At 40.3% G+C, this 281,887-nt stretch overlaps 1 protein-coding gene across 8 annotated transcripts; it reads right to left on the minus strand.

The window, feature by feature from the left end:
• Nucleotides 1–58,533: 58,533 nt before the first annotated feature.
• LOC117406910 (mitogen-activated protein kinase kinase kinase kinase 4) lies at nt 58,534–194,122 on the minus strand. Of its 8 annotated transcripts, none has more exons than XM_059028786.1 (33): nt 193,638–194,122; nt 193,159–193,224; nt 129,032–129,088; nt 118,582–118,707; nt 117,084–117,194; nt 110,323–110,413; nt 109,423–109,553; nt 108,760–108,814; nt 108,535–108,613; nt 107,061–107,236; nt 106,809–106,881; nt 104,964–105,174; nt 98,738–98,899; nt 97,771–97,857; nt 96,159–96,365; nt 94,350–94,511; nt 93,713–93,955; nt 92,991–93,097; nt 90,486–90,625; nt 89,520–89,617; nt 86,762–86,937; nt 86,197–86,314; nt 78,577–78,759; nt 77,943–77,987; nt 74,056–74,173; nt 72,325–72,486; nt 71,669–71,812; nt 70,019–70,153; nt 67,974–68,074; nt 67,429–67,578; nt 67,155–67,314; nt 64,261–64,400; nt 58,534–61,473 (listed from the first exon to the last, which is right to left on the minus strand). In XM_059028786.1, the coding sequence occupies exons 1-33, from the start codon at nt 193,692–193,694 to the stop codon at nt 61,390–61,392; spliced, it is 4,155 nt and encodes a 1,384-aa protein (XP_058884769.1). In that variant the 5' UTR covers nt 193,695–194,122; the 3' UTR covers nt 58,534–61,389. The 8 variants fall into 8 exon arrangements, with proteins under 8 accessions (XP_058884769.1, XP_058884768.1, XP_058884772.1 ...); XM_059028785.1 differs by having other exon boundaries at nt 72,325–72,489; XM_059028789.1 differs by lacking the exon at nt 96,159–96,365.
• Nucleotides 194,123–281,887: the final 87,765 nt, after the last annotated feature.

Consider the following 281,887-nt stretch of genomic DNA (forward strand, 5'->3'; position numbering starts at 1 on the left):
ATTGTGCCAGCTCTACACTGCCACACATGTGGAATCCTTCTTACAGCAATGGGTGTCATCTGTTGTTTTTTTTTTTAATTTATATAACTTTTTTGAAACCAACAGTCCAGGACAATTTCATTAATATCAAACTTTATTGATCCCATCAAAACCAAAAGGTGAGCTAAGGTACAGTTACAAAACATGTTACAAAGGAAACCAACAGGTTATTTTTGCATTCACTAAAAAGTGCTGACCTTTAAGTGTGTTGTTTTGAACTTTGAGATGAAATAGGTTATAACACTGTTGTAACAAGTATGCACATACAATACTGTATACTCAAACAGCTTCTTACTTTTAATGAAGTAACTTGTATCATTTTTCTTGGAAATATTCACTTAGTTTTAATATCTAATAAATAATGTGTAATTTATCTTGTATATGAAAGCACCTGAAAAACTAAGTGCCTACTACCAGCGATTAAGAGATTTTCTGTCTTTCCCATTAGGACTGAAATTGATCATCGTCTTGACAAAAGATGCAGTTTTATGCAGTATATTGAAGAAAACCATGTTCTAGACAAATTAATCAGTTATGGGAGGGTCAGTCGGACCATTTGCACAAAAGTATGGGCTACATATCATAGGGGTAAATGATGGTGTAAGTGTATACATATTAAAACCATAAGACTGTTTAAAACCAGAATGTTGTTTCAATGGAAAACAGTGTTTAAATGGTGTCACCACACAATGACAAATTAACAAAAAATTCCTACACACAGTGGACTGAAAGCCTTGAATTTAAAGCATAATATAACACAAAAATTTATAGTGAAAAGATGGGAAACAATGTCATTACTATGAATGTTCTTGGTAGTACAGTGATACGCTACATACATTCATTAAACACATAGCTTAAAAACAGGACTAAATGTATCGGTGTCTCCTCTTCTTCAAGGCTTTTGTTAATTGGCTTTTAGATTATTAGATTTAAATGAATGCAAAAAAGAGAAATGAATTGGAATCGCTTTCACCTCGATTCCAGTGGCAAAAAGCAATCAGCACAGCTCAGTGAATTGGCTTTCTTTCATTGAGCTTCAGATTGTTTAATTGAGTAGTAATTTAATAAAAAAATTAACTTTATGTTGTTGTCTCTTTAAAATAGAAAACAAAGTATACAATGTTCACGTAGCTGGTAAAATATACACCTACCTATGATTTAGTCAAGACATCATCTTTTTTACAGCGTGGTTTGAACAAATTGCACATAAATATGCAAACAACTGTGAGAAAGCTGAGTGTCCCTGTGGCGGAGTGTCCCGCCCCTATTTATTATTATTTGTATTTTTGTTTGCGGCGCGGGTAAAAGCGCCGCGTCTTTTATTATTATTTAAAAACCCCGTGAGGATGCATGGCTGATCAGCTACTGATTACTTAAATAGCTGACAGTCATGCATCCTTACCAAACGCGTGCAGACTCTGGCCGGGGGATAATAAGATAATTACCAACTAGTTAATCCCTCGGCCAGAGTATATAAACCTGCAGCTCTCTGCACTTGATGTTGGGGTGTTGGAGTAGAGAGTACGGGGAGCGGAGAGAAGGAATAATATTTAAAAAACAATTGCTAATACGTGCTGGATAATCCAGCACGGCACTTACTTGTTTGTTTATTTATTCGTTTGGCCCTCGTGCCCTTTTGTTTGTATTTTGTTTCAATATTTTGTTTGTTTGTTATTAAATACGCTGAGTGCTTTTGCACTCAGTTTCACCCGCCCATCCACTGTTTGGAGTCAGTTACTTCCTGGTCCGTGACGTCATCCACCACACCACTGCGAGCCAGACTGTCACATATGGTGTCCTGCGTGGGACAAAACAAACGCCTCCAATAGCCGGACCAGGAAAGAAAAGCTCGTTTTTTTTGTTCGTTTTTTTTTTCTCCAAAGTGTTTTTGTGTGTTTTTGGGAAAAAAAAAAAAAAAAAAAAATATGGGAAGAAGCGGACGGAGGAAGCAGCAGCTACAGCAGCGTGGGGCCGGTCGCAGGTCCCACTGTAGCTCAACCATGCTGGACGTCTGCCCCACCTGCTTGAAAGGTGAGGAGTGGTGCTTCGCTGTTGGGGAGGTGGGTCACATAGCACCCGACCAACCCCCTCCATGGCAGGAGAAAGAGGAGCCAGAGCGTCCAGTGAGGGAGGACCTGCATCCTCCAAAGAGGACGAATGCACTCTCCTCTGAGGGAGTCTGGGACTGGCTGGTGGAGCCGGGGAGGGATTATGAGGAAGCCCTCCCTGCAGTGATCAACCTCCTGTGGGCAAGAGATGGGGAGCGCTGGGAGGCCTGGGAACAGCAACACCACCCAGCTTCCCTCCCAGACATCGCAGCCATGGTGTTCAACTACCTGGCTGCGGATATGGGAGAGACCCTGCTGCTGCCATCTCCAGCACAAAAGGGAGAGGAGCCATCGCTACCGTCTCCACCAGCAGAGGGAGAGGAGCCATCGCTGCCGTCTCCAGCGCCAGAGGGAGAGGAGCCATCGCTGCCGTCTCCAGCGCCAGAGGGAGAGGAGCCATCGCTGCCGTCTCCAGCGCCAGAGGGAGAGGAGCCATCGCTGCCGTCTCCAGCGCCAGAGGGAGAGGAGCCATCGCTGCCGTCTCCAGCATCAGAGGGAGAGGAGCCATCGCTGCCGTCTCCAGCGCCAGAGGGAGAGGAGCCATCGCTGCCGTCTCCAGCGCCAGAGGGAGAGGAGCCATCGCTGCCGTCTCCAGCGCCAGAGGGAGAGGAGCCATCGCTGCCGTCTCCAGCATCAGAGGGAGAGGAGCCATCGCTACCGTCTCCAGCATCAGAGGGAGAGGAGCCATCGCTACCGTCTCCAGCATCAGAGGGAGAGGAGCCATCACTGCCATCTCCAGCATCAGAGGGAGAGGAGCCATCGCTACCGTCTCCAGCATCAGAGGGAGAGGAGCCATCGCTACCGTCTCCACCAGCAGAGGGAGAATGCCTGCTGGTTTCGCCTCCACAGCCTGGGGAGGAGCCCGAACGTCCTACGCCCGAGTGGGAGGAGCCCGAACGTCCTACGCCCGAGTGGGAGGAGCCCGAACGTCCTACGCCCGAGTGGGAGGAGCCCGAACGTCCTACGCCCGAGTGGGAGGAGCCCGAACGTCCTACGCCCGAGTGGGAGGAGCCCGAACGTCCTACGCCCGAGTGGGAGGAGCCCGAACGTCCTACGCCCGAGTGGGAGGAGCCCGAACGTCCTACGTCCAAGAGGGGGGAGTCGGTGCGTCCACAGCCCAAGAGGGAGGAGTCGGTGCGTCCACAGCCCAAGAGGGAGGAGTCGGTGCGTCCACAGCCCAAAGAGGGGGGAGTCGGTGCGTCCATATCCCAAGAGGTGGAAGTCTGCGCTTCCACAGCCTTAGGACCCAAGCTGCAGTCCCAAGAGCCAGAAGGGGAGGAGTTACAGGCTCAACCCCCTGAATTTTTCTGGGGGGGAGAAGGGCAGGATGCTGGTGTTCCCCAGCAGCCTCTATTTATGCTGCTGAAGGGAGCACGGCACACGCCAGCCCAGCCGCCACAGCAGAGGGAGCCAGCACCACCACAGCCTCCCTCTGAGTGGCCAGCATCCGCCCCATCGCCTCTGCCTCCACCACCACCAGGAGCAGAGCAGCAGGAGCTGCTTCTGTCTCCACCATCACCAGGAGCAGAGCAGCAAGAGCTGCCTCTGCCTCCGCCACCTCCACCAGCAGAGGGTGAATGCCTGCTGGTTCCACATCCACCGTCGTGGGAGGACTGCTTGCCCCTCCCACCTCCACCAGCAGAGGGTGAATGCCTGCTGGTTCCGCCTCCACCGTCGTGGGAGGACTGCTTGCCCCTCCCACCTCCACCAGCAGAGGGTGAATGCCTGCTGGTTCTGCCTCAACCGTCGTGGGAGGACTGCTTGCCCCTCCCACCTCCACCAGCAGAGGATGAATACCTGCTGGTTCCGCCTCAGCCGCCGTGGGAGGACTGCTTGCCACTCCCAGCTCCACCAGCAGAGGGTAAATACCTGCTGGTTCCGTCTCAGCCGCTGTGGGAGGACTGCTTTCCCCTCCCACCATTGCCATTGCCTGGGGATGGCTGTTCTGCATCGCCTGGGGCTGCCTTTTGTTCTCTACAGGACACAGGGTACGAGGGAGAAGTGGAGCTCCCGCTGCCGCCTCCATGGCCAGGGGCTCCCCTCCCGAGTTCGCCTTCCGAGGGTCCGCTGCTGCTGCCGTCGCCTTCCGAGGGTCCGCCGCTGCTGCCGTCGCCTTCCGAGGGTCCGCCGCTGCTGCCGTCGCCTTCCGAGGGTCCGCCGCTGCTGCCGTCGCCTTCCGAGGGTCCGCCGCTGCTGCCGTCGCCTTCCGAGGGTCCGCTGCTGCTGCCGTCGCCTGGGGTCGCCAGGGATCCTGCTTCGCCTGGGGTCGTCGAGGGTCCGGCTTCGCCTAGGGTCGCCGGGGATCCTGCTTTGCCTGGGGTCGCCAGGGATCCTGCTTCGCCTGGGGTCGTCGAGGGTCCGGCTTCACCTGGGGTCGCCAGGGATCCTGCTTCGCCTGGGGTCGCTACACGATGGCCGGAGCTCCATGAAAGGGAGCTGCCAGAAATGAAGAAAGGGGGGGAGGTCAGGAGACCAGCTCCCCCAGCCGCACTTTCGCGGCTGGAGATCATGTGGTCGGAGCCCCACGGAGGGGAACTGCCGGCCATGAAGAAGGGGGGAGAGGTCAGGAGACCAGCTCCCCCAGCCGCACTTTCGCGGCAGGATAGAGTGTGGCGGGAGCCCCGGAAGAGGGAGCTGCCAGCCACGAAGAATGGGGGGGTGCCAGAGATTCCACCATGGCCACCCCCCAGAAGTAACTTGCTTCCCCCTCTTCCGGGACTTTAAGACTGAGGGGGGAGGTGGCCGTTGGGGCCATGTGTGCTGCGCACAAGGGGGGGGCATGTGTGGCGGAGTGTCCCGCCCCTATTTATTATTATTTGTATTTTTGTTTGCGGCGCGGGTAAAAGCGCCGCGTCTTTTATTATTATTTAAAAACCCCGTGAGGATGCATGGCTGATCAGCTACTGATTACTTAAATAGCTGACAGTCATGCATCCTTACCAAACGCGTGCAGACTCTGGCCGGGGGATAATAAGATAATTACCAACTAGTTAATCCCTCGGCCAGAGTATATAAACCTGCAGCTCTCTGCACTTGATGTTGGGGTGTTGGAGTAGAGAGTACGGGGAGCGGAGAGAAGGAATAATATTTAAAAAACAATTGCTAATACGTGCTGGATAATCCAGCACGGCACTTACTTGTTTGTTTATTTATTCGTTTGGCCCTCGTGCCCTTTTGTTTGTATTTTGTTTAAATATTTTGTTTGTTTGTTATTAAATACGCTGAGTGCTTTTGCACTCAGTTTCACCCGCCCATCCACTGTTTGGAGTCAGTTACTTCCTGGTCCGTGACGTCATCCACCACACCACTGCGAGCCAGACTGTCACAGTCCCAAAAAATCCTACTATGACACACGTGGAACTGGAATCTGTATGAACAAAAAGACAGAAAGAAAACATGAACTGACAGCCGCAAGCTGTGTTTAGAGGACATGTCACATGAGGCTACTGTCTGGTAAACTTTCAAACAACTCACTGTGGGGGACATTTTAAAGACTGAGAGCTAAAATCGAGATGGGTTAGATACAGGCTTGAACTATTCCTTTGATGAAAATTGGTAAATGTCCCCTACAGTGAGCTGCTTCAAAAGTTGTCAGGAAAACATGAAAGGAAGTTGCCTGGTGTTTCAATGGGCTTAACAGTGATAAATAATGAGCTTATTCTCCTAAACATCAACATTTGAAGTATGCATGTGTGGGTGGCTGGGTGGCCTATGGCTGAAATGAGTTTGGTCTCTCAACTTAGCCACAGTGGATTTGAACTCATAACACAAAAACACCAATTCTGGTAGTCCAGCCCTGCCTGAGAGAGGCCTAGGACTGTATGTTAGGGGGTGTTTAGGTCAGGACAGTGTACACATAGCTGTGAGAGGATGCTCTTATTGTGCCTGACTGTAGCCACACTTATTAAAGTTTAGCACAGAAAAGCATTGAAAAGTGTAATAAAGCATGGTCAAGCACAGGTAATAATTGTAAAGCCCAGAAAGGAACTGTAGATTATATTACATGTCAAACCAAGGTAAATTATGGTAAAAGCATAGAATAACCATGGGAAAGGCATGGTAAAATTGTAAAATTACCACGGGAAACTTTTATAAAGGATGTCCCATTGTTTAGTTTTATCATTGGCATTCAATTCACAGCAAAAAAAAGGTTAAGTGATTGATGAAGGAGAGTTTGCAACGCACTTAAACTCAGTGCTGAAATCCTCAACACGTACTACATTAAAAACCAGCTCCACCTCAATGTAATCTGATTCATTTTCTGTAAGCACGCTGTAAAGAGACAAAGACATGTTTCTTTATTACTGATTATTCACCCGCAGACTGGAGAAACCTGCAAAACACCTTTGAAGTAAATGAGTATACATTTACTGTTTAAAACAACACATACTGCTGGGCCCTATTCTGAAGCAAGTGCAAAATCAATGGATAATCTTTGGAAAGGAATAAAACAATTGCAATGGTATAAAAAGTAGTATTGAAACACTGTCCTATGTAGTTCCTTTCTAGTTTTATCTTGTTAAAATGATTTTTCCTCTGTAAAAAATGTGCCTTTACCTTTGAATTTAACAGCAGGGTCCATAATATAATCTGTTTACTTTCTTTCTGTTGTAACATCAGGTACTGAAATTGACTAGGCTGTACAGTATACTGTAAATCAAGATAAAATATTGGTACATTTTTTAATACAATCATGTACTGCACTTACCATTTAAGTACTACAAGCTAATAAATGCAGGATTATTTCCAGAGCCCGCTCCTTCTCTACCCTTACCCCAGTGGTGGAAGGACCTACCCACAAATATCAGGACTGCTCAGTCCCTGACCACCTTCTGGCACCTCCTCAAGACACACCTGTTCAGACAGCATCTGTAAACCTCTCGACTATACTGTACTATATGGCACCCAACTGTACCAGTTCTTGCATCAGCTTGTACTTGCACTGAACTGCTCCATACTTTGCCGTATTCTACTACTGCTCTTAATTATAACTATTTCCTGTATCTTGTATTTGATTTTACTCTTATATGTATCCATATTCATGTTTTATGTAACTGCTCTTATTTAGAATTATTCTCATCCATTCATCATGCTCATACTGGACTTTACTCATATTAGCAAATAGTTTTAATACAAGTTTACTGCTCTTAGTTGAACCCATTCTTACATGTAATTATTTACTGTATTCTCTATTTTTTGGTCTTATTTGAATTTGATCTTTTGCTACTGATTCTATTATACTTTACAACGGTTCTAATCTGTAATGTGATATTCTGTAATGGGATATTCTGAAATGTGATTCTTTACAATGTGATATTTTGTAATGTGATACTTTGTACTGTGATATTTTGTAACAATGGTAAGTCACCCTGGATAAGGGTACCTGATAAGAAATAAATAATAATAATAATATTTACTAAGAAAGAACTACACTTAAGTAAGTACATTTCTATTGTAACAGGAAACTGACACCCAAAGCACTTAGTATGTTCAAAAGTTAACCATAGGAAAAGCATAGCAAAGTGTAATAAAGCAGAGGTAAACACTGTAAAGCACAGAGAGGTATGGTAAAACATATTAAAATATATATATATATATATGGCAAACTAAGGTAAACTATAGTAAATGCATAGTATAACCATGGACAAATTGCAACATTTATTATGGTTAACTTTTATAAGGATGAATATTATTAAAATTATATCCAATACTATAAAAACAATAGCAGCCAAGACATTGAGATGGGGTATCTGTGAAGCAAACTGGTTGAGTTTTAATAACATAATTATTGCAGTGATTGTAAGCAATCTTTGTGCCTCCTGTCCTGTGAGACACTTGGTTATAAAACTAAGTCTGAGATAAGCATAGTGAATAGCACTGTATTGAAGGTAAGATTAAGTTATTTAAATACACCTGTAATACAAATTCAGTATCATCAGGCAGCTTCCAGCTATAGTAGTAGTTGCCCGCTGGAACGTCACCACATCACCTGTGAATCTATTTTTAAATCAATCCGCGCAAGTACTGGCTTTTTCATTTTAACTTGCTGTATTTTTAAGAGCAGTGCACGTATATTGGACAGTAAATACTAAATAAAGACACAATTGGTCAAAATGGATTTAATTATCCAACAAAACCAGCCAATAAATACTTTGCATCGATGAAAGCAACCAATCCTGTACCTGCAACTGCTGAGTCAGCCAATCACAGCCTGTCAGCTCGACTGGAGCTCGAGTCAGACACAGCATCTTTCAACAACAACAAACTGACACACGGACTGTACAGTAATATTGCTCTATTCAGATATCTGGCACTGTCCAGATAAACTGTTAGCAGCTCTGACAAATAAAAAAGGTATTTGTTTAATAAAGTTTCTTTTCTTTTTCCTCTAATTATGTGTGTGATCCTTTTTGAACATTTTGGGACAATTTTCCTAAAACCTTTCTCAGTGGAAGGGTACCCAACAAATTATTACAAGTTCAATGTAAATATAGAGTGTTTTTTTTTTTAAAGAAAATAATGAGAACAATAGTTTTCTAATAGCGATAGTGCCCTCTCGATGAAGGCTCTACTGTGTGTTAGTTGACCTTGACTTTCGTTAGCCTTCGGCTCAGGATGCATAACATTAGGTTACTTACCGTAACCCTGGTTCCCGAAAGAGACGATGACCACCAACATATGTATGGGATATGCCTGCCATAGGTCAGGTATTCACTTAGCATTTTATATCAGAGCTACCAATAGGCCCCTCCGTGGAGTGACGACCTCGGTCCCACCTGCCGAGGGATTAAACAGAACCTGCGGAGACCATTTTCTCTTTTGCATCGAACCCATGAGGGCGACCGATGCAACCTCGCTGGTTGGTGGTCATCTTCTCTTTCAGGGAACCAGGGTTACGGTAAGTAACCTAATGTTCCCTTTCAATTCGAAGATGAACACCAACATACTTATGGGAAAGTATACCAGAGCAGTCGCAAGGGAGAAGGAACGGCAGCAGATAAGATGCATTAGAACTGCATAACCCAAGGTTAGTGGTGCAAGCGTGCAACCTCAAGGACCCTCATGCCTAATGAAGGCAGGGAAGGATCTACCACATTATGGTGGTAGACCCTGGAGAATGTATGCGGCGTAGCCCAGCTAGCCACAGTACAAATCTCAGTCAATGAAGCTCCTCTAAAGAAGGCCCATGATGTAGCCACATCTCTGGTAGAGTGCGTGTGCCACCCTCCCATTAATATACACAGTCGAGACTGTCCACAATCCAATGGGACAGTCGCTGTTTAGAGAGGGCTTGACCTCAGGTCCTTTCACCATGACAGACAAACAGCTGGTCAGACTGATGCAGTGCTCTCGTCCTATCCACATAATCTCTCAATGACATAACAGGGCAGAGGGAATTCAATCTCCGATCTGTCTCTGCAAAAGGAGGGGGAGGGAGAAAAGCAGGGTTCGTGCGCAACGATACCCTGTTTCCATTGTCCCAAATACGCATACAGGAACTGTGCACTGACAGAGCCTGTAGCTGACTAACCCGCTTAGCGGAGGTGATGGCTAATAGAAAGTTGCTAGTATATGAGCACCCGGGACACTGAGTCAATGGGGACATGGCATGCAGATATGGCTGCTAGGAACACTTTCAACGTAAGGGGGGATCAACCCACCTCTAACAGATCTTGCAGAAACTGCAAAATAGTTGCTATAGGGCAATAAATGGGGTCATGACCTCTGGTCATTCACCAATTTTGAAAATACTTCCACTTATAGGCATACAACACTCTTATGGAGGAGGCCCTAGCATTCTGCAATGTACTGATGACTGCGTCTGACAGCCCCGTTCAGGGGCCAGACCCACAGTTGGGCTGCCCGGTTCTGGGTGTCAGAGGGTGCCTTTTGCCTGACTAAGGAGATCCATGCACAGCGGGATCTCCCAGGGCTGGCCCTGCAGCAGCTGGCAGATGTTTGAAAGCCAGAATCTCCTGGGCCATCTGGCGGCCACCAGGAGAACTGCCGCCTTGTTTCTCCTGACCTTCTTGAGGAAGGCAGGGAGCAGCGGTATCGGCAGGAAAGAGTACAAAGTGCTTTGGACCACTTGTGGCCTAGGGCATCGACACCAAGTGGACCTCCGCAGCTACTTGGGCTTCCCAGAAGCGTTCCCAAATACACTGCACCACCTAAGGGTGCAGTCGCCATTCTGACAGGTGAGAGACAGAGGAGGTCTGCTGCTCCAGTTCACCACTCCCAGGATATGGACAGCCCAGAGGGATAGTAAGAGCCTTTGTGCCCAGATCAACAGCCGAAAGGCTATTAGGTTCACGTACGCCACTACTGACATGTTGTCCGTGCAGACAAAGACGTCTGTTCTGGAGCAAAGGAAATACGGCTCAGTCGTGCTAGCAGGGGAAGTTGTGCAGGACGTTCAAGCGTGGAATTTAGCCATGCTTTATGTCTGTATGGCCACAAGGGTATTGTTTAAACACCGGAGGGTGTAGACCTGTGTATTGAAGCACTCAGGCACCAAGGGTGCAGAAGCACCGAGGACACTGAGTGAGGTAGAATACAGTACTGGTGCACCAAAGAATCGGGGCACAGAGTACAGATGTTATTGACATGCTGGGGTGCTAAAGCACAGAGGCACGGAGTGTCTAAGCACCGAGGGCGCCGAAGCACCGAGAGGTGCCTATCCTTAACCGTGTGTAGTCAACACAACCTGGGGTAGCGCATAGCATACACCGGGGTGGATACACAGGCTCGAGTGGCTGCAGTAGGCAATCAGGAGAGCAGTACAGGGGAGTGTACGGTGCAGTGTGGTGTTAATCTGGTTCTGGACCATATGCAGTCACACAACGGTGCAGCGCATAGCGTATACCGGAGTGGAGCACAGGCTGAAGGAGCTGTGGCGTGTTAGACAAGAAGAAAAAGCGTACTGCTTTTTTTCATTTATTTATTTATTTTATTTTTTTTAACTGCAAAGGCAGTAATAGGGAAAAAATACAGGCTCACACACACAGCAATTCAGCTATGGGAGAAACACAGTACCACGCCAGGTGGGTGAGCTGTAAAATTGTATTATTACCAAGCGTGCCGAGTAGGCGGGCTGATACAAGCCGGCGGATGCAACTCAACAGCGGGGGGCAGCAGAGCCGTGGCCCGGTGGAGGATCACGCGTCTCTTTTTCTTTTCCCTTTTTTTTCCTGCAATAGCAGAGGTAAAACACAAAACAGCGAGCACTGTGAGGTTAAAAAAGCAGACTACAAGCGCAAAGCGATGTATGCTGTTGAAAAGAAAAAGAGTAAACACAGCACAGTTGTGCAGTGTTTTTAGCTGAGTTCACAGAAGCAGAGTTTCTGATTCCAGGGAAGTGGCAGCTGGCTTCCAGCAACAAAATTGCAGGGGAACTCCAGAAAACTAGAGAGAGAGAGCTGATTCACACAGGTTTGATCCCAGCAACTGGACAAGGGTGTCTAGCCTGGACTACGTGCAGTCACACAACCGGGGCAGCGCGTAGCCTACAGCAGAGTGGAGCACCGACTACAGGCAGAGGGCACTGAGGCACCGCGTGCACCAAGTGTACGAGCACCGAGGGCGCTATGTGCACCGAGCACACCAAGTATCGTGTGCACTGAGGCACCGAAGTACCTTGCGCACCGAGTACCATGTGCACAGAGTACCGTGCTCACTGAGCACCGAGTGCACCGCATGCACTGAGGCGCTATGCATACCGAGGCACTGAAGTACTGTGCACACTGAGTGTGCCGAGCACTGTGAGCACCAGGCACCGTGCACACCGAGGTACCGAAGTACCAAGAGCTGAGTGTGCACCGAGGTACTGAAGCACCGGGGGGCAGCTAACGTAGCGGTGCCTACTCTAACCGTGTGTAGTCACACACCTGGTCAGCTCACAGCATACACCAGGGAGACGCACAGGCTGAAGGAAGGGGGAGAACACACTTTCTTTTTTTTTCTTTTTTTTTTTTTTAAAGTCCCGACACCCGGGGGTGGATGGGCCGAGGCAGCCGGCGAGGTCTACTCGACAGTGGTGCAGGTAGAACACAGCACCGGTGAAGGAATTACATGGCTGACTGGCTGCACGCAGCCAAATATACAGCACAAACACAGGCAAAGCGAGGTTGTGCAACAGGGTCAACACACAGGTGGACACGCAATACACGATAATATTTGTTTTTATTTTTATATCGCCAAAACTGCGCGAACGGCAGCCAGCGGAATCACTTGACGGCGAGGATACAGCAAAGCCGAGCCCCGGCGGAGGAACGGTATTCCCCCTAAGAGTGTAGGCTGAAAAGACAACACACATGCACACCTTAATCAATACTGCACAGGCAGTCGCTCACACACAACAGACAGCGTATACAGACAACCTGCAATGCAAGCGAGCAGTTCAGTAACACAGAAGCTTACCTTACCGTAGGTGAAAGGCAAAAGAAAAAATGCTCAGTGAATTCCTAGCTATGGCAGGCATATCCCATAAGTATGTTGGTGGTCGTCTTCGCATTGAAAGGGAACTCCAGTCGCAGTCAACTACCACTCAGAAGAGCCTTCATCAACGGGCACTATCACTTAAGTAGTATATACATTGAAAATGATTTGTGTGTATTATGTACATTTAATAGGATCACAGGTGGTTACAGCATATTTAAATGTGTAATAACAATCTTTACTGTTCATTTGCATAACAATGTTCTCACAAGCCTCGCTTGTCTTGCGTTATATCCATACATGTTGTGACTTATCTAGCCAAAGAGTGCTGACTTTTAATACTGTTAAAGAGCAAGCCATATATGGAACACAAATGCAAATAGAGGACATTACTTATGCTCATGTGTGCATATCACATAGTAATTAATTAAGCTATGTGTTTAAGAGGCTTCATTCTTTCAGCCTTGTATCACTTGGGGATATTAACATAGGTAATTGACCACGATATTAACATATTGGTAATTGACAACGTTCTAGGAGGAGAAAAAAAATCATAAATAGCCGATTTTACATAAGCAATGGGACAGCGCACAGAGTGTGTGTCTTTTAAACTGTTGTTTTTATTTTAAAAAAATTCCAAGCACTGAAAATGTCACCCTGTTTTGAAATTCCCACAATAAAAGACCAGAGAATCATTCATCAGTAAGACAAGAACACAACAAAGACAACTGTCTTCGATGTAAACCTTGTGAAAACATACCTATAAAAGACTTGAGACTGAGACTCTGAGACTAGAGACTTCAAATTGGCATTGTAAAGCTTGGCGTTTATTTAGCCTGCTTTGTATACTGTACTGTAAAGGAAGCTGTGGAATCTCAGATTTCTGGTGAATTCGTCAAGTTTTACTATTGTGGTTTATAATATCACCAGATACTCTTGACACAATTATAACCGTGTTATTCACTGCAGCCCCAACCATGCTAAATATACAGAACAATAGCTGAGTTGCAGTGAATTCTATTAAGTTGTTTTGTGATATCATAAACTACAGAATCCTGTTATGCTATGCAAAACCCTGAGGTTACTATTCCTATCTTACCTGCAAGTATAATCTGCACAGTTGATTCATGGCATCCATAGCCACTGCACACAACGCACTTGTATTCTGTACTGAGATCCTCTTCACAAACTTCATTAAAAGTCAGCTCTATCTCAACATAATTGCCATCAGTTTCTTTGACCAAACTTTAAAAAAAAAACACAAAAAAAACCACATTTGGTTTATAAGGTCTTTGTTACTATTGTTTGAAATAAAATAATACTTTTAAATATCAAGTTAATGTGACAATCTATTTACTTGAATTGATATTAATTATTATGGGTATGTAGGAAATGCCCCACTGAAGTCAATGAAAATGCAGAGTCCCCTACTGGACAAAGGGAATACTGCAGCCACACAGTTTGGGCTTGCTGTACATTTTTGGGGGGTCTATTTTACGGGCACTTTTAGTTTATAAAATGTTACAAACTTGCTTACTAGCATTTTTACAAATGCTGCTCATTTAGTGTTAACAGTTAATAAATAGATAACCTATTTATAAACTAAAAAAGGTCACACTTTATTTTAAGGACCGCCTATTAACTATTAACAACCAGCTAATACACATGTTAATATACATTGGGCATCATGCACTAAACGGTGGTAAATTACCTGAAATACTGCGTGGTAAGAGACACCCATACTGCGCGCAAAAAGGAAGGTGTGCCCGCTTTATTCACTAATATAATAATATGCACATTTCTGTATCCCTATAGAATTTTGTATCCCCTTAGATTTGACTCTTGTGTAGATCAAGATCGCTATACGTGAACGCTTGATGTTTCTGAACAGTATTTACATGTAATAAAATTAAAATGTGATTTAAAAGGAAAATACAGTTTTATAAGGTTACTTTTAATCAAGGGTTTCGTGTATTGAGCAACGCAGGAGGCTGAGCGTACTGCAGAAAACCAGTGGTGTTAAATGTGCTGTTTTATTTTGCTACAGAATTAGTTTGGTGTTGTTTTCAATATTAGTTGCTCGGGCACAGGAATTTCGCTTTCAGCTTTGAAAACTGCATCAGGCCTGGAATCATGCGGGGATACAGAATTCTGCGTAACCGGGAGTGTCTTGCTTTGAGACGGTCAAAACGGAGAAACAGAAAATAATTAACTGAAAACAAATATTTGTTTGTTCACCTATTTTGAAAGTACTCCGGCGCCGAAACGTTGGCTAAATATAAATGTGTTTCTTTTAAAGGGATTGCAAGTGTGCGGTTTATTTCTTTTTTCTTTTAAGAAACTTTAACCTTCTAGCTGCTTATCCGGCGATTTCGACGTGCTGCACAGGCTAGTTACAATTTGAGCAGTACTTACTGTTGTCTTTTCCATGGCAACAATGCTAATGTTTTCAGGGCCGAAATAATTCAGTGTAATTCATGTGTTAAAAGAGCACAACTGTCTCTTGGCCGTTTCGGCAGTACAACGTCATAATGGAAAAAATACAGTACATCATGGGGTTTTATACAGCACTGTTCCTACAATGCATCTTGCATTGAGAAAGCAACACGTTTGGAATCAGAATAAAGGAAATGATTATGTAATACAGTTCACGTGCAGTCAGTCATCTTTTGGTAAGTTGCATTTTTAGAATCATATCATTATGTACAGTATTACAACACCGTATGTTAAAATATTGCCCTTAGTCCACAAAACCAACGAAATACATCCTATGTAGCCTATATTTGACATTTTATGTGTAGTGTTGTGTGGAACACAGGCAATCGTTATTCCCTGAACAAATTAAATACAGTACCTGAAAGCAGATATACGCGTTTATCATGTTTCCCACAGCACTACTTGTGGTCTGCGCTATTTATATTGTGATTTAGACAGACACCGCCTGGTTTCAATAAGCGGTAAACTTAACACTCGCCGAGACACTTAGGAAAGTTAGCACCTTTAAGTCAAAAATATTTTTGTGATCTACGTTTATTGCTTAATGTTGATAAAACTAAATGTATGTTATTTAATAGGGGACGTGCAAATGTTATCAATCCTGCAGTTCTTGAGCAAGGCTGCAGAATTGGTACCTTTTGTAAGGTTGATCTTGAGCAAGTGGAAGTTTATAAATATCTGGGTATTTGGCTAGACAGTGCACTTACTTTTAAACCACATATCATTAAACTACAATCGAAAGTTCGAGCTAGACTCGACTTTCTTTACCGAAATAAATCATGCTTCACATGGCCAGCTACTTATTGGTACAGATGTCTGTACTACCCATTTTAGATTATGGAGATGTCATTTATAAAGCTGCTTCTAATGTTGTCCTTAGGAAGCTTGATGCTTTATATCATTTTGCAATAAGATTTGTCACTGGTGCTCCCTACCGCTCTCATCACTGTGATCTCTACACTTTGGTTGGCTGGTCCTCACTTCAAACACGTCGGCTATGTCATTGGTACAGACTCATCTATAAAACCCTAATCGGGAAATCACTCCTTTATTTAAGCGAATTGTTGACTATATTGGTCTCCTATTACAACCTTCGATTCAGCAATTTGATTAGTTTAATTGTCCCTCATGTTTTTACTGCTGTTGGGCATAACTCATTCCAATATGCAGCTGCTCACGGTTGGAATGAGTTACAACCAAGGCTTAAACTTCCTGGTTTTATCTCAGAGGGTGCTTTCTTTTCTAGACTTGAACCACAATGCAGAATAGCATCTGCATGCATGGTTATAGAGCTTTTAACCTCATCTCACCGACAGGGAACAGAATACATAACGGCAGTGTAATACACAACACTGCCTGTTACATTCGTTTATAAAGATTTTAATGTATAACCCTTAGCTCAAAATGAACAGCTTTTGTTCACAGTTAATAAACTAAAATAGTGGCCCTTAAAATAAAATGTGACTCTAAAAAAGTATAATAAAATAAAACCTGGTTTAATTTATTAAACATTACTACAGGAACATATTTGTTGCCTTGAAACAAATATAATCCTGTTTCAATGACGTGATAGACTTGGAGTAGGGAGCTTATGTTTGCTGTTTTTTTTCTTATACCTTTATTAACAGATAAAGGGATATGCTAGTAATATGATAATAAACTTAAAAGGCATCCCTTAAAATGAATTGTTTTGGCCTCAGTTTTTATTCTTTGGTCTTGGAACTAACCCTAACTGATGTAAAAACACTAATCATATTGGCTGAGTGAATCCATTATAATTACAATAACACATTGAATTGAGTAGTATTGTGTCAGGTGTGTAGTAAAAAAGTGAAATAAACTAAGTGAAATGATCTGAGAGTGACAGACTTTGCAATTAGAACCAGATTAAGGAACTGGTTACTGTTTCTAAATTAAATTATTAGGAAAAGCATGTGCTATTCCTAATAATAAAAAAGAACAGAACTCAGTCTCACCTAAATATGAATTAAATATGAAAGACAACTGTGCAAAGCACATTAAAGGAAACGCTAATTTGGGTATGACATCATGAGATGGTGTAAGTCCATATTGCTTCAATATTACTCCATGACAAGACAGACCGTGTCTTGGCTATAATTGGCTATAATGTTTACTTTGTCTGTTTAAGATTTTAAAGACAAGTCTATCCTAATTCTTCTTCAATATGGAAGAGAATGTAGCTTAAGACTGTAATTTGACACACAGTGGTTTTCCTAGAATCCCACAACCACTTTGGATAGACCAGTTTTGCTACGTTTTTTTTTTTTTGTCAGTGTGAAGTATGAACTATTTGCTGGTGAAAGTTCTTTAAATGTGTGTTTGTAATGCAGAATAGTCTTTTTCTCATTATGTGCCAGCTTTGCTCTGAAACGCATAAAACCTCAAATGGAAACTGCAGGGTTTCATAAGGAGGCTGTGTGGTCCAAGAGTTAAAAAAAGGACTTGTAACCAGGAGGTCCCAGGTTCAAATCCCACCTCAGCCACTGACTCATTGTGTGACCCTGAGCAAGTCACTTAACCTCCTAGTGCTCCGTCTTTTGGGTGAGATGTAAGTGTAAGTGACACTGCAGCTGATGCATAGTTCACACGCCCTAGTCTTTGTAAGTCGCCTTGGATAAAGGCGTCTGCTAAATAAACAAATAATAATAACAGAGCTATTCCTCTAGGCCAGGGTGCCCAATCCTGGTCCTGGAGGGCCGATGTCCCTCCTGGCTTTTGTTGCAACTGTGCCCTAAATTACTTAATTGGACCAATCAAGCCCTTATTAGAAGCTTAATTGGTACAATTAATCAATTTAGTGTACAGTTTAAACAAACACCAGGAGGGAATCGGCCCTCCAGGACCAGGACTGGGCACCCCTGCTCTAGGCCATTGCAAGTAAATCTTAGTGGCAGTTAACACAAAAACATACTAGTCATGTTCTTCTTTGACTCTTTCGCTGGGGAGGTCAATGTACGAGTTGTTAGCCAGCCATGTCACATAAGAATATTGTTTTGATCGCAGTCCAAGGAAAACTCTACAAGGTATGATTAGTCTGGACCCTGTAATACAAATATAAAATACATGTTTTTATTTATCACCAAAAAATCTTTTAAAGATGTTATAACCAAGGCTTTGAGAATATTTTTTACCATTGGCATTCCATCATTACCATTACATTACTGTACACTGCTCCAAAAAATGAAGGGACATTTTTTCATGCAAGGCCTGTTTAGAGTCTGTGGTGATGATCATTCACTGTGCAGTGCCTATAGTAAGTATTCACCCCCCTTGGACATTTTCACAGTTTGTTGTGTTACAACCTGAAATCTTGATGCATTTAAATGGGATTTATTTTCCTTTGATTTACACAACCTACTCAACACTTTGAAGAGGCAAGAGAATTTTTATTGTGTAACAACAGTTAATGAAAAAAAAAAAAAAACTGAAATAGTTCAATTTTTGTTTCATCGGACCACAGAATCTTTTACCACATCTTTTCAGAGTCTCCCACATGCCTTTTTGCAAATTCCAAGCAGGATTTTACATGGGCTTTTTTCAGAAATGCCTTCCTTCTTGGCACTCTTCCATACAGGCCAGATTTGTGGAGTACCTGAGCTATTGTTGACACGTGGACAGTTTCTTCCATCTCAGCCATGGAACGCTGTAGGTCTTTCAGAGTTGTCATTGGCCTCTTGCTGGCTTCTCTGACCAATGCCCTTCTTACCCGGCTGCTCAGTTTGGGAGGACAGCCTGCTCTAAGCAGATTCTGGGTGGTGCCGTATACCTTCCACTTCTTAATGATTGACTTGACTGTGCTCCAAAGGCTATTCAATGCCTTTGAAATCTTTTTATACCCCTCCCCTGATCTGTGCCTTTCCACAACTTTATCCCGCAGTTGTTTTGAAAGCTCCTTGGTCTTCATGGTAGTATCTTTGCTTTGAATGCACTACCCAACTGTGGGACCTTACAGAGACAGGTGTATTTAATCTGAAATCATGTGAACCACTTTTATTGCACACAGATGGATTCCATTTAACTTAGTGTGTGATTTCTGAAGGCAATTAGTTGTACCTGAGCTTATTTAGGAGTGTCATAGCAAAGGGGGTGAATACTTATCTGATGAAGACTTTTCAGATTTTTATTTTTAATTGATTTGTTTTGTCACCCCCCCCCCCCCCCCATTTTTCCCACATTGAAAGTGTTGAGTAGGTTGTGTAAATCAAAGGAAAAAAAATCCCATTTAAATGCATCAAGATTTCAGGTTGTAACACAACAAACTGTGAAAAAATCCAAGGGGGGTGAATACTTACTATAGGCATTGTATATGGAAGCTGAATAATAGGGCAGGTATAGGAGTTGTCAATTGGCCCCTTTACCCATCATTCACTGCAAAGCTAGACATTTGACTATTTCCATCATCTATCACCTTTACCAAACGAGCAAGATGGGCTGAATGGCCTCCTCTCATTTGTAAGCTTTCTTATGTTATTATATTCTTAACTGATACCAATGTTTTATTTAAATGAGAGGGGTGTTAGGCACTATTTCAATACAAGATTTGGGGATGTATACATATCTCTGAATATTGTGTGGAGCAATTTACTTCAACACTACATGACCAAACAACAGGTGATTATAAGAGACCTGTGCAGACTTTCTCTATACAAACTTTGCTACCCTAGTCACGCTATCTAAATAGTGTTTAATCATCATGTGTTGAAAATGGAGTTATGAATAAATAGTAATCACATAGTTTCAGGGTGTGTTGATTGCACATTATGTAGGGTGTGTGGTATGAAGACTCACCAATGACTCACCAGAGAGTGGAGCTAATACAAACCCTGTAACATTGAGGAAATCTCACAGCCCACATAAAGAAATATTACACTACTGGAAACATTACAACATTCACATTATTCTGTTGTTTTATGTTAATCTTTTTTTCCAAGCTTTGTTTTTCACTTTGACTGAGGTGAATGTTTTTTTTTTCCCTGCCACAACGTTCAGTCACTTCCTTTGTTATAGGTAATAGCGCCCCACCAGAGCCTATGCTTTCTAGTAAGAAATTATGTGGTCAAATGGAGTCTTATTAGCAGTAACACTGGTGCTACCACAGGGCAGGATATACTGGCTTTAACTCAGTCAAAGTGAAAAGATTACTTTTTAGGCCAGGTTTAATTGAGGAAAGTAAAAAATTAACACAATAAAGTGAGTTCAAAAGGGCTACCTCAATAATATATGGCACAATAAACACTTCATTGGCCAGACTCTTCTGGACACACATCCTCATTCCTATTATCAGGTGTTTTGGATACTCCAGGTCGTGTTGAATATGACTTTATCCCCTTTAAAAGGTTACAATGGTGAATTTGCACATTACAGTAGTTTTGCAGTTTGATAGGCTTTTTTCATGCTCATTTTCTGCATTTGCAATGCTTTACCATGATATACCATCCCTATTCTATACCACACTTACCTATGTTTTACTATGACAGGCTTCCATATGTGCAGGCATTTTTATTGTATTTCATACTTTCATTTACTTACCTAGAGCAGCCTTGATGGTGACGTTCAAGGGGTCGATTATCTTTGGTCTGGTGTGCGCAGCTGTAAACAGGAGAATTGGTTACTTGAAGTTTTTCCGTTCATTTCTGTGTTTGTATATAGTGTAATTGAGTTTCCATGAAGGCTGTCGTGCAAGTTGTTATTTTGTAAAAGCCATTGCTCAATATAGCTGATCATTTTAAAGAACCAGTTGGTAGCTTAAAATGTTCATGTTGGATTTGATTAATTTCAAATACAATGTCATTTTTAGAACTACTTCATGTTATGAAACTGGAAATGTGCCGAAGCATTCTGCAACTGTGATTTTTTTTTTGCTTGTTTGTTTTTCTGAGTTTATTTTACCACAGAGTTCTCCCTAATTTGAAGTACTAAAGATTGAAGGAGAAGTTTCCACTACCAGATAATTTTCCTCTGCAGCCCAGGCCATTGCAGTGCTCCCAATGTGTCCCTAGACAAGACTGTCAGCAGCATGATTGTGATTTGAACCTGCAAGCTTCTGTTCACATGATCACATGACTGCATTCCGTGCCTCTGGGGACCCTAGCCATGTTTTAGAAGGCCTTTTGCAATGCATGACAACAGTCAATGCAGCACCAGATTGAGCTTTTTCGGTAATCATTTGGATTTACTGCTTAGTTACCTGTAATCTGTTAGTTCACAGGTGTAGTATCCTTCATCTCCGGCAGTTAAATCTCAAATGAGTAGAAACCTATCACCCCTGTTATATTGGTGTTTTCCTTCAACGAACAACAAAGGGAAAAATTCCTGAAAAAAATTAAGGCTGTAAAAAACTTTTAAAGAAGCAGGGTTTTCAGCTGAGTTCAGTTTTGCACTGAAATATAATCCCTTGTTATCTGTTCATTATATTCTTCCACTGTTTAGCTTACTGTCCACTACTCTGCAGGCCTTACTTTCTCTGCACCAACTACAGGACCAGCAGAATTGAAAAGTCACTGCATCATACATTTAAAACCATATGGGGCAATCCCTTACATAATATCACGTCAAAGACTTGTATTTATTTATTTATTTATTTATTTATTTTCATTACAGTTTTTTAAGGTATGGATGAAAAAAATACCTTGTACCATTTCAACTCCACAGTTCCAGTAGTTTTCACAAACTTATCTAAATCAGGACAAATTATCTTATCAACACTGGAGTGAGCCATGTTTGGTTAAGCAATATTTCCAAGGTTGTTACTTTTGCCTTCATATACCTTTACAGAGAGGGTTGTTTCAACACAGTATGAAGCATTCCTGCAATAGAAACAGTTACGGTTAAAGATTTTACTACTGACCTGCAAACAGAGATTTCTTTAAACTACTATGAGTAGGGACCTACCTAAATCGCGATTTCGCGGAAATCGTGAAATTGAGGGGTCACCGCGAAATTCACCTCTTAGGGGCCAATGCATACAAACAAGTACGGAGAGGAAAAAAAAAGAAAACTTGTTTAAATGAACTACTGCACAACGCAAGTGACGCAAACTACGTATCTTCCTTCTGCAGATAGCCCTTTTTTAGTCCTTCGCTGTCCCGTGTGCATTGCACTTGAGCAAAAAACAAACACACAAAAAATGTGCACAAGTAACATTTACAAAATAAATTCTCCAAAGCAGTTAACGTTCTTGTTTACTATTCAAATAACAAAGTTTTCAGCCTATCAGTGCATCTTTACTGCTTTTATGTGACCTGTACTGTGCAGGAGGGGGCGGGACAAAGTTGGTGCTACATTGTTTTGATTTAGGTTGCTAAAATCTAGTTTTCAGCATTGGAGGGAAAATAGTACAAATAGAACACAAAAAAAGCAAAGTATATTTTGGCTGATGATCATTTTAAGATATTTCCCAAAGAAACTACATGCAGACTGAGGTAATTGTTTTCCATAATTGAATGTGTATTTGGAGAAAATACGATCGATCGCTATTTAGCTTCAGAATCACACATTAAACAAAAGGCTACAGAGGCTGCTGAACAGAACGTAAAATAAACAGCTTTCAGAAACCAAACTGGAAAGTCAGCCGAGACAAAAAGTATTCCTGTCTGCAAGTTAAATCAGTACTAAAACGATCCAGCACAGCCACCTTGCTTCAACCTGCTGCTTACAGTTGGAATTTTAGACCTGAATAGCCACTTTAATACATTGACTTTATTAAAGTATGCCAGATGCCCTTGTGTAACCGAGTTTTTGGGCGGTTTCTAATCGATTTCCACATCTGTATAACTTGGCAAAGCTTTGCCTTAACTTCCAACCAATTTAGTGGATGCAAAACGTGCAGTCTCGATGTATGGGCAAGTCAACTGCTGGGGGATGCTGGATACTCGCCTTTAACAAATGCCAGCACTCTGTTTTAGTAAGGAAGCGAGTACCACTATTTTTAGGCTTTATAGTGTTCTGAAATACTGTCTACTTAGGTTTATTTAATGTTTAAACATGTCTGCTAAATGTCTGCGAAACCCTAATTTTATTCTGCAACATACCCGTGAAAAATACGTAAATTTACAGCGATTTAAGTAGACCCCTAACTGTGAGATATCATGCTTTAAAATGAAGATAGTTTTGCTATAATGTGTTTCATTCATAATGCACATTTGAGACCTATGTTGTGAATGGAAATGCATGACAGGTGAGATTTATGGAGTTCTTTTGTTCGCTCCAACCACTTCAATGAAGAATAAATGTCCCTCAAGTCATTCTGCAATAATTCACCCCCCTCTGTGCTGACAGGTAATGTACACATAAACATTATCAAAACTGACCTTAAAATGCAAACATAGTCTCCAGAGTCTTTAACTAATGCAGGCAAGAACCACAGCAAGTCACCCTGAGCTTCAACTCGCCCTTCATCTGGTTTGTCCTTTTCATAAACCCAATTCAAACTGAAACCATAATCTGCTGCCAAGTTCAGATTCAGGAATTCTGAAGATGGGCATTTGAGTACTACAGCCTCTCCTTGGATGTTATATAAAGGCCCTCCACCTTGCTCCAGTTGCTGACATTGATCTAAACATTAAACAAAGACAATAGACTGGTTGTATACGCATGATGTAAGTTTTATTGCTGAAAATAAACATTTACTTGAAGTTAAGGATGGTGTTTTAATAACAGGTATATATGCACGGTTAGAACATTTCCAGTATTGCTGCCACAGGATGAGTAAAACGGATACAGTTTTTACTGATTTACTGTATAAACAAAAATAACGACTATGTATTTTGTTCATTTAGTTTTATTTGGATTTCAAATGTAACTATTTAAAATTTAAAATATGAGTGTAATTTGAAATATGGAATTAGATTTTAAATGGTTTTCTTATTTTAATATTACATAAAAAATTAACAATTTATGAAATAACTTTAAAAAATACATTTTAGATGCGGTTGCTTTTTTGCTTTCACTTTCTGTGGTTGGAACCCCTTCACTTCCCTGTGTCAGGAAATTAGGCAACAGAATTAATAGGCTACTGGGAATCACAGTTTAAACTTTCTTAAGCTAGTATAGTGTTTAGAATTTTTTTTTTATATACATACCTTCTATGGGAAGCTGAGGTAGTCTGAAGGCATGCGCAATAGTTATCCACAAAGCTATCAGGGTTATGCAAGCAGCTGATATCTTCTGTGTTGGGGGACAAGAGGAACAAGTCATGTGATCAATAACAAGTGAAAAGAAATTGATAACACTTGACAGTACACTGTCTTTACATTGTAATGACACTGCAATAGCATAGTTATTACATGTATATGGTGGTGTATTAACATTGCAACATGGTTCATTACACTACATACACAGTGATTGTGTATTTACAATGTATATATATATATAATGTGTAATTAGGAGGCTGTGTGGTCCAGTGGTTAAAGAAAAGGGCTTGTAACCAGGAGGTCCCCAGTTCAAATTCTGGCTCACTGACTCACATTGTTGTAAGTGACTCTGCAACTAATGCATAGTTCACACACCCTAATCTCTGTAGGTTGCCTTGGATAAAGGCGTCTGCTAAATAAACAAACAATACTAATTACAGTGTAATTATATTGTAGTCAGAGACACACAAAATATTACCAATTGTTTTATTAGTGTTAGAAAATGTTCCTGGAACATTCAAATGTGGCCCTGTATGTAAATAGACATGTGAAACAAAAGTAGAAATGTCACAGTGTGTTACGCTGTAGAGAGCCTCCAACAGCAGCAGACAGCAGTGTATAGATACTTGGTGTCTGTAAAGTAGTGTGTCAGGAAAGACAAGAGGAAAAACTATTTCTCAATTCTGAATTGATGAGCTCCCTGAACAATAACTTAGCAACTACGCTGATATACGAAATGAGGAGGACATTAAAGGGGTATTCTGCACCTTCTGCATTTTAATCTGAAAGGTCCTGAATATTGTTGATATGGCCGGTCAACCCTAGGATGTATTTTAATTATATATACAGTGATGGATTGTGACAGAGACAGAATGATTCTTGGTGATAAATCTCTCTCCCGACCTGTGAGGGCGCTGTGTAAAGGGAACAGAGTGCACTGGACTGGATGGCCAGACAATTAATTCCCAGGGTTATTTAGAAAGGGGGCGGAGCTACAATTCACTGAAAAATCGACCCGGAAGGAAAACGACGTGGCAGCTGCAGATTGGAGGAACGGTTGCACAAGTTAACCAAGGGGTCATGATTGACGGTACAAAAGGGGGCGTAGCAAAGTGATCTGTTCCTTGTTATGGTTAAAAACTGAACCAGAAGGAGAACCTGTGTTGTAATCATGAGTGTTTTGTTTGTCGTGTCTAACAAATACTTTTGTTATTATTAGATGGCTAACACGATCCGGAGCTGTCACTAAAGGCCAGCACTAAACCCGGACAGCAATGCACTTTGTTTCATGATAAACTGTATTTGCACCACGAGCACTAGAGCACGCACTGTGGACTGGTGATTGTGTTTGTGTGGGTGTAAAAAGAACAGGACTGTTATTATTTCGGTACCAACCCGTGGATTACAACGAAGCAATACACTCTGCTGTATTGCTTGTTATTATTACTAACGGTGTTTTGTGTCATCAGACCATTGAATTTACAAATAAAATATCATTGCACCTGGATTATCGTTGTCTGTGTGTTCATTGATCACTGCTGCATTCCTGCACCTGCACACTGTTAACCACTTTGCCACATGGATCTAGAAACTACTACTCTTATAAATGATATTATCCCTGCTGATGTTACACCTCCCCCCCCCCCCACCCCCCCACCCCAATACCTTCCCTAGTTAAGAAATACAGTGAAGTGAGGTCCTTGATGGAATATGGTTACAAATTTTACGGCAGCGTCATGTGCTGATGTTCAGATGTATAATAGACCAATCACTAATGGTATTTGTGTCTTCTCATGCAAACTCATCTGAACTTATTATAAATGATTTTTCATATACACATACAGTGCCTTGCGAAAGTATTCGGCCCCCTTGAACTTTGCAACCTTTTGCCACATTTCAGGCTTCAAACATAAAGATATGAAACTGTAATTTTTTGTGAAGAATCAACAACAAGTGGGACACAATCATGAAGTGGAACGAAATTTATTGGATATTTCAAACTTTTTTAACAAATAAAAAACTGAAAAATTGGGCGTGCAAAATTATTCAGCCCCCTTAAGTTAATACTTTGTAGCGCCACCTTTTGCTGCGATTACAGCTGTAAGTCGCTTGGGGTATGTCTCTATCAGTTTTGCACATCGAGAGACTGACATTTTTGCCCATTCCTCCTTGCAAAACAGCTCGAGCTCAGTGAGGTTGGATGGAGAGCATTTGTGAACAGCAGTTTTCAGTTCTTTCCACAGATTCTCGATTGGATTCAGGTCTGGACTTTGACTTGGCCATTCTAACACCTGGATATGTTTATTTGTGAACCATTCCATTGTAGATTTTGCTTTATGTTTTGGATCATTGTCTTGTTGGAAGACAAATCTCCGTCCCAGTCTCAGGTCTTTTGCAGACTCCATCAGGTTTTCTTCCAGAATGGTCCTGTATTTGGCTCCATCCATCTTCCCATCAATTTTAACCATCTTCCCTGTCCCTGCTGAAGAAAAGCAGGCCCAAACCATGATGCTGCCACCACCATGTTTGACAGTGGGGATGGTGTGTTCAGGGTGATGAGCTGTGTTGCTTTTACGCCAAACATAACGTTTTGCATTGTTGCCAAAAAGTTCGATTTTGGTTTCATCTGACCAGAGCACCTTCTTCCACATGTTTGGTGTGTCTCCCAGGTGGCTTGTGGCAAACTGTAAACGACACTTTTTATGGATATCTTTAAGAAATGGCTTTCTTCTTGCCACTCTTCCATAAAGGCCAGATTTGTGCAGTATACGACTGATTGTTGTCCTATGGACAGAGTCTCCCACCTCAGCTGTAGATCTCTGCAGTTCATCCAGAGTGATCATGGGCCTCTTGGCTGCATCTCTGATCAGTCTTCTCCTTGTATGAGCTGAAAGTTTAGAGGGACGGCCAGGTCTTGGTAGATTTGCAGTGGTCTGATACTCCTTCCATTTCAATATTATCGCTTGCACAGTGCTCCTTGGGATGTTTAAAGCTTGGGAAATCTTTTTGTATCTAAATCCGGCTTTAAACTTCTCCACAATAGTATCTCGGACCTGCCTGGTGTGTTCCTTGTTCTTCATGATGCTCTCTGCGCTTTAAACGGACCTCTGAGACTATCACAGTGCAGGTGCATTTATACGGAGACTTGATTACACACAGGTGGATTCTATTTATCATCATTAGTCATTTAGGTCAACATTGGATCATTCAGAGATCCTCACTGAACTTCTGGAGAGAGTTTGCTGCACTGAAAGTAAAGGGGCTGAATAATTTTGCACGCCCAATTTTTCAGTTTTTTATTTGTTAAAAAAGTTTGAAATATCCAATAAATTTCTTTCCACTTCATGATTGTGTCCCACTTGTTGTTGATTCTTCACAAAAAATTACAGTTTCATATCTTTATGTTTGAAGCCTGAAATGTGGCAAAAGGTCGCAAAGTTCAAGGGGGCCGAATACTTTCGCAAGGCACTGTATATTTCATTGGAGTTCCTAATACACATTTAGTTTGTCCGTCAGAAGTGTTGTCAGTTGTTTGTTAATTGATGATTTTGATTGGCATTGTGGAACTTACTGTACCCAAGGATCCAAATTTAAATATGGTGCTTCTATCATTACAGTGACTTTAAACTATACCAAATAACAAAACTATAAGAACTGTGACTAAATGCCCCTTAACAATTATCCGTATAGCTGTTGTTAGTGTATAACAAGTGTATTTATAGCATTACAGTTAATGCATATGAATACAGGACCCCTGTGACAGAGATCAAATGATTATTGGTGTTAGATCTCGACCTGTGAGGGCACTGTGTAAAAGGAACAGAGTACCCTTAACTAAATGGCACGATTTATTCCTTAGGGTAGGTGGAAGTCGGTCATTTAGGAAAGGGGTAGAGCTACGGTACACAAACTCAATGATCCAGACGATAAACGGCGTGGCATCTGAGGATTGGAGGAGCAGATGCGCTCGTTAACCTAGGGGTCATGAGCGAGGGTATAAATAGGGGACATAGTGTAAGTGATCTGTTCCTTTGGAAATGGTTAGAACAAACCTAGAAGGAGTATCCTGTGTTGCTAAAAACGTGAGTGCTGTGTTTTAGTTGTCTGAGTAAAAACTGTTTGTTTGTTATTTTAGACTGCTACTAAAGATCCGGAGCTGTCGCTATTCAGCCAGCATCAAACCCGGACACCAACACTTTCCCTTTGTTCACGGAGAACTGACTTGTACCACGAGGCTGTGTGGTCCAGTGGTTAAAGAAAAGGGCTTGTAACCAGGAGGTCCCAGGTTCAAATCCCACCTCAGCCACTGACTCATTGTGTGACCCTGAGCAAGTCACTTAACCTCCTTGTGCTCCGTCTTTCGGGTGAGACGTAATTGTAAGTGACTCTGCAGCTGATGCATAGTTCACACACCCTAGTCTTTGTAAGTTGCCTTGGATAAAGGCATCTGCTAAATAAACATCACTCACTGTTAACTGTGTTTGTGTTTTGTGTTTCGCATGGGTGTAATAGAACTTGAACTTTTGTTATTTGGTTTCGGGTCAAACCCGAGGATTACAAACGAAGTGATACACGCTGTTGTATCACTTCCATCATTATTTACAGGTGTTCGCCATAAGGCTCTGGATATTGTATAATAAATCAATAAACACCCTTGCACCTGAAAAATCATTGTCTGTGTGTTTTTGTATCCACTCTGCACTGCACGCACCTGTAATCAATCACCACTTTGCCACAACCCCTTAACAACAACCAGTAATCAAAATAAACAATACAGTGTGTCATGATGTCTGATGGAACTCAATGCCTACTTTAACTCCCCTTTGATTTAAACCTAGAAAACAGATCCACAGTTGCCTTTCCCTCTCACATATATTGCTGTACAGTAATGGATGTGCCTAAACTTTAATACAAAGGTGTGATGTTAGACAATCGGTGTTGGGGAAGTTACTTTTAAAAGTAATCTGTTAGAGTTAAAAGCAGTGCCGGGTTAAACTACAGCGGGCCCTGTGCACTACCATAACCAACCCCCTCCCCAGTAATAATAATAATAATGATAATAAGAATAAACAATTAAGATCTTTCTCAGCAGAAAATACTCAAGCACCAAAAATTGTGAAGAAAACTATTTGAAATTTATTTTTATGCTTTCCTTTTTTTTTTTTTTACCTATTCTTTATGTCACTTTAACGCATGCTCTTTGCACACGAAACAGGACAGCACCAGCTGAAGACGAGTACAATAACCGCTCCCCCTTAACATTCACCTTTGAAAGCATGGCCCTGTTCAGGCACTTTGCTGAGAAGCTCTGCCCCACTGTTCCTTTGCTTGAATTCTTTCTCTTTTGGCGGAACCGCTTCTATATTTCCAATGTGACAACTTTATATAAAACCAATTGATAAATGGAATTAATGTGATTTTTTTCGCACTACTTACATGTACTGTATGTGTACTGTTAAATTTGACCAGTTCTGATTGTCATATATATACCTATTTCTCACCATACATATATATATACATACATACATACATACATACATACATATAGTGGATGTTTTAGGACTTAGCGGTGGGCGTCTTTAGTTTTGTGCATGCATAGCCTTAGGGCAAAACATGTTCTAACTATAAATGTATTGAAGTATTAATGCTAACACCTGTTAAGGCACTGGACCTCCCAGGTTGCCTGTGAGCTGTTATTCGACGTAGTCTGTAACTACTCGATCCATATTTTAGCAGTTAAATAAACCGACGGGGTACTAATACTACTCTGATTCATTAAAACTTCAAATCGAATGAGTCTGTGTGAATTTCCGAAACATCTTTATGTTCTCCTGAACGTCTCCCCTGAGTTTAAGTGTGTGCTTAGAGTATATATATATATATATATACAGTTCCTTTGCAAAAGTATTCAGACCCCTGACCAATTCTCTCATATTACTGAATTACAAATGGTACATTGAAATTTCGTTCTGTTTGATATTTTATTTTAAAACACTGAAACTCAAAAGCAATTATTGTAAGGTGACATTGGTTTTATGTTGGGAAATATTTTTAAGAAAAATAAAAAACTGAAATATCTTGCTTGCATAAGTATTCAACCCCTGTGCTGTGGAAGCTCCCAGTTTACACCGATGAAAGAAATTGCCCTAACGAGGACACAATTACCTTACCATTGGCCTCCACCTGTGAACCATTAAAGTTGCTGTCACATTTTCTGGATAAAAACCCCACTGTTGAAGGATCATTGGTCAGGCTGTGAATCTGAAGGAAAATGAAGACCAAAGAGCATTCTACAGAAGTTAGAGAGAAAGTAATACAAATGCATAGATTAGGGAAAGGGTACAAAATAATATCCAAGTGTTTGGATATCCCAGTGAGCACAGTTGGATCAATAATCAGGAAGTGGAAGCTGCATCACACCACCCAGGCACTGCCAAGAAAAGGCCGTCCCTCAAAACTCAGCACTCAAATAAGAAGGAGACTTGTGAGAGAAGCCACAGAGGCCAACAATCACTTTGAAGGAGCTACCGAGTTCAGTGGCTGGGAGTGAAGTAATGGTGCACCAGTCAACCATATCAAGAGCTCTGCATAACACTGACCTGTATGGGAGGGTGGCAAGAAAGAAGCCGTTACTCAAAAAGTACCATCTGAAAGCACGTCTGGAGTTTGCCAGAAAGCATGAGAGTGACCCAGCTGCGATCTGGGAAAAGGTTTTGTGGTCAGATGAGACCAAGATAGAGCTTTTTGGCCAAAACTCAAAGCACTATGTGTGGCGCAAACCTAACACTGCCCATGCCTCAAGACACACCATCCCTACAGTGAAGTATGGTGGTGGCAGCATCATGCTGTGGGGATGCTTCTCATCAGCAGGGACTGGGCATCTTGTTAAAATTGAAGGAAGAATGGATGGAGCAAAATACAGGGAAATACTGCAAGAGAACCTTCTTCAGTCCGCTAAAAAACTGAAGCTTGGGAGGAAATTCACCTTTCAGCAGGACAATGATCCCAAACACAAGGCCAAAGCAACATTGGAGTGGATCAAGAACAAAAAGGTGAATGTCCTACAGTGGCCCAATCAAAGTCCTGATCTCAATCCCATTGAGAATCTGTGACACTATTTGAAAATTGTGGTCCACAACCGTCGTCCAACCAACCTGAAGCAAATCTGCCAAGAAGAATGGGCCAAAATCACTCTGACACTGTGTGCAAAGCTGGTACGTACTTACCCCAAAAGACTTAAAGCTGTTATTGCAGCGAAAGTTGGCTCTACCAAATATTAATGTGTGGGGGTTGAATACTTATGCAAGCAAGATATTAAAGTTTTTTTATTTTTCTTAAAAATATTTCCCAACATAAAACCAATGTCACCTTACAATAACTGATTTTGAGTTTCAGTGTTTTAAAATAAAATATCAAACAGAAAGAAATTTCAATGTACCATTTGTAATTCAGTAATACGAGAGAATTGGTCAGGGGTCTGAATACTTTTGCAAGGCACTGTGTGTGTGTGTGTATATATATATATATATATATATATATATATATATATATATATATATATATATATATATATATATATATATTGTAACACAGCAGGGAGGGGGTTAATATCCTCCCTGCAGAAAACATGTGCGTATGCACATTTTGTTTAATTGTTTTATTGTTTTATTAATTGTTTATTGTTTAATTATCACCCACACCTGGTAGCTATTGTTAAATTAAAACCAGGTGCAGGGTATTTAAGAGAGGCAGCTAAACTGCTCTTGACTGCTGAGTAGAAGGAGACAGAAGACGTGCTCTGTTTCCGAGCAGTCAGAAGGAAAGTGCGTGCAGTGTCAAAACTGCGTTTTGTTTTATGCCAGGTAAACGGCTTAGCCGTCCGGCGAGCTAGTCAGGGACCTGCATAAGTGGTTAGTTAGTGCTTATTAGAACTAGGTGTTTGTTTTGTTTTTGTTATTTGTTATTAAAAATAGCGCATTCGCGCTTTAAAAAAATCTGTTTCTGTGTCCTGGGTCGTTCGTTTGCCCCTATAATACAGACCCAGGACACAGAAGCAGATTTTTTTAAAGCGCGAATGCGCTATTTTTAATAACAAATAACAAAAACAAAACAAACACCTAGTTCTAAAAAGCACTAACTAACCACTTATGCAGGTCCCTGACTAGCTCGCCGGACGGCTAAGCCGTTTACCTGGCATAAAACAAAACGCAGTTTTGACACTGCACGCACTTTCCTTCTGACTGCTCGGAAACAGAGCACGTCTTCTGTCTCCTTCTACTCAGCTGTCAAGAGCAGCTTAGCTGCCTCTCTTAAATACCCTGCACCTGGTTTTAATTTAACAATAGCTACCAGGTGTGGGTGATAATTAAACAATAAACAATTAATAAAATAATAAAACAATTAAACAAAATGTGCATACGCACATGTTTTCTGCAGGGAGGATATTAACCCCCTCCCTGCTGTGTTACAATATATATATATATATATATATATATATATATATATATATATATATATATATATATATATATATATATATATATATATATATATATATTGTAGGCTTGCTGAATGCAGGCACCACTTTTTAATGTGGAATTAATCACAGAGGCGAACACAGGTTTGGTTGATCCGTGTGCTTTTATTTTGGGTCTTTTCCAGGTTGAAGGACATCAAACGGAAAACAAAAAAAAACATATATCTTGCACGGGAGTAGTTAAAAAAAAAAAACTATTCTCAAGACAAACAAACAAAAGGTTCCAACACGGCTCAGTCCTTCTCTACTCAGTAACGATCCCCTGTCTAGTGACTGCTCAACCTTTTTATATCACTGGGCTGGAGGAGATGCTTGTTAACTGCATCGGCTACAGGTGCTGGCCAATTGAGGTAATCACTAATCTATTCATCTTAATTAATGTTCCTAAATATGAGCACCTGTAGCCCATAGCCCACATATCTCCTCCTGATCATTGCAGGCTGGTTCCAGAGCTGCCATTGATCCCTCCTGTGCTGTTTGCTGGGTCCGGTCAGCCTCTCTCCGGCCCACCATGTGCACCCCGTGCGGGTTGGCCTGTGAGATGGCTCTCATACCTTCCCCCTTTGCTTCGGCATAATCCTAGAGCAGGAAGAAGAAGTCAATTCAGGGATTCTTGACAACACGTCAGCATTCATATGATCCTTACCTGCCCGGTGCTTAACCTCAAAACAGTAGGGCTGTAGAGCCAGAAACCATCGAGTGAGACGAGAGTTTGTATCCTTCTCCTTATACATCCAGCGCAGCGGGGCATGATCTGTATAAAGGGTGAAGCGGCGTCCCCACAAATAATATTTTAAGCTTTCTACAGCCCACTTGATTGCTAGACATTCCTTTTCTATCGTTGCGTACCGTTGTTCTCGAGGTAAAAGTTTTCGGCTTAGAAACATGATGGGATGTTCTTCCTGAGCTAATACTGCCCCTAAGCCCACCCCTGAGGCATCCGTCTGCAAGATAAAATCTTCTATAGTTCTTTAAGACTGGTCTGGACAACAAGGCATGTCTCAAGTCCTGAAACGCCGCCTCACACTCTTTGGACCACTGGATGGGCCGATTTTTATGGCCTTTGGTCAAATCTGTAAGGGGTGCAGCTCTAGTGGCGAAGTGCAAAATAAATCTCCGGTAATAACCGGCTAGCCCCAAGAAAGCCCGAACCTGCCTTTGGGTAGTGGGACGAGGATAATTCCTCAGGGCATTAACTTTAGTTTCTTGAGGTTTTACCAACCCCTGCCCCATTGTGTACCCTAAATACTGGGTTTCCGAAAAGGCTACTTGCATTTTTTTGGATTTGCTGTGAGCCCTGCCTGCCTAATAGAATTTAATACCGCCTGTAGCCTTTGTAGATGTGTCGTCCAGTCATGGCTAAAGACTACCACATCATCTAAGTAGGCTCCAGCATACTCAGCGTGAGGACGGAGGACCCGATCCATCAACCGTTGAAAAGTAGCAGGCGCTCTGTGCAAGCCAAAGGGGAGAACCACAAATTCAAAGAGACCCTGAGGAGTGGAGAAGGCAGGAGTCTGGTGATAATGGTACCTGCCAGTAACCTTTGGTTAGATCTAGAGTGGAGATATACCGGGCATTTCCCACACGCTACAGCAGTTCATCCACTCTAGGCATCGGGTATGCATCAAATTTGGAAACTGCATTTAATTTTCTGAAATCAATACAAAACTGTATTGAACCATCAGGCTTGGTAACCATTACCACCGGGCTGCACCAATCACTAAATGATTCTCTAATAACACCCAACTTTATAATTCACGGGTCCTACCTTCTCCACTATTTCCACTGGCCCCTGCCATTTTGCTACAAACTTATGGGGGTCAGATGGGACCAGCACCAATACCCGGTCCCCCTCTTTAAACTCCCGGGCCCTCGCCCCCTGATTGTACTGTCGCTCCTGTTGGGACTGCTCTTTTCTTAAATGTTCCTGCACTAGTTGGGACATTTTTCCCAACCTGTCACGGAGTTGAGTTACATACTCTGCAACACTGTCCCCTCTAGCTGGTTCTGCCTCCCATGCTTCCCGCAAGACATCTAGTAACCCTCTGGGCTGTCTGCTAAACAGTAATTCAAATGGGGAGAACCCGGTTGATGCTTGGGGAACTTCCCTGAAAGCAAACATCAGAAAAGGCAAAGCAGTATCCCAGTTACACAAATCTTCTTGTGCTACCCTTTTAAGCATACCTTTTAGGGTGTGGGATAGGTTTTGTGTCGAATGTTCTCCAATATTTTTCACTAGCTTCCATGGCCTGTTCAAATGCATACCGTAAGTTAGGATCCTCTAACTGAGCTTGCTTAAAAAACGGACGATCAAGTTCAATCGCTCGGTTCAAAAAATCTTCATTGTCTTCAGACTCTACCGCCTGTAATGGGGGAAGATTTATAGGGCTTTCCCCAATTATGCCAAGGTTTTTAGTTTTCTCCAGAAATTTCCTACCTTCCCGCTTCTTTTGAGAGCGGGTTTTCCTTTCTCCCTGGGGGGGCTTGATTACTTCCTCCCCAAATGGAAATAACCCTTCGTCCAAAATTAGAAGTGGAGGGCCATGGTCCCCCCCTTTTATATCACCATGTACACACAGTAAATTTATGTCTGCTTGCCCCTTTTTGTATTTGCTTCCTGGTACGAGATCCCGGCTAACCAGAGTCTCTGTGCTACCTGAATCTATCAGAGCGATGGTTTCCTGACCCTCAACCCTCACTGGTATGACAAAGGGATCTGCACTCACCGGGCCAGCATGACCATATGCAATGCTGTGCGCCACCCCGACTTCCATACGTTCAATCTCCTCCTGCTGACATTGCCTCGCGATGTGCCCCGGTTCTCTGCACCTGAAACAAATGATGGGGCCTGGGGATGTCCGTGGTTTGTCCTGCCAGAATTCCTCTGGTGGGCTAGTTTTTTCTGTTACCCACCGAGGAGCTAACCGTGGAACCCATAAAGGGGGTTTCCGGTTACCCTCTTTGGGGTTTACCTTTTTTTGTATGTCCTTAGGAGATGTATTTGTCCTCTTTCCTGAGCTTCCTTCCGATGGGGCTGCAGCTGCTTCAGCATCCTGGTAGGCCTCTGCCAGGCAAACAGCTTCCTCCAAGCTCTGTGGTTGATTTCTTCGGACCCAGGCTGCCACTCCGGCTGGTATTACTTGTAACAGCTGCTCGACCACCAGACAGTCTGTGATTTGCTCAACATTCCTGCTCTCTGTTTTCAGCCACCGTTTGCAGAAGTGGCGGAGGGTTTGAGCTGCCACACGGGGTTTAGTCCCCAAGGGGATGGTATATCCCCTGAAGCGCAGTCTATAGCTTTCTTCTGTGATGCCCAAGCGTTGCAGGATAGCGTTTTTTACTTTCTGGTAATCTTGCGCGTCTGCCGTGTCCAGTGCTCTGTAAGCGGCCTGAGCTTCTCCGGAGAGACATGGGGCCAGTTTCAATGCCCACAGCTCTTTTGGCCAAGCTGCTGCCTCCGCCATTCTTTCAAACGTTACAAAAAAGGCTTCAGGGTCATCTTCAGTGGTCATTTTCAGGAGCTTGGGCTGGACTGCAAACATCCTGGCCACCGTGGCCTCCGGACTCCCTGGTGCCATCATCTTAGTCACCAGTGTGCCGAAAAACTGAGCCAGTTGTTCCTGTCTCTGCACCTCTCTGGCTTCTCGTTTCCCCTCCTGCTCTTGCATCCACCGTATCAGCTTGTCCACCTCCATATCCACACAATAAGTTTAGCTGTTGCCGTCAGAGAAGCCCCACTTCTGGTACCACTTGTAGGCTTGCTGAATGCAGGCACCACTTTTTAATGTGGAATTAATGTGGAGGCGAACACAGGTTTGGTTGATCCGTGTGCTTTTATTTTGGGTCTTTTCCAGGTTGAAGGACATCAAACGGAAAACAAAAAAAACATATATCTTGCACGGCAGTAGTTAAACAAAAAAAAAAAAACTATTCTCAAGACAAACAAACAAAAGGTTCCAACACGGCTCAGTCCTTCTCTCCTCAGTAACGATCCCCTGTCTACTGACTGCTCAGCCTTTTTATATCACTGGGCTGGAGGAGATGCTTGTTAACTGCATCGGCTACAGGTGCTGGCCAATTGAGGCAATCACTAATCTATTCATCTTAATTAACGTCCCTAAATATGAGCACCTGTAGCCCATAGCCCACATATCTCCTCCTGATCATTGCAGGCTGGTTCCAGAGCTGCCAGTGATCCCTCCTGTGCTGTTTGCTGGGTCCGGTCAGCCTCTCTCCGGCCCACCATGTGCACCCCGTGCGGGTTGGCCTGTGAGATGGCTCACTATGTATGTATGTGCGTGCGTGCGTGCGTGCGTGCGTGCGTGCGTGTGTGTGTGAAACCTGACACTGTCTGGTCCAGTGGTTAAAGAAAATGGTTTGTAACCAGAAGGTCCCCGGTTCAAATCCCGACTTGCTCACTGTGTGACCTTGAACGACTTATTTAACCTCCTTGTCCTCCGTCTTTTGGGTAACACATTGTTGTAAGTGACTCTGCAGCTGAAACATAGTTCACACACCTTAGTCTCTGTAAGTCGCCTTCGATAAAGGCGTCTGCTAAATAAACAAATAATAATAATAATAATAGTCAAAAAAAGAAAATACTACAGCAATATTAATTTTGAAAGCTACAATATGTAAGGCTATAACTACAGTATAATATCTATAACTATTGAAACTTAGGGTAACTGTCCAAATGATATGTATATATTTCATATTAGAAGTAATTAATAAACAGAAAAATACAATGTTAAAAAGACTATACTAAAAAGCTCTCTCTCTATATATATCTATATCTATATACACACACAAACCCTGTGTTGAAAAAAAAACTCAACGTAACCTGATGTAACATTAACTATTTACATACATATACACAATCTATTGTCGATTTTTTTGTTTTTTCATCAGTGCTGCCCCTCAACAGAAAAAAAGCACAGAAATTAAATTATATTGAATAAAATATTTGTTTACCTTATCACACAGTAGCATGTTTAAAAGAATCAGGACAGCCTCCTCTAAAAGTTCCTTATTTGAGATCCTCACAGTGATACTGAGGCATTCTCACAGCCTCTGACATTTATATAACCCCACACAGTGAGTGGAAATTCCTGTGCATTTCTCAATCAGACTTCTGAAATACTGTTCGTCTCCCCTTTCCATTGATAGATGGATGGTTTGCTGAAATATACATCAAGTCATATTTTTTGACTGATTGATAAATATGTTGTGCTTTGGGAGACCTACGTGTAAAAAAATATGCTAATTTTGAAACACCAAATTATTACACACTTCACCTGATGTACATACAGCTAATTGCTCATGATAAATACAGTGTAATATGAAATTGTGACACAGGGCTATATCCTTTCACAATATTACACAGGTTGTCAGTTTTTTTGTAAAAACCTGCCATTTGGTGGACACATTTTGTTAATGCAAATGACCGATTAATTTGTTCTGCAAAGCTCTTACATGTGTTCTGTAATATATAAAAACTACATCTTACCTGTTGCAAGTACAAATTAAAGGCTGGCATAAATTTGCATGGCTTTGGGTATATCGACATATGCTGTGGCTAAATTTTGAGACTGAACAGAAAAAGCCATGGTTAAAACTGAAAAATAATAGTTAATTACCTATGGACAGGTGTAAGAAGCTCAGTGTGTGAAACCTCATTCATCATTTATCCATCTGGGTTTGTTGTTTGTTTTTTTTACTTGTCATTGTGCTCTCAATGTGCATGTTCTGTGCCAATACAAAAAATCAGCACTCTACTACAGCTAGCTATGGATGCTTTTAACATGCTTTACCATATCTTTCTGCTTTGCTTAACTTATACATTCACTGTGTTTTATTACACTTGTCTATGCTTTTACACAACAATGTATTTTGTAGTTGTGTTTGTGCAAATGTGCCAAGTAATGGCAGAGCTCAATTTTATTATATGCTGCAATTCTAGTATTTTTCTATGGTGTGCTGTCAATGAATCACCCTGCACAGTAAAGCCTGTCTTTATGAGCACCTGCTCTTACCAGCTTGTAAACCCTAAACAGGTAAATGAGAGGCAATGATGTTCAGTGCATTTAGTAACTGGTGAGTCTGAATCCACCCTTTTTGACAGAAATCACAAAATAATACTTTCTTAATAATAAATGTTGTTATTTCCTCTCAGTAAACTCTATACTTCATTATTGTTCTTATATGAATGTATGAAGACAATCTCAATATTTTTAGTTCCATATTTGTGTTTTACGTTGGTTATTTTGAAGCTTTAAAGATATATTACATGTTCTTAAAAGTATTTATTTTTGGTATTTAATAAGGCTGTTACCATACAATAGCATGTGCCTATGAAATATCAGCTGTGTATGTGTTTCCTGTAAAATATTATCGGAAGACCTAAAAAAGAAGTGATCTCTTTTTTAGTTTCTGTTTTTATTTCATGGGGCGTGAGCTGGGTTGAAGAGTAAGGCAGAAGAAGCAGCAAGGAGCTGTTAGTAGGACAGAAGGTGGTCACTGACTGAGGGCAACGATGCCGACACATCCCAGGGGTAGAGGACCCAGCAACCGAAATGAGATAGACAAGATGATCGCTGACTGAGGGCGACGATGCCGACACATTTCAGGGGCGAAGGACCCAGCAATCGAGGACAGGATAGAAAAGAGGTCGCTGACTGAGGGCGACGATGCCGACACATCCCAGGGGCAGAGGACCCAGCAACCGAAAACACTAATGAGGGTTATGACTCGGAGAGCCGCCCCTCGAGAGGAGATTGGAGAGGTACCCAGCATCTGAGGCTTCTGTTAGAGGCGCTCGTAAAACCCCTGATAGGCCGAGACGTCACGCTGCCTGGGACCTGAAATAAGGACAAAGCATTGAAGTTAGTATGGGACTCAGCACGAGTGGCCACGTCCTGAAAGAGAGGCAGTACAGAGCAGAGCCTCGAGAGAGGTAAGATAAGCGCAGGAGCTGCGACAGAACAGATTTTGGCCGGGGGTCCGCTCTGACTCACATGGTGAAAACCCCCCTGAAGGTAAGGGAGGCGGATGCCTAACCCTGAGGTCGGGGAAGTGAGACTCACTTGCCCCCCAAAGGATGGACCCCCGGCACCTCACGAAAATTCCCACACCGTGAAGAAAACGAGAGACAGCACATGCCAACACATAACATAAACAAAAGAGCGGAAGGACGAACGAGACAAACAGAGAGATGGTTAGATTATTAGTAGCTGTGATTATGTGTATACCTGCCGCTCAGTGGAGAGGAAAAAAAAACATGAAACTATTGGGGGAAAACCTCTGGTGGCTCCGGCGGACAGGTGGCCCCCACTCCGGGCATGCTAGCGATTTTAGAATGGGCTACAACTATATCGGAGGGAGATGAATGAACGTAAGAATCTACTGCGGAAGAGGACCAGCGGCCCATGGTCTTGATCAGGCTGTGGTTGATGCTGGCCCTTGCAGCGGAGGTAGCTGCGCCTATACGAAATGAATGGGGAGAATAAAGCTGAGGAGGGAGGCCTGCTCTGGAGAGGAGGGTGGAGAGGTGGGCTGAGAACCAGTGACGTGTAATAATAGCGTGGGAGGAATCGATGAATAGAGGGTCCGGGGGGGGGGGAGGATTCCTGATGGAGAGATATTTTGACATAGCTGAGAAAGGGCAGATAGAAGATTCAATCCTTGAGAGTTGGATGAACTGACCACGCCGGAGTTGATCTGTCTTTGAGGTACGCAGCCGAATTATGAAATAGCAGTTGGAAATGCAAGAGAGGTCACATAGACGAATACCCGCTGCAGGGAAGGTTGAAGCTGAAGGAACTGTGAATTCTGAGCTTCTGAGGAATCCGAAGAAGGCTGTGAGGCAGATGGTCTCCATTAGGAGATCTTCATAGGGGGAGAAGCAACCTTTCCGAAGAGTAGAGATGAGAGAATGGAGGATGTCTGTTGATATAGGCAGGCGGGAAGATGCAGCAGGGGGGTAGCTTCTGAGGATTCCGCGGAGAGTCAGACGAATGACTGGTATGGAGAGGATGATGGGTGAAGGCACGGACATGATGCGGTAGTGATATTGGATTCCTGAAATGTAAGATTTAATGGATGCTGGGGAAAGATGGAGAGATTCCTTAGCATGGACGATGAAGGCCAGGATCCAGTCTTGATTGAAGGGAATAGGGTGGATACGATTATGAGCACAGAATCTTAAAAATGTTGACCAGGCCGTAGAATAAGAGGCTCTTAAAGAAGGGGCAAGGGCTGTAGACATGTAGTTTTGAGCAGATTGAAGGAGGTTACAAAGGGTAGAGTTCAGTCTAGAAGCAGCTGATGAAACTGTGGGGTCTGGAGAGGGCTTGGGGAGGCAGATGGAACCAGCTGACGGAACTTGGATATCTGTAGGCGAGAGAGAGCATCAGCAGCATTATTGTGGGTACCAGGAAGATGGCGGGCTTGTATTAGGAAGTTGAGAGATACGGAAGACCATATGAGACGACGGAGCAGGCGCATAATGAGGGGGGATGAAGAACGTCCTTTGTTGATGATGTGCACTGTGGGTTTGTTATCGCTGAAGAAAAGGATTGATTTTCTTGACCATTGGTGACCCCAGAGGACAGCGCCCACTACGATTGGATACATTTCTAGGAGAGCCGTAGATTTCTCTTGAGGGGGAAGGATCTGAATTTCAGGGGGCCAAGTGCTGGAGAACCATTCGGGAGCGAGGAACCCGCCGAATCCGATGGATGAGGCGTCAGTGAAGAGGGCAAGGTCATGAGGGGCTGAAATGAAGTCGTCATAAAATAGAGAGAGGCCATTCCAGTTTGTAAGGAGATTGATCCACATCTTTATGTCTTTTCTGGCTTCGGCTGAGATTTTCACGTGAGAATTCATATTCTTGACAGTTGATGAGAGGGCTAGAAGACGTGAAATAAAAGTTCTGCCCTGAGGAATGATGCGGATGGTGAAATTAAAATGACCGAGGAGAGACAGGAGGTCCCTCTTCTTAATGAAAGAGGAGATCTGAAAACTGTTAATGAGTGAGAGTAAGCGTTGGAGTTTGGCATGAGGCAGGCTGGCTTCGAATTTCACGGTATTGAGTGTAATGCCGAGGAATTCCAGGGAGTTAACAGGGCCGATGGTTTTCTCTTGAGAAAGAGGGACACCAACTAAGGAGAAGAGGGTCTTAAGCTGATTAATTGCTTGGGCTGGAGGATCCGAAGGGGGGGAAATAAGCAGAAAGTCATCCATTAGATGGAGAAGGAAGGGGACATGATAGGAGTTGAGCAAAATCCAAGAGAGGGCTTCTGACAAGGAATCAAATATTTTTGGGCTACTGCGACAACCAAAGGTGAGCTGGGTGGAGAAATAGAACTTGTCTGCCCAACAGACTCCGAAAAGGTGACGGAGGGAAGGATGAATAGGCATGACCTTGAATGCATCAGAGATATCGGCTTTGGCAAGCCAGGCTCCGTGACCTGCAATTTTGATAAAATAAATGGCATCTGAGAGCTTAATGTAGTGAAAAGCGAACTCCTCGCTTGAAATGAGGGAGTTAATGCTGCGTGTGTAACCGCCGAGGAGCGGATAGATCAATGATAAGGCATTTCTTGCCAGAATACTTGCGGGTAGCGATGCCTATGGGATTAATGCGAAAGGTAGTGAAGGGGGTTGCTGCAAAGGGGCCGACCATGAAGCCTTTGTCGACTTCGGCTTGGAGAAGGGAACTGACGACTTGTGGCTCAGCGATGGCAGAACGGTGGTTCTGACAGATGTGAGACTCGGAAGGAACGTGAGAAATGCCAGTGAAGAAGCCATTTGTAAGTCCACTAATTAGATAGGAGACAAACGCCTTGTCTGGATGATTTTGAAGCGCATTAGCGAGAGCCGGAACGTTGATAGGAGTAAAAACCTGAAGTAACTTTGATTGTCACTTAGCTTTAAGAGGACATATGGACCGGGAGTGCAGACATGGAGGTTCTTGCAGGCGCGGTTGAAGCAGACAGAAGAATTAAAGTTATTGCATATTTGCCTGCCACCTGAAAACTTAATGGGACGGCCATAGACATCTTGAGCTTGAGATCTGGTGGGTGGAGCTGAAGCATGGATGGAAGCAGGGGCAAGATGTCTTGAACTGAGAAGAGAAGGCAAGGGATGAGGAATGGGTTGGGGAGCACTAGCTGCTACCTTAGGGCATAGGTAAGAGGAGTGCGCTGTGGAGGCACATGCGCTGCAGGCGTTGGCACGAATTCCGCTGAAGATGCGGGTGAAAAGATCTGGGTCAGAACGGGACCAATCCACAATACGGTTGTCAGCTGAGAGGGTGGCGGCAGCTTTGGCTGAGAAGGCACGGTGGTATTGATAGAACAAGGTGCCTCCATAGCGCACAGACAATTCAACGACCAGGAAGAGATACTGATTTAGCTCCTGTAATCTGTGTGGATAAACAGAACAGAGAATGTCACGATAGACGGAGAAAGCAAGGACGAATTCTCCCACGAAAAGGCTTTTTTGAAGACGTGGGTCACGGGACTTTATAGTGACTGAAACGTCTCCACAGTCAACCACTCTGTGATCTAAAAACTCAGAAGAAGCAATGAGAATAGAAACGAGATTAACATCCTTGCCTTCAATTATTAGCTTCCTAATTTTTGGAGAAATAGAATGGCTGGTAATAGCACAGGGAGAAGAGGAACTTGCTACAGTGGCTGAAGAGAGGTTGAACTCTGGAAGAGCAGCGGGGGGTACTGAAGAGGACGTACCAAAAGTATAAGCAGGAGTGCTGGAGCTGAAGGCGGGTGGAGCCGAAGGGTTCTCCAGTTTGTCAAGACGGGCGCTGAGGGCTAGCTGAGAGTCTATAATGGGCTGGAGCAGAGATTGCAGCTGATTAAACGTGACCTGAGGGGCGCTGCTGGAGGAGGGGACGGGCGAGGTGAGTGACTGTAGCGGCAGATGCTGTTGCTGCGCTGACTGAGCTGGCAGGGGGAGCTGGGCTGCGAGAGCAGGGTCTTGCGTATGCGCAGCAGGAACAGGAACTGAGAACGTAGCAGGAGAGGAGGGCCTGACGGCCGAAGCTTGCAAGCGGGGGGGAAAAATCGGCTCGGCTGACAAAGCTTCACAATAGGTAAGAAATAGGGACATGCGATCTCCGCCAACGGGAATGGGAATGGACTTTTCAAAGAGTATTTTCAGCAGCTTGGGTGTCGTCCAATCTTTATAGTGGAGCTGCGGTGGAGGCTGGCTAGCGGAACCGCGCTTTGAGCCCCGCTCTTGCCTAGCTGAAAGCCGGGTGGAAGCAAGGTTGACTGGCGGGGTTGGTGCGGTTCATGGACCGGGACGAGGAATGGGATGCCTGACAGAGACGGACCGGTGGAGGGGTCGGAGGCAGGAACTCGTCTGAGTCGGAAGGAAAGGCGTAGGCTGAATGCTTTTCCATTTGGAAGCAGGTAAGACTGCGCGTATAAATCTTGTTGAAACGATGGTCTTCGTAATAATTTTTTTTTTTTTTTTTTCGAGTAATGCGTAACACTACCGGTCAGGATTCAAAACGAAACACTGGACAGAAAAGGTGCAGGTGATCAGGGCTTAAATAGAAAATAGATGCTAATTAACAGGAAATTAGAAAATTGGGAGATTGAAAGATTGGAAGCACCCAGCTCCACGCCCCCTGAACCACGCAAGCTGACATTTCTGATCTATAATAGGACTTAAAGATAAAGTTGATGGATACTGTAGAGGGTTTGTGGTGCAATAGCACACTGTGAGATGGAAATTCTGTTTTGAGTACCCTATGTACTTCCGTCTGGATTGGACTGAACGGAAGTTGCTCCTTGATAACGAAATTGCTCAACATTTGTGGTTACTAAACATAAAGAAAAATAACAACCCTCCCCCACACACGCTGGCTGTTGTTCGCTGTTGATGTAGCTCTCCACCACTGCAGGCCTAACGCTCACTAAATGCCCTAATTCAGTGACAACCCGGCATCTCTGCTTCCTGAGTTTCTTCTATGGGAGAAACTAATGACACAAGAAGGGTCAATGGGGGGCCATCTGTCAGGAGAAGGTCAAGCTGAGCAAAAGGAAGGGGTACTGAAGTTTAATTTTAAAAGCTTAGCTACAATAAATGAGTTAATTAATTAAAATGTTAACACATTATGGACATTACCAATGAACTATTTAGGATTAGAAAATGATTGAGTGCGAACAGCCAATCGGCTTCCAGATCTAGCGGGCTTCTATTTTGCATAGATACCCATTGGAACGTTGAAGTGCTTAACTGTGAATTCAATTTTAAATCAATCCGCGCATAAATACAGGCTTTTTCCCTTAACATTCTAATCTACAACTAATCTCATAACAATGCAGGCTCTACCACGTTCTAGATGACCGCGATTGGAGTCATGCGTCCCTATATTTACTTTAAACCTCTGATATTTCACCAGGTAACCTTCCGCTGAGGAAAATAGTCCCTAACATAATTAGAATAGAAAACTACATACACGTAGAGAAAACAGTTTTATTATTATTATTATTATTATTATTTGGCTAACATATTTATTTATTGAGGTCTTACTCTTTCTTATTATAATTTATCTGGACATTGCCAGATAAATTAACTGTACAATTGTAATACCAGGTACTTTAAACTTTTCTTTGGAGTTTTACTCAGTGGTGTGGTCGAGGGTATATGCAGGTAAACAGCGTTTATCCACTTTGAATTTGGGCAATATATCGTTTACCGACTTCTCATATACGGGATTGTGACAGGGTGGCTGGGCGGTGATGTCAGGCAGAGGCAGGAACTCAAAATACTGACACCAAACTGCAGTTTTAAACAGAAAAAGACGCGGCGGCTCCGTTTTATTCAAATAATACAAAATAAAATAAAATTTTTTAACACAAAACAAAGTGCTCACAGAGCGAAAATAAATATTGAAACAAAACAAGTCTCGAACACAAAATAACACGATCAGGCTGGGCAATAGCCTTCACTGATCCTTTGAGTTATTCTTTTAAGTTTTGTTTTCTCTCGCTCCTCTCGCTCCTGACACACCCACCTTGAGTACAACGAGCTGTAGGCTTTTATGGAGGTGACCATCTCCCGATTAGCAACAAATCAATCACTCAATTAACTCGGGAGATGGCCACCTTCTGCACAAGGTTTTTAAATTATTCCTGGCAGAGGACGAGCACCAATCTCGCCTCTGCCTCTGCCAGAACACGTTTTAAAAATAAACAAAACAATAACAAACACGGCTCACGCCGTCACTTAAATACAATAACTAAATCATAATAATAAACCACAAATACAAAATAAACTGCACAGGGACGGAGGGGGAAACCCCTTTCTAAAAATAAACAAAATACAGTTACACAGCAGGGCTGTCTACCGCCCTGCTACAGGGATACAGAGTTTATTTACTTCTACTCTCCTGTGATGTGCAAATCCTGTGTTAAAGACAATATGTTTTAACGGCGAGCGTCTGTGTTGTGTTCAGAGAATGTGAGCGGAGCGAAGCAGTGACAATTCAGCTCACCGCTCATAATATCCTCTGCTCTTTCTTTGCTCCGCTCGGCTTTTTATTATTATTATTTATTTCTTAGCATACGCCCTTATCCAGGGTGACTTAGAATTGTTACAAGATATCACATTATTTTTTACATACAATTACCCATTTATACAGTTGGGTTTTTACCGGAGCAATCTAGGTAAACTCCCTTGCTGAACCCACGAACCTAGCCCAATCGGCGTGCAGTATTGCAGTTGTGTGACCCTATTGCCGGGCAGCGCCCAGGAGGTATAGTAGCGTATTTAATCTTGTACATTGTGATTTTATGATTAAATGATGAATAATTAAAAAAAATGCAACAAAGTCAATTTTCTAACGGGGTGTAGCAATGGTGAATAAGCATTCACAAATAATGCTTAGAAAACTGTCACTCGATCGTAACTGTGAAACCTCTTGCAGTGCCAACACCACTTAATGGTGTTTTACGTTTGTGTTCTCCCTCTGCATGGGATGAGAAGTTTATCGTTTTAATTTACTGAAACGCGTTGCATCTTTAGAAATAAGTGTAAAGTCATTTTACAAAAATGTGGAGATTTATACTTGGTTATGACCCTGACTAAAGATGTCATTAGCAAAGGGGGCCGGTTGTACTAACGAGGTCAAACAATAGGTCACATTTTACTAAACATTTTAAAACTAATAAACAAACATTACCATAATGAACACTAATCATAGTATGTTGCTTAAAACATAATAACACAATATTCATAATAAAGTTGAGTTGTTATCTATAAACAGTAACATGTTTAATGCTTGGGACTCGCTGTCTGTAGATTGGTTTTGTTTACATTATCGTCAGCATATTTTAAGTGATTGAAAGCTGAAATTACTTTTTTAAAAACACACTTTTCTTATACCAATACAGTATTGGTGAGCGATAATCAGTTAGTTTGAAAACCAGGCTTTAATCACTGATAATTGGTGCAAAGGCGGTGATTCCGTGAGCGCTCCAGGGCTCAAGCACCAATGGGGGAAAATAAGGTCCTGCACAGTGCAAATAAATCACCTGTTTTGTCAAATTATAGTGTGGATGCTTCACAAGCAGAACTGTTATTGCAGCGTTTAAAAATATAAAATCCATTTATACAAAGTCTCACAGCTTTCTTAAAGATCTGCGGTTCCCTTGTTTTTCTTTTGTATTTGTTTTGCTCTCATTAGTATCTATAGTAGATACATCAATCATATATATCAATCATAATTAATAAAGTGCCATGTCAATCACATTGAATATAAAAGAAAAATAAAAGCTTTTTTAAAAAAAAATGCAATTCTCAAGTCTAAAAAACTTAAAAGTGCCTAATTGTGGTTTGAAACTGTGGCAATGTGCCCCGCCCCTGTGTGTATTTTTGTGTTTTATGTTGTATGTAGTGTGTTAATGTTGATGTATATATATGGCTGCACGGGATATAAATGGGTATGTGCAGCACGAGTTATTTAAAATGTATAATTGTATTTAGGCACGGGGACTGCACTTCACTTCACATGCATTTAAAGTATTTCATATGTGAGCATGGGGTTGCACATAATTAGTTCATGTGCTGGGATTCAAGTGAATAATTAATTGGTAATTCAATCCCGGCACAACAGTATATATAGATGCACGTTTCACTCGCTCGGGGTTGTGTGTTCGGTGAGTGGAGAATGGGTGTAGAGAGGAGAAAGGAAAATAAAGTAAATAATAAGTGTTTGTACTCACCGTGTTTGTTTGTCTGTCCGTCCACTGTTTGTTTAGTGTTAATCCATTTTGTTTGTCTGTTTATTTTGGCCTCAAGTGCCGTGTCCTGTTTTCTGGAGGACCAAGGCTGGTGCCTTGCTTGTGGGGTATACAGGCACACAGTGGTTGTCTGCCCTTTCCAGGATGAGGAGGAGGAACTGGCCCAGGAGAGGAAGGTATGGAGAAGGACAAGGAACAGAACGGGGAAAGGAAAGCTGCAGCAGCAACAACAGCAACAGCAGGAGGAGGTCGGGGATAATGGCTGGGAGGTTTTTTTAAAGAACCTCACGGCAGAGTTTAGCCATATGCCCCACGCAGTATGAAGAGGAGGAACTAGCGCCCAGACGGGGGGACCGCGAGCGTCCAGCGCCCACACGGGGGGACCGCGGGAATCCAAAGCCCGAGAGGTAGCTGTTCCCATCTCCACCAGCAGAAGAAAAATGCCTGCTGTCCCCATCTCCACCAGTACAGGGAAAATGCCTGCTGTCCCCCTCTCCACCAGCAGAGGGAAAATGCCTGCTGTCCCCATCTCCACCAGCAGAGGAAAAGTGCCTGCTGGTTGCGCCTTTAGAGCCGCACCAGTCCCCTGCAAGAGAGGGAGACCCGCACCAGTTCCCTGCAAGTGAGGCAGAGCTGCACCAGTCCCCTGCAAGTGAGGTAAAGCCGCACCAGTCCCCTGCAAGTGAGGCAGAGTCGCACCAGTCCCCTGCAAGAGAGGGAGAGCCGCACCAGTTCCCTGCAAGAGAGGGAGAGCAGCACCAGTCCCTTGCAAAAGGGGGAGACTACACGCTGCTCCCACCTCCGTCGCCAGGAGACTACACGCTGCTCCCACCTCTGTCGCCAGGAGACTACACGCTGCTCCCACCTCCGTCGCCAGGAGACTACATGCTGCTCCCACCTCCGTCACCAGGAGACTACACGCTGCTCCCACCTCCGTCGCCAGGAGACTACACACTGCTCCCACCTCCGTCGCCAGGAGACTACACGCTGCTCCCACCTCCACCGCTTCCGCCACTAGGAGCAGAGCAGCAGGAGCTGCCTCTGCCTCCACCATCTCCACCAGGAGCAGAGCAGCAGGAGCTGTCTCTGCCTCCACCACCTCAACCGCTTCCACCACCAGGAGGAGAGCAGCAGGAGCTGCCTCTACCTCCACCGGCAGGAACAGAGCAGCACGAGCTGCCTCTGCTTCCACCACCTTCACCGGCAGGAGCAGAGCAGCAGGAGCTGCCTCTGCCTCCACCACCTCCACCAGGAGCAGAGCAGCAGGAGCTGCCTCTGTTTCCAACACCTCCACTGGCAGGAGCTGCCTCTGCCTCCTCCACCAGCAGTGGGTGAATACCTGCTGGTTCCTCCTCCACCATTGTGGGAGGAAAACTTACCCCTCCCACCTCCACCAGCAGAGGGTGAATACCTGCTGGTTCCGCCTTCACTGTCGTGGGAGGACTGCTTGCCCCTCCCACCTCCACCAGCAGAGGGTGAATACCTGCTGGTTCCGCCTTCACTGTCGTGGGAGGACTGCTTGCCCCTCCCACCTCCACCAGCAGAGGGTGAATACCTGCTGGTTCCGCCTTCACTGTCGTGGGAGGACTGCTTGCCCCTCCCACCTCCACCAGCAGAGGGTGAATACCTGCTGGTTCCGCCTTCACTGTCGTGGGAGAACTGCTTGCCCCTCCCACCTCCACCAGCAGAGGGTGAATACCTGCTCGCACCACCCAAGGATGCCTGCCTCGCACCGCCCGGGGCTGCCTGTTGCTCCGCATCGCCTGGGGCTGCCTGGTGCTCCGCATCGCAGCAGGAAGTACTGTGGCCAGAACTCCACCAAGGGGAGCTGCCGGCCACGAAGAAGGGGGACGAGGTCCGGAGACCACCAACAGCAGCAGTTTCGCTGCCGGAGATCGTGGGGGAGGTCAGGAGACCTACTCCCACTGCAGCACTTGCGTTGCAGGAAGTACTGTGGCTGGAGCCCCACAAAAGGGAGCTGCTGGCTATGAAGAAGGGGGTAGGTCAGGAGACCACCCCCCAAGCAGCCTTTCCGCTGCCAGGACTGCCCCGGCCGAAGGAGCCTGGGAGCTGTCAGCAGTTACGTTGACAGCATTGCCAGTATCAGCTTGGCTACTGGCAACATTGCCGCCCGTGAACCCCTTGAAGTCCCTGTTCTTGGCCCAGGACTTTGAACAAGACTTTGGGGATTTTAAGGGGGGAGGTGGCCGTTGAGGCCATGTGTGCTGCGCACAAGGGGGTGTATATGTGGCAATGTGCCCCGCCCCTGTGTGCATTTCTGTGTTATGTTGCATGTGGTGTGTTAATGTTGGTGTATAGATATTGCTGCACGGGATATAAATGGGTGTGTGTAGCACAAGTTATTTAAAATGTATAATTGTATTGCACTGGATTGCACTTCACTTCATGTGCATTTGAAGTAGTTAATAATATGTGAGCACGGGGTTGCACAGATTTAGTTCACGTGCTGGGATTCAAGTGAATAATTAATTGGTAATTGAATGCCAGCACAATTGTATATATAGATGCACGTTTCATTCACTTGGGGTTGTGTGTTCTGTGAGTGGAGAAGGAGAAAATTAATAAATAAAAGTAATTAATAAAAGTAAAGCAAAGCATACCATTGCTATTTTGTGCTGGAAGGACCAGCACGATACTTGTGTGTTTATTTTTACTCACTGTGTTTGTCTTTCGTCCACTGTTTAAGTGTTAATCCATTTTGTTTGTCTATTTATTTTGGTGTAAAGTGCTGTGTACTTTTTTTTTGTTTAAATCTTTTATTTGTTTCATTCAATTAAACACACTGAGCACCCCTACGGCTAGGGGTTCTCAGTGTTCTACAATTTTGAAGGCATTAGTCAAAACAAGAAAGCTTTTTCATATGGAGAAAACCCCGCAATTTAAAACTAACTGTACTGTATTTTTGTGGCAAAGTGGGTTATAGTGTGCAGGTGTAGAGGTGATGCAGTGCTCCAAACAATGACAAACACAGTTCTGGTGATATGATGGTTTTTTATTTATAATCCAACGGTCGAAACTGACCAACAGAAACTCTAATGAAATACAGGCAGTATCCAATGCTTGGTACTGCTCTGTATAAATAATGCACAGGGTAGTCCCAAATAATAACACACAAAAATAGACACACACAGACAAAACATACACGGTCACCAGTCCTATAGTGAGTGCAGTAGTGCTCGTGGTGAATATACAATACAGTGTGATTTAGTGCGGTGTTGTTCCGGGTGGGTGCTGACCTCTGGTGAGAGCTCCGGAACGTGTTTAGCCGTCTAACAAACAAACAAGCAACAGTTAGACAAACAAAACAAAACACTCACGATACAATGACACGGGTCCTTCCGGTCTCAATACAGTCATCAAATGAAGGAACAGATTACGATTCTCTGTCCCCTTTTATGCTGTCACACATGACCCCTTGGTAAACGAGTGTAACCGCCTCTCCAATCTGCGGCTGCCACGTCGTTTCCCTTCCGGGTCAATGCGTTATTGCAACAGTCTCGCCCCTTCCTGGCTGGCCGACTTCCCTTGAACCCTGGGAAAGAACTGTCAGACCAGCCCGTCCAGAAAACTCTCTTCTTGCTGCTTAGCGCCCTCACAGGGAGGGAGATTTACAACTAAGAATCATTGTATTTCTGTCATAATTTTGTACTGAGGATTTACATCTTATTTGCTATTAATTTGTTCACAAATACATATGCAACATATAGCTTCCTCCTCTGTATCAATGAATTGTCAGGTACTGCTGACTACCTTTAGGAGAACAATAGCACCTTGAATCTGCCTGAACAACACAGGTGCAGATTTCACGTATGCCCACTGTACATAATTCACTGTTATTCCCTGTTGAGGATGCAACTATACCCACCAAGAGATGCAGTGCAGGCTGGCATATGAACATATATGAACATATATTTATGACACAAATTGAAGTTAGATTTGTCTTGAGACGCGCCTGTCCAATTGTAGCAAAACTGGCTAAGGACGTTCTTTAGTACAATTTATACAGTTTAGCATATTCTGAGGGAATGTGGATGCTTTGTCTGTCAGATGGACTAGATGTATGATATTTATTGATCATACTACTAATGAAAGTTGCAAAGGACATTTTTTAAATAAAAGTATAGTATTTCAGGACGTGGGACTATTTGGGAGCACGCTTTTCATCTGGACACATCTTAATAATTAGTAAGTGAATGCTTGGAGAGACTTCTTTGGTTTTCAAGATAAAAAGTGACATCATGACCAACGTCACCAGTGGTTGTGAAACAGGATGCATAACTACTCAAGATGCAATCAGTGGCTTCAATTGAGTTTTCTCCACGTTATATAATATTTCCTTAAAGAAGACTTCTCCATGTCGCAATTCACAAGGTCATTTTGCACAACTTCCTTTTTATCCCATGTTTCAATGGAAACAAATCTATGTTATTTTGGTTTTTTTTTTCAAACATTGTAAATAACCATAACCCAGTAAGGTATTGGAAGTTTTCACTTCTTCTGCCACTATATATAACCCTTCATTGGCATCCCACAGGGAAAGGGTGTGTTTTAGTTCCACTGAGTTGTGGTGGCAATCGTTTTTCAGAACCACTTCCTGGTTAAACTGTGATTTAAACCTGCAAGTGTCTAAAACAGGTACATACTCAGCTTCCATGTATCAGTTTAATACACAGTATCAGTATATTTGTATTAACTTCAACCTATCAGCAGTGGCTTTATTTAAATGTTTGCAGTTTTAATCTAGGCCTGGTTTGCATTCTTAAACAGTAAGAGCTCGATTTATTAAGCCTACCTTTGTTGGTGTCTATAATATGTCTACAAATATGTCCAAAACCAATAGGCAGTTGAGTTAATTCATTAGTTGCATCCCTGATGACACTTACAGCAATTAGCATCATCAGGAAACACAAGCTCAGCATGCACTGCTGGATGTGATGTCAGGCAGACTGCAGCCTTGCTGTCTGTAACAGCTAACAGGAACTCGAGTGAGAATAGTTGCATTCACTGACTTGCATCAGGATGCACCATACTGCTACCTGACTAGGAAGAGCAAGAATGTAAACATTGCAACCAAGCTTCGGGACAGATCCCAGCTACCCAAAGCTGTTCAGAACACCGATAAAATTACTATATGTTGTTTCATTTTTTCCAGTATGATAGGAAACAACACAGCAAAGTCCAATACATTGATGGGTATTGTTATAATGAAATATTGGCTATTTAATATTGTATTTTAAAAAAAGACAGCTCCTGTTGCTAAATTTGATGTACATTTTGTGTTTGTATTGCTTCATGACAGATTTTAGCAGTCTTCATTAACTCAAGGAACTGTATTTCAAACTACTTTAGACTTTTCAAGGCGATTTGTGTGTTGTGAAATTAACAATACCTTTCTTTCATGAACAGAACTACCTTTTGAAGTAGCTTTAAATTAGAGTAAGCAACTTAAATTATTTTTTTTTTACAATTTCTCAAATACTATGTTTACATTTTTTATTTTTATTTTTTTATAAAAGGTGCTTTCATGTGAGTTCAGGAACTGCACTTCAGCTGTTGTACTTGCCTTGCATAGACATATGTAACAAACACTGCCTCTCCAGTGTATTAGGACTCATCTACTGGTTGGATTTTAATTGCTCTAAATTAGATTCAAATTAGGTTGACCATGTGAGTTCTGCAGCACTACACAGCTGACGTAGTAGTCATGCTCCAAAAGGGAGGGGGACCATGTTTGAGTTGCAGAGAATAGCCGGTCTGTATAGCAGTGCGCACCCATTTGTCTGTGGTGCATTGACACCAATACTCCAGATGACTGTTTGTTGTGTATTAAGTCCAGCCAATAATGCTGCATTTGTACCGATGGAAATAGCTACTTCCAAGGAGATAATGCACCCATCCCCCGTGCCAGCATAATGTACGAATTGTGTGAGAATGACGCCGCCTTGCATATGTTTTTTTGGTTAACCCAACAGTCCGAAAACTGAGGAAAACCTGTTAGAACCCTAACAGTCTTCACAATAATTCTGCAAGCAGAACTAATGTGGCAATGAGACACTGTGGGAGAAAACTACAAGCAGTTTAGCCTGAAAATGGTAAAATGCAGGACTGCTAAGCCCAGCAGCTGTGTTCGTATTTTTGTGGAAAAAATAGACTGCTGCCCCCCGTCCTCTCGGTCACTCCTCTCGACATCTCTGACCACTACTTTATCTCCTTCTCTCTGTCGCTCCCATCCCTTCCTGCTCCGCCAACCCCCTCTGTCACCTTCCATCGAAACCTCTGTTCCCTCTCCTCCTCTGTCTTCTCCTCTGCTGCTCTCTCGCACCTCCCCACTAGACTCCTCCTCCCAACTCTCTGTAGACACGGCTACCTCCACCCTCTTTTCGTCCCTCACTTCCTGCCTCAACTCCCCTTGACCTGCCTTGCCCCAGCTCTGGCTCTCTTCTGTGCTCCTACCAAATTGCTGAAAGCAAATGGAAGAAAACCAATCTCCCTGCTTCCTTTGATCTCTATCCCTGTTAACCTTTCTCTACCTTCTTCTTCCTCCTTAGCCACCTCCCTCTTCCACCCTCCTCCACCTCGGCTGATGACTTTGCCTCCTCCTCCAAAAACGCAGACATCCGCAAACTCTTAACTACCTCACCTCCTTCCCCACCAATACCCTGTCCTCTGCTCATTCCCTCCCAATCACCCACTGCAACCCCTACTATTCTACCCTCCTGTTCCTCCTTTTATTATTTGTTTATTTAGCAGACCTCTTTATACAAGGAGACTTACAGAGACTAGGGTGTGTCATCCCTCCAGAACCAACGTCCTGTCTCTCTCCTTCCGTTCCTCTCTAAAACCTTCGAGCTCTATGCTTTCCTGTCAACACATTCCCTGCTCGACCCCCTCCAACCTGGCTTTCACCCGGCACACTCCACTGAAACTGCTCTTCTCTCCGTTACAAACTCTGTACTCTCTGCTTGTGCTGCTCTCCTCTGTCCTAATTCTCCTCGACACCTCTGCTGTCTTTGACACAGTTGACCACTCTATTCTCCTGTCTTCCCTTGCTGACCTGGGACTTTCCGCCACTGCTCTTGCCTGGTTCTCCTTCTTTTCTTGGGATGGCACTAGCTGGCTTTTTGGTAGGTTTACCATAAGACCGAGCTTGCCTAAATGCTCGATAACTAGATCCGTGTGAGCTGCTGTCTGTGTTGGAGAGTTGGTGCAAATGAGCCAGTTAACACTCTCATTTAACACTCTGATTACCTTGAGTCTCAGGAGGGGCCAGTATAGCCTTGCACTTTGAAAAAGTGTGAGCAGCTAGTGAGAGGCTGAATGGCAGAACACGGAACTCATACGCTTTACCTTGTAAGGAGAAGCGCTGGTACTTTCTGTGGCCTGGTAGTATGGGGACATAGAAGAAGACATCTTTCACGGTGAACCAGTCGCCCGTCCTGACTGTGCACAAGACTTGCTGTGTGGACAGCATCTTGAACTTTCTGACCCTCAGGAACAGATTAAGCTGTCTGAGGTTGAGAATGGGTCGGAGACCACTGTTCAGTTTGGACACCAGGAAGTACAGAGAGTAAAAGCCGGACTCCAGTTTGAGGGGTCTACCACTTGGATAGCCCGCCTCAGTAACAGGGTCGTCACCTTTTGGGACAACACCAGGGCATCGTGAGGGTTTTTTTTACTGTGGTCACGACCACTCATGCAAAGGGGAAGGGTCTGGTTTGAACTGGAGCCGGTAGCGGACCTGAATCGAGCTGAGCTCCCAGATGATGTTGGTGCATGATCACCAATGTGCCAGGTGCTCCTCAAGTATTGCCTGGAGTGACAGGAGCATCAAGGAGGGAAGCCTTGTCTCGATATGAAACCCATGCCTGGGAGAGCCACAACTGCCCTCAAGCGGCGATCAACGCAGCGAGGCCTCTGCCTAATGCCTGTCCATTAAATTTGGACAGCTGCAGGAGGTGATCTGTCATTAGGCGCAGCTCATCCAATGTGCGCTGGGAGGGCCTGTGGTTCACAGACAGCGCCAGCAGCAGTGTAGGTATGCCACAAGGGTGCTGGTAATGCTAAATAAACCTTCTTGAGCATGGTCTCGGTGACCTTGCATTGGCTTATTTGGGCAGGACATGTCCTTAGCCACAACAAGCAAATGTGTAGCCTGTACTAAAGAGGTGATCGACAGCTCCACCGGGGGGGGGGGGGGGGGGGGGGGGGGGGGGTAATCTGCGTATCGAACAGGCTAGTCAACAAAGACTGCTGTGCAGAGATCGCCTGTCACATTCTGTCCATCTGCTCTTTGAAACCTTCAGAGGGCAGGGCCAGAGAAGGCTTCTCTCGTGCAGGGGTGGAGAGGAAGACGAAGACGACGATGACGAGGACAAAGAGGAGCCTCTACCCTTGTAATGCCGCCTGCACGAAAAAGGCATGTGCAAGGTGTGAACAGCCTCTCTGCTTCACAGAGGGAGAGTGCGACCTTTGAGACTGGGTGAGAGAGTCTGAGGGCTCCTTTATCAGGAGCGCCTGCCACCTCTCAACCGAGCATCTCGTGAAGGCAGAGCAAAAGAGCGATCCTGCAGAGCTTGAGATGCATGCTCAATTCCCAGGCACGACAAACAAAGTGTATGTCGGTCCTCTAGCAGGATGTTTGTATTGTACTGTGTGCACTGGTGTAACCCAGGCATGAGTACCAGAAAACTGGCTTAGTGATAATGGATCTACCGCTACTGCAGTGCATGTCTCAGTACCAGTGCATGGGCCGGCGTGGCACTTGTTGCGGTACCGGTGAACAATGCACGGGCCGGTGCAATACCAGCTCAGTGCAGTGCACGGGCTGGGTACTGGTGACAAATGCACGGGCCAGTGCTGCTGGTGCAGCCGCGGCTCTGTTACAAGCCGGAGATGGTGTGGCACTTGGGCCATCAGTTGTAGCAAGCGGGGCTAAAAGCAACTGCACAGACCCGTGGCAATAACAACAGGAGTACTGCAGCAGAGCCTGTGTGTGCCCCCTTGATAGCCAAAGCTAAAAAGCCTTCAGTGTGGTGCTAAAAGCTGCCCACCATTGCGGCATAAACACACACACGCGCTCCGATTGGAAGGCTTCTGCCAACGGACCGGTTAGTGTAGCTGGCCAGCTGAGCACCAGAGTGTTCGTACAGGAGCGTGAGTCAGCAAACACAATCTGGTTCCAGAAAATGCTGCTAGCTGAAAAAAACTACACCTGGAATGCAAATATAGTGAGAAAGCGACACACAGGCAGTTTCTACCACTATAAAATAATACAGTAATAACAGACACTGTACAATAAAATAAAGTGTGTACTATACACACACACACACACACACACACACAATACAGAGGTGCACACACTAGCCTGAGCCCAGACTAGGTACCGCAGCTGCAGTACCTCTAATACAAGACTATCTGAGCCCAGACAGCTTAAAAAAAGAACATACAAAAACTCCAGCCGCAGTGAAGCGTGACAAAAAGAGGAGAGTGGAATGAGCCGCCGGGGGGAGGTGCAGGCAAGCTGCAGGCTCCCGGCGAGGCTGTGTACGGACTCAAAAAACACTCAAAATCTCTGAAAAAAAGCTTAAATTATAAAATAATTCAGCGATTAATTCCGCAAGGAAACATACAATAGAATTATATAAGTTTAAAAAAATAAATAAATACAAAAAATACATAAAATAATGACTTGGATCACATTATTGAGGAGTTTGGTGATGAAACGAGTGATCAGGAGATGATCGATCAGTATGTACGACTATTATTATTATTATTATTATTTATTTCTAAGCATATGTGAAAGCTATAGCAAACTAAAGGGTGGGGCGGGGCTGGAGATGCCTAGTGAGTGCTTTGTTGATATGCACGGCCTTTTAAACCCATTTGACTGTGGAAAAAAAATACTTTTAAACAGCGCGTCTAAAATTAACTGCGCGTATGAAAATAAATTGGACCCGACGCGCCTGACACGCACTTAATAAATGGACTGCAGAGGGTTAAAAAATAAAAAAATTAAAAAATTCTTTGCAACTCTGCCATTGTGTATTTACCAAATTGGTCACGTGCCTTAAAATTGATTACGGAGTTGATTTCACTCATCGCAGATCGCAAGAGTGAGCGCAAGCGACGTTACTTGCAAAGTGCTATATGAAACGCACACAGTGCAAACCTCTGCATACTTGCAACCTCATCGCAATCACAGGACTTTTGTGACACGTGCCCCAGGATCTCCGATTGGGTCACTCTTGAAAGGAAAAATGGCACAGAGATCAGTGGCCCACACCCACAGTTGTTACTTGTATGGGATGGTCAATGTGTTAATTTTCTTGTCAATGATATTCCAGGTGCAGACTCTTGCTACCAATACTTTCTAATGGGGAAATTAACCTCAAGAATGTAGAAAAATGATACTTCCAAAAGACACTTTAGATTTAAAATCTAAAACAAAAGAAAAAAAAACAAAAAGGTGTATTACTTCGAGTTTATTCAAGAAAGAAAATGACCTTCAGGAAAATACAGGAATTTCCATAATACACAGAAGACATAAGCGTGGCAGAAACAATGGATGAAAACATTTACCTGTAACTGGTCTGCTTTGCAACTAGAGAATTAGTAATTAATTTTGTATCATCTTTAAAATCAGCAGAGTTTAGGGTTATAAAATCACAAAAAAGTGTACTTTCAATAATACAAAACAAGCTAAAAAAAAAAAAAAAAAACACAGTTGCTTTCAAATAAACCATAAATACACGATGCACATTAGTGTAACAAAACATTGTTTTTGTAAACATTTTCTCAACAGAACATGTGCATAAGATTAAAAACACTTGTCGTATAATTAGGGTTACTTAAAATACAGAAATAAAAATGAACTATCATTAAGCTCCTTAACTAAATATAAAAGCAATTATGCTTAAAGAGAGTTCTTCAAATTATTTCTCTCTGTGCTGTGTAGTGGTTTTGTAATACTGTTAAGCATGTAACATTGCCACCTTGGCACTTCTCTTACAGTGGGAGCTGCTACTCACACACTCTGCTGAGAGAACATGTTCTGTACTTTAAACTTCAACAGCTTTCTGCCAATGGTAAATTAAACTCGTCAGAAAGGCCTTAGTGTATTTTAATAATCAGCAAAAAAAGATATAGGAGAGAGAGAGAGAGAGAGAGAGAGAGAGAGAGAGGAGAGAGAGAGAGATTGATTGATTGATTGATTGTAGGGACTAATAACCATAAAGACCTTATACACATCTACTGTACAAAAAAGTTTTTTGCATACAGGAAATTGGTTCAATTACTTCATGTCACTACAAATGCAGTGCCAGAGATATAAAAAAAATCTGTTTGGTAAATGGGTTTAGGTCTTTGACAATCAAGTCCCTTTTTCATATTACAAATATCTTGGCTTCATTAATTTGATCATTTGCAAGAAGTCCTCTGCCTCGGTGCTTAAAAAAAAAAAACCATAATGGTGGTACTGCAAGCTTGTTTAAGTAAGCCTTTCCATGTTATTTTTTCTTTAGGAGGCTGTGTGGGTGGGTGGGTTCTAGCCTCTTCATTCAGGGCTTCCAACACAATGCATCTTCAAAAGATGCTTTGAGTAGTATTTCACAATCTAGATAGATTTTATTTAGATAGATTTTATGAGGTGGGGAACCAGTTACGCTTAATCTTTGTAACAGTAATTTATATGACCTACCATTTGAACAAGTTAAATAATCCTGCATGTCATGTTGTTCTCTCAATATTTTGATTGCAGAAGAAGACTAAGCCCTATTGAAACACAGATACTGTTCACATAATGAACAGCTTAAGGCAGCTGTTGACACAGTACCTGAAAGGAACCTATGGTAGGATAATTTGTATTGTTACATCACTTAAGTACCACACACTTTAGGTCTCTCAAGAAATGAACAGACAGTTAAAACAACATAGAATCTGCAGACACGCAATTATAAATGTTAACAATTTTGCAAAACAAAACTGTTCCACTTGTATTAAAAAAAAATCCTTCTGGACTGGGATCTTGCATCTAAAAAGGGAAATGTTATGCCATTTACTGATAAGCAGTATTTCACTACATTCTTGAGATTTAGTGCATTGCATTCATTGAAAAGACAACCACTGGATTTCTACTACATATAGTTTAGAAGCCTAGTAGAGTTACCTGTATGCTACAAAAATCAGATTTAGCAGATTAAAAATCAGTTTCCACTTTATTAGCTACACATAACCAAGTACAATATTTGCCATTATATGTTTCCCCATTCATAAAAATAAATGCAAGTATCTTGTCAGTTTCTGCCATCAGTGCCTTTGGGTATTCAACATTACAATGGTCCGTTGGTTTGACTGTGTCAGCCCCTTCCTTTATAACACTCAAACATGTTCAGAATTTGGTTTGACAAACATTTAAGAGACTGTCTTTTCTTCTTCTTTAGATACAAAACATTAAACCACCTCTTAAGTCTTGCATTTCAACAATGAGGTAGGCACAAAAATAATAATTATAATAAATCAAAAATAAAATAAACTGCAGTCTGGGAAACCTTTTCTTAAAAAAAAAAAAAAAGTAGGTTGCACTTTGTGGGGAAAAAAAAAAAAAGAAAAAGTCAGTCCTTAAAATAAAGCAGGATCTTTACCCTGTGATGTAACCCCATCCCGGCCTAACACAGAATATATGTTTACAACCTGATTCAACTCCTCAGCATTCAGGCACAACCTGATGCACAGAAAAAGACCAAATATCCCCCTTCACTTTTGATGCTAAACACCTCCTTTTTGCCTTTTTGTTTTATATATAAAAACACTAAAACCTGTACCATCATCCAGTCTTTGCATTGCCGCACTACCAAAGATAACACACATTTAAATACACTATAGTATTAACACTTTAGATTGTATCCCTCTTTACCACAACAGACATCTTCCCCTGCTTGCACTTGCACTCACACTCACGTGTCTAATGTTTATCCAACTACATTACTCATGACAGGGCTCTTATTTTCTCAATCAACAAAGTAGAGTCGTCTGAAGCCAAGGAAATCTGCAACTGAGATGAGGTGTTGCTGGCTAATGTGTCAGAGCCACAATGCTTTTGACATCTGACAGCCATTTTCTAACAGCACCAAGGGCCTAACAGCCTTTATGTTTTAATTTATTTTTAAATACCTAAAATCTATTATCACCAAGTGACAGCCGTAGAGAATGCCTGGCCTCAGTGCAGGTTGTTCTCCAGTTATAGATTAGTTCAAGGTTGTTTTTAGTGTTTATTTTCAGATCTTGTTAAGACTCTGGTTGTCCGTTTTGTTCAAGCTGTTTTTCTTCTACCAGCTGAGAAGGGAGCTCCTGCCAAGAGTCATGAAGTAAACCTGGCTAGACCCACCAGAACGCACAGAGGCAAAGAAGACCTGCAATAAAAAAAGGAGGAAAGTGATTTAAAATAAGGAAGCTAGGCAAATTTCAGTTCAACTTTGTCCATCCACCATGCTTTATATCTGAAGTTCCCAGGAATACCCCAGTGTGTCTGTTAATCACAATGCTTTAGACATCTCACTGGCTGTTGTACTGTAAATGTTTACATTGTCAGATTAAAACATCCCTGGTAAGTCTTAGTCAAAAATGAATCTAAGGAACTGACTAAAACACGGGGAAGTCCTGTTGTGTATTTTGTTAATTTATTTACTGGCATTTACTACTCCGATAATCGGACAAATTAGAATGTTGGACATGTTTAGCATTCTACAATGAACCTCAAAGTTACAAACCCTTCAGTTAATTGAACACGCCACTTTAAACTAGAAACAGGGCTCCTGTCTGCTGTATAAAAGACACTAGAAAAGATTCTCAGCTCAAAGTGTAGACTATTTATAAAGCTTATACAATACATCTTTAAAATGTTGAACCAATTTTATCAGACGCATGTACACTCTCCAATTTCCAATGTGTTAACTGTGAGGGTCTACTGCAGTTTGCTTTTAGTGAGTGAGACCAGAGATTTCTAAATGTTTTAAAACAAAACAAACAAACAAAAAAAAAAAAACACACCTTCCAATGGCAACACCTCCAATAAATACATTTCTTGTACAGCCAGTGCTTAGTCCTATTTGCTGCCACATACTGGGAACAAAAGGAAATTGTACACACAGTACAATCCCTCTTGTTTTATCAAAATAGATCATGAATATCCAAATACTTTAAAGCCATTCAGATAGTATTTGGGGTACAATATATACACTTGAATCTCATGAACAATCAGTCATTTTAATCATAATCAGGGTTCTCCCCAGGAATTCTGTACAGCCGGATGGCAGAACATTATAGCCGGGATCACTTAATGGAAAAATAAACTTGCCTTGCCTTAAATATATAATACGACAAATAATTTGAATAATGTGTTGTTTTTCGTTGACTATATCTGGTTGCGCTTCTTTGTTCTATATTTTCTTTTTCATTACTGTTTATTATGGTCAATTTACCATGCTTATTTAGGCACTCTACGATTTGACTGGGGAAAGATAACGTAGGTTTATTGGAGTTCACTAAAAAAAGGTCACCTTTTCACTTCCTTTTTAGCTTAATTATTGAGCTTATTGCTTCATTTAAATTGTTTTCTTTATGGTAAGTTTTCAGAGCATTTTGTTAATGCACGTCTTTGTTTTTTGCTGTTATACATTTTTTGAATGCGAGTGGTTGTTTCTTGATGAAAGAAATGCACAGTCCTTTGCTTCAGATATTAGTTTGGTTTATTCAATATATACATGTTTAATTCTGGAACCAAAAAGAGCACTCAAAGCAAAACAGTACAGATCACACTTTCATATGCAAACTGCATGGTGCAAAACTGAAGTTCAAAACAAAACATAACAGAACAAAATAATACAATGCAATACTGTAGGCTTGATCCTCCAGGACTTCTCGATCGACAAGTCTCCAATACTAGTCTGAATGAAAGAGAGACGTGAGGTACCCACGAGGTACCCCGAGCCACCCGATGTCCTCTTCGCTGGATATGAACTCTGTATACGCTCAAGTCTAAACTATCATGCTATGGTCATTAAATATGCGTAAGTATTTATCAGGCGTGGTAGTTATGTGTCTTGTGTTTCAAGCTACAAAAATAGTAAAATAAACCTTTATGTACAAGTCCCCTATTTCTCTCCTCCTACTCCTTTGCTCCTTCTGTGTGGATGTCAATGGCATATACTCATTCAGGGCTTGGCATCGCACATATTTCAAATCCGATCTAAAGATCAGGTCCCACCAGCTATCATAAAATTTAGGGTCCACTAAGAACTTCCATCCCATTTGGCTGCTTCACTTAATATTAAACCTAAATTGTCTTTTAACAAACTCAATCTAAAACTAAACAGTTAATCTTATCATTTCTTAAAGTGCATGTTTCACCAACAAAACTGGAGTGTAGAAATCCAGCACCACTGCACTTAAGCATTTGTATGTCAGCTGACAATGTTCAGCTGATATCCCATCACGCCTTTCTACTTAAAGGCGTACAGCCTCTATATGTGAACCCCCAATACCTCACAACCACCTGGGTACATATTGTTACGATATCACAACAAAAGGAATATGCTTTTATTTTTACTTGTTAGTTTTTTTGGTGCTTATGTATAGCAATGATGTACTATATATCACCTTACAGTACAATAATACGACAAAAAATGACAATGATAATACCCAAAAATAATCTTAATTTTTTTTTAATAAAGTAGCCGGTGCAAATATAGTATTAGGAGGTGGATTGCACCGATTGCTGGCTTATTTTGACCCCCTGCATTCATTGTCACTATTTTTATTTTGAAAATAATTGGTTATTTTTTTTTAGCAGTCATTTAACGTTTTAGCCTCCAAGTGCTTAACACAGAAAACCCGCCTCTTCAACTCTCTGATTGGTTAAATGTGTGTCAAGACATAACACAGCTGTCATGTGGTTCCAAGATTTTTTTTCATGCAGTAAAGTGCAAGTGATCTAGTCTGCTAGAAGCACAATCAATCCTTATTGTTCAAGGTACAGTAGCATCTGCAAGACGGCGGATCAGGTTTTTTCAGCTGGGTGGCGACAGCCACTTTGCTGGGCAGCCCGCCTGGCTGAAAATGCCTGGGGACAACCCTGATAATGTAATTTTTTATTTATTTATTTATTTATTTATTTATTTTAAATATCAGAAAGCACAAACCTTGTCATTCCTTTCACAGAGAAACTTTAGCCTTTGCGCCCGTTTGTGCATGAAAACGCCATCCAAGTGGCCGGTCTCTACTGAACGAATCTCAATGGCCTTCTCTCCCCAGCCCATGATCTGATTGGATCGGATGTATGCTGCAAAAGGAAAAACACTTAAGGGCTATGCACACCGGGAGCAAAGCAAACAACACGAATACATAAAAAACACATCTGTATCTAGTCATGAAAAGAAAATACTGTCTGCTTTTGCTCCTTTTGTGGAGACGAAAAACTAAATAAACACAAAATATAGTCTGGGTACACCACACACTAAAAAATGTTTACATGTGATCTGGTTTAACAAATTATTCAAAAAGAATATATCTACACATTTCTTATACTGAGAAAATTAGTTTAATATAATACTTATTGATTTTCAGGTTTAAATAAAATAAATTCTCAGTTAGTGTGTGAATTTGATTATTATTTGTGAACATTAAAACAAAGCAGCGTCATTTTACAGAAATACAAAACCAGTGTGTGGTGCTCCCAGTCACTGACTTAAGGTGAAATAAAGAGATAGACATATCATCAATTTCCAATACTGACATCATAAAGAACATTATATTTTTTGACTTTAATAATTAAATTCTCATCTGTCCATTTCTCTTATTTCTGTGTGAACAGTGACAGTCTGACAGTCTCTCCTTCAACTCTATCCAAGTAATAACGTGTTGTGTACAGAAACATAGAAGGCTTGCGCAGACAAACCGTCAGTTTGTGACAAAAAGGCAATTCTATCTTTGGAGTAAAAGGGGATTTTGCGTAGCAGCTATAGGAATATAGAATGATAATGTACACCTCTTCATGGTGACCACTCCCCCAAAATGAAATAATACACTTGGACAGTTGTATTGGATTTACCGCTGCATCATGTATAAAGGGTTTTGCAGCCTCGCAAACAATAACAAACTTATGCACAAACGTGAGAATCCATTGCACGGCTGTGAGACTCAAAATTGGAAAAAAACGAGTTTCACGGGTAAACCTTGAGACTTGACATCCGATCGATCGATCGATAGATAGATAGATAGATACAGACGTGCTCAAATTTGTTGGTACCCCTCCACAAAAAACGAAGAATGCACAATTTTCTCTGAAATAACTTGAAACTGACAAAAGTAATTGGCATCCATCATTGTTTATTCCATATTTAATAGAAATCAGACTTTGCTTTTGATTTTTTATTCAACATAATATTGTAAATAATAAAACAAATGAAAATGGCATGGACAAAAATGATGGGACCGCTAACCTAATATTTTGTTGCACAACCTTTAGAGGCAATCACTGCATTCAAACGTTTTCTGTAGCTCTCAATGAGACTTCTGCACCTAGTTTGGCCCACTCTTCCTGAGCAAACTGCTCCAGCTGTCTCAGGTTTGATGGGTGCCTTCTCCAGACTGCAAGTTTCAGCTCTTTCCATAGATGTTCGATAGGATTCAGATCAGGACTCATAGAAGGCCACTTCAGAATAGTCCAATGTTTTGTTCTTATCCATTCTTGGGTGCTTTTAGCTGTGTGTTTTGGGTCATTACGCTGTTGGAGGACCCATGACCTGCGACTGAGACAGAGCTTTCTGACACGGCAGTACGTTTCGCTCCAGAATGCCTTGATAGTCTTGAGATTTCATTGTGCCCTGCACAGATTCAAGGCACCCTGTGCCAGGCGCAGCAAAGCAGCCCCAAAACATAACCGAGCCTCCTCCATGTTTCACTGTAGGTATGGTGTTCTTTTCTTTGAAAGCTTCATTTTTTCGTCTGTGAACATAGAGCTGATGTGACTTGCCAAAAAGCTCCAGATTTGACTCATCTGTCCAAAGGACATTCTCCCAGAAGGATTGTGGCTTGTCAATATGCATTTTAGCAAATTTCAGTCTGGCTTTTTTATGTTTTTCTTTCAAAAGTGGAGTCCTCCTGGGCCTTCTTCCATGGAGCCCACTTTCGCTCAAAAAGCGATGGATGGTGCGATCAGAAACTGATGTACCTTCACCTTGGAGTTCAGCTTGTATCTCTTTGTCAGTTATCCTTGGTTCTTTTTCTACCATTCGCACTATCCTTCTGTTCAATCTGGGGTTGATTTTCCTCTTGCGGCCACGCCCTGGGAGGTTGGCTACAGTTCCATGGACCTTAAACTTCTTAATAATATTTGCAACTGTTGTCACAGGAACATCAAGCTGCTTGGAGATGGTCTTGTAGCCTTTACATTTACCATGCTTGTCTATTATTTTCTTTCTTATCTCCTCAGACAACTCTCTCCTTTGCTTTCTCTGGTCCATGTTCAGTGTGGTGCACACAATGACACCAAACAGCACAGTGACTACTTTTCTCCATTTAAATAGGCTGAATGACTGATTACAAGATTGGAGACATGTGTGATACTAATTAAAGAAACTAATTAGTTTGAAATATCACTATAATCCAATTATTTATTATCTTTTCTAAGGGGTACCAACAAATGTGTCCAGGCCATTTTAGAATATCTTTGTAGAATAAGCAATAATTCATCTCTTTTCACAGCTTCTTTGCTTTATTCTATGACATACCAAAGGCATGCAATTATACATGATAAAACAGTTTTTAATTTAATCACTTTTCAGGAGGAATGAAGCATTATTTCAATGAGCTGTAAGGGTACCAACAAATTTGAGCACGTCTGTATATAGTAACACAGATTTTTTAAATCAGCAGGTCAAAATAGCTTGTCTACCACAAAATACTACTCCAAGAGCAAACGCACACATTTTCATTCAAAGCAATTTCAGTACATATTCCTTTATCTTCCTTCTTGACTCCTGTGTTTTATAGCGGCTGAAAGGTATAATATAGTGGTTCAACGCTATCTACATACCAACAGAGGTTGGCATCTCTCCCCACTGCAGAACCACATCTTTGGTGATCCTTCCATAAGTGTTCACATAGACTCCTTCATCCTCGTAACACACCAGCAGTTCAATTCCATCAGTGTTGGGCAGGATGATGATAGCATGTGGCTGAATGCTACTCTGGATCTGAAAAAAAACAAAAAAACACACATTGCAAATCAGAAAACGTTAAGTGAAAGGAAATAACAAATGACTAATCTACTCCTTAGTAGCACAAGACTACAAACAAATGCTTCTCACATGTGTTGGCAGGTAGATGTCATAAACCGTCCCCGAGTCCACATCGACAGCATGGAAGCCAGCACTGGAGCCATAGATCACTTTTAATCTCTGCCCTTCTTCAACCGTCAGATCCACCAACAGCGGTCTGTGTATCAATTCTCCAAAAGACTACAAGGGACAAAATTAATGTTAATATCTGCAATAACACTGAAATAACATTGAGCCGCCGCCCCTCCCCCCACCCCCCAAAAAAAATGTCATCCTGATCTCAGCCATCACATCACCACATGCTGTAAAACCTAAACCACACTATGAGACCAAGAGGCACATAGTATTGTATATAATGATAAACAAGGTTATTGGAATATACTGCAATACCGAAGTTGAAAAGATAGAACACTTTTTGTACGAATATACAGTTATGAAGACAGCAAGGTTAGTAAATAAAATAAAGGTAAGAAAATACACTGCAAACTAACTACTGTTCAACAACACCACCACCAGACACATATTGGGTTAAAGAACTTGTAGGTAACTAGAAAATGATTGATTTTGCTCCTTACCTTAAAGGCCATAAATTTGTGGTATGGCTTTGGGGCCCATGCATAGACTTCCACAGAATTCTTCAAAGCAATCACTAAGAACTTGATTCGCTCATATTTTACTGTAAAGAAAAGAAAGGCATGCCATTAATTAACACATAATAAAAGTTCAAAGCAAGGAGGCGGCCATTCAGTCCATCAATGCTTGTACAGCTGTGATGCCTGTCTGGTCAGTTGACTCAATGTGGGTAAGCAGAACACAATGTATTGTTTAAAATTGTTAATTGCTTTTGAATAGTACTCATGAAAGGCTAAGGACTGGCTACATCTCACCTCAATGCTGACATGAACACCCCATGCTTTTCTGTCAAGGGCCCCTCTCAAGCAGAGACTGACAAGTGTGCTAAATTGTTGTGGTAGTGCAACGTGGAGTTAGATCTACTGGGGAATATGCAGAGGCTACCCAACTCGTTTCACTTGGGATGGAGCAGGTGAAAGGCATGAAAAGTCTCAGACTATTACCTGGTTACAGCCCTTGTTTCGTTTGCTGTTGTACTTGACTAATTGATTCTGTACGCTTTGTACTACTGTTCTACATCGTTCACGTGGCCAAAAAAATAACAGATGATTCTTGGAGCATTTCCATGGGCAGGTTTTTGCATTTCAAAGAGACCCTATCCTGCCATGTTTTTTTCCCCCCCACGCTTTGAAAGGAGCAGAGTCTTACAATTCCCACTGCAGTAAATAACAAGATATTAAAAACACTAATGCATCTTTTCATTAACTGAGGAACACAATACAGCTATTAAAGATTATTTTTTCAGTTTGGGAGTCAAGATTCAGAATTAATGCCTTTGTAAGTTTTCTGAAAAAGTATGGGCTGAGCAGTTCTTACTGGTGACAAGATGATTGTTTTTCTTGACTTGGTGAAAAAATAAGGCCTGTTTTACATTTGTGCTTCAAATTACATAGTGCTACAGCAGGGAAGAGGGTCAAAACAGCAAGATTAAATTTGCGTTGTTCCAGTAACTGATCATCAAAATAGCCAAAATCTAAACACGTAAAACAATTGGAACAATTCATTTTTCAGAATTTAAAGGGATCCAGCAGGGATACATGCAGATGCAGGCCAAATTAATCCCTGCTGAAATTCAACCCACCCTTAGAATCAACTAAATTACACCTGGGGAGCCTTCACTTGCCTAACCTCCTTGTGCAAGCTCTCCAGGTGCCACGCCCTTCAGTCTTTTCATAAAAACAAAACAAAACAAAAAACTTTAACAAAGGGCACTCGCAAACTCATTAAAAGCTACCTCACCCAGCTACCTCCAGACCCTCATCTCTCCCTACACCCCCACTCGATCTCTCCGCTCCGCCTGCACTAGAAGACTGGCTCTACCTCCGCTACGCTCCCCTGCCTCCCGAGCCCGCTCCTTCTCCACCCTTGCTCCGCAGTGGTGGAACGACCTTCCTACAGATGTCAGGACTGCCCAGTCCCTGACCACATTCCGGCGCCTCCTTAAGACTCACCTCTTCAAACAGCACCTGTAGAACTCCTCTGTTGTATCCTGGGACACTTCCACCCTTCATTTAAATATGCTTTATTTTGCTCTTATCTGCCCCCTATTTTACTGCATTTAATCCTGTACCTCAGAATATTGTAATCTCCCAAGTGTTTAATCTGTAGTATTTTGTACTTAATCATATCCTGATGTAACTATCACTACTTAATCATATCCTGATGTAACTTTCACTATTATCTGCTGTATTATTGAATTGTGGTTTGTCACACTTGAGAATTATTGTATTTCTTGTTCTTATTGTATGACTTATATTGTAACACTTGAATGTATTTGTATTTGCTTGCGATTGTAAGTCGCCCTGGATAAGGGCGTCTGCTAAGAAATAAATAATAATAATAATAATAAAAATAGCCACGTATAGTTTTAAAGTGACTTAATTAAATTGGCTATTAAGATAACTTCCAGTCTCATCGCCATAAAACTTAGGATATTAGATTAATCTTGCATACAAACAGAGAAAGAACATGTATGAATAGGACATACCAACATTATAGTGCACACAGCCTTCCAAATCGCCAACTGTTGTCCAACCCTGCTTCTTTTCTACTTCAGGATCATTATGCAAAATCTTGTTCCGTAACCAGGAAAGGTAATACACTCGCAGTTTGTTCTTCTTGCCTAGGAAAAAATATAAATAAATGTGACATGAACACTTGCTGCCACAATTGAAGAATTGAATAGATGCTGTTAAGACACATTGTATCCCCAGAAAGCAGCACTGACAAGGGGGGGGGGGGGTGCAACAACTGTACTTTTCTTTTGATAATGTGGTTGGCAAAATAATAAATTGCAAGCCTTCTACAGACCCGATTGACAGCAACTTTGCCAACTGGAACCCGTGGACATAACCACCTATCAAAATCGCTCAAAGCCAATGATTGGTTAATGCTACGTCTCAGGAAGACATAGCATAGGAATAAGGGATGCCCATTCAAGTCTGACTGGCCCCTCTTGGTGCGGCAGACTTGCTGCTCTGGCCTTTGCAGCCAGTGTATCAGAAGCTGCAGAGCGAGCAGGGACCCAAGCCATTCTGAAAGAACCACAACAGTTTAGTTTTTAAATGTTGTAGAGCATAATTAGGGATCAACAATCGCACACTAATCAAAGTGATATACATTGAATTTGTAAATTATAAAACAAAGTAATAAGTATAAATGTCAGGATGTCAAACAGGTCAACATTTCATATTTGTGTTTACATTAAAAAAAAAAAACAGGCACCACATTTCTCTCAACGGCCCTGCCAGAAAGCACTTCATGTGTTCTTTGGTTATATAAAACATTAGCAAAGTTGTAGAGTGGGCTAATAGACGGTACTAGCCTTCACTTCTGGAGCCAAGGGTCAAAAACAAAACGCTGATTCAATTTGGTAACATTGGACCAATTAAAGGTAGATTTTTGTTTTATGCTATTTTTATAACTAGTTATTTATGTTTTATAATTTTATATATGCAGACGTTTATTGTGTAAAGTATTTTATTTCAGTTTTTCATGTTTGTATATTTGAGAAAAATAAGAAAGTTTAATTTTCAATGTAAATACAGTGTTTCTGCTCTGAAAATGTTATGTATGCTGTTCATAAATAAATAAAAGTTGTATCAGATTGTTTTTCATTTTCATATCAAAGCCGTTTTAAAATGGAGCCTCACATTTTGCGGGTGCACCGGTTGTATGTAGTCCGAAATCTCGCCGATTCTAGTGTTAAAACAAAGACCACAAACCATCACCCCTCATTTATTTAAAGGTGTAGTGCCTGGTATTGCCAGTTTCTCTCTAGCTCGCAGTTCAAAATACAGTACATACACATTTTACTCTTCCCTATTCTCAAATAACCATACTATAATAACTTATGATCAAAGTTTAGATTACATAAAGTGTAATACCACTTTCAAAATTAATCATCAATATGACTGAGCTGAAAAAAAGGCAGTGTCATTCTTGCTTGCAAAATGTCCCATTCACCACCTCTCATAATGAAATTGCTACAACAGGAGATGCTACAGTAGACTCTTCCAAACAGTAAACCAAGTCCTGGAAATATGAAGGATTTTTTAAACTCTTATTAAAAAAAGTTACTTGACAAATTTCCAATTGATTCATATTACATGGATTATGCATACTTTTATAAGCGTACCTGATATTGTCACCAGGACATTCAAGCCTTCAAGCACGTCCATCTGCTGAAAGCGCCTCCTGCCAATCAATGGATACACTTTCCCCTGCCCACTCCTGTCCAGCAGCATCAGGCCACTTTCAGTACCTACTAACAGATTGACACCTGAGAACAAAAGAAAGTTACATTCATTACTGGTCTGATTGGTGACACAAATGTCAGCCTTGACAATTATTTTTTTTATTTCGATAAGTTCTGTGTTGGTGGCAAGGACCCAGTAGTATATCAAGGGAAGTGAATGCAGCAGAGATGTGTTCCCCTACAGAAACAGGGCCAACTTCCACCAAAGGAAAGCATTTACTACCCCCAAAAAATAAATAAGTAAATTATTGTCAAGGCTGACATTTGTGTCACAATCAAAGTAGTTATGAAAGTTGGACTGTTGGAGCCCTCTGCAGGACAAGGAAGGAAATACAAAGAAAAATAACTCAATTCTCCAACTGGAGCAGTAAATGTCAATTCATGCTTTCACTTTGTTAGATGCTGCCTCTCACAGGGTTGTCTGGGCTTCTCCTTTCAGCAGCTCATCGTCTGTTATGTATACACAGAGGCCCTGTAAATATCAGATTGCCATCTTTTAATTGAAATGTTGACCAAAAAAATAAATAAAAAAATACCCCATAATGCAGCACACAGGATCTCCGAGTTGAACCTTTTCTTGTATTTGCGGATTTCTGGGGTGTCACTCTGAGGTCGAGTGTTGGTTGGATTCACGTTAACCACTGACCCCTTCCTTGTAGGATCCTGTCTAAGAGCATCCGGCCTTATAGGTTCAAATCCTACTGTGGAATAAAACACACATCATTTGGGTGTGTGTGTGTGTTTATATAAGCTATATTTTATAAGACTCTATCCTACAAGTGATGATGCAGTACAGTTCAATAAACCCCATACATGCAAGGTATTCAATGCATTACACCACTATATATATAGGCTTGCTACTATTTGATTTTTGTTTGCCAAATCGACGATTAATAGACGTTTTTTAGAAAGAATTTACTGTTTTTTTAATTGTTATTTTTAAATTCATGCAGAGAATGGGTGAAATCGACCTTCATGCTTTAAAAAAAAAAAGAAAAACTTGCCATTGAAATACGTCTCATTTAGTGAATCCCCTTTGGCGAACAGAACTTACACTCATTATTTGGAGTCTGAGCTCCCCCTCTCCTGCTTTAGCACTGCTGAACTCAGTCACTGGAAGACAAGGCAGACAGGCCCGCTTCGTCCTGCCGCGGAGACTTCAGCCGTCGGCCAGGGTATTGTGGACAATATTCATTAAATGTTTTTCTTTTGCGCCCCATTTTCAAATCAAACTAGTAACTGTCATTGTATACCTAAACCAAAAGCTTCCGTACACCTTAACCCGCAAATTTCAAAGTAGGCACTTTGAATGACAGGTGCTGTAGCTGGAAAATGAGAGCATTCTATCACTGCTTCAGTCAACGAGATCTGTCAGAACAGGATGAAACGACAGTACTAACAGAACACTGAGATGACTGACAGCGACCCCCAGCCATTCAGAGCGGAATGGAGACAGGAAGCCAGCAAGTATAAAAACTAAATGATTAATTAAAATAAATAGCGAGTGGTTTTACCAATGTTTATCGTATATACATTTATTTCAGTCAAACTCGACATTTAACAAGCTTTATGTCGATTGATATCGAAAAGTAGCAAGCCTAAATTATATACCAGGGAACTGAAGTATGCCTATGAACTTCCATTTCAAGACTGTGTGAAATCAGCTTCCGACATTCATTCCTTGCACTTTATAATGTGGTACCGTATAAACTACAGCTCTGGTCAAAAGTTTTGCATCACCCTACAGAATGAACTAATTTTGCTTCATAGTCAAATGAAACTTGCTATCTATTTTTTTTTTTTTGTCTCAAATTGTAAAATCCTAGGTCATGCAACACTTTTGGCATTAAGTAAACATACACATACCCTGCTATGGTTATAAACCCACTCAGTGTCAGTTCTGTGTTGTATTTATAATATAGTTTTAATAACTTGGCGATGGAAAATGTCATCGTTAATGGTGTGCTTCCAAAAGACATACTTACTTATGCTCAGGGAGCAGAACTCATAAGGAATTTCTGTATACAGATGTAGCAAAATATTAAGGCAGTATCCATTCACAGCAGGGTTTCATATATTGTCTATGTATTATCTTAAACGTTTATAGCTTTTACATGTTGACCTATAGAATTCAAAAGCTCTAAAAATTACTGACTGGATGATATGAACATATTGTTGCAAGCTGTCAGATACTCTCTTAATAAATGTATATTCTCTATACAGGCTACGCCCTCCTACTATAGGAAGTGCTCTTAAGCAGTACTTACCCACAGACGTTAGAGTCATTCCACTGGATGGAGAAATCTGCAGCAGCCGTGGATCGATAAAGGGTGTAAATGAGGAGGAGGATTTGTGTTTCTGTAGCGTGCTACTAACTGACTGGGTCTGGAACAGAAAGGTCCAATCAGAAATGACACTCCACATGCACACAAGAATGGTTTGAAAAAAAATATCTAAGCAATTTGCCCCTCTCAGGAAAACAAATACATTGCATGAGACCTTATTCAAGAAACTTTAATCCATGCTTTTGAAAAGCCTGTATATGACTGATTAAACGTAATTCAATTTCAATTAAACTTCTCGACCATTACTTCCAACAGTATAGAAAAAAGCAGGAGTTAAAGTTTCATCCATAGTGTTTTGTGAGTCGATGAACTGAAATACTGATGTGTTAAAAACAGGTCTTCAATACTAAAATCCATATCTTAATTGATGTGCCACAAATGTATCAAAGTTTAAATATTTGTTTGGCATAATAAGCTAGTCTTAAATTAAAAAAAATTAACACTTGTATTACTTAGTGTTGGGACAAACACAGGATTTTCATGTTCGGATATTCACTCAATTTAAATATTCGTTCAGATATTCGTTAGTTTTTCAAAAAGTAATAAAAGCCATTATATTGTTCTGAATGCAGGCAGAGACAGCATAGCAGTATAGCCCCTATGTGTGTGCCTTTATTTTACAGCAAGACATTCCACTATGTAACACGTTAAAACAGAAAAATATCCCAGGAGTAAAGAAGTTGTGTAGGCCTTACTTTACCCCAGTGAATTAACTACAAAACAAAGGATGCCAAATAGAAGTTCAAGCTAAACATTTTGTTTATTCCCAAAACAAATAGTACACTGAGCATCAAAAGAAATGTATCACTTATATTTGGATAAAATTCACTAGATGTGATTGAAAAATGACACACTGTTTTAGAGCAGGTGCAGTGACTTTATTGTGCTGATTAACACATTGACAAAGATGCTGCAAAATGTCAATCTTGGGCAGGTGTTGTGACTCTTGGTCTCCCAGTTCGTGGCCTGTCATTGACAGAGCGTGTCTGGTTATACCGTCTCGCCAGGTTTGAAATTGCTGGCTGTGAGCACCCAAGACGACAAGCCACAGTACGCTGCTAGTCCAGCCTAGAACATGCCGATTACACAAAAGCGCTGCTCTCTTGACAGACGTAGCATATTGTTTTTTTTCTGTGATTTTCTTTATTGCTTTTATTCAAGCTTGCAATTCAACAGCTGAAATCACTCCATATCCAGTGTCCGTCCAATCAACTGTCTCACTAATTAGGTGATTAAGTGCATATGTTTCAGTCATAGTCACTCAAGCGTGTCATGGTCAAGGATGAATGATCGAGTGATTAAAAAGAATGTCCATCATGTGTATGTGTGTATATATATATATATATATATATATATATATATATATATATATATATATATCTATATCTATATATATATATATATCTATATATATATATAGATATATATATATATATATATATATATATATATAATTTATTTATTTATTTTTATTTCTTTTAAATAAATGTGCTATAATAGTGATGTTTGCTTGGCATACATAACGTTGACACGGCATTTTATCCATTTCTTTTTTTTCATTCCTTGCCATTGCAGTTTCTTCACAGTAAACAGTGGCCATAGACCCGTTTTCATAAACTAGTAACATGAGGTTTACTTGTTCCTTTTTGTAGCTGAACAAGCAAACAAACTGAAATATAACTTTAAACACTTCAAATAAAACAAAATGTGGAAATGTCGCTGTAAAATGAAGGGGAAAAAAACAAAATTGTTTTGGTTCTCGTTTATTACATTCTATATAGTCGCAACAAAAAATATATAATATATAAAATCTAGAAAAAAAAAATTAAAAAAAAAAAAAAAAAAAAAAATCACTACACATTTCCAGCAAGGCATTTCAAAATGACGTGCTTACCTTTTCTGTCCCATGAGATTCTGACTCGCTCTAAAGCGGCACACCGCGTTTGTCCCAGATGGCTTTCCATAGAGATCACTATGCGTGCGCGCACATCATTTATTTGTTTATTTTTTGCTGTCTAAAACTTTTAAAATAGAGGCTCAAGAGCTGCTTTGTTGATCTGACACAGAGCTCTTTTTCATTTGCCATTTTTTGAAACTGTCACGCAAGGTATTTGTCATTTGCAGCGAATACGAACATCTGATTTTTGTATCTGAATACATGTCAAAAAATATTCGGATGTGTGTCCCAGCACTAGTATTACTGCTTTAACATAGCTAACCTAAAACAAATTTACTAAAATCAGATAGCATACTGAATCTATTAAATACATTGTGTTCCAGGTTATATAAAAACTATGGCATTTACTAACTTTAACAGGCAAATTAGGCCTTGTCTGCAGTTGGTAAAACCATATGGTAGCTGGATTTATATCAAACCTATTTCAGGTCGCCCCAAAAAACACTTTACTTTTAGCCGTGGATATGCTCTCTAATTTGGGCTCAAATCTTCAAAAACAACTTTACAAAAGGAAGTGCTTGCCAGAAACCAGCAGCATTTTGGACCATCTGGTCTCCGACTTGGAGTACAAAAGAAAGACACATTACTTGAATAAGGGTTTCATGTGAAAGGAACATGCAATTCGAGTCAGAAATAACACTGGTTAAAGTGATCCATCAAAAAAAAGCCATAAGCACAAAAAGGAGGGATGATGGAAATATAAAAAAAAAAATAAGTGGGATATTTAAAAAGGTTAGTAATATGGCCGAGTGATGTTAAACAGAAATACAACTTGCCAGTTTAGTGCATGCCAGTGTTAAGGTGGTGATATTAACAAGAATCAAATGGGAAGACACTTGCTTGAACTCTATTCTCGGACTACCCTTGTTAGCTGAAACCTGATCCAAGAGAACTAATTTAAATATAGCACAGATTGAGCTAGAAAAAGCAACAGGAGCCACACAATCAATATACCCTTAGAACAGCTCACTGTGGCGCACCGAGAAATGCGACATTTTGTCAAAACGGTGCATAACCCTCTGGTGAAATATTAAAAAACAACTCGTCAATTAACACCAAGGCATAGAGACAACTGCCCTACAGTTCTTTTCTATTAGTGATCTTTCAAATATTTAAAAAAAAATACTTTTTAATGGCAACAAAGAATATTTACACTCTGCTTTCCTCCCTTAAGCTAAAGAGGCGTGTTTAAAAGGCTTTAAACAAAATAATCAATTCATAAGAGAAATCTGCAAACTACATACAAGTTACCTGAAATGTGGTATACAGAAAAGCTTACCATGTCCTAAACTTTGACTAGCAATGTCAGTTTATTTATTTCAACTGCTGCAGGAAAGACACAAACCATGTGAAACAGGCAGTAAGAGATCTAAGAGTGTACTTATTGATATCCATTTGCCTAAGCAACAAGCACAACGACAAAACAACCTACTAACCACCAAGACTGACTGGTTTTAATATACATATAAAAGCACTCAACCAGGGGTATTCTAATGGTTCTTTGTTCTCATGCAAAAGCTGCACAGACATTTATTGAAACCCTCATTTGACTGCAGCTGCTTCAAGGAGCCAGAAGTGGCCTTTGCCATTAAAAATCAAGCTCTTGTGTGGATCCAACTACCATTTATCTGAGGCCCTGATTATAAAACATTTTGTCAGGTATTGGAAAATGTAACCACTTTAGTAAAGATTTGTCTTTACTTTAAAATAACAAAAATAAAAACTAAATTTGGGAGAATTTATCCTTGGCATTTGCAGCAAACTAATATTATAACTAATTGAAAGTGGCGAGCAGAAAAATATATATTTAAGATTTTATTTTTCATCTTTAAAAGTTTCTTGCTGCACTTACAACATTCAGCAATCGGGTGGCACTCTGTGCTATGCAAAACTCCCACTAGAAATAAAAGTAAATAAAAACAGTGTTAAAAAAGGAAATGGTTTCAGCCACTAGTTTTGTGCATATCCCTAATAAATACAGAATGATGTGTGAAAGTGATCCTTTTAAGGCTGTAAAAGTTTAAACATGTAAAGCGGCAAACAAAAAACATTTTTTTATGAAGACCAAATCATGTTCTCAATTCTTGTCATTACGTAGTGTCATTATCATATGCATTTATACTATTACTTTACTGCAAATAAGTATACGTCAACTGCATCTTTTGTTGAGCACATGATAGTTTAAATTGTCAGGGACTGCTTACACAGAGGTTTAAACTTCATTAGACTTACAGCCTTAGTTCTAAATAATAAACAAACAATTAAAAAAAAAAAAAAAAAATAATAACTGGCAAGCATGGTTTAGACATATCGTCGTGTTTTAGTGTTTTCTAGCACTGCAATTGGTTACTAAAAAACACAAGTATCTATCGAATCACAGTTCTTGGGGGGTGGGAACTGCTTTAAGAGTTGGTACTAGGTCACTAGGCATTGAAAATGGCACAGCCCGAGAAAGCAGCCAGCAGCAGTGTGGGTGCAAGACATACCTCGTTAGCAGTAAGCTTGTCCTGGGGAGTCTGAGGGGACATGGAGGGAGTCGGCTGGCTGGAGGATGGGGAGGAGGTGGAGGAGGAGGAATGGCTTTGCTGAATCAGATCTGGCAAGAGGTGAATGCGACCGGCAAAGCCATTGCTCTCGGGATGGCTGGGACGCTTTTTGTCACCTGCGCTCTGTAATCAAAAACAGGCACACTCGGTCTGGCTCAAGAGTTGCGGAAAATCACTAGTTCTAGTAAACTTAACAAAAGTTTAAAAACAAAAACTACCAATCTTAAACTAAGTAACAGCCCAGCTTAACTAAAGAATAACATGCTTAATAAATGTGTGTTTTTTTTTTTTTTAACTGCACACTTACTTCTTAAATGTAAGGTAATCATTCTTTGTATTCATTTTTTTTTATAACCTCTACTAAGGGTTATTGAAGCAATAACTACAATGCTTATATGAAAAAAGTAAAGATTTTTATCATGCCGGAGTGCTCTCTATGTGTCCTCCAATTAGAACCATTGTGTGACAAGTGCTTTTGACTTTCCATTTAAGGTCCAGAAAAAAGTGATATATTCTGCTGAACTCAATGGAACTGGTGATTCTCCAGTAGGCAGTGCTGTGAATGGGAGCCTTTGTGAATTGTGTTCATCCAAATTGAACAGTATCCTGTTATCACAAGATGCAGCTTCTAGTCAGAGTGCAATAGTTCTGACTATGTTAACTAATAATGCTGCATGATGAAACAGAGTTGCAATTGCAACTAATGAAAATTAGTTATAACGTTAGGTTATCATCATAACCCTGGTTCCCTGAAATAGAAATGTAACCATTATTGAATGCGTATTTACCTCCTAAAGACCCGAAACTCGAATAAGATAACAAAGCTGCTCAGCTGAGCCTGTGATAGTCATGCCCGCACCCTAACGTATAAATGACTGCGTGCCCAGATCTCAGCATCATTTTTCCTTCAAGCCATGTGCAATCATGGACGCAGTAACCTTCAAGGTTAATGGTTACATTTCTATTTCAGGGAACCAGGGTTATGATAAAAACCTAACGTTCCCTTTACAAGTACGAAATGTAACCATTACTGAATGGGTCAGTATACCCAAGCCGTTGCAAGGGCAAGATTGTTGCACGACCGGAATGCTACAAGGCTAAGCCAAGGCTGCCCTGTGCGTTACCATTCATGATCTCAGTAACAAGTAGCTAGGGCTAAAAGATTGAGGGAGAGACTCGCCTCTATGCTGAGAAGCTGCCCTTAAAAGAGCCTATGATGTGGAATTTGACTTTTAAAAAAAACATAAAAAAAATATTAAACAGGCCTCACACGAACATATAATCACATTCATTTTACCAAATTATGTTTAAATTGTGCTCCAATTAATCAAATACCTGAAAATACAGTGAAGGCGATCTCCATTTCCTGGTTTGGCGACAGTGAAAGTGAGAGTAGCCTAATTTTATCAGTTTCAGACACCACTTATGAATGTGAATCATGTAGTATTGGATCTGACAGAGAGAAAACAGGGATTCTCCCATATCAATTCGAGCCATATGCCTCAGAATCAGAAGGGTCAAACTCAGAGAGACTCTGACAACACCAACGCAGATGGACCAGAGGGACAGCAGGTGTCTGCGGAGGATCAGAGTCTTGGCAACACAGAATGGTTAAAAACCCTTATGTTTAACAGATTAAAATATTTCATATTACCCATAATTGTATAGTTGTCAGTCCTTTAGTTAACAAAATTGATACATTATTGATACTAGCAGAATAACCAAATGCTGTGGTTTGCTACTGGCATGTATTTAACATATCTCTCTATATATACACACACACACACACGTACAGTATATTAAGGATGTGCACATTTTCGGTTTTTATGACTATTACCCCTAATCATAATGCAGAGGTGCCAATGGCTATGATTTGGCTGTAGCAGCTACTATTTTGGAGGTTTTGCTACGGTGCTACGTTGAGAATACTACTGCGATTTTTAACAAATAAATAAATGATGGATGCTACCTGAACGTTTATGAAACATTATTTTAAAAACATGTGTTTTGGGGTTTTTTTTGTTGGTATGAATTAATGGTTCTTAATACTGTATTTCGCTGACAGTTTATTGTGGCATTGACATTCTAAAATCTGAGCCAGGTTGCTTAGGAACCGGTTTAGGAACTGAAACGGCCGCACAAAACTCTAAACAGTTGTTTTTATATTACCAAATTTATATATTACATCATTATATTGCACATTGTAGGTTTTTCTGAAAAAACTAAAAACAAATTACTAGTAGTATACCGGTATTGTTTAATGCAAAACTTAACCGAGACGTCTCCCCGTTTCTCAAATGCCTTAGATGTTCTTGGTCATTTTGTTTGGAGACACACAGTAGCTTTTTTATTCAAAATAGTTGGAACCGCGGTAGGTTTTAAAATCCTTATTCTATTCACACCAATGCCCATCTCTGCCATCATAACTGGTCTCTCTTCAAAACAATTCAGCACAAAATGCGCACTACATATGTAGGTATACTTCCATGTCGACATACACCACTTTCCTCTTTTTTTTTTTTAAATTTGTTTCCCCCATATTTTTTTTGTCTTGGGGGAAATTATGTATAGTAATATTTAGTTTTTTGTTTGCCTGACGAACAACAAGCTACAACAAAAATCACAAGGCATTTTAAAATTAAAATGTGGCCCGTCTATCAAAACTTATGTATTCGTTAGTACACCACCTCCCCGTGTTACGTCACTTCCGGTATCTTCCAGCAGTTTCAAAACTGAGAAGGGAAGTTGCGTCAGTCACATTAATTTGCATTTTATTAAAAAACTAGATCATTGCCAACAATTTTAAATCTTGTTTGAGAATGCTTGTTAGTTAGTCAAACATTATGTTTTTTAAAAGTAGTTTGGACCATGTCAGTGGGTCTTTAACACTCTAGTTCCAAAACCAGGGTTTTGAGGATCCATGACATTAAGTCTGTAGAACCTAGTAAAAGGTTTGGGGAGTAGCCAACACCGCTGCATTGCACATGTCCTTGACAGAGGCACCCTGGAATAAAGCCCACGAAGTTGCCATACCCCTGGTGGAATGGGCAGTGAGCTTTTCTGGAAGGGCAAGTTGGCCAGCTCATAGGCAGTCCTGACTGACTGCTACCCATTTGGATAGCCTCTGCTTAGACAGGGCTTGACCATGGGACTTGGCCCCGTAGCAGACAAATAATTGTTCGGACTTATCGTCCTGTCAACATAATACGCTAGTGCCCGCACTGGACAGAGCGTATGGAGCTGCCGCTCTGTCAGACTGGAAAGGAGGTGGATGGAAAGCCTCCAATACCACAAATTGGTTGACGTGAAATGCTGAGATAGTCTTTGGCAAAAAAGCAGGATTGGTACGGAGCGTAATCTTTGTCCTGGCTTCTGCAAAAATGAAGCAGGCTTTCGCAATTGAGAATGCCTGCATCTCACTCCCTGATTGCAAGCAAGACAGACGCTTTGAGCAATAGAAATTTCAGCACAGCTGAATGCAAGGGCTCAAATGGAGGTTTCATGAGTACATCAAGAACCACGTTAAGCCTCCAGTAAGGAACGATATCCTTCATAGGCGGCCAAGGCCACCATGCTCCTTTCACAAATTGCCCTGCAAGGAAGTGAATTCCTGGGGCAATCGAGTCAATATTGTCATGGCAATCTGAAATAGCTGCCAGATAGACCTTTAAAAGTAGAGGGGGGTTTCCCCTTGTCAAATAGGTCCTGCAGTATAACTGCCATGGGACAGGTCGTGGGGTCAAAACACAGAGGCAGGCACCACGTCTGAAAGACACCCCACTTGTACCCATACTGGGAACGTGTGGACGCTGCTCTGGCATTCTGCAGGGTGTCAACGACCCTATTAGAAAGCCCCAGACGGCTAAAATGCAGCCGTTCAGTGGCCAGACCCAGCCTGACTGAGCAGGTTGCGCCGTTTGGGCAGGCTTCATGGCTGGCCGCTCAGGAGCTGCATCAGAGCTGAAAACCAAAGTCTCCTGGGCCAGTAAGGGGCTACTAATGGCACCCTGGCCCAGTCCTGACTGATTTTCACCAGACATAGCGGAAGCATGGCGAGCGGTGGGAAGGCATATAACAGTAGCCCCCGCCACTGGTGTGCCAAGGCATCTAATCGCCAGCGGGTCCCCATCTCCTTATGTGGAGATAGAGGGGACAGAAGGTCGATTCCTGGGAGGCAAACAGATCTCTGGTCTCCCCTGTACATCACCACTGTTGTGTTGTCCTTATGGACAAGCATGTCTCCCTCGAACCTCCTGCAAAAAATTCTGCAAGGCCAGATAAGCTAGAGAGGCCAAATGGCAAGACACAAAACTCATATACTGTTCCCTGAAAGGCGGAACCTATTGCAGCCTCCGTACAATACTGGGTGGAACCGGGATAGTACCAGTTCGGTGACTGTAGCACCGGGTCAGTACCAGTGGTGTAGCTAGGGGGGTGGTTTTAGGGGTTTGAACCCCACCTGAAATGAATTAATCAACTACGTGAAAAAAAATAAAATACAAATACTCAATCCATCACCCCCCAGGGCGAACATCCACCCCCGAAACAAAATCCTGGATATACTACTGGTCAGTACGGTACGGTGACATCAGCACCAGGCTGGTTCGGTGACTAGTTCCCGGTTCTGTACAGTACCGGGTTGGGAACGGAGCGGGGGTTGGTGACCTCGGTACTGGTCCACCGGTTTGCAGTTACCGCGGGTAGTACTTTACAGGGATGCCTACCTGTGAAAGCTACTGGCAAAACCACACAGTCAGTACTCAGACAAGACTGAGGGAAGCCTACTTGTTAGAATTAACTAACAGCCCTTGTAATGGTGATGCAAACACTGTCACCAAGATGCTGTGGTAGAGATTGCAAGCAAGCACAACCGAAGCAGCATCTTGGTACTGCGCAGCTCTGCTGAACCCAGCAACTGCTATCACTACACTTGTGCCGCAGCACGCATTGCAGACAGACCTGCACTTCGTTTCTGAAAACAGAAAAACAGAATGAGAAAATAAATATTTCTCAACAAAATACAGTAATAACAATTTCTTTAAAATTATACAAACCATCTTAATTTTGGCCAAAGTCAAAACGAGAATAAAATAACTCCTGCCAGAGCTATTGCAGCCTGGGGGGAGAGCACAAAGTCAGCCGACTTACGCTGCTTAATCCTTGGAAAGGAGCGACTCAAGCAGCTGTCTTCACGCGGGACGTAACAAACAGGTTGTAGTGCACAAATAATTATTAAAGCTAATATAAATGTGTAAACACAATAAAGGCAAAAATCTATAGCAGAAAAAGTAACAAGTACTTATCTGAATAGGCTCTCCTGTCAGGTCAGGAAAAAATGGCACTGGGATCTGTGCGCAAAGTCCTTTATACCCTCTGGGGCGCGCATGACCTGGTCACAGGCTTGGCTGAGCAGCTTTCTTATATCTTATTCAGGTTTCGGGGCTTTAGGAGGCTTATATTTTGTACTTGAAAATGCTAATGCACGAGGTAGCATAAACTCTTTGATCTAGCCTCCATATTTGTAACGTGATTAAACAAAGCAAAGGGATTTGAGCAGGATGAGTGAAACATTATAAAAAAAGGTAAGGGACAGTAAAAAAAATACACAAAAAAGAGACTGTTCAATTGTTATTTGAGTTACTTACACTCTAGCTTAGCCCTTACTTTCCCTGGTCAGTTCATTATTAATGTATGCAAGGCGCTTGGCTCTAATATACTATACTATACTCAGCCCCTACATCATTATTTCAGGCATGTGATATAGTACTGAACTGTAGTGTTTACCTTACTAACTTGTGTTTTTCCGTGCATAGTTTTTCTTTGTGGATTTTACATTTAACACCAGTGTTTTTATTATGGTAAACCTATTATGTTTCAAATAAGGTCTCAAACACCTACCCCCATTTTATTTTTGTTTTTTTAACAATATGGAAGGAGGCCCTAAAAGAGCATGCTGTTGCAGGAAGAGATTTAATCAACGTAGCACAGTTAAGAGCATTCAGAATAGGGACATTGACTGAAAACAGTAGCAGGGAAAACTATGTAAAAAATACACAGAGGTACGTGAAACTCTTTCTAAATCCAACCTCCTTTACTTTCCTTCAATTCTCTCCTCTGACTCCTCCATCTCAGTCTCCCTTGATGCTATCAATCTTTCTTCTACAAGAAACCAAGGTGAAATTTTGAACCCTTCCCTCTCCTATTCTCAACACATCTCTTCACCAACACGTACCTGTCGTTTCTTTCTTAGCAACATCTATAGAATCTGCCCTTTTCTATCTTCTTATTCCATTCAACTCCAAGCTCTTGTTCTTTCTAGATTGGATTATTGTAACTCTCTCCTTGCTGGTCTCCCTGCTTCTGCTATTTGCCCTCTTCAACATACAAAATTCTGCTGCTCGTCTGGTATATTCCCAACCCCGCTACTGTCAGGTTACCCCTCTGCTTCACACTCTCCACTGGCTAACTAGCTCTGGTCGCATCCAATTTACAACCCTTGCTCTTGTCTATCACTCTACTCATCATATCTCCAATCCCTCATGTCTCCTAATATTCCCTCTTGCCCTCTCCGCTCATCCTTTAATGGCCATCTTATTATGCCTTCTCTTCACTCTTTCCTTCCGCGCTCGCTCCTCATCCCTCGTCCTCCTGTGGTAGAACCAGCTACCGGTTATCCTCAGCTGACATCTTAAAACCCATTTATTCAATATTTATTTGTAAATTCCTATTTATATGTCTTTTTGTATTTTATTTATCATTTTGCTATATTGTTTTGCATTTATTGCCTGCAATTTATATACATTTATATTTTGTTTAATTTTCTTTAAGTCACTTTGGATAATAATAATAATAATAATAATAATAATAATAATAATAATAATAATAATAATAATAATAATAATAATAATAATAATAATAATAATAACGAAAACACTGCAACTTGCTGTATATCAAGCCAACAAGAGACCAGTACAAGCATAGATTTGCGCTGGTAATTTTAACAACTTATTTTCAAGCATAAATCATCCACCTTAGGAGGTTCAAAAACAGTACTAGTTAAAAACCACTGAATGACTTCCAGCTCAGCTGCATAGTTTTAATACAATAGTGAATAATTCATGAAACGAAAAAGAACAGCAGATACTAAGAGGACCAAAATAACCACTCTTGAGGGATTTAACTTGAGTAGTTTGTAGAATTAAGAAATTACATTAGTGTATTGTACATCCACTTTTTGCTCCCTTTCTTTGTAAATAAAATAAAACAACAAGAGGAAATAAAGCGGTGGATGGCATTTGCAGATTATATCATGCAAAACAATAGTCGCAAGTTAGAGGTTATGGCATCCTCTCTACATGCACTTAATATGTGGCCCTCAACAGCTGACTGCAGCCTAGCTATTACAATGTGTCACCCATCCACATCTCCTACCAGTACGAGAACAAAACAAACAGTGTAACAAATATTAAACAAAAAACTGGGATGAATGAGTGAATTAATGATTACACAATTAAAATAGATCACCTAAATAAAAACAAACAAAACAAACGCATACTGTACCTCCCGGACAATTAAAGTGCCATCCTTGGAGGGAGTCATAGCAGGGTCACTCTCAACATCGTCGTGAACAATCATTGTCTTTACCGATTCAGCATCACCATTACTCAATTTAGACAATCTGGTGAAAGTAAGCCAACAGTAAAATTGATCAATTTTATGAGTAACAGATACATTTCCAACAAATCACTTACCAAATTAATAACTACTGGCAATGAATCTTGCGCTGATGTTTCAGTTTCTGAACCTAATTCAGTTCAATAAAGGATTTAGACCCAGATACAAATATAATACACCATGTTCTATAAGAATGGTTTTAAAACTCAGATCGCCACCTTACTGAACTAAACAAACCGATGTACGTTTCCCCTGAATAAATCTTGAATGTTAGGTGCATAGTAAAATTAGAGGCCTTTCAGAAAAAATAGTGGTACTAAGTCTGCTCTTCTAGACAAGAGCAAAAACATAGACATGTGTGGTTGAATTATGGCTCATGCACCACCAAAATTAAACTGCTCTGTGACTAAACTTGAATGGTTCAATGCAGCCATCACAGCTCCTCACATACGTTGCCCTGGAGTCTTCTGGACCAGAGGTGGACTCATCTGCTCCCTCTTGCTCCAAGTCGTCATCCTCCTCATCGGTGGTTCCTGATTCTTCACTGGAGGAGGAGTAGTCTGTCACTTTATGAGGAGGCCGGGGGTCTTCAACTGCACGCAGCTCCTTGGCCAGAGCAGCAAGGTCCTGATGAGAGGTAGAGAAAGCTGTGAAGCATCGGAATGTCACATGACCGGGAACAACAAAAATACAAGAATGAGGTGGATCAATGAGGGTCAGGAGAATGCCAATGAGCTATCAAATTCAAACTCAACAAAATAGTCTTTTCGGACTGGATTCATGTTGAGTCGTAAAATACGAGTGGCGAAGGTTTAATAAACATATTTTATGTTTCTTAAACCTGGCTTCCATTACCTTCTTTCTTAAGCTGTTTGTTTGGCTGAGATGGTTTCTTTTGTTTGTGTAAACTGTGACGGGCTGCTCTGGAAAATGCTGCATTCATAGTTATGTCTGCGCATTAACGGTCAACGCTGATAAAAATGCTTCAGAGAGAACTTGGTTCAAAGTCATCCCCATTTATTTATTTTTACTGACAAGATGAAATTCGAGAGGTGTTTGTCCAGATCTTTCAGGTATCTGGTGAAATTCTCTTGTTTCTCTCACTGAACAGAAATACGACTGAGGTTTATGCCAGCAAGTGTTTCCTTCTTGTATTTTCATTTTCTTGCTCTTAAAAACATTTGTTTAAATTCTTCTGTCATTTGTGTGAATCAATTTGCTTTCAAATTGTCCATATCTGTTTTGAATGTAGCATATTCTCTTACAATGCTGCTTGTAATTAGTGATAAATATGGCGACATTAAGCGGCACTGCACACTGAACGTGGTGATGACATAGGAAAGAGTCCAATATAAAAACAAATTAGTCGTATTACATATGAAACGCAAATATCAGGATTAATTTATTTCTAGTTTAGGGGTCTGTTGCCACGGTAACAAAATAAAATAATGGATGATTCAGTGTGTATTACGAGGGAGTAATACCATTGTGAGGCTCTTGGGACAGTGTCCCTAGAACATAGAGATGGTATTTCTCCTGGTTATACACACTGAAACAGCTATTTTTTGTAATACATGGATCCGTCTGAAAAATGTGTCTTGCATTTCGTGGGAGAATTACTTTTAAAACATGCACACGCTGTCCTCCGAAGTGTGTGCCGTCAGCCGACCGCTTTTTTTTCACACTGCGGACTCACCATGCAGCCACCCAAGAGCTACAGCGCCTGAGGACAACGCAGCTCTCGGGCAGCTTACACGCAAGCCCGCAGGTGAGACCTAAACCCTCCCGCCCCCCGGGCGATGCTTGGCCAATTGTGCGCCACCCCCTGGGAGCTCCTGTCCACGGTCGGCTGTGGAATAGCCTGGACTCAAACCGGCGACGTCCAGGCTATAGAGCGCATTCTGCACTCCACGCGGAGCGCCTTTACCGGATGCACCATTCGGGAGCCCTGAAAACTCAACATTTTTTAAAGTTTTTTTGATTGGCGCTGGCACTTCAGTTTGTTTACTCAGACTCCGAGTAGATGACATTCTTGTGTTTCATTGGCTTTTATGGAGACTGCCTTATGTTAACTGAAACATCTCCAAAGAAGGTGCAATGGGAACCGAAGATGTTCCCTGCTGTGCCCGAGTATTGGTAGCTCTTAAATCAGTGAGACTGTTAGCTGGTGTCAATCCCTGCAGGGCTGATGTTGATGCGACAGTCTCTGGGGTGCTTTATTAAGTGCCTATCTATTCTGCACAGGACTCCTCTAATTGTGCTGGGTTCATATTCAGTGCCATCTTGTTTTATAATTGAAAGATATAAAGTCTGCTATAATACTGTGCAGCTATATGGTGGGTATGGTTTCTATTGCCCGTGACTTCCCCGATTTTTGACAGTTTGGACTGCAATAGATGAACGTCAAAAAGAGTTTTCTTTATGGTGTTCAGATTCTCTTGCTTTTGGACAAACGGCAGGTCTTTCTTCGGTAGTACTGTGGCCCTTTGAGAGAGCCATTACTTCACGTTGTTAGTTTTACTTGAGAGGGGAGTCGGCTATCGTGTCTGGGTGGCGGTTAGACTGCTCTGCACGAACCACATGTTCGGATTGGTTTAAATAAGCCTAACGATAGTATCAACACTTTACATTCAGGGGTATTACAATAATTTTTTTGGATGACGCAGAATTGTAATATATCCATATATTACAAACGCACACACACGCACAAAAAGAAATGTGATAAATGCAATAAACACGTACTGTTCCCACAACATTCAAAGCTTTAACAGAACAAAATGTTGCTTTTTAGTTTGTTTTGAAAGAGTTAAAGCTATTGCAGGCAATGGTTCACGGGGATGAGCTGATGGTGCTTGATAACAACTATAAGAACATCGCTTACCACTTCTCCCTATACCATTCAGCAGTCATATGATTAGGTCATATGCAGCCATGTATGTTGATGTTGACAGACCAAAGAGTAAAAGAAAGAAATAAATGCAAAAAAGTCAGAATATTTCATTTCTATAGCCTTTCTTAAAGCATGCTTTACTTTGGTGCTATGGTCCTACAGTATATTTTCTTAAATTTCGTAATATTACATTCCATAGCCTTCACATATTGGACCTTTTCTTTGGTAAAAGAAAAGCAGGGGCTTTGTATTTCAAATAAGTGTACAAATGTAAAAAAGTTAGTTATTTAAAAACTAGATCAAGAATAAATCATCTTACAGCTGGCCTACTTGGTCTGAAAACATCCTTTTTCTCTTCAGGCTTTTTAGAGGCATTTTCTTGTCTTTGTGATGGAGAACCCTCTGATTTTGAAGATGCTGGAGAAAAAAAAACACAAATCTAAAAGACAAAGCAGACAGGGCACTCTATCCGATGAAGATAAATGTAAACAAGGGCAGTCAATGCTATTGCAAACCACCCTGATCTGGCTGAAGATGTCCAGCACCAACTATAACACTAAACATACAAAGATTAAGACATTGCAAAATCACTGCTGTGCTAGCAGAGCATTAAAATCTAGTCACTTCAGTGTTTTGTTAATCCCCTGTACTAACAGCCCAGCTTTGAATGGAGACAAGAGCTTGCTGTGCACTTTGAAAACCCAGGGGGATAGATAATGAGAAGTTATTAATTACAATACATCTCCCAGCAACAGGGATGAGCAGATGATTCAAGAGCTCTGGATCCTTTGTGAAGAAAAGAGAAGTAGGTAAAAGACAGGGACAAATGGGTGTCTGTCCAGTACAAAGGATTGTGTGGAAAGCATTATGCACATTGGTATATTTTGTGTGTTCACCCTTATACAAGGAACACCTGTATTAAAGGAAATTAATGACAATAATCCATGTGAGATATATAAAAGGGGGACTCTTCATTATTAGGGGGTTTGGTTATGGGTAACCATGCCCATAAAAAGCATGTATATGACCAATGGGCCAATATGACTCATTGCATGCTGAACATATTAAAATTGTCACATTTTATGTGACAAAGTTTGACGGTGAAATTTAAACTGCTACTGACAGTTTCGATTTGGATGACCCTGTTCCTAAGTATCTTATCCAATTCTCACATGCCTGCATATAGTTCCAGTGTAGAGAAAGTGCTGTTTTTTTGCCCCCTCACTCTCTCCCTGCTCAAGATGAATACAATGAGTAATCATTGTGAAACAGAAGGTAGTCTTACATCTGACGCGAAACCGCTCCCCAGAGCCGCTCTGAGATCCCGGCTGGGAGCCTGAATTACTGGATCCTGAGGAGCTGCCACTGCCAGGCCTAGGCACCAGCTTCTCCACTCGCTCCCACAGCAGCCTGGGCTCAATATTGCTGTCAGGAGACAAACAAAATAATCCTTAAAATCACCAAGACAAAAAGATGAAGAAAAAAAAAAAAAAGTCATAAATACTAAATATAAACTAAATATAATGAAAGTTAACAAAAAGAGGGGGACTTGTTTTGTAATACAATTTATAAATTGAAAAGCCTAGTTCAATTCAATACATCCCATAATCTTGGATATAATGCCAATGAGTTAGCCAGGGGCACTTACTTTCACAGCAGAGATGCAAGATAATGTTATCTCTTGATTAGAGAGCATATTGTTTCTAATGGCCTGCGTTATTGAGTCATTACTGCAGTTATGACTTGTTAATTGTATCTGCTTAATATGTATTAAGATGAGATACAACCAACCTACAATGGCAAACTAGATTACAGATGATGATCCTGTTCCTAAGGGAGAAGTAAATGCACCAATCAGAAAGAGCTGTAACGAAGGACTGTATTGTAACATTCACCTTTGCTCAGTAACGTATTATTCACATGGTAAAACTGATCGTTTCCCTGAAGTCCAACAAAGTGTTTTATAGGGCTGACTTAGTTCCCAGTTTCAAGTCAATTTTTAAAATATTTAAAGGGATCATTAGTATCCATCAACATTCACGCTAAAGACTTCAGTTGAAAGCCTCTCCCTTATTTTACTGAGGTGTTACTGAGGAATACAGTTATTAAACACGCAAGGTAAAAACAGATAACATCTTTATTTTTTATATAGCGCCTTTCATAGTGGACCACCATCACAAAGCGCTTTACAGAGGTAGGCTGTGAACTGTGCATTATATGTAGAGTCACTTACAATAGGACATTGATTTAACATCTCATTTGCAGGATGGAGCAGAAGGAGGTTAAGTGACTTGCTCAGGGTCACACAGTGAGTCAGTCAGTGGCAGAGGTGGGATTTAAACCAGTGACCTTCTGGTTACAACCCCAGGACTTTAACCACTGGACCACACTGCCTCAAGGGACAGAACCCAAATGGCAGGCTTAGACAGATCCTTTCTATACACTGCAAAGAGTTGTCACCTATGGACAGACCCCAAAGAATACCATGCCTTGTTTAAATTTCCCTTGGCAAAACAGTGTTGATAAAACCTTGACTCCTTCCAGCCCGTGCAACCTCTCAAGTATGTGTCATCTTTGTCAAGCACTTTGTTTTGTAGAATGTATGTTAACTGTACCTATCTAAATATCTTCATTAGCATATATTTACAGCAGGGGAGCTGTTCCTGTGCCATTACATTTCAGGATTAATGTCTGACTTCCTTATTTTCAGTTTGACAAAATTAGCCTTTTCTCATCGTGAACTACACCAGAGTTTGAATATAGAATTCATTTTCAGTTAACTCATTCAGTAATTCATGTTTGGGGCAGCAGTGTGGAGTAGTGGTTAGGGCCCTGGACTCTTGACCGGAGGGTCGTGGGTTCAATCCCAGGTGGGGGACACTGCTGCTGTACCCTTGAGCAAGGTACTTTACCTAGATTGCTCCAGTAAAAACCTGTATAAATGGGTAACTGTATGTAGAAATAATGTCTAAAAAATAATGGAATTGTATGTAAAAATAATGTGATATCTTGTAACAATTGTAAGTCGCCCTGTATAAGGGCGTCTGCTAAGAAATAAATTAAAAAAAATAAATGAATAAAAATAATAATAATAACAATAATAATAATAATAATAATAATAATAAAAAACTAATGAAAATGGCCAAAAATGAAAAAAACAAAAATGTTCCTTAACGAAATAGTAACAGAAACTGGAAAATGTTTAAAAACTAAAATGAAACAAAAATAAACATGAAAAACCAATGAGTTGTGTTCATATCGTTTCATGAAAATGCAATATAAATAGCAAAGCCAAGCTGCAATGACTTCCTGCTCTGTGGCATTGTTGCCCAAAGCACATGGATGAAAAAAGAGAACTGGAATTTTAAGTGATTAATATGTTTTTGTATGCAACTCAGCGTGAACCTAAAAGACTTAAAATGAAAAGATACTGAAACTTCTAAAACTGAAATATATCTTTCTAATTTAGTTAACTCAAACTAAAGCTAAATAAATTTAAAACAAACCAAATTGAAATAATAATCTTACCAACTAAATAAAAACTGAATTGAAATGCTCAAACTGAAAACACACTGGCTGAAGGTTGCATGACTATTTGGCTGACAAGCACACCTTGGTGAATGTAAACAAACCATTGTCAACAAGGTCTGTTTTCTCAAAACTGAGAATCCCAAACAGTGATCTATGAAAAAGGACTGCAGTGAAATGTATCATCGTGGGACATGGGGCTTAGCAGCAAGACACAATCATTTGTTTTCTCAGGTGTTTAGGCCAGAGAAGGGAAATTAACCTTGTGGAGTTCCTTTGGCCAGCCTGGTTGCTGGGCTGACCGCTCCCCTGCAGCGGGGAGTCTCGACGGGACAGCACTGGAGACCTGGATGTCGTCCTCACAGGAACCTTTAAAAAAAATCAGAGGCATTTACTTAACAGGAGATACAGTAGGCATGCTAAAGCAGTTCAAGCACATTCAAATACAATACATAAAACACCTTGTCATGCGTATGTGAATTTCAAAGCCATAAAGCTGTCCCACCGAAAACGTAAAACCTACTACTGTATTTCCGAAGCTAAAATAAAAATCAGCATTATTTAAATGATCTAGTGAATCCATTCTAATACAGCCATTGAAAGTATACCAAAAACTGAATTAAAAAAAAAAAAAATAAAAACACAGGTTTATAGGTTGAGTATACCTACGGGTGTTTTGTAAGTGTGCATGAGTGATGCTAGAGCTGCAGAATGGCAAGTGCACAGAGAGGAAAATGAATTGATTAGCAAGCGGCAGAGACTGAAACTAAAAGCAACCGGCTAAGGATTGCTGTGCTGCTTCATGTAATGTTTGAATCTCCCTTTTCGGTATTGCCCATTAAATATTTCAAAGCCAGCAGTAAAAAGGCTTTTTATTAAGGATTAATTTCTTTGCGTATCTCTGGACCTTCCGATTCATTCCACAAGTTCCACCCCACTATTCTGTCCCCAGGTAGCACAGATTCCTTCAATGCTGCCTCTTACCCTTGGAGGCACCTCCTCACTGTCTGCTCTAGCCCAGACCCCTGGGTATCTATCCTTTTGGCTGGGGTCAGGCATGTCTGACCTAGGCTCAGAGCTTTGCTGCTTGTCATTACGTGAAGGTGGACATGGGTCCTGAGAGCGAAGATGGAGATGTGCAAAAATAGGAGAAGGGTCGCTGAAGGAATGGGATCGAGACACAGGGGAAGCGCTATTCTTGAGAGATGCCAGGTGGGACCACTGTACCTTACAGGGAGAGAACAAACAACTTTCAGCTTGAATTTTGGTGGGGTGTGCATGGCACAAAAAGGAGAAAATACAGAAAATGAAAATGAATTCAGACAAAAATTATATGTACATATACAAATATGAAAGCTGACAAGCAGTCATGCTCTAGCATTTATGACACAAGTCTATAATTAGATAAATGCCTGCATATACACATTATGTCCATACACAACATAGCGTGTATACCTTTTATACAGTTATAGAAATGGAGAACATGAAACAGAAAAAGTATTAATATTTTTAATAGTGCAGTCTCTGGAAGGTACTGCGACGTTTCAGTTAATATTTAGACAAATTGGTCTTAATTGGTTGTCTGTACCTGAACGAAATGAATACTGAATGCATTTTGTACCTGTGGTTCCATTGGCCTGTGCATTGCTGACGGGGCAGGCTCAGAATTGCCATTTGAGAAGGACTCTGATCGGGAAGGCACTGGGGGCTCCAACACTTTGCTAGGCTGTTTTGACTGCGATTGAGGCGAGCCCTGAATAGTCTTGCGAAACCTTTCATCAGCCTAGGTGAACAAAAACAACAATCTTATTTTTAAGCTTGGCTTAATTCTGTAGGCAATGCAAGGCAGTTAATAGCAAGCATTAAAAGTTAAAAAAAAAAATGTTCATGCCATGACAAGACTCTTGAGACGAACCCCTTTTCCTATACAACACTTAAGAGTTCTTCAACATTAATGGTATAGGTATAGATAGCGAACAGGCCATTTTTTATACTAAGAAACCATGTGAGAAGACATATTCAAGACATATTTGAAATGACGTTTTAATTATGTGGGGGAAAATAAAATATTGTCTTAAACATTTTCCCTGTACAAAAGGGACAGCCAATCAATATCATAGCCAGTATAGGCCTATATCTTTCATTAGGTTCATATGCTCAAATCGGTAAGCATCAAGTTTAACTGCAGATGCTACTATTGTGATCAGGAAATATCTGTTCTCTGCTTCATGGTTCTAAAATGATAACACTATTGTATTCATTGACAACTGTTTACCAAACAACTCGATTCCAGCCAGTTTAATTCCAGTGCTGTACTTATTTAACATTTTGGAAAAATGGTCAAATACAAACATTACTTCCTTGATTCGTTTTATATCATCCTAAAACACTACTGCACAGTATTACTACAAAAAGCAAAAGTGGTACTGTAGCATAAAGACATTCCAATGACTTGATTATTAACACTGAAGCAGAAAGTCAAAGATTGAGATAAATCGCACCCATCATGATGAAAGAATACCAGTGTGCTGCTCCGCCTCAGCAACATGTATGCATAACTTCAGATCACCAAATCACAAAACAATGCTTATTCTCTGTGAATGCAGGGGACAAACTGTTCATCAACATACTCTTTAAGACCATTACATACAAGGCAGCTCCATCTGCAGTGATTTTTACATTAAAGCATTTTTAAATGTTTGCTGAAATTGAGGAAAGCCCAGTCTAATTTGTCAGTGCAATGTAGAAAATGCACACACACCCTGTTATAAAGAAACACAATCAAACAAAGCCAGCACTTCTCAAAGCATCATTATGTATCTATAGAAAGAGAGACATGCAGCACAAGCAAGACTTCATCAGGATGGTAACCTCTTTGGGTGTAGCTTTGGGTAAAATCACAAACTTGACATAGTGTAACCATCAGAAAACGTGTACGGTTTCTAGTCGCGAGCCTGATCATGATTATTGTGTATGAATTAATCCTTAAACCCGCCCTCGCGTTCATGTAAGAATGGCACCCTATAAAAGCAGAATGATTATGAGGAATGCTCTATGTAATTAAGGAAATGGAGTAGGCAGTAGTTGGAAGGCAGTTCGGTCTCGCAGTCAAAGTCAAGGAAGAACAACCAAGAGACCCTGGGTTCAAATCCCAGTTTGGCCTCTAGCTCACTACGTGGGTCAATGGACTTGACCGACCTTGTACTTCAGTCTTCTTGGCAGTACAACTTGGAAGCAGCAGCAGGCCAGCTACTTAAAAATGAGATGCTGAATCTCAAGCTATGTAGTGGATAAAAAATAAATAAATAAATAAGTAAATAAAATCAAATCAAGATTATGCCGCTCACAACACCAATGCCACCACTGAGCACCCCTAGGACTATGGTGATGTGTGATATAATCCGCCAGAAGCAATGGCACTGTGGTTCACCTCTCTCGCTCGCTCTGCTGGTTCATGGGGCTGGGGTTTCAGCTCTGCTGGCTGGTATGGTTGCTGCTGCTGTGGCTGCTGTTTATTCCTGTCTTGCTGCTGCCTATGGTCGTGCTGCAGTGAAAGAAGGTAGGCCTGCTCCTGCTGTAACTGACGTTGCAGTCTCTCTGCCTGACGCTGCTCTTCCATCTCCCGCCATTTGTACTCCTGATGTACAGAGAGTGCAAGGGTTCAGGTATACATGGGTACACAGGTCAGGACTTGCTTCTTTAACACTAGCGGTGCCCGCGACGGCTCAAGCTTGCATTCCAGAGTCCAAAAGACTACCTGGGCATGTCGTTCGCCTCCGACGATCAGTCTTGCAGAACTAATTCAATTTGAAAAGTTTGCACCGGCCTTTTTGATTTATTCATCCTGGTCGTCTTCATAGCAGCAGATAGGCCAAATAGAATTTAAAATCAGCCAGGGCACAGCTAAGGTTAAAGAATAATAATTTTATTTTTAAAATCAAAAGTTTTTAGATTTAGGTATTTGGACTTAATCATCTGTAGGTCTCTGGCTGTACGATCATTTGCACCACTGACAAATTCCTGGGGTGATCATGGCTGGCAGAAAATAAACATACAAACAAAATCAAAATAAACCTGGCTAGCTAACTGGAGGCCAGTTAAAAACTAGATAAAAAGGAAGTGCCACTTGTGTTGAATGATCAAGACTCTGCCAGTGGCGTCCAGGGCTGACAGTGGGAAACTCCAGGTATACACAGTACACACTCTTCTTAGGAAAGCAGCTCCATCCAGTGGGTGGCAGTGCAACTGCTGATCCGCAGAGTGACTTGTTAACTGGAATTCTGAACTGCTTGAATTAAAGGGCTCGCTCCGATAGCTTGTCTGTGTGCTCCCCACCATTGAAACCCCACCACACTACTTATTGACGAGTTACACCCTTACCATTATGTCTCAAGATTCTTTGCCAATTTCATTTGCTTTCGTTACTGTGTGAAACACCACCATTCTACGCACCTCCGCTTTTACAAATAATTAAGAAAAATGTGTTGTTAAACCTATGAAGCAATGTAATAAGCTATGGGGTGGGTTATCAGAGACACTTCCTCTCATTAAACCTAGTCAAGGTGAGGCCTCTTTCTTAAGTTGGTAATGATGTATGTGTTTACTGATGTCACATTTAACCCTATATACTGTTAAAAACAGATATGGTGATTCAGTATTTATATAATGGTCAAATTAGGCCCACATTACAGTAGGAATTTGACAATCCTGATAAGGATCATCTCCCCCCAAAGACAAGCTTAGCAGCAGCCCTAGTGACATACTCCCTTTTTAAAGCCTGCAGCAACAACACAACACCTTATCAGAAAAGGGCCATGCAGGCCACATAAATCGCCCCATTAATGTTCAGCTATAAATGTGGCTGTACCCAAATACTCTGGTAAAGCTTTTATTGTACAATATTGACAGCTCTTTAACAAAGCACTGCTGTTGCTTGTAACACACACAGTAGGTGCAGCTGTGCCCGGCGCACTGTGCAACTAAGGCTGCCAGCGAGATCAAATCGCCCAAACTTGTGAATCAAAAAGATAACAGTGAGTTACCAGTAACATGGCCTGCTCATGGAGCAGCTGCTGCTGAAGAATTTCCAAGTGCCGCTGTTCCTCCTCCAGCTGTCGTCTGATGTACTCCTGCCACACAACCACACACACACAATAATTAATATTGGGACAAGGAGGCAGAGCACTGCAAGACATGCCTTCTCTGTCAGTTCAGTGCGAGCTAAACTTTCCTGGTAATGTTTTCACTATTCCTAGGAAAGTTGATGCAAACTTACGGATGGTTTAACCCCCAATACAGTTCATTCTAACACTTCTGATTCTTCTACTTAAGCACCACATGCTCATGGACAGGGTGATTGTTGTTGTAGCACTTTGTTTATATCTACCTTGATAAATACACCTTCATATTGTACATACCCAATCTTAAGACACATGTAATACTAAAAAGAAATCCAATTAAAACAGTCAGATTCGAAATTCATTATACTGCTAACTATCCCCATATTTTTGGAACAATCTGGGAACTGCACATATGATGTTAATCTTTTAGATTACATGACAGTTTAAAAAGGCACCGAGGTTGAAACTAGAGTCTGGGTATGATGACAAAGTCATTAGCTTTATCCATTTAATAACTATTCAGTATGTGTGAGTTTCTAATAACCCCAACCTTTGCCTTCACAATTTTGCTTTACCATTTACTTAAGTTACATTCAGGATACCTTATATTGACTGTCCATTCATTTCTTTATTTTGCATACAGACATGTGTTAGTAGTGCCAAAGGGGAGCTTTAATATTACTTATGTTCAAAACTAAACAGTGAAACTGCTTTTACTGTATTCATGCCTGTTTTGATCATTTATAAACTTTTGAAAACAGTGAAGTTTTTCAATATGCTGTGGGATATCAGCTATGAATTTAATGTATGGGTCCACTATAGTGTGCTGCTAGGTGTTCTACATTCCTGTCTAGAGGTTCTGGCTGGGACCCAGCAGTGCTGATTCTACCTGCTCTCTCTCGACCCTCCTCTTCTCCTCCTCTGCTCTCCTGCGCTCCTCCTCCTCCTTGCGCCTGCGCTCCATCTCTTCCATTCGGCGCTTCTCTTCCTGCTCCCGGCGCCTCTGTTCCCGCTCCTGTTGCCGTCGAACCTCTCGCTCACACCTTTGTTGCTAAAGAAATAAAAGAACGATCATTACCTTTGCGGTCCCGCGGACACATGGATACTTACAGTCACACTAATTCATGTGACAGAGATGGAAATAAGAGCCCATTTAGCTACTTATTTTGGTAATCTACTTCAGGGAAAGTGAAGCAATTCACCAGCCCACTGCGTCAGGTACTGTACACAGATTCTTCAGGTGGGGATTTAAAGGCTGATTTGTGTGTTTCCATCTACAGTACAACAGCTTGTCAGTCTTCTGTCAATTCTTTTTATTTTCTGTTTGATTTACAGTGGTGGAGGTCCAGGTAATGATCTGAGCATTGCTTGAATGTGTTTTGTGTATAGTTGAAACGTTTTGCCAGTACAGACTTATACAGATTGAAACCCTTGGGTCAACACTGATTGCAAAACGCTTTTCAGTCAGTTGTTTTGGACCTGTTTACTTGAACAGATCAAATCAGGAATGTAACTGAACACTGAGGTCACGATATGATGAGTCTGACAATGTGTGATTTGTAGCAAGAAAGAAAAAAAAAAAAATCAAACAAACATTGTTAAAAAGCAAAAAAACAACAAATTATTAAATTTGTTTAAATGAAAATCATGTGTATTGATCATTCAAGAATGAAGGACTACAAATCATGATTTAGTGCTTTTGGTCACATATCACAACCTGTAACACGCATGTATCACGTTTAACTAATGCACAAATTATTGTTTCAGCTCTAGACCAGGGACTGTATAGGCATGCTTGCCAGAGCAGTGTTCTTGCCTCTGTAGAGGGTGGTCCTTCCAAAACAGGGGTGTGAAGCACATCTAGCACCTGCCTAAACCAGGCTTTGTAGAGAAGGGCTTTAGGGCCATCAATCCAACACAATTTAAATGCACAGAAAAAGTGACTAGTTGAGGTACCTAGCTTTTTAATGCACTGTAGTTTTAAATACTTTGCAGGTAGTGTCTTGCTGAGGTAGAGACTGTGAGGGTTCCCAAACTACACAGCACAGTCTGAACTTGTGTTTAAGGTATTTTGCCTGGATATACTGCATTGCAGGTGTTGAAGAAGCATCTGAGTGTGCAGGTGTGGAATCTTCCGCCACTAGAACTGACCATGCACTTCCTCCTCACTACTTATGAATAACATGGCATACCATAGAGTAGAAGCATGGTGATAAGCACATCTGTTCAGGTCTAACACTGACCAATTGCTTCATACCAAACCCTGATTTGTGCTTTATGCTACTGTTAATCTATAAAGTACTAGAACCAATCATGGTTGTCACAGAGTTTTAAAGCGATTACATCCCTGCCTTTTTAGTCAGCAGAGGTCATACATTTTAGATGTTCAAAGAACTAATTGTGATATTAAAACATGGGTGAGTTTATACCACAGTGTTTTTTAAAGGTCTATCGGCCACAGAAAAAAAAAGAAAAGTTAGTGCCAGTCTGCAGAGAAACCAAATTCATGGGGCACAACTGTGTCATTGTCTGGGTGCCAAATTAAACAAAGAGATGGAGTTCCTTGCGCCAACCACTACCTTCCTGTCAGTAACCACTGTAACAGCCCTGCCAAAAAGCAGGAATGCTTCGCACCTGACAACTTCAGCTCCTTGGTAATGGTGTTGGCCTGTTTCTTAATCTTACTGGGTGGACTGACATGATGGGCAATTTCCAAAATAAGCATTTCTTTTGAATCCTGACTAGTTATCAATTGTCCATAATTTCACTACCAGTCTCACTGAAACAATATTTTTATCAGTTGTATATGAACTTTAAAAGATGCTTTCAGACACTTCCTTCTATATAAAAGCTTGTAATGTCACTGGAGTTCATTATAACTTCCTATGTTGCAGGATATATTGACAATTACTGCAGATCCTGTGATACTAATTTTGTTTCATAAAGTCAATGAAAATTGTTGAATAATGTTATGTTAACCTATTTAATTACATACTGCATTGTAAATTTCCAAATACTTAATGAAAACTGACAAAATGAAAAATGTGACATTGAAAAGCTTTGAAGAGCGGAATAAATACAAAGAATCAGCTTGGCGTTTACTTAGCTCTAAACAACTTGTTATTTTGTTATTTCAGGATATATCCTTTTTGTAGCAGTAGTCTGGTGAAAAAAAGATACACTATCAATAAAAGACTGCTACCCAGTGATGGAGCATGTTCAATTAGTCAAAACTGTGTACCACACACTTAAAACTACAACGCAGTATGTAATTAAACGTTAACATATTATTTCAGCAGGTTTCATTGACTTTATGAAACAAAATTAGTTCATTCTATAGGTCGATGCACAACTGTTGGCTATAGCTGTAGAGCACATGAACAGAAATACAGGGACATATTTACAAGACAACAAAGATGAGTGCTTATACAGCTTTTAAAGCCAAGAGTAACCAATTTGCAAATATTAGGCAGTGCATAAAAGCATAATTTAAATTCATAACACAACTGATAATTGTGATGCTCCCACAAAATTCAGTAATAAAGCTAACATGCAAGACTATAATGAAATTAAATATAAAATGGCAGATCCATGTTTCAAAATAAATAAAAGGTTTAAAAGGATCTGGCTTCCCCCACCCCTGCCACCATGCAATCACAATTCACACAATCAGGAAATTATGAGCTTTTGTGCAATCTCTTGTTTCAAATCAAAGACATTTTAGCTAATAAATGGCAGAGGAGGGAAGAGTGTGCTTGAGACATCCTGACCTTGGCATGTGCTTAAATAGGGCCTGCGACTTCTTAATCTTGCTTTCTGTTTTCACACTCCCGCTAACTGGAACCCTTGTCATGTTGGTATGTTTTGGTTTCCTAAATTACGAATAGGGCTTCAGTTTTCCTGTAATTATTTTCCCTTTTTTTGATTATTTTTTAGAATTTCCTGTCTTAAAATATCTCTCTCTCTCTCTCATAGAAAAAAATATTATATATATATATATATATATATATATATATATATCAAGATCTCAGATTAAATAAATAAATAAATAAATACAAATAAAATAATAAGCAGCTTTAAAACACTGATAGACTGTTCCCTATAAGTACTAAAGAAATCCATGCAAGTCATGAATAAGATACCCTCCACACCACATGCATAGGGTTAACGCAGTGTCCATCCCTGTATCTAAGGGGAATATTGTACGCTGGCACGAGACCTAGACCCCTGTACATTGACACACTCAACATCTAAATGGTCTAGGAACCCAGCCAACATTTTAATAACAGGCTTGTATTTTATTTATTTTTTAAAACCAATTTCAGGGAACAGGTCTGTGCTCCAGCAGCTGTTTGCAATGACTGGACCACATACAGTATATGGCTTAATCTGTGCAGTATACAAATCTAACAGAACTGCCAAACCTCTCTCACACACAAATACATAAACAGTTTTGAAATATATTAAAAAGGACAAGTAATCTGCTTTTGAAAGGGTTATTTGTTCAGACACTACACACTGTGACTAAATAACTGACAGTGGTTGCAATCTAGAAGTCCTTTCCCAAATATTTAAAATCTGGTTTCCAAAACCACTACTTTAACTTAAAAGCTCAATCTGAACAATGATTGTGTGCAGTTAGTTAAAACTATATGCAGCCACATAATGCAAGAACAGGCCTAGCAAGAGGAAATCCTAAAATGCACAAAGAAAATCACCCTATGCGAATGATAGTCAGTACAATTGATAATCCAACACACATAATAGCTGAAATAGCAGAAAAACAACTTAGGTCACACGTTGAGAAATTACCAAGCTATGTTAAGGATACAACACAATTTTTAAAAAGACTTGAATCACTAAAACACAACTTTCCAGAGAATATAATTTTATTTTGCATGGATGTAAAATCCTTGTACCCAAGTGTCCCTCGTAAAGAAACTTTAGAAGCTTGTCAAAAAGCACTAGATAATAGACTAGATAAATCAATACCAACAGCAGAGGTGCTGAACATGATCAATGTAGTTTTAGAAAACAGTTATTTTACATTTGTTAAAAATTACAAACAAAACAATGGTACAGCAATAGGATCTAAATTAGGAATGCATTTTGCCAGTACATACATGGGGAAATGGGAAGAACAATTACTTAGAAAATCGGAAAGAGAACCTTGAGAATACATTCGGTTTGTAGATGATATTTTGGGGGTTTGGACACATGGTGAAGAATCTCTTTTCCAGTTTCATAAAATGGCAAATGAAATACACAGTAATATTAAAAAGTGGACCTTCGATGGTCAAGAAAAGAAATAGAATTTTTAGATACCATAGTAAAACTTGAAGGGTCACTTGAGACTGACCTCTTCTGTAAACCTACTGACATGCACCAGTATTTGCACATGTCCTCTGCACATCTAATACACACTAAAAGGGCAATCCCAAAGGGTCTAGGAATAAGAATACGAAGAATATGCTTAAAAGAAAGTGACTATGTAAAACAAAGAAATGTATTAAAAACAAATCTTAAAAAAGAGGATACAAAGAAAGAATTAGAGACAGAGTTAAGAAAAGTGGATAAACTAAAAAGAGATGATCTACTAGATTATAAAAATAGGAGATAAAAAGGTCAAAAAAGAGTCCCATTAGTAATGACTTACTCTAAACTTTTGCCCAATATTTCTAAGATAGTTTGGAAACACTTGTGGATTCTACATAATTCAGAAAAATTGAAAAAAGTATTTAAGGCCCCAGTTGTAGCATTCAAGAGAAGCTAATTTAGGTGATATTTTAGTTCACAGTAAACATAAAAGAATAATTGACAGAATAGGTTATACGAATATGTGCACTAGTACATGTAAAGTGTGTAAATACATAGACAAAAGTAAAAATATAATGAAACATAAGAACCCCACATATCCACGAAAAACTAATACCTACTGTAAAAATAGCAATGTCGTTTATGGAATAGCCTGTGAGAAATGTGATGATATCAAATATGTTGGATAGACTGGAACTACTTTATATAAAAAGAATACAGAACCACCTTTCACTGATTAGAAATAAAAAAAAATTAATGAACCAATAGTACAGCACTTCACCAGTCAAGGACATGACATAAATGATGTAAAGTTTGTAGTATTAGAACAACTAAGATTAGACAATGCGACATATAGAAGAATAAAAGAAAGTAAATGGATAAATAGACTGAACACGATTATGCCAGTGGGACTCAACAGAAAAGAATGAACTAATTAACTCCAAAAAATATATAACATTTAAATAAATAAATAAACAAACAAAATTCATTCAAAAGTTAATACTGATGCACTGGGGAGGCTAAATCAAGACTGATCCTCAGAGCCAGCATTGCATAATATAATAAAAATATAAGTTTATATAAAGTAATGTTAATTAGAATTAATACAGATTCAAAGATAGAAGTAAAAATGATGTCACAATATATAGAACACCATTACATCATGCAAGAATAAATCATGGATTTGAATGTAAACAATAACATGTAGTTGTAGTTGTCATGCCGTCAAAAACCTATAAATACCTCCAATGTTTTGATTCAAACACAGCCTCCCTTGAGAAAGATATTTACATATCGAAACGTTGGGCAGCTGGTTCTTTGAGCTAAAATATTATATATCTATTTTTTTTTTTGCTACCAAATTGTCACTTACCTTCATTTTTATTTTACTATGTATTTAAGTATGTATTTAATGTATTTTATTCATGCATTAATTTATCTATTACATATTTATCCATCTATAAACGTAAATGCATGCATAAATATTATAAAAGCAGAAACTGTCCCAGGAGAAAGTTATTAATATTTTCTGTGCTGTCCAAGCTTAAAAATTTGGATTGGAATTAGTGTGTGAAAATCTGAAAAACAAAGTGTATTGTACCCAATTAAAAAGTTATTGTGACTTAACTTTCACAGGATTGTCTGGGTGTCCTGAAAACAGAATCTGCATATATAAACCAACTGCAGATAAACTTTGCCAAATGCAGTGCAATGGCATTTAAAACAATTACATGAGGCCTTGTAAAGATGCCACCATCGGTGGCACTCCTGTATCTGTCCCCAGTCCGAGCACCTCTCACCTCCTCAAGACGCCTCCTCTGCTCCTTCTGCTGCTCAATACGTTTCTGCCGCTCGGCCAGCAGCTGCCGTTTGTACTCCTCCTGCTCACGCAGTTGCTGCTCCTGGAGGAGCTGCTGTCTCCTCAGGGCCTCAGAACGCTCCTTGTTCTCCTGCTGCAACCGCAGGAAGTCCCGCCGCAGCGTCGATTCACCCGGGACATTCACGATGGAGCTACCAGAGAGAAAGGTCAACCATCAACACTTCAACATGTAAGACAGTACAATGCAGAGCAGGGGTAGAGCATCAGCATTCATGAGGGGTGGGGACAATATTGGTATAAATATTAACTATTAGAATTGGAGACATGCATCCAAAAAAAGACTGCAGTGTTTTATAACCAATATATCCATCCATAACTTCAAATGCTCAATTATACCTGGTAAAACTGTAACAAACAAAAGCAAGTAGATAAATCGACTAAAGCTTTCAGTAACACTAACACTGAATTAGCCAGAACATTTGTCAGCTTCACCGAGTTTCTTATAAATCACCTATATACAGAGTTGTTACTAACCTGCTTATTTACCAGATTCACTAGGATTGACAGAACAGGTATTGCTATTCTACTTTTTGTAAGAAAGAATACTACATGTCTGTTTTAAGAGTTCTTGCACGACTATCTAAAAGTAATTCACATTGTAAAACATGTGCTAGATCCTGGCAAACAGTTAAGCAGTCATTTCAATTTTGCAATGCAAGCAGATTTGCATTGTTTGTTTGTGTTGATTCAAAAGGACTCAAAGCCCCATAGAAACAGTAAGTGTAGTGGAAACCATGCAGGACACAAGGTTTGGCAAAACCACAACCGCCCCCCGCCAACCCCATTTTATTAACTAACTCCAGTAAGTCCCTATGCAGAATTGCTTATTCACCATTATTATATAGTGTTCGTTGTACTGTACATTTAATTTTTTGCCTCCAAAACAAGACCTTTCTCCTTTCCTAATCATTGTGAAGTTGGTTTGTTGTTATTATTATTTTTTTTTAAACCAAAAAGGGAGAGAAAATAATAATAACGTGAAGTTCAGAACCACACTTGATCAGGGTATGAGGGGTATGGGGGAAAATCATACTAAAAAGTCAATGAAAAGGAAAGTGTTTCACGATGCTTCACCACGGTAGTGTTTCCCTACCACTAACATTGGCCAGACACTGAAAGAGGGACCTTTTTGTGGGAGGTTTTTAGAGACACTTACCAAATATGACGTAATACCTTAATAAAAAACATGTTAGCACTGGGGGGAGAATCCAAATGAGTCAGCAGCCTAAAAGTACAGCTAATATTTTAATTCTAATTCAACCATCTTTATCCTCATTAGCTGCATTACAATTCATGTGAAAGCATGAGATTTATTGACCTTTAGTCTAGGGAAATGTAGATAAATTGTAGTGACTTCACCAGTAATGCCTTATACTAAGTGCCTTGTCAGGATGTTGAATAACTGTAGAACTAAGCATGAACAGTGTCTATCCCTCGATGTGACAAGGCACAGAAGTTAATAGCTATTAGATAGTCCAAGCCACATGGCACCTCTTGCTTTAAGTAAAAGGGGGAGGTCCTATCATGTACACAATTTTCAGCTAGATTTGTCAAGCAGACCACACACAGGCTGTCCCCAGCTCCTATTAACTTGCCAGTCAGACAGATTGGATAAAAAGCCTGAGATCCTGTCTCTTACAAAATATGGCGAGATCTTCTGAGCCACGATGTAACATGTGCGGAAAGAGAAGACTGAATTATCAGGGGGTTCAAGTAAGGAACCAATGGAATCAGTCCAGGACAGACTGAAGATGCTCTTTGTTACCTTGGCTCTCCTTCCTGTTCAGGAACCTCCTCCTCCTCTTCTTCACTCCCACTGTACTCATACTCTGTTTCATCTAGATAAGACAAAACACAATTTACACATCATGCACAAGAGTTCACATTCACACAGTTGAATTGCTAACTTAATGCCATCTCACCCTGTGAAAGGAGTTCAAAACCCTGGTTCAATTTGGTAATGGATTCAAATTTTTGAAAAGCAGGTTAAGCAAAAGGCATGCAGAGCTCCATTTACCTTTCTCTCCTCTCTTCTTCCTGGTCCTGTCGATGTGGTCTTTGAGCTGGATCCGGACCTGCCTCTCGTTGGGCTGGTCTCGGATGAAGGGGTGTTTCAGCAGTTGCTCCGTTGGAGGACGCTGTGTGTAGTTCTTTACTAAGCAGCCCTCTATGAAACTGAAGAACTTCTTGGACCTGAGACAAGCAAACAGCAGCAGATGGGATATTAACTCATGGTGCTTTAATCCTCATGTAGGAATTGGTCTCAGGGAGGAGAGTCTGACAAAGCTGTCTTCTTGGAGGCTACTAACAGCTTTTAGCTATTCTGAAGCCTTAGGGCTACAGAAATTGTATACGTGTCACTGAAATTGTTTTCTTTTAAAAAGAAGCGGCATTGTGCATCATTTAACATTTCTTCCTATGCACTTTTACGTCGAGAAAAAAACGACTACTGTAATACTGTATGCTTTGCAGAAATACACATTTTAAGTACTGTACTAGGCAAAGATAAATCAAACTATTTGGATATTTTTCACATCTTGCATCATGGATACCTACAGAATATTTTAATTAAAACACACAGTATCACGAATGTAGAGAAAATCTAGGAGAACAAATGTGTTTTTAATCCTTGCACAAAAAGCTGCAGTATCCAGTCATTCATTTGTAAACTAAAATATATATTTTTTGGTGTCTGGTAATTACATTTTTCCGTAACTTAGCCATACATTAATTATCCTGCTAGTACTTTTAAGCGATGGGATGTTATGGCATCTTTGATTCCTGATACAGCTCACGAAGCAAACGAGAAGATAAAAAGTTGTGAAACCTGTTGTACAAATAATAGGTTCCACCCACCCACCCCCCAAAGAAAACCCATTCAAAACATATATAAATTATACGGTATGTAGTGCGCTTGACAAAAAGCAACTCAAAAAATGACTACAAAATAAATTACTAATGACCAGATGAGTTCATTATCACAGAACGAAGCCACAGACAGTATGATCGATAGGCACAAAACAAACAGTCATGTGGATGTCAGGAACAGTTTCTTAAGAGTAAAGAAAATCCAGCATTACAATTCCATTATTGTGAACAGCACTGCAGGCCATGTTGCAAATATTTAATCAAAGTATATCCCATTGAAACAAAGCCTCGTCTACAGGGGGCGGGGTTCTGAAATACAGCTTAGCAGATGAAACATTAATGAATGGAGATAAAGGATTCTAGGCAAAAGCAGTACTTATTTATTTTTAATCCTGACACCACATCCCTAGGAATAGCATTCTATTGTTTTAACATCTACAGAAAGTACAATGCGCACCATATGCACAGGTACAAGCAGAAGGCCAGATTCTTACACAGATGTGGGGTGCCTCCAGTACATCTCCATTGACAAGGACGTACATCCCGCAGGAGATAAGGGTTCTCTAATTCTACGCCATTATTCAACTTGTGCAGTACTATTAGATAAATCAAAAGAGACCTACCACTTCTTCGATTTAAGCCTTGGTGGAGGATTCCTGGGAATAAGGAAAAGTGCTCTCATGGGATGCATGTCACAAAGGGCTGCAAGATAAAGAAAAACAAATAAGAATTCAAGGCATTATGGCTGCAGGTCTTAAAACGTGAAAAACGTTCACTCGCACAGGCGTGTTAACAAGAGCTCAGGAGGGCATTTTGTTTAAAAAAATGATTTAAAAGAATTTACTTACGAGGAGCTCCTTCTGCCATTTCAATAGCTGTGATCCCACAGGACCACAAGTCACTCTGAAAAACAACAAGGGATATAAACTCCCGGTGCAAGATGGTGGTAGATTGAGCAGCAAACAGTCAGTGTGTGCTAAAGAGGCTCTGTCCAATTGATTATGGTGAAATAATGAAACTTATGACCAAGCTGAGCTACACCGATTTTCTTCAAAAGGATCTGGTGAACTATTGATTAGTCAAATTCTTACACACTATTTACTATTGATTTCATCATAGGTTCTATATAATTCATACAAATTTTACATAAAAAATGAACACATTTGTCACTTGCAATCGATGCCTGGACGGATATACAAATTCAGAACTAGTTGATATATGTTTAACATGACAAGAAAAACAAGAAAATATCTGTAATGGGTTCAGACAGTTTTATCCAAGACAGCTTGACACATCCACGTCTACAGGTATTTTACAATTGAGCTAAAACCTGCTGCAAATCAAAATCATTGCGTTTCTCACACTTATAAAAATGAGACTTGCACACTATTCTATATGCAGGGTCTTATTTTAAATATAGAAACAGCTGTAATAAAAATCAATAGAACAGGACATACAAAAGTACAACTAAATGAGTAGTCCTTGTAAACTGCAAACAAGGCTGTCCTTACTCTGTAGTCATAGGTTGCATCTGGGTTTTCATCACAGGCAATGACCTCAGGAGCCATCCAGTATGGTGTCCCAATAAACGTATTCCTCCTCCCCACAGTCCTGTCCAGTTGAGCACTCACACCAAAATCCACTGCAAACAAGAATCAGCTTACATCAGCTTTAACCCTTTCAAAACACAGCTATACGCTCTCAGAAATCACACAGATGCTCAGGCTGCCATGACAGCAGAGCACCCACAGCAGTTGCTTTGTAGAACAGACAGAAGTTATAACCCAAGACTGATTCACAACTGGCTGAAATCCATTGTAAATGGCAACAAAGCAGGGAATTGATAAAATAAAAGCATAATTTTCCTAAAATGTACATTAAATAAAAACCCATTAAACAAAATACGATTCGATTTACAGCAATGAGCAATTAATAAACAAAAGTAAATATATAATGAAGTAATAATTATAGGGCACATCAAGAGTACAAGGAAATAAGTCTACCTGGCAGAAAACATCTGAGATAAGTTAAAGAAAATTGATTCAAAAGTTGATTACCCCTTTAATATAAAATTATAAATAGTACACCTTTTGTATTGCATGGACAGAGCTGAGGATGTTATACTAGAGAGGTTGACCAATTTCTCCAAGTACATGACGGAGTATTGGTATATTCTTTAAGGACCTGGATTTGTATTACAATAGTCAGTTATGTGCCGTTTGTGGACGTCAACTGGCTTTGGTGACAGGTTACTGTTGATTGGACTGTTTATGATGTGTGTTTTTAACCAAACCCTACTTTGTTGTGTTATTGCAGGACAACATGATTTGGAGATCACATACAGAATTACAACCCCAACCTCCAATCCCAGGCCTAGCAACAGAAGAGAAAGCAGCCTGCCAATTACATACCCAGCTTCACTTCTGCATTTTCTGTCAGCAAAACATTCTGGCCTTTGATGTCACGGTGAATCACATGGTGGGCATGAAGATGTGTCAATCCCTACGTATCAAAGAAAACAGACATCTGGTTTACATTGTACCCTTCACCGCAATTGTCCCAAAGAATGTGCTGTACAACAGTAAAGTAAACAGAGATGATGTGGAATCCCAGGACTGTTTCTGCTGAGTGCACATTGCTCAGTCCCTGAATCCAGTTTGAAGATTCCATCTAAAAACTTTCTAGCAGTTTAGAGACAAATCTGTACATTGAGGTTCAAGACCAAAGTTTTAGTCTGGATTTTCAAAACAAAACAAAAACCATATGCTTTTGACAATAGGCTTAGTGCAATGTCACATTCCTGGGGTTATTTGGTTTAAATTTTTTAAAACTATACATGTTCTATTAGAAGTATTTTTGAATGCAGTATTCCACACCAAAAAGAGTTTAGCTCTCCTGTAACAGAACGGGCAAGAAGAGAATTTAAACCTTTTCCTGTCCCAGTCCTGATAGTGTTAGAGATGTTGCTTGGAAGCACACATATCCAGAAGGCATCTGACCAATCTTATCTAACAACTGGACAACGTAGTTGCTTCCTGTTTATACATACCAAGGACACATTGTAATATCCAGTACTATTCTAAGCAATGGGTCAGACCCATGGTTTTATCAACTTGAGTGTGCACTTAAATGAATAGCCATTTAAAGAGGTAATAACCCAAGGTTTTGAATCATTGTTTCCTCTCATTAGCAGAATATTCTCTCAAGTCTGTTTTCGTTGTTAATGTTTTTATTTTCTAAATAAAAAGCCAAACACAAGAAGGAAATATATTTTAAAATTATGTTACCCTAACTGGAGGCAAGACATGATTACTACTTTAATACACAATTATAAACATTAGACCATTTGTATTGCATGGATTTATTGAATATGCAATAATATGACATACCACACCTTTCAAATAACATGTTTAGAATCAGCTATGCAGTATAAGAGGGGGGCACAGACTTGCCTTTGTGTTACTCAATACAGAATGAGAATATCTCAGTTAGTCAGCTGACTTCAGAGGTCTGGACTGCCTCACATTCTCTTCTGCTATTCTCGACATCTTGTTTCATTGCCACAGACACATCTTTAACATGCTTGTGATGACTTATCTACATGTTGCCACTGTTCTGTGAAGCGCAAATCCCAAGAATCAGGTTGGCTTACATTTATTGTGGTGCCTTATTAATGCACTAAACGTTTGGTTATTATCATAACCCTGGTTCCCTGACATAGAAATGTAAATCACTACCGGATTGGTATTTACCTCCTAAAGACCCCAAAACCTGAATAAGATCCATCAAAGCTGCTCGCAGAGCCTGTGGATGCAGTCATGGCCTGCCCCCAAGGGCATAAAAGTACTGCGCTCACAGACCTCTGTGTAACTTCTCTTTCAAGCCTGCTGAAATCATGGATGCAGCGACCTTGAAGGTTAATGGTTACATTTCTATTTCAGGGAACCAGGGTTCTGATACTAACACAACGTTCTCTTTCAAGTACGAAATGTAACCATTACCACATGGGTGAGTGTACCAAAGCCGTCACAAATGAAAGATTACAGAACGACTGGAATGCTACAAGGCTAAGCAGGAGGTTGCCTTGTGTGTTACCATACGGATCCCCAGTAACAAGAATTGAAGGAGAAACTCACCTCCATGCCTGTGTTGTAAGAGTCAGCTGGGAAGCTGTCCTTCACACTCTAGTTCCAAAGCCAGAGTTTTGAGGATCCACGACCATTTAGTCTGTAGAACCTAGTAAAAGGTATGGGGAGAAGCCCACACTGCGGCACTGCTTATGTCCTTGACAGATGCACCCTGGAATAAAGCCCACAAAGTTGTCATGCCCCTGGTGGAATGGGCAGTGAGCTTTTCTGGAGGGGGCAAGTTGACAGTTCATAGGCAGTCCTGACTGTCTGCTATGTATATGGACAGCCGCTGCTTAGACATAGCAAGCAAATTGTTCCGACTACCACCTCGAACTTTTCGTCCTGACAATGCCTGCATCCCACTCACCCGCTTTGCGAAGGCGATAGCAAGCAAGAAAGCCACTTTGAGAGAGAAATATTTCAAGTGAGCTGAATGCAAATGGAGGCTTCATGAGTGCATTAAGCACCACGTTTAACCTCCAGCGAGGAACAATGTCCTTCATAGGCGGCAGAAGCCGCCGAGCCCCTTTCAAAAATTGCCGTCAGGAAGTGAGCTCCTAGAGTGACAGAGTCAATTTTGACATGGTCAGCTGAAATGGCTGCCAGATAGACCTTTAACATGGAGGGAGATTTCCCCTCATCAAAAAAAGGTCCTGCAAAACTTGCAGTATGACTGCCATGGGACAGGTAGTGGGGCCAAACCCACGGGGCAGGCACCACGTCTGAGACGGCCCACTTGTACTCGTACTGGGAACGTGTGGACACTGCTCTGGGTCTGTCCAATAGGGTTACTGACACCGTGAAAAATGCCAGACGGCTCAAATGCATCAGTTCAGGGACGAGACCCAGAGCTGCAGGCTCAATGGATCGGGATGCCATAGAGTCCCCTGTGCCTGACTGAAAGTGTTGTGGTGCTTGAGCAGTCTCCACAGCTGGCTGCTCAGGAGCTGCATCAGGGTTGAAAACCAGAGTGTCCAGACAGGAAGAGCATCTGCTGTGCTTGTCCTCAACAGGCAGACTGGCCTTGCATGTCTGGCAGGAAGAAAACCCAGGCATGATGCAAGAAGCAAGCAATGCAATGTACAGTATACATATGTACAGGAACTGCCTCAAATCTGCTTATAGATAGCAAGACCCGAAAAAGACCGGTTTGGTACCGGACCTGGGGCGTGAGCACCGGTCGGTAGCGGTCTGTGTAGGACCAGGTAGGTTTGGTGACTTTCGGACCGGGTTGGAACGGTACCGGGTCGGTGACTAGCACTGGGGTCAGTACAGTATGGGTCCACCAGTTCGCAGTCACCACGGGTAACAATGTACAGGGATGCCCGCCTGTACAAACCTCTGGCAAAACCACTCAGTCAGTACACACAAAAAACTGAGGGAAGCCTGCTTGTTGGCTGTTAGTACCATCTTTCGCAATGGTGATGCTAAAAGCAGTCACCAAAACAGCATCAAGATACTGTGGAAGAAATCGCAAGCAAATCAACACCAGTATCTTGTTCCTGTGCAGTGCTGCTGAGCCCAGCAGCTGCTCTCACTGTACATGTGCAAAGCACCACGTTGCAGACTGGCCTGCGGGTAGTCTGTAAAAGAAACTGAACCTACAAAGAGAACCTTCTCTACAAACAGTAAAAATTTTACAGTAAATAATGTCTCTTAATAAAACAAGAATAAAATGTCCCAGAACAAAAAACGAGAAATAACTCCAGCCGGAGCTATGCTGCCTGGAGGAAGAGCGCAAATCAACTGACTTACGTTGCTGGATCCCTGGGAAGGATCAATTAAGCCGCAAGCTTTATGCGGGGCACAAGGTCGCAGTAGGACGCAACAAGCAACAGGCTGTAGTACACAAATTATGTGTAATTAGTGAATTTACAGCAATTATTTTAATATCACAAGTTGTGTAAAAACACAAATGTGAAAGTATATATATATATATATATATATATATATATATATATATATATATATATATATATATATATATATATAAAATTATACACACACACACACACACACACACAGTGTGCCTATAGAGAGTCTACACCCCCTTGAACTTTTTTCACATTTTGTTGCGTCAGTGCCTCAGAGTTTCATGCATTTAAAATGAGGGTCCCCCCCCCCCCTCCCACTTATCTACACACCATACTCCACACTGTTAAGGGGAAAAAAGATTGAGATTTTTTTTTTTATTATTAAATACAAAACTGAAAGATCATAATTGGATAAGTCTCCACCCCCCCTGAGTTAATACTTGGTTGAAGCACCTTTGGCAGCAATTACAGCTGTGAGTGTTGGGATAGGTCTCTACCAACTTTGCACACCTAGATTTGGCAATATTTGACCATTCTTTACAAAACTGTTCAAGCTCTGTCAAGTTCCTTGGGGTACATTGATTGATAGCAGTCTTCAAGTCATGCCACACATTTGATTGGATTTAGGTCAGGGCTCTGACTGGGCCACTCAAGGACGTTTAAATTTTTGTTCCTTAGCCACTCCAGTGTAGCTTTGGCTGTGTGCTTTGGGTCGTTGTCATGCTGAACGGTGAACTTCCATCCCAGTTTCAGCTTTCTTGCAGAGGACAGCATGTTTTCCTCAAGGACTTCTCTGTACTTTGCTCCATTCATTTTCCCTTCTATCCCGACAAGTGCCCCAGTCCCTGCCGACGAGAAACATCCCCATAACATGATGTTGCCACCACCATGCTTCACAGTGGGGATGGTGTTCTTTGGGTGATGCGCTGTGTTGGGTTTGCGCCAAACAGAACACTTTGCATTTAGGCCAAAAAGTTCAATTTTTAGTTTTGTCAGACCACAATACTTTTTGCCACATGGCTACAGAATCTCCTGACTGTTTTTTGCATACTTAAAAACGGAATTCAAGGTGGGCTTTCTTGAGTAATGGCTTCCTTCTTGCCACTCTACCATACAGGCCAGATTTGTGGAGTGCTTGGGATATTGTTGTCACATGCACACTTTGACCAGTCTTGGCCATAAAAGCCTGTAGCTCTTGTAAAGTTGCCATTGGCCACTTGGTAGCCTCTCTGATCAGACTCCTCCTTGCTCAGTCATCCAGTTTGGAGGGACGGCCTGATCTAGGCAGGGTCTTGGTCTTAATTGTCTTGACCGTGCTCCAAGGGATATTCAAGGCCATTGATATTTTTTATACCCATCCCCTGATCTGTGCCTTTCAACAACTTTGTCCCAGAGTTCTTTTGAAAGCGCCTTGGTGTTTATGGTTGAGTCTTTGCTCTGAAATGAACTACCCAGCAGAGTGAACCTACAGGAACTGCTGAATTTATCCTAAAATCATGTGAAAAAAACACTTAATGCATTTTAATTCCAGGCTATAAGGCAACAAAAGGTGACCATTTTGAAAAGGGGGTGTAGACTTTCTATAGGCACTGTATATCAGATAGAGGTACAAGTACTTAGCTGAACAAGGCTCATCCATCAGGTCAGTCTTGAAAGGAAAAATGGCGCGGAGGTCTGTGAGCGCAGTACTTTTATGCCCTCAGTGGCAGGCCATGACTGTGTCACAGGCTCTGCGAGCAGATTTGATACATCTTATTCAGGTTTTCGGGTCTTTAGGTTGTAAATACCCGCTCGGCAATGGTTACATTTCAGACTTGACGGGAACTGTTGTTATGCTGCAGTGTGAACTGACCAAACAATGCATTGCTTATTTGACCCAGACTGTGCTGCAATAGCTCAATGTATTGACATAGAACAAGACACCAGATTACAGATGTTAACCCCCCCCCCCCCCCCCAATATACAAAAATATCAGGGACAATCTCTTTATTAAAGCCACCCTGCTATTGTACAGGGAATAAAATTAACAGCCATGGGGCTTTCTCTGCCTTTTGAAACCATTTTTTCAACATGGGTATAATCTTTAATGTGCAACCAATTTGGGGAACAGTAAAACAGTATGAGGTATGCTTTTGGTATACAGGGAGATTAGACAGTAAGTTTACCACATCAACGCACCATGAGCTGATGTCATAAACTTACCTTATAAGCACCCTGTATATTTAAAGGCATTATTTGATTATATCCTAATAGTGCAAGACTTGCAAAAAGTTATTAGTTGCGTATAGGTTCAGCTCTGGCTTCCCTTTAAATGGAACATACATTTCACTTTGACCTATCTATTATGCGAGTAACTTAATAAACAAAAATGAACAGGATTACAGGAAGTTACACTGTGTGTGTGTGTGTGAGAGAGAGAGAGAGAGGAATAACGCTGCATAAAGAATGTAAAGAATGGTGAGGCAGAGGGAAATGGAGCAAGTAAAATGTGTTATTGGGTTATATATTGGGTTATAAGGACTATTCTCACCCACAGAATGGCCTAGACCCGTCTACCCATGAGCAAGAATCTTTACAAAGTTCAGCAGGGGTCTGCCATTCTTTGTATGCGACCAGTCTGGCTTTCTACTTACTGTGAGGACCACAGCTGAAAAAAGTGGTGGAAACAAAAAAAGACAAGACTTTGCATTTCAACTTAGCAATAGGATCAGGGGGCAATACCTGAAAGTCAGTTTGTACTGTAGGTGGGATGATTTGAACTGCCGCAAGTCTGCTGTGACTAATTTACTTAAAAAGTGACAATGCATCCCACTAACAAGGACAAAGTCTTAATACTAACTCCAGTGTATTGAAGAAGGGTCAGCAGCTGTTTTACAGGGGCTTATACAGGTTTGTTAAAAGTACGAATTGTAAAATGTAATACAATAGGTTGCCCCTGTAAAGAGAGGACTGCAGAAAATGTCTTAAACATAAAAAAGTACAAATAGGAGGAGAAGAGTGACAGGAAAGTTTGCCTCCAGCATCATAGCCAGAAACTATTAATTTTTGTTTTAAATATTCTTGCAACAAGAGTTCTCAGGTAATATTCTAGGGCTATAAATACTAAAAAAAAACAAAAAAAAACCTTCATTTAATAGGTTGTCCTTTCTGCTACAAACAAAAAAAATGCCTAGTTGGAAGGGAGTGAACCACTGTGTAGATAACAAGCAGGATGAAACTCTCTCTCACCCGGAGGATCTCTCTGGAGATGTATGCGATCCAGTCTTCCTTCAGGGTGTTTCCCTTTGTGTTCTTCACCAGGTCTGTGATGGAACCTGCCCCACAGAATTCCATGACAAGCTGCAAATGTGCAAACAAAAAAAACAAGGAATAACCTTACATTGTCAACATTCTCTAGGGAGGTGAGAAACAGCTGGTTCACACTTACCAAGAAAAACATTGTCCTGCCAAAAAAATAATAAAGCCACAGCTCCAATGTGCAAAGCTGTCACCAATGGTGGAAAGTTCCATGGTTTCAAATAAACATCTTCCTCTATAGACCTTTTCATATGAAATGTAATTTAGTGTACAGTGACAGGGTTTATGTAGTACAGCATTCATGTAGTACAGAATTATTATTTTGTATGCATATATGCCACCACCATGAAGCCATCCTTGACAGGGACTCATTAGCATGTAGTGAACGACTAAAGCCAAGGAGCTTCCTGGCGAAGCAGAAAAGTGCAATCTCATTAACAACTTACAAGAAAGTGTGTGACACGACTCAAACTCTGAATACAATACATCTTTTCACCAAATTCTAATGCTCTCATTCTCTCTCTCTCTATGCAAAAGTGAGCATGCTTAAAATATATTTAGAGACAGGAGACTTAAAATACCAATTCAACCTGAGTATCATGGTCATCTAGATCAGTGGTGCGCAAACATTATATGTCGCCCCCTTTTCTTGGCATAGTTTTTTTGTTTTACACTTGGTGATTCAACATTTACCTAACAGATACATCTGAAAAACATTATCATTCACCAATCAAATCTGAAAAAAAAAATCTGGGCTTTGACAAAATAAATTTTGGATTTTGCCAGCTAAATCTGAAGCAAAACATACAAATGAGCCCCCATCGTTTTGGCATTGTATGCTGCAGAGCTGCCCTTACAATCAGAGAGCCAATATCTCTGCTTCCCTGTCTCCCCTGCATTTAACATTTATGTATTAAGCTAAATCTGGACTTTTTTGGTTAAATCTAGGCGGCCCATACATGGAAGCCGCCATTTCGTCTCTGTTCACTGCAGCTACACTGACACGAGCCACTTCTACAAGTCCTAGAGTGATTGTCAACAGCTCATTTGAAAAGGTAAGAACTTAGGCCAATTAGCTGTTAAAATGGTCAAAAAGATGATAACCATTTCTGGTACCAAATCAGGTACAAAGTTTTACTAATCTTCAAATGTTTGAATGATATTGACCTTATTGTCATACAGGTAATGTATATTTACTTTGTTCATTTCAAAAGTATAAGGACTCTAGATTTAAAATGTGCCCATTAATTGCACACACAGCTAGTAACCACACTGGAAAATCAGCGTTTCTTATGCAATAGATTTGAAATAGAATAGAATATACTTCCGCACTTGGTTTAGACGCAGGAAATGGCTACTTTGTGTGCCGTAGCTGTGGTTTGCTTTCAAAGTCATAGAAAACTGTTTTGATCCCCTGTAACGTACTCACCCACAGCTGGTCATCGTGTCCTGGAGGACTTTTCTTTATGAAAGCTCCATAGTAAGTGGCAATGTTTCTGTGGTGAGAGTATTTTTTAAGCATATTAATCTCCAGTTTAATTTCCTCCTCTTCATCCTGGAGAAAAAAAAAAACAAAAAAACACAACCTTTAAAAAAAAAAAAAAAAAAAACTGAAACAGTACTAATTTAATCTCCTATACTGTGTCCTGCCTCCGAGGTCTGCAAACTTGCACGCGCATATATAACAGTAACTAATCTAAAGTACTGTATAAACACCACTCTGTACTGTAGCTCTTCAGATTCATTGAGGCATTTTATTTTCATCAGTTTCACCATAGAATGAGATTAACCCCTTTTGATTCCAACCTCCTCAAATCAAAATGATCAAACAGCAAACCAGCAATTAGCCTTATCACGTGACCTCCCATTTTCAATTTTAATTTACTACCGTTTCATATAAAACTATTCACTTATCAACCAATTAGTTTTAGTGGACACTCTTTATATGAACCAGTGCTGTATTTCACAACTATAATCTGCCACGGAATACACAAGACAGTATACCGGTAATGCTTTACAAATTTCAATAAAACCCTGATTTTTGGGCATAACATTAGACGCTGACCTTGTCTGATCTGTAATCACCACAGCCATCTTACTGTACCTGCAACTACCAGACGGTAATGTTTCAAAAATATTGTATGCATGATATTAGGGGATCAAGAATTTTATATATTTTTTTCTTCATACTGCTAGTCTGTCACAAAATAAGTTCTACTGTGTATTACCTGCTATGTTTAAATTAATTTGAGATTCGAAAATGTTACTTTGTAAATCAGATTTGTGAATAAGTTTTGTGGTGCAGTATCTACGCCTGCCTGATTACGTTCCTTCAAGATGTTGTTACCATAACAATAAAAAAATGTAATTAGAAAAATGTTTGCAGTTGTTTTCATTTGGACCCCTCCCAAAACAGTTGTGCTTTGAATGCCACGTACTCGATAATAAAAGTAATTCCATTGGCGGTGGTTATTTACTTCTCAAACTTAATACCAAATGTGTGTAATAAAAATACCTACATAAGAGGGAATTACCCCAACATTTTGATATGCATGTAATATAAAATTATAAAATCCTGCTTGACTTGCTGAGAATTACAGCCAACTTCAGCCAATGGTTCTGTAACTGCTACATTTCCACTGGATTTGAAATGTAATGTCATCTTCCTAAAAAGTAGGTTTATTGGGAGTAGATACCTGGTGAAATTGGCCAATGTGTGCAGAAAGTTATTGATGAATTGCCTTTTTTCAAAAAGGGCCCTTGGTCTACATAACACAAAAGAACTGAAAGTGAACCACAATAGCAGCTTGAATATTTTCAGGCTATTAAACGATTCAGAACAGTTACGTATGGTAAATTGTTATTGTAAAGATATATTTATATTCCAGCACACTGACATCAATATGTTTGCTCATTTCAGTTTCCATTTATATATCTCCCCTCTGTGTGTGTGTATATATATATATATATATATATATATATATATATATATATATATATATATATATATATATATATATATATATATTATACACACACACACATACATACAGTACTGTGCAAAAGTTTTAGGCAGGTGTGAAAAAATGCTATAAAGTAAGAATGCTTTCAAAAATAGACATGTTAATAGTTTATATTTATCAATTAACAAAATGCAAAGTGAGTGAACAGAAGAAAAATCTACATCAAATTAATATTTGGTGTGACCACCCTTTGCCTTCAAAACAGCATCAATTCATCTAGGTACACTTGCACAAAGTTTTTGAAGAAACTCGGCAGGTAGGTTGGCCCAAACATCTTGGAGAACTAACCACAGTTCTTCTGTGGATTTAGGCAGCCTCAGTTGCTTCTCTCTCTTTATGTAATCCCAGACAGACTCGATGATGTTGAGATCAGGGCTCTGTGGGGGCCATACCATCACTTCCAGGACTCCTTGTTCTTCTTTACACTGAAGATAGTTCTTAATGACTTTCGCTGTATGTTTGGGGTCGTTGCCATGCTGCAGAATAAATTTGGGGCCAATCAGATGCCTCCCTGATGGTATTGCATGATGGATAAGTATCTGCCTCTACTTCTTAGCATTGAGGAGACCATTAATTCTGACCAAATCTCCAACTCCATTTACAGAAATGCAGCCCCAAACTTGCAAGGAACCTCCACCATGCTTCACTGTTGCCTGCAGACACTCATTCGTGTACCGCTCTCCAGCCCTTCGGCGAACAAACTGCCTTCTGCTACAGCCAAATATTTCAAATTTGGACTCATCAGTCCAGAGCACCTGCTGCCATTTTTCTGCACCCCAGTTCCTGTGTTTTCGTGCATAGTTGAGTCGCTTGGCCTTGTTTCCACGTCGGAGGTATGGCTTTTTGGCCGCAAGTCTTCCATGAAGGCCACTTCTGACCAGACTTCTCCGGACAGTAGATGGGTGTACCAGGGTCCCACTGTTTTCTGCCAATTCTGAGCTGATGGCACTGCTGGACATCTTCCGATTGCAAAGGGAAGTAAGCATGATGTGTCTTTCATCTGCTGCAGTAAGTTTCCTTGGCCGACCACTGCGGCTACGGTCCTCAACGTTGCCCGTTTCTTTGTGCTTCTTCAAAAGAGCTTGGACAGCACATCTGGAAACCCCTGTCTGCCTTGAAATTTCTGCCTGGGAGAGACCTTGCTGATGCAGTATAACTACCTTGTGTCTTGTTGCTGTGCTCAGTCTTGCCATGGTGTATAACTTTTGACAGTAAACTGTCTCCAGCAACCTCACCTTGTTAGCTGAGTTTGGCTGTTCCTCACCCAGTTTTATTCCTCCTACACAGCTGTTTCTGTTTCAGTTAGTGATTGTGTTTCAACCTACATATTGAATTGATGAACATTAGCACCCGTTTGGTATAATTGTTTAATCATACACCTGACTATATGCCTACAAAATCCCTGACTTTGTGCAAGTGTACCTAGAAGAATTGATGCTGTTTTGAAGGCAAAGGGTGGTCACACCAAATATTGATTTGATGTAGATTTTACTTCTGTTCACTCACTTTGCATTTAGTTAATTGATAAATATAAACTATTAACATGTCTTTTTGAAAGCATTCTTACTTTACAGCATTTTTTCACACCTGCCTAAAACTTTTGCACAGTACTGTGTATATAATATTTATATTTATATTTATTTATATATATATATATATATATATATATAAAAAGGTTCCATGGAAACATGCCCAGACAAGGCTGACTCACCAATACAACCCCCCCCCCCACCCCCACCCCACCCCACCCCACCCCACATATTGAAACAATGGCAGGTAGTAATACGGCAGATGTCCTGTATTGGGCTTTGATGGTCTCTGAAGACATTTTCTTTCCAAGGCTGCAACAGATTCAATGCAGGATGAGACCTAATTTGAAATTGTCTTTGGAAACAGGTTTGCTCCGGTTCTGTGATCCTTCTTGCAGAGATCACCGTCTCCTTCATATGTAGCCAGGGTTCAAAAGTTTTTAAAGCAAATATCCGAACGAATATCTAAATCTTGAACAAATATCCGAAAATGAAAATTCCATGTTCGTCCCAACACAAAACAAACTGCAAAATATAAATAGATACGGATACATTTTTTATTTAGCACTCGCCAAAAGATAAAACAGAGAGTATTAGTGACTGCTACTGCTGCTTCCTGATACCTGGGACCTTTGCTTGAACCAGCACATCAACATCTGGATCAAACGACTGAGCTGAGAATCGAGTTAAATTGAGAATAACATTTTGATTTGTTGATATTCAGGACTGAGCAAGCTTGCTGCTTCTCAGGACACACTATTTCAGCAGCATTTCTTCAAAAATTCTCCCATCAGAAAATGGTTTTGAAGAAACAGCTATTTTGTGAGCAATCACATAGCTTGCCTTAACAGCAGCATCACTTATGCTACAAGCATTACTAAACATCAATTGCTGCTTTTTCAATGACTCTGCTAATTCAGATTATTTATCTTCACATAATGCTCCTGAATATTTATCACATTTCTTGCCATGGTTTGCATCATAGCATCTTAAATGTTGTATTATTTCACAAGAGACACATGTTGCTTATAAATGAATCACATTGGGATTGACATTCTTTCCCACAAAGAAATACGAAATTCCCCATTGCTCTTAAACACACAGCACTCTTGTTCCACCTTTCTCTTCACGAATAAAGACATGATGACACTTGTCACTACAGAACTTACAAATCAGATCTAAAAAGCTTTTTCTGGTATCACCGATGTCGTAATGCAAACCAGCTGACGCACTGCCGTCTCACCCACGTGGTCGGCGGTTGACAGCAAATCACAGCAACATGACTGTTGCTCATGTGAAGGAACTCACTGAAGGCATGGTTGCACACGCGTTCGAAGAGGTGATGGTGAGTAAAATAATCAGCATATGCCATTTAGGGGAATGTAAAAGTGCTACGTATGATACGTATCGGATCAGGCCCGCCAAAACTAAATGAGTTTGACACCCCTGCCTTAGGTGGTTATCCCCACCAACGACTCTAGATACCATAGGATGGGAACCCACAGGGTTACCTTCCCAGCCAGGTTGCATGTGGGACTGCAGCGATGTGAACCTTGATGGAGGGTAGAGAGAACTGTTGAAAAACAGGTGGCTGAGGTATTAAAAAAAAAAAAAAAAAAATTAGATAGAAAGATATCCATGTAGTGTTGAGATTTTGAAATGGCACAGAGGGGCAACTTCTTTCCCTCTCTCTATAGACCTGAGAAGATGATTTTCCCTTTTTTCCCCAGTAGGATGTAGTTACTTGTTCAGATAGGCCTTGTTCCTCAGTAGTTGCCTTTCAATCTTTAGGCAGTTAATAGTAACTGCAAAGGATTGTGGGGAAACATTTTCCCGTTGTTCTGAGACAGCAGATCGCTGCTCATCTCTCGGTGCAGGGGCCTGTCTTCCGCCTTTCCAAGATCTCAGGAGATCCAGAACCTCTTGGGCCAATGAGGACCTGGAGGGCGAGACTGGCCATGTCTTGATATGCTACCTGAGTATTGTTGGCCTAGTGGCAGGGGCCAGTATGCATACATTAGGTCTGTAGACCAAGAAATGGACCGGCCATGTGGAACATGGCTGCTCTCTAGTGAAAGTGGCAGCTGGTGTTCTTCTGCTAAGCAAATAGGTCTACGTTTGTAAAACCAAGTAGTTGAATACCCCTTGTACCTCATCTGGGCGGATCAGTTACTCGTGGGGTAGATATGCGATGCTGTTGTCGAGTATGACAAGTAGGTTGTCTGGATTGATATGTCCTGTACCAGTTCAGATCTTATGCACAGGGGCAAAACCCCCCAAAACTTTGTCTCTCGTGATTGATGTGTCCCCTTGTTTTAAACTGGGCAAAGTGTTTTGAGCGCATGGCTGTTTAAAAATGAAACTAGCTTTTAATATGTTAAGGAAAACATCCTGTGAAAGCTAGATGGGGCAGAATTTTTTATTTATATTTATTTATTTATTTATTTTATATATATATATATATATATATATATATATATATATATATATATATATATATATATATATATATATATATATATATATATAGATATAGATATAGATATAGATATAGATATAGATATAGATATACACACACACACAATATATTTATTTTTATTTATTTTTTTGAGAACACCAAAGTACAAAAACATAAATGAACGCCTATACGTCCTCCATACCCAAGCAAATGCAGGACAAATTTAGACAATAGTTCTGATAGGATGTGGGATTTTATGGAGGTACAAAGGCTTTGGTGCAGAAAAGGATTTCATCAATGCTCTCTGGGTAAGAGACTGGGAGTTCACAGTGTGAAGCTCATCATAGGAGAAACTATTTTTAGTTCTCTCCTTCCCCTTCCAATGAAACATTCAAAATAATGAAAAAGAGCCAGAAAACACTACAAAGCAGCAATTAAAAAACGTTAATATTTTAAACGACTCACTTTGGCTGACTTAATTAGTGGGGACAAGTCAACCTATTGGAATGCAAGATTGGTAGGGATTCCATAGTTGCGGCTCAACACTAAAGAAAGAAGTTGTAGCCGTGTTCCACCTAGTGTATGTTAGCTTTTTAATGTAAACCACTTTATGACTACCATTCAAAACAAGCTATTCAACAGCATCACTAAAAAAAAAAAAAAATAATAATAATAATAATAATAATAATAATAATAATAAATAAATGTTACCAGAGCACACAGAACTCCCAGAGAAAGAGCTCAGCTTATACACACACACACTTCTAAGCGGATCCAGCATCAGTGCTTTTTGAAGCAGTAGTGTATTTGAAATCTAGAGCAGGAAACAGAATCTGGGGCAAAGCACACAAGCTAACTTATGCCAGTGGAAATGACCTACATCCTGTAACATTAAAACACTGCATGCAAGCTTTTGTTGAAACTAGAAAAGTCAGTTCCTATATATAAAACCACTTGTTGCAGTTTTGAAACATTTTGAAATTTGAAGGCTTTCCCTTTTTTCTCCAAACATACTGTGGTTTTTTAGGGAAAAGTTTTATTTTAGTCTCATTGGACCACAGAATTTTGTTCAAGAATGCTTGATTCTGGTTCATAATTCTCTACTAATTTTAGACTATTTGTTTTATACATTTACTTTAGAAGTGGTTTGCAGCTAGGTCTCTGTGCATACAACCCTTCTGTGTTCAGATGCCTTTGTACAGTTCTAATCATGCACTAAATGCCTGATGCTTTTAAGTCCTTCACTGTTAAATCGTGGATTTTTCTCTTTTTCTTCGGATGTCCACCAAGTGTTTCAGTTGAATTTGTTCTGTGGTACTTCTTGATTATTGTTCCGTGGAATTTGGTATTCCATATTTCTTTGACACTTATGTAGCCATTTCCTTTGTTGTAGAATGCTAGGAGTGCTTCTCTCAAACTGACTAACTCCTTTGTCTTGACCGTCTGCTGTGTTGTCAAAACGTTAAACAGATGTTGGAAATAATTACCTCTTTTTCTGGCTATTAACTTTATAATGCAACTTAGTCACTGTGTAATGGTTTTCAAATCAATTTTTAAAAATAGTTATTACATTTTTACAGACTTAAATTTAAAAAGGTGACAACACGTTTGTCATGAACAAATATTTGAAATTGCTTAAATCTTTTTTTTTTTTTTTTTTATAAAAGATGTTTCATTAAAAACTACCAGAAATTGGTTATAGTCTTTGTCATTAATTAGTGGCTAAAAGTTCACTAAATGCGTGTATTGAATATGTTTTCTTGAATCATCTTATATTAAGTGTAGGGTGCCTATAGTTTTGTATGTGACTGTACATAGTTTGAATATAATATTTCAAAAAACACACACCATGAAGAGTGATCATACACCGGGACAGTCATTTTTGCTTTGTGATACATTTTAGATCTAGGTGTATCCTTTAAAATCAGATTTAACCATTATTATTATAATTATTATTTATTTCTTAGCAGACGCCCTTATCCAGGGCGACTTACAATCGTAAGCAAATACATTTCAAGTGTTACAATACAAGTAATACAATAAGAGCAAGAAATACAATAACTTTTGTTCAAGTGTGACAAACCACAATTCAATAATACAGCAGATAATAGTGATAGTTACATCAGGATATGATTAAATAGTGACAGTTACATCCATGAATGTAAAATATCATTGACTTACTACTACTAATTCTTAGATGAAAAGGGAGATACATCTGTGATTAAACACATTATATTTTCAGTTCTAGTCAATTAATTTATCTTCTGAGTCCAAGCCCCAGCCTCTACAGCAGGAGGTTTCGGAGAATGCACACAACATTGAGCATTGTGACCAGAGAGAGGGTACATGTTGCCGCTTGTAACATTCTCAGAATACTCAGCATATTGAGGATTTCCACAGCTGCACATAATTCCACTCAAGAGCTCTGTACCTGCCATTAAACCATTCGACACAATACATGGACACCTTACTGGATCACTGTCTGAACACAGAATAACTCAGAAGACTCAGATGTACAAATTGGTTTGTGATCTGATATTAAAAGAGTAAAATGGAAAAAAACAAAAGCTTGTTTTAAAAATTGGTAAGGCACTATGGGTTCATGAACTGCTTTTCAGTTCCAGTTAGCTGTCAGACATATGCAATTAAATCAACATCCGCTAAAGTGTCTTTATACTGTACTGTAAGCAGCAACGCCATCTAGAGCACTGCTGTGTACTGCCAGTATAATAAAAGGAAACTTGAGCCAAAATGGCAGATGACTAGATGGCGCTGGCTCTTGCTTCTATCAAAAGACACTTCAGCTGATCTAACCGAAGTTGTGTCTATGGCAAGAAACTAGAACTAAAGAGCATCACCTGAACTCGGGAAAAGTACATTAAAACCAGACTTCTCAAATATTGTAGAAAGAACACAGAACTTAAGAACCAAAAAAAGACCATTTGAAACCTCAACAGGATGTGTTCGTTCTACTGTAGCTGGGTTCAGCAGTAATAAACTGCTGTGAATTCGAGCATTCCTGTAACCCAATTTGTCTTTCAAGATGTTTCGCAAGGCCTATAAAACAGGAAGGATGCAGGCAGTAGAAATGCCATTTTATTGTGGTGCACTACATGGGATTTCAGTTGCTTTAGCTGTCCATTATGCCAACCCTGATAACATTAAAAAAAATAAACCAAAAAAAAAGTGGTGCGTTTGTTACCCTCGCCTTGCCTCCACTTCACTCCTCCAAATGTAATGAGTGGCTCAAGTACAACAGCCATTCTATATATGGAACCGATTTTCCTTTCTGAAATGAAAGGAGATCTGAACCACTGGTTGTGTACGCTTTCAATCATGGGATGTCAGCAGCCAATCAGGATGCAGGACATTCTCATGCCATTATATAAATTAAGCAATATAGCACGACCGGGTGTTTTTCATTGGGGGATATCGCCACACAGATTGGCATAAACTATTAGAAATCCATATGGAAAGTATACAGTATTATTACAATTAATTGTTTTTGAATAAATCAGTAGGCTCTTACCATATTGTATATAATGAAAACAAAAATATGCCTGGAAAAATACAAGAAAATTGAACAAATCATTTGGCCTTTATTTTTATACTATCAGCTGTGCATTGATTCTTTTAAATACAGCTATCTGTAGTTCTTTAAAGGGTAAAACATTGCAATAAAATGATAGCAGTAGCCCATACTAAACAATAAAATGGTTTATGTTTATATTTTTGAAAATGTTTATTTTTGTTTCATGTACTGCGAGCAGGCTGGCTGGTGGGGACGTCAGGCCAGGAAATGCAGGACACAGACAGGACTGGTGAGAGTGTGCTAGTGCGCCGGTTTATTAACCAAAATAAAACAGACAAAACAAACACTGGAGAAAAACACTAAACACAACAAGTATTGTGCTGGTGTAACTCCAGTATGAATAGCAATTGTATTTGTTTTTAAAGCTTTCTCCCGAATTTCTCCGAGACAGGAGAGAAAGTTAAGACTCAATTGCTAATCAATCATTCATTTGAATCTCGGCACAGTCTACACGTGGACTAATCGTGCACTCCCCGTGCCCCCACACAAATACTCACTAATCTGCACGTGAAGTGATTGTGCAAATACATCACCTGTGCTACATAACCCACACTTAGTGCACCACTACACACATACATATAAACATACCACATACAACATAAAATACAAAATACGCACAGGGGCTGGGCACCCCGCCACACATACCCATTGAATTACAGATTTGAGAGACATTAAACTTTAGTACGAGCATAAACAATTTGACACATTAAATCTAACCTAAACTACCTGATGGTCAATGATCTTTATACATTTACCAATTAACTTTATAAAGTAATTGGCTATTCCACAAATTAACCAATATGTCCTGGTCATTTCAACTGGCCCATCAGCTGGTAACTATAAATGTACTGGTTATTTTATAAATTGAGCAATTTTACAATACCTGTCTTATTCCAAGATGACAGCTCAGACTAAAAGGTCAGTAGATCTGCTGTTACAAATCGCTACAGAATTGAGGGGTTTGATTGACAGGCTTATCAGTGGATATATTCTGGATGGTCACATTACTTACTTTTCAAAATAGACCCGTCCATGTATACTGATTTCTTGGGACAAAGCATACCCAGAAAGATTTCTAGCTACAGTAGCACTGAATTATACCAGCCAAGGCAAATGTCACTCAATATTTCCAGCCGAGACAATCAAGTTGACAGATTCAGGTTTGTACTGTATGCTTTCAAACCTTCGGTGGCATTCTTTGTAATGTTCCAATGAAATGCAGTGTAAATAATTGTGAAATAATTGATGCATCCGGACTCCACTCAGATCACACTTACCTCGGTAACATCCATAACCTTGATGGCTGCAAGTTGGCCTGTTTTGACATGTCGTCCCTGAAAAAGAAGAACATATTGTTATTCTATATACTATTGCTCCAGATTTATTCTAGATCAAACTCTAACAGTGTATTATGATAAAAAGGCATACCAGACCAAGTACGTTGTCTCTAGAATTTCTTCTTTAAGTTCAAGACCTATAATCTTGAGCTGCTGTACATCACAGCATGTCTCCTGTTGGGCTGTCTGTAGCAGGTGAGGTTTTTATTATTTCAATAGGGGGGGAAAAACTAGGTCCAGATGGCCTACAGCCTCATAATGTAGAATGTAAGTAAAATGCCCATGAATAGTTTAATAAAAATCAGACAAGTGCTTCTCAAGATACATCCAGAAATAGCTCAGCTGATCAGGCGTCAGTACAGAGTGACAGAGATCAGAAGCCAGAGCTCAAAAGCTTGTGTGAAGGAATGTCCATATCAAGTGTCACAGGTATTTAACAGAGTATGTATGTTTCCACTGCTGCGTCTGTTTTACTGTACAGCTTTACTACTTTCAAGGTCAGACAAACTTTAAATATTGAAAGTGTTTTCCAGTGTATTAGTCTCCACTTGGAAACAGCAGGAAAGTTAATGCTGCACAGCTCTCATTTTGTTGTGACCAATCATTCTTTTTTTTTATTTTTTTTTTTTAAAAGCACTTCAAAAAATTACAAACATGTGCCAGCTCAAAGCAGAACTAGAGTGAAACCAGGTCACAGAAACTTAAGCGCCAAAACATCCAACAGGACTAAGCTTGCAAACCACGTTTTACATTCTTTAAATACACCAATAGTTACGTCTTTGTACTCACAATCTTTATATTTATCTCCTCAAACTTTCCATACAGTACAGTCAATAATTGGAATGAAAAATGTAAAACCCCAGACAGGCACCATCAGTGATCACACTCAGCAAGATTATAGCATCACATCACACCATATGCTCATAACTGCTTGCTTGATTTTATTACCCCTGCTACTGTACAGTGCCTGTGTGATTATTACTGGATCCCAGTATTAGTAGTCAAAAATATTAAGGGATATAAAACACAGACTAGGAAACCCATGACATTTTTTTTTTTTTTTTACCAGATTGATTCGGATATCCTTTTAGACTTTTCTTGATATTGGAGGAAGGTACAGGTACAGTATGCAAATGAAACAATGCAATACAGAAGTCTACCCAAAGCTTTTAAAACAGTGAAATAACTAGGAATACAAATACATACAATAAAAACTTGAGTACCACATCTTTCAAACATGTCTTCTTTAAGTAGAATTAGTTCACCAGACTGTACCTGTACTGCATGTAATGAATGCAATAAAAAAAACACCAAAAAAAGAAAATATAATTATAATAATAATAATAAATAATTTCTTACATCACGGCAAAGTGTTGAAGGGTCCAGGTTAAAAGAAGTTTTACAAATTTAGCAGGATGTGATGACTGAACCATAATTATATAGAAATGAATTCTAAACAAGAATACATGAGTTAAGCTAACTGATATTTCAGATCTATACCAAGCTGCTCTTTACTTGACTGTACAGCAAGCTACACCACTGTACACTAAATGAATTGTAGCTATGAACAAAATGTAGAGCCAATTTCCATTCTTCAATTAAAATACATTGGGGATGTTACATTTATTTATTTCAGTATTTTAAAATCAGGTTTTAGAATAAAGGGACAATTGCAAAGGGGGAAAGAGCATGTTGCCGTTTGTTACATCCCGAGACCCCAGAAATACAATGCAACAGAAAAATGAGTTATTTGTACTACAGACAGCAAGTGTAATATAACGTACAACAAGACAACATGCACACAAATCACAGGGAGTTTAACACTTTCATTGACTTGTAAGCAGGAATCCAAACACAGCCTTCCTCTTCATGATTCAGCCTTATCCCTATGGTATCCAGATAATCAGCATTCTGTTTACAGTGAGGGAGTAATCAGTAATAAACATGTTTGGTGCTAGTGCTGAAAATCGAGAGGTAGTAGAGTAGAGGGGTACAGGAGTACAGTTTTAATACTGAACACTCACTCATTTGTGGTCCCCGAGAAGCACATCTAAAGTTTTTCAATGGCAATATGCCTACAGAAAACAATTCAACCCCATGCATTTTGACACTACAGTGTGCTGCTATTTCAAAATCAGACCTTCACACAGAAAAGAAAGGAAAACACGTTTTCATATATTAGAAATATGGGCATGTCGGTGCTCCTGTTGTACCGATTTAAAAAGTTTCCATCATTATCCATTTCGCACCAACATGAACATACTGAACATGATGCAAGCAAGTTAGAATGAGATGTCTGCCCTACCTAAATCTACAACAGTAAAAACCTTTAAAAGCCTTTCAATGTGTAAAGAAACACCCCTCCAAAAGTAATGCTCTTGTCATTGTGGTTGTTAGGCCAAGTACACTTGGTCAGGTTAATACCTGGCCTCACCGATAATTTTACCTAAAAATACTAAAAAAGTATATCATATGAAAAATATAGAATAGAGGCACAGGCACTTCTAAAGTTTCATTTCTTTCTATGAACCCAGTTTTACAGCAGCGCCTCTCAACTCTGTACTGGATCTTAAACTGCCAGGCCCTTCTAATAATAAACTGAAGACAGAAAAAAAAAAAAAAAAAAAGTGTTTTGCTAGATTTTTTTTTATTGCTCCGACAACAGGTCAAACTTAACAGGTTAAGAAATCGTACAAAATGTATTTAAAGTTAAACAAAAAAACTACTTTCACTTTACTGTTCTAATCACATGCTGCACAATTCCTAGCTAAATCAAACAAAAGCATTTGGATTTGCAATGTTGTTAATATCATAATTATATGTCAAACTGCATTATTCCAGAATAGGTTGTGAAGGTTTTCCTTTGCCCCACTGAATTAACTATAAAAAGCAGAGGATGTCAAGCAGCAGTCAAACTTATGCATTTCTTGTATGTATTTCAGGCAGAAACAGTACAAAAGTAAATCCCTGCCATTGTACCACGGTTTTCACGTCATACTACTAAAGTCTTCTCTCATTGATCAGACAATGAGTAGGGCCATGATTCTATTGCAACCACGCCAAAACACGAAATTACATTTCTTTGGGAGGGCATTGCAAAAAACCTGTTATGTAATAGTTTCACATTATAAAATGATGGTCACTTCCTTGGAAGATTGTTTCTGGAGGAAAAGATTGATTAAGAGAGGAGTTCCTGGGGGGCTGCTGTGGCTGCACAACATCCTGCTGGTGGCTGCATTTGAGAAACGTTGCACTGCATATCAATGGCATTTTAATCTGAAAAATAAATACCATATTCCTTCGAATTTAAGCAGAACACCACAATAGGAGGCTGTGTGGTCCAGTGGTTAAAGAGAAGGGCTTATAACCAGGAGATCCCCGGTTCAAATCCCATCTCCGCCACTGACTCATTATAGTGACCCTGAGCAAGTCAGTCACTTAACCTCCTTGTGCTCCGTCTTTCGGGTGAGACGTAGTTGTAAGTGACTCTGCAGCTGATGCATAGTTCACACACCCTAGTCTCTGTAAGTCGCCTTGGATAAAGGCGACTGCTAAATAAACAAATAATAATAACAACAATGACTGAGAAAACAACGTGGAAGTAGTTTAACTCTGGACTGCAGTAAAACATCTACTGTTGACTTTCTGCGAGTAAATGTCAACATTTGCACTGACCATTAAAAGTACAACCAGGTATGTTACTTGTTTTGAATTATTTACAGGTTATTGAATAAACCAAGTAAATTAAAACAAAGAAATCTCATCTTGGGCATTGCTTGTATACTTCGTGAACCCGGCCGGCTCCTCCAAAGAGTGAACTTAAAACTTCAGCAGCTTACACTTTTTATGCTGTATGCTGTAGTACACATATTTGCATTTTATTCTTTATTTCAGGTATTCGAATACATCAAAATGTTGGCTCCCGTGTATTCAAATAGGAAACTATTCGAAATTCCCATCCCTAGTTTGAGAAATAGCTAACTACCTCTGTTCATACTGAAGTCAACAGTAATCATTTTATCCATTTATACTTACTTAATATCAATAAAGTAAACTATTTATTTAAGTAGGAATCTTTGTCTGACACAGTAAGCGGAAGAGAAGTAAAACAGTGGTGAGCATGCTCAGTACAAAAAGCAGTAACTGATAAGAAACAAAAACTGATGCAACACCAGCACTAACACTGTACATTTCAGGTTATTTAGGTGTACTTGAACAAGAAACTACATAAAATCAAACTTCTTGCATATGGTTATATTTTCACTTGCATCCACTGAAATTACATAAGATCCCCCCCCCCCTCCTCCCTCCCCAATAGACGTGAAGACAGTAAAACAGCAGCCTGCAGAGAAGGCAGTCAGATTTTATTTTTTACTTTATACACCATCGTTACAGCAGTAGTAGTAAGTAAGTTGTAGCATGGGGTTCTTTTACATGAGTAGTGTTCTATCTAGAACAAAGGTTCTGAAAAATAAAGCAAAAGTGTCAAAATAAAATCATAAGTACTGCAAAGTCTTTTTTCAAACAAAACAACTTTTGTCTTTACAACGCAACAGCCTCATTTTAATATACAGCGGAAAATTACTGGATTTGAGGCAACGTAATTACTCTTGGATCACATGTTTTATGGTTTTATTTCTCCCATAAAATATTTAAATGAACTGCTCCAAAAAGAGAGAAGTGAAGTAACGAAGGTAAAACAGAATGAGAGTTTGTTTCCATTAGCTTAAACTAAATTAAGAACAAGTCATTAGCATTTACATATAGTAATTAGTGCATTGTTCGATAGAGGGGCCGCATGAATGCATTGTCAAGGCTACAGTATAAAAATGTGCATACTTTTCATAAATTAGTTCTAGAAATTATTGATTTATATCTGGATAAGGAACTGTAAAAGTTCAGTTCAAGGGAAAAAAAACAGACTTGACTGGTATTATTGTTCTAGCATGCACAACTGTAAACTGTTTATTCCCAACAAAGTGCACCCTCTTCTCTCTGAAGAGGAAGTGTGTTGGTTCGGTCTAGGGCTGCAATGAAGGGTACATTTCGACCTTCAAAGGTTTGGAACACATAACCAAACAAAGGTCTGAACATTCAATAGTACCAATTTGCATAATTTACTGGTGACCGTCACCATAGCTACTAGTTCATATTTGATCGAAATGTTTTTACAGGTAAGCCATATAAGTGGAACATTTCATGTAGTTTAAAACACTTTATATTTAAGGCTGTGCAGTTCCCATGAAATATACGCACGCCTGGGTGGTGATTAGGTCCGCAGTGTTCTATAGTCCCAAAGGACAAAACATTTCATTTGTATTCAATAATTTGTTTTAAGTTTTACTTGTTAAATAAACTGCACATTCATTTATTGTGAATTTCTGCATTGAAAGCGACATCTCATAAGTAGAGGGCAGAGTACTGTACAACCAGTGGGCGCAGCTGCAATGGAGTCTGGAGTCGGATTAGAGTTGAGTTTGGTGATAAAATTGAACGTTGCTGTTTTCGGTTTTGCAGTCCACTAGCTGAGCAAACTGCTTTCAGACCTATGTCTGGTTACAGACATTATTTCCAAGCCTGGCTTTTGAAAGTAGGTGCATGGCACCGCTCTACTTCTCAAGCAGTGGTTTGTATAGCATTGAGAGAGACTGGCTTTATTGGTTAGTTTAGGCATTTCACAGAGGAAATGTATTCCCATTGGTTCACGGGAGTACCAGTATGGTCTAGTGTTGAGGATTTGCTGAGGAACTCTGAGTGGGTGCAGGTAAAAGGCTGTTGCAGGACATTTTAGCAAGCCAGTCTTTAAATACATTAACAACCCATTTTGTTGTCTTTTCAGCATTTTTTATTATTTGTTTTCTTCTATTTTTACTCTTGTGTATTGTTGACAGTTTCTGTAGCACTTTTTTCAGGTGGATTACTGTCTTCACGAGGAGTTTCATCCCCAAATATATTCAAGAAAATGGGTGGATTGTCACTATTGTGGCAATGGTTTTATAGCTAATAAATGAAATTTTTATAATGTGCATATAGTATGGAAGCCATGCGTATATGCTATATATAAACACACATGGCCATGTGATGCTGTTTAACCAATCAGAGGTTGTTATTTTTCCAAGTCATTTTATAAACAGTAATCATGTTTATAATTTAATTAAAAAAAAAAACACGTTTATATGTACACATATACAGTAGTGTTGGACGAGAATGCAATTTTCAGTTAATTATAAATGCTCACGATAAATCAGGATTACCAGCTGGATAAATAAATATATATTTCTTGTAACATGTCTTGTTATTGCTAACTTGTTTCAAAAATGCTTTCCAGTTCATACAAGTTCAAAAATTGCAATTAAATAAATATCAACGGTGTAACAGTTTTACATTCCTAACACATCGTATGTTACTGTAACCCCCGGTTGGGAGGTTCGTATTACAGCTCAATTTATTTTTGAACCCAAAAACTAGGGTTGTAACCTTTATAAAATACTTGCACTATTAATTGCAGCTTTTTTGCACAATGCAGGGTACCCCGAAGTATCTGTATAACGTGTATTCCCCTGCTCCTACCCTAGTCTGTTGAAATTAAATGCAAAATTCAGTGAAACGAAACATCGCTCAACGAAATACTTCAAAACTGGGTGAACATCTTTATAAAACTGTAGATAAAAACGAGAGGTTTCTGTGTTTCTTGGGTCCCCCCCCTTGTTTCAAACTTCTTACATCTTGTATACCAGTTATTCAGTACATATTTTATTTATTTTTTAAAATTTAGTCGTTGCCAATTATTTTTTTATTATTTTCTCCCAATTTGGAATGGCCAATTACTTTTAGGCTCAGCTCACCGCTACCACCCCTGTGCTGACTCAGTAGCGCGAAGACGAACACACGCTGTCCAAAGCGTGTGCCATCAGCCGACCACGTTTTTTCACATTGCGGACTCACCACGCAGCCACACAAGAGCTACAGCGTCAGAGAACAACGCAGCTCTCGGGCAGCTTACAGGCAAGCCTGCAGGCGACCGGCCAGACAGGGGTCGCTGGTGCGCGGTGAGCTGAGGACACCCTGGCCAACCTAAACATCAGTTGCAGTAGGCCTGATCTTTAAAAATGTGCAAGGAGAAGACTTGACACAAAGTTCACCTCGCTCTGCTTGGCAGTTCTTACTTATTTTTGCCCCCCCACCTCCAAACCACCCCACTTTTAAGCAAAGTTAGGCATCCCTGCCCCTCAGTGCTTTGGCATTATATACTCAGAGCAATGCACAGTGCCAGAGCCATAAAGTGTAGCCAAAAAGGGCAGCAGTGTGGAGTAGTGGTTAGGGCTCTGGACTCTTGACCAGAGGGTCGTGGGTTCAATCCCAGGCGGGGGACACTGCTACTGTACCCTTGAGCAAGGTACTTTACCTAGATTGCTCCAGTAAAAACCCAACTGTATAAATGGGTAATTGTATGCAAATATAATGTGTACACAATAATGTAATTGTATGTAAAATAATGTGATAACTTGTAACAATTGTAAGTTGCCCTGGATAAGGGCGCCTAAGAAATAAATAAATAATAATAAAGCTATGCTATGTATAACGATTAGTTGATTTTAATACAATAACATTTGTTTGAAGTAATAGACATTATGCTAATCAAAAGATCAAATTTTGCATGCAAGTGACATTTAATGTGTAATTTATAGTATTCACACAGTCAAACAGTTTGTTAGAGAAAGAAAAAAAATCTGACGGGTCACTGTGCGTGAATGCCGCCTGACGAACCATCGAAGGTTTAGAATTACCTTTCAACCTTTTAACACAGCTGTATTTAAGTTGGCAAATGTGCTTACGCAGAAGACTTCCATTTATAAGCTTGCTCAGCCAGGAGTCTATTGTGCAGCAAATGCAGTGCTTTCAACTGAAAAGTGTGTTTATTACTCATCTTTTACGGTAGCTTATGAAAGCACACAAGTGCCTGAGGTGCTTTGTCAATGCTTCAGTTCGGTTTAAAATAAACTGGAATATAGTACATTTTATATTAAAAAACAAAACAAACAACAAAAAAAAAGGAACAGCAGCTCGTTGTTTACATAGGAGAGCCAGGTTTCTGATCCCTTGCTCAGCAACCGCTTACTGCGCGACCCTGGGGGAAAGAGTTTTCCCTGCTTTCCACCTACAGCAAATACCTCCTAGCTGTAAAACACAAGCAGGAGGTCTAATGGAAAACACACATGGCTTCTCAGTTCTTAGAAAAACAGCATTATTCTAGTGAGAAAGGGTTCTAATATGTAGTAGAGTAGTACAGTATGTGTAACTTGAATATTTTCTTTTCTGTATAAAAAAGTACAGAAACCAAAAAAAAATACCAAATAAAAAATCCAATTTGGCAGCCATCTTAGGTTATAGGTGAAAGTGAAGGATGCAGTTACACTTTCCCTAGGAGTTTCTGAAATGCAGATGCTTATACTGTAGCTTTTTTAAAATCAGGAATTTTTCAAGTACCGTGAAGTAGTATGTAAGGAGGAGGGTTTCAGCCTTTGTCCTCGAACACCCAACCATGAACTACTGTAGCTAAATGTGTGTGTGTTTCTTTCTTTTAGACAGACAATGTCTGAGATTTTAAAACAGTGTGTAGCTCTACTGTAATTGCTCCAAAATGTTAAACCAAAAAAGCAATACGTACAGTGCTCCCTCGCTATAACGCATTGTGAAGCAAAAATATAAAGTGAAGCAAAAATGTAACTTTCTGTGTATTAACCATGCACAAAAGCACCATGTAATCAATGCTATACTTTTTTTTTTTTTTTTTTTTTTTTTACCAAAAAAACCCCCCCAAAAAAAACCAAACATTCCCACTCGTGGCTCATTTTAAAATTCAGCTTTTAAACTAAATACCCTAGCTAAAAACGGCTGTCGGGAGTTCAGTTCGAAGTGACAGACAAGCAAACCAAGTGCGAGAAGGAGAGCGGGTCGTGCGAGGGGACAAGGGAATGGGCTGACCCCAGGTTCGGCTGCCGGAGCCGGGCTGAAGCAAAAAAATGACATTAGGAAAGAAAACCATGTAATAGGCCTAATATTTGTGTAGTTATGAAACAAAGCTTGAATAAGATGTGTGACAGAGAGCGAATTAGTCCTAATCAATAATCTTCCTCCTGACCTGAGGACACTGTATAGCCGGAACAGAACGCCCCGGAACAGATGGTTGGGCAGTTCATTCCAGGGTCAGTCGGAAGCCGGCCATCCAGGAAGGGGGCGGGGCCACGATACCAGAAGTGAGCGCCTGAATGCGGTAGGCGATGCGTCAGTCACGTACTAAAGGATACGTGATTGGCCGCGCCACCGAAAGAGGGCGTGATGGAGGGCATTTAGGAGAAGTGGCCCCAGAGATATGTTCCTTCGCTATGGTTACGGAAAGGACCCGTTGAGAGAATGGAAATAATTAATAAGTAGAGTGAGTGTTAAGTGTTTTGTTTGTTTTGCTAACTATTTGTTTTTGTCTTTGTAGACGGCTAAATATCTTGGAGCTGTCGCTATTCAACAAGCATGAACCGGGACTGCACTGCACTGTTACTCACTGTTTAAAACACCTACATGATCACAAGTCCAACAGTGAGTGCTCCGGGTGCAAGTGGTGTTTTTAAGTGTGTGTTGTTATTGTTATTATTATTATTTATTATTTTATTATTATTAAATAATAATAATAATAATAATAATAATAATAATAATAATATTATTATGGGACTGAACCCCGTAGTTTTGACTGGCTGTACACATCGTTATGTAGTCAGTCATATTTAAAAACAATAACGCTTTGTTTTGACCATTGAACTGTTTATAATCACTGCCTCACCTCTACACCTGTGTACTACCAACCACATGTTCATGTCAATGTGTGAACAACTTAGTGACATTAAGACTTAACACCTATGTTAGACTGCTGTACATGTACACTGTAAACAAGGAGAACTGACCATTAAGAAAGTTCAAAATGAACAGTACAGGATGCAGGTTTCTGTTTTGTATTCTTTTTACTGCTGACCATTTGTCAAGGCCACATTCAAGTTACAATTTGGACTAAATGCTTCAATCAATACTGTGCACCTTCATGTCAGGAGAATGCCCTGAAAAACCTAGGAAATGTTGCTTCATGCCACAAAAGCCTCATCTTTCTGAAGCTTCACTTTTTTTCGCTTTGAGATATTGCACTGGTCAGTATGTCTCCGATTCAAACACAAGAATGCACTTCAACATATGGGATGAAATATTCTTTCAATACATGTTGGCTGTTTACAGTACAGGGGAAGCAAAATCATAATACATTGGGTGTATTTTTAGAATCCCATTTCATATGATGCATAAACCAATATAAGTAAATATTTTGAAACATGTGAAAACACAAATGTCAATTATTGGCATTCAAGATATTGTTTTTGATACTGTATCAAATTGAAAAATGTATACAGTAGCACTTGTGGTAAAAGGGACCCAATAATATGACTTAATAAAAATAATAAAGTACAAACAAAAATGCCATTAGACATTCAAACCCAAAAAGCAATCCACAGCATCTACCCGAAGCCAATGTACTTTGGGATCATGTAGGCCTATTGCTATTTAAAAAGAAGTCAGGTCAGCAATTAAGATGTACTGTAGTTGAGAGAAAAAAAAAAAAAAACCTGACTGCAATAAAACAAAGGATCTGCCAGATGCAATATCTCAAACAATCGTTACTGCTTCAAAACCTTTAGCTCATGCTCCTGGCAAATGCATGTTTTGATCCTTCCTGAAAGCACAGTAACATTCTAAAACAGCAAGAGACAATACCACTAAAATAACTGATACCAATCCAGATTTGAAGTCCATGTGGCAGTTTGGTACAAAAGTATTGAAATCACTACAATTGAAGTGCCCAATAAACCATAACTGCACTTAAAGTATGTAGTATCCTGCCAGATCAAGCAAGGTTAGTAATTTCCAAACGTGCTACTGTATACATGTGATGTAGATAAAGACCTTAGGCAAGCATGGTACAGTACTCTATTAAAATGTAGGCCCCCCACCTAACTCTGAAGGCATACCATTGACAACTGCCAAAAAACTGACAGTAAAAAGGCCTAATGTTAACTGTATACTAGTATTAGCTCTCATGGTGCCTGCCAGCACAGAGCCGGATTTGTAGCTGCAGGGATGGAAATAAAGATTCCCATTACATAGCTTTACCATGACAAGGTAATGCCATTTTACCTACATGAATTTCCATTAATTCAAATATAACTGAGACTAACATAATTTTTACAAAATCAGCAGACCGCAGACTTGTTTTTTTTTTTGTAATCCAACAATGGTGAGAGACATTGGTACTGCCTCAGGGATGTAAATAAGTCTCCTAATGCATAGCAGTTTCACCCAATCCAGACCTGAATACAAGCTTGATTAGTCCCAGTGTGTAGGTAACATGTGTAGGTAACAAGCTCAGGTATGTCTTATTAAACTCATTGTAAAACCAGGAATGGATCAAACTGCTAGTAATGGGAATCTATTTCCATCCCTGCAGTTACAAAATCAGGCTCCGTGCTGGCAGGAGCCATGAGCTTTTCTTCACACCTCAATCCTGAAGTGAGCACCCTCTACGATTCAGTCCTACTGTAGGCCTCAAACAAAACTGCAGTGTGGGTAGTATAGTGATGTGGATTGTGATTAAACGTACACAGTGAGCTAGGTTTAGACCACCAGATTCAAAAGAACAGCCCTCGACATATGAAAGGTTACAGTTGCAGAATATCCAGCTCCCAAGGGATTATACAAATATGAACTTTACAATTTCTGGATATTCTAGCATTTTAGAGCACAGTTTAATCTAAAGCAGTGTGGTCTAGCGGTTGAAGCCAGTAGGTTCTTTGATGTGATTTTGGATCAGCCACAGAATGTCACGCCCAGAAAGAATGAGGAGGACCGCCTCCCCTTTCAATTACATGTCCTTGCTTGTAAAATATTGTAAATATAGAACAAGTATGACTACTTAATACAATATCACAATTATGAACAAAGCGCACTTCAGCATTTCTGAAGTTTTGAAATCCGATTTTATTATTATTATTATTATTATTAGTATATATTTGCTGTTCTGACATTCATATTCTAGCAAATGCATGTATCTGTTACTACTTGGGTAAATTTACATTTTACTTGATGTCAGTGTAACCCTTGCTATTTTTAGGTTCTGCTTTTCAAAAAGGTATAACACTATGCTTGAAAAGTATATCACTGTCATGATTCGATCAAATCACCGGAAAAAAAAAATAACCATTTCGCGATTTGAGCATCTGCAAATGATCAAAGAACAAAATTAAATGTTATTTTGGTCTTTGAGGAAATAAAAATGAAACGGCTTCTTCGGTCTGCTGGAGGATCTCTAGAGTGCCTTTACAGTCTACTTGAAATTCAATTGTCCGATAGTTTATTCCTAATTTGGACGAAGGACCCAAAGAAAACAAACTTTCTCTTCATACAGCAGCAGCAGCTGATTCTGGGGCTAAACAAGGCTTCATTTTTGTCAAGCAAGAAGTGCTTCTGTGTGCGTAAGGACGTTCAGTGCAATTCTAAATGCCACAGCAGCAAGCCTTGCAAAAACAAACACAGTGATTTGTTTGTTTCTAAATCTAAATTGTGTTTTTTTGTTGTTTTTTTTTTTTTTTTCTTTAATGGCCTGTCATTATGGTTTCTTTATACGTATCTAATTTGATTGAACACTTTAAAATTTTACTTGACTGTTACAGTATCAATCTAAACAATCAAAAATGTGTTTTGAAATGAGACTGAGCCCAGGGAAACTCTTAATATGGTTTCTTTTGAAAATGTTGTCATCTCAAATAAAAGCCTTTAAGAAGGGTTTCTTGCTGTCAAAAAGCAGAATGTCTTTATTCCAGAGGCGTGGCACTGTCTGGTGCTTATCGGGGTCTGCAAAACCTGCTTTAAAAAAAGTGGTAGTTCAAACATGGATTGACATTTGACTGCAGTTTAAATACTGTGTATACAGTAGTCTTGTATGAATGAATTTTTTCATTGTTTTTTTTTTTTCTCAAACTGTATTTTTTAAGTAAGGAGAGAATATTATGATTGATATCTCAAACTCGTTTGAGGTCACTATCCTCCTAAATTGCACAACCCCCTTGCAAATGAGGCCACGGTCTCAATGGGTCAACTTCCTGCCTAAATATACATACATAAATAATGAATGAATGAATCAATGACGTGCACCTTCTAAAATTTAATGTACTGATTTCAATAAAAACAATATTGCATTAAAAGACTATTTCACTTGATGCCCATTTTTAACACCTCGCAATGAATTGCTTTTCGCAGCATCTTCAAAATCTCTCCGGGAACTGCATTTGCTCAAAGCACATTTCATAATCTGATTATATCGTTTCTCAAACCAAAGAATCTTCATTCTTTGCTTGTTTGGTATTTTCCATTTCGCAATTTGAGCAACATAAATTTGCTCAAGACCGAAACAACATTTAATTTTGTTCTTTGATAATTTGTAAATGCTCAAAATCGCAAAATGGTTATTTTTTTTTATTGGTGACTGACCGAATGCTAACTGAGTGTAACATACACTAACTCACATAAGCTAAAACCCTGCCAATCACGTCTCAAAAGGTAAAAACATGCACCTGTCAAAACAACTGTGTAAAATGAAGACCATAAATGATATTTATAAAAAAATGTGTGTAATATATTACATATGATAGATAGATAGAGAGATAGATAGAGAGATAGAGAGATAGAGAGAGAGATAGATAGATATAGAGATAGATAGAGAGATAGATAGGAGATAGATAGATAGAAGTCTGGAATTTTGTTTAAAAGAAACGTCCCGATAATTGGTTTGTAATCAATTATTCTACCTTCCAGTACCTGAAATATCCTTTTCTTTTTTTCTTTATTCTTATTGATCATTTTGGTACACAGCAGTTTCTCTCAAACTTTACATATATTTTTACTGCTACTTAAGAACTATGACTTCCATACGAAACATAACATCACAGTGCTTCCAAGAACTAACATGATTTACCAGTTTTTTGAACCCAAGAATAACTCCAATTTATATCAAACTTGCAAGATCAACATGGAACAAGACAAATTTCATTAAGAACTGTTTAAAAGTAAACCTCATTCCTAAAGGCTTCAGAATGAATTTCCATCCAAGCTACAACCATAGAGGATATTACAGGCAAGTGCAATCTACTTTATTTAAATGTAGTAAAAGTATCATGAGGCATACTATCAAAAATTATCAATATAAAATACAAAAACTTGACCATGATATGATAACTTCCAAGACATGCTTAAAAGATATGTTAAATAATAATGATTTATACTACCAAGCTTGTCGCCTTATTCACAATTTAAATACAGATATCTATGATTTCATGAAAATAAAGCAAAAATGGATTAAGCTCAAGGAAGACTATAAGACATCAAAGACTACCATTAATTATCAAAATATAATACAGCAAAGACCACATAAAACTGTTGTTACAACCCCAGAAAATTTGGCACTTACTACTGCTGAACACTCTGTTTTATCCAAAGGTCTCACATTTGTACCTATAAAGAAATCCACTGACACATTTGCAGTCATCAATGACACACAGCATTTCTTTCGCCGCATGTGTTTACATGCCCATTTTCATGCCCATTTTCATGCAGACACAGATACAAATGAATTAGGTGCTTCACAATCCTCCAACACAGCTTCTGATTCCTTAGATATTTTCCATCAATACAAACAAAAGCACTCTACTTGGACACCAGCCTCTGGAGCTTTTCAAGCCTTAGATTTTTTTATTGATAAATGTGAACGAGAAATAAGCCAAATTAACTTTCAACAACACACTAATCGTTTAAACTTGACAACAGATGAATATACAGAAACGTAATGACATCATAATCAAAACCTGCTTACAAAGGAGGAGTTGTAGTAGTTTGGAAAAAGGATCTATATATAGAAGAAGCATCTAAACAACTTCTACACAAAAGTCCCAAATGATCTTACCCAACTATTACAAACTACAGTCACATCTACTATCCATTCTGCCATCCAGAATAACTTATTACCAAAATCTGCATCTAATCTTATTGTTGAAAACCCTCGCTGAAGCCGTTTTTATTTACTTCCTAAATTCATAAGCCTACCAACCCAGGCCGTCCTATTGTATCAGCATGTTCCTGCCCCACTGAAATAATTTCCAAGTTCCTTGATGATGTCTTCAGACCCATTGTGGAATCTCTACCTTCATACGTTAACCCTTTGCAGTCCTATGTCGGACCTGATCCGACATTGCAATTATTCCTATCCAGTCCAATGTCGGACCCTGTCCGACATCATCAAAAAGACGCAAAAAACGGGTTTCTAGTCGTTTTTTCTCCGGAAAAAGCAGAGAAAACCATTCAATGGCTGAGTGGGAGCGACAGGAGCTGAGACACCAGCTGAAAAAAAGGGCGTATCTCATGAATAGGTCAGTCATACTTGCCCCTGGCATCTGATAATGGAGGCCATAAGGTAACAAGCTGGCTGTGACTGCATCAGCGCTCAGAGAATATCACGTACATTTGCAGAGCTTTTTTCAGATGTTATAGTAATAAAATAAATGACTTGGATCGCATTATTGAGGCATTTGGTGAGAAAACGAGTGATCAGGAGATGATTGATCACTATGTACGACTTAATAATAATAATAATAATAATAATAATAATAATAATAATAATAATAATAATAATAATATTTATTTCTTAGCATATGTGAAAGCTATAGCGAACGAAAGGGTGGGGCGGGGCTGGAGATGCCTAGTGAGTGCTTTGTTGATATGCAGGGCCTTTTAAACTCGTTTGACTGTGGAAAAAAAATACTTTTAAACAGCGTGTCTAAAATTAACTGCGCGTGTGAAAATAAATTGGACCTGACGCGCCTGACACGCACTTAATAAATGGACTGCAAAGGGTTAAAAGAATCTAACCATTTTTTGCAAATAGATAATTTTTCTTTAAATGGTAACAGTGAAAATATAACTCTCAATGGATGTCAAAAGCCTCTACACAGTTATCCCCAACAGTGACGGTTTACAAGCACTAAATTACTTCCTTGATAAACGGACAGTAAAAGAACCTGCAACCGATATTCTTTTGCAACTAGCCCAACTCGTCCTTTCTTCGAATTGTTTCTCCTTTAATGGAGACTTTTATAAACAAGTTAGAGGTGTCAGTATGGGAACAAAAATGGGATTTTATGGGATGGATCGAAAATAAAGTATTTCAACAGTACAAGGGACATACACCAATGTTATATCTTGGATACATTGACGACATATTTGGCATCTCAGATAACACTAATGAAGATTTAATGGATTTCATACATTTTATTGACCAATTTCATCCAGCTCTAAAGTATGCATGGAACATTTCTAAACAAATTTCTTTCTTAGGACATTACCATCACGGTTTCTAATTGTACCTTTAATACTACAATTTTCTACAAAGAAACAGACTCTCATTCATATCTAAGATACGACTCCTCACATCCCAAAGCTTGTCGCAACTCCATTCCATACTCCCAATTACTAAGACTGAGACGCATATGCAGTGATGATAGTGATTTTTTGAATAAAACAAATGACATGTGTGCATTTTTCAGAAACTGGTTTTCCAGACACTATACTTAGAGAAGCTCAGTTAAGTGTATCAACAATAAACAGAAAGGATGCCTTGTACAAAACCAAAACACAGAATATCAACAATCGTATTCCCCTTGTTCTTACATATCATCCTATGACCAAAAAAGTACAACACATCATACAAAGAAATGTTAGCATTCTTCAAGATGATCCTTCTACAGCTCCTATTTTCAATAACCCTCCTCAAATGTCACACAGAAGAGACAAAAATCTAAGAGAGCATCTGGTCCACAGTAACATTCGACGCAATCTTAAGGGTACGTTTCCATGCAATCGGTCACGTTGTGCAACTTGTAAATACATTCACTGCAACACAGTAGTTAAGGGAGCAAAATCCTCATTTACTATCCATGATACTTTTACTTGCATTAGTAAAGGAATAGTATATTGCATTGGCTGCATCAAATGTAACAAGCTATATATTGGTGAAACAAAACGACGCTTGGTTGATTGCTTCGTGGAACATCTGAGAAGTATACGAATTAACACACCTCTAGCTTTCCTGGTTGCCAAACATTTTAACAGAAATGACCACACTATTGAAGACATCACAATTTGTGGGATGGTTCAACGCTATGGAACTAATGCTGTCAGGAAACAAAAGGAATGTGAACTTATTTTCAAACTAGGCACTTTGGAGCCATTTGGAATGAGCATTCTACTTGTTTGTTTTTTTATCAACTTCTTAAAGCACTGTTTTTTTGTATTCAGCCGATGAAGGACTTGTAGTCCGAAACGTCCTGATAATTGGTTTGTAATCAATTATACTACCTTTTTAAGTACCTGAAATATCCTTTTCTTTATTCTTATTATCTCTATCTCGATATCATTATATATATATATATATATATATATATATATATATATATATATATATATATATATATATATATATATATATATATATATATATATATATAGCTCTGGAAAAAAATTAAGAGACCACTGCAAATTTTTCTTAAATCAGCATCTCTACATGTATGGCAGCCATTCCATTCCAGTGTCTGTTGAATTCCAACACAGGCACAACTCATTCTACTGAATGAGGTACTGATTAGGGGATCACCTGAACCAAATCTTATTTAAAACAAGGAAAAGTATAAAAACCACTCCTGTGGTCATCACTATCCTCTTGCAATAGGACCAGCTGGATGGCAAAACAGTGCTAGTAGTACCTCAAAAGTAATTGGAATAAAAAAATAACTATTGACCATGCCCAAAGAGTTGAAAAGGAAAGTTTTAAGTGAGGAAAAGAAGGGTTCAATTCTGGCTTTACTAGCAGAGGGATACAGTGAGCGTCGGGTTGCTTCCATCCTTAATTTCAAAGACGGCGGTTCATAAGAACAAGGTCAAGCAGCACACATTGGGGACAAAGCTACAGACCGGCAGAGGGCGAAAACGACTCTCCACTGACCGGGATGACCGCCAACTCATTTGAATGTCACTCAGCAACCGTAGGATGGCATCAAGTGACCTACAAAAAGAATGTCAAACGGCAGCTTGGGTGAAGTGCACGGCAAGGACGGTTCGAAACAGGCTCCTAGGGGCAGGGCTGAAGTCGTGCAAAGCTAGAAAAAAGCCCTTCAATGAGAAGCAAAGAAGAGCCAGGCTGAGGTTTGCTAAAGACCATAAGGATTGGACCGTAGAGGACTCGAGTAAGGTCATCTTCTCTGATGAGTCCAATTTTCAGCTTTGCCCAACACCTGGTCGTCTAATGGTTAGACAGAGACCTGGAGAGGCCTACAAGCCACAGTGTCTCGCACCCACTGTGAAATGTGGTGGAGGATCGGTGATGATCTGGGGGTGCTTCAGCAAGGCTGGAATCGGGCAGATTTGTCTTTGTGAAGGACGCATGAATCAAGCCAAGTACAAGGTTGTCCTAGAAGAAAACTTGCTTCCTTCTGCTCTGACAATGTTCCCCAACTCTGAGGATTGGTTTTTCCAGCAGGACAATGCTCCATGCCACACAGCCAGGTCAATCAAGGGGTGGATGGAGGACCACCAGATCAAGACCCTGTCATGGCCAGCCCAATCTCCAGACCTGAACCCCATTGAAAACCTCTGGAATGTGATCATGAGGAAGATGGATGGTCACAAGCCATCAAACAAAGCCGAGCTGCTTGAATTTTTGCGCCAGGAGTGGCATAAAGTCACCCAACATCAATGTGAAAAACTGGTGGAGAGCATGCCAAGACGCATGAAAGCTGTGATTGACAATCGGGGTTATTCCACCAAATATTGATTTCTGAACTCTTCCTAAGTTTAAACATTAGTATTGTGTTGTTTAAAAATGAATATGAACTTATTTTCTTTGCATTATTCGAGGTCTGACAACACTGCATCTGTTTTGTTATTTTGACCAGTTGTCATTTTCTGCAAATAAATGCTCTAAATGACAATATTTTTATTTGGAATATGGGAGAAATGTTGTCAGTAGTTTATAGAATAAAACAAAAATGTTCATTTTACCCGAACACATACCTATAAATAGTAAAACCAGAGAAACTGATAATTTTGCAGTGGTCTCTTTTTTCGATATATATATATATATATATATATATATATATATATATATTTATATATATATATATATATATATATATATATATATATATATATATATATATATATATACACACACACACACACATATAGATATTTGCCTTTTCTTCAGTTTTAATTACGAGGAACAAACATTCATATGTGTCCTCTTTTGCGAACATTGCGCGATAGTGGCTATGAATTAGGGCTGTCAATTAAATCGCAGTTAACTTCTGCAATTAACGCGTAAATGTTTTTAGAGATTAATTATTTTAACATGCGTTAAATCGCATTGCTGTGTCTTGAGCCTTTCGGCACACCGTACTTCAATCCCGGCCATGGCAACATTGTATTGAGTGTCTGAGTGCAGTTATTGTTTAAATAGAAAATTAGTCACTGAACCGCTTAAATGGAGCAAAGCACTAAAAATGAATAGGATTTTTTTTTTTTTTTTTTTTGACAGGCTCACTGGACAGAAAGACGTTTACTTGTCTACTGTCAAAGTGAGTTCTAGTATCAAACATGAGTACATCTAGTCTGCTGCGTGGTGAACACGCCTTCATCTCTCAAAATACACTAGCAGCTCTTCTGCTACAGATAACAAATGAAACCCACTAGTTTTGACAGAAATGCAGGATCGCTGCAAACCCATACCAAGCTAAGTATGATCATGATAATAACTGAGTTAGGCTGCGTTGCTCTTTTTTGTGTATGTTCTCTTCACAATTAACAGTTCATTTCCTAAAAGTGCTTACTTTAGCTACATATTTATAATTATTTAAAAAAAAACTAAATTTCAGTTCACAATCACATTTAAAAATAGATATCCTATGTATTATGTTTTCTGATCTCTGTATGCTGCTGATCAAGCTTGAACCGCATATTGTATTGTGTTGGTTGTATTTGTAATTTCTAAATTATTGCTCCTAGTAAATTTTGGTGGTTGTCTCAATGGGTAAGTTTCCTGGTTAAATAAATACATTTTAAACAATTTTATTTACAGTTGAGGATAATAAAAACAATAGCATCAGTAATAAAACAAATTTAAATGCAATGGATGTAGTAATTGTAACAATTTAATATGCGATTAGAACCGAGATTAACTAAGATGATTATTATTATTATTATTATTATTATTATTATTATTATTATTATTATTATTATTATTATTATTTATTTCTTAGCAGACGCCCTTATCCAGGGCGATTTACAATCGTAAGCAAATACATTTCAAGTGTTACAATACAAGTAATACAATAAGAGCAAGAAATACAATAACTTTTAGCGATTAATTATTTTATTTTTTTTAAATGGCTTGACAGCCCTAGTATAAATACATGAAGCCTGGAAGCTATGTGCGTTTGTTTCAGTGGTCTCCTTCGTAATTATTTTACACACGAAAAATGTGAATAGGTGTTAATGTCAGGGAAATATGGTAACATATATTTTAAATATTTATTGTTTTGTAAATCATCTTGAGATACTGTACACTGGCTGGCCACTTTATTAGGAAACAGTGTTTAGTGAAATCCAAGTCGTGTTTTATGCCCTACGAGCGTGCCTTTCCCTCCCCTGTGGGCTGGTGGCTCTGCAGCTGAGGTAATGAAGAATAAATAATGAATCAATGTTAATGAACTATAATAAATAATGAATCAATGGTAATTAATAATGGTAAGTATTAATAATAATAATAATAATAATAATAATAATAATAATAATAATAATAATAATAATAATAATATTATTATTATTATTATTATTATTATTAATAAACTAACATACCTACCGCGCCCCCCCACCCCCTGCAAGTTTCAGCCTCACTGTCCCTGAGCTCAAGACCTTTCTCAGAATAAAAACTTTGTTATGACTTGCATCCGCTATGCACGCGTAAAAATGTACTGGTTTGGGTAAGCTTCAATACGCCAAAATCTCACTGCCAACAGTATGCCACTGAGACGATTTGAAGAAATCAGGAAGTTTCTTCATATAAACAAGTCAAACATTTTATAGAAGCTGTTGATGTAGAAGAGCAAGTGTCTGTTGATGAGATGATGATCCCTTTCAAGGGAAGATCCACTCTGAAGCAATATATCAAAAGGTAAACCCCACCCATGGAGCTACAAGGTGTGGGTGATGGCTGGTGTCTCAGGAGAAGTCTATAAATATGAATTCTACCAAGGCAGTGGAGGTAATCATGCTCCAGTTGTCCTATGTGTTGTGCCAGATGATGTGGTTTGTTTGAGTGGGGACTTGCATTACAAGAACCACAAAGTATATTTTGATAACCTCTTCTCCACCATACCCCTGATCCAGCATCTCAAAAGAGAAAGGAGTGCAGAGCCTTTGCACAATTCGACGAAACCGGTGGATGGGATGTGAAAAGAAAGAGAGCTGAGAAAGAGTTGAAGAGGAGAGGGATGGGATCTGTCAGCTTTGCCACTTCAAATGATAACATTACCATTGTTCGTTGGCAGGACAATACAGCTGTACATCACATCACAGGTCCAGCCCATTGATAAGGCAAAAGTGCAAATTGACCGGCCAAACTCCGGGAATGTGTACAACCACCACATGGGAGGAGTGGATAAGATGGACCACCTCATTGCTTTGTATCGTCAAACCACCCAACAAAAGAGGTGGTACATGCAAATTTTCTACCACTTCTTAAATCTGGCTGTTGTCAACACGTGGATCATCCACAAGTGGAATGCTTCAATCAAACCACTTGACCTGCTTCACTTCAAGGCTTCAATTGCGCATTCTCTGATCAACATGGGCAATGTAGAGAAACGAACAAGAGGTTGCCCCTCTGAAAACATAACCACCCCCAATACAGAGAAGAGCACCAGAGAAGTGCGATACCATGAAGTTGGCACTCGCTGGCCAGAAAAGACAGACAAAAAGAACAGATGGCATGACGCATGCAAAAAAATACCAGGTTCCGATGTGGGAAATGCAGAGTACCCGTCTGCCTAACATGTATGGGACATTTCCACAAGTAAACGGGAGCAATTTTGGGTCAAGTACCTTTTTCAAGAGTACAGCAGCAGCAGCAGCAGCAGCAGGTGTCCCACCTGGGAATTTATATTTTATGCATAGATTCTGGTTCCTGTTAATACAGTTGGCTTTATTTTATTGGAGCAATCTTTAGGGTAAAGTACCTCCTTGCTCGGGGCTATAGTGGCAGTGGTATCCGCACTTGGCATCTGACCCCATGACCCTGTGGTCTGTAGTTCAGTTTCTTAATTACTAAGCCACACTGGCATTTATGTAAATAGTTTATGTAATTAAAATAAATGTTGCTAAAATACTGATTGTGTACGTGTTTTGTGCATAGAATATAAGTATTTGTATAACCTTAATTGCGCATTGTCCTCAAATGAGGACATGAATAATTAACCACGCTATAGAATTATTATTTTTTACTTTTAATATATCAACCCCATCGGAAGTATAAAATACAATTATTTTTTTTTATTTTTTTTATACCATTTAAAAGATCATTTTGCATGAAAGGGTTAACTAGATGCCATACCACACCTATTACAGCATAAAACACACAGTGCACCACTGAAGCACCAGATCGACCAAGGATAAAACCCACCCCAGTGTCAATCTTTGTTGCATTAGAAAAAACTACTTGGGAAGCAATAAGCCAAACCCCTTCCTTTTTATAATATCCACCCTTACTCTGGCACCATCTCAGGTCGGATACGCGACGGACTACTATATATAAATTACTAAAATGAATACATAAAAAATGTGCTTGGTAATTTGTCACATGACCAGTTAGAAGTCTAGCATATTAAACGTTTGACCACTTCTTTAGTTTATAAGTTTAAAATTCCCATCCTTACTTGCTAACCCTCTCTTCCTCACAAGACGCATCTCCGCAATATTGGGATTTAAAGTACGAAGTCGAAGTAAACACACCCCAAAATCAACTTTCAGAACACCAAGCTCCACGATCAAAAAACATAACCCCCATAAATCAGTCAGCTGATGTTTTGTGTCTGAATGTAGAGGAGAGACATTAAAATGACATCATTAAATCAGAAACTTACTTTCTCATACTGTATGTTGTCTCCTAACAAAATGTAAAAGACCAGCTTTGCACAATAGAAGACTGGTGCATTTAAAACTGGTGCAGGCTAGGTCAAGTCCTGGTTGAATTCCTGATGCTGGCAGTGTATAATGTGTACCATTTACTGTACAAGTGTGCAAGCTCTGGGCAGAACAGCGGCTCAGCTTTTAAAAGTATATGTTTAGCAATAAAGATGCATCAGTTTTGTGTAATTTTCGTTAAGCAGTGTAATGAAGGGGCATTAAAAGCAGAGATGATCTTAAGCCTGTAGATCTAAGCCCGATGAGAATTCAACAATAAAAATCCCCCCTCACTTCTAACAAGCTCTAACAATTACAACATAAATAATGATGCTGTCCCTTGGGTCATTACTCTCTCAATTCAGTAGGGATAGGCTTATAATCCTGTAATCAAGCCAAAGTAATATTTTACATAAAAGAAAATGTCTCATTAATAATTCAGTCTGAAAGTGGTGGGCATGAAGCTAAGTAAAACAAAAAGCATGGGTGTGAGCGAATGGGACATTAGTTAGTTCGGTTAACTAGGGTGGATGTAAATATTATGAAAAGCACTTCCCCAGGACGGTCAAGTGACTCGGGCAAAATTAGGCCCACACACAAACACTCCAGTCTGGATGCCAAGATGTTTTGAGATTCACAGTTAGGTCTATCAACAACTTTATCAAGGGCTTTGAAGAACGCTGGAACGCACTGCATAGAAGTACTGTACCTGTTCTAAGACAAACGCCTGGAAGTACTGTACTTGTTCCAAGACAAAACGCCTGGTTCAGTGAACTCCAGAAGCTGCCAATTGTGCGAAACAGTGTGGTAGTTTTGTAATATGGACTAAATTTCCAACACCTAAACTCACTTGTTACTTTGGAAAGTAAGCAGTAGAACCTGTTTTTCCAGCCATGACCAGCAGGGTCATTGGTTCTCAGCGGACTGACTTAGACAGTTGTCTCTTGCAAATTATGCAATGCAAGGGAGTAAACAGAGTAACAAAGGATGTATCAGTCACTACTGAAATACAAATATCAAAACCATTAAGTTTATCAATTTGAAGTTTGTGTCTGAATCAGCAAAAGGTAAATACTTAGCAATGACTGGCCATGATTCATAGGATGTGAGTTTTTATTTTTATTTTACAAACTACTTTGTCATGGTCACAGCGGGTTTGTTTTTCTTGCTGCCCCACCCTCACTCAACTGTCTTCTAAAGTTCTTTCAATTTAAAAAGACATTTTAGAAAGAGCTCCTTAAATCCAACCTCTCAATTTCCTCAATAGATTAAGGAAGCATCTCTCTTATATTACAATTTGCCAGTGACCACAAGGAAGCAGCATGCTCTACACTATTTATGTTCATGGGAAATGTGTTTCATTTGCTTCATGTGATAAGATCGTGCGTTTCCTGTAAGGATTCCAGGGACTGCACTGATAACATGACTGAATTATCTGCCGATTGGTTAAAGTGGATGCAATCCCATCAATTGTGCATAATAAAAAAAAATAATAATAAAAAACAAAAGTCCCAACCCAAAGCCTGGCACAGTCAGATATCTCAAAGGACATATTACTAAACAAAAACTCTACATTAGGCTTTAGAGCACCTATCTGTACCTTACAGTACACTGGAGGGTGGCCTTCATGAAAGACTAACCGTAACAATAAAATGGGGAACCTAAACCCCCTAATTAAATGCAGAGAGGATATGAATGTAATGCAGCACGCCCCTCCCCAATCTCTGTGTCTCTTCAGGATGAGCTGGATAACATCAGAGCCGAGTGCTGTAGACTTTCCTTAGGAAATGCCAGTGGGATGGAGTCATGCATGATCTTTTTAGTGCGCTGAACACAAGACTCGCAGTGAAAACTGAGAAATTCCCAGGCTAACCAATGACTGCAGTGTTACCAGCACCGCTGTGCTCAGCACTGCTTACATTCACTGTTCCCCCCCTCAGCCTCTGTCTTAAATTTGCTCATTAACACAACACAAATGTCATTATAAAAGGCAAAAGCAATTTTCTCCACTGTCTGAACATAAAGCCTCTGACTTTTAACCTTGTTTCACTTAGCTTGTCCAATGTAATACCAGGAGAAGGCTGCTGTGGAGTTTACAAACTACTTTACAAGCAACTACTGTAAGAACCCGGTTGCTGCATTTCAGCTTATTCAATATCTTACCTAGACAGAGAAGCCTATACCGTACACTAAAAATATGCATTTTTTTGTAATATTCTTTTCTGGGTAGGACCTGCTGTAGGTAGCACAATTAAGTTTTTAAAATGCTCCTTCATTTCATTGATATTTCATAGTCCCATTGTCATTCATCACCACAGAGTTAAGGATATGGGGTCTTTTTGGATTACATTACTCCACCGGGCAGTGATTCAGGTTCCCAAACTGCTTCAGGAATCAGACTTTAAAAACTATTAAGTCCGAGATTTATAGCCATGCCAGGATTTCACTGCTTTGTACAATAAATCTGCATTTGGATGGTAAGCAAGCTGTGTGTATGTTAAGGGGGCTGGTAAATGCATCACGCGCAGGCATTCACAGTGATCACAGCATGTTTTAAAAGCAAAAGCAGTGTGAAGAATCAGCTATTTCACACACAGACCACTCTGTGCAGGTCAGTCCTCTACAACAAAGCCTAAGCACTGTGTACAGTACAGTAAGGCACTGCTTTTTAATAGGGAGAGATGCACCTGACCCTGGATTCAGGCAACAGAAAAAAAAAGGTTTATCAAAAAAGGGAGTATGTTGTCTGAATCCAACATTTAGAATTATGGTTATTGTTAATAAGAGTATAGTTTAAAAAAAGTGTAGGCTTTTCTTTCATGTCTTAAAGGTACAGTTGTTTACCCTGGCTTTAGTCTATTCATTCTCCTTAGCCATCCTCTATCCAGTTTTATTTATTCTGTAATGAAAGTAGAATACGCCAAAAGTCAGTCTCTTGTAAACTTGCACTTTAAGACAGCACATATTTCAGTTAGGCTAGTGGGCCTCTTTGAAATTAGAAAGTCAGGGATGGCGGTAAGACTACAATGGCATTTCAATCTGAGCACCTCCAGGTCTTTAGCCCATACTGTACACCCAAGCATGTGACCTCTGCAGTCTCAAAATAAACTCAAGTGTAACTAGGCTCGCACCAAAACCTGGAATGGCTCTACTGCTAAAATTACATAATTCCGATAGTATAAGCAAAGCAGTCCAGACCTGGGGTCAATTTTACAACTACAGCAGAATTGTTAGCTGAAATAACAATTACAATTATGCTGCAGTAAATATAACACTAAAAATAACAATTACACACATTAACATGTTCACTCTTTATTCTAAATTAGGCCAAATCAAAATGTGTGTGGTTAGGGTTATCCTGGAAAAAAAAAAAAAGGTAGGCAGGTAAAACTATTTTTTTATTTCCTGAATAAGCAGTGTGAGCTGGTAAAAGTGGCATGTGCTATTTTACAGTACACTGTTAATAACCCTGTTGTACTTTCATTAGTTACACTGTCATCTTGCTTCATTCCCCATCATCTCCCCTTTCTCTTTTAGCTTTAATAATGCACAAAAAACTCAATTTAAACTCCTACATAAATTGAGTTTTTTTGTGCAATATTAATATTATCATGGGACATGTGTTTAGACACTAAACAGCTATTTTTTCTTAAAATAATGCATCCTTATTTATCTTACATGATTTGCAATGATTTAGTTGCAACATTAATATCTGAAATCTGTCACATTTCAAATGACAAATGAAAAACGTTGGATTAACCAGGTCAACGTTAACTAGTGTTCATACAATACAATTTAAAAAAACATTGCAAATCCGAAACTCAATTCAATTGAACCCCCATGATTTCTCAGCACAGCACTGGGCACTGCATAACACTGCCTGCAGAGCTGAATTAAAGCATTCTGCAAAACATGTCAGTTGCAGGCAGAACTAACTTGGATGCTGGTACTTAAAGGGTTCCTGTTTCCGAAGACGCTGCGCCCCCGTTTAGATTGCAATGTTTTACTGTGTTCTATATTGAATATGTATCTTTGTAAATAGACCCAACATTGCATCTCAACCTTCTGGGATAAGCCATAACAAAGAAACATTTTCAAGAATAATGTCTATATATAGGCGTGTTAGTGATATGAGAACATTTCTGAAAATGTGTTCACTGCAAAGGGTGAAAGGGCTATTTTAATGATATTTCTGCATACTGGTAAAACATTTGAACGGAGCACCGGGAAAAAGTTTGTCAAGGTAATTTTATATTTTGATTTTCAAAACGATTTAGGCTATATATTTGTTTTTTTGTATTTTAATTACTTTCCCATGTCCCAGCTGCTGCTTGGTTGTCAGGTTACTAATATTGATGTTTAAACCAAATAACTCGGAACATAATTTAGGTCCCGTTCACATGACTTAGGGGTGGTCGTTCCATAACATTAGCTTTATTCGGTGCAAGGATTATAATCCTTGATTCGGTGCATGAAGACGCTGAAAAACGAAACCAAAAAATACTCGCAGTAGAAACTCTTCCAGCTAGTGTAGCTGACTGCAAAAGTGGATTTGCATACCTGTCAATGTTTAGTTTTCAAAATGAGCGCTTTTGTAAACTGAAATCTAGTGACCTGAATTTAAGTGAATACCTACATAACAAAGGCATACAACTATTCCACTGTATTAGGTGGTAGAATGAGAGGATAAACTCGATCACGCTCTGCTCGCACTCTAATGATTGGCTGGTGATACTCTGCTCCTTTGCTGCACATTCCTATGCCAGCCCCACAGTGAATCAAGAGTCTCTATTGGTTACATGTGAAGAATTAGAGCATCTCCAACAGTATCAGTCATCCACATCCAGAACCTACATTTTGTATTCTCTACTCAAGTCATCATGATATCATACCTATGGCTGCTGACTAACATAAATCCTATTCCAGGCACTGCCAGTGCTCACACACCCAAATAACTCATTGTACATTCAGCTACGTCACTTAAATTTACACACTTATAGCAACATACAGTTGACATGCAGGAAACAACCATATTTTAGGAAGGTACGACTAATGTCATACACAATTCAAATAGTTGGTTCACAAAATGTGAAACACATGGAACTGCTTGTACAGTATATTTTTAAAAAAGCAAAACACACAGGATTAGTACACAATACTTACTGTTCCAATTTAAAAATATATATATATTTACATATCTTAAAATAGGGATTAAAGGAAAAAAATGGTTTTTAATTTAAACCTCTGTAAAAAAAAAAAAATCGGGGGCGAGAAGTCTCAGTATACACACTTTACATGTGGAATGTGATGCGTAGCAGTTCTGGTTTCTCATTAATAATGTCCCTGGCATGTATGTTGAGCAGAATCTATGCAAATCAAAGCCACGTTTTCCTAAGTTAGCTGGTACTTTGCGAACGTTTGGGCAATCGCTGTGCTGACGGAAATAGTATTACAGAAGGTATGAACATGACATCAGCACAAAACAAGCCAGGTTTATTCGCCTTGAAAATCATAAAAAGAAAATAATTGGTGGGTGGTGCAAGCCATCGAGAGACGCGTCAAATCACACTGGACAGTTACATCAATGCATTCCATATAAGTTTACCAACTAAAGCATCACCATTTTCTGTCAAATATTTACTATTAAGATTGTCGGCATTAGGCAGTGTTTTAGCTGATGGACAGATAGTACTGTTGCACGAAGTCACCAATACATACCTCTCTGCAATAAACAGTGGCTGTCCAGCAAAGCACAGTGCTCTGACAAACTCATTAACACAGTCATTCTGTGCTTTCTTTTAATTAAAGCGTGTGTAAAAGCTGCATAAAATTGCTTGTCTCTTCACTTTCTTGTATTAGTTTAATGTGTCACTTATTTTTCAGTATGTTCTTTTATTGTCAGTGCGAACATGTACCTCAATGCAGTAGTATTTGCAGCGCTATGCATCCTCTGCCTCATCTGACCCACTTTGGCATTTTTTGCTTTTTGTATACTTTGAAACATTCATTTTCTTTTGAATATTCATAAACTGATTGTTTTATGAGTATTTCAATTTAGTTTGTGATCAAGCTAGTAATTACTACACCCAGCAATTGCCACAATAAAATCAGACTGATTGGCCAACATAAATCAGGTGATAATGTGTTTGTTAAGTGACAGAGAACCATGTCTGAACGTTATTTGATCCTCTGACGTCTAAACGTCTGCTGTATCCTAGGATACAGTTTAGGTCTGCTTATTACAATGTCAGAGTCAAAATAAACCAGCATTTTAATCAAAATAGTGTACTTCCTAGAAAATGGTACCGGGAAAATATTGAAAAGACCAAATCGTGTATAAATCAGTAAAAACTGACATCCAGTTAAAAAAATAAAATCATATAATTTCGGTAAAATTCTGAATCAACCGCAAACGCGAAACACTACCTATAGTTCAATAATTATGCCCAGGCTGCACGTAATCAATTAAAACTAAACTTCAGTTTTATTAAAAAACAAAAAAAGACAGCTACATTGACATTGAAAGCAAACCCACTTAACAGACTTTTTCCCCACCAATCTGCAGAATAAACACAAAAAACTTTCTGAACAAATACCTGCTTTCATTAATGCTCAAGTAAAAAGGTGGACTGCTTTTAGACCTACATAAATCACACTTTGTAAAATGCCTCCCCTATCTGGCTATAAAATGAAATAAACTGCTGACTTATCTACTTTCCACTACAGTTGTTACTTAAAACAAAAAACTAAAAAAAAAAAAACAAGTTTGAACTAGGAATGTTTGACCTAGTTCTACAACAAAGATTGATGATGTAGAAAATGAACTTCAAATAAAGAGCAGGAGATACTGCTTTAAAGCCTTCCTAACTACTGCTATTCGGCTAATATTTGACAATATCTATTTCTGCTCTTCATCAGTTCCTCTGTAGATAAGCTACCTTAGGGATAAAGCTGTGAGAATCAGAGGGGCCCCAGTGGCAGGGTCTTGACCCTGGAGATGCAGACTGCCTTCATTGTTTCAGACAGCAGCAGGCTCAACCTGGCAGCACAGCCAGCCAGCAACAAAGTGAGCGACTAGCAGGAACTGTAATATGAAACTGTCACGAGGTATACTGAAAACACCCATGGCTAAAGAAATGTGGGGGTACAGAGGTCATTTAAGGAGGATGGTTCCTATACAGAGTGTGCTTTTTGTGTTTGTTTTTTTGCCTAGATACAGAAGACAATTCAGGACGGGAGAAGCATACCATAATTATTTATTTATTTATTTTTTTAAAAAGGCAGGATTCACCAGCTTCTAAGTCAGAAATATATAAAGCCAAGTCAATTTACAAAAGTTAGAGTACATGCAGCGTAAAGGTAGTGTGATTCACGCTAGCTCACGCTACCACCACGCTGGTATTTTTTTTTTCTTTGTAACAAGCGCTGGTGTTAATGGGTTGAATGTAAAACATATCTGTACATAAAATAAAATCCTGCCAACAGTCAGCAAATGTGATCCAGAACCCATGGTTATTCTGAAGACTCGTTCTACAGAAAAAAGACTAGACTTTGCAATATTCTGATGAATTCAGGAATTATAAAAGGCAATCGGTTAAGATTATGATTTATAACATAACAGCATGGTATATGTATAATTTACAACTGATAACTTGGATAATAAATCATGATTCGTATGAGATGTTAAAGCTAGGTAGTTTTTTTTTTTTTGGCAGATGGGTCAGGACTGAAATAGTTCAATTGCATACCAAGGGCTCTTGTCTACAGAAAGTGTAGGAATCGTTACTTACATTTTTCATTTCCATCAATGCACCTGAGAAATGGGATCAATAGCATTAAATTCTAAGTATTCAATCTACCGATACCCTCACTTTGTAGGTTGTGTATTAGTTCAAGATTGCCGTTTACATTTTGTAATGTTCTGAATTACAGTTGAGTTCTTACTCTAGTGACTGTGGTCTCTGTAGTTTGACAATGTAATTATTTTGCACAGTACTAAACACAGCACTATTTAACCATATTAAATAAATATTAAATGTTTTCTCCAAAACAAATACATTATAGCTTTACTGCTTGGATTTGCCCAGTAGGGTGCATGCTACAGTACAATATTAAATCTGCACTGTACGTTTAAGTGTTGGGTGGCTACCTCTCTAATCAAGTTGAGAGCGTATTTCTTGCACACTCTCTGCTGTGTCAGGGTCTGTCACACAGAATTCAAGCGAAAGTACACAGTCAGCTTGATCAGGAGGTAGCCAGCGAACAAACATATTCAAAAGTCATTAAATCTAAATTAGTGACAGACGAAAATCTAACTAACGTTTATATAGAACCCGTTCTGGTTTTAAACATTTATCATTGACATTTGAGTGCGAGATCTACACTCAATACAATTATAAGAGTAGTTGCTGCTATTGACATAGGTTCAAATGGTTAAGACCATTTTTTTGACCACAGTCTTCGCATTTGAGAAATTCAACCCCAACTTCATCAATATTTTATACGAGTGTCTATACAGGGGTGTTGTGTGGCTTTCTTTCGCTGCTCCACCACTTATTTCTACACTTGTATTAATGAATGGCAGAGACGATGGGTTGGACAAAAATGTACATACAGGCTAACTTCACTATAACAAACCCCCGTTTAATGATCCCGACAGCAAGAACCAGGTTTATTTCAATGGAAATTAGCCCTATAGAACGATCACTTACCAGGATCGACCCAGATACAACGATTTAACTACTGACACTTAAGCATTAAGGCGTGACAGGGGTGGGTTGACATGACAACCGCACACTTAAGGTGTTGTAAGGCACAACGTGAAACAGAGAACAGAGTGCCTTTAACCCTTAAGTGTCACCAAACTCCTCAATAATGCTTCTCTGCTTTTTCCGGAGAAAAAACGACTAGAGACCTGTGCTTGACGTCTTTTTGATAATGTCAGACAGGGTCCGGCATCGGACCGAAAAGGAATAATTGTAATGTCAGACCTGGTGCGACATAAGACCGCAAAGGGTTAACGTTAAATGTAAAACTAGCTTTTATAACTCCTTCAGTGTGTAGATAGGGTAATGGTTACTATGGTGTTTAAAGTATTGTGAGATAAATGACCTAATGCAGTATTTTTTATTGAAACTGCTCCATAAAACTGATCTGTTGCTGACACTTGTGCTGCAATGCACAAATGTCCAACTAGTACTGAGCTTGGAAGCTGTAAAACTGCCTGGCAGTTCTACTTATTATTCATTACTTGTATTATTTTTATTATTTACATATTTAGGTCCATCTAAAGTTACGGTATGTTTCCACAAGACTAAAAAATAAATACAAATGCTTTATGCAAATCAATAGTGATACAGTAATTTAGCTTGGTGTGCGAGTATGCAGGCTTGCAATGTGTTTGATTGAGAAAAGATGACTGCTGAAGTGACACTCTAAAGAGAAGTGCTGTACAAGGATTTAGTTGTCGGGGGCAGTGCTCCACAGCGACCCTCTCAATGCCTGACGACACTTAACCATCATGCTGCCTTCACTGACCACTCCTGCTCTCCATGCGGCGCTCTCTACATTAATGCAGGAATCCCGCTTGAATCCCGTTACCTTCACGCTGCATGTTACTGCGCATCCAGCGGTAACCACGGTGAAGACATCTGAAATGTTTGCCTATTTATTTTTATGTCTGAACAAGGTTTCCCCATCATCAAGTTCAACTAGTTCAAATAGTAGTTCAAGGAAGCTGCACAAAAATGTTAAAAACTAAAAAGGATACAAAGTAACCCTTTCCAGCCCAGAGATGCCAATTGGAATCACTGTTTTAGGGTCTTAGATTTCAATATTTGTGGTCAATTTTTTTTGTCAACATTGGTAGTAATAAAGGCAGGTATTGGTTAAAATCTGGAATAACGGCAAGGGGTATTAGAGAAAGGGTGCTTGCATGGTCATGTGACAGAGTGCATGAACTGAAGCTTAGTAAATCCTCCTATTCTTCCAACTTTATTTCAATTATTTCAACAGTATTTAAAACAAATTAGTTATTTTTCTACAAACATGTTTTATAGATGGATGTACCTAGTGTCAAAAAGCATTATTATTTTCAAAATATTTAATTATTTTTATGAAGCATAAAAATGTGTGATGCCAAATGGAGTCAGTGGGCCTACAGCATGATGCACAAGCACTGCTGCATGCACTGCAGTGCCCCATGTGATGTGTGTGTTTTTCAATAAATATGATGCTTTAATTAGTAAAATTATGGCATTTAAGTGCTTTTTAGTTATAGTATTATGTGTTATAAATATTTATTTATTAAATCACTATTCATATAGTGCTTTATACAAAGTGCTTTACATAAATGATAAAACTATACAAAACAGTGAATAGTATAGGTGCTAGGATGAAGTATGTGCCAGTGGCAGGGAAGGTTGAGAGAATTTATATATTGAAATACACATTTTGACAGCAGATATTGTGTGCTAAATATTGTGTAATTATGTCTGTTCTAAAGATAAGTTACATTTTATCATTTAGATGGCAGGGATACCTACAGGTGTAGGAAAGCACAGACTAAATACATACAGTGCCATGAATAAGTATTTGCCCTCTGTCTGACTTTCTGCATTTTTGCACATTTTTCACTTTGTATTTGGTCAGATTTTTTTTGTGGGTTGTAGTAGTATATAGAGGGAGTCAGAGAAAAAAATGACACCAAAGTTTGGTGCTTCTTTCATTTGTTTGGTGTACAAGGTAATCAAACATGCAATCTTCAGGTGTGAAAAAGTTATTGCCCCCCCCCCCCTTAGTTAATTCAACCTAATTAAAGGGATAATTAGGGTCAGCTGTTTGAGTCCTTTGGTTAACAACCAGGCCTGATTTGGGCCAGCCCTGTCCAATATAAATCTGACTAAATTTGGCCCTTACCATCAGAGTGAAGTTGTCAGCACACAGGTTCTACAGGCACATCACACTATGAACAAAAAATTCATGAAGACCTCCGGAAAAAAAGTTGTTTATGCCTATCAGTCCGGAAAGGGTTACAAAGCCATTTCTAAGGCTCTGGGGCTCCACCGAACCACATATATTGTCCAAATGGAGAAAGTCTGGGACAGTAGTGAATCTTCCCAGGAGTGGCCGTCCTGCTAAAATCTCTAAGAGCAAGGCGTAAAATCGTCCAGGAAGTCACAAAGAACTCTAGAACAACATCCAGGGATCTGCAGGCCTCTCTCGCCCCAGCTAAGGTCAGTGTTCATGACTCCACCATCAGAAAGACACTGGGCAAAAATGGGATTCATGGCAGAGTAGCAAGGCGGAAACCATTGCTCACTAAGAAGAACATGAATGCTCGTCTGAAGTTTGCCAAAAAGTACCTGGATGGTCCTCAAGAGTTCTGGAACAATGTTCTATGGACAGATGAGACAAAAGTGGAACTTTTTGGCCGACATGGAAGAAATTTAAAGGTTTGGAATGGCCTAGTCAAAGTCCAGACCTAAATCCCATTGAGATGTTGTGGCAAGACCTGAAACGAGCAGTTCATGCTCGAGAACCCACAAATGTCACCGAGTTGAAGCAGTTCTGCATTGAGGAGTGGGTCAAAATTCCTCCTGAGAGACTAATCAATAACTACAGGAAGCATTTGGTTGCAGTTATTGCTGCTAAAGGTGGCGTAACCAGTTATTGAGTCTAAGGGGGCGATTACTTTTCACACGGGGGCATTGGGTGTTGCATAACTTCCTTTAATAAATAAATGAATGAAATATGTATCAAATTTGTGTGTTATTTGTTCACTCGGGGTCCCTTTCATCTAATATTAGGTTTTGGATGAAAAATGCAGAAAATCAGACAGGGGGCAAATACTTTTTCACTGCACTTTAGCTGTACCTGCAGGAGATCAGTCTGACGCTAGCATTGAGTCTGATGAGGAAAGGGAAAAGCAAACTCCAGATTATGAAGTAGGAATTGAAAGTGCAGGTCAGCTTACAGATATTGGACTTGAGGTAGAAGTGTTTGATGGGGAACAGAGTGATACTGAGGATGTTGACTATGTACCTCAGCCAGAAGTATACCATTTCAAAATGTTCCAGATTGTTTGTAAATTTATATAGTATTATCTTTTTAAAAACTATTAATTGCTTTTTTTAACCTTGATATGTTAAAATAAAATGTCCAAGACAATTCAAGTGCTTTTTGGTGAACAAAAAAGTTAAAATCACATAAAAAAAAAAATGTATGCACTTTCTTTTAAGTGGCCCAATGATGCTAAATGTACTCATGTTAATTTCCAAAATAAAATATGCAGTTGCAAAAGAACATCCAAATTTGGAATATTTAAGGTATTTAAGTAATTTTATGAATGACTTATTTTTCTGATGTGTAGAAATTAATGTGGGCTGGAAAGGGTTAATTTTTCAAAACTATACTAAGCTACATTTTTAACCTATCTTGAGCAGACAAAGACCATTCAGTTCTGTATTGCTCATTGTGATTTACTGTCTATACAGACAGTATACTTATAAATGACAAACAAAGGAATACATTTACTCTAGTCTACGGATCAGAGATTCAATATGCAGTGCAATAAGAGTTGGATTCACCCCTCTTCTTGGATGCACCTCCCGCCACAATACAAGAAGTTTCCAGCTGCAAAACCTGGCCAGCATCCGTCACAAGTACCCACCTGCTGTATCGCTACCATCTTGCTATATGTCATTGTAAACAACAAGCCGATGCAGGGGCAGCCATGGAAATCCTTCCAAAATCAATTCTGCCTGCTCTTAGTGATCATCAAGCACTGGAAATGTGTCACTTAAATTTAGACCCTATATGATTGGATAAGCTTGTAGCCGAGTATACTCCATAGACTCTTCAAGAGCAGAACAACCAGAGCATCTCTAAATATAGACCCACCTGTTTAAATGAACACTTTCCCAGCCACCACTATTATCTTCCTCCTGCTGTGTGCACGCAGGAATTAGGAGGGCTGCAAAAACACCCCCTCCTGCTGTTTTAGACACCGTACAGTGCTTATAAAAAAAGACACTGGCACTAGAAGATACAACTGGGGTGCATTACTTCACTCTGAGAGCACCACCAGATTCATGAACTGCTACTTTGTGTGTATTGTACACAACTTGTACTGCAGTCCAAATATTTGCATATCAGAAATTCCCATTGTTCTCCAAACCGTGCTCATTATTTAGGCGGATAGGAGGATGGTCCCAAGCAATGTTCCCCCTAAGCTGCAGGTGCCACGCACCAAAAACATCAGGCCGCGCAGCACCGCACACGCTCACTTCATAAAATCTCACACAGAGCACTCATCTTTACGAATATATACAGTACATGCTGCACCGCCGCGGAGGTGTCAATCACCTGCTTTGCATATATCAGTTTGGATATTGAGGAAATCCTATTGGTTAAGAGAAACAAAGAGCTACCTAGCAATAGCCAATCGGGTGCATTTCAAGTCATGCAGTGCCCACCCACTGATCTCGACAGTGTAAAACTTAACACTGATAAGACAGGGCTCGCAAATTTTTTTTTAAACTATTTAACTGCATGTTAAATTACAGCAACAAACACAAAGGAAAAGAAAAGGCATGACACCATTGCAAAGTTGTGGTATTTTTTATAAAAAAAACAAAATGTACTATTTGTTTTTAGTACAGTACATACATAAAATCCCTAAAACACAAGTGACCTCACTATCTTAAAACTAAAAGAGATGGCAACATCTTTACACCACCATTTAAAACAAAAAATAAATGCAGAAGTTATAGTAGTAAGTAAACTTTTTGATAACTGCATTGGTTTGTGCTTCCTGTGTTTCTCTTTGATCGTAGATAATACTGTGTGTGAGTGCGATATGTTATTTCTTTGGTTTGGTAATTAATAGGAAGGCGCTGAAAGAATGGAAAGTGTGGTCAGACGATGTTAAAACCTTAGTCTATTTAAAATATTGAACACTTAGTGCCTTGTTCTTGCTGATATTTGAGTTTATTTATTGTGTTTCCTGACAATCACGTTTGCTGGTGATCATTGTTTACGAGTATGGGCAGTTTATATTAACTATGACTTCACCTATTTAGTATTCAACTAAAGCTGCCCATTGACAGAAAAGTAATGCTCAGAGAAGTTTGTAGTCCCCTCAGTACAAAAAAAATAAAATTAGAGGGAACATTGGTCCCAAGTAAATGTTTCTTCCCAGGTGTCATTTTGGAATCTGTCTTGTATTCCTTCAAATGCAACAGAATGGCTGGGTGAATCACACTATTCTAAGTTACGCTGAATTGTTAAGCAGATGCAGAGCTTGATCCAAGGAAAGCAAATTTGAACTCAGTTGTTTAAATTAAATTAGGTTTAAACATATTTTCTTTTCCAGATAATGGTTTAGCAGTCTTAATTTATTTACTCTGTAGAATAGACAAAGAGAGATTCCAGATCCAGAATAGTCGGTAGACTTGCTGTAACACCTTACCATTCAAACAAACAATTTCAGGACACTGCACAATGGTCCCCTCAAACTTTTTGCAAAAATGCTAATGCCAGGTAACCAGTGACACACGCAGTAAGTTTTGAAAGCTCTGAAATCGCATAAACCTAATGCTAATTGTACAAGTGGCATTGTCAAGCCTGTATACTACAGTTTACTAATAGATTGCGCCTCTGTCTAACAACCAGTTGTGTTTGTGTGTGAACAGAGAATTGTTTCAAGGTGAACTCTAGGCTTTCAAAACGTTTCAATGCTGTTTTTTCTCATAAAAGATATTAACGGGGAAAAACTAAATTTTGGTTGATGGCTTTTATCTGGGGAAAACATTCACCACCTCAATGTTGTTTAGAACTACAGTGCCAATAAGCAATTTCTGGTAGTTCGTGGTTTTGTCTCTTTCAAAATTAATGTGCCATATGCTATGGGTTCATTTTGTTATTTAATTTTACAGTTTTACTTTGTGAGATGTTTGTTCGAAATAAGTGCATAAAAATATTTTCATTTACTCCTGAAAACTGTTGCTCCCCCTCCCCCGGTTCTAAATTTTACCTGGCAGCAGAAAAGCTTACTTCACATGGGTGAAGTGTTTAACTTTGGTACGGTAAAATACCACAGACCTGGTTATTTATCTGATCCGGAAGATAAGTATTTGTAACTAACACTTATAATTAAAAGGGGGGGGGGGGGGGGGGGGGAGAGAATATGTAGAATCTTAACCCAGAATGAAAAGTAGTTCAAGACATCCTTGGAAAAAGACCTATTTAAAAGTGCTTATTCCCATAAGGTTCATTCCAGGTCATGTTCTCATCACTGGAACACAGATAAAATTGACTGTATTGAGGAGTTAAATCCCAGGTACAGATAGTGTGCTTTTGTTTATTTCTTTAATTATTACTACATTTCCTTCAATCTTGTTGGTACAAAAGGGTAGGACAAGCAATACTGTAAATGGTCTTTTGCAGAAAGTAGTAAAAAGTACACCAGTTTTAGTTTTTCTGAAATGTAAAACGGGCTGCTACACGCAGCACAAATGTTTTCCAGTAACCCTACAATTAATGGATGCTAAACCTGGATTGAACAACAAGATGACAAACGATGCTCCTTGTTTTGACAGAGAATATTTAAAAGCACATCTATTATAATTTACCTGCAATGTTTATACAACCTGCCATTTCAGAAACAAAATGGGTCAGTGACCTAGGAATTTCACTTTCTTCAGCCAATTTTTCAGATGAAATGCATTCAAATCACTTCTTGGGAGCTTGAGAAAACCATTGCATACTAATTCATTGGGACACCTAAATCTGTAACTGCACGTGCGAGTATGTGATTGTGTGTTTTCTGAATTACACAGAACACCATCCTCACAACACAAGGGAAACGAGATGAAAGGATAATTTACCTGCAGATCCAAAAAATTGTAATTACATGATTAAATGTAGCAAATGCTCCAATTGGACCTTCATTAGGACAAACCAAACAAGAATGAATCTACACAGACACACCATCAGCACTCCTATTGGCAACCATTTCAACATGCCGAACCATTCTCTGCATTATCTGACGGTTGTTATTTTAAAAGGCAATTTAAAGGAAATAAAAAACACACAAGACAGGAGAACTTGGGTACTTAAATTTATAAATTCCTGGACTCAAAAAACAAAAAGGACTCAATAGGGATACTGGTTTTCTACCTCATTACAATTGCATAGGCCTTTGTGTATGTATGTGTGTGTGTAATTATCTATCTATCCATACACACACACACGGTGCCTTGCAAAAGTATTCAGACCCCTGACCAATTCTCTCATATTACTGAATTATAAATGGTACATTGAAATTTCGTTCCGTTTGATATTTTATTTTAATACACTGAAACTCAATCAATTGTAAGGTGACATTGGTTTATGTTGGGAATATTTAAGAAAAATAAAAAACTGAAATATCTTGCTTGCAATATATTAGCTCAAAGAGCTAAAATATTATATATTAATGGTTTATATTTATCAATTAACAAAATGCAAAGTGAGTGAACAGAAGAAAAATCTACATCAAATCAATATTTGGTGTGTCCACCCTTTGCCTTCAAAACAGCATCAATTCTTCTAGGTACACTTGCACACAGTTTTTGAAGGAACTCGGCAAGTAGGTTGGCCCAAACATCTTGGAGAACTAACCACAGTTCTTCTGTGGATTTAGGCAGCCTCAGTTGCTTCTCTCTCTTCATGTAATCCCAGACAGACTCGATGATGTTGAGATCTGGGCTCTGTGGGGGCCATACCATCACTTCCAGGACTCCTTGTTCTTCTTTACGCTGAAGATAGTTCTTAATGACTTTCGCTGTATGTTTGGGGTCATTGTCATGCTGCAGAATAAATTTGGGGCCAATCAGATGCCTCCCTGATGGTATTGCATGATGGATAAGTATCTGCCTCTACTTCTCAGCATTGAGGAGACCATTAATTCTGACCAAATCCCCAACTCCATTTGCAGAAATGCAGCCCCAAACTTGCAAGGAACCTCCACCATGCTTCACTGTTGCCTGCAGACACTCATTCGTGTACCGCTCTCCAGCCCTTCGGCGAACAAACTGCCTTCTACTACAGCCAAATATTTCAAATTTGGACTCATCAGTCCAGAGCACCTGCTGCCATTTTTCTGCACCCCAGTTCCTGTGTTTTCGTGCATAGTTGAGTCGCTTGGCCTTGTTTCCACGTCGGAGGTATGGCTTTTTGGCCGCAAGTCTTCCATGAAGGCCACTTCTGACCAGACTTCTCCGGACAGTAGATGGGTGTACCAGGGTCCCACTCTTTTCTGCCAATTCTGAGCTGATGGCACTGCTGGACATCTTCCGATTGCGAAGGGAACTAAGCATGATGTGTCTTTCATCTGCTGCAGTAAGTTTCCTTGGCCGACCACTGCGTCTACAGTCCTCAACGTTGCCCGTTTCTTTGTGCTTCTTCAAAAGAGCTTGGACAGCACATCTGGAAACCCCTGTCTGCCTTGAAATTTCTGCCTGGGAGAGACCTTGCTGATGCAGTATAACTACCTTGTGTCTTGTTGCTGTGCTCAGTCTTGCCATGGTGTATGACTTATGACAGTAAACTGTCTTCAGCAACCTCACCTTGTTAGCCGAGTTTGGCTGTTCCTCACCCAGTTTTATTCCTCCTACACAGCTGTTTCTGTTTCAGTTAATGATTGTGTTTCAACCTACATATTGAATTGATGATCATTAGCACCTGTTTGGTATAATTGTTTAATCATACACCTGACTATATGCCTACAAAATCCCTGACTTTGTGCAAGTGTACCTAGAAGAATTGATGCTGTTTTGAAGGCAAAGGGTGGTCACACCAAATATGGATTTGATGTAGATTTTTCTTCTGTTCACTCACTTTGCATTTAGTTAATTGATAAATATAATCTATTAATATGTCTATTTTTGAAAGCATTCTAACTTTACAGCATTTTTTCACACCTGCCTAAAACTTTTGCACAGTACTGTATATATCTATAATATCTATCACACACCATCACTGTTTATTATACAGCTTTTTTCTTACATTAGAATTGTAGCGATTCAGAATGGGTTCTTTGTTAAAGTTCTGATGCCATCTTAACATAAACATCAATCTCTCTTTCCTACTTTCCCCTGAAGAAGAGACCTTGAGGTCTCGAAAGCTTGTGATTAATAATTTAGTTAGTCCAATAAAAGGTATCACATCTCCTCCTCGTCTATCTTAAGAATTACGAAAGGATCAAAAGGTCACCACACACCATTGTTTTCCAGGCATTAGTTAAGCGCCAGTGTCCAACATTTCATGTTCAGTTTTACTGTGAGTCAAGGATTGCAAAGTCACAGTTTACAACAATGTTGCATAGTCTACAGTTGTATGTGCACACGCACACTAGGCTTGTACAGTACATTACAGGGTTACTCATTAAAAAAGTTAAAGTTAACATTTGCGTTTCTTCACTTTACCAATGTCAGCAGAAACCCAGATAAGACGTTACATTTAAGAACAATGCTATGAGTTTTGCTCAATTCTCACAGGCAGCAAAGAGCTATACCCACGCATCACAAGGATGAACAACAAGGCCAGTGATTGCAAACTGCTAATGTACACCAGCTATGTACAGCTTAAAATTAAGAGTTTATTAATTCAGAGTTTACATTAAAACACAGGAAAATCACACAATGTTTACAGACAGTTTCAATGATTTCTCACTTCCTTCATCATTTAAGTGGGAAGCATAAGTAACAGGTTATGTAATGAAAAGGAACTAAGGCTGATAAAAAAAGAAAGTAAGAGCTTGTGCCACTTAACTGGAACAATGTGTACCCTGCCCCACACAAGATGGGTTATCAGAAAAAGCCTAAAAATGGTATAGTGTGATATTATGCATTCCGTGACACTTACCTAAAGTTACAGCATGTCACTTAACAAAAGTTAGTGGTTTTAGAACCAGTTTTAAATTGGTTTTGATTATTGTTCGTATATAGGCTCAAAACAGTTTTCCAAGCAGCAACAAAGGTTTTATCATCGCTCCGAGGTCACAGCTGCATGAAAAGCCAGTCACTCCCTACATGGGTGTATTTTGGGCCACGTGCCAAGCAGAGCTACAAAGTCTGGGCAATACATAGGCAAAAATCCTTCAATTTGTAAAGCAACTGACAGAATACACTTGCTACATAAAAGGCCATGGTTTCCACACAAATGATCATGTCCATCTCTTTGTCCTTTATGCACAGGGCATTGAAATTAGTAGTGTTTGAGTATTCAAATAGGTTTTTAATCAAAATGCACCCTCTTAGTTTGTTGACATTCCATAATGGTAGTTTCAGATTAAGGTTACAGTTTAAAATCTGCCCTGCCACTCTGTCTCCCTGTGAACACTTGGTCGTGCTACAGTACCTGCCCCTCCACCCACTTATCTATATAATATAATATATATATATATATAATCATCAGATTACACGTCTATTGGCTTGGTTGAAACAGCCCTAGAGAGCACATGTGACTCTTATTGCAGCACTTCCTAAACAAAGCATAGGTAGGTTCCCAGCAGTGTACAGTAATTCTCACTTGCACACCCTCTGCCAAGAACCACTTAAACTGCTAATTAATCCTTTACATCATGCTGCATTGCACCCCACCCCAACTTCTGTACATTATTCACATAAGCTACTTTAGGTGGAAAATATTTGCCATAGCTTCAAAATGTCTCAGGAAAAATCAATATCATATACAGGACACTGTGTGAAAAAGGAAGCCACTGAGCTGTTGAGCAGAGCACGACAGCATCCAATCAATGTCTTGGGGGAAGATGCTGCATTGTTCAATTAACCCCACAAACTCCTGACAAAAAAAATAATCTTGGAAACACATGACAGCTGTAATTGAAGGTGCGGGTTTTCAGTGTTAAGCACTTTGAGAGGCTAAAACATTAGACTGCTTTAAAAAAAAAAAAAAAAAAAAAAAAAAAAAAAAGCCATACAACATATTCCTTTTGTTGTGACATCATGAAAATATGTACCCAGGTGCTGTGAGAGATATTGGGGGTTCATGTATAGAGGCTGTACGCCTTTAAGAAGAAAGGCATGATGGGATATCAGCGGAACACTTGCCAGCTGATAGTGATATACAATTACAAATGCTTAAGTGCAGAGGTGCTGGATTACCTCAGTCCGGTTTCATGCAACAGTTATGATGGTGACCATACGTGTCACCATCATAAAAAAAAAAATGGTTAATGAACAGCTGCATTCAAAAAATGTAGAACAGCAAAAACAAGTGAAAAGGTTACCGTTTTTTTTGTGTGTAAAAACCTATGTTAGCTTTCCCCAGTCAAATCGTAGCGTGCCTATATAAGCATGGTAATTTACCATAATGAAAAAGAAAATGTAGAACATAAACAGCAACCAGATAGTCAACAAAAGACAACATTCAAATTCTTTGTCTTATATATTTAAGATTTTAAGATGAGGCAAGTTTACTTTTCCCGTTAAAAGTGCTCCCGGCTATAATGTTCTGCCGCCCAGCTGTACAGAACTCCGAGGGAGAACAATGACAAGCTTCGTGGAAAATTAATCTCTGCTGCTGTGTGCAGGCTTAGGTAGCTTGCATTTCACTATTTGAGTGAACCCCTACTAGACAGGATTCCATTAAACATCTTGTTCGCCTTGAACAGTTTGAAAAACGGGTGGTTTGTTTTTTATTATAGCTATAAAAGTTTAAAAACGTTGAACTTCCTGACTAAGAAATTATAGCACAGCTGTTGCATTGAAATAGTGGATTAATTACCTGTTTAATCAAATGAGAACGTACAGTAATTCAATTCTTATCATGTTTTAAGTCTAATTTCAAAATGTGCAATAGTTTGACCCCTACTGTGTAGTCTAATAATTGCATCAAAAACACGAATAAAAGTAAAAATACAGACAGTTCACGGTAGACCTCAGCTGGTGTAATATCTGGGCCCCTAACATCCATTACATGCATTTTAATACTAAACATAAAATCTGAATATTTGCACGATAATCAGAGTGTGCAATCCACAGATTCTCCTACGGCTCGTGTTAGAACTACAACTTCTTTGGATGCAGTCGGTGTAGTACCTGGATCATCCACCAGGATCACTGTATTGTCCCCAAGTGAATTAGATACCCTCCAAAAACAAATCCTACTAAAAATGAAGCCATTGTTTTGATTCAGAGATTAGAGTTGTCGACCAGCACAGGCTGACTGACAACGTTTTGTTGCGTGCATGTTTGGGGACAGATTTGGCCAGCGGCTTATCTGATCAGATGCAAAACAAATGGGCTGATAGGGCTGCTCGTGCAGCAAGTCTGCAGACTACGATAGGGACTCCAATTGTGGCTTGGTCTAAAATAGCAATACAGAGACAAAAAGAGGAACACCCTGTTGCATACAGTGCACGACTGACTGAATTTAAGAATCACATTGGCATTGATAATGTTGATGATTGAAATGCAGCTTTCAAGTAGATGTTAATTCAGAATTCAGGACCGCAACTGAGAAAGGGGTTGTCATTGCCTTCATCTGCGTCCATGCATACAGAAATAAATCAACAAAATGAAGCGCTATTTTACAGTACTTTAAGACAATTCTTTAATAAGCATACAGTAGATCACCTTCCATTGTAACATGATCTTCATGTGACACCTGCTGTGAATAGAATTTCCTATTTCTAGCCACATAGCGCCATCTTATCGCACCAACCTCAATTGTGCTGCAAATTCTGCAGGAAGATTTTGCTTGAGTCCTGCCAGAGCATGTTTTCCACTGTGGAAAACACCAAGACCCCGAGACAGTCTACACCTAAGCAATGCTGAGTAACATGTCGCATGGTTTAACTCATCATCTTGTGATCGCTTATCTGCCTGAAGGGGGAGGTGGTCTAGAACCAGGCCAGTTTATCACTGCATACACCCCCATTACAATCACCGACAGCAGTTCTGAACATACACTTGCTTGATTGAAAAGTACTATAAAATGAAGTTGTTGTGTGCACATATATACATTTTCTATAAGGTTATTCAAAATGTAAAGGATCATGGAAAAATCCAACACTGCCTATGCTCCATCACACCTGACAATATGAAATGGGTTACAAGAACTACATACACTGTATACAAGTTTGCCTGGAACAAACATCAACAATGATTTGCAACTGTAATCTTTATGCACAGGTTAGAATAAAGCAGCAGAACACAGACATAGCTACCAAACAATGTGACTAGCAAAATAAATCAGCAATATAAACAAACAGGTTCAAACTCTTGCAGTACTGCATTTATATTTTAGGTTTACATATCTTAATTTACTTCCTAAAATAAGCCACTTTATAATGTCTATTTCAGGGATCTACAGTGGTGGTGGTGGTAGGAGGGGGGAGAGGTCTATTTAAGAATGTCTTGTTGCTGCCAATCTAAGCTGCTTACTTATTATTTATTTCTGAGCAGACACCCTTATCCAGGGTGACTTACAATTGTTACAAGATATCACATTATTTTTACATACAATAACCCATTTATACAGTTGGATTTTTACTGGAGCAATCTAGGTAAAAGTACCTTGTTCAAGGGTACAGCAGCAGTGTCCCCCACCTGGGATTGAACCCACGACCCTCCGGTCAAGAGTCTAGAGCCATAACCACTACTCCACTTCTGAGGGATGGGTGGACAGGGAGGAGGCAGATGCACTTCCTCCACTTTAGTTGGGCAATTTCAATTTGTAGCCATTCCTGCTGCTGGAGAGGCTGGTCTCTTTCTAATTGCACAGCAGGACAGGCTTGTTCCTGCAAGAGCAATTTAAATTACTTTCCTACACTCCTCCCCTACCAACCTCCTTTATAACCACCACCCCACCCACCCTACCAACCTCCTTTATAACCATCACCCCACCCACCCTACCAACCTCCTTTATAACCACCACCCCACCCACCCATCCTACCAACCTCCTTTATAACCACCACCCCACCCACCCTACCAACCTCCTTTATAACCACCACCCCCCCACCCACCTCCTTTATAACCACCACCCCCCCACCCACCTCCTTTATAACCACCACCCCCCAACCAACCTCCTTTATAACCACCACCCCCCCACCCACCCTACCAACCTCCTTTATAACCACCACCCCCCCACCCACCCTACCAACCTCCTTTATAACAACCACCACCCCACCCACCCATCCTACCAACCTCCTTTATAACCACCAACCCACCCCCCCTACCAACCTCCTTTATAACCACCAACCCCCCCACCCCCCCTACCAACCTCCTTTATAACCACCAACACCCCCACCACATACATCTCAGGAAGGGATCATTTGTGGGCCAATCCCTGTGAAAAGCTGGATGATACTACAGATACCAGAAAGAATCTCCTTGATATACAGACCCCGAAGTCACATTTCTCCACTAGCGCCAAGGCATGTGTTCCCACAAAGAAGTGCCTCATTGTTTGCAACACGTATGCAGAATTGGCTTCCAGCCTTGAGAAATCATGCAGTTTTAGGAAATTAGCCCAACACAACCAAAATGAAATCATTTTACAGAAATTTCAAAAACAAATGTTTATAATAAACTAAACTTTATAACCAAAAAACATTGATGCCCTTTAATACAGTGCTCCATGCTAACTTTCTTTGGTGCATTTGCCAACAAGTAAAAAAAAATGCATACAAACACTACAAGAACTACTTGTACAAGAACCTAGAAATAAAGTGACCTAGTCAGCCACAACTTAATAGAAGCCAGCAGATAAAATACCTTTATGGGCTCCTTTAAAAAGAACCAAAGTGTTTTTTGTTTTCCTGCAAAAGGATTCAATATGTAAAATGTCTCTCAATGCACACAATGGTAGTGAGCAAGGAGGGAGGGAAGAAATAAGCAACCAAGAGCTATAATGTGTAGATAAATACCCTTTAAAAAAGGATGAGTGTATGCTTTTGTCAAAAGGAATGAAATCTAGTCAGCCGCCACACAGCTCACAACGCAGAAGGCAGCCAGTGAATGCAGCGGGCCTGCAGTCGGTATCCTGACAGCCAGGCTGACTTCCTGAATCTGAAACTCTGCACAGTTACCAGGAGGTGTTTTAGGCAGTGTTGCTTTTCCGTACAGTTTGAAACTGCAGTTCACCTCAAAAAAATGAAACATTTGACAGACTAGGCAAGAAGCGTGTTTACATTTACTTGTTGCATGCAACTGTTACTAAGAGCAATACGTAAAAAAAAAAAAAATGCTAGACTTGGAAAAAATAAAAGTACAACTCAAAGAAAATGTGAAATTAACTATAATAAACCCAAATGCAGAATTGAATAAACTGCTGGTATGCAAAACACATGCCACTGAGATACAGTATATTGCAGAGACAAAACAGCAGTCTTCTTTTACAAACATGATGCTTTAAGTCTATGCTTTGCTTGTGGGAATTTTCTGACCCTGACCAAGTATAGTTCACAACAGCCAAATACTTAAAATACATATTCAGACGGCCCTGGGAGACCAGCCAAACACCTACAAATGTAGGGCCTGCATGCTGACTCACATTTTCCACATCACAAATGGACTCAGATTTCAGTGTTGGGAGTCAAATTCCCTCTGTATTTGTTCCTTTATTCTAACACATTAATGATTTAAGATTTTGCTGAGAACCAGTATGAGAAAGCCAAGCTCCTGAAACCACAGTTATCCTCACTGCCCTTCACAGAAGCCTAGTTTGACAGTACTCACAAATCTTTACGCTTGATTTAGGGAGTAAACCTACCAAGTCATGTACAGTAGTTCACCACCACCCCTCCACAGTACATGGACAGCCAAGGGTTAAGTTTATTGTATTACAGGGGTTGTCAATTTCTGAAAAAAAAAAAAAAAAAAAAAAAAAAAAAAACTTGTCCAAGGGACAAAATGCTAGAAAAATCTACTTGTTCTTATATATATATATATATATATATATATATATATATATATATATATATATATATATATAAATAAAACTACTTGTCCTTCTTAAATACTTGCCCCCTCCCCATCACACAAAAAAATATGTCAAGTGTGCAACACATCATTTGCTGGAGTAAAAAGAAAGGCTCATTAAGTCAATCTGACGGTTAATCAATTTTTTTAAGTCGGCACAAGTGCCATTTTTAAGGAAAGTCGTTTGGGTAGGACTGTACGTCAGTACATAATATATATACCTGCAGATATTACAGTTTAAATGAAGCGCATTCCCAGTACGGACTATTTTAAATACAACTTTACAGATCCTGTCATGCCTGACAAGCAGAACAGCAATGGTAGTTGAGAATTATACCAGGGTTTAATGGTTTTATTTGGCAAAAAATGTATTTCTTGTTAAGTTTTGTTCTGTGAATTAATACACCTATTTTGTTTTTCAGACGCCTACTTTGATAAGTGATAGTTAAAGGGTTAATGTCTATGGGTATGTTATTACAGTAGAAGTATATGCAGATTTGTGATTTTACCCTCAGCTGTAGTAATAGAAGCTCAGTGTTTGCAACATAGAACATAAAATTAAGGCTCTTTATGCACAAGTCTATTCGTCCAACATTAGTCTAGTGGCCCCCCTCCCCCCCCACTTTATCTGTGACGGCACCTCTGTCTTCAAGATACACAAAAGGTTCCCTGTGACCCGACCTCACGTCAACAAATTTATAACATACTTTAAGGAAATGAGCAGTTTGGAACGCATTTGCAGTAACATACTAAGGAGTACAAGTTTGTAGTTTGTTGCATCACAGATACGAAATCATTGCCAACTATTACTGCTGCTTTGAGGAATTCTGATATTCTGTCAAGTTTCTGATTTTTTTACTGTTTTTCTACCAAAATGCAAGCAATATTTACAGTAGGCTCCATCAAATACTGCAGACAGGTTTTTTTTCTTTTTTGTATTTCTATGATGTATTTATTTTACTTAATAGTACTATACTTAATTAGAAAACAGATTGTTAGAATGCTACATACTGATTGGTCCATCTGTGTTCCAAGCTGTTACAATATCAAGCACAATGTCACGATTAGGAACTACTTAGGAACAAAGGCAAATCACTGCACCTGTGCTAACCATGTATCACTGCGCCACCAAAATCAAATAAAACACCTATCAAAATACCTGCTGTCATGGAAGATACTGAAGACATCAAGGTGTCTTGTCATATCTTCCAGTTTATACTAAATTTACACTACGAACCAGTTTGCTATTTTAAACAAGATGCTGTTTTGGTATCTTATTTGTAGTAGCAGTCATTTTCTGTAACTTCGGTCAGATCCAGTTGTCAGATATTCAGTTTTATTTTACTCCTTTTAGTTGGCATCAGCCATTTCTGGGTTTCTTTGTAACCAACAGAAGATCAGCTTCTTCCACAGTTAGTCAATCAGAGGTAATAGGGGTGGGACGTAAACACTTTTTAAAATGTTTGTGTACGTGATAGACTTCCGCAATTCAGATCTCAGAAACTTGCGTGGCTCTCTACAAATATACCCGAGTGCCTTTCTAGCAACAGAGCGAACATAGGAAAAATAAATAAATAAAAAAGGCAAAACTTGTACTATATAGCAGTGTTTCTCAAACTGGTGCAGAAAAGATCCCAGAGGGGCAAGAGAACATAAAATGAAGATAAAAAAAAAATGTCAAATGTACAATTAATGAGCACATCCCAGCAAATTAAGCTGAAGCAAACGTTACTGCTGGAACCTCCAGGTTTTGGAACCTCTAGATGGCACTGTGTGCGACTAGTTAGCACGTGGGATCTCCCGTTACTATACACTTATTAGTCAAGTAGGGAACTATTTCTGCATACTCGTTGGTCACCTTATCTATTAAATAATACATTGGTTATCTGGCTTTTGGTTTTAGAAGGATGGATCGTTGGTTGATTTGTACTCGTGCAAAACAGAAAAAAAGCACACCAGAAATGAAAGCATAAGCAGGCCGCAACAAAAAAATCAAGCCGACGAAGTTTAGAGGACTATATACAGTATGGATTTACAAGCTTGGTGACTGAAAACTTTCAGTATCCACAGTGGGTTTCAATGCTCAGAGGTGCTTGCACAAGATAGTACGAAACCTGTAAAGCTGAGGCAGCATCTACACACCAAACATGCATAGCAGAATATGTTCAGCAAAAAAACGAGAATTGAATAGAAAAGCAAAAAACAGCAACATTATTATTGCAACATGAGTATTCACCTAATGTTCCAGGTTTGTACTGTTGTGAATGAGTAATATACTGTACTATGAAAAAATCTTTACAGTATACGCTGCACCAGAGGCAGAGGTTTGTTTATGCTTTAGTCTTGGAATTGCCTCCAACCTGTCAAATAATTAACAGAAGTCTTAAGTGTAAACCATGTAGATTACTTTATGACAGCTACATGTTTACAAATATTTGTACTTAATTCTATATGACTAATTCTCATTTAATTAATTAATTAATTAATTTATTTATTTAATTTTTCATTTATTTTCCCCCTGCATAACCACGTTGTTGCTACGGCAGTGACCCAACCCATGTACAGCATTTACTTCACATACATAAATAAATAAATAAATAAATAAATAAATAAATAAAGACATCACAGCAATGAAGGCTGCTTTATCCAAGTACTTGTCTACTTGGAATTTAGAAGTTAAGGAGAAATTTTAGTTTATCAAAAACAGTACGCTGGAGGCACCAAGGGATTCCTTGGAGAAACCCAAGTACCCTTCATGAGGCTTTTCCAGACAAACATACAGGGCTGTAAAAATGCTTTGTATACAGTTGAAGTGCTTAGTGCTCATTTAAGGCCTTAATTATTGGCTGAAGCTTGTCCTGAAATCCAAATCTCTTCAGCAGCCAAGTGGTACAGTATACAAGCACCACCTCCATTACACCATGTACAACTGCAGTGCAGTGTCACAGTAAGTGGTTAGGCTACTTGACAACCGTTTTAAAACCAAAGCTGCACTGTAGAGCAGTTTTTACCGTACTTCTTCGCTGTTGAAAGTTAAGCAAGGCTGAGGCAATGCATCGTATTGTTTTAACACTAAGTCGATACGTTTGTGTAAAGGTTTTTTTTTTAACTGTAAAATCAGTACAAAAGGTATTGGATTTTAGCACAAAGTTTCCCCCACTCACCTCAGGTCCGACTCGCTGAATCTGCGTGCAATTGAGCTCACTTTCTCTCCCCCTAAGCCCCCCAAAACATCATATTAGGTAACTGAATAATAATAATAAATCAATTATTGTTCCAACACTAGTCTGGCAAATGTAGAAAGAGGGTACCACCATTTCTGTGATTAGTCAGCAGGGAGGGTTTACAGTATATCCAAATCCAACAGGTGCTGACAAGACAGCTGAAAAAGGCAGACTATTACATTGACAAAATAGGACAGTTCACTTCATACACCAACTGTCACACAAAAAGAAACAAACATGGAAATGAATAAGGAATCACTCCCTGAGCTTTGATTTACACACAAACCTCCCCACCAATGCATACCTTAACTGGTCATGCTGAAAATGAATGAGAGAGAGCCAGAGAGAAGGACAATCTGTCCTTGCCTGTGCTATACAGTTTGAGGGTGTGCGAGTGCACACTATTTTTCATGTATTAATTGTGTGTACATTTTTCATTGGTTTAAATGTCCATTTAGAAATGTTTTTTAAAAGAACCATCATTTAGGAACCACTGCACTATATCACTAACTTGTAGTCCATCAAACTATATTTGAACAGTAAATTAATTGTGATTTATAGTGGACATAAATACATATTCTACCCATCTCCTTTAGGATTTGTCTTAAACTAGCCCATCATTAATGATTCTTATTACTGTGCTACACTGTGTTGTAATCTTATTGTCACACCCCTTTGTACAAAAGGAGAGAAACAGCCATATTGTTAATTATTATGGTATGAATTAGAATTCTTACAAATAAATGACAATTTTGTCTCAACTATTTATGCTTTGGAAAAAACAATATATTTTTATGGATCTCTAAAATGTGACTTCTTTAAAGACTTCCATTAATTGCCATGTACTGTATAAATCCAGCACAAGCTAGTAACTACCAGATAAATACTGGAGTGTATAGGCGCTAGGTCTGGAGGTTATATTGTATTTGCCAAAGTGCTTAATTTCATGAACTTGTAAAACACCAAGGGCAACAAAAGAAAATGGCATTTTCCACACAAAATAACTCAGGTAGCTCATCTTGGAGCCCCGTGAGGATGTGGAAGGTTAAGAAATGCAGGGGAGGAGTTTGTAATCTACCCAGCTACAGCAAAAGCACATGACTGTTCAGCAACCTAATCGAATCAGAAATCGACCAGGATAGGATCACCCCCCTGACAAGAGGAGTCTAAATGTGTATCAGATTTAACACCAAGCTGGATAGAAGGATATAGTCCAGATAAGAATCCTGGCTTTGAATCCTAGCTGAGGTGCAGAAACTGTTAACCTTGATCAGAGGGGATCGTTACAAATTACAAGATGTGACAAAGAATTTTCACTGTTTGTAAAATGTATTCAGACATTGCTACTAAAAATAAATAAATAAAAAATAAAAAGTATTTTATGGAAATCAGCCACCAGAAAGTGCCAATCCAAGCCCTAGGAAATTAAATGAAAAGCACCTCTTGCATCTCAAATGAATATATTGTATAGAAAATTGGAGAGAAATACCAGCAGCTGTTTAAAACCGTCTCTCCCTGTCTCTCTAGCGCTTACCCTGTCCAGATGGCTGTCTTACAGTAGCTCCTTTAAGCACCTTCTAAAACCTAAGATCCACCCCCAGCTCAGACTGCACACAACTGTTACTTGTAAGCCTACCTATTGCATTAAGAAAGAGAATTGTTTCAGCAGAGGCTGGGAACGCTGCTGCGTTTGCTCGTCTCAGCTCTGCTCCACACAGCCAGAAAGCTCTATTCTGAGAGCCACTTACATCCCGAGATATCACTTGACAGGATGTTTCGCTTCAGGGACTCGGTCTGAACATATGCTAGTATTTGGGTGGGAGAAAATGCAAGATAAAACTCACTATGGCTTTAGGGAGGAAAAAAAAAAAAGATTAAGAGGTTGGAACCAAATATAAAAAAGGCTGCTAATGTACAGTTAGTCGTGCTTTCAAGGAAAATGGCTGCAGCACTTTATTGTACTACAGTAATTATATCAGCCTGCAGAAAACTAAAAATTTTTAAAAAATCCACTACTGTACTTTTATAATTTGTAACGTAACTGACACTTCTCTTCACCACATACAAATAACCCAGTTTAGTAACACAGTACCTATGGATATTTTATATACTGTACATGCTGAAAGACTATAAAATTCATAGATGCATGAATGGCTTATGAAAATGTATACACTATGCAATGGGTGAACATATATGCTAGCAAGTTAAAGGAATATTTCCCCATTACTCAAAACACACACTTGCATTAAATTCTGCCTAGCTGTCAGATTTATATCCTGTACTTAACGTATTCAGTAACAGTGGCATTGTGTGTTTCCCCACAGCTAGTGCTGAAGTGTCTCCGATCAGAAGTTGTGAGGAGGCACAGCACAACCCCAGACACTACAGACAATCACAAGATCCTTATCCTTAATCCGTGTACAGATTTCAACCCGCATCTGTTGATGCATTAAAGCAAAAAATCGCCAGTCTAATTCAAAGGCCCATGTGAAGTCCAGCGATCACACTTTAATAATCCCTGCAGAGCACGCGACTGAACACCCACAACACCTTGTTTGAGATGTGTTTTTTTTTTTTTTTTTTTGAGAAAGTCAACTGCTGTTTTTTTTGCCAATATACTCACTTTCAGTTTTCTATTGGTTTAATAACTTCCCTATAGTTAAGACAAACCATTAATTTGCTTTCTACAGTAGCCTAGTCGTTTCTATAAAAAATAAAAATGCCATTAAATCGAAGGTAAAACTATAAGAAACCAAGCCAAGTAAACAAAGGTTTGGATAATATCTGTAATGTATTTGAAATGGTTAAAAACAAAATTAATATGCATTTGGCACAAACGTTCTTACACACCTTGCACAACGATACCACTTTAGGTATCACCTGTAATACATAGAAAGTATAAAATAAAATACATTTATTAATAAGAGCATAACCTACAACCCAAGCTTGGTATGAGTGAACACAAAGCAGTGGGATTGAATCCCATCACAATGTCAAACACATGAGACAACTGTCCTTGGTTGTGGAAAAGAGGAAGATCTTTTAAAGATTTCTGTCTGGTTTTGATTGCAACCACAAACCACTCCTATAATACAATTTTAAAAAAATGCTGAGATTTCACGTGACAGATAAACTCCTCTTGGTCAACAAGGACAGTGTGCGTCTGTCAGCCACTCTGCCTTCTTGTGTTACCAGCTTGTACCACACAACACACCATTTTCTAGGAGTGCATTTCTTACCATTAGCCCATCATGGTAAAACACTTAAATTCAAGATTTCATGATACAGTTATGTGCAAGTATAGTGGGGCTTTATTTTAATATGAAGGCCCATTAAAAATGTCTAGTGGATGTGCATTTCCATTATTGGACGATATACCCAAATCAAAACAAACATATGTATTGAAAACAAGTCCAGTCAACCAATACACTGCTTATTTAAAATCAAAAGCCTTTTGTCTATAACAGAACAGTTTACAATGTCCTTTGTCAGATAACCATGTATGAATTCTCACACACTTGCATTTTAACTGCCAGTATATGCAATCACAAAAGTAGATGCTGACACAAAGGATCATAGGATTTGGTTTCAATGTTTGGGCAATTGAACAGGTTTGGCAAGTTTGTAACTTGTGTATTGAGAGGTCCAATACTATAAGCAATAATGTCACCCAGACAGTGTATTCTAAAAGTCGAAACAATGCAATTACTACCTACTGGAATCTTTCATAAGCTTATAAAAGTTTACTTTGCTCCACGTACACCCCATTCACACTACTGTGCTGGCCCAGGGCTGCCGCATATTTAGGTCTGCAACCCCGTTGACATTTGCGATTTAAGACGCCTTTGCGCGTTAACATATGTGACCGAAAAGCAGGCCTAAAATGTGGTTGTACATACAATGAATGACAATCACAAGACAAGCTCACGACTGACTACCTAATACTACTGCTCCCGCCTAAGGAAAGACACGGCATTAAATAATTCTTTAACATTCATTCCATTTACAATAAACATTCATATACTTTACATTACACTTGTTTCTTCACATTTATACGTCTTTGTTTAATCTGCATGAATACCATTTGTTTACAAACACGATTGTTAAACTATTCTATTGTTTACTCATTATCATTGTCATTATTTATTTCGCTAGTCCTTAACCATTACAAGTAAAGACTGATCAGAAGCATTACCCCTTCTCTTGGCTATAACAAAACCCTTGTTCGGGGCTCCCGAGTGGCGCATACGTGTGGAGTGCAGGATGCACCCTATAGCCTCGAAGTCGCTGGATCGAGTCCAGGCTATTCCACTGCCAGCCGTGGATGGGAGTTCCCAGGGGGCAGCGCACAACTGACCGAGCGCCGCCTGGGGGGAGGGCTTAGGTCGGTCATGGTGTCCTTGGCTCACTGCGCACCAGCGACCCCTGTAGGCCAGGCGCCTGCGGGCTTGTCTGCAAGCTGCCCAGAGCTGCGCTGTTCTCCGACGCTGTAGCTCTGGGTTGGCTGCACGGCGGGCCTGCAGAGTGAAAAGAAGCGGTGGGCTGATGGCTCACGCGTCTGAGGACAGCGTGGGTTCGTCTTTGCCTCTCCAGAGTCAGCGCAGGGGTGGTAGCGGTAAGCTGAGCCCAAATACAATTGGACATTCCAAATAGGGAGAAAAACAGGGTAAAATTAATTGCCAACTACTAAATTTATAAAAAAAAAATTTAAAAAAACCTTTGTTCCATATGTAGCTACGACAACATTAAGGGAAGCGCTCTAATCTAAATACAGCAATACACCATCAGGGTTCTCCCCAGGAATTCTGTACATCCGGGCGGCAGAACATTATTGCCGTGAGCACTTTAAAACGGAAAAATAAACTTGCCTTACCTTAAATATTTAATACGACAAAGAATTTGAATAATGTGTTGTCTTTCATTGACTATCTGGTTACGCTTTATGTTCTACATTCTTTTTCATTACTGTTTTTTTATTATGGTAAATTACAGTGCTTATTTAGGCACTCTGCGATTTAACTGGAGAAAGATAACATAGGTTTATTGGAGTTCACAAAAAAAAAAGGTAACCTTTTCACTTCCTTTTTAGCTTAATTATTTAGCTTATTGCTAGTTTTTTTATGTTAAGTTTTCAGGGCATTTTGTTAATGCATGTCTATTTGTTTTTCATTTTTTTGAATGCAAATGTTCATTTTAACCGGTTTTTTTTTGTTTGCTTTTAACACAACAGTACTCGCACACGTTTGGTCACCATCATAACTGTTGCATGAGACCAGAGTGTAATAATCCAGCACCTCTGCACTTAAGCATTTGTATGTCAGATGACAAGTGTTCAGCTGATTTCCCATCACGCCTTTCTTCTTAAAGGCGTACAGTCTCGATACATTAACCCCCAACATCTCTCACAAGCACCTGGGTACATATTATTACGATATCACAACAAAAGGAATACGCTTTTTTGGTGCACATGTATAGCCATTATGTACTATAACCTTACAGTACAATAATGACAAAAAACAGACTGAATGATAATAAGATATGATAAAAAGAAAAACAAAAACACTCCAATCTGACCTATTTTATGCCATAAAGATTTTTTTTTTTTTTTTTTTTTAATATAATATTTTGAAAGCTTGCAAGTGTCTCAAGGAGAGTTCTTCCTTTCTGGGGACTTTCCTCACTAGGTCCCCCCCCCCCCCCCCCCAGGTGTGGTACTGGCAAACATCATAAGAGCTTACCCCACATACTCTACAAGAAGCAGTCCTATACTGATGTTTGTGACTTGATTGTTTCTCACAAGCCAGCAACATGGATTTATAATTTTAAAAAATCCTACATTTGACGTTGGATAAAAACTGTTAATAAACCAGAAGAACATTTAAACAATGTTACAAAATTATGGCTTTAGTTAGGCGATAATGATTCTTTTTTCTCCACTTTTTTGTTGCTCTCACAATTAGCTTCACAAATCCTTATGGCTTAGTTAATTCCTCCTCAAGACCAACAGTTTTAAAATACTGTTATGAAAGGGGGTTCCTAGCATGTGTAGGTAAACACAATTAAATGATTAGTGGCTTCCACACCATTTGAAAAAAAGTATTAAAAAAAGGTTGAATGCTAATCTTACATGAGCTGTTCCCAACCTTGCTGGATATAAGTGTGCCATATAAACAATAATTACAGATATACGCACATCTTCCATTTGCGTTTAACATCAGTTTGCTGTTTCTGCTATAAAATCAGCATCAGTGTATCATTCTTCAGGATGGCAACTTCACGTTAGTGCCTCAGAGCTGTGCAGTCAGATGAGAACTGGTCATTTTATCTTAAGGCAGAAATACACTGCGCTTTTAGTAGGTCAGCAGTCTCCAACTGCAGCGGATGAAACACTATCCATAGCAGAGTAGACGGATTCAATTAAAGCGATTTTCACAGATATTTTGTTTGCTGCATTGACTCTCCAGAGTTACATTCCAACACTTGACAATCTAATTCCCCCCCCCACCTCCTTCACTTGCAAAGGTCCTGAAGAAATGCATGAGAATCTATAGCTGGAGGATGGCAACTAATAGCCTAGTCTTTCTAGTAACTACTACATGCATCACAGTTCCCAGTGGTGACAAACACTAGCATGTTAGATTCAGTTTCCACACAGGAGATTAGGAGATACTTAGATAAACTATTTTGGCCTAGATGCATACATCATGTGACTACCCTTGCAACCGACAGTTTTCCTTCATTACGTATTCATAGACCTACTATAATACAGTAGAGCCATTGCATGTTCCCATGTGTTGCTACAACTGTTTACGTAAGGTGTGTGTATTGTTGTAATTTTTTTTTAATTTTTATTTTTTTTTACATTTTGACCACTTTTTTAAACTGGATTTACCAGTGAGCAGGAGGATGATGGGAAATGTAGTTCCGAGAGGTCCATGCGGTACATGGGAAGCCATCTTGAGGTAGGGAATGCAATGTAAAAGTTTTAAAAAAGTGGTCAAAATGTAAAAAAAAAAATAATAATTAAACACAATACACACACCTTACGTAAACAGTTGTAGCAACACATGGTAACATGTAACAATAAAATAAAAAGGTCCTTATCTACCCTTTAAATACAAGCATTTAGTGAACAGTAGCCACTAATTAATATGACAAAGACCTTAATACACCATTTCTGGTAGTTTAAATAAGCTATGTCAAATATTAGTTCATGACAAAGGTATTGGCACCTTTACATTAAGACTGTAAAAATAGAACAGAACCAATTTAAAAAAAAATTATATTATATATATATATATATATATATATATATATATATATATATATATATATATATATATACACACACACACACACACAGTACCAGTCAAAAGTTTGAGTACACTTGCTGGAAACTAGTTTTTTTTTTTCATAATTGACAATGTTTTACATTGTATACGTTTCTGTAAATACTTAACTTAAAACACATGTTACAATATACAAAACAAAACATAAGGAGTATCAAAGCAATGTTCAAGAAAATTGAAAATTGTCTCTAAATCTTGGATTCCTCAAAATAGCCACCCTTTGCCTTAATAACAGCCTCACAAACACAAGGCATTCAGTTAACAAGTTTCAGCAGGAAATCACCCGACATGTCTTCCCAGCTCTCCTGCAGCAATTCCCAGAGATGTAGGGCACTTGTGGGTAGCTTTGCTTTGACTCTCCTGTCCAGTTCGTCTCATACAAGTTCTATAGGATTGAGGTCTGGAGAATGGGCAGGCCAGGTCATTAGATTGAGTTGTCCTTCACTTTCCTTCTTCGCCAGATAGTTCTTGCACAACTTTGAGGTGTGTTTCGGGTCATTTTCTTGCTGAAGAATAAAGGACTGCCCAACTAGCCGTAATCCTGATGGAATGGCATGCCTCTGAAGTATGCTATGATAGCCATGCTGGTTGAGCTTGCCATGGACTTGGTAAAGACCACCAACTGTCACCAGCAAAGCAACCCCAGACCACGACACTGCCTCCTCCATGCTTGACAGGAGGAACTACACATGCAGAACTCATGCGTTCACCCTCTCTGCGTCTTGCAAATACTCGGCGGTTGGACCCAAATATTTCAAATTTTGACTCATCGGTCCATAAGACCGACTTCCACTCCTCAAACGTCCAGTTTCTGTGTTACTTGGCCCAGGCAAGTCTCTACCTCTTATTCTGCACTCTTAACAATGGTTTCTTTGCAGCAATTCTTCCAGTTAGGCCAGCTTCACGCAATCTCCTCTGAACAGTTGATGTTGAAACATCTGTACTTCTAGTAGCATTTAGCTGAGCTTGTATTTCAGGGGCAGTTAATCGGCAGTTTCGCAGACTTGTGACTCTAATTAACTTGTTCTCTGATTCTGAGGTCACCCTTGGCCTGCCTGACCTTGTTCGGTCCTCATGAGTGCCAGTTTCTTCAAATCGTTTGATGGTCTTGGCCACAGCAGTTACAGACACTTGCAAAGTTCTTGCGATTTGTCTTAAAGATTTACCTTCATTTCTTAAAGTAATTACAGACTCTCTTTTTTCTTTGCTTAACTGAGTGTATTTTGCCATTTTCTGCTCCCTTACATTCAGGAATGACAAACTTGTGCCTATGCTAACTATATTTATAGTAATCATGGACCCTCACCTGTTAACAATAATTGGTGACAAAGGGTTAATTAGGTAACATGCTAGTTAACTCGGAGAACATCTAACAAAGACACTTTTATACTTAGGCCAGTGTTCCAACACCATGTAATACACATTTCAGACTTTTAACTGACTTGGGTTTCAGACTGAAATCCCCTTGCCTTGGGTGACCATTTCATTGAAATTGACAAGATTTACATTTTCATTTAAAAATAAAATTTTTGAATGCAATTCAATTATGATTATCAGCTTATATAAGTACACGTATCATATAATGAAATATTAAGTGTTTACAGACAAGTTTATACAGTTAAAAGCATAGATAATCATGAAAAACCTGGTTTCAAGCAGGTGTACTCAAACTTTTGACTGGTACTGTATGTATATATATATATATATATATATATATATATATATATATATATATATATATATATATATAAATTATATGACAAAGTCAACTCTGGAATTCTTAAAAACAAAATGTGGGCATGGCCTTCACTATTCAATTGTTATGCTTTCGATTGATCTGAATAAATCTGTAGCCAAGCACGGTATATCCAATCTGTCTGAGCTGAAGGAAATATGCTACACAGAATGGGCCCAGATTTCCCCAACAAGGTATAACATACGGTTATGAATCATAAACGCCTGAAAGCCATAAAAAAAGCAAAAGGAGGACACACGAAACACTAAAGCAGGGGTGCCAATAGTTTTGTCATGAACAAAGACTTTAAATGAAATAAGTTTGTTTTTATTTTTTTTACATGGAGGGTTGTACGGTACGTACATTTTGTTTATTCAACATCTGCTGGTAGAACGTCAGCATTGTAGAGCAACACCGACATTTTGGTGCTGCATGATGTGCAAGGAGGAGCAGTTTTCAAAGGCGACAAATGAGGAGGAAAGCTTTATTTTTTAATTTTTGTCAGCTGTTGCATTGCCGGTGGCATTATCCTGACATCAGTGAGTTGTAAGCAGTCCCTATCAATCCCTGTTTAGAAGCCTTTCATGTCTCAATATGATTGTATTGTAACAACACAAACGCAGAAAAAATGTGTCAAGGCAGAAAGACCAATAATGCGAGAGACCAAGCTATTTATATATGCAACGTAAAAAATAATAATGTAAAAATAGTTATAATATATACAGTGCCCTGTGTGAGCTATGCATCAGCTGCAGAGTCACTTACAATTACGTCTCACCCGAAAGAGGGAGCACAAGGAGGTTAAGTGACTTGCTCAGGGTCACACAATGAGTCAGTGGCTGAGGTGGGATTTGAACCGGGGACCTCCTGGTTACAAGCCCTTTTCTTTAACCACTGGACCACACAGCCTCATGTATACTATGTTACGTATTTAGTTTAATAAATAGTAGTAACAAATAATAATAAATTTAAATACTTATTTCGCAATGCTATGTTTTTGAAGTTTCTTGAACACTCATTCATGCCAGCAAGTACTGTAAAGATTACAGGTAAATTATTTGAGTTAAGACAGGGGGTGCCAATACTTCAAACACATATCATTGCTAAATAAGTATAGTTTAATAAATAGTCTTTATTAAACTAAATAAATAATACATTGATGAATAACATTGTTTCAAATGCAGGGTTCCACTACTTCTGCGACTGTACATATAAAGACTGTACACATATATACATTATGCCTACTTTCTTTTAATAATGTAGTACCTTAAATGTAGTTTCGGTTTCTGTTGCATTGTGAATTCTAACGCAATTGCTTTCACACTGGCCGACTGAGGGGGAAACGCATTACAGCCGAGACCACCCTTTCAGGTGAATCCTAGTCCTCTTTGGTGCGCGCTGTGTTGCGAAAATAATATTTGACATTTCACACCTGCACAAACAAACCGAACTCTAGTGCAAATTATCCTCTCCAAACAAACCAAGTTGAAAGGCCCCTAAAAGAAACTCAAGTTCGCTTGAGTTTTTCTAGTGTGTAATGAACCAAACCAAAACGTGAATAAATTAAAGTTAGTTTGCAAGTGAACTACGATTCAAATCACTTGCAAGTGAACTAGGTGTGAAAGTGCCCTCGGCCTAGTTCATTTCATTTGAAACAATGTGCTTGCTGTTCACGCTTATCTGCGAGCAAAGAGACCAAGTTTGTTTGGATATGAGCTAAAGTTTGGTTTTTTTGGTCCTTTTCCAAACGGACCGAGTCTGTTTGTATTCACAACGCAGTTTGCAAGTGCATTCAGTTCATTTAGCTATCGTATGTGAGCCAGGTGTTTACAATATCCTGCAAGGCATCTTGGTATCTTGAAAGATGGCACCTATTTATATTTTATATTTTGTTGTGGAATAAAGCATGGGAAATGGGGAAGCACTTCGCTAATTTAATTAAATAAGTGGGAGAATAGTGCAGTATTCAGTTACACTATTCTCCTACTGTAGGCATTAAACAAAGTTATTTGAGAAAAGACAAATATTTTACTATTTCGTGAGTTTTGTCCAGTTCGGCTTTGATTTGGGTGTTTAACCAAATTTCTACAGAACTTCAGTTCCTCGCAATGTCCATGACCATGTTTCCAGAGACGTTTAGTTTGTTTTTGTTTGCTCTACCTGTTCCACTGAATAACCTGACACTTAGTCAGATTGCCTTGTATAGTTCGTTTCCTATGAGCAAAAGCGCCAAGTCCAGCAGTTGTTCACAGAGGTTTACCAAGTGAATCAAACTGTTTGTTTGCCAAAACAGACCAACGCCACCTTTTTAGGTGGACGATACAGTTCCTTTCCCCAAGCAGACTTTGTTGTTCACACCACACGTACTGAACTGTACCGAGTGCGGACCAAACCCTCTAAAAACTAACCCAGTGTGAACACAGCCTCACAAGAGCTTTCCTTGTTCTTTACCCTGCCTCCTTCACAATATAACTTTCCTAGCACTAAGACTTGATTAAAAACTGGCAACAGTTAGTGTTTGTTTTTCAGCTAGACAAAGACTGGACACTTAAATAGAAGGAACTCCTCATACATATTGTCACTCACCCCCAAATGTAACCCCTGTTGAAAATGGCACTATATACACTACCCTGTCTAACCATAACTTGATTTGTAACCCTCATGCCAATAGGCAAAGAAATCAATAACATTTCATCTGGCTTGCATACAGTAAAACAAGCTAAAGTGGGTTAATGTTGAACATTTTCAGTGACCAATGTTAATTCATTTGTTTTTGTACTATGGATATTCAGTGATCAGTAAATAATAAAAATGACAATGCAAAATCTGTGCAGAACAGTCTATAATCTTTAATCCGTTCTTCTTTTCCACATGCATTCTTTATGGACAATAACAGGATGTGATGTACTACCGCAACTGCACTTCAGGAGGCTCATTCGGTATTTTGCAAACTGGGTGTTTTTCTTGATGGACTGAGGGCTCCCACTTAGCCTTGCCTTTCAACTGTTACTTTGATGCGTTTAACAGTTTGTACTGAGCAGTCTAACTGAACTATCAAGAAAAGCGGTTGCCAAGCTTTACAACATAAATGTCAACTGAGAATCCAGGTTAGATTTTGTTTTACTTGTTTAGACAACACTACTTTCGTTAGTTATTTATAATCCCTAGCTACAACTTGATAATTACAGCACAAAAATACACAAATACGCAAGAATAAATTCTTAATTTGATCTGTATTTACACAATGTTGAAAAACACATCTTTGACTATGGTTCACGTGACTTCCTAGGGCAGAATCGTGTACAACGTGCCGTGAAAATGTGGTTTTCATATTCTAAATTATTAATACTGTAAACAACCAGTCCAATTAAAAAAGGGAGATAAAAAAAATCCAATCACAAACCTTGTATACTTGTCCATAGGTGCCATTTCCAACTACTTCCACCAGCTCAAAAATCCCGGCAGGATCCTACAAAAAATATTATTAATTCATTTTAAAATTACTTTCTCCCAAATCCTGTTGGGTGGCTAATAAATACAGCTGTTGCGCCCTATTTCCTCCCCCCCATACACATGCCAATACATGCAAACAAAGGAAAGCCCAACCCCGACACCCATCCTATCGTACTAAATTGCATATATATATATATATATATATATATATATATATATATATATATATATATATATATATATATATATATATATAAAATTACACACACCACCTTTTTATAACAAGCGACAAAACTATCTTGTTAATAAACCGGTTTAGGCTATTGTATCTTTTTAACGCACCCGTCCATGTGGTTTACAATTCTCGTATTCCACAATCCAAATCCTTTTTCAGTTGAAATATGTTGTCCTTGTCTAGCTAGCACTTACCCGCAGAGAGGAAAGGTCTATGTCCACCAGACTTTTAGCTGGAGAGTCGTTCGCCATCTTTTAAATAATAAATACAAATTGCAATGTCTATCCTTCTTTCTTCACACAGATTGTATCGCTGCAATACTGTAACTCTTCATTGGTGACGCTTTTTTAAGGTTTGACGCGGATTTCTCTTTGTGTTTCTTGCTGTTTAAAGAAGCACAACTACACCATGTTGAGGTGGCAGCTGGCGGCTCCCAATCTCTCCCTTCCTTCTCCTCCTCGCTCACTCAGTCTGTGAGAGACACACAAACACAGGAAGCCGGTTAGTTGAATCACACACAGACAAAAAAGGATGGGGCTGGGCTAGATGAAGACTCGCGGATTTGAATGAGGAAATATGGTGAGAAAAGCGAAAAGAGCTCCCCCTTTTCTCCACCAACACGAAAAATAAACGGAAACGCGGCTCGAAACCGTACTGTGAGTTAAACCCTCCCGGTCTCCAACAGACAAATATATCAATATTCATGAGGGGTGTGGTAGGGAACAAAGGTCACATTGATGAGTTTCCAGTTTTAACCCAAACTATATATATCCCGAATTATTATTATTATTATTATTATTATTATTATTATTATTATTATTATTATTGTTGTTGTTGTTGTAATGTTTGCAGTAATGATAATGTATAAGAAAAACTGTAAATTATTATTATTGTTGTTGTTTTAATAAATGCAGGAGCAACCACTATAAAACACATGATACGTGCTTAAATCCATTCTCCCTAATAAACGACTTTCTGGTATTAAAATACATGCGTTTTAAACCTTTTGAAATGTATTAACGTTTCCGTCAATGTGTTTATGAATGATGACCAGCATTTACATTTTCATTCAGTGGGTAGATCTGGGGCTTCTAAATAACAAACGCTCCTCTTAAAAATGTGTAACTACCCTAATAACATTTTAGGTCAGTTAACATAATTGGTTATCTTAACATAATGGGTTACCCCGTTTTGTCTCCAAGCTGTGTTTCATCTTTCAGTGATAAAACTTTGCAAATTACTTGTTTTTTTGTTTTGTTTTGTTTTTGTTTTTTTGTTTTTAATAATTAAAACATGTTGGGTCTGCCATATAAAAATATAGTATTATTATTTATTTCTTAGCAGACACCCTTATCCAGGGTGACTTACAATTGTTACAAGATATCACATTATTTTTACATACAATTACCCATTTATATAGTTGGGTTTTTACTGAAGCAATCTAGGTAAAGTATTCCACCTGGGATTGAACCCACAATCGTCCAGTCAAGAGTCCAGAGCCCTAACCCCTACTCCACACTGCTGCCCTGTTGTATATACTGTAATATATAATTTCCTATAATATACTATAGCATGTATGTACTGCAGTATACTAGTATAGGAAACTGGTTTTGTTTTTGTTTTTTTTATATGTATTCCTTCACATTGACTGAATAAATTTACACCAGAGGCAGTGTTTGAGAGAATGAGTTTTGTGTCACTGGGTTAAGATGTCAAGAACAGGTCATAAAAAATTAAATAAACTACATTTGCAAATGGTTGGTTTGGGAGTCATTGATCACAGGGTCATGACTGTCAAAGCTAGCAGGCAAACACAAGTAGTGTCACAGGTTCATACAAAAAAAAAAAGATCACAAATAAAGTCACAACACTTTCATTGGCAGTAACCGATTAACATTAAGTGAAAGTGGTGCGCTTTCATTGTAGGGAGATTTTTGAAAACAAAAATTAGTTCATTTAAATTTTACCAGGAGATAATACTTCCACCTGTGGTTTATGTATTAGGGGCAGTGTTGGGGAAGTTACTCTTAAAAAGTAATCTGTTAGTTACAAGTTTCTTGAACCAAATTGTAACTAGTTACAGTAATGTATTACTTTGAAAAATATGTAACTAGGCACTGTTTACATTTTACAGAAATATTTTTTTTCGGTTTGGTCAGGCTGCAGAATATAATTTGAGGATCCAGTTATTGAACCCTATCGTTCCCTTCTCTGACACAATTTTCTAGCAAGATGATATGAAAAGCGTGTTCATTTGACATTCATGGTTTGATTTGCACTGGCGAAGCGCTTTCTAATTTTAATGTTATGCATTAACGTTGTGATATTTTTTCACATTTGGTTACCTATATGAAAAAGGAACCATGTCAGTTACAAGTTGCTAAAAAATGTAATCAGATTACAGTAATGTGTTGCATTTAATGTGGTTGCATTCCCTTAATATATACATTACATTTTAGAATGTAGTTTTAAAATCTAGTGCACAAAGAGTTACAGAACAGTACGTTCACAACTACAGCACCAGCCATGTATCAACTACATGATTTATTAATATGTGTTTCAAAGTGGCAACCAGTCGACCTATTCAATTACTTTAACCTTGCCTATTTGACCCTTGCAGATTATTATTATTATTTCTTTCTTAGCAGATGCCCTTATCCAGGGCGACTTACAATTGTTACAAGATATCACATTATTTTTACATACAATTACCCATTTATACAGTTCGGTTTTTACTGGAGCAATCTAGGTAAAGTACCTTGCTCAAGGGTACAGCAGCAGTGTCCCCCACCTGGGATTGAACCCACAACCCTCTGGTCAAGAGTCCAGAGCCCTAACCACTACTCTACACTGCTGCTTTTTACCATGCAATATTTTTTTTTTAAGTTGTCGCCAACAAGGCACATAACATACTTAAATGCTGAATTCATAATTTTTACAGCCGGTTTCTCTCGCTACCTACTTTAACTCCATATTCGTATGCTTGCTTAATCATTTTTTTCTATGAAACATTATACAGTGACAATTCACTTGGAAATCCCAGGACTCATTTTGAAAGACAGGTAACTCAATTGTGCTTTCCAGGTGATCATCAAGTAAAATTTTAAATAACAACCCAACCAGGCTTCATACCAAGGTCACTGTAACAGCATGTACACACCAGTCCATGTTTCAACCCAACTCGATGTCAGGTCCTCAAGATACAGCTAGAAGTGTGTGACATGTGTACCGTACACTCCCCCCTCCCCCCCCGTAAAGTTTACAACAGAAGAAACAGTTATTATAAACTGACCTGTAAATAATACACTGTAAAATCACTCTTATTCTCACAAACTTGAGAATGTTTTGACATTTGTAAGCATATATATTTTGTTTTGTGAACAAAAATAAGTGACTCCACACCTTGACCTTTTGAAGTAAGTGCAATGGCAAAGGGACTTTTTCAGAAAAGAATTACATCATTTGAATGACATAAAACTAGCAAGAAAGTACCCAGAACAACTGTTGAACTTATCCTTCCTGCAGCTCACGGTGATTTGGCCATTTATTTTTGACTACTTTTTCAAAAGTATAAATCTGCTTTCCTTTTGTATTTCAACTCTCTGTTTTGCCTTGTTCAAGGAATTATGCACAAAATGTGATTTTGCCTTTTTAAGTTACAGAACTTGAGATTTACTTAACATAAGTTACCAAACTTTGAAAATAACACCTATAGTTGTTTCATGCTAATTTAATACTATTACAATACTTTAATTCCTCTCAGAAAATTTGCCATTGCATTTGCACCATATAAAATAAAATTAGGTTAACTTTACAAATTAGAATATAAAAAACTGTTTATTATAAGTTTTGTTTTTTAGTAAAAAGAAAAATGGCCAAGAAATGTACTGTAGGCTAGTGTAGAGACATTAGGGGCATCAAAATACAATTAAGTGTTTTTAGAACATTTTAGAACATAACATTTTAGCAAGGCAATCCTGGCAGCCGAACAGCTGCATGAGGGGTCGTCTCCTGACCTCCCCCCTTCTTCGTAGCCGGCAGCTCCCTCTTCCGGGGCTCCAGCCACAGTATCTCCGGCAACAAAAGTGCTGCTGGGGAAGGTGGTCTCCTGACCTCCTCTCCTCTCTTCACAACCAGCGGCTCCCTAGCTGACAGCGGAAAGGCTGTCAGCTTACCGACTGGCAACAGAGCCTTTAATGGCTTCCGGCCTGGCTCCTCCAGTCCTAGCACATCCCCAGAGCTGGCGGCAACCCCTGGCAAAGTGGAGCAGCAGGCAGCCCAAGGGGATGCGGAGCAACAGGCAGCCCCAGGCAATGCGGAGCAACAGGCAGCCCCAGACGATGCGGAGCAACAGGCAGCCCCAGGCGATGCAGAGCAACAGGCAGCCCAAGGCGATGCGGAGCAACAGGCAGCACCAGGCGATGCGGAGCAACAGGCAGCCCCAGGCGATCCAGAGCAACAGGCAGCCCCAGGCGGTGCGAGTCAGGCATCCTTGGGCAGTGCAAAGGCACCTCCGGGTGGTGCGAAGGCATCCTTGGGCGGTGCGAAGGCATCTCCGGGTGTTGCGAAGGCATCTCCGGGTGGTGCGAAGGCATCCCCGGGCGGTACTCCTGCTAGTGGAGGTGGCGGAGGCAGAGGCAGCTCCTGCTGCTCTGCTCCTAGTGGCGGAAGCAGTGGAGGTGGGAGCAGCATGTAGTCTCCTGGCGACGGAGGTGGGAGCAGCTCTCCCTCACTTGCAGGGGACTGGTGCGGCTCTCCCTCACTTGCAGGGGACTGGTGCGGCTCTCCCTCACTTGCAGGGGCTGGTGCGGCTCTCCCTCACTTGCAGGGGACTGGTGCGACTCTCCCTCTCTTGCAGGGGACTGGTGCGACTCTCCCTCACCGGCAGGGGACGGGTGCGGCTCTCCCTCTCGCTCTGGAGACAACGGTGCTTCTCCCTCTTGCGCTGGAGACCCTGTTACCTGGGCTGCTGTTCTGTTTATAGCTGTGTGGCAGGATGGCTTGCAGTGGTGAGGTGTGGTGACGTCACAGACCAGGAAGTAACAGAAACCAAAACAATGGATGGGCGGGTGAAACTGAACGCAACAGCGTTCAGCTGATTTTATTAAATAAATAAACAAAACAAAAGATTTAAGCAAACAACAAAATAAAACAAAAAGGTGCGTTGGCCAAACAAATAAAGTTTTCGCAGTTGTTTGGTTTTTTAAATTTGTTTTCTCTCTCCTCGCTCTCTCCGCTCCCCGTACTCTCCTCTGTACACTCCACCCCTCAGCACGGACAGCTGCAGGTTCTTATACTCTGGCTGAGGGGTTAACTAGCTGTTAATTATCTTATTACCCCTCGGCCACAGTCTGCACGAGTTTAGTAAGGATGCATGACTTTCAGCTAGTTAAATAATCAATAGCTGATCAGCCACGAATCCTCACGGGGTTTTAAATTATAAAAACAATAACAAATACGCAGCGCTTTTATAAATATATAGGGGCGGGACACAACATATAGGTGGCGGCCACGGTGGGATATCCTCCTCCCAACCAAACAGCCGTAGCGTTCCGGTGGACCTCGCACAGGCCGGCTCCTCCGGCCAAGGTCTCCAGACCTCCCCCCTTTCTTCATGGCTGGCAGCTCCCCTCCATGGGGTTCCAGCCACCCATTCTCCTGCAGCAAAATTGCTGCGGGGGGAGCTGGTCTCCTGACCTCCCCCCCCCCCTTCTTCGTGGCTGGCAGCTCCCCTTCATGGGGCTCCAGCCACAGTATTTCCTGCCGTGAAAGTGCGGCTGGGGAAGCTGGTCTCCGAGGCAGTGCAGGAGCAGTCCTTCCCATGACGGTGGAGGTGGAACCAGCAGGTAGTCACTCTCTGCTGGTGGAGGTGGAACCAGCAGGTATTCACCCTCTGCTGGTGGAGGTGGGAGGGGCAAGCAGTCCACCCATGGCGGCTGAGGCAGAACCAGCAGGCATTCACCCTCTGCTGGTGGAGCTGGGAGCGGTAAGCAGCCCTCCCACGGCGGCTGAGGCGGAACCAGCAGGCATTTACCCTCAGTTGGTGGAGGTGGCGGAGGCAGAAGCAGCTCCTGCTGCTCTGCTCCTGGCTGTGGAGGTGGCGGAGGCAGAGGCAGCTCCTGCTGCTCTGCGCCTAGCGGTGGTGGAGACAGAGGCAGCAGGTATTCTTCCTCTGCTGCTGGAGGCCTGGGCGCTGGATGCACGGTCTCCCCCCCTCTGGGCGCTGGATGCACGGTCTCCCCCCCTCTGGGCGCTGGATGCACGGGCTCCCCCCCTTTTGGGCGCTGGATGCACGGGCTCCCCCCCCTTTGGGCGCTGGATGCACGGGCTCCCCCCCTTTGGGCGCTGGATGCATGGGCTCCCCCCCTCTGGGCGCTGGATGCACGGGCTCCCCCCCTCTGGGCGCTGGATGCACGGGCTCCCCCCCTCTGGGCGCTGGATGCACGGGCTCCCCCCCTCTGGGCGCTGGATGCACGAGCTCCCCCCTTCTGGGTACTGGATGCTCGCGCTCCCCCCTTCTGGGCGCTTGATGCTCGCGCTCCCCCCATCTGGGCGCTGGATGCTCGTGCTCCCCCTCTTTGTATTGCGTGGGGCATATGGCCAACGTGTGCCCATATGCCCCACAGCAAGGGCACAACTCTGCCACGAGGTTCACAATATAAACCTCCCAGCCATCATCATCCTCCTGCTGTTGCTGCAGTTGCTGTTGCTGTTGCAGCTTACCTCTCCCCCTTCTCTTCCTGCTCCTTCTCCCTGCCTTCCTCTCCTGGGCCGGTTTCTCCTCCTCGCCCTGGAAGGGGCAGATCACTACGGTATGCACGTACACCCTGCAAGCAAGGCACTAGCCTTGGTCTTCCAGACCACCGAGGAGGTCCTCCAGTTCCCCGCAGCCGTTTCTCCAGCCTTCCATTTATATATATATATATATATATATATATTATATATATACCACAGTCTGCACGAGTTTAGTAAGGATGCGTGACTGTCAGCCAGTTAAATAATCAGTAGCTGATCAGCCACGCATCCTCACAGGGTTTTAAATTATAAAAACAATAACAAATACACTGCGTTGTTATCTGTGCCGCAAACAAAAATACAAATAACAATAAATAAATATATAGGGGCGGGACACTCCACCACAAGCTGCCTCCAAGTAGCTGAGGACCAACTCCACACCTTCTTCCAAGGTGTTTGGAGTGTGTTCCCTCTCATATGCCTCCCATCGCTCCCTGTCCATCAGCCACAGGACCTGGATGGCTATGGGCATAGGCTGGGCCTCCAGCCCAGCATTGTCCAGGATCCAGTCCCGTAGCCTGATAGCGTCTTCTGCCATTGCCTTTTTTACCCACAGTACTCTTTCTGGCCTGAGTCTTGGGGGCGCTGTCATCCCGCTTCTGACAACCACGTGTGACAGGCTAGCTGTAGGGGTGACGTCAGGCCAGAAAGAATCACACAGACAGGCAGTACTCGGTTTGAAACTGAAACGCAATGGCTGCGCTCTGTAGGTTTATTGAAAAATAAAAGGTTTAAACAGAAAACAGTACACGGCACTTGAAGCCAAAATAAATAGACAAACAAAATGGATTAACACTAAACAAACAGTGGACGAACAGACAAACAAACACAGCGAGTCTAACAACTTATATTTACTTTACTTTTTATTTACTCCTTCTCCACACCCGTTCTCCACTCACCGAACACACAATCCAGAGTGAATGAAACGTGCATCTATATATACAATTGTGCTGGGATTCAATTACTAATTAATTATTCACTTGAATCCCAGAACGTGAACTAAATCTGTGCAACCCCGTGTTCACAAATTAATAAATACTTTAAATGCACGTGAAGTGCAATCCCGTGCCTAAATACAATTATACATTTTAAACACTCATGTTCATTACCCACATTATATCCCGTGTACCAACTACAATACACCAACATTAACACATGCAACATACAACATAAAACACAAAAATACACAAAGGGGCGGGGCACATTGCCAGAGGGTGTTTGTGAACTAAGTGTTTATGAATCACAGCTCTGCAAATACCTTAATCATGTCCTGAACACCCTCTGCCACTCAGTCAGGTCTTGCTTAAGCATAGACAGTTGTGCCAAATTATGACGCACGGAGTTGACGTCACCGCTGCACACTGCGTGGTTGTTGCCGGCCGCGGCTCATTCTCTGCCATCCTCGGCCTCGCGTAAGGAGCCTCCCCCACCTCAGAGTCACTGTGAGCGGTCTCGGCCACAGCCAGCGCCTGCAGGATCTCTTCAATCTGATGCTGGGACTCGCACTGTTGGCGGAACCAAACGCCCATTTGGCGGCTCCTCAGTCTCGCTGGCCCCTGTCACTCCTGTCCGGACTTGGTGCGGCCGGGGCTAGTTTGCCGAACCGTCTCATTCCTATCCCACTGACTGAAGCTGTGAGTAGATGAAATTAAAGGCTCAAGCTATTTATTTTTGTACAACAATTAATTAATAAAATAGAATCAAAGTGATAAAGACGTTGTGTATAAAGTCATACACAACGTATCTTTCTTCAAAATAAGGATCGCTAAACCATCAGCGCCTCAGCCTCTCGAGTCATTGACTCTGCAACGTTCTCATCCCGTAGTAGGCGACGTAAATGCAGTCAGCCATTCAGCGCCTCAGTTTAATGTTGCGTGTCAGTTACCATGGTAACCCAGACCGCTTTATGAGGCTGTACTAGGTGCTGCTGTAGCTTTCAGCCTCACATTATTCTTTGCAACCTGACAGCTTCTGCTGCTGCGCTTTCACGATTACAGAGAGTTCTGCTCAAACCTTTGCATCCGCAGTGTTCGCGCCATTGCGCCAATGCCCCGCTGAAATAAAAAATGTCCCGCTGAAATTCTCTTAACGCGCTCGTGTGTCCCCCTCCCCTGACCAGACGCAATCAATACCGATACGCAGTAAATGAATGCATTGTGTATTACCATGACATGTCTGACGACAGGCTAATCTTTTTTACTTGTTGGTTTACACTTGCGTTTTCATAATTAAACTCCTGTGTTTTATTCTCCAGTCCAGTAGAATGCGCTCACACACCCTCCCTGGTTACAGGCAGTTTCATAGTAAAGCTTGGACGACAACATCAGGCTTGTTAATAACAACATAGCCCGGCGCAAATATAACCTCGTATCCTTGTTACACCCGACCATTACTTCTGGAAGAATAAGCAATAAGTTTCGGCAGTGACTGCTGAAATATAGGTTATTTTAGTTGTGCTTAAAAATACTATGTGCAGAAGATTTGTGAACTGAAAACGCATCAAAAAGCCGACTGTAAAGTTATAAAATATGTGAAATGTATCTTTTCTATGACCAAAAATGCTAAAATTCAGGGCCAAAATTATTCCGTATGTGTTAAGCACCAACTGTCTCTTGACCATTTCGCCAGTAGGCCTATCGAGCATGATAAAATGGCACTGTATATATGCCCACAATACATCTTGCATTGAGAAAACACCACTGGAATCGGAATAAAGGAAATTATTATGTAATACAGTTCACGTGCGCATGGGTTTGGTAAGTAGCATTTTTTAAACTATATAATTATGTGCAGTATTAAAATAAGTTAAAAATATAGCAAATCCACAAAACCAACGAAATACATAGTGTATGTTTGACATTTTATTTGTAGTGTTCTGTGTAACACGCCTATCGTTTAACCTGAAGCAGATATACGCGTTTATCATATTATCAACAACACCAACGTGTGTTGTAAAAATAAAGCAACAATTGTTTTGAAAACTGTCCAAAATATTTACTTGGTGGCCAAGAATGAAAAATGTCAATCAACGTTTAATCGCTAACACCAGACTGATGTGCTGTGACAGAGCGTTCAGTGCACACACGAGTAATTTACATATTAAATATGTACATTTTAAATAAGCCCTGTTGTTTAAATGTAATATAAACAGTTGGGCAGTTACTACAGTCTCTCTGGGATTTAAAAAACTAAAAGCCTAGTCTTTAACTCATTTTATTTCCTGTGTGCGTTCATGTCGATATTTATTTGTTTCAATGACTCGATTAAAGTTTATTGTAACTTAAGTATTATTGGTTCATGGCCAGTCAGAAACCGCAGTATTGCCATGCGGTCTAGTTTGACAAGCCGTTACGTCTGGTGTGAGCGTAGTAAGAGTTTTTAGCTTTCAATCCAGTGAAAAAAAATGTTGATTGTTTGCTCAATACCAGTACATTACTAGCAAAGGGCGATCAAGACGAAATACCATCAAAGATTAAAAACGCCAAAAATGTCTTGCGACTGAAGCTCTCTCCAATTTCCCTGTCATCATCAGTGATTTGTGTGGTAACAAGCAGGGACATCCATTACACTGATACTAGGTAAGCATTTTATTATTATTTTTTAATTGGTATCAGTACTGTACGTTTTAGTCACCAATAATTTAAAAATACCAGTAATATGTTTTCGTATTGAGGTCAGCTGTAGAGATGCGTGGATAGTGAACTTTTCTTTGCCTTCTTTTCTATAACTTTGTCATCAATATAAATACATGATTGCGGTAAACTTGTGCGCGCGAATTAAAAAACAAAACTGTTAGCCAATACTGTAAGATGTCGCAGAAGAAAATCCACTCGTTTTTTCAGCAAGAGTGAAATAGAACAAACAGAACAACAAGTTGTAGAAGATGAAGACTTGGTTTTGGAACAGCAGAAAAAAAAAGAACAAACTAAGCTCACATGCGTCAGATAAAAGAAAAAGAAAACAAGCAGCAAAGTTTCAGCCTTATTGCAAAACTCTGTTTCCATGGGTTGTATATAATATTCTAACAGTTTTTTTTTTTCTTTTTATTGTAAAAAGACATACATGGTATAAAATTCATAATGCATTCTGTGTCTGTATGTAGCTTTTCAGGGCAAAAAAATCTGGTTCTTGAGTTTTAATGTTCTAAAACTTTACAGCCAATTTATTTAAACTGCAAAGCTTTATTAAAATGGTTTAATTAAATAATTGTTTTGGTCAATACAGTGATTTAAGGTATAACATAAAAAACAGGATTCATAACACCCTTGAAGACTTGAGCTGTGCGCCAGTAGTGACTACTGAATATCTGGAGTGACTAATGTTTTTAGAAAGTATTAGTCACTAGTGACTACAAAAATTTAGAACCCAGGGGAAACCCTGCCCCCACCCCCACATCCTTCGCACCAAACCTGCTCCCCAATTCTCCTACACACACAATATGCAACCTGTGCATGCATACACACCCAATGCACCCCCCTACACCACAAGATGCAACCCCTGCACACACCATGAAACCTCTGCACGCACACACCACCATGCAACCCCTTGCATGCACACACACCCTCTACACTATCCTGATTCTTTCCCTTCCCACCCCAGGATCACTACAATATTGTATCCAAACGTGTGCTGTTGTTTCAGAACAACATCATTTTTTTTAAACATAGGGAGTTCTAGTGTGTGAATACAGTGAAGCAACATTTGCAAATTACCCTATTATATACCCTTTTAAAGTCATGAAAACATAAACCTTATTGTTTAGCAATGATGTCAGAGAATACAATGACACCGTCAAAAGAGAAATACCATCAAAATCTGTTTCCTATTTTGAATGTCCCCATAGTCATGATTGAAGCAGCAAAAGAGAAACAGATACTCCATGAAATAGGAAGTTCTCTGTAAAAGCAGAAGCAACTGTGTTCTATGATTCTGTAATGATGCGCAAACACAGGTAACAGTAATACATTGTGTGAACGTCAAATAGACAGACAGTATAAATGATAAAAAAAAGAGACCAGACATTTGTGCGCTTGACTTAGGACCATATTTTCCAAGCACTCACACTCATTAAATGTTTTTTTAAAGGACAAACCTCATCCGTTTTACAAAAGGGCACTAAATTTGGAGTTAGCGTGCACGTAAATTAGTGAGCCTAACGTGCAATAAATCCAAATTTACTGCCTCATACAGAGAATGCTTTAAAATACATGCACAGTATTTGACTAATTTACATACCATACCCTGCACACTAGATGTATTGTGAGCGATAATTAATGTGCAAGCTAATGCCAGAGACTTACCCGTGACCACCATGATATCAAAAGCCCCATCAGTCCAGCCTTTTTCCTTTTATACAATAAAAGTCATTTTGTACAATGGCATATTTTTCTTTTTGTTCTGCTTACTCGAGAAATATTGATTGATGAGACGTAGTCTCAATTCTCTTCTTGTCGGCACTGTCACCCTGCAGAGCAAGCTATATGAATCCGGGTGACAGTGCTATGCGAGAACAAACAATAGCGTCCTGTAAACCTCTCCTCTGTATGGGACATTTTAAATAATTCCCTGTGAGCTTTAGCGAGGCTTTTTTTTAGTTTTTGTAAATTGCAGTTTATTAAATAGGTTGCAGTTAAAGCTGAATGACATAGTTTAAAATAAATAGTTAATACTCTAAAGCAGGGGTGTCAAACATACGGTTGGGGGGGGCAATTTTTGGCAGCCTACCCATTAGTTTCTAAAATTGCATTGATGTACTGTATCATTTTGGAATTCTTCTTTGAAACAGCCCGTCTCTTTCATATAACACGCGTATTCAACATATGCAGTCTGCATAGTATGAGTTTAAAATCAGAAGCCAAAAAGTAGTAGTTGAAGCGAAAGGTGGAGGCGGAACACAGGAGATTCCAAAATCGTTAGCCAGATGATTATTTGTTCAATGAATAATTTTGATGGCAAGGCAGTATGTCTGGTTTGCAGTGCAACGGTTGCAGTTATGAAAGATTATAACTAGAGCTTCTGTTTTTCGGTTTTTATTAATTGTATTTTTCGGTGCTTATTTTTAGCTAGATTCGAGTCTTGTAAATCGTTTATTCGGGGCTTTCGTTTTTGATATACTGTATGAAATTAGTGTTTTTGGTTACTTTCCAAAATGCTTGAATGTTGTTTTTTTTTGTATTTGTCAAAATATGTATAGTAACTGGACAGTACTTGCACACTTAAGTTGTACCTTCTTTCCTTTTCTGTTTTCCACAACGAAATCCCTGTGGTCACAGCACATTCTTCTGGGGTTTTTGTGTGTAGGAATTTTTGTACATTTTGTCACAATTCTGTTTTAAATCCTCTGTATCTTAACTGTAATACAGTTTTAAATCCCGCTAACAAGCCTCCATCCTGATTGTAATCTCATTTTAAATCTCGCAAGCGGAGTGTCCAATAGAAATGTAGGAATGTGCTGTCACTCAGTAGTGGGGCGGTTTTAAAGTATTCAGAACAAGTCAATGGTAGATACAAGTCAGGAAGGCGGGACATTGCCCAGCAGAACTGGGAAATGTATTTATTATTATTATTATTTTTGTAGTATGTTTTATTTTTTTTAATGGGAAAAGGGTAAAGTCAACGTGAATAGATTAACCATTTCCACAGTTTTTCCGGTGTTTTCCGATGTTTATTTCGCTATCCACCGATTTAATTATTTTGTATCGGGGGTGTTTTATCGGGTTTTATCAGTTAAAACCGAAAATCAGAAGCTCTAATTATATTTTAATTGAAAGGTTCTCTCTCTCTCTCTCTCTCTCTCTCCATCTCCATCTCCGATCACAATGCCTCCAAGCTTTCCCACTCGTGTTGACATCATGTTCCTGTGACAGACAAGGACAAATCAAAATTCAAGACTGTTATGTGGTTCCATCCCAAAAACCGGGCCTGTGTCATACCTCCTGCGTGTGGTGCATTTTGTGTCTCCCCTGTGATTGGTTGTTGGTTGTCTGTCCTTATTGGCTGTTTTTTTCTGTACCCATTGGTCCTAATGTGCGGCATTATTTCAATGAGCTGTAAGGGTACCAACAAATTTGAGCACGTCTGTATATACAGACGTGCTCAAATTTGTTGGTACCCTTACAGCTCATTGAAATAATGCTTCATTCCTCCTGAAAAGTGATGAAATTAAAAGCTATTTTATCATGTATACTTGCATGCCTTTGGTATGTCATAGAATAAAGCAAAGAAGCTGTGAAAAGAGGTGAATTATTGCTTATTCTACAATGGCCTGGACACATTTGTTGGTACCCCTTAGAAAAGATAATAAATAATTGGATTATGGCGATATTTCAAACTAATTAGTTTCTTTAATTAGTATCACACATGTCTCCAATCTTGTAATCAGTCATTCAGCCTATTTAAATGGAGAAAAGTAGTCACTGTGCTGTTTGGTACCATTGTGTGCACCACACTGAACATGGACCACAGAAAGCAAAGGAGAGAGTTGTCTGAGGAGATCAGAAAGAAAATAATAGACGAGCATGGTAAAGGTAAAGGCTACAAGACCATCTCCAAGCAGCTTGATGTTCCTGTGACAACAGTTGCAAATATCATTAAGAAGTTTAAGGTCCATGGAACTGTAGCCAACCTCCCTGGGCGCGGCCGCAACAGGAAAATCGACCCCAGAGTGAACAGAAGGATAGTGCGAATGGTAGAAAAAGAACCAAGGATAACTGCCAAAGAGATACAAGCTGAACTCCAAGGTGAAGGTACATCAGTTTCTGATCGCACCATCCATCGCTTTTTGAGCGAAAGTGGGCTCCATGGAAGAAAACCCAGGAGGACTCCAGTTTTGAAAGAAAAACATAAAAAAGCCAGACTGGAATTTGCTAAAATGCATATTGACAAGCCACAATCCTTCTGGGAGAATGTCCTTTGGACAGATGAGTCAAAACTGGAGCTTTTTGGCAAGTCACATCAGCTCTATGTTCACAGACGAAAAAATGAAGCTTTCAAAGAAAAGAACACCATACCTACAGTGAAACATGGAGGAGGCTCGGTTATGTTTTGGGGCTGCTTTGCTGCGCCTGGCACAGGGTGCCTTGAATCTGTGCAGGGCACAATGAAATCTCAAGACTATCAAGGCATTCTGGAGCGAAACGTACTGCCCAGTGTCAGAAAGCTCTGTCTCAGTCGCAGGTCATGGGTCCTCCAACAGGATAATGACCCAAAGCACACAGCTAAAAGCACCCAAGAATGGATAAGAACAAAACATTGGACTATTCTGAAGTGGCCTTCTATGAGTCCTGATCTGAATCCTATTGAACATCTATGGAAAGAGCTGAAACTTGCAGTCTGGAGAAGGCACCCATCAAACCTGAGACAGCTGGAGCAGTTTGCTCAGGAAGAGTGGGCCAAACTACCTGTTAACAGGTGCAGAAGTCTCATTGAGAGCTACAGAAAACGTTTGATTGCAGTGATTGCCTCTAAAGGTTGTGCAACAAAATATTAGGTTAGCGGTCCCATCATTTTTGTCCATGCCATTTTCATTTGTTTTATTATTTACAATATTATGTTGAATAAAAAATCAAAAGCAAAGTCTGATTTCTATTAAATATGGAATAAACAATGGCGGATGCCAATTACTTTTGTCAGTTTCAAGTTATTTCAGAGGAAATTGTGCATTCTTCGTTTTTTGTGGAGGGGTACCAACAGATTTGAGCACGTCTGTATATATATATATATATATATTTTGTGGTGCAGCCCACCAAGTGAACTGTCTTAACTTAAATGGCCCTTGCTACCAATTTCAGTGCACGCCACAATATGCCAAGTATCACATGCGATAATGAATGCAATTGTAATAGTAAATACGGAAATCATTAACTTGCACACTAATTGCAATTATCGTGCACATAAAGTTTAGTGCCCTTTCATAAATGAGGCCCTATATAAAGTACAGTGCTAAAAAACAGACAAACATCAAAGTCTCTTTAGTACTTCTGAATAACAGTAATTGAGACTCCCCATACCAGGTCTTGTGAAAGGCTAGTGCGTTAACCTACACTACTAATTTCTATTACACATAACGTTTAAACTCTAAAATAAAATAAAAAACTGAATCAAGACTGAGTTAGTCACTGCATACAGTCTGTTGTATGACATAATCCATATATGAAACTATGGGGTATACAGGGCATGATGGTAAGGTCATGAAGGGCAAGGCAATGTTGCCTTTGTTGGGTGTGAAGATTCAGAGGCACCAAGGCAATGGTATAAAATAATCCAATTTAAGAACAACAAACTTTCATAATGAGAAAATACAAAAGGTAATTTGGCAAAAAAAAAAAATATTCAGTGTATATTTACAAAATTCGGTCTCACACCACTGATTAATACATAGATTAGACTAGGCTTAGATACAGCCTTAGTGATACAACAGCACAAATTAGCGATGTCAGTGAAGGGAAACTGGTTGAAGATTTACCCATGGCTGGAGTTTAACAATAGTGGTCAAATGAGTTGTTGGGTCTGCAGTGTCTGCGCAACTGTAGTTTGCTAATCGCTGTTACAAACCCTGTACAAACAATGCGGCTTTAAAAAAAAAATATATATATAAAAAAACTAGAAATAGAAACTTCGTCAGGCAATGGAGAGTGCTCTGCATCACAATGATGAACAGCTGGATGTACATAATGTTAGACATTTACATTTGAGAGACTTTCTATAGTTTCCCAGTTCTTGAAATTTACAGTTGCAAAGGATTTACAGTTTTGTTATGGTGCATTGCTGGACACTCAAAAGGTATGTTGTTTTAAGCATACACATTCTGACCCCTTTCGTGAAAGCACACGTTTTACTAGTTACAAAGCAGAACTACGTAAGTATAGGGGTTATGTGTTTTGGTGGTGGTTGGCAGGGATGAGGTTAATTCCTAGCCCTGTCAAATACATGTGAGAATTTGGCTGTTCCCAAATTAGATAATTGGTGCTAACTGGGAACAGCCACAGGATATGAAAAGGGAGCTTGATGTTCCATTAGGAGGCTGTTAACAAAGAGCAATACTGTGTGTACAACCAAGAAGAATGTGAGAGTACTGTGTGTACAACAAAGAATGTGAGTTTTGGAGCTTAAATGAAAAACAACTGTGTGTTGTAAGTTTCTGGTGGTGAAGGAATGCTTGAAGAGATAAAGAAAAACCAGTGAAGGCTTTGCCCAGCCTGGTTGAAAGGAGTGGTTTTGTTGGGGAAGCGGCTTAGCCGTCCCAACTATTTAGTTATGGAAACAAGTTTTAGTGCTTCCAATTGGAGTTAGTCTTTTGTTTTGCTTATTTTTGTTTTATTTTGTGTAAATAATAAAAGTGCGCATGAAAGCACTAAACTACAGTTTCTGTATCTGGGTCAACTATTTCAACGGCTTCTTTATAGTTTGTTTGTGATCTATGCACCACAACAAACAATTTTGTTTACAAAGCGCAGGGTTATTTTGGTTTTTTTTGAGGGTGCAAACCCAGCCTTGGCTGGGGGCTATAGCACAGTAAGGTTGTGCAAATGTATTACACAAAAATAAACAGAAATTGATCCACTTCTCAAGAGTGTGTGTTGTTCACTATCTCTCCTACTCGTTTCATCAGAGAGCTACTACTTGAACCATGTCCATAGCTAATTGCTAGTGGGTTTTTTTGTGTAAATTTCAGCAAAAACAATTATCTACCTATTCTCTGTTCATTTTTAGAGTTGGTCTTTTGCGGGGGGCGAATAACGCTGAGTTACAAAACATCAACGGTCATTGAAATGTCTATATAAATTAAATGTATACACTGAAGACATGCAAGGAGTTAATGTGTATTGCAATTAAGACTGTTCTGTCACAATTTAATTCTGTCTAATCCTGTCCTTTCTGCAGTACTTGACAACTGGTAATTGACATTAATATTGTTATTAGCGGGGAAGAATTGTTGTGCACCCATTTCTTACATGAACATTAGGTCAATCCTAGAACACTTTGCTGCCGCTTTAGATCGCTCTTCCTCCTTCTTTTTTAAACGTTTTTGAGTTGACATGGTGCTCATAGACGGAAATCCGTAACCCTGCCAGTGAACGCGTGTGATTTGAAATTAATTAGTGATGTGCGGGTTCGATTATTTTTCCTGACTAGATTCATTAAGGTTAGTGAATCAGTTCAACATATGTGTTTATTTGATTCACTAGCAATGACCATTTAAAAAAAAATATGTATATATATATGGTACATTGTAGTGTACCTCAATGTCTATAGAAATTGTATGTAGGCCAATATACTACTTTACACAAACATTATCCCCACTGCATGATTCCTAGTCATCAGTAAGTATGCAGGCATGGTTTCATAGAACACTGACAAATTATTATTATTATTATTTATTTCTTAGCAGACGCCCTTATCCAGGGCGACTTACAATTGTTACAACATATCACATTATACATTATTTCACATTATACAGATATCACATTATTTTTACATACAATTACCCATTTATACAGTTGGGTTTTTATTGGAGCAATCTAGGTAAAGTACCTTGCTCAAGGGTACAACAGCAGTGTCACCCACTGGGGATTGAACCCACAACCCTCCGGTCAAGAGTCCAGAGCCCTAACCGCTACTCCACACTGCTGCCCAAATATAATGCCTGTTGAGGCAGAATCCAGTGTAAGAAAATTGGTACTTCTGCTTTCTTTCTTAAATTAAAGCCAGTCCAGTCCTATATGGTGCACCCTCTGTTGTAATCCCAGTTAGTTTCTTCCAGGTAATTCTGCACTTTCCATGTCTTCTTGAAGTTAAAGTCTTTTCCTGTGGTTTGTGGTGTTCATGGAAACCACAGTACTTTCATCTTTTCTTATTTTCAGAAAAACCTTTCCTTGAGACTTCATAGCGTCTCATTTCCTGTAAACTAAAAACATGTTGTGAAGCGTGTCATAGTGACGTATGTTATTATCTTTCATAACTGTTGCACTGCAAATGAGACATACTGTATGCCTTGCCAAATTATCCATTGAATAAAATCATCTGGTCAACTATTTTGGAATCTGTGTTTTGCCTCCACCTTTTGCTTCTGTGACATCTCCAACTTCTTTTTGGCTACTGATTAAGTTTTACACAAAGTAAAATAAATAGTTTTAACAAGCCTTTGCTTCGCTATCCTAATCAAAATGATATCTTCTGTGCCGTTACGTGTGTGTGTGTGTGTGAGGAAAAAGATCCTGTGTTATATTTTATTGGCTAGTTTACTACCTCTGTGAGCTGTGATTGGCTTGATGGGCATGTGTGACAGGATGAATGGTGCAGCGCAAAAGATGTGGAATGTCCAGACTGTTGTCTCCCAAAGAATAATCCTTTTTAATAATTAACAAAAATATCACAAAAATAATCCAAGAGAAAAATAATAATATACCCGCTATCAGCGATGATATTGGGGTAAAACAGCAAAAAGTCCCCACTCAAAAACGGTAAACAAAAGACACTCCTTAAACCACAATCCTCCGTGCACGAAACTGTTCTCCTTCAGGGATTGTGGTGCGTGCTCTGTGGTGAGGGCGTGCTCTGGGGTATGTGCTGGCTCCGCGGCTACAGCCTCCCGTCCTCCTGCTCCTCTACTAAAACACAAACAGACAAGTAACACAAAAGGTAAACAAAACACTAGCTCCGGCCGGTCGTTCTCACTTTCTCAGCGCAAGGGGAGGAACTGACGTAGCTGCTTCCCCTTTGTACCCAGCAAACTCCTCCCTGCAGTCAACGCGTCGCCATGGTTTCTGCAATAGAGGGCTGCCCCGCAGCTGACTGCAATGGAATCGTCCTGAGTACTTGCAGCTACGCGCCCCTCCTAATATGGTCACCTTCCGGTTTCCACCTACCACCGAGGTGGCAGATCTAGGAGGCAGCATACCTTCCCCCTTACACAGCGCCCTTTCTAATTGGGAGGGAGATTTACAGCATTTATCCTTTCTCTCTCTATCACATATCTCACCCCTCAGAGTGATGCCGAAGGAACACTCGGCCAACTCTACATTCCCCAATGGTCCCCCCTCCCTTGAAAAGAAATCTGCATTTTGATGCTCCTTACCCGCACGATGTTTCACTGTATAGTGGAAGGGTTGCAGCGCCAGATACCACCGAGTTATCCGAGCGTTATTGTCCTTCATCGTGTGTAACCACCTCAAAGGAGCATGATCAGTGATAAGAGAGAAAGAACGCCCCAACAAGTAATAGTGAAGAGTGTGAGTAGCCCATTTGATGGCTAACACTCCTTCTCAATGACAGAGTAGTTAATCTCCCTAGGAGCCATTTTTTTGCTTAGGTAAATAATAGGGTGTTCTACCCCGTCAACTTGTTGGGACAGGACTGCCCCCAGACCAATGTGGGAGGCATTGGTCTGCAGGATGAACTCTTTGCTGAAATCTGGTGAAATTAGAGCGGGAGCTTGACAAAGTTGCTTCTTAATAAAATCAAATGCCTCCTGACACTGTCCTGTCCATTTAACTATTTTTGGAGCAGCCTTTCGGATGAGATCTACCAGGGGGTTAACTATGGTGGCATACTTGGGGATAAATCGGCGGTAATAGCCGACTAGCCCCTGTAGTTATCTCACCTGTGACTTGGTTCTCGGGATCGCCGTCTCCACCAGCGCCTGGACTTTGGAGGCGATCGGCCTCACCCGGCCATTACCCATAATGTAGCCAAGATATTGGGTCTCCTGTTTGCCAAATGCACACTTGCCCAGCTTGGCTGTTAGCCCCGCCTCCCTCAGAGACTGGAGGACGGCTGAAATTCTAACAATATGCTCCTTCCAGGTGGAGCTAAAAATCACCACATCGTCAATGTACGCGGCGACGTACTGATGATGGGAGCTAAGACCTGGTCCATCAGTCTCTGAAAGGTGGCGAGAGCTCCATGCAACCCGAAGGGCATGGTCCGGAAATGGAACAAGCCATCTGGGGTAGAGAAAGTAGTTTTCTCTCTTGAGCTCTGAGTCAGTGGAATCTGCCAGTATCCCTTCGTCAGGTCCAAAGTCGAAATCAACTGCGCCTTACCCAGTCGGTCGAGGAGCTCATCCACCCGGGGCATTGGATATACATCAAACTTAGAGATGGCATTAACCTTTCGAAAGTCAATGCAGAACCGAGTAGAGCCATCCTTCTTGCCCACCATCACGATAGGACTGCACCACTCGCTCCGGGAAGGTTCAATGACTCCAAGCTCGAGCATATCCTCCACCTCCTTGCGAACAGGCACCTTGCGACTCTCTGGGATCCGGTACGTTCTCTCCCGGACCCTGACCCCTGGTGGAGTAATAATAGCATGAGAAATAACATTAGTTCTGCCGGGCAAGTCAGAGAAAACATCATTAAACCTTTCCACCAACTGGTAGAGCTCCCGTTTCTGATCCGGAAGTAACTGTTCCCCCATCAGAATATGAGTTGTAGCTGGTGGATTGACAGTGGGACCAAAATCCTCTTCCAAATGTCACCAGCTACAAATAGGGCCTCCCTTTCATTCCAGGGTTTTAGCAAATTGATCTGATAAATTTCGGTTTTATTTTGGCGATTGGGTTGTCTAATTTCATAATTTACTTTACCAATTTCCCGAACCACCTCATATGGCCCCTGCCACTTAGCATACAACTTAGATTCTGATGTGGGAAGTAGAAACAGTACTTTATCACCTGGCCGAAAAGTCAGAATACGTGCTTGTTTATTGTACTGTTGCTCCTGGCGATGCTGAGCTAGTTTTAGATTCTCCTGTGCCAAATGACCAACCAATGCTAGACGGTCTCTTAACATAATTACATATTTGACTATGTTTTTAGAGGTTTTTGTTTGCTCCTCCCACCCTTCTTTCACAAGATCAAGGATACCTCGTGGTTGCCTCCCATACAGCAGCTCAAAGGGAGAAAACCCGGTCGAACTCTGAGGCACCTCTGTCACTGCAAACATTAGGTAAGGGAGGAGTTTAGCCCAATGTTTTTGCTCTTGGTTGACAAACCGCTTCAGCATCTGTTTCAAGGTCTGATTAAAACGTTCCACCAAACCGTCCGTCTGCGGGTGATAAACGGAGGTTCGGATCGACTTAATTTGCAATAATTTGTATAACTTTCAAACATTGTGACATGAAATTTGTTCTGTGATCAGTGAGGATTTCTTTTGAAATCCCTACTCTCGATATAATGGTTACTAACTCTTTAGCAATGGCTGCGGCACTAGTGGATCTCAATGGTACTGCCTCTGGATATCTGGTCACGTAGTCCACCACTACCAAAATATGCGTATATCCAGAGTCAGACTGGCTCAATTGACCCACTATGTGCATAGCAATGCGTTCAAAGGGAACTGAGATCAGGGGCAGTGGGACCAGCGGGGCCTGGGCGAACCCCGCCCCGGCGCTACTTGCTGGCATTCCGGGCATTCCGCTACATATCGCGCCATCTCACTAAAAACTCCCATCCAATAAAATCGAGCCAATATTCGTTCCCGAGTCTTATCGATACCTAAATGGCCCGAACAGGGGACATTGTGAGCCAACCTCATGCTCTCATGTCGAAAAGACTGGGGAACGAGTAGTTGTGTTACAGTCTGGCTTGTGCTCGTGGCTTGGGATACTCTATACAGTAAGTGCCCGACAATAATGTGGTGGGGATATGTAAGCGGCCGGCTATCCTCTACATCCTTCCCCTCGATAGACCGAACCTGCCCCCAGATGTGTGCCAGCGAAGGATCGTTCTTTTGTTCCAACGCTAGGTTCACATCTCGGTCCCAGAATTTCAGGATATCGAGCGGAGCTAAAGTAGCTTCAGCACTGGGGGCCTCAGTAACCTGCCCCCACAGGTCACACTGGGTCCCAACCCCCTTTCCTTTACATTTGACAGATCCTGAGGCTTCCCCCACCAAAATCCCAGCCTTGTTTCATTAATGTTCCTTCCCATTTTTCAACCCTTCGCTCTCTTTTAGTTTTTTTGGGGCGAAATCGAGAGTGGAACAAATCGGTGTGCAGCGGAAAATATTCCCAATAGTCTCCCCCGCTGCTGCCATGGTCTTACCGGAGACTGGCTTTACCGTTTTGTTAATCATGCCGTCAAAATGCGGCCAGTCTCGACCTAAAATAACTGAATATGGCAGCTTCTCTGCCACAGCCACGATTACGCGGCGGGCATGACATCCAACTGTCAAATCTAATTTAGTGAGGGGTTAGTCCTTGTTATCCCCATTAATACAGGAAATGACCACGACCCCTTGTGACCACCAAGGTACCCCCTTCAATAGAGCTTGCCTAATCAAAGTCTGCCCACATCCTGAGTCCACTAAGGTGTGGCTGCTCACCTCACCAACCCGTATATTAACAACACAAGGCCCCTCCCAATCATTACCCCTGGACTTACCTGGTGCTGTCAGGACATAGTGGGTGGTCACCCCACACTCCATGGCCGCCGGACAGTTCCGCGCCAGGTGACCGACCTCCTGGCACCGGTAACAGGTGGGTCGAAAAGTTGCCCAGGGAGCCTGCGTGTCCCGTTGCCAATGTGGCAGCGGGGAGGGGTACTCTGCTCTTACCCCGCTGGGGGTCGCCCTCGCTCTCCATTGTGTTGGAGGGAGGCTGCCCATGGGGTGACGCTGCAGTGCTGGTCCGTGGGTGGTGGGGGTGAAGCGTGATGGTGGTGGTGCCGCTGCTCGCGGCCTATTGGAGGCAGGAGCAGGTAGGGTGACCACTGGAGCAGTAGGCAGGGCGTCCTCGTATCCTTCAGCCAATCTGACTGATCATCATCATTGGTGCCGGGGCAGAGCCACCGGGTCACATGGTCCACTAGTTATTGCGCCACCACGCGGGGTCGCTGGTATTCCCGGAACCGACGACGGTGCGTTTCTTCAGTGATGTCTAATTGCTGGAGAATGGCCTGCCTCACTCGATCGTAATTGAGGGCATCTTCATTCGTTAAGACTTGGTAGGCTGCCTGGGCCTCCCCAATCAGATTGGGGCCCAACTGGGTAGCCCACCAATCCCAAGGACACTGTGCTGCCGTAGCCTGCCTTTCAAAGGCTTCTAAGTAGGCCTCGGGATCATCCTCCAGCGACATCTTCACCACCCTTATCCTTGGTACGGGTGGCGCTGGTTCAGTCGCTGGTCCTCCCCCCCGATTGGCCTCCAGAAACATGGCGTGCATCTACTCCATCATGGCTGCCATTCCTTCATGATGTCTGCGCTCCTGTGCCTCCAATATTGCTCCCAACGCGGCGAACACCAACTGGGACAGGATGAATGGTGCAGTGCAAAAGATGTGGAATGTCCATACTGTTGTCTCCCAAAGAATAATCCTTTTTAATAATTAACAAAAATATCACAAAAATAATCCAAATGAAAAATAATAATATACCCCGCTATCAGCAATGATATTGGGGTAAAACAGCAACAAGTCCCCACTCAAAAAAAGGTAAACAAAAGACACTCTTTAAACCACAATCCTCCGTGCACGAAACTGTGCTCTTCTCCTTTGGGGATCGTGGTGCGTGCGCTGTGCTGTGTTGTGCTCTGTGGTGTGGGCGTGCTCTGGGGTATGTGCTCTGGGGTACGTGCTGGCTCCGCGGCTACAGCCTCCCGTCCTCCTGCTCCTCTGACGACAAACACAAACAAACACGTAATACAAAAATAGAAAACAAAACACCAGCTCTGGCCGGTCATCTTTTATTTTCTCAGCGCAAGGGGAGGTTTTGACATAGCTGCTTCCCCTTTGTACCCAGCAAACTCCTCCCTGCAGTCAGCGCGTCGCCATGGTTTTTCCAATAGAATCGTCCTGAGTACTTGCAGCTACGCACCCCTCCTAATATGGTCACCTTCCGGTTTCCACCTACCACCAAGGTGGCAGATCTAGGAGGCAGCATACCTTCCCCCTTACACAGCGCCCTTTCTAATCGGGAGGGAGATTTACAGCATCGATCCTTTCTCTCTCTATCACAGCATGTCACTCATACTATTCAGACTGCCCTGCAGGGTGGCAGTGCTGACAAGGAAGAGAATTGAGGCTACATCTTGTCATTCAGTGTTTCTCAAGTAAGCAGAACAACAACAAAAAAAATGCCATTGCTCAGCATGGCTTTTATTGTATATGCATTAAAAGAGAAAGGAATAGGCTTTTTTCTTTTACATCAGACAAGGAATACATGTTAAAATTAAAAGGTAAGCAGTGTAGTTTCATTTTACGTTGCCTCTGCCTGTCCCCTGCTGAGTGCTGTGTCTTTTGATTGCTAATTTTTGGTCAATGTAAGCCACCTCCACCTTCACAATAAGCTACTGTCCAAAAGGTACACTTGGACTGCTGAGGCTTTTGATATCACGGTGGTCATGGGTAAGTCTCTGACATTTTCATGCACATTAAATTATTGCTCACAATACATGTAGTGTGCGTGGTATGTAAATTAGCCAAGTACTGTGCATATATTTTAATGTTTTTTTCTGTTAATCAACGGGGCAGTCAATTTTAGATTTATCGCACTTTAGGCTCACTACTTTAGGTGTATGTTAACTGCAGATTTTGTGCCCTTTTGTAAATGAGGCCAGTAGTCTAAATTTACCATTCAATGGACAGTATTCCACATGAGTGTCACCAAACAGTTTGACACCATTATCACTGAACACCACTGAATATATCCTCAATAAAAGATGTCAAGGGCTGCCATGGAGAATGAACTGTTCTCTCCCTCACAACTAAGGGTGTGGTATTTTTAGGCATGTAGGAGCCGAGGACTAATATGGTGAAGCTCACTGCTTGTGCTATCCCTGATATATAAAGAAGACTTCAGTCTCTCCCAAGCCAGGACATGTCATGTGATTTGTTGTAAGTGCCCCCTTCTGTTTTACAACACTTCACAACACTTGTGGAAGTATGTGACAGAGACGGAATGATTCTTGGTGATCAATCTCCCTCCCGACCTGTGAGGGCGCTGTGTAAATGGAACAGAGTTCCCTGGACTGGATGGCCAAGCAGTGTTAACCAAGGGGGCCTAGTGAGGTGATCTGTTCCTTTGTATAATTAAATGCTGAACCGGAAGGAGAATGTGAAATATATTGTGAGTTTTGTTTGTCTAAAATCTGCTTGTTTGTTATTGTTAGACGGCTAACACAATCTGGAACTGTCGCTACAGGCCAGCACAAACCCTCGGAACACTGTACCTTGATCACGATAAATTGTATTTACACCACGAGCACTACAGCACTTATTTTGGACTTGTTACTGTGTTTTGTGTATTAGTGTGTGTTTAAAAATACTGTGTATTTCGGGACTGAACCCGTGGATTTAATGGAGCAATACACATTGCTGTGTATTGCCTGTTCTCTTTATTGTTTACTGTTGTCATCACTTTGGATTATAAATAAACCAGAATTTCACCAGTACTTTGTTTGTCCTTGTCTTGAGCACTGCATCACCTCATTTCGCAGACGCTTTTATCCAAAGCGACTTACAGAGACTAGGGGGTGAACTATGCATCAACAACTGCTGCTGCAGAGTCACTTACAATAGTCCATAAGCTGGGAATTTCCCACAAACTTTCTACAGCTCTGCATGGTCTCACGGTTAGAAAAACAGCAAAAACACAAACAATGATGTTTGAACAGCTCACAATGTAGGTGAGCGTTGTTTGACATTGTGTGCCCTTTTCTTTTTGAAGTTAATCCTGCTCTACCTGCACATTCCATTTGTGAGAAAAGATATCATTCGCCAATATCTCCCAATGTATAGGCCTACAGTGCAAGTAAACGAATAAGCTGTATAAAGTTTTAACTCCAACCATTTTCCATTTTTATCAAAACTCAAATACTTTGTTTTCAGAGTAGCCTGGAACTCAAGTTATCAGTGATAGATATCTAATACTGTACAGCGACAATGCTTGTGTATAGTTGCTCCCATGTCATTCAAGAATATTCACTCAATATGTTTGTTGTTCAGTTAGATAGCTTAGTTGATAGTTACCTTTATTAATCTTTCCCATTTTCCCAGCAGACCTTTAGCCTCACAAGTAATAGTAGTGTGTTATGTGGTGATGTAACCAGTAATATAAACTTTGCTTTCATATATATTTCAATAATGTGGTTATATTAAACCAATAAGTGAGAAATATTTACAATTCGAATTAGCCCAAGGTTTTGTGTCATTGACTAATTTACTCTCCAATTTAAACTCTGGGAGGTATTTTGGGTGAGTAAAATGCAGCAGTTGCTCCCCCCCCAGACTTTTCATAGGTTTATATACTACATTATGTCTTTGTGGCAAAGTGGCTGATTGTGCACAGGTGCAGGAGTGATGCAGTGCGTAATGAACAAAGAGAGAATTGTAATCCAGTGGGAAACGTTTTTTTGTGTGATTATAATCCTGGTCTGGTGACCAAACAATAACTCCAGGCAATATACAACAATGTGTACTGCACTGGAATAAAGCAACGGGTTACAGTCCCAAATAATAAATACACGTATCTCTCCCACAATGTACAAAACACGGTCACCAGTCTTGGGTGCATGCAGTAGTGCTTGTGGTGGGTGATACAGTTTTTTTCGTGACAGTGGTGAAGTGCTGTTCCAGTTTTGTGCTGGCCCAAGGCGACAGCTCCGGAATCGTGTTAGCTGTCTGGTGATTCACAAACAAGACAATTACTAACTGACAGAACAAACAAACAAAAAACACTCACGATATTGTTGCAATCTTTTGCGGTCTCTCACCGTCCTTCTAGGTTTTAAAACCACAAACCAAGTGAAGGAACAGATTGCGATTCTCCGCCCCCTTTTATGCTTTCACACATGACCCCTTGGTAAACAAATGCAACCGCCTCTCCAATCTGCGGCTGCCACGTCGTTTCCCTTCCGGGTCAATGCGTTTTTGCAATGGACTCTCGCCTTCATCCAGACTGGCCAACTTACCAACCCAGGGAAGGAACTGTCAGACCTGTCCAAAGAACTCTGTTCTCGCTGCTTAGTGCCCTCACAGGTCGGGAGGGACAACCAAAACTCATTGTACTTCTGTCACAGTCCTCCACTTTTTGACCCACCTCTAGACAGTGTAGATTCTTGTAATTTCTTTAAATTCTGTTTCTTTGAAAAAAATATATAAGTAATTTATTTTAAAAATAAGAACAACATTGACAAAGCACACAGGCCCAATTACTGCCTGTTTTTTCTCATTCATGATGCTATTTGGGATATAGAATGTTCAATGCTGACACAACTTTTCTATTTCTGTCGCTGCTGCTGAATGTTCTTTTAGCTGCCTGCTCCTTATTGGACTGCTGCAGATGCTTTATATACATTATATTATATTTGAATTCCTTACCCCATTTAAAATGTAAAATATATTTACATGAGTTAATACATTAAAATGTAATATATCTTACACTTACCATTTATATTTTACTAAATATGGATTTGCTGCCCGCCTGGTGTTCTCTCTGACTCGCTTTGCCCACGCTACTCCACTACTCCGCTCACTCCACTGGCTCCCAATCACTGCTCGCATCCAGTTCAAGACTCTTGTACTAGCCTACAGATGCCTTGACCAGACTGCACCCAGATACCTCCAGACCCTCATCTCTCCCTACACCCCCACTCGACCTCTCCACTCCGCCTGCACTAGAAGACTGGCTCTACCTCTGCTACGCTCCCCTGCCTCCAGAGCCCGCTCCTTCTCCACCCTCGCTCCGCAGTGGTGGAACGACCTTCCTACAAATGTCAGGAGTGCTAATTGCATATAAATGGCTTCAGGAATACTTGGGTAAAAACAGGAAACAATGGCATGTGGCAACAAACGCAAATATTTATCAGGAAATTCCTGAGATTTAGAATGCTCTAATTAATTCTGAATTAGAAATACTATGTCAGATTTTATGGATGAATTTGTCCACATATATTTACAGGCCAAGAACCTCTTTTCTGTAAATAAGAATATGTGCATAGTGCTGTAAACATCTAATTTCCAACTGGACGTCTTTTGTCTAGTAGCCAATAGAAAGACAATGCACAGCAAAGTAGATAGGCAGGTGCTCGATACAGTATATTAGACATCAAAAATAGGCGTCATTTGATAACAGAATAGCACTAATATGGTAATTTCCACTTGAAATGATGCCATGTGCCCAGAATGCTTTTGTCACAAATAACATGCATGACTGAACTGCACCAGTTTCTACCTTCCTTTATTCTCAAACCGGTTGACGTCACCTGCTTAAAAAAATCATACTTGAGGCACCTCTTGTAATTCCTATCGACAGCAAAGTGAATTCAACACTGTGACATCATAATTGGTCATATAAGCCTAATAACATAATTCCATTCCTTATTTCCCTCTTTTTAATGAAAGTACCAATGGACTAAATAAAAAAAATGTTATGATTAAAAGCACTTATAGAATAATTTTGTGACTTATACATTAAATGTTAAGCAGTGTATAATTAAGTTAAACAAGCATCTCTCCTATCGAATAAACAGACTGGCTTTCAGCATCATGGTATTCCCTAATTCACTTTCCGAACACTAGAATATCAGGAAGTCTTTATGCGAAAATCAAAATACAGTAAAATACAAAAAAAGTGTACAGATAATAAAGATCTTTGTAATGTCCTTAAATTAACATCCTAAATTCAGGAGTAGCTCTCCAGCCCTAGTTGATCTCTCTCTATACACTATTTGTAAGTAAGTGCCAACGTCTGCTACTGAATAGGTGTTGTGTACAGCTAGAAGGAAAGCACATTCACAGTAACCAGAAACTTCAAAGGTTGCCTATTCATTTCAGAGGATTCAGTAAAGCAGGATAGGTTAAGTGAAGTTCTACCTGGATATGAACTTTATTTGCCTATCAAAGAAAGCATGAGAACTCTAGTGCCACATTTCCATCTGGCACTCAGACCGATATAAAAGTGATTTAAAATCAGACTTACTTATTTCCATTAGCAGCAGATCAAGATCAAATCATTTTCCATTGAGCCTCTCTCAGTCCCAGCTAGTATTTCAGGCTGGTAAAACTCGATCCCACCAACTCGCTGTAAGTTTCCTTTCAATTTGAAGATGACCACCAGTGATACTTATGGGATATGTCTGCTTGTCAGGTATTCACTGAGCATTTTATATCAAAGCTACCGATTGGCCCCTCCACAGAGTGACGTCCTCGGTCCCGCCTCACAGAGGTAATAAATAGTCACTGCGCAGAGACGTCAGTTTCTTTTGCCTTTCACAGACAGGTAGGTAAGGTAGGTGAGTATAACCCTAACCTTTTCCAGTTGTGATTGACTCTTTAGAGCTCCTCCGAGTTTTTATGAGTTCCCTTGCAATTAATTGCTGAAAGTAGGCTTGCCACTTCCCCGGAATCAAAAACTCAGCAACTGAAGGCTGAGCTAACGCTACGCAACTGTGTTTAAAAAAAAAATAATAATTCATCGCTCGCCGATTGTAGTCTGCTAATTTTCCTCTGCTTTTTGCAGCTAAAAAAAAAAAAAGAAGAAAAGGGAGAACACGACCCTCCAGCGAGTCCAGCCTCGCTCTGCAGCGGCTGTTGACTCGAAGGCTCTGGGCAACCTCAGTACGTCCACTCGGTGCGTGCAGCCTAGCGCCCCTACAGGCCATCGATTAGTATTGTTTTTAGTGCTGCTGTCAAGTGTCTGTGTACTACTGCCTTGCAGTTTAAAAATAAAATAAATAAACAGCAACCACACACTTCCTCCATTAGGCCTTGACCTTATTGTTGAGCAGACAGCGTGCATTACCACTCACCCATAAAGTGGTGTGTTTGTGTGTTAAAAAAAACAACTGTGTTTTCTTTCTTTTCTGTATGTTCTTCTCCCTTCCCCAGGTCAGTGACTTAATTACCCCGCTGCAAGCTACGCACTGCACCAGTTGAGGGCTCCACACGGTCCGGATGCCATCTTGGGTGCTCCACTACACTGCAAGCTGCACTGGTTGTGTGATTGTCTTGCAACTGTCTGTAGGCTACGCTCCACACTGCTGCAAGCTACGCGCTGCTCCTGGTTGTGTGACTGCAAGCAGCCCAGACACAGACACACAGCCCAGTACCTTGGTGATTTGTCCTCAGTACTTGGTGCTCGGTGCTTTGGAGCCCCATGTCAAGCCCTTGACACCCGCGGTACCCTCGGGTCCTCAGTGCCCTCGGTGCACTAAAGCCTTGATACCTCGGTGCCTCAGCACCCTTGGTGTTCAAGCGCTTACCGACATCGGTGGCTTCATGCCTCGGTGCTCCATAGCATCAGTGCCTCGATGCTTCGGCATCCTCAGTGCTTCGAGAGCTACACGCCTCGGTGCTTCGACGCCTCATGGCCTTTTGAGCCAGAGGCCATGATCCCATGTATTGCCCCATAGCAGTTATATTACAGTTTCTGCAAGATCTACTAGCGGCGGGTAAATCCTCCTCTACGTTGAAAATGTACCTAGCAGCCATATCTGCTTGCCATGTTCCCATCGACTCAGTATCCCCGGGAGCTCATATTCTGGCGACCCGTTTTCTAAATGGTGCTCGGCGGTTACGTCCTATATAAAGGACGTCCTCCCCGAATGGAGTCTAGACGTGGTATTGGAGCCTCTCACTAAGGCCCCGTTTGAGCCCATAGATACCATAGAGCTGAAATATCTCTTTATGAAGACAGCCTTTCTGTTAACTATCCCCTCCGCTAAGCAGGTCAGTGAGCTACAGGCACTGTCCATGCACAGTTCCTGTATGCGCATTTGGGACGTTGGAAACATGGTATCGTTGCGCACAAACCCTGCTTTCCTCCCTAAGGTGATTACAGTGTTTCACTTGAATCAATCAGTGGAACTAGAGGCTTTCCATCCCCCTCCCTTCACGGAGGAGTCAGATAGGGGATTAAATTCCCTCTGCCCAGTTTGGGCATTGAGATTCTATGTGACTAGAACAAGAGCACTGCGTCAGTCTGACCAGCTCTGGCTTCGACTGCATATACTAATGGCGGCCTACCCCCACCTGGGATGGTGGCTGTGTACTCAACCAGAGGTGTGGCTACATCATGGACCCTCTTCAGAGGTGCCTTGTTGACCAATATAGGTACTGCGGCTAGCTGGACTACCCCGCATACATTTGATCGAGGATGTCACTCTGCGGAGGGGCCTATCGCCAGCTTTGATATAAAATGCTCAGTGAATACCTGACAAGCCGGCATATCCCAAAAGTATAATTGGTGGTCATCTTCTCTTTCAGGGAACCGGAGTTACATTCATTACCTATTGTTACCTGATGCATGTACAATGCACTGGATGTGAGAAGTAGAAAAAAAATTGCCTTGTGACAGGATGGCTTGCAGTGGTGAGATGTGGTGACGTCACGGACCAGGAAGTAACTAAAACCAAAACAATGGATGGGCGGGTGAAGCTGAATGCAACAGCACTCAGCATGTTTAATAAATCAAATAAACAAAACAAAAGATTTAAGCAATGAACAAAACACAAAGGCACAAGGGCCAAACGAATAAACAGACAAACAAGTAAGTGTCGTGCTGGCTAATCCAGCACGTTTTAGCAATTGTTATCGTCTGCTTGCTCTCTCCGCTCTCCGTACTCTCCTCTGTACACACAACCCCCCGCAGCACGGACAGCTGCAGCTTCTTATACTCTGGCCGAGGGGTTTACTAGTTGTTAATTATCTTATTACCCCTCGGCCAGAGTCTGCACGCGTTTGGTAAGGATGCATGACTGTCAGCTACTTAAATAATCAGTAGGGGTTTTTAAATGTAAATAATAAAAAGCAATAACAAAAGACGCAGCGCTTTTAACTGAGCCGCAAACAAAGATACAAATAATAATAAATAGGGGCGGGACACTCCGCCACATGCCTGAACATGAAGGCTGTGAATATTTCAAACCATCAGGGAAATACTGGTGGATTCATTAAAAAATAGCAGTCATACAGAAAAAAATAATAGATATATGTGACCTTTGACTTTTGTGTAATGTCCAGTTTGCAGATTGTATTGTAGACTGCAGATGAAACCTGCAACAGCCCCAGTTTGATATTCAAACGAGATGAGATTGAGGTTTACAGACTGGTCTCATGGGCAGATGGAAATGTAATAGAATAGTTGCAAAGCAAAATGCAGAAGGATGCTTGTGTGTCCCACCCCTATTTATTATTATTTGTATTTGTTTGCGGCACGGATAAAAGCGCCGCATCTTTTGTTATTGTTTTTTATATTTATATTTAAAAACCCTGTGAGGATGCATGACTGATCAGCTACTGATTATTTAACTAGCTGACAGTCATGCATCCTTACCAAACGCGTGCAGACTGTGGCCGAGGGGTAATAAGATAATTAACAGCTAGTTAACCCCTCTGCCAGAGTATAAGAACCTGCAGCTGTCCGTGCTGCAGGGTTGGGTGTACAGAGAGGAGGTACAGGGAGATAGAGAGAAGACAGAATTTAACAATTGCTAAAACGTGCTGGATTAGCCAGCATGACACTTACTTGTTTGTCTGTCTGATTCGTTTGGCCCTCGTGCCCTTTGTTTTGTTGATTGTTTAAATCTTTTGTTTTGTTTATTTATTTATTAAATACGCTGAGTGCAGTAGCATTCAGCTTCACCCGCCCATCCACTGTTTTGATTCAGTTACTTCCTTGTCCGTGACGTCACCACACCTCACCACTGCAAGCCAGCCTGCCACAATGCTATATAATGTTGTACCTACAAATTAAAAGAATGTCATAAACAACAAATAAATTAGGGATTTTAAAACTTTACACCTTATAAGACTACAGCTTTAAACTCGTAACTTTCCCCTTGGAATGTTCAGGACAGGATGGAATTCTCAGAATGACTTCTGTTGATTGCAACCAAAGAGACAAACCTATATTCCTTAAAACCACACTAATTCCCCAATCTGACAGTTTCTGGAGTCACCTTCAAATTCTTGAGAAGCAACAAAAAAGTTTGCTATGTTTCTTCTCACAAATGGATTGTTTCTGAATTGGCCGCACAGAACCATTAGATTTTTTGCCTACTCTGCAGTGGTTATGCCAAAGCTATAATGTTTTCAAGTGGCCTATTAAAATTTAACGATTACAGGCTGGCTTTTGTTTCTGTCATGTTTTTCCTCTAAGAAGCTGTTCATTGGTTTATGGAAAGTAATTTTACTTTGGAACACAAACACCAAAAAAACATGGTGACTCATTATCAGTATGTGAGTGGTGCTGTGGTATATTTACCATTATAGTTCTGTTTATTTAAATAACTATCCCCTCTGCCAGCAGTGGTATCGGGGATCAAACGGTGGGGTTGCAGACCTAAACAAAAAAGGTTCCCATGCACGGGGTGAAGGGATGCAAGTGCAGGTGCTCAGAGTGCCTGAACGGGTTGAGGTGGTGTGGCAGTGCAGATGCTCTTGGTGGTAGTGCTGGCTCCATGGCTTCAGCTCCCGATCAGTAGTCGTCTGCCAAAACACCAAACACAACAACAGCAGCGCTCTGGCTTGTTAGCTTGTCAACGTAATGGGCCATACTCACGTAGCTGCGCCCCCTTTGTAATGCTAAACTCCTCCCCATGATCAGTATGGCACCATGCTCTATCCAATCGGCATGCGCAACACAGCTCTCCCGTTCACAGTCATAAATTTTTTTTTTCCATTAGCTAGATTTTGTAACATAGACAGAAACTGGTTTGGCTCAGGTAATTCCACTTTAAATTTTTCTTAAAACTGCAAATAAAAACACAACAAAAACACTAAGCAAATACTTACCAAGAAAGAGTTCTTAACATTTTATGAATAAGGTCCTTTGCCTCTCAGAGTTTATGTGGAACACATGTGCATTTTCTATATATATATATATTTTCTCTCATTTTGTATGTACTGGCTAGTGTTGGTACTGTTTTAACAAATTAGTTGTTGCACATTGCATTTTAAGAATACATGCTGCTAAAACATTGCTTAATTACATAAAAGCTGAAGGCTGGTGTCACTTAGAATAGATGGACGCTGTCTTTTTAACTATCGGGAGTTTACCTTTTTATCTGATGTGATTGTGTCATTGTTGGCGCACCTGATGCAGGCTACGTGCTGCATGTTGTGTTAATTTACTCATGATTTATACTATTTGTTAATTATGTAATTGGCAGCTAATTTCCTTGTTTGTTTTTTCTGTTATATATATGCTGTGTTAGAGAGAATCAGGGCGAGGCATGAGGCACTGCAATTTGTGAGACAGGCACAGCAAGGATGGGCGGGGCGGGGCGGGGCGGGGCAGTACATTACATTGAAGTCTATGGAAAGAAAGTGAGAATATTGATTCTGGTTGTTTTGTGAGTCGTATAGACACAGGATTGTTTGTAGTGAAACAATCTCTTTGAATGCTATTTTGCACAAGAGATTATTGGAAGACTGGAATTTTTCTTATTGCTGTTTGCTTTTCTTTACGATTCAGTTTAACCAATCCACTGCAGGGCGGCCAACCTGTTTGTGTGGGGTCTGTGTAATTGCTGTTTGAACTGAAGCCCGCTGCCGCGGTCCTTGCAATTCCTCACTCTTGGTCATTTTTATTGATTAATTGTGTATTTGTTGCTGTATTTTATTAGAACATGTGCTTTTAACTATCTTCCCTATTCTTTTTGTTCATTAAATTCTGTATACTGTCTTAATTATAGAATAAATGTAATTTCTAAAACTACAGTTTAAAGTATAAACCTAATTTACTACAGCTGTGTCAGATCCTTTGCAGGCTGTTCCATCGGTGGTTTGGGCTGGTACTGCACCCCTGACAACTTCACAGTACACTTTATTAGTAATAGTATTTTGTGTTTTCTTTGTTTATTTTTGTGACTAATTATCTGGCTGAGTTTGGGTGGTTTCTCATTGATTTATTTGATTATTTTACATTACATAAGATTTATAGCTTTATTTATTTGAGTGATTTCTGTGGCATTAGAATTATTCTTTTTGTTTGCCCTTTCCCTGTGGGTTGGACAGAGCTGCGTCTCCAGTCACCCACCCCTTCTGGTACAGCTGTGCTTGAAATAAAACCAAGGTTTGCCTGGTATAGGCTACCCATAAACTGTCTTGGAATTCATTGAAGGGATAGTGTGACAACCAACCTGATTTCCAAAAGAGTGTGTGATGGTGTGTGTATAATACATATAGATAACTTGTGTACCTGGGTTATAATATTTCCCAGGTACACTTGCAGGTTTTGAATAAACCCTTATAAAATCCAATCCTCATATACTTAAAAACTTGCTAAAATGTTATTTTACTCAGTTTCACACTGCTAGGAATGACTCTAGAACAAGCAAATTCGGTGACCAGGTAATGATTTAGGATTAGTCTGCAATCTTCCAATCTGCTTGACGTGAACTTGAGTGATTGAGAAATGTAAATACTTCCAATGAAGGCAGCAAGCAAGTCAATGCCTGCAAATCCCTTGTGATGACAAGGACTCATTCAGGAACTCTATCTACACTCCATGCTTCTGCTTCATCATTCAATCAATACAGATAAACAAGCATTAGCCGACTGTACAGTTTAGTCTCTCAGAACACTGCAAAGACAATGTCCTTCCCTGCAATCTGGATTGATCTTGATTTCTTTATTTCATTTTTCTTTTGTAAAGATATTTAAGCAGGATAGGTCCATTGAAATAGCAAGTCCAGTTTTTGGTGTGTTGGGGATGTTACTCTTATTTTGTACCACCAGACTTCATGCAATCTTCATTTTATACTTGAGTCTTGCAAACAGGACTTGTCTGGATTACATGACACAAGTCAGTCTTGAAATAAACAAATACAGGCTTGAGTGATAAAATCTGCAGCTAGTATTTATTTGCAACAAGACATGGACATTAATGATAGGGGGCATTCCCAGCTGTGCAATCAATAGCAACATCTGTCCCAGGTACACTGTTATTGATTAAATATCAGCGTTGTAAATTAATAATGCAGGGGGGTTGAACTTCATTATCACAAATATGACTTGTTTGTTACCCAATACAAATCTACTCCTATATTTCTACCATTGTATCCTGCAGAAAAAAACATTATTTTAGGGGATTCTCTTCTGAACTGATATTTTTATATTATCAATGATGAAACTTTTATAAAAAATAGTTGAGGCATTCATTATTTGTCTAAATGATATAATAATTTGCTAATAGCTTTTAAGAAACTAAGATTAGCAGTATCTTTATATTTAGCCATTCCCAAATATGTGTTAGCTGCCCCCTTTCTCGTAAAAGTATGTTTCATTTGATTCTTTAGTGTTTTCACATTCTGCTTAACACATGGAGGATACTCCCAAGAATGTTCATGCTGTACCATGTTTATCGACATTAGTGAGAGGGGGTGAATAACACATCAGATCCTGATGTGTATTTCTCATTTATTACATCTTAAATTGGTTTTCGTTGTTGGCAGCTGGGACTTGTTTGTACTTGGAAGAGGCAGGCAGAGTAACAATTAATAGTGAGGCCCCAATTATATTCTCATCATGCCCTTCAGGTCAGCTAGCTAGTTTTTTTTATGTTTTTTGGCAGCAGTTTGATAGTTTCACAATTTACATCTACTGCTTTCATCATGTTTTTTGACAACGTTGGCTTATTTAGGGAGTATTGACTGAATATTAAGTATATTTGAGATAAGTGCATTTATATTTTCTTACATACTGTATCTTTTGCTGTAATTAAATTATAGCTAAACTTTTGTTTAAAAGCATTCCATGTGTTGTCATTTCTCAGGGGTTTAAGTTTTACTTGGATGGTAATGACTTGCTTGTGGAGCTGGTGACCAACCAAGAGAAATGGAACAAATATTTACTGACCCCTAACTGGGCACTCAGCAGCTATATACAATCCCACACTAGGTTTACCAGAAATAGATTAATAAGGAGTGCAGACAACAAACAGTTGACTTTTGAATATGTTATAGTAATTATAGTTCAATGAAGAAATAAGTTTCATTTGTGCTTGCCTATGGTTAGTGCATATTAGGTTTTGTGTTTTTTCATGATTTAAAGAGTTAGTGTGGTTCTGCTTACAGTGTTATATGTCCCTACGTGTTGCTACAACTGTTTAAATAATGTACCTGTAGTTTCTCTTTTCATTCTTAACATCCTGCCAACTTTTTATATGTTAAAGTCTGTTTCAAAGCTCTTTTCAAAATGGCCGCTCTAGTGCACTGGGGTTTGAGATCTGTCCTCTAAATCAATGGTTCCCAACACCGGCCCTGGGGATCCCCTGTGTCTGCTGGTTTTCATTCCAACTGAGCTCTCATTTACTTAACTAGACCCTTAATTTAACTGATCATTTGATTAATTAGACCTTTTTAATTGTTTTCAGCTCTTAAACAGTTGCAGAGTTCAAGTTACTTATAAAATGGTATAGCTAACTTGAAATCTGTAACTGTTAAGAGCTGAAAAGAATGAAAAAGGTCTAATTAAGCAAATTATCAGTTCAGTTAAGGGTCTAGTTGAGTGCTCAGTTGGAATGAAAACCAGCAGACACAGGGGATCCCCAGGATCGGGATTGGGAATCACTGCTCTAAATCATTGCAGGAAGATCGATTTAAAAAAAAAAAAGTGTGTATGTGTGTGTGTGTGTGTGTGTATATATATAGATATATATAGATAGATATATATATAGATATATAGATATATCAAGTGCTCTGGCTTTTCTGTTCCGTACCACATCATGGATCGTTATTGCTGTGTTATCTGTTTGACAGGTGTCAATGACATAGGTCTATTTGATTTGAAAAAGAGCAATCAGTGGCTGGACAGTCTAAAATGTTATGATGTTATGATAGAACATATATATTCTTTTCTTTTTCTATTATTTTTATTTTTACTTAACTCCCACAAATTGTCAGGCGTGAGGTCAAACTTTGTCCTCCCTCACATCAGCAGCAAAGTAACAAAACAGCAGCACTAGCAGTCAGAATGAGAACAGAGCTCAGCAGAGCTCCAGAATGAGAATGCAGCTCAGCAGAGCTCCAGAATGAGAACGCAGCTCAGCAGAGCTCCAGAATGAGAACGCAGCTCAGCAGAGCTCCAGAATGAGAACGCAGCTCAGCAGAGCTCCAGAATGAGAACGCAGCTCAGCAGAGCTCCAGAATGAGAACGCAGCTCAGCAGAGCTCCAGAATGAGAACGCAGCTCAGCAGAGCTCCAGAATGAGAACGCAGCTCAGCAGAGCTCCAGAATGAGAACGCAGCTCAGCAGAGCTCCAGAATGAGAACGCAGCTCAGCAGAGCTCCAGAATGAGAATGCAGCTCAGCAGAGCTCCAGAATGAGAATGCAGCTCAGCAGAGCTCCAGAAAGAGGTGTTGCTTTAGTGATATACAGCACCGGGAAGGAAGCCAATGCCTCTGAATTGCATCTTCCATGAACATTTTAAAAGAAATCCAGATGTATTGGCTCCATTTGTTGGTTTGGAAAAACAGAGGAAGTTTGTGCATAAAAGACCTATGAGTGTGTGGGGAAAAAAAAGAATATTGAGATCAGGCTCCTTGTTCTAATCTGGGTCAGATTCATAATATATTTATAGTTGGAGTTGTTTATGATTCATAGCAGTAATCCATTAAGGAAAGTGTAAAACACAATGGCTTAGATCACAACCTTAGCGATAATTGTGTGCCAGACACTACAATTCAAAAACTGAATTAAACTAAATATGCATATCTGATAAACCAAAAATAGCTGGCCTTGTTTATTCTCAATTTGAGTGGTTACATATGTATCGGGGTTGCTCACGTCTTGTTAAAATAGGCACGTTTGATTATATTGTACTATATTCACTTATTAATTAATGTTGTCTTTTTGATTTTATCACCTTGTATAAAGCATGTTTATTTTGGCACATTACTTTCTGTAGATTTGCACTGATTACACTAACACATTAATGCGCCCCTGTTTACAGCTCCCATAAGTGTAAATTGATTGATTTGGAGAAATTGAGCACCTGATATAAATATTCCTGATTTCATCCATTTGAGAGATTGATTTGTATATTGTTATGTGAGCCCGACTTTGTTTGGAGTGGAGGCTGAACAAGCAGCCAGCAGAAGTAAAGGAGTTTGATTCAGCGGGTGGTAGGAAAACAAAGATGAAAGAAAGAGCTGCTGAATTTAAAGGTGTATCTCCCTGCCTGCTCTTTTGGTGTCCATTCTGTAGTTTTATTGTTGTTTTTTGTGAGCCCCGTCTCTGTGCAGGTATTGAGGCACACTGTCCTTTTAAATTGTAATTCTGTATTTAGTTATTGTTTTAATTAATGGGCAGTGCAAACCCCCTGCCGTGACTGTGTATTCTAGATCTGCCCTGTTTGTTAAGTATAGATTACCACCTGTATTTAATAAAATGATGTTCACTGCCCGACATAAGCATGCTCTAGTTTATTTTCTTTCTGGTATTCTGCCTGGCTGATCCCACCCCGATCAGAAAGAACCAGTTCCTCTCCCGGGTGCCACACATATTATTCTTGGCTATGAAATATCATTCTAGATAGCCAGCACTTCAGAGAAGGTGAGGTGTCCCTTCTCCCTGTTTTTTTTTTAAATTGGGTGATGCAAATTCAAGACACTTCATATTTGTAACATATGTTGAGGTCGATTGCTGAGTTCCACATGCCAATGGATCTCCCCTGGTGTGGCTTGCCTTTGTTTGGTCAATAGAGGTTGCGGGTTTTGTCTTCTTGTTATAGTTTACCCTTCTGTGCTTTTTACTTTCTCGGTAACCAGAGCTTGTTTACTTTCTAGTTTGTTTACATTCCAAAGGTAGCTTCAAGTTAAGTTTCCTCCCTCACTAGTGGTTACTGTCACTCTTGTCATCTGTGAACAAATGCCATGTTGTCTGCAACATTCTTAAATATATAAAACCGTTTTCAAACCATATAGGAGTCTATACCTTTAAATATTTGGATTTTATTTTTGTATTCTTAGCTTTTCACTTCAAAAATCTAGGAGCTTTTGACAGCAAAACCTTTAGGGAAAATGTGATGGTAAGCTGTCCCATGGCCTGCTGGTTCACTTTGTTTACCAGTGTACCGTGACTGAGTATACTGATACCCTGTGAAAAAAGGAAAATAAAGGTTCCAAAGGTGTACCCACAACAACATCAGCAGCAACATGAAAAACAAGAGACACTTTAATTAGTGCCTGCGTGCACTGCAGTAAACCTGTATATACTGCCTATGTTCTAGTAGTAGGTCTAAGGCTAGCCTGTCCCATTATTGAAAGAGCTCAGTTAATGTTTCACTGCAATCATTTTGGTATATATATGAACAGTCAGTCTGACGGCTGTAGATGCTGTTTAGCATAATTCAATGAAACAGCGACGCTCTCGCTGCTGTTTACTCTGATACCATGTGTGGCAGTGGCTTGCAGTGCTCAGGAATAACACACACAAGACAGTGGAAGTTCAATAAAATAGCTCCTTTATTTGGCTGCGTTGCGTGTCAACAACACTTGAATAATAAGCACGGGCTCTACTCTGCCATGTGTATTGCTTTATGCAAAACAAGGGTTTCAGTCCCAAAATAATGACACTTTATAATTATACCCAACACAGACACGATCACTTCTCCAGACAGTGAAAGACAACAGTTCGTGATACAGGGGTGCAGTGTAGTCCGGGCTTTGGTGCTGATTAAAAGCAACAGCTCCTGGTTTGTGCTAGCCATCTAGTGACAGAAGACAAACAGTTAGCACAATCAAACAAACAAAACACGAAACATTCACGATAATTAATTACTTCCATTTCCTAAACGGGTCCTCTCAGTAACCATAACGAAGGAACAGATTACATCGTCACACCCCCTGTTATACCCTTAGTCACGCCCCCTGCGATAGCTAGTTCAAGCACGTCTCCTCCAATCCATGACTGACACATCACGTACCGCATTAGGGCGATGACTTTGGGCATTGTGACTCCTCCCCCTTCCTGGATGGCCAGCTTCCGACTGACCCTGGAATTAACTGCCAGACCATTCAGTACGAGGCACACTGTTCCTGTTACACAGCGCCCTCGGGAGGGAGATTGTTGACTAGGATTCATTCGCTCTCTGTCACATATGCCATTATAAAGAGACATCTATAGCCTATTATATTTCATTGGTTCACGAACCTACTGTGTGGCGGAGAATGCCATGGTATGTTTATACAGTGCCTTGCGAAAGTATTCGGCCCCCTTGAACTTTGCGACCTTTTGCCACATTTCAGGCTTCAAATATAAAGATATGAAACTGTATTTTTTTGTGAAGAATCAACAACAAGTGGGACACAATCATGAAGTGGAACGAAATTTATTGGATATTTCAAACTTTTTTAACAAATAAAAAACTGAAAAATTGGGCGTGCAAAATTATTCAGCCCCCTTAAGTTAATACTTTGTAGCGCCACCTTTTGCTGCGATTACAGCTGTAAGTCGCTTGGGGTATGTCTCTATCAGTTTTGCACATCGAGATACTGAAATTTTTGCCCATTCCTCCTTGCAAAACAGCTCGAGCTCAGTGAGGTTGGATGGAGAGCATTTGTGAACAGTTTTCAGTTCTTTCCACAGATTCTCGATTGGATTCAGGTCTGGACTTTGACTTGGCCATTCTAACACCTGGATATGTTTATTTGTGAACCATTCCATTGTAGATTTTGCTTTATGTTTTGGATCATTGTCTTGTTGGAAGACAAATCTCCGTCCCAGTCTCAGGTCTTTTGCAGACTCCATCAGGTTTTCTTCCAGAATGGTCCTGTATTTGGCTCCATCCATCTTCCCATCAATTTTAACCATCTTCCCTGTCCCTGCTGAAGAAAAGCAGGCCCAAACCATGATGCTGCCACCACCATGTTTGACAGTGGGGATGGTGTGTTCAGGGTGATGAGCTGTGTTGCTTTTACGCCAAACATAACGTTTTGCATTGTTGCCAAAAAGTTCGATTTTGGTTTCATCTGACCAGAGCACCTTCTTCCACATGTTTGGTGTGTCTCCCAGGTGGCTTGTGGCAAACTGTAAACGACACTTTTTATGGATATCTTTAAGAAATGGCTTTCTTCTTGCCACTCTTCCATAAAGGCCAGATTTGTGCAGTATACGACTGATTGTTGTCCTATGGACAGAGTCTCCCACCTCAGCTGTAGATCTCTGCAGTTCATCCAGAGTGATCATGGGCCTCTTGGCTGCATCTCTGATCAGTCTTCTCCTTGTATGAGCTGAAAGTTTAGAGGGACGGCCAGGTCTTGGTAGATTTGCAGTGGTCTGATACTCCTTCCGTTTCAATATTATCGCTTGCACAGTGCTCCTTGGGATCTTTAAAGCTTGGGAAATCTTTTTGTATCCAAATCCGGCTTTAAACTTCTCCACAACAGTATCTCGGACCTGCCTGGTGTGTTCCTTGTTCTTCATGATGCTCTCTGCGCTTTAAACGGACCTCTGAGACTATCACAGTGCAGGTGCATTTATACGGAGACTTGATTACACACAGGTGGGTTCTATTTATCATCATTAGTCATTTAGGTCAACATTGGATCATTCAGAGATCCTCACTGAACTTCTGGAGAGAGTTTGCTGCACTGAAAGTAAAGGGGCTGAATAATTTTGCACGCCCAATTTTTCAGTTTTTTATTTGTTAAAAAAGTTTGAAATATCCAATAAATTTCGTTCCACTTCATGATTGTGTCCCACTTGTTGTTGATTCTTCACAAAAAATTACAGTTTCATATCTTTATGTTTGAAGCCTGAAATGTGGCAAAAGGTCGCAAAGTTCAAGGGGGCCGAATACTTTCGCAAGGCACTGTATATGTCTATTTTGTTTATATGTTGTGTTATTCCCTTACTGGGATAATGTATTTTTAAATATGCTCAGCTACCTATTTCAAGACCTCAAATAAAAAAAAAATAATAATAGTAATAGTTGCCATAATGGACTCAGGAGCCAGACCAAAGACACGGGGTGTGGCGCAAGCTGTGATGGAGGAGCAGACCCCTGCACCAGCAGCGAGATCGCCTCCAGGGCTACCGCACGTCGGATGTGTCACATATTAGCACAATGGTGGAGACGCTAATGGAAGTGCAGAGGACAGTTAAAGCATCAACAGAGACAAGTCGCACAACAAGAGCAACGGGAACAGAGGTTAGAACACACATGAGCATTGATGATTGACAAGACCATGCCCAAGTTAAGGAAGCCATACTTGCAAAATACAAGAGCAATGCAGAGACCTATTGTAGGTGATTCCGGGAGGCTACAGTGCTAAAAGAAGAAACCTGAAGGAGCTGATATGGTGGTGGTTGAAACCGGATACGCAATCCATAGACGGCTTAATGGGGCAACTCATCCTGGAACAGTACTTCAATGTACTCAGTCTGGAGGTCCAAACATGGGTTCATGGGCATAACCCAACCACAGCCAATGAAGCTTATTAGTGGACTGACATTCCTGGCGACCCAAGAGGGAGGAGGCAATACAGCTATGGCCGATCCAGCTCAAGCACAAAGACACCAACTGGTAAATCTGTCGAATTGGGAAAGGGGATGGTTAGGCAGTATTACCAACATTACACTTGGGCTAGCACAGAGCAGAAAGTTATGCGCAACGAGTTATGGGAAACTTGTGTTATATCCAGAGAGACTCGCCACCAACAGTTCAGGTCACAGAACCAGTGTGTTAGGTGCAGCTTACAGAAAAAATAAAACAGTAGCCCATCAGTTTATTCTAATAAACTTAACTGTTACACACTGCCAGCATATGTTTAAAAATGCACTGCATGCAACATTAATATAGCATTTAGATTTCAAGACCATGTCACTAACATACTTTTCATAAAATATTTTCTAAACAACATTTTTAAGGCAGGAGAAAGGCAAATACAAATCAGTGAAGGTGACTGCCCAGCCTTACAGGGTGTATTTAGTATTCTTTTTCTGTAGGGTCTCTAGGGGGCACTATCCCTCTGACACCAAATATGACAGGATAGCCTCAGGAATGAGACTCGGAGCCAAGAAAGCTGCAGTTTAAAGTGCTGGTGTGCACGTTTACTAAATACAAAACAAACACTGGAACAAACAAACAGAGGCACGGTCGCCAAAATAAAACGTTTAAACAAAATAATACTAAATGCACCCAGTCAGGCTGGGCAGTTGGCTTCACTGACCGATAGAGTATCCACAGCACAGCACAGTTTAACACAGTTTCCACTCACCTACACACCAATCCCCAAACAAAGGATTTAATCCTCCTTAAATACCAGCCATTAATCATTCAATTAAGGCTCCAGCCACATTCTTACATGTTTATTGGCAGGGACCCCCTCCCTGCCAGCCCTATATTCCCAACACAGACACACATTCTTTACATTTAGGGCTTTCACCCTGCCGACTCTGTTATAAACTCCTGTTTGCTTTAACCACAGTACTTGTAATGACAGTGCTGTATTTTTAAGCTTAGTTCTACTGGACAGTCAATACTAAACAAAGAAACAATTGGTCCAAATGTATTTTATTATCCACCAAAACCAGCCAATATGTGACACATTGACGAAAGCAGCCAATTCTGTACCTGAAACTGCCGAGTCATCCAATTACAGCCTGTCAGCTCGACTGGAGCTCAGACAGCAGCTTTCAACAACAAACCAAGACACAGACAGTTCAGTAATATTGCTCCATTCAGATAAGTGGCACTGTTCAGATAAACTATAAGCAGCTCTAACAAATAAAAATCTTCTTTGTTGAATAAAGTAATTTTTTCTGTAATTGTGTGTGATCCTTTCTGAACATTTTTGGGACTTATTTCTTAAAACTTTTCTTAGCGGAAGGGTACCCGACGAATCATTACAAGTTCAGTGTAAATGTAGGTTTTAAATTGTTTTTTTAAAGAGAATAATAGAAAATTGTTTTCTAATATCGTCTGCTAAATGGCTAATTAATAATATTAGTGCCGCTTCGGCTCGGGATGCATAACTCCATTTGCACTACCCCATGGTAGAGCCTTTATCACTTAATTGCATCATTCGGTTTTGTATCAGATTTTCTGAAGGAGATTTTTAAAAGTGACCAGAAAAAAAAGAAATCCATCATAACGGTAGGAAGATTGTCTTATTTATTGTCTTATTATTATTATTTGTTTATTTAGCAGACGCCTTTATCCAAGGCGACTTACAGAGACTAGGGTGTGTGAACTATGCATCAGCTACAGAGTCACTTACAACTACGTCTCACCCGAAAGACGGAGCACAAGGAGGTTAAGTGACTTGCTTGTCCCCTTTTTTTTGCATGGCATATTGTTGAAACAACAGGTTTGTAGATGTGTCTCTTCTGACTTAGAAGTCACCAGCCGCCACTGGTACAGAATGGTTTTCGGCGGTACAGGAGTGAAGAGTCCCAAAGTGCAATCCAAAACACAATCTTTAATTAAATTATTTACACAAGATGGGAGAACAATGACAAAACGGTGGAAAAATACTACTTGTTTCAACATGAGTGGGTTCTCTTTTAAATTGAGAGCCGGACGACAGTCTTCTGATCCTTTCTTTGGAGCCACACGGATCCAGCGTGGGATGCCTTCAGCACTCCCGCCCGCTGTAACTTTTTTCCAGCCCGGGTCACACGAGCTTCTAGCTTACCAATTCTGATAACAGGAAACAGCAACAGATTCATGGTTTTAGTTTTTTTACAATACAGCAGTGTTAGGGTAACTCGTTACTTAAGCAATGTGTTACTGTATTAATATTACTTTTGTCAATAATATGGTAATTATAGGAGGCTGTGTGGTCCAATGGTTAACGAAAAGGGCTTGTAACCAGGAGGTCCCTAGTTCAAATCCCACCTCAGTCACTGACTCATTCTGTGACCCTGAGCAAGTCACTTGAAACATGAAACATGCTGCAATGTACATATTTGCTGTTTATTAACCTCTGTAACAAAAAAATGCATTTATCTATAATGTTGGAAACTTAAATTGTAAAATTAAACAAGATAGTGCATTTTTTTATTACCAGCACATGTCACATTTTAGGATAATAATAATAATAATAATAATAATAATAATAAAAATACATTCCCCACACTTTCTGAAACTACAATATTTATTAAGACAGTGTTTCATGATGTTTATTTAAAAATGGCTGAAACTATCAGCTAAACCCATAAAAAAAAAAAAACCTTTGTCGGAGATGACATTCTGCATAAAGTATTAATTATGTAGTTGATTATAAGTTTCTTTACTTCTATGTTAAAGTTTTATTTTCATATTTTGATACAGCTTAAAGCACATGTAACTAGCTAAGCAAGACATTTGCAGTCTCTCATATCTTGGTGTCTGGGCAGAGAGCCAAAGTTAGCAGGTGTCAAGATGTGTGGAGGAGTGGAGACACAGTGTGAAAACAGAACACCACAAACAAAGGCCTAGTTTGAAACAGTTTCTAATATATTCATAGTATTTAATGTAATGTTTTTGTTTGAATCGTCAGTCAATTCTTTGATTTGACTCCACGGACGTCTGTGTTATGATACAAGCGTATACATTAGGGCATGCTGTGACCTGTGCGTCTTTACTTGCTTGTATATAATGTTTATACAATTGTATTAACATTATTTTCTTTTATACATATAAAGTATTTTTGATAAAAAAAAAAAAATTGTCAAATTTATTTCCCTACACGTTGCATGTTTATCTAAATGTAAACAATGTATTTAATATTTTATTTATTATAATGGAGAACTCAGTTTAACCCCTAACTAAATAACATTCAGTGTTTTCGTACTGTAACTATACTAATGTGATTCATACCATGTATGCCTGACATAATGTTTACTATTCAAACGTAGGCTACTTGGAGGAATCTTTAAACACATGAAACTGGACGTTAGCTGATCCATGATTTTGTGTTATCTTAATAATACTAATCTTAATGCTGCTGTTGGCTAGTTCACAAAACCTGAAGACAAGATTTGCTATCCATGTCTACAGTGCAAAACGGAAACAAATGTAATAATAATAATAATAATAATAATAATAATAATAATAATAATGTGTATTCTTTCCTGCTTGTTGTGCCTCTGAGATTTCATGTGTTTCAACACCGTCTGCTTCCGAAGTTAATCGATCCAGTGCTGACAGAATGTACAAAAAGCAAACCCTGTCTTCATAGAAATCACCTGGAAATTGTTGAGCACGATCCTGTGCACTAATTTTGGTTGCAATGTATTTTTTTCCTGGCATTATCAGTGTTTTGCTTCCTGTTTTTGTACTTTAGCATTTGTCTCGTTTTTAATAAGTACTCAATACTGGTAGCTATCAATATTTCAAATCAAATTATTGTGTGCTGATCATGTGACTGGAAATGCAACTGTCATAACAATGAACTCTGCCAATGCCATGGACAGTGTAATATACACCAATATGAATCCGGATGTAGTTCATTTACATTAATCTGTACTGTTTTTAAGGTCTATGTAGTACATGACTATGCTAGTACTTTTGTTACTGTTGTAGTATGACACTAGGCAATACTTTATTTCGCACATCAGTTGAATAAATTAAATTTTGCGGGAATTCTGCTTTTATTTACATTTTCTTGAGTGAATTCAATTTTTGTAAAAAATCAGCATTGCGTATTCCGTCTGGCTCTGGAGTCTTTGTATGTGACATAATTTAGCCATCTGTAGTCTATGCAGAACCTCGTTGAGCCATCTTTCTTTCCAACTAGGACTGCTTCAAGGATCTCACTAATCTGTTTCTCAGACTCCTCCCGGCGTGCTATGGACAAAAACTTCTCTTAGTGAAGTCTGGAGTGATGAGAGCAGGGGCCTGGCAAAGTCTCTGCTTAACAGTATTAAACGCCCCCTGACATTCTTCTGACCATTTAATTAAATTTGGTGCGCTCTTTTTGGTGAGGTCAACTAAGGGATTAACCACTGTGGCATACTCGGGGATAAAGCGGCGGTAATAACCGGCTAACCCCAGTAGCGACCGCACTTGAGCCTTGGTTTTGGGGATTGCCGCGTCTACCAAGGCCTGGACCTTGGAGACAACGGGTTTCACCCTGCCATTCCCCATTACAAATCCCAAATATTGTGTTTCTCTTTTGGCAAACGCACATTTTCGCAAGTTAGCTGTCAGCCGGGCTGCCCTTAGAGACTGAAGGACGGCTGTGATCCTAGCCAAATGCTCTCGCCAGGTGGAGCTGTAAATGACCACATCATCAATATACGCTGCCGCATATTCACGATGTGGGTGTAAAACCTGGTCCATCAGTCTCTGGAAGGCAGCAGGCGCACCATGTAACCCAAACGGCATGGTTGTAAAATGAAACAGCCCCTCTGGTGTTGAAAATGCGGTTTTCTCTCTAGACCTACGAGTTAACGGGATCTGCCAATATCCTTTCGTCAGATCCAGAGTGGAGATGAACCTCGCCGTCCCCAGTCTATCTAGGAGTTCGTCGACCCGAGGCATGGGATACGCATCAAACTTGGCAATAGCGTTTACCTTGCGGAAATCAACGCAGAAGCGGTTGGTGCCGTCCTTTTTGGCCACTATCACAATTGGACTGCACCACTCGCTCCTGGAAGGCTCAATCACCCCAAGTTCGAGCATGTCCCATACCTCTTTGCGAACGCCACTCCGTCGACTTTCCGGGACCCGGTAAGGTCTCTCTCGCACTGTGACACCTGGGGGAGAGATAATGTCATATTCAGCGAGGTTAGTTCTACCGGGCGTGTTAGAAAAAACATCGCTAAATTTCTCAATTAACCTACGTAGTTCACGTTGCTGATCAGGAAGTAACTGTTCCCCCATCGAAATGTTCTTTGTGCTAGAGGGTTCTAGCTCGGGCCCTAAATCATCCTCTATATTGCCTGGGGCTATAAATAACACCTCTCTTGCCTGCCAGGGCTTTAATAAATTTATGTGATAAATTTCTTTTTTGTTACGGCGATCGGGCTGTTTAATTTCGTAATTCACCTTTCCTATAGCCCGAATCACCTCATATGGCCCTTGCCATTTAGCACATAGTTTGGATTCCGCTGAGGGAAGTAGCAGCATTACCTTGTCTCCAGGTCGAAAGGTTCGGATTAATGCATTTTGATTGTAATGCTGCTGTTGTCGATGCTGAGCCGATCTGAGATTGTCTTGGGCCAAACGACCGACCAAATCTAGGCGATCTCTCAGTAGGAGCACATGCTGCACTACATTTTTGGACGAGCCTTTGTGCTCCTCCCACCCCTCTCTCAACAGATCGAGGATGCCGCGAGGCTGTCGGCCGTACAAGAGCTCGAAGGGGGAGAACCCTGTCGAACTCTGCGGCACCTCTCTCACTGCAAAAAGGAGGTAGGGGAGAAGCGATGCCCAATGTTTTTGCTCCTGATTCACAAATCGTCTCAGCATCGCCTTTAGAGTCTGATTAAAACGTTCCACCAAACCGTCCGTCTGTGGATGGTAAACCGACGTTCTGATGGGACGTATTTTTAGTAATTTATATACCTGCTGTAGCATGTTTGACAAGAAATTAGTTCCATGATCAGTCAATATCTCGTTGGGGATCCCTACTCTTGCCATAATCTGCACTAGTTCTTTGGCTATCGCAGCAGCACTAGTGGACCTCAATGGAACTGCCTCTGGGTATCGCGTTGCGTAATCTACCACCACTAATATATGCGTATACCCGGAGTCAGAAGGTAGCAAAGGGCCGACTATGTCCACTGCGATGCGTTCAAAGGGGGTAGAAATAATCGGCAGTGGGACCAAAGGGGCGGGGCGCACTCGACCCGGCGCTACTCTCTGGCAGTCTGGGCATGTGGCTACATATTTCGACACTTCTTTATAAACACCTGGCCAAAAGAATCGAGCCAATATCCGTTCCCTTGTCTTGTCAACTCCGAGGTGCCCCGCAAAAGGGATATCATGCGCCAGCCTCATGACCTCCAGCCGACAAGACGGGGGAACCAATAATTGTGTTACAGGATGTCCTGTGCCCGCGGCCAGGTTTACCCTATATAGTAATTGCCCCTTGATAATGAAGTGTGGAAATACTAGTGCCCCAGCGCCTTCAACATCCTTACCTTCAATGGACCGGACCTGTCCCCGAATGTGCACCAGTGATGGGTCATTGTCCTGCTCCCACACTAGGTTCACATTCGAGTGCCACATGTCCGGTATATTGAGCGGGGCGGGAGTAACATCTGCCCTTGATGGCCCAGTAACCTCGCCCTCTCGGTCACACTGCGTTCCGACCCCCTTTGACTGACGTTTTTCACCGTTATAACAGGCTCCCACCAGCCCCCAGCCTTGTCTCATTAACGCTCCCTCCCATTTCCGCAGCCTTCTCTCTTTGTTTGTTTTTTTCGGCCGGAACAGGGAAGAGAACATTTCCGCTTGAAAGGGAAAGACATTACCAATTATTTCCCCTTCTACTTTTTCTGCCACATTTGCGTGTATGGCCAGGACTGCCCTTAATTTCAATAAATCTTTATAGTTGGGCCAGTCCCGACCCAGAATAATGGGATGTGGTAACCTTTCCGCTACCCCAACTACCAGGGAACGTTTCATCGGACCGACCGATAAATATGCTTTTACTGTGGGGTATGTTGCCGTGTCTCCATGGATACAGGAGATCGCCACCTGACCTTGTGGCTGCCACACCATACCGCCCAAGAGAGATGCTCTAATTAAGGTCTGACCACACCCTGTGTCCACTAATGCATGGGTCTTCACATTTCCAAAAATCACCTTAACAATACAAGGCCCCTCCCGACCATTTTTCCCTCGCTTACCCGCTTCAGATGCCAGATTACAGACGGCCACGTCACACTCCATCGCAGATGGGCATGACCTAGCCTGATGTCCCGGCTGGCGGCACCTAAAACAGGTAGGGGGAAAGGAGGGCACAGTATTAAATGGTCTGTCCCGCTGCTGGTATGGCAACGGGGCAGGGGCAGCACCTCTACCCCAGCTGGGGGCCAACCTTGGTCTCCATGAAGAGGAGGCAAGGTCGCCCATTGGGGTTGGTGCTCTTGGAGGTCGTTGAACCGGTCCTGGTGGTGGGGCTGATGGAGCAGAGAGAGGAGGTGGGGCTCGGCCGCTCCGTTGAGGTGGGGTGAGTAGCCCGGTCTGGGCGGATACCAGGGAGTCCTCGAAGTCCTCAGCGAGCTTGACTGCCTGTTCCAGGGTGTCGGGGTTGTGGCGCCGTATCCATCCTTGGGTCTCGGCGCCGACCACATGACAAAACTGCTCAATAACGATGGCCTCCCCCATCTGGGCAGTTGTTTTTAGCGCCGGGGTGAGCCAGTGTATCATGTGGTCACAGAGCTTCTGCGCGACCACCCTGGGGCGTACGTTCGGGGACCTCCTGTACTCCCTGAACCTCACTCGGTGCGTTTCCTCCGTAATATTCAGACGGTGGAGAATAGCCAGCTTTACCAGGTCATATTGAGCGGCGTCGTCATCCCCCATTGCCTGGTATGCTGCCTGCGCTTCCCCAATCAGGCAGGGTCCCAGCTGGCTTGCCCAGAACTGTCGGGGCCATGACGCGGTGGTAGCCAGCCGCTCAAATGCCACCAGGTATGCCTCTGGATCATCATCCGCCGTCATTTTATGCGTCCTGGCTTTGGGCGCTATGAAGCCGCGCTCCGCTGATGCTGTGGGAGGTATTGCCAGCCCGACCCTCTCGATCAGCGCGGTGTACCTCTCCTCTCTCCGTCTTTCCTCCCCCTCCCGTCTGCTGTCCAGCTGCTCCAGCAGCGCCGACAGTGTTGCGTAGTCCATCTCCTACTTCTGACGACCACGTGTGGCAAAGTGGTAATGACGTGCAGGTGAGTGCAGTGCAGAAGAATCACACAGACAGACGTTGGTACAGGTGCAAGGGTGTTTATTTATTTTAGTAAATGTCCAGAGCCTCAAGGCAAAACCTGTAAATAATAATAGTGCTGGAAGCGATACAGCGGCGTGTATCACTTCTAATTTATAATCCCGCGGGTTTGACCCGCAACCCCAAAGTCCCGTTCCGACACCCACACTAAACACGAACACAAAAGACAGTGCGTGATTCAAGTGCTAAAAGGTGCAAACACAAAGACAGTTGGTAGTGAAAGGTGAGTGGTGAAGTCCGGGTTTTTCGCTGGCCTGCGGCTGCAGCTCCGGATCGTGCTCAGTAATCTTCTGTGACAAATAACACACAAGACACACAGTGTTAATACACAGACACAGAACACTCACGGTTTCCTCACAGTACGGGCTCCTTCTCGGTTATTTAACTTAACCATATGCAAAGGAACAGATCACTCAAGCCATGCCCCCTATTTATACCCTCGCCCATGACCCCGAGGTTAACGAGCGCATCCGCTCCTCCAGTCCTCGGATGCCACGCCGCTTACCGTCTGGGTCACTGAGCTCGGGTGCCATGGCTCCGCCCCCTTCCGAACTGACCGACTTCCATCTACCCTACGGAATAAATTGTCGTGCCATTTCATTAAGGGTACTCTGTTCCTCGTATACCGTGCTCTCACAGGTCGAGAGGGAGATCTAACACTAAGACTCATTCGATCTCTGTCACAATGAAAAAAAAAGATTAAATCAATTTTTGTAATCAGTTTTTATATAACTTAACACTAAAACTGCTGCAGTTATACGCATACCTAGAACCGCCGGCAGGAGATACAACTAAAAAGTTTTATTCAAGCACATCATATCAAACGTCTGCACAGCCAAAACACTGTATTTAAATGAACAATTAAACACAAAAGGCTTTATTTTCTAACTTCCCACATATAAAGCACTACTTCAAAAAATTAAAAACTATAATAAAATAAACATTTCAAAAGAAACTAGTGTGTTAACAGGTATATGTACATACAAAACTGTAAAAACGAAATTGTTTTTTTTAAAAGAAAATAACTCAATTCCCATTATGTAACGTGAATGCGCTTTCAGGTAAATAGACTTCACTATAGCACAATCCACACAGGTGTAACACTTCTCAACCTTTTTTGCACATTTACCCCACACTGCTCTTTCACACTGGGCTCAGATATCATAAGTTTTATTTTTATTGCATTTAGCTACTTGGCATTGTTTTCTCTTGCGTGTGTCACTGGGCGCAGCACTGAATCCAGGTTGAGCTGCATTTGCCTGCTGCATTGCAGTTTTCTGATAGAAATATTTCTGCTGAAGCTCTGTGGCTAGCTTCAAGATGAAATCTCTCCTACTGATGTTTTCCCCAGTGCATTCCTTGTACAAAACAAAGGAACTGATGGCTGCCCGGTCCAGTACATTGTAAAATACAGCAACTGGCCACTGGCGAGAACCAGCTTTCACTGAGTACTGGTCTGCCATCTGGTCTAAAACGTCCACATCGTACTTTCTGTCATTGTAGAAATCCACAGTCAATCAGTATTTTTTAATTTTTTTTCTTGTCAAGAGTCCTGATGGCAACTGACGTATGAAGGGAGCTGAGAATAATTACATTCTTTCTTGGCTTGCACTTGTAAACAGCTAGCGTAGCACAGTCATTGTGTTTCAAAATTGTACTGGAGTACAGCTGTGGTTGCAAGTTCTGCACAAAATGGTGGCAACATTTTGTGCAGCCTGTCTTCCCACAGCATTAACACCGGGATTTATAATTTCACAAATAGTGCCATCCTTCCCAGTATCCTGAATGCCTGTTCGTGGTGGTGAAGCAGCTGGAGTTGCTGTCCTTGGTACTGCTGCGGGTGAAGTGGTTGGCATGGCTGGCATGCCTGCAGCTGCTGCAGGAGACGATACAGGCAAAGCGGCTGGCACTGCAGAGGATTCCACAGGACTGCTGGTTCTACCACCACCTCTTCTGCGCCGTGGAGCCCTCTTTGTGGTCGTCCTCTTCAGTGGCACCTTCATCGCTCTAACTGGTGGAACTGCTTGTTTCACAAATCTAGGATTTATCGCTGCCGTGATCACTCACATTGCCTGCATCAGAATAATTTTCGGACAAAGCAGTAAGCATATCATGCTTCTTGAGTTGTCATGCATCTTTTTTGAGCCATTTTGAGTTTCAGCCTAATCTCTCTCAGTGTACCTGTAAAATAGTAATACAATACGACAGCAGACTATATATGCTCGCGTAGACAGCCAGACGCCAGTTCTCCAAGGAATTGATTGGATTACAATAGATCTTTGGATAACACATGTCTAGACTTCAAGAGCCATATTCTATTCAAAGACATACTGCAGTAAGCTCAGTGGCGGTAGAGCTAACAACAGGCTTGTATATAAAAAATTGAAAATTGTAGGGTATATTCAAAATAAAAACATGTACTGTAAAAGGCAGTCAAAATGACTGCTTTGGCGGTTCCAGGTTGGCGGGATTATAACTTCCTTATTTTTGCAATCCTGCCTTTCAAATGCCATCAGGGTATTTAATACATGTATTTAGGAAAAGTCATAAACGGACAACCGCATAACTTTCAGATACGCACTGTAATTTAAATTTGAAAACCTCAAACCGTCAAAATGGCTGCCGTGGCATTTCTAGTGTTAAACATATCTAAAATGATTACATACAAAAAAACTTTTTAAACCAAATGTAGCTTCTTTATTTATCCGGTGGCCATCCTAGACTTGTTTTTTATGCCTCTGTCGACTGAGGTTTTGTAATTTAAATTTGCAACATATTTGTACTAAATGAATAAGCTAAATTACCACTTTAATTAGAGGATCAATGGTTAATGTGTTCAAGCCAGCCTCTTGAACCTTGAGCCTCACACATCTCACTATGGGCAGAAGGCGGTGAGGGCGTGGCGCAGACACAGCTGATCTGTCACAGCAAAAGTGCGCTGTTCCATCGTCTCAGAGAGTAGAAAATGAGTTACACCTGAATGCGTGCCTGTAACAGGGCGAGCAGCCCTGTACGTATTATTTATTTGTTTCTTTTTAGAACGGGGTTCCCCCCTCCGCCCCTGTGCAGATTATTGTTTTTTGTTTGTTTGTTTTTTTATTTAGTTGTATATTTGTCGGCGAAGCACCATATGTTTTGTTATTGTTTTGTTTAGTGACGGCGTAGCCGAATGTTTGTTTCATACTGTTTGGTAGTGTGGATGGGAAGCCCCATCCACGATTATAAAAACCTCGTGCAGAAGGTGGCCATCTCCCGAATTAATTAAGTGATTAATTTGTTGCTAAATCAGGAGATGGTCACCTGCATATAAACCTCCAGCGCTCTCAGTTCCGTGTGGGTGTATGAGGAGCGGAGAAAAACGAAACTAAAAAAAAAAACAAACAAACAAACAAACAACACAACCAAGCAAGCTACAGGAACAGTGAAGGCTACAGCCCAGCCTGACCTGTATGGTTTATTTATACTTTGTGTTCGTGATTTTTTTGTTTACCTGTTTTATTTTTGACTCTGTGAGCAAGTGTTTCGTTTTGTTTAAACCTTTGATTTACTTTTGTTATTTAAAAATAAAACGGTGCGCCGCGTCATTTACTTTGATCTGCAGTACGGGTGTGTTTCCTTCCTGCTTCTGACCTGACATGACCGCCCAGCCATCCTGTCACAGTGCCACTTAATCCAACCCACTTATCTTCCAAACCCCACCTGATAGGACAATAATTCAAAGAGGTATGTCTTCCAGACACGTAGCATTAACAAATTATGTAATTCTTAAGAGTTTGGAATTTGTCTTAGTTTTCAAAATAGCAGCCTGTAATAGGGCGAGCAGCCCTGTACAGGATTTGTTTATTTTAGAACAGTGTTTCCCCCTCCGCCAGTGTTATTTTGTATTTATTTGTTTGTTTATTTATGTATAAATATGACGGCGAAACGCCGTGGGTTTGGTTATTGTTTTGTTATTAATGTATTTAGGACGGCGTAGCCAATTTGTTTGGTTTGTTTTGTTTGGTTTAGTAGCGTGGATGGGTAGCCCCATCCACAGCAGTTTAATTTAATAAACTCGTGCAGATTGTGGCCAAGGGGTAATAGGATAATTACTAACTAGTTAAACTCCTCGGCCACGATATAAAAAGCCTGCAGCTCTCCATGTTCGGGGGTGGGTGTTAGAAGCGGAGAGAGCGAGAGGAACGAGAAAGAGTGAAAACGAAAGTTAATAATAATAATCTAGGAACAGTGAAGGCAATTGCTCAGCCTGACCTGGGTTTTATTTAGTATTTTGTGTTCGAGATTTGTTTTGTTTAAATATTTATTTTCGCTCTGTGAGCAAGTTTCTTTTTGTTAAAATATTTTATTTATTTTTGTTATTTAAAAATAAAACGGCGCGAGCGCCTTTAACTGCAGTCCCTGGTGTCAGTTTTCCTTCCTGCTTCTGGCCTGACGTCAGACCACTCATCCAGCCTGTCACACAGCCCAAAAAATGTAAACTATATTCTTTTAATGTTTCCGACAGTCAAAATAATGTGAAAACAGGGATTCAGAAAGATTAACATGTATTACTTATATTTCAAACTAGTTTGTATGTGTAGTATAATGAAGTCAGTGTAGAAAAGTCGAAAATAGGTAAACCGAAACTGAGTGTGCCACAGACATGGCACCGCGGCGAAGTCTGGAAATATAATGGCCGCTTGTCTTAAAAACAAACTGTTATACAATGAAATCCACTTAGAATTGTATTTTTGTGCCAAATGTAATCTAAGTGAATTGTACAATCCAAAGAATTATATTTTGTGAGATTTATATAGTATTTTGAGAAATTATTATTACAGTTTTACATTTCATTATAGTGACTTTAGAGCTCAGTAAAGATAAAACTAGTCAAACATACTTAAATATTTTATGACAGACACAGAGTGGACAGAATTATATTAAAAAGTATATTTATTTTGGGCTTCCGAGTGGTGATTCCAGTAAAGGTGCTCCACATGGAGTGCAGGATGTGCCCTATAGTCCGGACGTCGCGAGTTCGAGTCCAGGCTATTCCTTTTGCCGACTGAGGACGGGAGCTTCCAGGGGGCGGCGCTCAATTGGCCGTGTGCCGTCCGGGGGGAGAGAGGGTTAAGTCAGCCAGAGTGTCCTCGGCTCACCGCGCACCAGTGACCCCTGTAGTCTGGCCGGGCGCCTGCGGGCTTGCCTGTAAGCTGCCCGAGAGCTGCATTGTCCTCCAACGCTGTAGCTCTTGGGTGGCTGCATGGTGAGTTTGTAGTGTGAAAAAAGCGGTGGGCTGATGGCACACGCTTCGGAAGACAGCGTGTGTTTGTCTTCGCCCTCCCGAGTCAGCGCAGGGGTGGTAGCAGTGAGCTGAGCCTAAAAATAATTGGCCATTTCAAATTGGGGATAAAATAATAAAAAATAATTTGCAACGACTAAATTATTAAAAAAAAAAAAAAGTATATTTATTTTGCAATTGATGATTACTGGGATAATCTTACATCGATTTAAAAACTGCTGCAATCACAATTTGCACGCCCTGTTCTTCTCATAGGGGATAACGTGATCACGCCCTGTTCTTCTCATAGGGGATAATGTGATCACACCCTTTTCGGCCAAATCTATAGCAAATGTTGTTATGGATGTTGGCTTTTTACTGCCATCAGTAGCTCCATGCTTAGTAATGTAACCCACTTTATGTTTGCATTATTGTTTATACACTGCATTGTTTAAGTGGATGGAAGCTGAAAATACTTTTTAAAAACACCCTTTTCTTACACCATGGGTGATGTCAGACCAGGAAGTAAATGACAACAGTACTGAAGTATGGAAGCGCTGCTATGCGAGTTTAATAATAAATAAACAGTTTGTACAAAACAAAACACTGAATAAAACAAAATGGCACGGTGGCCAAAACATGCAAACGCAACAGATACAAGGAACAAGTAAAAATAATACATCTAGAAAACAATGCTTACTAGATGTATTTTTTTTATCTCATGACTCTCGTTCCGCCTCTGAACACACTGATCCGCTCTTTATATATACGTGACCATCTCAATTGATAATTGTTTAATTAATTTGGAGATGGTCACATTATGCACGTATTTTAGCTGGATGGGGGATTTCAACAAAACAACGTTCAAACAAAGACAGTACCTTGAAATAATAATACTACAAATACAAAATAACACGAAACGTAAAGTACGCATAGGGGTGGGGAGTACCCCGTCACATACCAATACAGTACTAGTATCATTTTAATATCAAAAGTATTTAAATACCTGTATTTAAATTGTGGGGAAACCTCAATGTTTTTAAAAATATATTTTAAGGGCCTCCCATTAAATCTGCATTATGCCACACTCGCTCTTGCGCTGAGTGCTGCCTCAGGGGCCGGTTGTATTAAAGGTCCCAATCCTGGATCCAGGCTCCAATCTGAGAGGAGCTCCAGTGCTCTTTGAAGACTAAAGTCATGGCTTCATAATTCCATGACTCAGAAGTGACTGAATAATATAGCTTTTTGCCACACTCATTACTGATTGTGCCAATAATTTATTGCTATGAATGATTTCAGATAGAATAATCTTCATACATGCCCCAGCTACAGAAACTGTTCCCCCGACTATTGAAACCAAAATTACGCCACTGCTCGTACCACATGATTATATATTAAAAAGCATTATTATTGTATGAGTTCAGGCTTCTTTAATCATGTAGTTAGTATAACTAGACTTTTCTCATTGATTTACTGCCCCGTCTGGACAGGTTGTCTTGGTTTGGAAACATTGTAATGTATTAAATATAAAAACTTGTATAATGATAATTATAGTAATTGTGTGGTATACTTTAATACGTTTCACATTGTTTACTGCAAAATCTTTTTTCCCTCTATCAGCTGTTATTAGAATCTCCTTTTCAGTAAAGTTTCCCTCTGTATGAACACTTTGAGTTATTGTCTCATCTTGTACACAAATTCATCTGCATCGCTGGGTGTAGTCTAAGTTGCAAGTAATTTCCTGTTTAGATTTATTTATGTATTAGTTTCCGCAGCCATCCGATATTAGCAATGTCCTTGCATCTCTTTTGAATTTCACAGACTTGCGAATATATGCAAGATTTTAGCAATGCAAGCAGAGTTGCATAAAAGTTGCAAAATTCGCAAAATCTTTTATTTGGCCCATTGTTCTTTAGGAGCCATAACGATAGTTAAATTTACAAAAAAGCTAGTCCTTAATAAGCTTACAAAAACACCTGCCAAGTGAATTGTCTTTTTGTAACAATACACCAAGATTTAAAATGAGATGTGTCATTTGGTCTGGTCCAGAGGCACAGCTTGTGAAACTCTATCCTGCAGCTTTCAAGCAGCTCAGCCCTCACTTTCCTGAGGCAGTGCCTAGAGATAGATTGAGCTGCTCTTAAGTAAGCTTTTCTCTACACCCACCTGCACAAAGGTAGGTGCATGGGAAAATTCCTGCTAATAGTCCTGACACTGGTTTCAGAGTTTTCAGGTCAGGGGTTAATCCTTCATATACATTACTTCAAGGATATTTTTGTGTGTTCCTTTTGGAGTCTATAGGCATATGGCACCCATATTTGGAAAATGTAAGCATCAAGTCTTCATTCAAATTACAAATGGGGATCCTACTACATTTGTATTTTGAATAAGTATGCCCTAATACCAAGCCTTTCATATTAGAAATGAATTTGCTTAATTTCTTCTAATCTGAAAGGCTAGTGAGATTGAACGTTTCAAATTGAGTAGAAAAACGGATAAAATTGATTAAATAAATGTGTAAAGATGATGTTGGAGGGATAAGCCTCCTGTTTGCCTCTTTGTCACACTGAATAAAAGGGTCCCGATTATACAGCTCACGGCTGCTGAAAAGCCAGAGGCATACTTGCCAACATTTGGAAACTGTTCAAACACTTGTTATCTTATAAGTAATAGACTTACCCCCCAGAATAAATAAGTATTTTTTACTCCAGTCACTGTTAAACAAGCACTTTTTTTGTTGTTGTTGCTTTGATAGATGCCATTTCAATTTGCTGGACACCGTGGGCTGACTTTATTTAATATATATATTGCTTTGCTTCCCTACAAATGAAGGGTGTAGCTAACTCTAGTCGTTCACGTTCCATTGGCTCCTATATTATACTCAATCTACATATCAAATAATATTGCAGCAGTGAGAAAAATACGCTTCTGTAATAATCACAGGTATTGTGAGGGTCTGGAGGCTGGATCTGACCTTCAATGGTGTTTGGATCCTTTAGCCACATGAAATCTGGTGAAAAACCAATACTGTATACCCAGTTTATTAATGGAAGACATTTCGAACTGTTCACAACAAAGTAATCCAAGCACAATCGGAAAGCTTAATAATAATAATAATAATAATAATAATAATAATAATAATAATAATAATAATAATAATACTTAATAGCTTTTCAGAATACTTATTTCAGCAAAGGTAAACGAATCATACACACCAGCAATATTCAGTTCCCTGGAAATGGACTGCCAGATGTTCTCCCTCATTGCCATGTCTTTATAATTTGTGTCCTTTTTGTACAGCTCCGGGTATTTTGATGCTGCAAGAATTATCTTTCGTTCTGCCATTGTTTACTGAAGGCGCACAAGGGAATCTATTCCTTATTGGTCAGTTCCTTAGCTGCCACGCGACAAAATCACAAAAATAGACACCAATCCTATTTTTTTTTTTTGCATCGCTTCAGTGTCGCCTGTTGCAGGCAGTGTGAACGGCTCGTATCAAAAGTACATGTCTTTTGTCTTTACATGTTTTTTTGTCGTGGTGCGGTGTGTTGCACGACACATTCTCTTGTCGCCCGGCACATTCGCTTGTCGCATCTGTGCAGCGAAACTGCAGTGATGTGACAAAATGAAAAGAACGTTAGGTTACTTGCCTTAACCCTTTTACCCTGAAAGAGAAGACGACCACCAATGACATTACATATGGGATATGCCTGCCCATTGGGTAGGTATCGCTGACCTCTCTATACCAGAGCTGCCAATAGGCCCATTCCTGGGATGATGCACTCAGTCCTGCCCACCGAGGGGATAAACCTCTCATCCAAAGGAAGCCATTGCACTTTTTCCATTGAACCCGTGAGGGCAACCGATGCGACCTCGCGGTTAGTGGTCGTCTTCTCTTTCAGGGAACCAGGGTTACAGCAAGTAACCTAACACTCCCTTTCAATTCAAAGACGACTACCAATGACATTACGTATAGGATAATGTATACCAGAGCCATTGCGAGGGAGAAGGAACGGCAGCATATGAGGGACGTATAAGCACTGTCTAACCCAGAGGTTAGTGGTGTGAACTTACACCCTCAAGGACCCTTGTGCCTACAGAAGGCAAGGCAGGTTCTACCACAAGACGGTAGAACCTGGAGAAAGTATGCGGCGTAGCCCAGCTAGCCGCAGTACAAATATCAGACATTGAGGCCCCTCTGAAGAGGGGCCAAGATGTAGCCAACCCTCTAGTGGAGTGTGCAGCTACTCTACCAGGTGGGGGTAAGCCAGCACCGTCCGCAATCCAATGCGACACTCTCTGCTTCGAGAGGGACTGCCTTGGGTCCGTATCCTTTGACAAACAGAGCTGGTCAGAATGATGCAGAGCTCTTGACTTATCCACATAGCATCTCAATGCCCGCACTATCCTCCTTCGAAAAAAAAACGATTCATGTGGAAGGCTGTAATCACCTTGGGGAGGAAAGCAGGGTTTATACACAGTGACACCCTGCTGCCATCGTCCCAAATACGCATACAGGAGCTGTGCACGGACAGCACCTGCAGCTCACTGACCCGCTTAGCGGAGGTGATAGCCAAGAGGAAGGCTGTCTTCATAGACAGATACTTCAACTCTATGGAGTATATGGGCTCAAACAGGGCCTTCGTGAGAGCCTCCAGTACAATATCGAGGCTGCATTCGGGGAGAATGGCCCTCCTGGGAGGGTGTAACCGCCGAGTGCCTTTAAGAAACCGGGTAGCCAAAAAATGCGCACCTGGAGATACCAAATCTATGGGGGCATGGCACGCAGAGATAGCCGGTAAGTACACCTTCAAGGTGATAGGTGACCTACCAGCATCAAGCAGTTCTTGCAGAAACTGTAAGATGACTGACATAGGGCAAGATATGGGGTTATGGCTTCTAGCCAGACACCAAGCCTGGAAATACCTCCACTTATAGGTATACAAGGACCTAGTGGAGTCTGCCCTAGCGCTCTGCAACGTACCCACAACTGCATCTGATAGCCCTAGGGCTAACCAGTGGTCCCTTTCAGGGGCCAGACCCATAGCCAGAAACTACCTGGTTCCGGGTGCCAAAGAAAGCCTTTCGTCTGACTGAGGAGATCCATGCGAAGTGGAATCTCCCAAGGCTGGCCATGCAACAGCTGGCACAGGGTCGAAAACCAGACTCTCCTGGGCCACTTGGGGTCCACTAGGAGAACTGATGCTTTCTCTAACCTGACTTTTTCGAGAAAGGCCGGGAGCAGCGATGTAGGCGGGAAAGCGTACCAACACGCTTTGGGCCATTCGTGCGCTAGGGCGTCTACGCCGAGTGGACCGCCTGAGCGGTGGAGGGAGTACCATGGGGGGAAATGCATTGTTTCTGCCGAGGTGAAGAGATCGACCTGCACCTTCCCGAACCGTTCCCAAATGCGCTCCACTATCTGAGGGTGGAGTTGCCACTTTGACGGATGCAGACCGCTCCTGGAGAGGAGGACCGCTGCCCAGTTCACCGCTCCTGGAATGTGCATTGCCCGTAGGGACAGCAAGTTCCTCTGAGTCCATGTCAATAGCCTGAAGGCCATGCGATGCAACCCCAGGGACCGTAGGCCACCCTGGTGGTTGACATACGCCACCACTGTCGTGTTATCCATCTGGATCAACACATGCGTACCACTCAGCACTGGGAGAATGTGGTGAAGAGCAAGGGATACTGCTTGCAGCTCCAGCATGTTTATGTGCAGGGATGTCCAGCAGTCCAGCCAGGATCCGCGTACTCCTCTGTTTTCCCAGACTGTTCCCCAACCCAAGTTGGAGGCGTCTGTCATTACCACTTGGCGGTTCAACATTACTCCCATTCGCACACCTTCGCGCAGGTGAGAAGTCGTCCTCCACCAGCGTAGGACTGCCAAGCTCGCATGAGACACAGTAAGTGTCTGTCGCATTTGGCATTGAGGTGGAACGCACTGAGCCATGCTTGTTGCGGGCTCATGCGAAGCAGACCCAGCTGAATGGCCGATATGGCTGCGGCCATCAGACCCAATAGTTTCTGGCACAATAGGAGGGTGACCTGCGATCCCTGTTGAAACAGGGAGAGGCAACTCTGGATAGCTGCAACTCTGTCGTCTGACAGGTATGTGCGCATCGTAATGGAGTCCAGCCGGAGCCCCAAGTACGTAGTGCACTGCACAGGTGTAAGCTGACTCTTTGCATCGTTGATGGTGAGGCCCAGCCTCGCCAGATGCTCTGTTACAACCGCCGTGTGGGCCACTGCTCCCTCTCGCGACTGGGAACAAATCAACCAGTCTGCGAGATAGTTTATTACTCTGATCCCCTGCAGCCGCAGGGGAGCCAGGATAGCATCCACGCACTTTGAAAATGTACGAGGAGCTAGGGAGAGGCCGAATGGCAGCATAGCAAACTCGTAAACACTTCCCTGAAAGGCGAAGCGGAGATACTTTCTGTGCTGTGGACAAATGGGAATGTGAAAGTATGTCTCCCGTAAGTCCACGGTGGTGAACCAGTCGCTCAACCGGACGGACTGGAGGATGTGACGGTGCGTCAGCATTTAGAACCTCCTTTCTTATAAAAACCTGTTCAGGAGTCTCAGGTCTAAAATGGGGTGAAAGCCGTCGTCCTTTTTGGGTACCAGAAAATACCTCGAGTAGGTCTATGAGACAAATAGCTTACTTGTACAACAAGGCGCCCACTTCCTTCTGAAGTACCGAGGCCTGGAGAGGGTCTGTCACGAAAGTAGTCGTGATGCCTCGAAAGGGAAGAGGTCCCAAGCGCAACTGAAGCGCATAACCATTTTGCACGGTGGCGAGCACCCAGGAGTCTGAGTTGCAAGCGCGCCAGTACTGCAGCTGTTGTGCTGAAAAGGGGGTCTGAGGCCACCAGCCTTCAGGGGCCCGGCAAAGCAGTTTGGGGTGGCTGTTTAGGGCGCTGGAGTGTTTGGACTGGCCACGTCCTGCGTTCCCTCTGCCTGCCAGTTGGGCCCGGTTGCTTGCTGCTGATGTGCCCTGTAGGCGATGCCTTAGGTCACCCAGCGGAGCCATGGGGACTGGAACTGTTCTAGTGACAGTCTGCATCTGAGGACTTCTGTAAGATCTCCTCCTTTTTGTTCATAGTTTTTGTACAGTGTTTTTGTTTATAGTTTTTGTAGTGTTTTTGTTTATAGTTTTTGTACAGTGTTTTTGTTTTGCATTTTGTACGTGAGGCCTTATGTTCTTGTGAGTCTTTGTTTATGTTTGTATGTAAATAAATCCTGCGTGCCTGTGGGCGTGTCAATCTCAACCTTCTAGTCTGAGTCTCCTGTCAACCAAGCAGCGAAAACACAACTCAACCACGTCATCAGATCATCGCCTTATTACACTTATGCTATGATGTCAGGGTGTGGCGGGGTGTCCTGCCCCTTTGTTTATTATTTATTTATATTATTACTTATGTTTATATTACAGCGAAGCGCCACTTATTTGTTATTGTTTTATCATTTTAAAAACCTCGTGAGGATGCGTGACTGATCAGCTACTGATTTAACTAGCTGACAGTCGCGCATCCTTACTAAACTCGTGTAGACTATGGCCGAGGGGTAATAATTAATTAATAGCTAGTTAACCCCTTGGCCAGAATATAAAAAGCTTGCAGCTATCTGCGCAAAGCAGAGTGTGTCAGAGGCGAGACAGGTTTTGGGGCAAGAGATAAAAACAACTGCTAAGCGTGCTGGTTTTTACACCAGCACAATACTTAATTGTTTAATTGTTTGGCCAACGCGCATTTTGGTTTTGTTGTTTGTTTAAATCTTTTGTTTGTATTATTATTTAATAAAATAGCTGAGCGCCATAGCGCTCAGTTTCACCACCGCCATTCCTTACCTGTTTTGGTTTCTGTTTCTGGTCCGTGACGTCACCACTCACACGCCACTCAACAACAGCTCGGCCACACAGGGATTTATAGTTTTAAATAATTTGTCATCATCTAACACTTTACAGGTAGCATAAACACACGTTTATAAACGCATATAGATAAATTTCACTGTAAGCTTTTACTGTTAAGTATCCACCACTTACACCATACAGGGCTATTTAAGGCAGCCATTTATATCGGACAAATAGTGTTTGCCGTTTGCCATTCCCATTAATTTCAATAACAAAGGCATTGTTTATACCGTTTTAAGCATGCCGTATATTTCGGGCAAACTCAGCTGTTTGGATCTCGTTATGTGCCATTCACATAGATTTAACACTAGAACAACCGTGTTTATATGCATACCTAGAACAACCATGAATAGTCAATTTGACCGGTGTATTAAAAACAACATAAATACTATAATGAAAGGACAAACAATTGAATATAAGTCATAGTGGTATTCAGAAACGTCATATAAAGCATCTACACAACCGAAACATTGTAAATAAACTGACAATGTGTTTATATACAGACATATATAGCCTACATAACAAAGCACAGAATGTGCTTCATTTACAATCATTTACAAAGTCTAAGTGCTGGCACAAATCACACAAAGCCTGCACTTTTCAAAACACGCAGTACACTTACTGTCTTTGCGCATTTGGCACAGCTAAAAACAGTAACCCAGGCTTCTGGCGCCAAATGCTCCACGGGCATATACTAGTGCAATGAAAGCTTCTCATTCCTCCAAAGGCATTGATCAGGAATCATCCTGTAGTTGTCGGTGGGCTTCTGCTTCAATGCAGCGTATGTGGTGAAGCGTATGCATGCCAATCAATAGGCGAAAAGCATATGCCATGGGCCCTGGTACTTCCCTTTTTTTGTTTGTTTTAAATAATATTTTAAATAATAAGATATCTATTTTATTTGAAATCCAATAGGTAATTGTGGCAAAGTAGTTGCTGATTATGAACAGGTGCAGAGGTGATGCAGTGCAGGAATAGAGACAGAGATTTGTAATCCGGTATGGAAAATGGTCGTTTTATTTTTGTTTATAATCCAGGTCTGGTGACCAAATAATAAACTCTGGTTATAGACAGCGATGTATAAAACACAGAGAACAGTAACAGGGATTGCAGTCCTAAACAATAAACACAGTATCTCTCCCACAATATACATCCACTGTCACCAGTCCAGGGTGCGTGCTGTAGTGCTCGTGGTGGGTGATACAGTTTAAAGAGTGACAAATAGTGCAGTGCTGTTCCGGGTTCAGTGCTGGCTCTTAGCGACAGCTCCGGAACGTGTCAGCCATCTATAAACACACAAGTAACAATTATAGACAAGACAAACAAACAAACACTCACGATTCTCAACACACAGTGCACAGGCCCTTCCGGGTCTATTTCAAAACCAAAACAAAGGAAAAGATTTACAATTCTCCGGCCCCTTTATGCGATCATGCATGACCCCTTGGTAAACGATTCCAGCTGACTCTATTGCCTGCAGCTGCTACCTCGTTTACCTTCCAGGTCAATACGTTCCTGCAACGTCTCGCCTTCTTCCAGGCTGACTGACTTTCTGACCCAGGAAATGAACTGTCAGGCCAGCCCGTCCAAAGGCTTTCCCTTTCGCTACTTAGTGCCCTCACAGGTCGGGAGGGAGATTTACAATCAGAACTCATTATATTTCTGTCACAGTGTGGCAATGTGCCCCGTCCCTGTGCGTATTTTTGTGTTTTATGTTGTATGTTGCGTGTGTTAATGTTGGTGTATTGTACTTGGTACACGGGATATAATGTGGGTAATGAGCACGAGTGTTTAAAATGTATAAATGTATTTAGGCACAGGGATTGCACTTCACTTCACGTGCATTTAAAGTATTTAATATGTGAGCACGGGGTTGCACAGAATTAGTTCACATGCTGGGATTGAAGTGAATAATTAATTAGTAATTGAATCCCAGCACAACAGTATATATAGATGTACAAAGCACTCACTCTGGGTTGTGTGTTCGGTGAGTGGAGAACGGGTGTGGAGAGGAGGTAAAAGAAACTAAAATAATAATAAGTGTTTAGACTCACCGTGTTTGTGTGTCTGTCCGTCCACTGTTTGTTTAGTGTTAATCCGTTTTGTTTGTCTATTTATTTTGGCTTCAAGCGCCGTGTCTGTTTTCTGTTTAAAACCTTTTATTTGTTTCATTAAACCTACTGAGCGTAGACATTGCGTTTTCAGTTTCAACCCCAGTACTGTCTGTCTGTGTGATTTCTTTCTGGTCTGAGGTCATCACTGCAGCTAGCCTGTCACACACAGTAATATATTTTGCTTTATATTCAGTATCACTACGAAATGGCTAAAAGTTCTACACTAATTTATTAATCACTGCAAAAACATATAATGGAAATGATAAAAGTGTGCAGGCTATATAAAAGTTTCAAATGTCACTCCCAGCCCCAGCTTCGCAGCATTTTTTCCCTGTGAAGAGAGGGCATCGTTTGCAATTGCCACACGCAGCTGGATCAGTTTTAGGGTCTCTTCCTCTGTCCCTGTATTTCGTAAAAGAAAATAATAATAATAATTTTGAAATATATTGCTGGCTTATATCATCTCCTAGTTTTGCAGCTACCTATCTAGTTCATTAATTAATTGATAGATAATTAATTCCAGCAATTGATATGTACTGAAAAGATTTTTCACTGTTCTTTCTAATCATATATTTAAATCGTGATCATAGATTTAAAAAGATTAATTTTATTAGCGAAGCGACTCAATACAACATACATTTCACAAATAATTTGCTTGTTAAATAACTTAACAATATTTACAATTTCTTAGCTAACTACATTTTCATTATATTTATGTGCAGCCCCGTCTGCCATATTTGCAAATTGTTCCCACTTGTCTCCGCCTTTAACGCAAAGAGTTCTGGGACTTCAGCACAAAAACACTTTCGCAGAAGTCAACTGTTTTGTACACTCTGTCAAAGGGTGCAGTGAAGGGCACATAAAGCTCCCATCACTTGTTCCCTAAGGAATTGGGACAACCCTTAAGATGGCAAACATAGTACTTCCGCCCCTCGTGAACCCAGTGTGGTTGTGAATGTTGTCCAATAACTTGTCTTGTTATGTCTAAATGTTTTCGTGGGGTTTAGGGGTAAAAAGTGGCAGCTTGCACGCTGCTGTGGGCTGTGTTGTGGTGTCCTGACCTTGTGTAAATAAAATCTTGATTGACATCTTGCTGTGGTCATCTGGTTCCCTTTTGTTTACCCTGGAACGCTACAATATTGTCACTTGTTGGTGCATTGTCAAGTAAAAAAATAAAAAAGATAAAATAATTTTCTTAAATAAAGACTTTTAATAACAATAAAAAAAACCTTGCTATATATGTTTCAATTAATTTATCTGACTTTAAATAACTATCAAAAAAACCTTACTTATTTGTGTATCTGTGAGGTGCTGCCTTCCTGAATATTCTACGTAACCCTGTTGCTAGGTAATTCACTCCCATTGACAATAACAGCGCAAGAGTTTAAGATGCTTTGCTGGGATGAAGATTAATTATTAAATAATTAATTTAAAGTCAAATTGTATTTAAAAAAGTAATTTAAGCATTTAACAGCCAAATTTGTGTGGTATTAATTTAATTTTGAGTGAAGAAAGGCGAGAGTCGGTGGTTAAGACGGCGCGTGTAGTCATGTAGTAATACTGTCGAAAAATATTAAAATATCCACAGTTAAAAATTAATATAGTCAGTTACACAAAAAGACGGCTGATACCAACTAAAAGGAGTAAAATAAAACTGAATATCTGACAACTGGATCCGACCGAAGTTACAGAAAATGACTGCTACTACAAATAAGATACCAAAACAGCGTCTTGTTTAAAATAGCAAACTGGTTTGTAGTGCAAATTAATATAAACTGGAAGATATGACAAGACACCTTGATGTCTTCAGTATCTTCCATGACAGGAGGTATTTTGATAGGTGTTTTCTTTGATTTTGGTGGCACAGTGATACATGGTTAACACAGGTGCAGTGATTTGCCTTTGTTCCTAAGTAGTTCCTAATCGTGACATTGTGCTTTCTTCAGCATTATTGCTCAGAGATTGTCAACTTACCTATTAAAGAACTGCTTCATTGACACTTCAGTACAAAAAGCGGGCATTCCAGGTTTCCCAGGATGCTTAGAACACATCAATGTGATCTGGCAACAAATTCAATCGGCTAAAAAGGAGAGGAAGGAGCTCCAAGTGACATTCCTGGATTTGGCTAATGCATATGGTTCAGTGCCACATGAACTTCTTTGGGCAGCATTTGATTTTTTCAGTGTACCGATGACAATAACAAATTTAGTGAAAGCCTACTTTGGAGATTTTCAATTTAGTTTTTCAACTTCAGAATTCAGCACTACATGGCAATGCCTAGAGGTTGGAATAATGGCAGGATGCACCATTTCTCCACTGGCTTTTACCATGGCAATGGAAGTAATCATTAGGGCATCAAAATGGGTAGAGGGAGGAGAGCGCTTGGCTTCTGGAATACGACTACCACCAATTTGAGCATACATGGATGACATGACAACCATGACTACAACAGTAGCCTGCACTAATCGGTTATTGGGCAAATTAACCAATAACATTGAATGGGCACGAATGCAATTCAAGCCTACTAAATCAAGGAGCATCTCTATAATTAAAGGTAAAGTAGTAGATAAAACATTCTTCATTAATGGTGAGGCAATACCAACAGTGTCTGAGAAGCCAGTGAAGAGTCTTGGGAGATGGTACGATGGGGATCTAAAGGACACAGTTCGTGTGGGCGAAGTTAGACAACAAGCAGTGGAAGGGTTGAAGAGCATAGACAGCAGCACTCTACCAGGCAAACTAAAACTCTGGTGCTTTCAGTTTGGTCTACTGCCGAGGTTGCTGTGGCCACTGACTGTGTACAAGGTTTCTTTGACAACAGTAGAGAAGCTGGAAGCTTTAATCAGTTCATATATAAGGAAATGGTTGGGAGTTCCACGCTGCCTCAGCAGAGTGGGACTTTATGGTAAAGGAATACTGCAGCTACCACTCTCCGCTCTAACCGTGGAGTTTAAGTGCGCCAAGGTCAGACTGGAAATGACATTAGTAGAGTCATGCGACAAATGCGTAAGGGAGGCAGCACCAGTGTTGAAAACTGGAAGAAAGTGGGCGGCAAAGAAAGTTGTGGAAGATGCAAAGGCTGCCCTTCGAATTGGTGATATCATAGGGCAAGTTCAGCATGGAAGAGGGGGTCTTGGTCTCAGTTCAGCTCCTCCTACATGGCACAATGCAGCCCCAGCTCAAAGGAGGAAGCTGGTAGTCAACGAGGTGCAAAAGCAGGAGGAGAGGATGAGGTGTATAAAGGCCATTTCCCAGGCCAAGCAGGGAGAATGGATGAGATAGGAGAGTGTGGAACAATGCAAGATTGGCTGGCAAGACCTATGGTCAATGGAACAGAGCAGGATCAGTTTCCTCATCAGGTCAACATATGATGTTCTCCCATCACCACAGAACCTAAACCTCTGGGTAGGAGAGGATCCCTCATATCCTTTGTGTTCATCACCTGCAACATTAAGGCACATTTTGACAGGATGTAAGGTGGCTCTTAGCCAAGGACGGTTTACTTGGCGCCATGACCAGGTGCTGCAATGTTTGGCCTTAGCATTGGAAGACAAGCGTAACATGACCAATAAGTTGCCACCTGTTCCATCAAAACATTACACACAAAAGACAATATTCCTCCGCCCAAGAGAGCAACCACCAAAAAAAGGTGTTAAAACCCATCCTTGCCCAGGACAACTGGAAGCTGCTAGAGACTGGAAAATGCTGGCAGATGTTGGTCAACGGCTTATTTTTCCACCTGAGATTGCCACCACTAACCTTCGACCAGATATTGTCTTGTGGTCTGGATCAGCACGCCTTGTTCACCTGGTAGGCGTATGAGAGGAAGAAACTGCGGTATGCTCAACTAGCCACTGAAGCGGAACATTGAGGATGGAGAGTCCGGGTTTACCCAGTGGAGGTGGGTTGTCGAGGATTTGTGGCACACTCTACAACCCGGTTTCTCAGAGACGTCGGATACAGTGGCCAAGAGTTGCGTCGCACAGTGAAGAACTTATCTGAAGCAGCAGAGAGGAGCAGCAACTGGCTGTGGTTGAGACGGAAAGATTCTGGCTGGGGATCTCAAGCACAATAGAAGGGAAAGCTGATGTACAGGTAAGTAAGCTGGGCTGAGTTGAGTTGGGGATGGAGAGGGGTGATGCTGGGACGCCAGAATCACCGTCGAGCCCTCTTGAGGTGTCGTGGGCTAGTCGACGAAACACAGAGGATGGAAGGTGCCCACTTGAAGACCCCAGAGATGTACCCTACTTAGCTCAATCCAGACAGTTGTGCTGATGCGCTGTGGAGACCGCACTGTGGTTGATCCCCGGAGCCAGCATCGCAGCCGTTGTGTGTGCTGATGCGCTAGGGAGGCAATAAGCTGATCCCTGGAGCCAGCATTACACTTCAGCCATCAACACCAGACAGAAGGATATATACATCATCATATGGAAGGAAGCGCAAATGGTTGGAGACACATATGGATCACATTAGTTTACCGTAAAGCTACGTCTTAGTTGGTGCTTATCTTGGCAAGAGCCGAGTTCAAATCGGCATGAAGTTTTAACATCTACTCTCGTGTAATGGAAATCTTGTAACGGCTTAGAACACAGATGGACCAATCAGTATGCAGCATTCTAACAATCCGTTTTATAATTATAAGTATAGTATAGTACTATTAAGTAAAATAAATATATCCTAGAAATAAACAAAAGAAAAAAAAACATATTTTATGGCTGCAGTATTTGATGGAGCCTACTGTAAATATTGCATGCATTTTGGTAGAAAAACACGCGTTCTTTATAAATCTGGGGTTCAGCAGTTACAAAACTGAAAGAACATCAAGAAAATCTGAATTCCACAAAGCAGCAGTAATAGTTGGCAATGAATTTGTGTCTGTGATGCAACAAACTAAAATGCCTGTACATCAGAATTTAAATTCAGCCTATAAAGAAAGAGTGGAAAAAACAGGCAGCAACTATTTTTATATCTGAATAACTCCCAAGTATTGCTTATTATAGTTGTACTCTTTGTATGTTACTTAAAATGTACTAGCAAATGTGTTCCAAACTGCACTGAAAGAAACATTTCCTTAAAGTATATTGTACGTTTGTTGAGGTGAGGTGGGGTCACAGGCAACCTTTCATGTATCTTGAAGAATTTAATAAACCCGTCAATCTATAAGGCTAGATCTGCCCCTGTGAATCATTAATTGATTGATTGTGTTCACTGTTAAATAAAACCAAAATCCTACAAGTTCTATTCTACTTTTTTGTGTGTGTTTTGTGCGACAGGGAGGTATTTTTTAAGAAGGACAAGTAGATTTTTTAAGAATGACAAGTAGATTTTTTTAGCATTTTGTCCCTTGGACAAGAAGTTTTTTTAAATTGGCCACCCCTGACAATGTATTATTTTAATCTCCAATGATTACATTAAAGGGCATGAATTCTATTATCCTAACATTGTTTCAATAACATGATAGAAGGTTAATGACCAGTACAGTTGAACTACAAAGATACACACTGTACGTGTGTATTTAGAATTGCCTCACAGACCCAGTAAATGTAGTTATCCCTGCTTTAAAGCCATTATCTAGTCTAGTCACTGTTTGCATTACCTTAGGTGAGAGGTCAGTAACTTTATTGTAGCAAAATGCTGTAGGCCTGCTTATTAAGAGACCATGGGCCTTATTTTCAACGGGGCATTTCTAAAACCTGATTTATGTAATTAAATCACATTCTTTATATTTAGGATTCAACAGGTGGATACATGACACTTTTATCTAATCCCTTTGAAAGACATATATTCCATATATCACATTTATATAGCATTTTTTCGTGTAAATAGTGATGTTATCTAGCTAGTATCTACAGTATAATAACGATTATAGTTTTTCTCCTGCCATATGACCACAAGCTTAGGATCTTGACAGGGATAATTACATTTACTTTTTGTGAGGCAATTCTGAATACACACGTACAGTATGTATTTTTGTAGTTCAGCTGTACTGGCCAGTAACCTTCTGTCATGTTATTGAAACAATGTTAGGATAATAGAATTCATGCCCTTTAATGTAATCATTGGAGATTAAAATAATAATACTAATGCATGTATTGTGTATTATTTTTTTTCAGGGTAAAAATGAATGAGAATAAAAAAGAACCAAGTAAAGGAAAACCTGGAAGCAAAATAGGAACAAGGAGCAATATATTTAGGAGGGACATTTTTTTAATATGTTAAGGTGCCAAGGTAAGATGTATATAAGTGAGTGCTTTTTCAAGTTGTAAGTACAACATATTTTGCTATTCGGGTTTCAAAGTATTGACATAAGTACTCATTTTCCAGCTGATGTTTGTATTACAGTTTTTAATAATAATAATAATAATAATAAAAGTTGAATAAAAGAAAAAAAAACATTCAGGTTATCTTTCTTAAAAATGAATACATGTCAAGCCAAAGAAGAAAACAACGGGCAATGGAAGATCTACACAGTTACATGTGGTACAAAAAAAAAAAAAAAAGAAACACTGAAAGTTTGCAAAGACAATAGTTTAAATATTTAATTCCATGAGCACCTTGGGTGCATCTTTGCAGAAAACATTAAAAGCAAACACTTCATTGTAAAACATGTTACACTTAAGAAAATATTGTTTTACCATTATCATAATTATGAAGTCAACAGACTAAATCAGAAAAAAAGTACTATTAAAACATATTTTTTCATAGATATCATCAATCAATAATTATTTTAAATAAGCGCCCTTTTCAGATTGGCAGCTATGGGAACAAATTATATATAAAGGTAGGGAACCACAGTGCATTGTGGCATGCTTTAAAATAGTGAATGAAAGGTTCTTGGGGTGATTAATATATGTATATATAATTAATAAAGTAATCTTATAAAACATACAATAACCTACATAATATGATACTTATAATATATGTAATTAACATGTCTTATAAGATACTTTATAATAGCTTTATAAATTGACCTTGACATTTTCACAGGATATTGCTATAGTGGGCAAATGACATGTAATATACAGGGGTGTGAATGTTCCATCTATAGACGATTTTCCGTCTTCAAAATATTTTGGGAACTGTGAAAAATTAGTGTGTTTGGAATGTGTACTGGAGCAATGGCAGGCGTTGGCGAACCAAGAGTTGATTTCGTAAGCAAAATCGAAAAGTTTTTTTCAGCTTCTTGCAATTTACCGTGAAAAATATGCATTTTATTTTCCTTACAGTATTCCTTACACTGTAAAGTCTTACTTTTATCAGAGCCATGCATTTGGTTACTATGGCAACGAGGTCAAACAAATACCAACTTCATGATTGGTGTCTGATTTATACTTATACTAGTGCATTGACCTAGCAAGGCAGTGGCATATATGTTACAATTTGCTAATAATTTGAAGGTATCTGTGGTTTTAAAACCTCAGAATTATTTCTACGTAGTATTAGAAATTTAAAGAAAAATACAAAAACTTTGTCATTTAAGGTTTGCCATGTATGTGATTTATTGATTTAACGGCAGCAAAATAAGGAGATTGCACGTTCCTTTTCAATAGTATGTCAACATAACTTTAAAAGGTTTACAAAACTTGAAAATGTCGCTGGATTTGTCACTCAAGGTTGAAAAAAAATCTATTGTCTACTTTTATGGTTTTTAGCAGCCAAAACATTTATAGGACATTGATACATTTTTAAAGATGGTTTCAATAGCGACTCGAGTTTCAATGTTTGAATGCCGTTTAACCTTTGACGTAGCGCAAATTCTTCCAATGTTAGCTCAAAGATATTCTATTTAATAGAACAGAAATAAATACAATGTCTTTGGTTAGCTGTCCCTGAGAAAATACAGTGAAAAGGAGCTGCCATATTTATCAGGAAACAAGGTATTCTCAGCACAGTAATAAACTTTTAGTTTTGGTTTGAAGGCAGCAGGAGCATAGCCTGTGTTTTTTTGTTTTTTTTGTACTTGTTTGACAGACACCCTTATGCACAGCGACTTAGAGGTAACAAGTTATTACAATAAGCTAAGAAACAAGCAATAGAGCTTTATTTTGTTGGTTTTTAGTTTCTTTTTGCACTTTGTTTTGTAAAATGAAATGGTTTGTGCAATTAATGTTCACAGTGTGTTTGTTTCTGTAGGTTGTATATGCATATTTGCTTTGTATTTGTAGTGTATAGGCTACATGCAACTACTGTTAAAATATAAACTGCTAAAAATGTTCACCTTGCTTCACTCGGCACCATACATGTTCCGTCTTTGGCTACTTTGCTCTGCTCCCACCCCTGTATATATTACATTATAAATAGCAAAAAAAAAAATGGTGGAAGTGTATTAGAACAGTCTTATTATTTCTAATCATACTTTATAATGGTTAATAGCACAGCTAATATCGTGTTTATAGATTGTTTATAACCACTTATAATAGATACCTAAACTAAAGTGTTACCAACATTTCTTTATTGAGCCACAATAAAAATCCTGACAGCAGAAACACAGATAAGTTCATGTAATATCACAACTACGTCAAATATTGAGAAGCATATATTTATAGTCTTAACATGAACAACAACAATAATATTTTTAGCTTTCTTAAAGAAGTCATTCCATGTCTCTCGTGTACAAAAAAGCTAACAAAAATAAAAACGGTAGCCTGATATTTACAGAAAATAAAACAATTTCACAAATTATTTATAGCATGTACAGTTAAAGGAAAGGTTAACCGCTCATTTAAAGTTGGTCTGAAACACCTAGGTGATATGGTTGCGAATATCAAATGCATAACAAACTTAAAAACAACTTTACCACTGACGACGCCATGTTGCTGGTTTGTTTAGAACCAGGTTCGTGGTTGTTAAGCCTGTTGCTAAGCAAATGAGACATTGACTTTCATTGCATATTCAAATGGGGCGGGGCACTACTGGATTTCATTTTAATTACCCAACAATGATTCTAAAAGGACTGGCAATGATTCTAAAAGGATATTGCTAATACAGGATAATCTAAACATTTTGGCGATTTTATATCTCTGAAATTCTCAGATGTCCTGGTAATCGCTAGATTTGTAGCTAGTCGCTTTTGACAAAAAATGTCGCCCAGTCAGCCCTTAAAGTCGCTAGATTTAGCGACAAATTTGCTAAGTTTGGCAACACTGCTTAGAGCTGAAAGACTGCCTGTGTGTGAGTGCGTCACTGAGGGGGGTGGGAGCAGGTCTGACACGACCAGTCAGAGATAGGGAGTGTTGGACCAATGAGTGAGGAAGGGGGAGGGACTTGGGGGTGTGTGTGGAGATGACAGTTTGAAAGAGAGAAGCGGGATCTGGCGGCGGGAGAATTGAGAGTATTAAGAGATGCTGAGTTTGTGAGTGAGAGGAGAGGAATGAGAGCCATTGTTCACTAAAAGCTAAAAAAAATAATAAATACAGCGTGTAATGGTGTGACCCACGTCACTTTACTTAGGCACTTTTTATTAATATTTTAAATGATAGTAGTCACATTTTGATTGATCAACTTTGATTTAATGTTAGTTTGTTTTGATTTTATCACCTTGTTTTAAAGCATGTTTATTTTGTATTGCACATTGCTTTTGTAGTTTAAGCACAGGTCCCACTGGCATGTTGATGCTCTCCTGTTCTCAGCCCCCATAGGTGTCAATTGGATAATTTGAAGAAGCTGAGCACCTGGTATAAAATTTCCTGATTTCATCCATTTGAGAGATTGGATTTTGTAGCTGATGTGAACCCGGGTTTGTCTGGAGTGGAGGTTGGACGCACAGCCAGCAGGAGCAGACTTGTTTGTGTTCGGCGGTGGGTTGGGGAAAAAAATGAATGAAACAACTACCGACATTTAGAGCGAGGCTCCTGCTGTGCTTCCTGTTTCCCTCCATGTGTGTGTGTGTTTTTAAATGTTTGAGATTTAGTTTTTTAAAAGGTATTGGTGATTGGGGAGCTTTAAAGTATTGGTTTTATTGTTGTTTTTAGTAAGCCCCATCTCCGCGATCGTATTGAGCAGCCCTGCACATTGTTCTTTAATTATAATTAACTATTTATTGTTTTTATTGAGTAGTGCAAACCCCATGCCGTGACTGTGAATTCTAGACTTGTCCTGTTTGTTAAATATAGTTAACCGCCTGTATTTAATAAAACGATGTTCATTGCCCTGCATATTGTTGTGGTCTTAGTTTATTTCCTTCTGGTATTCTGCCTGACTCATCCCACCCTGATCGAAAAGAACGAGTGCCCCTCCCAGGTGCTGCAAGTTGTTTCCTACTGCTTTGAACCGCAACTGTTGTTGCCTCATCCTGGAAACCCCGCAGCTCAACGCTACAATATCCTGTTCGCCTGCAGGGCGTATCAACTTCAACCTCCGTCTCGATCTCTTGCCTGTCACTCAGCTGTCATGAATGAATCTAAAACCTGTCTTCCCTTGTACAAGGTGCGATCAGAGATAGATATCTCTTTGATAGAAACAGTTTACTTTATTTGAAGTCTTCCCACTGATGATGGGAATGGGAATGTAGAGATGGAAGCCCTGCTACCAATATTTACATTTTTGCAGTTATCAAGCTTTTAAAGACACACCTGTGGTGGCTTTGACAAACTCACTGATAGCAGAAACTGACCCAGGACTGTGACAGCTACTGGAAGCAGGCTGATCTTTGGGATACAAATTGAACATTTGTGAAACTGCATGTGTGTTAAAATGTTGTAATAACTGTACTGTGTTTTAAAGAATATAAAGTCAGCAGAAATACTAAACACTGTTCATACAAGAAGTTATAATATGCTCTGTATTAACCTATAGTTATGTGAGAGCATTCTATATTCCTGTTTAGTCTGTTATAACAGTAAAAAATATTATTGTATCTTTTTAAGTCTGAGTAAAAAGGGAGCTAGGTTGGGGTCACGCTGACCAAAAAACACCTGTGAAATGAGCTAAGCTTGTCTTTGTCTGAGCTACTGGTGCCAAGGCTTATAACCTTGAGCAGAAAGGCAGACATGAGCATCAAGTTTCTTATTTAGAGAAGTAAGCTTGATCTGAAAGTAGTCTTTAAGCTAAACACAGGTATTCTAGAATAATTCAAACAGAATATAAGAGTAAATGTTTTATTTTAACAGAAGAACTGTTAAGTTTGAAAATAAGAGAATATAGTGCAGAAATTAACTTAAAGTAAAAACTTCAGTCAAAACATAACTACACCAGTCTGTGTCAAGCATATAGTAGGCTTGCCAAAGAGAAGGTAATTAATCTTGGCAACCTTCACTTGCTTGCAGTACCAGGCAGGGGGTAATTGAAGGAAATAACTTTTTGGGAACTAATGCGAGTTTCAATGTTTGGGGGGTTTGAAATCCTAGGTTTCTATAATGAGTGATCTTTTACATATAAGAAACACCTTCTGGTACATGAAAGGGGAGTCAGTGGTGAACTATATATGGCTTCATTAAATCATAGAAATTAATGAAGACCTGGTAAAAACAAGTGAGGGGGAGCTATAGCATAGGACCATGTTATGCCATACGTCTGAGAAAATGCTTACAGTAAAGTCTTCTATTAATGATGCATGACCTCGACAGAGAAGCAGGTGGTTCGGAACTTGCCTTGCAGGATTTTTGTAAAAACAGAGAGAGGTCAAGTTTAGTTTAAAGCATTGAATAGCTAAAATGGGACTGTTACTGTATATTTTGACAATGTTCTTGATAGACTGGATTTAAGTGAGAATAATTGGATATATAGTTGCACGCTTAGAGGTTTGCTATGAACCTTCTACCAGCCCCTATCCAATATGTTTTAGTTCATTGTTAAACCACATCTATACATGCAATAAAGCCAACCGAATGAGGAGGATGTCTTTTGATGTTAAATGGGAAATATATATTTTAACCCAGGATTGGAATAATTAAACCAAATTAGGTGTTATATATTAAACACATCTTTCTATATGTATTATTCTGTACTTGCACTGTATTCCCTTGCATGCTGTGTTCAGGAACTCCCTGGTACCGGTACCAAAAGAGAATAACATCAGTTCAAAAGTTCACATTCACATATTTTGGAAATGTATGGGAGGTGGACTAGGGGATGATGGCTAATTAATCTTATAGAAGGAGTTACCTGGTGTTTTGAAAATGTTATTAACTTGAAGGACAGGCGCTGTTAAGGCTGATTAATGTTTGAGATTTAATTGAGACTTCTGACATAAGAAGCAAAGCAAAAACCAAGGTAAAACCCCAGTCACTCAACTTGCTAACTATAAGCTGATGTGATCCATGCTCTGAAGATTTCTTATTGAGCTGATTGCTGTTGGTGTCGTATTTAGAAGTCTTTGCCTTTGAAGACAGTTTCTGTTCTTACATTATATTCTACACTTCCATATATATTTTGGAAGGTAAGAACTATTTTGAATCTATATCTCTTTTATATTGATGCATTGCTATAAGGTTTATGACTTATGTTTTAGTCTAAGAGAGTGATATATATTGGATGTTCTAGGATTTAGCGGTGGGCATTTTTAGCTTTATGCATGCATAGCTTAAGGGCAAAACATGTTATAACCATAAACATATTGAAATAGTAATGCTATTATACCTGTTAAGGCACTGGACTTCCCAGATTGCCTGTCAGCTGGAATTCGAAGTAGTCTGTAACTACTCAATTCATTTTTAAGCATTTAATAAACCAAAGGGGTACTAATACTACTCTAATTTGTTAAAACTTCAAATCGAATGAGTCTGTGTGAGCTTCTTGATTATTAAAAGTCATCTGGATACGTTGCAAGCCCAGTGTACGAACGATCCACTTACATGAGTCCAAAACATCTTTATGTCCTCCTGAATGTCTCCCCTGAGTTTAAGATTGTGCTTAGAGTGTATATATATAAATAAAAAGAGTATGTGCGAATCTGACACAGCAGCGAATGCACGCATCCAAATGGCAGGTGGCTATGTCACAAGCATTAATACCCTGTATCTAAACAAGGGATTTAGGGGAGCCCCCTAATAAAAGCTGAATCTCAAAAGAATAATAATATAGTACAGTAATTGTTACACCTGTGTATGATGGTATTTAAAACAGGATTCATTTATCCGCTCTTACTCTGGTCCTATCGCAGTTGAATACGTGACGGATTACTGTACTTTTTATTACATTCATAGGTTTTAATACATCTTAGTTATTAGTGTAATGCGTGTCTTAATAAAGATTTTTAACTGCATACACGCTTGTTTGTTTTGTTTACTGTACTGGTGATTGGGGGACATTTTGAATGTCAGGTTATTGTGTGGGTGTTTATACCGTCTATCGTCTATCGCTTACTGCAGGTGAATCACTTAAATACAAACGCGCCCGTTCTAAGCAGTGGCGATTGTACTGTAAAGCGGAGTCATTGAGGCCTGTTTTGTACTTTTTAGTGTCACTTCAGAGTTTTTGAAAGACCTTTTCTTTGATTACTCTAGGGGCCTCGTAGTGTTCCCCCAGGTTTTTTGTTTTTTTTGGCAGCACTGCTTGTTTAAAGAGCACAAGGTGTAGGGGTTCTGTTTTTTTCACATTATTGTACCTTTATTGATTTTGTGTTTATATTGGTTTAATTATAGCAGTTTGCACTTAAATATGTTTCACTTGATTGTGTTTGTATGTCACTGTTTTGGTATGTGTAGTTTTGATTATTTTAATTATGTATGGCTCTTTTGGGCACTGTTGTGGTTACACTGAGCTGCCTCTAGGGGCCACTTTTGTGTTTCCCCAAAAGTTATTTTCTTCAATAAAAACTATTTATTACTATATGTTACTGCGTTTGTCTCCTGGTTTTCTTCTCTTCCATACACCTTGACCACTGTGGTAGCCTAATTTTATAATTACTAGGCTTTCTGGTTAATCAATGGCGGTGGCAGCAGCCATGCTAAATTCTTAATCCAATAAAAGGTCTGTAATCAGACCTAGCAGGTGTGCACCAGATTGATTTGGGTTAGGGTTAGATTGATTTGGGTTAGGGTTAGTGTGAGCATTAGATTGGTATGGGTTAGGGTTAGCATTAGATGGGTTAGGGTTAGGGTTAGCATTAGATTGGGTTAGGTTTAGGGTTAGCATTAGATTGGGTTAGGGTTAGGGTTAGATTGGTTTGGGTGCACATGGTGTTGCACATTCTCTTAACAAAACTGTCTTTAAAAAGCTTGATCTAATAGAATATACAATCCTTTGTCAGTTACTGTGGTGTTCTAGTGTTTAGTCTTCTGTCCATGTCTCTCTTTCAGGAAACAGACTGTGTTTAACCAGTGGGTGTACAATGAGTTTGTTTACTTTGTTCAATAGCAGGGTTGTGGACACAAGCCTCCTTCCTGAAACCTGTTTGCCCTGTCTCACCGTATGATCTGGGGGTTATGCTCCTTGCTACCTGCAGCAGTATCATGCTTTGTATCACTTGCAGGGTATCTTTTTTTCAAAAGTGCATCCTTGCAACATACTGAGAAGGGTTGACATTTTCAACATGTGATAACCTTTTTAACTACATCTTATGTCAAGCATTCAATGGTAAGATATGCAGCAATGCTAAAAGAAACCAGTAATTATTTGATACATCTAATCCAGGTTTGTCCAGTAATTGTATTAATTTATTTTAATATTGATACTTGTATAACTTATTGGCACCATCAACATATTTATACACAGGGAAATATAAACAAAACCATTAAAAAATTCTAAACACCATGATAAAGGTGCGCAGTATAGTAAACCATGTTTTTCCTACTACTCATTTACAATGACAGTGGATTTACTGGTCAGCCCTGCCCTCTAGGGGTACCTTCTATATTCAGTTCAGGTAAATGGCACTCTTAGTAATGGATTGCTCTTTGTGATGTATTTACAGAACTGTGTGCACACTCCTGTACCCCAGTGACCTGCGTGTTTCATAGTTTGTTTTAGCTCTTGTTTCAAAATTAGGGCCAAAGATAAAAAATAAAAAAAAAACTTTTTTTTTTTGTTCAAGCCCAGTACATGTCCCAGTGCAGGCCCTGTGCTGGCTACAGCATTATTTTCACGGTGATTTTGCAGTTAACCAAGCTTAGTAACATGAGTAACCAACTTTCTTTTTTTTTACCTTGCTTTACCATACTCTGTGATTCACCGTATATGCTTTGGCATTACCAGGCCTTTACACTTTAATATGCTTGTACCATGAGACCTAAACAATTAATTTCATCCACAATAAAGTACTTTAGTTTTGTTTCTAATACAAAGTTTACCATCGTGCAAAACCAAATCCTTACACTGATAACTTTCTGATAAACTATCCCTGTAAAACCCCTTTTTTTCACACCATAGAAGTGCACACAAACCATTTAAAAAAAATTAATTTAATTTGTATTTATTTATTTTTGCTGGGTCTCAGGATGATATGTAGGAGGTTTAATTTCTCTTTTGACTTTAAAGATAATACACAGCCAATTTGCACGAAATATACAGACTTCTATGTCAAATGTAGCTATAATTTTGTATCTACCTGTATGTATACTGTATATGCTTAACTTTCCCTGCAATGTGAAAATTGATACAGTTTTTAGGGTTCGCATTCAAAAACCTTATGCATGTAATGTCATACTACATGGTAAACATGATAACTGATTTTGCATCTTCACCAAATATTTTTCATACACTCCAAGTATATAGACATTTGGCAATAATCCGATAAACTCCCAATCTTTTTCTACAAATATATTTAACCTGTAGGTGATAATTACATGATTATAAGGCTCTGTGTCTCCGTGTGCACTGGTTAAAACTCTGTGGAACAATATACAGCTGTGGCCAAAAGTTTTGCATCACCTACAATTGTAGGATTGAGACATAATTATAAAAAAAAAACTATATGAACATAATTTTGATCTTTTATTTAACTTCATGTAATCAAAAAAAAAAAAAAAAATGATAAAAAAAAGTCTACCGGAAGCCATAACAGTAGTACAGTATTTGATGTTAGATTTCAAAATGTCAAATTTTTCAATTTGTAAGTTTTTCATTGAGTATATGGAAAACTACAAAGCGGTGTGTGATTCAATATGTTAACGTAACATTATTCAGCAGGTTTCAATCGACTTCAGGAGGCTGTGTGGTCCAGTGGTTAAAGAAAAGGGCTTGTAACCAGGAGGTCCCCAGTTCAAATCCCACCTCAGCCACTGATTCATTGTGTGACCCTGAGCAAGTCACTTAACCTCCTTTTGCTCCGTCTTTCGGGTGAGACGTAATTGTAAGTGACTCTGCAGCTGATGCATAGTTCACACACCCTAGTCTCTGTAAGTCGCCTTGGATAAAGGCGTCTGCTAAATAAACAAATAATAATGAAGCAGAATGAGTTCATTCTATACAGTAATGCAAAACGCCTGGCCAGAGCTGTACCTTTAAACCGAGTCTTTTTCTCAGAGGTATTTTCTAGGAAGCTAATATATTTTCTAGAGAAAGTTAACAATAACATCATCCATTAATATTCTAGTTTCACAATACACTCTTCTAATCCTGGCTATTAGCCTAAAATCATTTCAAGTACCAGATGTTGTCAAAAGGGGTGGGTTGCCAGAGGGGTTCTAATAACTTCTACGAGGCCAGGTTAAACACAATTAAAACCGTGTTTTCTACACAGAGCATAAGTCTGAAGGAAACATAGAGCCCCCGCAGAGTGTGTTACACAGTTCAAACTGCTGGGTGTCAGCTTCACTCAGAATGTATCCCTTCTAAGACACCTTCATTAAGCTCTTAACCTTTAAGAATACATTCCCATGAAGGTGTCTGTGGCACCACCGCCCGCTGAACTAGCCCACCCAAGGGATATAAGGGGACTCTTGGGGGGAGGGCTTGGGTTCAAAGGGGGGGGGGGGGGAGTTTGGCCGATTGCGGCCTGCGTACTTTGTACGTGGGGGGAGGTGTGTGGCAGAGCAGGGCTCTGCCCTTGGAAACAATGGCAGGGATGGAGTTAAATTCTCCTCCCTGCCCAGGTTGATTGCGTCAGGTGGGAGCAATAAAACAATTAATTATCCAATTAAACACTCAGCCGCCTGGCATAAAAGGAGGCCTCAGCCTACCAGTAAAGGAGAGGGAGTTCTAGAAGGAGAAGAAGCAAGAGTGTTTTTCTGTGTGTGCTGTTTTTGTTCGTTTTTGGTAAACCAGTGAAGGCAATGCCCAGGCTGGAAGCCGTATTTTTGTAAGTTTTGTTTTGTGCTTATTGTCTATTTCTGTTTAAAAACCTTTTTGTTTGGCTCTCGTGCTGGTTTATTTTGTATTTTTGTGAATTAAAAGCTTTATTTCTGAACTTTTCACACTGTCTCTGAGTCTCAACCTCTGTCATCCTGTCTCAGTGTCTTTGATGGAAATAATTAAACCCCTACAGGAATTGTTTAGTTCAATCCATACAATGGAAAATAATCTCAATACAATTGTTAAAGTGTACTATAAATATGTCACTTTTTTGTGACATATATTTTACTTGGGTAAAAGAAATACTGAGCAATAGCCTTGTGCTTTTGCTTGTTTAAAATAATAATAATATCCTGCCACATTATCTTGTAAGAGGATTATAAAGTCGGTCAGTTTTGCACGGTATATTGTAACAGCAAATGTATTACTCATACAATTGACCACCAACAATTACTTTTGCGCCGGTAAAGTATTGTATCAGCTTGGAGTACAGTGGAATGTCGCATATCTGACCGTCACATAACCGCCCGAGAGTAATGGCATTGGCAGCAAATGCAGCTTCCGCAATGGAAACAGAAAGAAAGCGTTATAGCAATCAGCCTTTTGGTGCGTTCCCCTTTAAGAGAATCAGGCTGTGTGCGTGTGTCAGTCAGCTGCGTGTAGTAGTGACGTTTCAATACACCAGTCGAGACAGCTTTTTTTTGTGCAATGTGTTTATATGATGGAGCGCACACATGCAGATATTGGTTGTGTGTTGTAGCTTTTAAATGCATTTGAATTAAACAAAGCAAGCTTCGTAAACACAATGCTTACTGGCCGTTTATTTAAAATAGCCGAAGCAATATTCAAACCGAGCTGCTTATCGGCTGTTGGCAATATCAAGAAAGAGCGCAAAGTACCGTGACAGAAATATTAAGAAAGCATAACCAGGGAGGCAGGGACTTCTAGAGTTAAGAAAGAAGCCATCCATTGCAGGTTACTGTACATTTATTGTTTGTTTTGTATATATTTTTTTAAAAACCTTTGCATGGAGATGGCTTACAGGAAACCGCTTAGCAACACTGTGTATTTGTAGCATAATTCATCTTGTTTACGTTTACTTACTTTAAAAGCAAAACATTTCCCCATGTTTAAAGCAGTTTGCATGTTGTTTTTGTTCACTAACCTATTTATGGATGTATAAATGCTTTTTCTATAGATGTTCGCAAATCCGACTTTTTCACATATCTGCCTACACCCGTCCACAGGGGGTCGGATAGGCGATTTTGTACTGTATGTTGGAAAAATGTTGCTACATTCAGGATGCACATTAACAATAATGAGATCAAACCATTTCTAATCCATTTATCTCACAGTGAGAACATATAGTCACAGAGAGCAGTTTCTGCAGCTTCTACATAATTTGGCTTTATGGCATGGACATATGTGGTGGAGTGTCCCGCCCCTATATATATATTTATTATTATTTGTATTTTTGTTTGCTGCGCAGATCAAAGCGCAGCGTATTTATTGTTGTTTTTATAATTTAAAAACCCTGTGAGGATGCGTGGCTGATCAGCTACTGATTATTTAACTAGCTGACAGTCACGCGTCCTTGCTAAACTCGTGCAGACTGTGGCCGAGGGGTAATAAGATAATTAACAGCTAGTTAACCCCTTGGCCAGAGTATAAGAACCTGCAGCTGTCCGTGCTGCGGGGGAGAGTGTACAGAGGAGAGTACGGGGAGCGGAGAGAGAGAGGAGAGAGGAAACACATTTAAAAACGACTGCTAAACCGTATTTGTTTATTTGTTTGGTCCTTGTGCCTTTTTGTTTGTTGATTGTTTAAATCTTTTGTTTTGATTTATTATTTAATAAATACGCTGACCACAGTAGCCTTCAGCTTCACCCGCCCATCCACTGTTTTGTTTCTGGTACTTCCTGGTCCGTGACGTCACCACACACGCCACTCAACAGCTGCTCGGTCACATATGGTGTCAGGGTGGGATAAACAACGCCTCCAAGAGCCGGACCAGGAAAGAAAAGGGCAGTTTTTTTTGGTTTTTTTCGAATAGTGTTTTGTGTTTTGAAAAAAAAAATGGATAAAATGTATGCCTACATGAAGAGGTGGCATGAGCATCAGAGGGAGTTGAAGGAAGGAGGGTGTGGCGGAGTGTCCCGCCCCTAATTATTATTTGTATTATTGTTTGCGGCGCGGGTAACAGCGCCGCGTATTTCTTATTTATATTTAAAAACCTCGTGAGGATGCATGACTGATCAGCTACTGATTATTTAACTAGCTGACAGTCATGCGTCCTTACCAAACGCGTGCAGACTGTGGCCGAGGGGTAATAAGTTAATTATCAGCTAGTTAACCCCACGGCCAGAGTATAAGAACCTGCAGCTGCCCGTGCTGCGGTGGTGAATGTACAGAGGAGACTACGGAGAGCGGAGAGAGGAGAGAGCAAGGAGACAATACAATACAACTGCTAAAACGTGCTGGATTAGCCAGCACGACACTTACTTGTTTGTCTGTTTATTTGTTTGGCCCTCGTGCCCTTTGGTTTCTGTTTTCTGTTTTGTTTAAATCTTTTGTTTGTTTATTTATTAAATACGCTGAATCCAGTTGCAAGAGGGGGGAGTCGGTGCGTCCACAGCCCAGAAGGGGGAGAAGTAAGCTGCAACAGCAACTGCAGCAACAGCAGGAGGAGGTCGGGGATGATGACTGGGAGGTTTATGTTATAAACCTCGTGGCGGAGTTATGCCCTGGTTGTGGGGCATATGGGCACACGTTGGCCATATGCCCCACGCAATATGAAGAGGGGGAGCGCGAGCATCCAGCGCCCAGAAGGGGGGAGCGCGAGCATCCAGCACCCAGAAGGGGGGAGACGGTGCATCCAGCGCCCAGAAGGGGAGAGCCCTTGCATCCAGCACCCAGAAGGGAGGAGCCCGTGCATGCAGCACCCAGAAGGGGTGATCCCGTGCATCCAGCGCCCAGAAGGGGGGAGCCCGTGCATCCAGCGCCCAGAAGGGGGGATCCTGTGCATCCAGCGCCCAGAAGGGGGGAGCCCATAGGTCCAGAACCTAGGCCTCCAGGAGCAGAGCAGTGGGAGCTGCCTCTGCCTCCGCCACCTCCACCTCAAGGAGCAGAGCAGCGGAAGCTGCCTCTGTCTCCGCCACCTCCATCGCTTCCACCACCAGGAGCAGAGCAGCGGGAGCTGCCTCTGCCTCGGCCACCTCCACCACCAGGAGCAGAGCAGCAGGAGCTGCCTCTGTCTCCAACATCTCCACCGCTAGGAGCAGAGCAGCAGGAGCTGCCTCTGTTTCCACCACTGCTAGGATCAGAACAGCAGGAGCTGCCTCTGTCTCCACCACGGCTAGAAGCAGAGCAGCAG

This window comes from Acipenser ruthenus, chromosome 8, assembly GCF_902713425.1.
Source record: "Acipenser ruthenus chromosome 8, fAciRut3.2 maternal haplotype, whole genome shotgun sequence".
NCBI lineage: Eukaryota > Metazoa > Chordata > Actinopteri > Acipenseriformes > Acipenseridae > Acipenser > Acipenser ruthenus.

What these genes read in the sequence shown, in the direction of transcription:
- LOC117406910 (XM_059028785.1), bottom strand. Translation starts at nt 193,694, where the DNA reads ATGGCGAACGACTCTCCAGCTAAAAGTCTGGTGGACATAGACCTTTCC. An exon ending in AGGTTATGGATGTTACCGAG is followed by an intron (nt 118,708 to 129,031) that starts GTAAGTGTGATC and finishes TTTTTTCTCCAG; the next exon opens with GATGAAGAGGAGGAAATTAA. An exon ending in CAGCAGAGCGAGCGAGAGAG is followed by an intron (nt 94,512 to 96,158) that starts GTGAACCACAGT and finishes TTGTTCACCTAG; the next exon opens with GCTGATGAAAGGTTTCGCAA.